Raw genomic sequence first — 274,950 nt, 5'->3', positions numbered from 1 at the left:
TCACCCCGGAGACTAGAGGCTCTGGTGAGACAATGACGACCGAATACCTCAACAAAATTCAGGTCTGGTTAACAGGAAAGGGGGATAGAAAATGACCCTTGAGTGGGCAACTAGCAGTCTGTTACATGGGTCAAAAGGGAAAATTTTAAAAATATATTGGTAAAATAAAATGGTGTATAAATTAGCATTAAAGGCAGCAAGAAAGATCTAGATAAACTATAAATGAAGGGGCGCCTGGGTGGCTCAGTCAGTCAAGCGTCTGCCTCGGCTCAGGTAGTGGTCTAGAGTCCTGAGATCTGGCCAGTGAAGGTCTCCATGCTCAGTGGGGAGTCTGCTTCTCCCTGCGCCTCCCCCCCATACCCTCTCATGCCCTTTCTCTCTGTTTCACTCTCCCTCTCTCAAATGAATAAATAAAATCTTCAAAAAAATTTGTAATTTAAGAAAAAAATATAACATAGTTTAATGGGAAGAAGAAAACAAAAGCTGAGGAAAATCAAGATCTAACTGGAACAGTAAATCCAGAGAACTAAAATACTAAAAGGATGAAATGATAAAGTAAGACTGGAGGTTGTCAAAGTGTGGTTCTTGGAGGCAGCACCAGTGTAACCCGGGGACTGGTCAGAAAGGCAAATGATTCGGCTCCCCATTGGGAGTGGGGCCAGCAATCTGTGTTAACAAGTTTGCCTGGTGGTTCTGATGAAGCTCAAATCTGAGGCCCCAGAAGGAAAAGAGATATTTTAAAACATTAAGACTTGCAAAATTCAAAAGATTGATAGGCAAAAGGGCAAAATAAAAACCAGCCCCTGGATCGATTCCAGGGCTAATGCCCTCGTGTGGGGAAAGCGGGTCCTCTGATCCTCTTCACTTGCCCCAGCCCTCTCCCTCTCCCGAATGACCACCGCTTTGGTTGGTCCTCCAAAGGTCAAGTCAGTGGTTGTCACTCTAGCTACACTTCAGAATAAGCCAGAGAGTATTTCAATAACATGGCTATTGCAAATCCCACCTCAAACCAAGTAAGCCAGAAGCCCTGGGGGTGGGGACCTGGCATTTGTATTTCTAAGAAATCCTTGATCCTTGGAACCACTGCCTTAGCGCCTCTGGGCTGAGAGCGGAGGGTTGGAGAGGCCTCTTGCCCTTCCCGGCTCCCCTTGCCTGCTCACATTTGCTGCTCACATACCGCACAGCCTGGCTAAGAACCTTCAGGAAAAGATGAAGCAAACATGAGAGCAGCTTTCATTTCTTTTCTCCAGTAAGTCTACATATACCTGCCCTACCCACAGGCATCTAACCCTCAGATAAGAAGACCCAGTGTGGGAAAGCATAGACCAATGCTTAAATCCTTGACTGAGGTCTCGTGTTTTCTGAACACCTGCTAGCATGTCCATCCTCACTTCCAGCCTGGGCCCGTTCCGCAGCTAGCCAGCGACCTATCAATGCTATGAAAGCAATGCAGCTGTTGTGGATGGCTACAGGGTGGGACCCACAGAGGCTGGGCATGGCCTTTAAAGGCAACCCATTGGGTTCAACAGCTCAGCCAAGCACGCCCTCAGAAAGTGAACCTGCCTAGGCTCATCTGGTACTTTGCTTTTTCACCGAGAAGATGCAACCCTTTTTTCCCAATCTTGGTCATGGGTACTAGCCAGTTTTCCTTCGTGGCTCATTTCTGTCCCCTCTCCAACATTCGTGCTCGCTTGAACCTTTAGTCTAATGCAGGGGACTCCAGGAGCCCATGGTCCATAGCACTGACCTTTCATGAAATACCAGTGCCTAGAAGGTAAGGCACTTCCTGTTGACTTGGAGAAAGATTTCCAGAGTCCTGAACATTAAAGGACCAGAATCCAGGTCTCCGGCCTATTCTTGAGCCATTTCCTTGACTGACATGTCTCTACAGATAGAGTCCTTCTCTGCATGCCTTACTTGCCTTACTGCCTCCCTGCTGACTCATTTTCCCAGTGTGTCCTTTAGCTCCTTTGACTTCCTGAGGTCCCCTTATCACACATCTTAAATGTCTGTATCGATGATGCTTAATCATGGCTAGACTCCCCTGAGAAGATTTGGTAGATAGACGGTGCTTTGTAGTAATGCTTCTTAAGAGGATGAGGGCAGAGAGGAAACAGAGGGCAGTAAAGAGGGAACTTAAGGGAACCCAGGGAATTTATGTGATTACATATATAATGTATAAAGGGGCTCTATTAATATATTATTACATAGAATATGTAAATTCATATATATAAAGGAATTTACATATATAATTATACATATTATATATGTATGTACATTTATTTATGTAATGATAATATCTATATATGAATTCCTAAAAATTGTGTATTATTTTATATATATTTTTATATTATATATAATAATATATCTATCTAATGTAATCTGTAATCTATATTAATTATACACATATACACATGATTACATTTTACATGTAATTATATTATATATAAATTCCTTCATATATATAATACAGAAATATGGATTCCTTTATATATGAATTCCTTTATATATATCCTTAGGAAATTATACATATGCATAAAATAATTACATGTTTAAAGGAATTTATATAAATTATATAATATGTTAATTACATATCATTACATATTATATAATTACAATACTTAAAGTTCCTTTATGTAGACTTTCATATGTAACAATATATGTAAATCCCTTATGCATAATTATAATATCTTCTATATATATAAATTCCTTGGGCTCCCTTCTTAGAGATTCTGACTTAAGTGGTCCAGGTTGGGGCCTAAACGTTCTCGAAGCTTCTCAGGTGATTTTCCCGTCCAGCAAGGATTGAGAACCACTGATTTAGAATGAAACCTTTGTAAACTGAGATCTCCAGATAAGGTAAATATAACATATTGAAACTGAAAGGGAGAAATACAGTTAACCAAAGTCCCCAAATAATTCATGTCAAAGGGAACAAGGCATGGACAGCTGTTCCCTCTCTACACTTACCATGGAGCACTGTCCACAGCTCCTTTAGTCACACTGGCTCTTCCCCTCGGCCTTCTGTCTTTTCATCCTGTCCCAAAGGCTTGGCTCTTACTCCCTGCTCCAGGAGTGAGCTCAGCTCAATGGCCTTTTCTCGTTTGCCCTCTAAGGCTAAGCCTCACTTGAACCAACAGACACATATGATGCCTCTGGGGCTCCTTCCTGTCCTCAAGGCTCGACTAAGCTGAACGTCCCCAGGAAAGGCAGAGCTGGACACAGGAGAGAAGGACCGTGCAGAGCCCAGGAAGTGGTCACGGGTGAGCAAACGAAAAGAAGACAGAAAGGGCAGGGGCGTAGGGTGACTAACTGTGCTGGCTTGCCAATTTTTAGTGCTAAAACCAGAACGGTCTTGGACAAACCATGTCTTATGGCCAAGCATGGCTTTATATTGTTCTGGAATGGAACCTCAGGAGTGGCAGCAGGACCTTACTTAACATAAGCATGTGTTAAGTTTTCTTTTGATGTCCTATGAGCATGCAGGAAGTTAATTTCCCAATTTTAGTTTTTTTTTTTTTATTTTATATATAATTTTTTATTTTTTATAAACATATATTTTTATCTCCAGGGGTACAGGTCTGTGAATCACCAGGTTTACACACTTCACAGCACTCACCAAAGCACATACCCTCCCCAATGTCCATAATCCCACCCCCTTCTCCCAAACCCCCTCCCCCCAGCAACCCTCAGTTTGTTTTGTGAGATTAAGAGTCACTTATGGTTTGTCTCCATCCCAATCCCATCTTCTTTCATTTATTCTTCTCGTACCCACTTAAGCCCCCATGTTGCATCAACACTTCTTCATATCAGGGAGATCATATGATAGTTGTCTTTCTCCGCTTGACTTATTTCGCTAAGCATGATACGCTCTAGTTCCATCCATGTTGTCGCAAATGGCAAGATTTCATTTCTTTTGATGGCTGCATAGTATTCCATTGTGTATATATACCACATCTTCTTGATCCATTCATCTGTTGATGGACATCTAGGTTCTTTCCATAGTTTGGCTATTGTGGACATTGCTGCTATAAACATTCGGGTACACGTGCCCCTTTGGATCACTACGTTTGTATCTTTAGGGTAAATACCCAATAGTGCAATTGCTGGACAGCATGGTACTGGCACAAAAATAGACACATAGATCAATGGAACAGAATAGAGAGCCCAGAAATAGACCCTCAACTCTATGGTCAACTAATCTTTGACAAAGCAGGAAAGAATGTCCAATGGAAAAAAGACAGCCTCTTCAATAAATGGTGCTGGGAAATTGGACAGCCACATGCAGAAAAATGAAATTGGACCATTTCCTTACACCACACACAAAAATAGACTCAAAATGGATGAACGACCTCAATGTGCGAAAGGAATCCATCAAAATCCTTGAGGAGAACATAGGCAGCAACCTCTTTGACCTCAGCCGCAGCAACATCTTCCTAGGAACAACGCCAGAGGCAAGGGAAGCAAGGGCAAAAATGAACTATTGGGATTTCATCAAGATCAAAAGCTTTTGCACAGCAAAGGAAACAGTTAACAAAATCAAAAGACAACTGACAGAATGGGAGAAGATATTTGCAAACGACATATCAGATAAAGGACTAGTGTCCAGAATCTATAAAGAACTTAGCAAACTCAACACCCAAAGAACAAATAATCCAATCAAGAAATGGGCAGAGGACATGAACAGACATTTCTGCAAAGAAGACATCCAGATGGCCAACAGACACATGAAAAAGTGCTCCATATCACTCGGCATCAAGGAAATACAAATCAAAACCACAATGCAATATCACCTCACACCAGTCAGAATGGCTAAAATCAACAAGTCAGGAAATGACAGATGCTGGCGAGGATGCGGAGAAAGGGGAACCCTCCTACACTGTTGGTGGGAATGCAAGCTGGTGCAGCCACTCTGGAAAACAGCATGGAGGTTCCTCAAAATGTTGAAAATAGAACTGCCCTATGACCCAGCAATTGCACTATTAGTTTTTGCTTTTTAAAAAATTAAGCCATTAGAAAAAAAATTATACAATTGATGCATCAATCATAGAAAAATTTAAATACTCAGAGAAGCAAGTAAAAAAATGAATGACATAGCTTGTGATCTCACTTCCGCGAGAAAACGGCTTTTAAGATTTGGGTGTTTCTCCTTCCAATTTTCTTAAGCACATATATTTTAATTTTCTGTATGTATATAAATGGGTTAAATTTATTTTTTTCTATTAGGAAAATCAAAGGTGTCAGGAGAACAGCAGAGATCATTAGGCACAAATAAAAGATGGCATGCCAAGGGTAATGGAAAATAAAACACGAATGACTAGGTAAACTGGAATAAAAATAAAAAGCGTCTGAACTGTCTGGAGCCACAGCCTCGTTCTGTGGTGTCAGAGTCACACGGTGCTCCTGGAGGCCGATGTCCTAGAACTATGCGGCCATGCTCCCAGCCCAGATGGTGACTGGGCATCTGTGCATATTTCTGCACACCAGAACTCAAGACGCCTGGGCAGCAGGTGCGTGAATGGCTATCACTAAAGAACATGGAAAGAGCTCAGAGAGCAGAAGCAAAGCTGGGTAACGGGGAGTACCGGAAGGCCTTCGAGCAGAGGGAAGGAAAGCAGAACCCTTCAGCAGGAAAAGCCAGGCAGTCTGAGGGACATCTTAATAAGGGCCCTTCACATGGATGAAGGGTTGGCACCCACAGGGCAGTGGCCCACTGTTCTCCATTTTCCCTAAGGACTGAAAAAGGAGAACAAATAACAAATGTTACCTCTTTTTTCTTGGATTTTTTCTTGGCCAAACAATTGTCATGCCTGTTGGAGCATCTCCTCCTCAGAACACCTTTGAGATACTGAAGGTGCTTCCTTGAGCTGATTTCGATTTACACAGGAGAAAATGCTGCGAGGGCTATGAAAGCATCCAGCCAGATTTTCCATGGAGGGTACAGGCTCTTCTTTTCATGGTCAGTTTTTATTGACCATGAAATTTTTGACCAGAAATTTTATTGAACAGAATTTTATTCTTTTCATGGTCAAATTTTATTTCCATGGAGGGTACAGGCTCTTCTTTTCATGGTCAATAAAAATAGGACCATTTTTCTTCAAATTGGGATGCTTTTGACAGGGCTCTGCCTGAGGACAGGGGGAATAATAAGTATCCCTTCCATTTATGTCATACATTATCTGAGTATCTTTCATCCTCCTAAATTCATTGTTGGTGAAATAATCGTTTGAGGTGGCAGGGATATATTATTTTCTCTACATGAGAAAATGTATTAAAGAAGGAAAGAGACTTGTCCAATGTCCCACAGTGAATTGGAAAGCTGGAGTATATTCTTGACCTAGGAGTCTTGGTTCCCAGGACTCTTGCCACAGTAGCTGTCTTGAGCCTTTACCACAAATCAGAATCTCCTACGGGGTTGGTTAAAACATAGACTGCTGGATCCACCCCCCGAGTTTCTGACACAGGAAGTCTGAGGTGGGGCCTGAGAATTTGCATTTCTACAAAGTTCCCAGGTAATGTTGTTGTCATTGTCTGGGGACCACACCCTGAGAACCGCCATCGTTACACCATGCCTGTTGGCCAACTGGACTGGCAATGGAAAAAAAAAATTTTCCCACAAACACATGTAAGTTTTATTTAACTTGAAAAATCATCTCTGTGCAACTCACTAACTTCTGACAACCTTTATAAACAACTGGCAGCTGTGTTTCCAGAACAACATAGCACACACATCTGCTCCCAGTGTAGGGCGCCCGCCAACTCTTCCCAGTTTCCCACAATACAACGCGAACGGGTAGAAGTAGAGCAGGAAATGAAGAAATATTGAGCACACATTCTATTCTATAATAGGCTTTCTTTAAGGTCTTGTATAAAACCCTCTTTTCTATTTGTAGTTACTCTTTGATACAGAAATAATTATTTGCCTTTTGTAGATGAAGAAACTGAGGCTCAAAATGTTATGCAACTTGAAAAAAGTAAAAAAGCAGAAAATCCAGTTTCAACATTATAATTTTTCTTTGACATCATAAATTATTTTAGATCCATTACCTGATTTCCATTACACTCATCGTAATTTTTGTTAGGTCCTCAGCACACCAGTCCACGTTTTTTTCCCCCACTCTACATTGTTATTTTCTCCCCAGCCTCTGGCCTTACATTTAACTTCTCCCTAATCCGTAAAGATCTTTTCTGGACTTCGGTGCCAGAATCAGTGAGCACTTGTTAGTTGACCAGCTCGATGATGCGAAAGACCTACCTGGGAAGGAATTAGTTGGGTAAATTGTCATACATCCATATGATGCTGTTTTAGTATATACTGAAATTAAAAGATGGTTATAACATAACCCAACTTAAAAAAAACAAACAAGTTACGGGTGTCTGGGTGGCTCGGTTGGTTAAGCAACTGCCTTCGGCTCAGGTCATGATCCTAGAGTTTTTGGATTGAGTCCCGCATCAGGATCCCTGTTCAGCAGGGACTCTGCTTCTCCCCCACCCCTCCCCGTGCCTCCCCTTCTCGTGCTCTCTCTGTCTCTCTCTTATTCTCTCTCTCTCAAATAAATAAATAAAATCTTTTTTAAAAATCAAGGTACAAAGGCAAATACCATATGATCTCACTCATGTGTGGAATTTAAGAAACAAAACAAATAGGCAAAGGCAGATAAAAAGAGAGAGAAACCAAGAAACAGACTCTTCTCTACAAAGAACACACTGAGGGTTATGGGGTTGGGGAGGGGGAGAACACGTGATGGGGATCAAGGAGGGCGCGGATGAGTCCCCGGTGTTGTATGGAAGTGTTGAATCGCTATACTCTTCACCTGAAACTGATATTACACTGTATGTTAACTAACTGGAATTAAAATAACTTAAAAATAAAATTTAAAAAAAAAAGCAAGAGGCAAAGCATGCAAGGTGTACCTATTTTGGTAAAAAGAAAGTCATATAAACACACGTGTGCATATGCAAATATGCACACCCACATTTCAGCACACTCAGGAAGAGCGTACATCAAGATGTTCACGGTGATTATCTCCAAAGGGGTGGCTCTGTGGTCACCTCTTTATTTTCTACAGTTTGATTTTCTAAAGCTTATCCCTTTTTCTTCCATGGGCATGCACTATTTTGTGTTAAGGCTTTCTTTACCAATCCTTAAAATCCCCCTCCTTTTTTACACAAAGTTCTTTACATTTCCTGGTGTTTCTTCTCCTAATTGAATACTGAGCTCTTCCTTCCCCTCTGTACCAGAAAATAAGAGTGCTCTGGGAACAGAAAGGAAAAAAAAAAAAAAAAACCAGTCTCCCACCTATGCATAGTTCAAGGAGAAAACAAGGCAGCTACCAAACCTCCCCGGGCTCACATTTTATATGTGCAGTGAGAGCACTATTCAAGGGCATCTAAGAGCTGAACATATATAACAATTATTTCTTCAGGATTCTTGGGCTTTGCAGGGTATGATTAAGAATGGACTACACCAACTCATAAATCCAAACGATTTATAATGGGAACAAATACACCCTAATAAATACTTATGGAAATCAATGAACAAAATGTCTCTGCTGTAGCAGTGCCTAAACAACACGCAGAAATTAATAGCTGAAGTTTGAAGCCCTCGATGGAGTAGTAAATTCTCTAGCAATTCGCTGCCTAAGTGAGTTGGCTTGAGACTTTGAGAACAGTGAGGGCTCAAAGCTGTGCAAGTTTGAAGAAAGACTGTGGGGTGTAAAGCGATCACCGTTCGAGGAGCAAGCCTCAGGGCCAGGCCTCTTCCGGTAGAGATCTTTTGCCAGTGAAACAGGAACCACCCCGTGATGCCCTGGGTTCTGATGAACTCACTTAGTCACACCCAGTGCCCTGAGTCAAACCACCCACTCACTTCGAGGGAGTGGGTAGCTGTCCTCCATCTCCAGGAGCAAAATTGCCTTTGCCCTCTAATGATATTCAAGCCAGAAAGGGAAGGAATATGGCTTCTCTCATAGGAGTTCCCGGAAAGGATGGTGGGCAGGGGGAATCACTCCCTGAGCAAAGAGTAATATTTGAATTAGAACATCTCCAAGCCTGCAATGAGCATCGATAAGCCTTCAAAAGGGGGTTGTGAGAAAGAGAGCAATTTCTGGCGGTAGGTGCTTCATCCAGACAACCCTCCTGAGGAAAGCAAAGGAGCCAGCCCTCCTTGACGCCTACTGGGTCTGGCCTGAAGGCTGGTTGCTTAAACGGATGATTGTTTTCTGAAGAGCTCTCAGGAGAGCAAAGTAATGAAACCATCTCGCGCTGTCTATCTGGAGAGTCAGCCTCTGGCTGCTTCTGGCTGCCTCTCCAGAGCCTAATCCATCACTGTTGCTGTCACCGCTGTCACCGTCAGACCTGTCTGGTGGGGGCAGGCCAGTCAAGAAGGAATGACTTCACAGCCCTTCCCTGGAGGTTGGGGAGCCTGGTGACTGTGTGCAGCTGGACCCCGGTGGCCAAGAGCCAGGCTCCACATTGCCACATTTCCAGTGGATGTCTGCCGAAGGTGTTTCTTCTGAATGCCATGCTTGGCCCTGTTGCTGAAATGACTGTTTCCAGGCTCACTTCTTGGAGGTGATCTTTTGGAACGTTGAGTGTGTGTGTGTGTGTGTGTGTGTGTGTGTGTGTGTGTGTGTGTAGGGCTTCTGCTCTAGGCCCAGCCTGCCTCCCTACTGTGAGTTCCATCCACACGCCCATCCACACATCCCCGGCCTCGCGGGTGGGTCTGAGTTGCCCCTTGTCTTCCGGGGAGCGCTCCCTTGGGACCCCAGGAAGACCTGCAGGGCCCAACAGCACGGCAGGGAAATGACCACGCTGGCAAAACTCACATACCCAGTCCCAGGGAACAAGCAGCCCGGAGAACACTTCTTGATGGATCAAAGCTGAAGGAAATGCACAGCGTGGTGAGACGCCTCTGTCCAGCAGCGTCACAACAGCGGCAACACGGAGCGCGTGGGGCGGGGTTGGGAGATGGGGTGGAGAGAGCCTCTTGGGAAGATTCTTTGGGGACCTTGACAAGAAGCTGAACACAAGGAAGCACAGCCACATGTTTGCAGCTGCACGTTTGTATTTGTATCTCCGAGCCACTGTCTAGCATCCCTGGCCTACTTCTCTGGAGAAGCCCAGGGAAACAGGATCTCCCTGACTTATCTTCTAGAAGAGCAGAACGTGGTGCCTGCTTCCAAAGCACAGAGATTAGAAGAGCAGGATGGTTCTCATCTTGCCATGCTGGATGTAGGGTGCCTGTGCCCCTCCTGCAAGGGAACCGTGGCTTCCTTGTCCCTTCCCGTTCTCCTTGTTCTTATAAATCCATCTGAGAAAACACTCGCTCTGCCTTTCTCCATTGCACTTTTTAACACCCTTTCTTTTGGCAGCATTACACTGATCTTTGTTGTTGTTTTTAAAGATCTTATTTATTTATTTGAGAGAGAGAAAAAGAGCACCAGCCCGGGGAGGGGCAGAGAGAGCAGCAGACTCCCCACCGAGCAGGAAGCCTGATGCGGGGCGCCATCCCAGGACCCTGGGATCATGACCTGAGCCGAAGGCAGACGCTTAACCGACTGAGCCACCCAGGCGCCCCTACACTAATCTTTGAAGAACGGGTGCTCTTCCCCTCCGGACCAGTTTCTCAGGGTGCACTGTTTTAGTCTGAGTTTCTGAAGCAGCCTGTGGAGGCAGGTGCAAGGGGAGAGCCCTGAGGTATGGCGAGCTTCAACCTCAGTTACTAAAAACGAGACCAGAGTAAAACATTTGAGGTCACCTGAAAAGCTAGATGGATGGCAAACAAGCCCATGAAAACAAGCTCAGTATCATTTGTTATTAGAGAAATGCAAATTAAAACCACGGCGAGGTACCATCACACACTTATTAGAATGGCTTAAAAACAAGGAGCACTTAGGCGACTCAGTCAGTGAAGCGCCCGACTCTTGGTTTCAGCTCAGGTTGTGAGATCGACTCCCGCGCAGGGCACTGCGCTCAGCTCAGTGTCTTCTTGTCCTTCTCCCTCCGCTTCTCCACCTCCCACCCCCACTCTCTCACTCTCGCTCTCAAATAAATAGATAAATAAGATCTTTTTTAAAATGGCTTCAAAGGGGCGCTTGGGTGGTTCAGTGGGTTAAAGCCTCTGCCTTCGGCTCAGGTCATGATCTCAGGGTCCGGGGATCGAGCCCTGCATCGGGCTCTCTGCTCGGTGAGAGCCTGCTTCCCCCTCTCTCTCTGCCTGACTCTGCCTACTTGTGATCTCTGTCTGTCAAATAAATAAATAAAATCTTAAAAAAAAAAAAAAGTCTTAAAAAACAAACTAACCATATCAAGCCATGGTGAGTCTGTGAAGGACCTGGAAAGCTCACATGCTGCCGGTGGTGGGAGTATGAAAGGGTACGATCACTCTGGAAGACACTTTGGTGGTTTCTTATAAAGTAGAACATACACTTACCGTCTCCCCTGATCATCCCACTCCTCACTGACGGAAATACCTACATCCGCACAACGACCTTTAAGCAAACGTTTCTGGCTGCTTTATTCAAAATCCCCCAAAGCTGGAGACAACCCTAATGTCCTTCTACTGGGGATGGAAAACAAACTGTGCTACATCTGTACAGTGAAAAGGAATGAGGTCCCCATGCATGTGACAACATGCACAAGCCTCAGAAACTTCCTGCTGAATGAAAGGAGCCAGACCCCAAATCCTGCATCTCAGGCGTCTCCGTTTATATGATATTTATGTGATATATTTGCCAAGGAAAACCATCGGGACAGAAAACACATGAGTGGTAGGCTGAGATCAGGGATGGGCAGAGGATGAGGGATGGGCAGAGGGGTTATGGGGAAATTCTGGAAAAGATGGAGCTCTTCTCTGTCTTCATTAGAGTGGTGGTTGCACAAATTTACACGTTTGTCAAAACTCACTGAGCTATACACACAGGGTGAATGTTACCCCATGTAAATCGTACCTTAATTTTAAAACGATGAAGCCAGAGTTGGAGTCTGTCTTGGAGCAGGCTGTGTGAATGGCCGTGACGCCACATCTCTAGCCAGCCTGGCCTGAAAGCGCATGGCATTGCTTTTCATTCCCCCTCTGTGGAAAAAAGATCACCAGGGAGCCACTGAAAAGAAATGCATTTTCCCCACAGACTTCTGGCTCGGGAGGAGATTGCTGCTATGGACTAGCGGACAGAAACTGACACTAAAAAGAAAGTCAGCTTGTGGGGCTGGTTAAACCCAGCTGGAAGGGGCTCTGTCAGGACATCCCTTGATCAATAATGTCCTATGATTAGCGGTCATATAGTTAAGTGGCAGTCCCTGATGTGGAATGTGGTCACCATTGTAAAGACCTATTTAACCAGAGGCTTGCGTTCCATTATTGTTTAACCCTTAAACTGTCCCTGCTCCCCTTCCCCCAGTTTACTTAAAAACAAGTCCCAGAAACCAGCCTCAGATAACAAAGCACAGATACAAGGATGGGTCAGGCCAGGTGGAGATATCCGATCAGTGGGGGGCTTGCATACTGTCTCCCTAGCTACCAAGGAGTATGGGCCCCGCCCTTTGAGAGCCTTTTGGGCGCCAATCCTAACCAAGGTGAAATTGTAATTCAATTGGTCACCTAGCAACACTGTGCGGGTTTTCTCTGTGTGTTACAATTTCATTGGCCACCTGTGCATGGCCAGGCCCAACCGCATGGCCTTTGCCCTTAAAAGCTAGTCCGTAAAGGAGAGCGGGGTTGTCCTCTCTGTAAGAGGCGTGGCCCTGGCCGGCCAGTTTCATTCTTGATGCTTGGCGCGAAATAAAGCTTTGCTTGACTTTCACTTTGTATCAGTCTCACTCCTTTAATCACGGACCCATGGTTGGGGAAGTCCTTTAACGCTAGGATGACCTCCAGAGTGAAAGTGATGGGAGGCAGCCTTGCCTAATGTGGTAAGCATGGACCAAGTTCAAGAAGGTTCCCAATCCCAGGTTATCCTCTGAACTTCCCCTCCAGTACCATGGGGCCACTGTCCTGGTGAGCAATGCCTCACCCTTCAGCCAGAAGCCATCTGACTCTGGCTTAGAAAACAGAGAGCCAGGGATGGCTCAGAAGGGACAGGTCCCCATTATCTTTTGTTTCTCTGATAAGCGAGGTCTATTCCAGACCCGGTTTAGGAATCCAGGTTCCCTCCATCACAGAAAGCCTATGTTGCTGGGAGCCAGCCTATGTTGCTGGGAGTCAGCCACTGGTTCTGGAAAGACTCCTTTGGGCCAGAGATGAACTAGGGCCTGGATGGCTCCCCCTGCCTAGTGTGCCATGCCCAGGATGGGGCCCAACAAGGCAGGCCGCCTTCCTACAGCACAGAGGCCTGCAGGTACCAGGATTCGCCTTACCTCTGGTTTCTACCTTGCTCAGGCTCCAGGCTTCTCTCCATTCTCCTTCTCATTGCTCTTCCCTGGCTCTTGGTTACCCTGACCAGCAGCCTTCCCTCTCTCTCTTCCCCCGTTGTCCTGACGTATGACTGACATAGGACAAAGCTGCACCTTCGAAGGTATACAGTGTGATAGCTTTTGACAGGGGCATACATCCAGGGAACCATCACCAGAAGCAAGACAGAAAACGTCGTCCATCACCTTCCAAACTTTCCTCATGACCACTTTGTACTCCCCTCTCCTGTCCTTGTTTACTTGTCCCTCATTCTCAAGACCCATGGATCTCCTGTCACCATAGGTGAGATTACATTTTTTAGATCTTTATATAAATACAGTCATACATTTCTCTCTCTCTCTTTCTCTGGCCTGGCTGCTTGCAGAACAATTATTTTGAGATTTATCCCTGTTGCTGCATTTATCAATAATTTATTCCTTTTTATTGCTGAGTAGTATCCCATCACAGGGTTATACCCCAATTTGCTTGCTATACCTTTCGTTTGCTGGTGGGTATTTGGATCATTTCCAGGTGTGAAGCTGCCTTTCTCTTAAACTAGCTGGGCCGGCAGTTTTTTAGGAAACATTCGGCCTTCCGAGGCTTCTTGCTCTGACCTCCCCTGACCTGCCAGGGAGTGGGGGTATGGGAATAGTTGTGGGGAGTCAGATGGCCCAGCATCTCTGCACACTCCTCCGCGTCTCCCCCCTTCTCCTCCACAGCCACTCCAGCAACCTCTTAAAGCACAACAGCCCCTTGATTTGAGCCAGGAAGGGAGGTAACCATGAGAACCCTAGGAGAAAGAGATGGTTCGATAAGGACGTCCTCCACCGGGTTATCTCCCACTGTTTCAACCCTTTCGGAAGAAGACAAGTAAGTCTCTGCCGTGTGGTGGTTTACTGAACGCTTTTATAGACACTGGCTCTTGGAAACCCGTTTTTAAGAGACCAGTATAAAATGCCTATGGCAGTGCTTCTTCCGCTTTGATATGGACCCAGATCATGACAAGATGGCACAAAAATGCAGATTTCTCACCCCTTAGGCCTGGAATGGGGGCCTCGGGTTCTCAATTTCCAGCAGGATCCTGGATGGTGCGATGTTACCGCTCCTCAGACTATGTTCTTGGAAGGGGTCAGTCACAAGCATGTAATCATTTAATAATTGCTTTTTAACAAGTGTTTAATCACTACCTATAAATCTCCACTAAATACAGGCTAGTTCTCATCTTTGCATCTCCTGAAGATCCCTGCAGCTACTCTCAGTCTGCCCGGACCTCCTAGTGAGATGCCTCCAATGCTCCCTGGAGGAGAGGCCTGGCTTTTGAGCTGGATGGGGTCAGACTTTAGGGGGTCAAGAACAGCTCCTCCTGCTGGTAAAATATCTACAGCTTCTCTTGTTTTCTGCCTTATCCCCTTACTTAGTTCCTGAGAAATGCTCAGTTTTGGAACAAAGATGCTACAGAAATGGGTTATGGGATAGACCGAGACTCTAAAAAAGAGAAAAGAAACAAGGGTATTAACAGGAAAGAGGAGGAACTCCTAACTACATTCCCAAGGGTGATCTCGCTACAGGCCCGAGGACTAGATAGATGGTGGTGAATCCGAGCCATGATCTAAGCTTCAAGCCTCGATTTCCAGAAAATTCCAAACGGGCCTCACCTGGTCCTCTGTTGTCATGAAATGCCCCTGTCCTTCCTTTCATTGGCTCTCAAGAACTCCCATGCTTGAGGAATGGCTCATTCATTAATTTGACTCATTTTTTAGGCTTTGTACACTTTTCCAGAGCCTAAACCGGTTGGGATCTTTTTTCCATAGGGGCCAAAAATCGCAGACTTAACTAGACTGGAAATGAGCTGGTGATGGTCACTGTGGAGATCACAGATCTCTTGAGTACAAAGTTTTGGTAAGGTGATTCTTTCAATCATGCACATGAATATCACCTAAAATGTGCAAAGCACCGGGTATACCATCCGTTCCCTCAAAGGAGGAGGAGACAGAAATGATCTATCTACTCTCATTCATGTTGGGAGTTACAAATTAAATGCTTGAGGAGATCAGACAAAAGAAGCATCATTTCTTGCTACGGTAAATAGGGAGAAGGTAGCCCGAGGCAGGTGGCACTTACCTGGGTGATTGCTAGGAACTTGTTAGGGGGAAAGTTAGGGAGGGATACTCTAAGCAAAAGGCACAAAGGTGGGAATGGGCGCTGTCTTTAGGCAAGGGAAGTCACCCAGTCTTTGTGTGGGGAGGAATGGAATAGGAAGATGGGAAGGGAGGCCAGAGGCCCACCCTGACTCTATTGCTACCTGAACTCTGTTGGTGGTTAATTGAGGATACAAAAGACACAGAACCAAAATGGAGCTTTAGGATTGACTTGGCCCCAATGTGCTTGGCCAGCAGGGGTCCTGGGAATAGAAAAAGTGGCTTAGATACGGGAGTGGGGAAGAGTGATACCCCAGAATTGCTGGGGGGGGGGGTTCTGTATGTCAGGGATGACGGAGAGACAATAGTGGTCATGTTGTGATTTTTGAGTTTTTCTGGGAGAATGTCAATTCTGAACCATAAATTTGGTTTTAGTTAAACAGAGACATTATGTGAAAATGTCCAGCAGGCACTTAGAAATATAAATCTGTGGCCTTGAATGCAAGGGTGTCCTGAAAACACACATTTGGTTACACTGAGGTCCTTCTAGAAACAAGCAAACAAAAACACGAGAATCTCTGAAATGCCACACAGAGCTACTCACTGGGGCTGGAAATATACGGCAGGGTCTTTCCCTTGTGCGCTTTTCAAATCTGTAGAGGAAACAGGCCCCTCCTGTGATAACAGATTCCAGTTCCCTGGGATGGGGAAGTGTTGAAATAGAAGGGCATTCGGGGTGCTGCCCATGAGGAAACCCACGGAATGGATAAGGGTTCTGATGAGGCAAGGGCATGAGGAAGCAGGCTCTTTGCCCATTGGCTACATTTTTTGTGTGCTTACAATGTGCACTGTTCCATGCACCACAAACAGGAACTTAGACCACCATGCCATACTGTCCTAGTAAGTAATATCTGCACTTGGAAGGAGAGGAGAGTAATTAGAAGACATGGAGGGGAAATCAAGATAGCAAGATGCCCCAGCCATTAAAAAAAGAGAACAGTTGCAAGTAGTAGCAGTGGTCATCAATGTTAAATGCTACCACAAAGTCAAGAAGAATAAGAACTGAGCAGAGATGGGACGCCTGGGACACTCAGTTGGTGAAGCATCCAACTCTTGATTTTGGCTTAGGTCATAAGTTCGGGGTCATGGGATCAAGCCCTGTGTTGGGCTCTGTGGTGGGCATGGAGCATGCTTAGGATTCTAGCTCTCCCTCTCCTTCGACCCCTCCTCCCCAACCTCCTCTCCACCTCTTGGATTCGCTCACTCTCAAAATAAGAAGAAGGAGGAGGAGGAGGAGGAGGAGAAGTGAGCCAGATGACTGATTTGGGGACTTAGGAGGCATGGTGATCTTGGGTGGCAATTTCAGTTAAGAAGCATCAGAGAAAGTGAGATTCTGAAAAAATACGGAATGAGCTAGTAAGCAGGAAGTGGAAGAACATTGAATATAGATGAGTTTTTTGAGAATTTTGGCAATAAAAGAGGAAACCAGTGCTGGTAGTTCAAAGTGAGGGCAATTAAAGATTTTCTTTTGAAAGGTAAGAGAGCCTGGAACATGTTGGTACTCAGAGGAAGAAGGAACCAGTGGAGTGGGAATGTTCAAAGTTTGGGGAGATGATAATGATGTAGATCCTGGCTGGAGAATGTAAAGATCTCCTCATCTGCTGTCCTCTGAGGCCCTAGCTCCTAACCCCACACCTGTGGTAGCAACCCTTGACAGAGAGAATGGAGCCCCCAGTCAGTAGCGCTCAGGTTGGACCCTGAGTCCTTCCAGAACCACCCTGCCCTAATGAGCTGTTTCTCTGTTGTACTCCATTTCCCTGAGAGTGAATTAATAGCCTGAAGCCCAGTTTCTAATATCATTGCTTCTGCCTTCTCACCTGTAAATAAACTCTTGACCTGTCTCAAAGATCTCAAGAAACTGGTTTTCCTAGTCCTAACCACCAGATTCCCCTAATACCCAATGAGAGACAGCTCTCCACCATTTATCAACCTAGATTTCTATGAACCCCAGCTTTATTTACACAGACACCCAGGATTTGGGACTTTGTTTGGAAATTTTTAAAAAATATTTTATTTATTTATTTTACAGAGAAAGAGAGAGAGATCACAAGTAGGCAGAGAGGCATGCAGAGAGAGAGGGGGGAAGCAGGCTCCCTGCTGAGCAGAGAGCCCCATGCGGGGCTCGATCCCAGGACCCTGAGACCACGACCCGAGCCGAAGGCAGAGGCTTAACCCAATGAGCCACCCAGGCACCCCTCGTTTGGAAATTTTGTCAGTTGTCCTTCTCCTAAGCATCTCTACATTGAGAACACCTTCCTAACACGCAGCTATTAATAGCCTGCCTTATTTGGACCAAATAACCAGCATTCAGCTGTTTCTGGTTTAGCTTAGCCTGCTGTTGCCTCAGCGTTGGTGTTGTGAGCAGGGAAAATTGTGATGAGAGCATCAGAATTGTGAATGGGGCTGCACCCCACCCCTCACTTCCAGAAAGTCTAAAGGAGGGGAAAGATTAAGGAGTTCAGGCAGATTGGCCTCCAGCTCCCAGTTCTCCAGCCCACCAGTCATCCACCTATCCATTCCTGTATTCACCCCCAGACACTTCTTTATCTGCTCACCAGTCAGCAAGTTTTGTGAAACACCCACAATTTCCCAGGCTCCAGAAACGAGAGACAAAAACACCCAGAAGCCTCAGGAAAGAATGAAACCAGCCCATTCATGACTCAGAGACCTGGACTCGCCCAAATTCTCTCTTGCTTTCCACCAAGGAGAAAGGGAAAAACCTGTTTTATTCGCCCATCTCAGTGCTGGGGCCTCCCTTAACCAATTAGGATCTCAGGCCTCTCGCTCTCCCATTCTCCCCTGGGAGGTGTGAACAAAGCCATCATTTGGCAATTCTGGACACTAAAGCGAGCACAGGATGCCAAGCCATTTAAAGACCTTGCCCTGATTGCCAAGTCTAGAGGTGGGGATGAATGCCACCTGCCTCCCTGCCTCCTACGTCTTGCTGTTATTCATCAAGGCAAGAGGAAAATGAAGATTCTCAATATTTGAAACTCAAGTTTAACAGCAGGACCTGCTCTAACAGAAGCCCATAAGGCCTTCTCACATATCCGCTGCTTAGCATGTAGAAACCAGCAGTGGCCCCCACACAGCCCAGTCCCGCCCCAGAGATACACTTCCTTCTCTGAGGGGACTCAGGGGACCCAGAATCCCACGAGCTTCATCTGTTCCTCCAGGACCAGACCGCAGCCCAGCCTTGGGCCTGGCAAAGGAAGAGGCGGGGCTATCAACTCCAAGGTGGGGTGAAATTCAAGACTCTAACAAAGGAGCGGGAAGGATGTTCCTCCTGACCTGGCCCCTGTCAGACAAGGCAATGGGCAACAGGCCTACATCTGCGTATGCTTGTTGAAAAACGGATTTGTATTTTTTTTTAAAGATTTTTAAAATTTATTTATTTGACACAGAGAGAGAGATCATGAGTAGGCAGAGAGGCAGGCAGAGAGAAAGGAGGAAGCAGGCTCCCTGCTAAGCAGAAAGCCCAATGCGGGACTCTATCCCAGGAGCTGAGACCATGACCTGAGCCGAAGGCAGAGGCTTAACCCACTGAGCCACCCAGGTGCCCCACAGATTTGTATTTTTTTTAATTTGTTGATTATAAGCAAAAATATCGTTACAGTAGAAATTTGTAAAATACTGAAAATTATTTTTTTAAAAGATTTATTTATTTATTTATTTGACAGAGATCACAAGGAGGCAGAGAGGCAGGCAGAGAGAGAGAAGAGGAGGAAGCAGGCTCCCCGCTGAGCAGAGAGCCCAATATGGGACTCAATCCCAGGACCCTGGGATCATGACCCAAGCCGAAGGCAGAGGCTTTAACCCACTGAGCCACCCAGGTGCCCCAATACTGAAAATTATTAAGAAGAAATAAAGATCACCCAGAAATAAGCACTGTTAACATTTGGTCTGTTCCCTCTATATACATGTTTTCTTTGCCTACATAGATTATGTATTTACAGAGTTGTTAATGAATTTCACCCCACCTTGGAGTTGATAGCCCCGCCTCTTCCTATGCTTTTTTTTTTTTTCAATTTCTTATATCTTGTCCATTTCCCCATATTTTTGTATGTTCTACAACATATTTAATAGCCATGTTTTAGCCAAGGAAAGAGGAGGGATGATCAGAGCAGCTAGCACATAGACTAGAACAGGCACTTTACACAGAGCAACCCATTTAATTCTCACAGTGACATAGTGAGGCAGATGTTATAAAATTTTCCTCAGTTTACAAGTAAAGAAACTGAGGCACAAAGAAGCCACCCAGTACTAAGAGCCAGGGTGTGAACCCAGGCAGTGTTCATGAGCATGCCTTCTTTTTTTTTTTTTTAAGATTTTATTCATTTGGGGCGCCTGGGTGGCTCAGTAGGTTAAAGCCTCTGCCTTCAGCTCAGGTCATGATCCCAGGGTCCTGGGATCGAGCCCCGCATGGGGCTCTCTGCTCAGCAGGGAGCCTGCTTCCTCCTCTCTCTCTGCCTGCCTCTCTGCCTCCTTGTGATCTCTGCCAAATAAATAAATAAATAAAATCTTTTAAAAAAAAAGATTTTATTCATTTATTTGAGAGAGAAAGAGAGCATGAGAAGGGAGTGGGGGCAGGGGATGGAGGAGATGAAGAGGATGAGGGAGAAGCAGACTCCCTGCTGAGCAGGGAGCCTGATGCAGGACTTGACCTCAGGACTCTGGGATCAGGATCTCAGCAGATGCTTAACCAACTGAGCCACCCAGGTGCCCAGCGTGCGTGCTCTTAACCACTTACTCATCCCATACTGTAATTTACTGAACCTATTCCGAGTTGGTGACTATCATTCCAACTCAGGAGCTGCTTTGCTAGCATCAACAACTCTGAGTTGAACATCCTCAAACATACACTTTTGTAAATATGCTCAATTATTTCTTTATGATCATTCCTAGGCCAAAGGGGTAACTTATTTTTAAGTCTTTTGATACATATTGCCAAATTTCAGGAACATACCAGGTTATATTCTGCATATATGAAAGTACTAGTTTTTAATGAATGCTTACCAACGTTAGTAATTTTTTCCTTTGTGGCTTATTTGGCACAAATGTTCCTCATGGTTGTTTTAATGTACATTTACTTGTTTGCCAGTTGTTGTATTTATTTATTTATTTATTTATTTGAGGGAAGAGATGGGACAGAGGGAGAGAGAGAATCTCAAGCAGGCTCCACACCCAGCACCTGAGCCCAACCCGGGGCTCGATCTCACAATCCCAAGATCATGACCTGAGCTGAAATCAAGAGTTGGACACTTAAGCAACGGAGCCACCCAGGTGCCCCACCTTGTTTACTGGTTTTATAGACAATTTTTTAAATAAAATTATTGGCTATTTGAATTTTTCTTTTATATATACCTAATCCATTTATTTATATATATTTTCATATTAGAGTCTTATCCTTTATTATATATATATATATATATATATTAAGATTTTAAATCTCATATCTGCAAGATATGTTGGAAACATTATTCAAGGTTGCCATTTGCGTTTTAATGTTATTTACAGTGTTATTGAAAAAATATACAGACATTTTTAGTTTTTATTGTGTCAAATTCACTGATCTTTTTCCTCATGTTCTATTCTAATACCATATTTAGAAAAAATTTCCCTATCTCAAGAGAATATAAATATTCACTTATATTATATATTATATTAAATATATTATACATTATATTCTATTAATTATATTATATTCTTCTGCAATTCTTTCCAAACAGTTTCCAGTCATGACTTTAAGATCCAGGAGGAAAGCTGCAAAAAAATACAAACAACATATCCAATGACTTGATTGATTGTCCAGATCAATATCTATTTTGCTGTCATTTTTAAAATGTGCCTCTTGGGGAAAGACGGGACTCAGGGCTATTTTGCAGGTCTCTTGAGAGCATCCTATCATTCTGACTCAAGGACTTCCATTCCTCATTCTCACGAGGCTTCATTTCCTATCTCAGAGGTGGCCTGCTTGAGTCAAGATGATTTCTTGCAGCTGTTGATGGGAACTGTGGGTTTACCATCTGTGTGCACTTGGACCACTTTTCTTTCCTCTCCAGGCTTCTCCAAAGAATATGTTTAGGAAAAACAAACTCCTAGAGCTCCCAAAGACATTGAAAAATTGGTCCAAGGACTCTGACATTTCCTTTCTTAAAAGAAGAAAAGAGAGAGAGGATTGCCTTTGTAGTTGCTTGATAAACCTTGTCCCTGAAGAAGCAGTTGCACCCAGGGGCTCGCCCTCTAGCTGGCAGGGATCCTCCACAATAAGCTTGTTTTCCAAGCCCCATTGGGTATTCTTGCTGAGGGACAGGAAGACTCAGCGAATTGAGCTGCATCTTCTCAGGAGCCACTGGAAGTAAGATAAAGATCGTTTAAGTGCTTAAAAGTCACATGCTACTGGCACAGAGCATCCTGCTAGATAAACTTTACCAGGTCCAGAATGAACGAGATACATCCTTAATGCCTGAGCAAGAAGCTGGCAGTCGAGCAAATGGACCCATTTGTACGTGAAAAGCCTATGAATTCAGTCTTCTTATAGTATTTCTCCCTCTCCATTTTGAGTCAAAGTAATGAAAAATATTTTCTCCCCGTAATGTTTCTTTATCCTCTAACCTCACTGTATTTCCACCCCGACCACGCCCCCTTCCCCCCCACCGCCCCCCCACGCCGTATAACAATTACTACCAAAGTCTTTCAAGAGAGTTCTCCAAGGGGAGTATTTTCTCCCTGCAGTGACAAAGGTGTAAAGGAATGAAGCTTCTGCTGAGGCAGAAGAGGAGGGATGAGGCCCAATCCACCTGAATTCTTAGAAAACATTATTGTGTTTATCAGAATTTCCCCCTCCCCTCCCCTCCCCTCCCCTCCCCTCCCTACCCATGGATCTGCAACCCGGAAGTGGAAACCGGTAGTAAGTCCCAAGTGAGCACCAACCTGCTTCCTCTTCCTGAAGAGGAACAGGAGGATGAGAGGAAATGTCTGCAAAATATCAACTTTCAGTCACTTTCACTTCCTTCTCTCACAAACATACTTAGAACAGTCTTTAGCTAAGGAAAGCAGGCTTACTTAGGGCAACAGGAGAAACAAGAAATCATGACAGGCTCAGCCCATCATACTACCAAACTCTACCCAGTAACCAGCTTACACCAACAATACACTTTCTATTTTAGGCTAGTTTCAGATTTATAGAATCTTTGTGAAGATAGTACAAATAGTTTCCATATACCCAGTTACCCCTATCATTAACATCTTACAGTAGTAAGACGTTATAAGTAGTAAGTAGTAATTTTTTATAAGTAGTAAGTAATTTTTTACAATTAAAGAATCAATACTAATTTTTTACAATTTTTACAAGTAGTTTTTTTACAATTAAAGAATCAATACTAATTTTTTACAATTTTTACAAGTAATTTTTTTACAATTAAAGAATCAATGCTGATACATCATTATTAACTGAAGTCTGTACATTTATTTACATTGTCTTTGTTTTTACCTAATATCCTAATATCCATTTTACCTAATATCCATTCTGTTCCAGGATCCCAACCAGGATATCACATTACATTCGTTTGTCATTCTCCTTAGGTTCCTCTGGGCTGTGACCATTTCTCTGACTTCCCTTGTTTTTAATGGCCTTGAGAGTTTTGAGGAGTAGCAGTGAGCTACTTTGTGGCATTGCCCTCAATTTGGTTTTGCCTGATTACACTGGGTTAATGGGTCTTCAAGAGGAGGACCACAGAGGCGAAGAGCCGTTCTTACCACATCCTGTGAGGAGCAATGCTATCAGTATGTCTTCCTACTACTGATGTGAACCTTGATCACCTGGCTTGAGGTTGTCAATTTTCTCCACAGCAAAGTCACTCTTTTTCTCCCTACTTTCCATGGCACTCTCAGGAGGGAAGTCACTAGGCCCAGGCCACACTCAACTCACAAAGGAGTGAGAGTTCCTCTTCTCAAGGGTAGAGTATCTACATTAGTTGTTGGGGTTCTGCATGTGTCTCTTCTTCCCTGTTTATTTATGTATTCATTCAACATAAATATAGTTATTTGCATTACTATTGATTCCTGGACATTTATTTTATACTTCAGGTTATAATCCCATGCTACTTTAACCAATAAGCTATTTTTGTTCTTTTAGTTTTTATTATGAAGAATTTTGACTGCACACAAAAATAAACAACATAGTATTACAACCCCTCATGTCCTAGCTACCCAGTCCCAAAAAACATTAAGCCATGGGCAATTCTGTCCTCCAAACATCCTATCATCTCATCCCTAAATACCTCTTGTGTAACTCTAAAAGACAAGGATGGCCACAGCTAAAATAATGAATAAAAATCCTGAAGAGCAAATAGTCAATATTCAAATTTCAAATTGTTTCCTACTCATTTATTAATAGTTTTTCTTTTAAATCGGCATCCAAATGAGATCCATATATTGTGGTTGGTCAGTGTGTCCTGTCTTTTCTTTTCTTTCTTTTTTTTTTTTTTTCTAATCTATAAATATCTCTCTCTCCCTGTCTCCCTCTCTCTCTCTATCAAGGCTTGCAATTTATTTCATGAAGGGAACAACTGTGTACCCCAAGAATTTTCCGGTCTGGATTTTGCTAACAATTTTCCAGTTTGGATTTTGGTGTGGTTCGGTATCCCTCTGGCCTCTGGTGTTCCTTTAAATGGGTGGTTGGATTCAGAATCATTAGCAATCTTTAAAGCTGACCTTAGTTGTCAGTGAATGATGAAACAGAAGCTATCTTTGCCTGTTAGCACGACAAAGGATAGAGAAGTGGTCTGGCAGAGCCTCATTCAAGCCTTATCCCAGTGTTGCCCGGAGATTGGTCCATGCTGTGGGCCTTTAGAACCTTGTCCTCACCCTAAGCAGCCTGAAGAATGCCCACCAGCCACTGCAAAATGACGTCATACTCCCTTAGCATGCTCTGATAACTGGAACCCCCCAGAATTCAGGTTCAAAGAAGTCTGTGTACATCTGAATCTCCGGTTTCTACTCATTTTTTAAATGTTCTTGAGGTTCTTTCCAGCAGCTGCTGATGCTCTAAGTTTCTTAACTGTTAAAATTCCTGTGACCTGGGATCCGAACCAGCCACATGATAGGTATAAAGCCCAGGTATAAAGATGTGGGGGCCTTTGTTCCAAATTATTAAGTATTTCAGGATGGTAATAGCAGAGCATTAAGCTGAGCATCAGGCCCCTCTCAGTGTCAGAGTCTGTGTGACAGTCGGGCCCCACAAGCCACCTGTGACACTCAGGAGTTAAGCCAGGAGAGGCTCATGATCTTCAGCCCTCGTACAGGCAAAGCAAAGAATACCACACTTCCAGAACTCCCTTCGTTCTTTGTGGAACACCATGGGACACTGTCCCCTTACATCCCTGCGCGACAAATCTCTCCTCCTCTGACTCATGGACACACCCAGAGGCAGTCCTGCAAAGGCCTTGGCTGAGCACTCTGGAACTGCTTTATGGCTGGTTACACTGCACGGAACCAGAGGAATTCAGATTCCTAGACCCCATCTCCATTATTTGGTTATGTGGGAAAACTGGCTTGTTCTTAGAGATACATGCAGAAGCATTTGGGGGTAGAGCATCAGAAGGCCTGCGATTTGTTTTCAGATGGTTCCCATGTATGTGTGTATAAAATATATTAATATACACGTGGCGGTAAGCAACAGCTTAATTGTGTACCATGTATGCGGACATGTGGGCAAAGAAACATTCTGGAACAGAGAACTACAGGAGCAAAGCCTTGACTCGGTGTGCTCTAGCCAGGCAGCCAACAGGACAGAGCTAAAGGCCTAAATTTTGGGTTCCCAAGCCTGCCAGGTATCCCTTACAGATCCTACTTTATCCATTCAGAGCATAGTTTGCTACTATATGAGCTTATCCTGTCCTATAATTTGTTTGTTTCTCCCCCAGTGAGGATGTAAAGTCATTAAGGGAGGGACCATATGTTCTTAGTCACCCCAGACCGCCATATCCCAGCACCGAAACAGTGCTGCAAGACCAGAAACTCTCTTGATATTTGTTGCCTGAGTGACAGTGTATGAGTAAAGGGCCAAAATGACCTTTGACCTCAGGAGCGTCAAGGGCCCATCGCTCCTTGGTTCCTCACGCTGCTGCCACAGAGAGCATAAAGGAATCAGCAACGTCAATCTCTCGGACTGGCCACATGTCCCATGGCTGCCTTTCAGGACTACGAGACATTTCAAAGAGAGCCAAGGGAGAGGATGATGTTATTACTAGAACAGCTCCTATCAGTGGGTGAGGAAGCTGGGGTGGGTGGAGAAGGATGGGAGAGGGGAACTTTTCTGTTTTCCAGATCATTCCATATCAATGGAGTTGGACACCCCCTTCGCCTGGGTAGGCCCTCCTAAGCATGATGGGGTTGGTGCACGAATTGCTAGGGGAGGGGTTGTTTCCTCTTTGCTCAGTAGTACTCTCTCATCAGAAACAGGAATTCAAAGTTCCAAGGGTTAAAATGCCACCAGGATCCCTCACCATGCTCCGCAGGGGGCTTCACAACCTGTTGGAATTAACCTCCTAAGGTTTAGCTATAACCCACTGCCTGCTTTTATTACCATAATTCTCCACTTGGGAAATACACAGTAGTGACCCAGATTGAAAGGGACATTTGCATTGCCCTGTCTAGAATATTGATGTTCTGACAGAATACAGAGGAATCTGGGACCACATTTTTTCCCCCATCATTTTTAGCCTCTTCTGGCGCCAAGGAAAAAAGGGAAAGAAAACAACTGTCTGGGAGATCAAGTAAGATGATAATTCGGGACCTTAAAAACCAGAGTTGGATACACGCCACAGGGCTGAGCACTCCTGTCAGACATGTTTTAAGAGCAGCAGGTTTCTTAAGTACAACACCCCATGTGGTGTTGGCGAACCCTCATGGTTGCTTCCCTGCCTCGTGAAACGTGTGCATTTATTCATCTTAAAACACATTGAGATTGTCAAATATTTAATGTAAAAATAGGACATGTCAAGGCATATAAATAAGATCGATGAACCAAATATGATTTGTATGTCAGAGAGCATGCACTGGAAGTAGCTCAGCAACTAGCTAGAAGCTTGTAAGTCTAAAGGGTGTTTTTTTCTTGTTTTTTTTTTTTTTTTTTAATCATTCCCCAAAGCCAAGAAAACAAAATAAAAATTATGCCAAATTATTCCAACATTTCTCTCTGCTAGTAAGTGTAAATTCTTTTTAGGGAACAGTCCATCTGTTTAGATGAAAAGAACAACAGCGCCTTGGCCTTGACACAGGTGAAACTTTTTCAGAGACTTGGTCCTTTGCCTGAGGTAAAAGCTAGACAGGCCAAGTGCACAGACGTATCAGAAATGGAGGTGATTCCCTTCCAGGAACAAATACCAGTCTAGTTTTTGGCAAACGATTAGGTGAGCGTCCTGTTGGCAGACAGATAAAACTGAAGCAAACAGACAACTTGAAAGTTTCTATAGCTTCTCTCAGAATCAAAGAAACAGAAAGTTGGTTCTATCAATCAACCCATTACAGACTAGAAAAACAGGCGTTCAATAACCAAGTGCAATAGAGTTCGTGTCACACAGATGACTAATGTCACCAATCTAAATACATCCAACAACAGACATCTGCTTTAGGAGAATTGTCATCTACCTTTCATCAGAAGTCATTGCAAGTTTTAAAAGCAAACTTAAAACTACTAGTAAGATTAAGCAAATTGCTCAATTTTTTTTTTGAGGCTTTAACTTTTTAAAAATTTTTAATTAACATACAATGTATTATTTGTTTCAGGGGTACAGGTCTGTGATTAATCAGTCTTACACAATTCACAGCACTCACCATAGCACATACCCTCCCCAATGTCCATCACCCAGCCACCCATCCCTCTCACCCCCCTCTCCTCCTGCAACCCTCAATTTGTTTCCTGGGATTAGGAGTCTCTTATGCTTTCTCTTCCCCAGAGAGGGAGTGATTAAGCAAAATGCTTTAGAAGGAAAGCAAAGGTCTAGAGAGGATATAAGAAATGTAAGGAAGGTTGAGTTCATTTTGTTCTTTTTCTTTGGGTCCTTACTTCTCTTTCTTTTGCTTTTAGGCTGGGGCAAGTCCTTTCTTAAGAAACTAAACAGGTAAGAACAGATGTGGTAACATATGCTGTTGAGATGTTTTCCAAAACACATGATTTAAATGATAAGTGCATTTCTAAAAACAGTTTGAAATCTGAAACTATTTCCTAAGACCATGTCTAAATATTAGTCAGATAACGTTTTAAAAGACTAGGCTTTCACTAATTCACCTGGAAAAAAAAATATTTGTTACCTATGTATGTTGGAAGCAAATACCACCTTTAAGTTTTAATCTCTTTTTCTTAATTCATGGAAATTAAATAGTAATTTCTATCTATCTCATAGATAGTTGCTGCTGGATAGAAAAAAATGCCCCACATGAAGATTCTCAGCAAAAAGATCACATTACCCATTCCAGTTTCCTTTGCTCATAATATACAGCATTCATCCTCTATTTACAAAACCTACCATGTGCAAAAGAATGAACTAAAGGCTTTGGTTTTCAGGGCTCTCCCGTGGATCCTTTTGCATGGCATGTCTAGGATAAATAACACGTAAGACTAGGAACTGGGAGACTGAGTTCCAGTCCCAGTCAAATCACTTCTCTCCTGGAGGCCTCACTATCTTCCCCTATCAAATGAGAAAGAAATTAGATCAGTAATTCTTAACCTGAGATCCGTGCCCCACCTCAAAATGTGTTTAAAAGTAATATTTGGGGTAAACTTGTATGAGAGAAAATATTGCATTTAGTTTCCAGCAAACTTTAACTGAAAATGGGCGTTTTCTGCCATTGTGAATGTAGACAACAAACCACAGTAGTGTTTGCTATGTGATACCTGTGCTTTGTCAGCAGTAGAAACCACAGGTATCTTCATATTATATGGAAATTTTGTGGGTATCTTGAAATACTGCTTGGGCTCATTGTTACTTTGCAACTATGATAATTATTAGAATTTCTAAGAGTTTTTCAAATTAATATGTTAATGAACAACAAATACACATTACTATATTACAGATTTGTTTTTGAAAATATGTTGAAAACTCTACCTCGTACCCATGATGATGGCTACTATTTTAAAAAAATGGAAAAAAACAAGTGTTCGCTAAGATGTGGAGAAATCAGAAACCCTGCGCACTGTTGGTGGGAATGTAAAATGCTACAGCTGCTATGGAAACCAGTATGGTAGGTCCCTAAAAAGTTAAAAGTAGAATTACTGTATGATCCAGTGACTCTACTTTTGGGTAAATACCCAAAAGCATTGGAAGAATGGACTCAAAGAGATATGCATACCATCATGTTCATAGCAGCATTACTCACAATTGCCAAAAATGGAAACAACCTAAATGTTCATCAACAAGTGATGAACAGGGGCGCCTGGGTGGCTCAGTGGGTTAAAGCCTCTGCCTTCGGCTCAGGTCATGATCTCAGGGACCTGGAATCGAGCCCCGCATCGGGCTCTCTGCTCAGCGAAGAACCTGCTTCCTCCTCATTCTCTCTGCCTGCCTCTCCGCCTGCCTCTCTGCCTACTTGTGATCTCTGTCTGTCAAGTAAATAAATAAATAAATAAAATCTTAAAAAAAAAATAACAAATGAGTGGCAAGCAAATTGGAGTATTATTCAGGCATTAAAATGAAGGAAATTCTGACCCATGCTCCAACGTGGATGAACATTGAAGACATGATGTTAAGAGAAATAAGTCAGTCACAGAAGGGCAAATGCTATATAATTCCACTTCTCTGAGGTACTTACAATAGTTAGATTCATAGGGACAGAAAGTAGAATGGGGTTGCCAGGGGCGTGGGGGTCTGTGGAGAATGGGAATGGGTACAGAGTTTCAGTTTTGCAAGACGAAAAACGTTCTGGAGATGGATGGTGGTGATAGCTGTGGTTGAATTTAAGGACACTGAATCAGTCCATTTAAAAATGGTTAAGAGGGCAAGTTTTAAGTTACTGGTATTTTATCAGAATTTTTAAAAATAATATTCAAAACTATATTTTGATAACTATATATCAACGTGATGGACATGTCTGGAACCTGCATTTTATTTAATGCATTTATTATTTTTATTTAATGCATATTATTATTCTGAAAAGGGTCAGTGAGCTTCACAAGAATGCCAAGGGACCCATGACACCAAAAGATTGAAAACTTAAGAATCCTGAAAGCATTTTTCAGTTTTGAAATTCCGTAAATTCTCTACAATGGAAAAAGAAGCAAGAGAAAATAGTTGTTTTATAAAATGGATGGCTGTAGCTATATGTGGGAATTGTTAAACCTTCATTATACATTAATATCTTTTTTCCTAATAAAACTTTTAAGCTGGATTCAGAAATATTGAAAATGTTCTTTAAATCCCAAGAAAGAGCAATCATATCATAAGTTGCGTTTTTCTTGAAAATGCTCACCTTGGGGCACTTAGGTGGTTCAGTTGGCTAAGCGTCTGCCTTTGGCTCAGGTCGTGATCCCAGGGTCCTGGGATAGAGACCCTAGTCAGGATCCCTGCTCAGTGGGGAGTCTGCTTCTCCCTTGCGGCTGCTCTCCCACACCCCACTTGTGCCCTCTCTCTCTCTCTCTCTCAAATGAATAAATAAAGTCTTAAAAAGAAAAAAACAATGCTCACCTTAGGAATCTGTCTGATGAGGTATTCTATGAATTATGTTAATTACTGATTATAACTAATGAAGTCAGGTTTTAGCAAGATACAATAGTGGGCTAAGAAGAGGACCTTTATATCAGTCTGCATATAGCAGAAAAGATCTCTTCCTAGCTTTTTTAATATCTTGACTTTAAATGGGAAGAGGAAAGTATCTCAAATCTTAAAGGCTTTTTATCTGCTGTGTTACTACTGGATACAGGAACTGGGTATGCTTGATCTAGCCTCCCACTGCCTGCCCCAACTGGTCCCATCACAGGAGGAAGGGGGCAGTTTAGGCAAAAGGTCAGAAGGAATTTCCTTCCTCAAGGAGAAGCAAAGACATCTCTGTCAAGTCTGTTTCCATTACCTGTTCCCTGAGGTTTGTCTAATTACCTAAGCTACAAGTGGGTCGTTCTTAGTTGTAAAAGAATTGTATATGAACTGTTAAGTAGTACGTCATTTGTATAGACTGCATGTCCTCCAGGATGCCTTCATAAACTTTATCTCAGTGGTCTTAAACAGTGCGATTTTGTTCCCCAGAGGAGACATTTTTGGTTGTCAGGACTAGAGGGTAGGCCTGTGCTACTGGCATTTAGGGAATAAAGGTTAGGGTCAGGGATGCTTAAAGAATGCTACTATGCATAAAACATCTCCCCACAACAAAGAATTATCCAGCTCAGAGTGTCGATAAGGTCAAGGTTGAGAAACCCAGCTTCACCTGACTTTAAGAAGAAAATGATTCTTGGGTGTCTCTTGAAAGCCGCCTTGAATGAGGGAAGGTAGAAAGAGAGGAGAACATAAAATCATACTGAGTCCTTTAGGCTTTACTTATGAGTACTTTAAAATGTCTATTTGTTTTTAAGTAACCTCTACACCCAACATGAGGCTTGAACTCACAACCCTAAGATCAAGAGTCACCTGCTCTACTGACTGAGCCAGCTCAGTGCCCCTACCTATGAGTACTTTTATGCTCACAACCATGTGTTTTAGGTATTTTCCGCATTTGTACAAGTGAAGAACTAGTCTCCATTAACAAATCACTTATTTGGGTCATAAAGTGACAGAACTAGAATGAACTTGAGCTTGTCTGGCACTGAGCTTACATGCTGTCTGTTATCTGGGCTGTAAATACTGAAAATTCAGCTAGCGTGTAATAGGATGGACCTAGTCTTTATTCAGCCCTACCATGCTGTGGACAAAGCTTGTACAATACGCATTGCAGCCTAACTCTTTGTTGCTAAGGCAGCATACAAAAGCAGTATTAGATTGTTCCAGGGAGCAGAAATGAATTGAAGAAAGAAAAATGAATCTGCATGAAGCTAGTAAATAATAGCACAAGATATTACAGAACAATATATTTAATCGAAATAATAGCACAGTATATTGACAAGTGTTGGATTGCTTGGCATCAACAGTGAGTGCTATGGGATTTGAGAAAGGTGTGTTGGAGTGGATGGCAAGACTTCAAGAAGGAAGTGAGAACTGAGCTTTCAGAGGACATAGGAGTTGAGGACAGGGTGAAATTTAGGAGAGTAAGATGGTTTATTATCACGATGAGCATGGCATCCTCTGGGATCAGATTCCCTAGGTTTAAATCCTACCTCTAGCACCTACAAGTGGTATGACCTGGGCTGAAGCATTTAGCCTGTTTGTGTTTGCTTTTTTCATGTGCAGGATCCAGGTACTATATTTTCCATTAGGTTGTTATGAGAATTAAATAAGTCATGCGTGGAGAGTCTTAGCCTACTGCTCACCCCATAATAAATGCTCAGTGAACGTTAGCTTAAAAAAAAAAAAAACCAGTGTGTGTATGTGGGGGGGGGGGTTCTTACACGGAAGCAACAGAAATCTAGTTAACTTAAGCAGGAAATAATTTTACTGGAAGGCCACAAGGTAACTTGAAGCATTGACAGGAGAAACGGGTTCAAGAAACTAAATACAGGTGGGTCACTGAAATGACAGTGAAAATCACGCAGTGACAGGCAGGGTCCTACCTTCCACCAAGACTCACACAATGAGGAGATTCTCCAAGTAGGAAAGGGATTAAGATGTTAGGTTATTCTAGTGGCACCTGGGTGGCTTAGTTGGTTAAGCCTCTGACTCTTGATTTGGTTCAGGTTGACACTGAGCCTAGAGTCTGCTTGAGCTTTTCTCTGCCTCTCTCTCTGACCCTCCCCCTGCTCACGCTCTCTAAAATAAAAACAGCTTTTAAAAAAAATTTTTATTCATTTATCTGACAGAGATCACAAGTAGGCAGAGAGGAAGGCGGCGGGGGTGGGGGTAGGGAAGCAGGTTCCCCGCTGAGCAGAGAGCCTGATTTGGGCCTTGATCCCAGGACCCTGAGATCATGACCTGAACCAAAAAGGCAGAGGCTTAACCCTCTGAGCCACCCCTAAAAACAACTTTAAAAAAAAAAAAAAAAAGATGTTAGGTTATCCTAGATTAGCAATTATCTACTAAAGTGGGTGTTATGTTTTGGGGGAGTAAGAATGGATTCTAGGGGTTTGAATTTGATGGTGAAGGATAACAGAAGAAAGCTTTAAATGCTGAATGGGCATAGGATCGGGGGGAGATGTTTGGGAGAGTAGACAGAGCCTCCTGATGGTGACTATTAGTAACAAGGAAAATGAATAGTGGCATTAATGGAAGGCAGAACTTCTAAATCTTCATTGAGGCAGCTGAACCACCAACCAGAGGTAAATGGCCTCTTGCTTCTGAAGAACCAGAAGCAGCATCCCAGGGGGACCTGCCACACACTCAAAATTTCTTTTAAGTGTCCTGCTTAGTCTTTCAAATTCTTGTGAACTTAATATTCTTGTCTATAATATGTTTGTCTTAACATATAACTTAGGTTACATATTAATTAAATTCTTTAATATTTTCCCCTCGAAGCTTCAAGAAAAATATGTGACTTCACACATCCCCACCTTATCTCCTACTCTCCAGAGGGATATGCAAATTTTCAAGCATTCATTCAGCATGTTGATTACGCACCTCCTAGGAACCAGATGCCAGTATAGAGACATGAGTAATGACTAGCAATCTCCCTTCTCCCTCATGGAGTGGTGGTCTCTATCTAGTCTAAGTAACATAAATCCTAGCAGGCTGAGAACAAACGTGGGTGGGTGAAGAGATATGGATGGAATTGACTTAACAATCACTAGGACTTAAAGAAAAAACAGAGTTCACGCCAAATAGGAGAGGCAGACAGGAAATGGAGAAAATCAGACCCAAAAAGTGGGCAAAAAATACATAAAGACAGACCATATGTATGATGTAGCTCTTAATAGACATAGGTCTGAGAGAGAGCAACAGCAGTAATGAACTCCACAGGGGAGATGTTGCCCTGAAGAGGGTTTTACAGGATGACTAGGAGCTGACAAGGCAGACAAGAAGGGAAGGGCATTCTAGGCAGAGAAAGACTCAGTGTTGAGAACCTGCCTGGTGTGCTGTGTGTCTTGAGTAAGGAGGGAGTAGAGAGAAGCTACCTGGAGAGATGCGTGCAAGCCACATGTGGTCCCTTTGTCTGTCTGTCACATTGGTGCTGGGACTTTATCTGAGTGCAGTGGGGGAGTCACCAAAATGTTTTTAAACAGGGAATGAAAAAAATTGAATTTGTTTTCAAGAAGCAAAACTATGGAAGCAGGGGGTAGGTTAGTCTCAGGGTGGCTGGAAAACAACTTCTGAGACTAGCCAGCTAGTCAAGCAAGAGATCGGCAGAGTCAGAGGAGTGCTCTGCATTGGCAAGAAAAATGCAGGGATGACCAGCATGTGGCTGATGTTTAAATCTAGGAAGCTAGGTGAGATCAGAGGGAATAGACAGAAAAAAGAAGGGGTCCAAGGGCAAAACCCTCGGCATGCTGGCATTCAGCGGTTGTAGGGTTGAGGAAGAAGAAACTATTACAGGAGATGAAGACGGAGCAGCCAGCAAAGGTGGGAGGAAAACAGCACAGGTGTGCTGTCCTTGAACCAAGTGAAGAAAGTGTTCTAAGGAGGAGAGTGACAAGCCACCAGACAATGCTGCTGGTGGATAGAGTTAGATGAAGATTGGGAAATAATTACTAGATTAAGCAATATGGGGTCATGGGTCCTGTGTTCAGAGCAGTGTCTGAGTGGAGATTCAAGCTATGATGGGAGAGAGAAGTGGACATCTGTGAGTGTAGACCATTCTTTCAAGGAGTTTTGCTCTAGAGAATGAGCGGAATACAGCAGTGCCAGGTGTGGAGCTGGGGTCAAGAGAGATTTTTCTTAAAATGGGAGAAGTAACATGTTTTTAGGCTGATGGAAATGACCTTGTAGAGATGGAAAAACTGGAGGAGAATTTAGTAGTGAAAGTTCTAGGCTCTAAGGCACTAGAGGTGAGTTGGCCTTAGCTAGGAGCCAAGTTCAGCAGTAGAAGCAGGAGAGCACACAGAGAACACAAGTCCAGATAGGGGCTTCACATTTAATTAGTTAAACATTAAATAAAATTTAAAAATTGTTTCCTTCAGTTGCACTAATCACATTTCAAATATATAGTAACCACTTGTGACTGAGGCTACCCCATCAGACAGAGTAGATAAAACCTTTCCATCATGGCAGGAGGTTCTCTTGGACAGTCCTGGTCTAGGGTGAGGCCCTGGGAATGAACGGCAGAGGTCAGGTGGGTAGAGGTCAGGGCCTATGGAAGAGAAGTCAGGGTGTTGGAAAGCTGATCCGTGTGTACCTTGAGATGGCTAAGACTCAAGATGGAGTAATACTGGGGATCATGAAGGTGAGATAGATATAAAAAGGTGAGATAGATATTAGAATTCTGTTGGTAAGCAAATCAAAGCTGAGCAAGCATGGTCTAGAAGATGCAAGGAGGAGGAAGATGAGCCCATCCCACCTCCAGCCCCTTGGGAGAGATCCAGCCACCACTGCAGGGGGCCCCCGGAGAGAAGCATCGTCCCGAGGGTACAGAGCCAAGTTTCAGTTAGGGAGATGAGGGGAACATTTAGAAGAGAGGCAGAGGCAAAGGAATATTTTGTTAATGACTGACCCAGGTTCCAGAGGGCAGGAGCTGGGGAGGAATGCCGATGAGGTCAGGAAATAGGGTAAGGATTAGACTCCTGGGATGAAAGGTAACCCGAGAGTCCTGGGTCTTGTGAGACTAGGGGACATGGTGAGGTCAGTCCTGATATTCAGTTGGCAGATTGGGAGTGACCGCAGGATCTTGACAGGAGTTGGACAGGCTCTAAGATGCCCCTGGATGGCTCCTGGAGAAGGCGTGATTCTGGCACAGACGTGGTGTAGCACCAGGACACTCTCCTGGCCACTGGCTAATGGGAGCCTTCCTTATTCAATCCTCACAACACCGCTAAGGGAATACAGTTGTTATTCCAATTGTACGGAAGAAGATAAATTCAAAAGGCAGGTAGGATGTAAAATCAGCAGGACTTGGTGAATGGAGAGCCTTAATTTGCAGGTTGAATCTTGTCTTAGTCACCGGTGAGGAAGTTGAGAAGGGATTCTATTGGGATGTGACATTGGAGGAAGTGGATTCCCAGACTCCCGTTGGACAGGTTTTTCAGCGGCAGGTGCAGGCAGGGGGTTCGACCAATGGAAATGAGTTGAAGATGCTCAGAAATACACAAGGAGTCTTGGCTCACAGGGCCGGGCAGGAGAAGTTGATTTGGAAGTCAGCAGTCTGAGCCACAGCAGACTTCTCAGTCTCAGGGAGACTTCCCAGGTAGAGGTCTTACTACTGCAGGGAAAGCGGAATTGTTTTCTAGGGGTGAGAAACAAGAAGAGATTAGAAGTGGATTTCAATTTAGGAACATGACAAAATCCCAGCTGCTGCCCTCAAACTACCCGTAGAATGTCTTTTCCCTTGCCGTGCTCTGAAGGAGTCTTTCTCAATTTTATTGCTGATGGAAGGCTGATGCTTTAGAAATATTGCTTTAACAGTGACCTCTAGTGTTACAAAGAGATCTTGGCTAACCGACGGAGGCAGGCTGAGAGCAAAAATTCCTTAACCTTAGAATCATTGCATAGGTTCATTTTGCCAGAAGGTATCTTACTAAATTATTCAATCCAGCTTTCTGCCTTTAGGGAGGATGTAGCTTGGACAATTCCAGGTCACTTGCCTTCAAGGCAGGTGTAATGGAGTTTGAGAAAGTTCAGAGAATGCTAAACAGAGTAAAGAAGGGGGGAGATGTACTTTCTTGCGAGAATACATTTTTTTTTTTTTTTAAGATGAAAAGGAATAGACCACAAACTAGAAAGTTGACATGTCTAAAACACTGAGCTAATAGAATGAACAAATCTCCAAGTGCACGATCTAAGAGGCACCTCTTTGAAACTACAAAGAGGTCACTTTAGCACAATATCGGCTACTACTTTGGGAAATGTACTTTGTACCAGGGAGGCTGACAGCCACCCCTAAGGTAAGAGCCATTGTTATCTCCACTTCACAGATAAGGAAACCAATGGAAAGCAATCAGAGCAATCAATTAATTAACCAAGGCAACACAGCTGGAAGGGGGCAAAATCAAGATGGAAGCCTAGGCTTTTCCACCCCAAGTCTGTGCTCTCAACCTGTAAATGCGACAACCCCTTAATAAATAATAATGCTGATTTAGATATAGGATGCATATGAATCAGTAAATCGGCAAAGGCTAACAATGTAAATCGATTCAAGAAAAGTGTGGATGTGGCCATGGCAGTTTGGGAACATAAGGGATCTTTTTAGACACGGGGGAAGAGGACATTCCCTTCCCTTTCCCACCCAGAGTTCCTCAGTCCCAACAAACCCCTGGCTGGCCCCCATGTGCTGGTTCTCATGTCCTTCCTTACTAAGTACCACATCTATGGACCTTTGGGGAAGAAACTCTGTGCAGACTGAGCCATGCCTTCAATGTTTAAGAATCTTCACTAGCAGAAAAAGCCTTGGTGTCTACTCTAAATCCCTTGTGTTAATGCCCATTTTCTTTTATTCTGTCATCGGTGAAGATGGAAAGATTTGACCATAATCCTGTCTTACCCTTTCTATAGGTAAGCACCATTATTAAGTCACTCTCCAGCCTTCTCGTCTATCTGCCTTCAATATCCATAGTCCCCATCCTCTTGACTATCTCCACAAGTCTTGTCTATATCTTGAGGCTCTTATGCCTCCTATGGGAGCATTTCCAATCTTAAAGACATGCTTGTGTGTATGCATTTAATAAACCATAAAATGTCTTTCTCCATAATATTTATACAATGTTTCTCATTTTCAGAGGACTTCGATATACCTTCTCTCGCTTGATTCTCACTTGTCTGACCCTGTTTAACAGAAAAGAAGGTGAGCCTCCAGAAAGTGAAATGATTTGCCCAAAGTCCCCTAAGGGGATAATGGAAAAAAATAACAAGGTTGTCAAGAAAAGATGGTGCTTGTTATCTGATGACTCAGAAAATTTTTAGAAAGCATATAAGGGTTGAAAAAGAATCCTCTTTGCCTTTTCTGTTTACTTTGGTAGCTATTAGCATGTAGTAATATAAAAATCCACCAAACCAGATGGAACCTAAGCATGTCCCTATCTGGTCATCCTCAGGGCTTTCATCTCCAAACTGGAGCCCAGAGCCTCCTCTTCAATTTCTAGGACTTTGGTAGCTGCCAACCCAGTGTCCCCTAATGATTATCATGGTGCCAGTCACTGGTTCGATCACCCTACCTATACCAACTCATATATCTCCACAGGAATCTGTGAGGTGGGGGGTCATTTTACCTCTCATTTCACAGATGAGAAGACAAACACAGAAACATTAAATGATTTGCTCAAGGTCATTCAGGTGGCCCTGGTACATATAAAGGTAAAGTTAAGTAAAAGTCATCTATATTCTGCTATTAAGCCATAAATGGTCATTACAGACTATGACCCCTAATAATGCTGTAGGGAGGCAGGACAAATACGCTTCCTTTGACCATGAAGAAGTTGAATCTCAGCAAGGTTCAATTATTCAGTGTCTGTTGCACGGTGGGGCAGGGCCCATATCCATTGGCAGCCATGATCAATTTTTCTCTATGTTAGCCATGGCTGCTGCCCCAGCTCACCAAGAATCCCTACCACCCCTGCTGCCGGGAACCCGCCCCTGCAGGCCTTCCATATATCCCTAACCAGGCAACTCGGTGGGCGGGATGGGGGGGGGCGGTCCCTGGCTGGCTTTGCTCAGCCCAGCCCTTGGGAACTGGTGTGGGATGGGAGTGGCCTGCGGAGGACAGGCTAGGGGCCAGAGAGGACAGCTCGGGTCAGGAGGCTTTAAGGTGTGTCTGCCGCATAACCGGTTTCGCTTTCCTTCTGAATTAGCATCCAAGAGACAAAAATAGGGTTCAGAGAACAGCAGAGAACATATTTTCTCCTCTGTTTATACATTAGCTGGAGAAACTCCAGGTGTCTGAGCAAGGGAACAGCCCTGTCCATGAGGTGTGATGGTTCCCCAAGGTATTTAGAGGGCTACCATGTGGGGAGAGCCAGAGGACTGGAAAGGAGGACAAAGGGATTGCCCTCCTTTCTGTTGGTGGATATGGGATGATTCACGTTCATGAACCCCTCCAGTGCAGGGACAGTGCTGGGGCCTTACCCTGCGCTCAGGTAGTATCTGTGTACTTTCTTGACTGATTAAGGTAAAATGTGGGCTGTTTTAAAAAGAGTGGGTGAGAGTCTGCCTTCAGCCTTGAATTTAGCGGGGGCTTACTATAGCTCCAGATCGAACATGCAGGGGCCAGGGAGGGTCACCAAATAAGGAGACACTTTTTTGGTTAAAAATTTTAAAAAGAAGGGTGCCTTTGGCTCAGGTCATGATCCCAGGGTCCTGGGATCGAGTCCCACATCGTGCTCCCTGTTTGTGGGGAGCCTGCTTCGCCTTCTCCCTCTGCCTGCTGCTCTGCCTGCTTGCACTATCTCACTGTCAAATAAATAAATAAAATCTTTAAAAAGTAAAAAATAAATTTAAAAAGAGAGAGAATCTCTGAAATGGGCCAATAATTATAAATACCGGGGGCAAACGCCTGTAGACTGATGTAAGAAGATGAATGGTAAGAACATGACTGTCTTAGAAAAAGACCTGAACGAAACTGATTCTTCCAAACGGAAATCCACTGAGTTGGCTTGGAGCCTCCTCGCGGGCATTACACGTGGAAAAGAACAGCAGACGAGGCACCCATCTTCCTCATCAAACACACTCCTGCTAGTTCCCTGGGCACAAGAAAGCGAGCAGAAGCAAAAAGCAGGACGAAGGGCCCAGGGCAAGGAGTCAAGATGATGAAGCACGACCAACAGGCAAGAGCCCGAGAACCAGCAAGGGGTTTACAAAGACGTGTCCCAAGGTTGACAAAGAGATGCCACCCAGAATCTCTTGCTTAATGTGATGACCTTGTTCCCCGCCAATGCTATCAAAGAAAGAGGGTTGAGTCATAAAAAAGTAAAAGATGTTTGTATTACTTTCCTAGGTGGCGTGTCACTGGGTGACTTAAAGCAACAAAAATGTATTGTCTCCACGTTCGGGAGGCTGGAAGTCCAAAACTGAAGTGCCGGCAGGGCCGTGCTCCCTCTGAAGGCCATTGAGGGAGGGTGCTTCTTGGTTTCTTCTGGCCTCTGGTGGCTCTTGCCATTCTGTGGCTTGTGGCAGCATGACTCCAATCTCTCCCTCTGTCTTCACGTGGCCCGCTTCCCTCCATGTCTCTTTGCGTCCTTGCTTCTTTTTATAAGAACACTGACCAGTAGATTTAGGGCCGCCCTAAATCCAGATGATTTCATCTTAAGATCCTTAACTAATTACATCTAATTACATCTGCAAAGACCCTATTTCTAAATAAATCCACATTCTGCAGTTTTGGGTGAATGTGAATTTTGGGGGGGAAATGATTCAACCCTCTACAATGTATGACCCATAGCATAATATGGACAAAGGGGGAGCTTATCCATTTATAAGACAGAACATTTATTATTTTTTATTAACCTGTTATTCTTACTACAGCTAACTCTGTAATGATGGTTGACAATCAAAAGCAAACTTGACCTTTATCTGTATCCTGTAGGATGGTGGTTCTCAGGTGAAGTACCACAAAACAGCATTGCTCAAAGGAGTTTTCACAGGCCAAGGCATCTTTCCCCATAAAGTCTGCAGGCTCTGAGTTGAGACACCCCCTGATCCTAGGGCCTCTAGCTGCCCAGCCTCTGCTAAGAGGAGACACTGAGTAGAAACTTCTTTTAGGTATAGGATTCTACCCCCCAGAATCTTTAGGGCCCAGAAATAAAGGCAGCCTCAGAACCGTCAGTGAGCAGGCTTTAGTTTACAGGAAATATTCCACCTTGTGGGAAATGTCATTAAGAGGGTTATTCCAGGGGAGCCTGGGTGGCTCAGTGGGTTAAGCCTCTGCCTTCGGCTCAGGTCATGATCTCAGAGTCCTGGGATCGAGCCCCGCCCCGCATCGGGCTCTCTGCTCCACAGGGAGCCTACTTCCTTCTCTCTCTCTGCCTACCTCTCTGCCTGCTTGTGGCCTCTGTCTATCAAATAAATAAATAAAATCTTTAAAAAATAAATAAATAAAGAGGATTATTCCAGTTTTGTTAACAAATTTATGAGAAACAGAGTTTACTAGAAAATGAAAAGGTGAAATATGAAAATGAACATTTATGATCCATTTTATGGTATCCCATTGAGTATGTAACCACAAGCATCCAACTAACAATTATATACAATGTCATATTGTAAAATAAAATTTCAGGTTGCGATTCTTCTGAATGCAAAAATGTTGTATATATCTGTAAGAATTTATTTCTTCTGTGCTTGTTGTCAGACTACCAACTGTCCTTGATGTTATGCCCTTTTTACTGTTTGGAAGTCAAATTCCTAAAGTGCATTTTTAGTATGATTTCATTTTATACTTAAATCCAAAATTTCAAGAGTGCAGACACTTTGCAAATCAAATTGTACCCCCTCTTTTTTTCCAGAGGCAGCTGTCGGTAGGCAAGATATTCCAAAGGCACTTTAAGATCAGGCAGATAGAATGAGTGCAGAGGTGGGAGCCATACCCGGACTAGGCAAAGTCATTCTGCCCAGGACACTGGGCTTTCTTTTTCCTAGGCCTTTACTCTGATTGACGGCCCTGTGACAAGAGCTGATAGCAAAGGCAGGGTCAATAGATCGTTATTACAAGAGCTTTCAAATGTCAAAAGACCTGTCTTCCTCCAGATGGAAACTCTCACCCCTGTCACTTCAAGGAAGTCTTGAGTACCGTCTCTTTCCAAGGTGTTCCAAGGGGAGTGGCACACGGTCTAATCATGTTTTATTTTCATTATGTCCTTGACGTTTCTCTTATGCAATTTGCTTCTGCGCTTCCTTCCCTGCACACTTAGGGAAAAAAGACAAGTCTCATGTGCCTTACTGGTTTTGTAGGCTGCTTATCATTAGAAAAGGCTTATGTCAAGTTGTCTTCTAATCATTGTTAATATTTCAAGCTTTTAAAAAGCAAGGTCTTATTCATTGCACTTATAATGTTTTCCAATTATAACCAGGGGCCTTGTTTACCAATAACCCAGTACAAAGTCATGTTCTAAGTAATATTTATGTGGCTGACTTGCTTTCCAGTCAACTCTCATGGAAAGTTAACAGCACACTTCCATATGTGGGCACAGGCACATGCGTATCTCTGGCTGATTCCCAATGACACTTTTTATCTGCCTCCACAGGGACACATAGTTTAACATCTTGCATCATACTGCCTGAGCCTTGCAGTCCAGAGAAGGAGTTGGCACAGACACAAGGATGGCAAGAGTCTAAAAAAAAAGACTGCCTGGTCTTTCTTGTGCTTTTGCATTTCACACACAAAATGTATTACGTCCTTGGAAATGTCCTTTTTCCCTCTCCCCTCCTACCATCGTGTCAGAGTGTAATATATCATACCGTAAGCCAGATATATAAGCATCCTTGTGGATTGAGCTAGCCAGTAAATTAACTTATGCTAAACGGCTGTCTGCCCATGACTGTCAGCCCTATCATCCTTGTCTGTCTTCTTTTCCCTTTCCCAGACATTGCATTTCACCGTGGATGACATTTCATTTCATTCTCAATACTGTTTCATCTCCTCGCAATGTATGAAATTCTTCAGTGAACTGAACACTTGCTGACCCTTCTGAAAAGGACAAGGATACAGGCACACTCCAAATAAGTTTGTAATACAACACTGTTCGGCTTCCTTTCCAGGTTCTCCCAAGCTAGTCTACTCTTCAGAGTTCTTAAAAAGCATCACCTGCCCCACCTGTGCTTGACTTTCAAAACTGGACTTAAGCCCTCATTACAGATGCCCACCTGCAAGGATCAGCGGTCACATGAAAGTCCTTAATGGGCTAGTGAGCAGAGGTCATCTAGGAATGAGAAATCAACAGAGATTTCGTAAGCACGCACAGTGTGACCTTAGATGCTGGGCATGTCTCAGAGCTCCCTTAGGAGCACGTGATTACTATGTGCTTTATGATAAGAAGAGATCCATATTCTAAGCATAACAACTTTCTGGAGGTCTTCTATAAATATACAAGGGTTCTAAGTTCTCCCTAGCTCCTCAGATAGCGAATCACTTTTTCACACAACTATTTATTGAAGCCCTACTAAGTGCCCAGGTATCTGTTAAATATCGAGAATACAGGCGCCTGGGTGGCTCAGTGGGTTAAATATCGAGAATACAATTGCTGAAAAGGTAGGTGTGGCTGGCGATCTGGTTAATGTTTCTTCGGTGCAATTGCTTTGGCACCTCTCAGAGCTTGTAGTCTGGTGGAGGAGCTGGAGAGAGAAAACTATTAAAATGGGGGGATGGGAAGTACAGAACGCTATGGGAGCGCACAGAAGAAGGGAATTAGGAGAGCTTCTCGGAGGAAGCACTAACAGAGCTGAGACCTGAAGGGTGAGTAGGATTTAGATTAGGGGATCATGAGGGGACCATGTGAAACTCGCCTGGGGATTAAACATTGGCTAGGGTTACTGCAGTAATCACTCACTTATACACACGTACCCACATGGTTCTCTAAGTATAATTGACATCTTACTATTCCATGATCTCCTAAAACCTGAGATGGAGTTGCTGGTCCTATCACCCAGCCTCCACAGCTCAGGCACATCCACATCCTCTCCTGGCATCATAGACCAGGAGCTCCTCGGAGGAGAAACATTGAACTCTTTTGTAGAGCTACAGTTAGCAAAACGCCAAGAGCGAACACCTATAATAGTTTCTAAGCTGGTGTAGGACTCATTTCATTGGATCCTTGCAATTTATTAACTCACTTAACAGGTAAAGGGTAAAGAAACTAAGGCTCAGAGAAGTTAACTGAGCTGACCATAATCACACAGCTTGTAAGTGGAAAACTGGGACTCAAATCAGGACCTAAGAGGGGTTAGTATTTGTAAAATGCTCTGGATTTTAATGTAAAACATCTAGATCATAGTAGGTGATACACAGGCAGGGGTTAAGGAAATCATGAAAAATGTTAATAAAATAGGCTTTCCGACTCCAAAAATAGAGCTTTTTCTCTTGATCACAGTGGCTTCTCTTGTGTCCTGTGGAGTAGTAGAGTTCTTTGGGGGCTTATTAGGGGTTACTTTAGGGACTCCAGGAGAAGGCAGAGAAACTGGGGCTTGAGACCCATCCTACCCTACCCCATGCCCCCAACCGGAATAGTTCCCCAAATAGTTCATTGCTTGAAGACTTTCCTGTGGGGAGGAAGGGAACCACCTCACGAGGAATACAGTCTGCCTGTATTCTATAAGTACTCTCTGAGGCTGACGGGGATGCGATTGGGAATTTGTAACCCAAATATGAGCAAGAGAAACAACAGCTTCTAACTTCCAAATGCATTAAGTCCCATGGGAGAGAATAGGTGCCCGTGGGTGGATCGCAGACAGAAGTAACCTCATTTCCTGGGAGAGAAAGACCTGGGACTTTTAAATTCGAGAGAATTCTGTTTCAGCCTTAAACCTTTCACTGGCTAACTAGGTGAACCCCAGTTTTGTCATCGGTAATAATGGAGCTAAGGAATCATCTTTACAGGATTGTTATGACAGAGCCCTTGTTTTCAGCTCGTATCCCTGATGCCCACAGCAGTACCTGGTATACAGCAGGTGCTCAGTAAATATTTCTGGAATGAATGAAATGAAATGAAATGACAATTGTAATACTTTCTAGCCCAGCATCTGGCTCATGAAAGATGCTTTATTTTTTTGGGAAGTTGAATCAACTGGATAAAGACCAAGAATGTCTGGGGGGTGGGGGTGGGCAGTAGAAAGAAATAGAATTAATAACACTTACTCTGTGTACCAGGTACGACTCTACATGCTCATATATATTAACTCTGTGCCCTGAGGAAAGTTACTGAACTTCTCTCTGCCTCAGTTTGTACATCTGTTTAATGGAAATAATAATAGTTGCAACCTCACAGCTTTGCTGTGATCATGAAAACAGTGAAGCCGTACGTTAATTCCTAGTACAACTCCATGTATGTGGTAAGCACTCAGGGTGATTTAACCACAATCAGGTTGTGAAATCCCAAATACTCCATGTCTTACTAATGGGCTGTTCTCCTGAGTTCAATAAATAAACGCTTTACGAGTTCTGTGATGAGATCAATATGGGCAGTAGGAGCATTTATGAGAGGATGCAGGATTTAACTGGGTCTTCACTAAATTTGATTGGGCAGAGTAGAGGGGGCAGGGCCTTCTGGTAGGAAAGAGATAGATCGCCGGCTATGGGGTTGGACTCGTGCTCTGAAGTTATGCTTAAATTCCAGCTCGCATATTCACTAGTTTCCTCGCCCGTAAAATCAGGATACTATTTGCCCAGGGTAATTACTATTCAGACGTTATCTGAAATGATGGACATAGAAAGTGCCTACCACAGTGCCAGGCACTCGGTAAGCATCCAAGAGAGCTATCATTATTATTATCGAGGAAAGAGAAGGGCAGAGCTCGAAGTTTGTGAGACCGTGAGAAGACTAGCTGATTCCGTCCAAGAATTCAGCTAGCCCCTGGATCGCATTAACCTCATTAACTTAGTGACTTTTTTTCACCTGTATCAGACCCTATTTGCTTAGCACAAATCTGGTTTAAGTGGAACCTCAAGTTTTAGTGGCTTGGATTTGTGGAGTCCGTCCAGGGAGTGGGAAATGATTTTGAGTATACTACTTAGGATAAGGGTTGAACTCAAACTGGTTAATGTTAAAGTTACCATGAAACGGAATTGCTGGAAAGTAAGCCAAATAGTAAGTTTAGTGGAGAGGCCGTTCGTTCTTGGTTCACACCCTTTAATGCAGGCAGAGCTGTGTTTCTTTGAGGTCACCTTGTGGCTGAGGTGGGGGGGGGGCAGGACAGGCAGCAAGCAGTAACAGGAGCCAGATTACTTTCCAGCCACTCCTTAATGTGCTCGATATAAACTTCTAGCTCCCAAAATAATTTCCTTGACCTCAGTGTTCTCTTGGACTCTGGTGTTCCCTCCTGGATCCTTTTCATGCTAGCTACCCCAGATAGTCGACATTCCAAAGCACGAGTTCAGGCCCCTCTGACTTTTTCGTTGATGTTTACAGCAGGATTTGATATTTTAATGATCTGTAAAAGTTTCTTTCTGAGGATTATAGGCACATTTAGAATGGAAGGGTGATTTTCGATTTTTCTCTTTGGAGCTTGGTGCAATCAAGGGCGGAGGTTGTTGGCTTTATCTGCTGTCTGCACAAGCCCTAGGTGAATCAAAAGACTTGTCTCCCGCCATCCACATTTGGAAACACTGTAAATGGGCATTCTTTATATTGACGTGGAAAATATCCCAACTAAAAACCTTCAGTGAGGGATGCCTGGGTGGCTCAGTGGGTTAAGCCTCTGCCTTCGGCTCAGGTCATGATCTCAGGGTCCTGGGATCGAGGCCCGCATCGGGCTCTCTGCTCGGCAGGGAGCCTGCTTCCTCCTCTCTCTCTCTCTTTCTGCCTGCCTCTCTGCCTGCTTGGTCTCTCTCTGTCAGATAAATAAAATCTTTAAAATAAATAAATAAATAAATAAATAAAATAAAAACCTTCGGTGATTCTTGCAGCCTGTGTTTATTACCCTGCACTTCACCCATCCAGGGCTGAAGCCTTCCTGGATGCCTGTAGTTCACGCCACACTCTTCTCCACATTCTGGCAATCCTGTTGTCACAGGGACTGGAAACTTAGCATGTCGTGGCTTGTCTCTTCCCGTGTGTTTATTCCTTCTTCCCAAATGGATGGCTAAATCCAAGGGCAGAGACCAGGTCTTTAACTCTTCTATGTCCCTCCCCACAACCTAACCCAAGACACTACAGAGAAGGCTCTCAAAATAATATTTTACCCCTATGTGACATTCTTCCTCCCAGTTCTGAAATAGCTCTGCTAATAATATGTGTATGACTGAATCATTATTTTCTTTGCTCCAGAAATAGAACACATGTCATTCCTGGGATGTTGGCTTGGAGTCCTTAAGTCTCAGTGATTCAACCTTCTGTCTCTGAGCCTTGAGTAGATGATACTATCAGAGAGTGTTGTAATGAGTGAGTCCTGGTTACAGAGATTCAGCCTCTACTCATTCTGGACTCCATGTTCTGCTTCTAGAGAGCACAAGTCCTCAGACTGTTTTATTTATTAATTGGATTTGGCAAAAGGAGTTAATTCCTTATTAAAAAAAAACAGCAGAAAGCGATTAAAAATAACATTCAAAGAAGACAGCTAAAAATAATGTGCAAAAGAACAGTAAATTGCTTAACTCAGATGCAAGTTTAGAAAAAGAATTCTATTAACATTTCTTTAGGTATTTTTTGGAAACACTGAAGTGTTTAAAGAGTCAAATGTGGGATATGAGCTCAAGTCTCGATATATTTGTCATCTATTTCAAAGTAAAATTTTAAAACCTCTACCTTTAACAGTCTCAAAATGAAAGAGAAAAAAAAAATCCGCAGGTGGTATCTATTCAAAGGCTAAAGTGTGTAACGATTCTATGCGCCTGTTGAGCTCCACAAGGATTTCTGGAGTTGTTCTTGAGAGCTTTGAACACCTGGAGCCCTGTAGGAGTGGGACTGCTAAGTCACCAAAAGGTGGTGGCATCTTAGCTTGCCTGATTAAAAATGCAGTGTCATCGCCCCTAGGCCCCACAAAAAAATCAAAGTGGTGACAGATTCCCACTCAGTGAAACCATTCTCTGTTAATTAGGAACTGTGCCTTTCCTAGGCTCAAAGGTCTCAAACTGCTCAGCATAGTGTGCCTATTACACACATTATTGACAGTTAATTTTTTTTTTTTTTTTGCCTGAACTTGTGGGGAAAATTCTAACAGAAAATAAAAATCAAAAGAGCCATCCTCCATCCAGGGGCATTGTGTAGAATACAGTTAGTTTTTAAGATGTCTGGTTTCTTGTTAATTGCATATATGGGAAGTGGAGCCATGGAGAAGAGTATGTTCTCAGTGGAAGTGATTTTAAAGACTCGTACTCCTGTGATGTGTTCATGGTAAAGCCGTGAATGACACTCCAGCTAAGATTATGGTCACTCCAGTGACAACAACAGAATTTGGAGAAGACAGCAAATAGTTCTAAAAATATTTTTTTCTATTTTTAGGCTAAGGAGAGCTGAAGATTAAAATACCAAGAAAATACCCAAAACAAAAAATTAGAGGAAAGAAACTTGCCTTATCTGTGCTAAAACACACTTTTTTCTCTTCCTTCTTTTTTTTTTTTTCAAGATTTACTTATTTACTTATTTGACAGAGAGAGATAGAGAGAGAGAGAGCGAGCAAGCACAAGCAGGGGGAGGGGCAGTGGGAAAGGGAGAGAAGCAGGCTCCCATTGAGTAGGGACCCTGACCCAGTTCTTGATCCCAGGACCCTGGATCATGACCTGAGCTAAATGCAGATGCTTAACAGATTGAGCTGCACAGGCATTCTTTTACTATTCCTTCTTGACTCCCATACTCCAGTCTTTCATATAGTATAGCATATCTTATTACTACATTAGGTAAGAGGGAAAAAAGGAGAGGACATCATTTATTAGAGAATCTTTTCTTTTTTTAATTTTATTTGACAGAGAGAGAGATCACAAGTAGGCAGAGAGGCAGGCAGAGAGAGAGAGGGGGAAGCAGGCTCCCCGCTGAGCAGAGAGCCCAATTCGGGGCTCCATCCCAGGACCCTGAGATCATGACCTGAGCCGAAGGCAGAGGCTTAACCCACTGAGCCACCCAGGTGCCCCGAGAATCATTTTTTTAAATATACATTTATTTTGCCTCTTGTCGTTTTTTTTCTCCTTAGGTGTTTTCAAATCCTTCTTTTGAGGCTTCCACCTTAAAGTAGCTTTCAGATGGATTACTTGTTTCTTTTCTAATAGCACTTAAGACGTATTATTCTAAGTAAGAAGTTAATTTGCAGTGAAGCCATTTGAGAGCATTGGCCCAACATTACTCAAGCCTTCCCATGAAAAATCATACCTCAAAACAGAATTAGGAGGAACTGGCTACTATTCCACCTATACTTCCTTATTACACATTACAGTCATCCATACTTCTAGAAAAGGGGCACAAAGGGAATCAAGAACGTAATAGAAGATTGTTATAACCTGTTTTATTGTTTTTGTAAGGATGTATGTCTTGGGACGCCTGGGTGGCTCAGTTGGTTAGGCATCTGCCCTCGGCTCGGGTCATAATCCCAGGACCCTTGGGTCATGATCCCAGGACCCAGGACCCAGGGTCCTGGGATTGAGTCCCATGTCGGGCTCCCTGCTCAGTGAGGAGTCTACTGCTTCCCCTGCTTGTGCTCTCTCTCTCTCTCTCTGACAAATAAAGAAAATCTTAAATCAAAAAAGAGATATATGTCTTATAGTATGACCTTACCTGTTTGTTCCATATGTTTGTTCTTTCCTCCTAGGTTGTAATGTGTATTATTAGCATAAAGGAAATGGAGTCACTATTTCACCATCTGTAGAGGGGCTGAGACTGGCATCATTTCTGCAAGGTGATCACCAAGCCAAATCCTGGCTGCTGCTGTCAGAGGAAGACTTCCCTGAGCAGGTGTGCGGAGGACAGTTGCCAAGAGCCTCAGGCCCAGGCAGTGGGTGCTGCTCGGTCTGGTGCTCATTCCAGTGGGTTCTGCCCCATCTGCACAGCCAGCTCAGCTCCCATAGTTCTTGACCTTCAAATGGCACCCCTCTCGGTTACCTTGGCTGTCACCTTCCTCATTATCTTGTGGCCATGTTGATGTCTCTGCTCTCAGGCTTTCGTCTCTCTTCTCCCTACTGCAGTACGAACTGCTTTTTCTCTTGGGAGGAGACTCCATTTCCTTCAAATTCCATTTTCTTGTTGACATTTTGAATATTTTCCAAGTCCCATTATCTTGCTTTGGTCTAGGCTTTAGAAGACCAAGATGGGAAGACTTCTTTTCCTTGAACATTTTTTTCCTATAAATGGGGGAACATATGCTTACCCAGCCCTGACTACAGGCCAGTCCCTCCAAGGCCTGGTCTCTTACCTACCTCACCACAATTTTCTTCACTCTAGATTCTTTCAATTCTTTAACCCATTCAGGCTCCTTCCCTTTCAGAGCCTTTGCCCAGAATGGTCTTCTCTTATCCCCTTTGCCTAGTGAACTCCTGCTTGTCATTCAAATCTCCAGTCTCAAGCTCCTGACGCTTCTTCAGTGACTCCTCTCTGACCTTAAGACTATGTCAAATTCCCATGTTATATTTTAGAGAAGCAGGTACTGCTCCTTCGGAGTATTTATTGAATTTGTAATTTTATATGTGTTTGTGTCATTATTTAGCAGTGTCTGCTTCCTCCACAAGACCACTGATTCCATAAGGGACCTTTTTTTCAGTCTCACCATTAAATCCTCAGTGCCTAACCTCAGGAGTGTGATGGGTTTTTGTGAGATAAGCAGTCATTTTTACCCCTCACTACAATCTTTAGAGTCGCTAGTATTGAATTGTTTCTATTTGGAAAACTCCTGGAGTAACTAAATTAATTAGGTAAAATTAACCGGATTTTCTTAGGATTTTATATGATTTCTCTAACAGAACAAATGAATGTGACAGACAATGGTCCGATTTGGAAGAAAAAGTCTCAAATTTTAAGTTCTGCCTTCTAAGTATAAGTAGATGATGTAAGAGGTTGTTAGCCTTGGAGTAGGAGTAGGCTTGTATTGTACACACTACAGTTCAGGGGGCAACTGTGTGGCTCAGTCAGTTGAGTATCCAACTCTTGATTTTGGCTTGCGTTATGATCTCAGAGTCATGGGATCAAGCCCCATGTTGGGCTGTACACTCAGTGCTGAGTCCACTTGTCCCTCTCCCTCTACTCCTCAACCCACTCATGCTCTCTTTCTCTCTAAAATAAAATCTTTATAAAAAATAAGCTTTGGGGTGCCTCGGTGTCTCAGTGGGCTGAGTGACTGACTCCTGATTTTGGCTCAGGTCATGATCTCAGGGTCATGAGATCAAACCCTGGGTAGGGCTCTGTGTTGGGCATGGAACCTGTGTGGTATTTTCTGTCTTCCTCTCTCATTGCCTCACCATCCCCCCATCCCCAGGCATCTTCACACCTGTGCTCTCTGTCCCTCAAAAAACAAAACAAAACAAAAAACCCAGACAAACAAAAACCTTTACTTGCCCACAAGCCTCATTTCCATTCAGTAGCAAACAACAACAACAACAACAACAAACTTAATCTTTCCACATAAATATAACTGTCTTTTGGTTTAAGACTTAATTTCTTCGTAGAATTTATGAAGATTTTATAAAATCTTCACTTTCATATGAAGAATTTATGAAGACATCTTAAGATTTAAACTCTTCCCCAGAATTAGTCTTGGAATGGGTGCAGGAAATTGTTATGAATAACAAAGGTATTACAAAAAGCTAAACTAGTCAATATGTAGGAGGGGGCTTTCCCTTTGGGAAAAAGAAGATACGATCCTTCCCTCCACCACACATAAAATAAATTTTAATATGCAAACAAAACTTGTAAGCTAATTGGCAAAAATACAAAGGAATATTTCATGGCCTTCACGAAGGAACAAGAAAAATAATCAGTAGAAAAAAAGAAATCTGTTGATAAATGATAATGAAGTGATCTGACTAGAAAACAGATTGAGTTAATAAGAAATTTGGTGATGTAACTAGGTATAAACCAGTCAAAAATCATTCACTTTTTTTAAATCAGAAAATTATAAAGAAAATACTCCATTTGCAGTAGCAGCTAAACTATAAAATACTTATGGATAAATTCAGAAAATAAAGCATAAATACAGTAATCTGAAGTACACATAATAGTAATTACATATATTGGTAGATAGATATGTGTATTATATATACTTTCCTATACTTTTTAATTAAAAATTTAGGATTAAAGTATGTCAAATGAGTGATTACTCTCTTGGATATCATACATGAGTTTTTTTCCCCAAGTTTATTGTTGGCTGACTTTACAATAATTTAAGAAATTAATGTAGGAGCACTGCATAAGTCGGAGTCTGGTCATCATTTCCTTTGTTTTGTTTCCTTTTTCGGTAACTAATTTGTTGGTTTAATTTAATTTGGCAATTAATTGTTGATCACATAAACAATATGAGATTCTCTTAAATACTCACTTCTGGGTATACAAGTGAGGGAATTATCTCTGCAAGTTAAGAGATACCATTCTGGATCTTTTTGGGGAAATGGTTTCCCAACTGGGCAGGTAGTGACAGGAAAGGGGCTCTTATCTCTATGCGTGTTACCTATTTTGCAACATAGAAAATAAGGTGTGGCGTCAGCCAATAACACAGGCAATGACTTTGCATTAATAAAGAGAGTTCAGTGGCATACAAAGAGGAAGTTAGGGGAAAACAAAACAAAACAAAAACCCTGTTTTTATTGCGAGTACAGGAAACAAGATTATCAGCAACTTTGCATGTAGTTCTCCAACTGAGCATATATTTAATTAATCGACAGCCTATTTGTATTTAAGAGGCACTGCTGGGGAGATATATATGAAGGCATAATACAACAGCCCCACCTTTAAAAAAAACAATTAAACATGATTTTCTTGGATTCGATGACTAAGAAAAAAATAACTAAAAGTGGATTGAAGTGGGGCCCTATCCTTTCAATTTTTCCCCCTGACATATTGGCTAACTTCTCTTAACAAGGAAGCTGACTTCTTTGAACTTAAATTGGGCTAATGCATGGAGATAAACATGCAATCTGTAGTAGATTAAACCAGCAAATCTAGTTTTTCACCAATTCCTTACTACGCGACAGATCCTGTTTCACTTGGCAAAGAAGTTTCTAGCTTGGCAGTGAATGGTAAGATGTTCAACAAGGAGAATCCAAAGAATAGGAGATTTTAGTTCCAGAATTTGCAAGTCAAATTTAGAAAATATCCAGTTCAGGCAAGCAAATTTGCATATATGTGCAAGTAAAAGAAGTTTGGACCTTGACATTACACTCAACATTACACGTATTTTCTACTAAAAAAACTGTCTTTTTTTTTTTTTTTTAACATTTGTTTATTCATTTGAGAGAGACAGGGGTGGGGAGGGGCAGAGGGTGAGGGAGAGCGAGAATCTCAAGCAGCCTCCTCGCTGAGTGCGGAGCCCTACACAGGGCTCTATCTCACAAGCCTGAGATCATGACCCGGGTTGAAATCAAGAGTCGGTTGCTTAATGGACTGAGCCACCCAGGCACCCCTCAAATAGTTCCCAGTCTTTTGTTTTAAGCTGCGATAGGACCAAATCTTTTATCTGCATTCTGAAACATGAAGAGCTGTTCTGAAAGCCGTTTTGTAATCTATCTGATAATAAAAGCTGACCTGATATGAATTTGTCAATAAAAACGACAGAGCTATTAAGCTATTTATAACTTTTATATATCTGACTTCATATGAGTATGCTTCACTGCAGAGTTATTAATGTTTGTGGGATGCTGCTTTAGTATCCCCTCGGAATGTTACATAATATGAAGTATACACATAGGGCACCTGGGTGGCTCAGATGGTTAAGGGGCTGCCTTCAGCTCAGGTCATGATCCCAGGGTTCTGGGATGGAGCCCCATGTTGGGCTCCCTGCTCAGCGGGGAGTCTGCTTCTCCCTCTCCCTGCTGCTTGTGCACTCACATTCTCTCTCTCTCAAATAAATAAATAAAATCTTTAAAAAAGAAAAGTATACACATATATTATTTTTTTCTAGTCTGATAAATTCTTAACTCTGAAACATATGTCCCCAGGGTTTGGGATAAGGGATGGTGGGGCTGTATACACTGCAACAAATATCCTGAATATTTTTATTTTGTTAGGATAAATTTATATCATGTACAAAACATTTTTAAGTCATATATTTTGGGTTTGAATCCTAGTTGTTATTTATTAGCTATAGCTATACTTAAATTTTCCTAGCAATAAAACGGGGAGGATAATAGTTGGAATTATTCTGAGTATTAACACAGACAAAACACTTCGAAGTTTGATAATTATTAGTATTTAGTATATACCAACTATAATAACTAAATGTACCAATTTATTTTTCTCACAGCAGTGCACCCATTTCTCTATGTTCTTGCCTACATTTGGTATTAACATTCTTTTTGTTTTTAAGATTTTTATTTATTTATTTGACAGGCAGAGATCATAAGTAGGCAGAGAGGCAGGCAGAGAGAGAGGGGGAAGAAGGCTCCCAGCTGAGCAGAGAGCCCGATTTGGGGCTCGATTCCATGACCCTGAGATCATGACCTGAGCCAAAGGCAGAGGCTTAACCCACTGAGCCACCAGGTTGCCCCGGTATTAACATTCTTTATAATCTTGTCTAATTGATGGCCCTTCCCCACAAAAGATGTCCCATTTTTTTTCTTGTGTTTGATTCCTAGTGATGTTGACAATATTTCCATACTTTATTAGTATTTTTATACTCAACTATTCTTTTTTTTATAATTTTTTATGTTAGTCATCATACAGTACATCATTACTTTTTGATGTAGTGTTCCATGATTCCTTGTTTGCATATTATACTCAACTATTTTTGAGTGTCATACCTTTTAAAAAAGATTTTTCTTTTAGTATGTTTTCTAATACTAAAATACTATTTAAAATTTACATTTACTTTTTTTTTCCTAGTGTTTTCAAATTTCTGTTTTCCTTCTCTTTTTCTTTCTTTCTTCCTTTCCTTCCTCCTTCATTTTTTTTTCTTTCTTGATTTCCTTCATTTCTTTTAGAGTTTAATTCTTTTAGGATTCATTTTGATGTCTTTTTTTAATCTTACATTGTTAGCCATTTAATATCAGTTACTGAATAATACATCTATTTCACCAGTGATTAAAATGCATTTTTATCATGTGCAAATTTTTTCTAGACATTACATATTATTCTTTTGATGATCTATTAATTCTCTTTGCCCACACCATATTGTTTAAAATTCGAGTGTATGTCAAATACTCTATTTTTATTTTTCAAAATTTTCTGAGATACTGATACATATTTATTCTTTTTTTTTTTTTTAAGATTTTTAAATTTATTTGTCAGAGAGAGAGAGAGGGAGAGAGAGCGAACACAGGCAGAAGCAGAGGGAGAAGCAGACTCCCTGCCAAGCAAAGAGCCCGATGTGGGACTCGATCCCAGGACGCTGGGATCATGACCTGAGCTGAAGGCAGCTGCTTAACCAACTGAGCCACCCAGGCATCCTGATACATATTTATTCTTACAGAAAAAAATCTGAATTATTTTGCAAAATGTTTAACTTGCATTAGGATTAACTCAGAAGAAATGAACATATATTTCAATATTGAGCCTTTCCATTTATTCAAGGTCATGAAAAATGTCCTCATGTCTTCTTAAAGTTTTGTAAAATTTGAGAGCCTTGCTAATAGCCATAGCTGATTAACAAGTTCTGAAATATACATACCCTTTTAGTTTATAGCAAGTTGGAAACTGATACAGCAAGTCACAAATCGGTTAATATCTGAATACTTTTTTTGAGAGAGAGAGAGCACACACGAGAGCTCAAGCAGGCAGAGGGACAGCAGGAGAGAGAGAATCTTTTTTTTTTTAAGATTTTATTTATTTATTTGACAGAGATCACAAGTAGACAGAGAGGCAGGCAGAGAGAGAGAGGGAAGCAGGTTCCCTGCTGAGCAGAGAGCCCGATGCGGGACTCGCTCCCAGGACCCTGAGATCATGACCCGAACCAAAAGCAGCGGCTTAACCCACTGAGCCACCCAGGGGGCCCAAGAGAGAGAATCTTAAGCAGACTGCATGCTGCTAGCAAAGCTGGACCTGGAGCTGGATCTCACGATGCTGAGACCATGACCTGAGCCAAAATCGAGTTAGATGCCTGAGTGAGCCACTCAGGCGCCCCACATGTGAATATCTTTATTGGTACTAGGTAGTTGTTATGCACTGAATGTTTGTCACCCTCCAAATTCATATGTGGAAGCCCTAAGTGTAATGTTGCTTGGATTCGGGGGAGATAATTAGGGTTAGATGAGATTATGAAGATGGACTCCTCACGATGGAATCAGCACTCCTATAAGAAGAAATGCCAGACATCTCCACCACCCCCTGTGGTGTGATGGCATAAAGAGGTCATGTGAGCATATGGTGAGCAGATGACTCTCTGCAATATTTTGCTGAAGCTTTGCAAAAGGAAAAATAAAGGTTTCTAAGTCACCTTACTCCTTCATTATGTTTTAGTTCTACAGATAAATTGCATAGTCCTGGAAATGTTGACTTCCCTATTTTATTGCATAGAAGAATGCCAATGAGAAAATTGTCATTGATATGTTATGACCACAAAGCTAATGCCTGGGCATATCCAGAAGTAGTAGCATGGAGGCGCCTTTCTAGTCATTCTTTATAGTTGGGGGACACTTTAGAATTTGCTAAATGCATTTGCATGCACAATTTTCTTTCATCCACAAAATAAATTCAAATGACGTGTCAGTCTCATTTTATGGATAGTACAAACTGAGATTTAGAGAATTGAAATGTCTTTTGCAAGGTAGCATATAACTAGAGCTAGATTTAATTTATTCCACTGAATGAATTTTTTTTCTGAGAACTTACTGTGTGCAAACCATGGTCCCCAACCTAGTTCTCTCCTCTGGCAGTAGGAATTCTCAGCAATTAGTGTAGCTTTTTGACTGCCTTATGTCATGCTGTACTTAGCTAGGTAGCTCTAGGTATCCCCAAAGATCCAGACCACCATTGAACTGTGAATCCGTTGGCAGATATGGGTGCTACCTCCGCTAAGGAACAAATCTCTCTCTGTCAGTCTCTACTGGGTCCCTAATGAGTCAATGACTGAAAAGGGCTTCTCTCCACATCTGAGGTGTTTGCTCGGAAAGCTCTTCTTCAGTTCTCCTCCCCTATTCTTCTCCTCCTCCCAATCATTCTGCTTTGTATACTGTAAGTGGGAGGTTTTACATTCGACCTTAGGTCCAAATGAGAAGTCAGGCAGGCAACATGAAACCCTCAGGTCTTGGTTTATTCATTGTCCTACTCTATCCTGAATCAAACCTTTCAATAGTGAAGTGAATCAATGTCCCAAATTCAATATAAGATTTGTTGTTTGTTGAAGTAGACAGAAGGGAAAACATTGTTGCAACCGTAGAAATTTAGAATGGCAAGAACAATGAAAATAATACATTTAAGTGAAAAGCAGGTGAATTGTTAAGTGAAGTTCTTTTCTGAAAAGACAAGTGACATTTAGTCCCAGCTTTGTATTAACTGTGTGTGGAGAAGATAAATCAGGATTCAGGTATGCCGTGATTGTCTGTTCTAGGAAAAGTGACTTTAAAAATTTTTGTTTTTAAAAATTTAAAAATTTTGTGCCTGGGTGGCTCAGTGGGTTAAGCCTCTGCCTTCAGCTCAAGTCATGATCTCAGGGTCCTGGGACAGAGCCCTGCATCGGGCTCTCTGCTCAGCACAGTCTGCTTCCGCACCCTCCCGTCCCCCACCAGTCTCTCTGCCTACTTGTGATCTCTCTGTCAAAGAAATAAATAAAATCTTGAAGAAAAAAAAAAAAAAGATTCACTTAAAAAGTTTTTTTTTGTTCTGAAAATTGTTTAAATTTATATAGCTTGTAAACTACACAAAAAAGTATACAACATTGGGGTGTGTGGGTGGCTCAGTGGGTTAAGCCTCTGCCTTCGGCTCAGGTCATGATCCTAGGGTCCTGGGATCAAGCCACGCATCGGGCTCTCTGATGGGTGGGGACCCTGCTCCCTCCTTTCTCTCTGTCTGCCTCTCTGCCTACTTGTGATCTCTGTCTGTCAAATAAATATTAAAAAGTTTTAAAAAACTTTAAAGAAAAGTATACAACATTAACAACTTAAAGTTTAAATTTAAATCTGCAGGCATCTTTTTCTTATTCTTTATAAGAGCCTTGTCTAATTTTACCCCTTTTAGATTTATTATACCCCAGAAATGAAAAATGAATCAGGTCATATAGGAGAAAAACCAGTAGGTACTTTCAGCACTTTGGGCATATTCAAGTTGTTTCAAATATTTTCCTTAGAACTCCACTGGAACCTCTGTGTTACAGTGGTACAGAATTACCAAGCCAAGTGTTGTATTAGTAACAGTGTTCTCAGGAGAGATCTTGGGAACAGAGCTATCAACATAGATTCAGCAAATTCTCTGAACTTTTTCACCCTCAGGCCTCTAAACTCAAGGGGAAAAAACAACAGCATTTTTTTTTTTTTTTAATGGAGTATAGAAAAGAAGCAGTGTGGTGATAGAAACACAAGGACTAGGTGACAGGGAACTACTGCATTTTGGTTTTGGTTCTGAGATTTTAACCAAATTATTTTTTCAGGTTTCAATTTCCTCATCTATAAAAGCAGAATCTGGAATGATTAAATAAAAATATTTGATATCAAAACGGTATGGAGTTGAGAAACAAAGAGAAAAGAATTACTAAAGGCTCAACACAGGCCAGATGCTGTAGCTACAGCTGGGGCTCTTCAGAGAGATTAAGATCCATGATTCAGGGCCACAGTTCAACTACGCTAAAACTTTAAATTAAATCATTAATTAAAATCCTTTTGATTAATTTAAGTAATCTATATTATGATCTACAGGAAATTTTCTTAATTTGAATATTTTTTAAGGCTTGCTATTACTAGATCTCAAAAGCTGAATAAATCAACAATGGAAAATAAAAATACTTTCTATAAGTATTTCCTTCCAAATGTGTTTTTTTTGCAGACTAATAATTCATAATAAAAATAATCCACATAACATTTTACACTTTTTCAAAATACTTCTCAAAGTGTACCCTAAATTATATGTAATACTTAAATAAGTATGCCATTTAAAATTTCACAACAGAAAAGTCTGACACGTTCTATTTTTCTACTTTTAAAGGCTATTTTATGGACGGAGAGTAAATAATTTCCACACAATATTTTAAAATACTCTGTAGACAAAACTTCCTCAGACAGAAATTAAATTCAATATGTTAGCCATTGAATTTGAAAGAAAAAAATATTAAATATATCAAAATATGCTGAAAAGATACTGTTTTCCCTGAAAATAAAATTCAGTAAAATCAAGAAAAGAAAATGATAGATTAAAAGTTTCATCTGTTAAAATTAGAAAACTCAGAACCACATAAAACATTTTTTTTTCTAGTAACTTCATATGTCTTCATATATACTTTTTAAGACTAATGTTATTAAAATATTATAATTAAAATATTATGAGTTCATAAATGTTTCAGTAATAGATTATTCTACTAAACACACACATATACATACAAATATTTAGGAAGAATCCAAATCATTTGGTTATAGATGACAAAAAGCATCTGATAAGGTCATCATCTTTCATTTGACCTTCTACAGAAGTAACTAGAAAGTAGTGAGACATATATTTTTAATCACTTTGGTGTATAATTGGGCCAGATTTTAATTTCAGTACTTCTTCATAATTTCTTCTTAGCAAGATAAGCTAGTTACAAGAAAAATAATTTAAAATTAATACTTGATACAAGGCTAGAATATATGTCATTATAAAAATAAATATCTAAGTAATAGATTTTTTATTTCTAAGATGAGGTAGATAAATTAAAATATTCCAGAACATGATCTGCACTTAAAGAAAATTGCAATCACCAATTCAACCTGTATGAATCAAATAGCTGAAGAGGTCTTTATTTTTGACATTTATATCAGGTATTTCAAGTACAAGGCCTCTGAAATACATTTTATACTCCCCCAAACCTTGCTAAATTGAAATTCATATTTTTCATTGACTTACTCATTATTTAATCTACCTAAGGAACTTTGCTATTCAGGTCAAAGACATATGCAATTAAACCAAACTTTTCTTCTTCTTTTTTTTTAATGTTTAAGTGGTATTTTCCCTTTATATACCTCGTAGAGTAAAATACATCAGGAAAAACTATTACTCTTCAGATATTGTACCACAAATAATTATTTAGATGATGAGTTAATAAAAATTTCAAGGTCTGCTAAAGAATTATGAAGCTCATCATTTATATCTTGACTTCTAAGAAAATTTTTAAGAGTATCTAAAGCAGTTAATGCCTCATTTTTTGATGGCAAAGGGAGTTCAGTTCCTAGAGAACCACCATCATCCTCTTCATCAGAAGTATAAAATCTAGTTTCCTCTGAGTGACTTTCTTCGGTCCATACCGAGTCAGTTTCTGGTGCAGCTTCACATGTCTCCAAATCATCATCAAGGGCAGCATACTCTTCTATAGATAAACCTTCAGGAAATTCCACGCCTGCTGCCTGAGCATGGGCAACCAAATCAAGACCAGCGTCTGTCTCTGCATTGGTCTTGTCACTTTCTCCCTTTTGAGATTTGAATCCTGCCTCTTCATAGCTCTTGACAATAGTCTCTGGGGTTACAGCCCTCCAACAAAGGTGCAAAGTATCAACTGCATCTAGTAGGGAAAATGTAAATTCTTTGCTGCCTTCAACAGAGCTTAAAAATTTCTTGATAAGACAATGTCGATATTTTATTTTAAGGCTTTTAATAACACCTTGTTTCATTGCTATAAATTTGGAAGATAAACATGATGGAAAGAATGCTAACTCAATGGACTTTAGATTCTTTACCTCTGGATGTGAAGGAAAAGAATCAACAAAAATCACCACTCTTCGTTGCTGGGCTTGAAATTTCTCATCAAGCTTCCGCATCCATTGTTCAAATACGTCTGAGGTCATCCATGCCATTTTGTTAGCTTCATAACACACAGGCAATGATTTTATACCTTTGAAACAATGTGGATTTCTGTTTTTTCCAATGATAAGCAAAGGAAGTTTCTCTGAGCCATCCATGTTTGTCCCAACCACCAGCGTTATTCTGTCTTTGCATAACTTTCCGATGGAGCATGTCTCTCCTTTAAATGCAAATGTATTTGTAGGCAACATTCGATAAAGCAGCCCAGTCTCTTTTATATTGAAAACGTTTTTAGGATGATAATCATTTAAATAATAAGGAAGTACATTTTGATGCCAGACAGTTGAAGGGTCTACTGGTACACCCGTAGCTTCTACGGGTTGAGTTCTGAATACTAAACCATACCTAGATTTAAAGCGATCCAGCCATCCATTACTGCACTTAAAATCATTATGTCCCAGTTTCTGGGCAAAATCATTAGCTTTTAGACGCAACATTGGACCATTAACTGGTACATTCAGACACTGAGCAATTCGATACCACCTCATTAATGCTTCTTCCAGATCTGTGTAAAAAGCAGTTCTCAGTCTTTTTCTCTTCGGATCAAATCTCAGAGATTCAAAGGCTTCTAGAACTTTGTCTTTATTCTTCATAATAGAAGACAATGAATTTTTCTTTATTCCATATTCAGCTGCAATTTCTGCCTTTTTCTTGCCACTTTCTACTGCATTGATGATGTCGATCTTTTCTTCAATGGATAAACTTTTCTTTTTCTTCACTGTCACGGGCAGGGCTGAGGCATCCTCTGAAGCTTCTGCCATCTCTGCCAGTGCTTATGCAGAGATCGTTCGTCTTGCTGGTGGCTGTTTCTTTAAATTTCTAAAAATCAGTAAGTAAATGTATTTTCAAAGGTCCTGAATAAGAAAAACGTTACACACAGCTAGAGCATTTTAAAAGAGAAACTTCCTTCCCAGGACATGTGCGGCTCAGTTTATAGTTTATTCAGTGCTCCAGAAGTCAAGCTAAAATAGAAATCTCATTATGTCAAACCTGTCCAGTCCTGCTGATATATTTTTGGAACTTCAATCCTTTAAGATGATCCATTTTATCCATGCGCGCATTCAACCTCCTATTAATTCTCCGCAGAAGGCCTCTGAGATAAGAAGCAAACGCATTCAGTAATTTTCACGCAAACTGTTACCCATTAATTTCCAAGCCTCTTCAGGGTGGAGAAGAAAGTGGTAGAATCCTTCTAGGACTGGAGGGTATATCTTCTGCCTCTTGAAAATAGAAAAAAAAAAAAGAAAGAATGAATGAAAAGAAAAGAAGAAAAGAGAAAGCTATTTTAGGAACGATGTGCCAATTGAATATAAAAAAAATTTATACTAATTAGTTATGCTTTTGATAATAATGAAAAGAATCAGAACATGTTTCTGCGAATGTAATAACCAAAGCTTCCATGAGAAATGCTTACCTCCTAAAGGGCCTCTGTAAAAAGCCCTCTAGCTCTGCTCTGTGCTTTTGAATTCTCACTTGCTTTCAAGTGCTTTGTAATGTATACTCCTGAAATAATTCAGGCAAATTTAATCTGTTTTAAAAATGGGCGCTTACCAAAATTAAAGAACTAAAAATGATGCTGGATAGATCTTTGGTGGCTATTTTTCACATGAAGTCACAACTGCCCCCTCTGACTTCTCTAAAAGAAAAACACAGACAGTAGTCACAAGGTTCAACTTTTAATAGCACATGGGAGACAGCGTCCCCTTTATAGGAATCGGGTAGAAAAGCGTTCACTAAAAATCCAATCAAGTGATTCCATTACAAATTTTAAAAATCTAAATATTGTTTTATCTAAACGCTTACAAACCTTGTAACTTTGGACCAGCTTGACACATTGGCCAGATGCACAGAGGCCAGAAATAAGCAACAACATGTAGAGGAACAAGCAAATGGTTAAGAGGCTATAATCCAGAAAAAGACCCAGACCAGAGTAAGAAGGAAAGTGACCACGGATCTTAACATCTCAGGACCTCTCCTTCCCTATCTGTAAAGTAAAGGGCTTATTATACGGGAAGGGTATGGGCTTTGGTGTCAGACACACCTGAGTTGACAAGTGATTCTGCCAATTAAACTTACGTGATCCTGGGTGGTTTACTTAACCATATGAGGCTTCAGCTTCCTTATTTGTAAAACAGGTGTAACTACAGTCCCTACTTCACAGGGTTATCGTGCATTCAAGGAGATTCAACAAGTGAGTGGAAAGCACTCAGCACAGCGCTTGGCCCCTTACAAAGTGTTCCATGAATGTTTGGTGATGATACCGTCATTACTCTCTCTCTAATGCCCCCGTGGCTGTGTTGATCCTTTTAATTCAAAGATTTTTCAAAATCCTACTTGCAAACAGAAGTAAGAATCCCACTGAAATATATACCGAAAGCAGGGATTCTCATAAATCAAACAGTACTGTGAGAACAGTCAGTCACGGACCTAGACAGGCTTGCCCCTACTTTCCCAGGTGGCATCTACCCTACAAGAGTCTACAGGCTCAGGGCCTACCGCGGGCCAAAGTAACAAGCTAATTTGATGAGCAGGTGTTACTACTGTGTGAAATAGTATGAGCACAATGTCCCTCAGGTTTTTTCACTCTGTCCTGCCAGGTTTCAAGATGTCATGTGCATTTTTTGCACAAAATTTTTGGGCAAGACTTTTTGTCAAAATTCCTCTGCCTTTGTTGTCTAAAAAAAGTAATTTTTATCATAGGAATTACAACTGGTAAAGGAGTTTCCTGCTGTTACTGTACAAAAGTACTAATAATAATTACAATAGCCCAGGGCTTTAGTTTCTAAACACCTTTATTTTCTGTATTCCGAACAACTCAGGAAGAAGATAAAACTGAATTTCAAAGCTCATATAGTTATAATGTGGTTGAGTGCAGCCCAGAATCCAGGCTTTGTAATGTAAAGTCTACCATTCTTTTCACTGTATTAGTGGCCTCCTCTGATAATAGTTACACACTCTATGTCCCCAGCACCAAGTCAAACCGAGGCAGCATTTTCAACGCCTATCTGAACCTAATGAAACAAAACCAAACAACAACAACAGACAACAACAACAAAACCCAAAACAAAACAGAAACAATATCAAGCCTCTACAAAAGAATAGAATAGGCCTTTATGAATTCTGTGAACACAAATAGCAACCGTATCCCACTGCTAAGTGGGCTGACCTTTCTAAATAAATAAGCTTTGATCATTCAACTAAAAAATAAACAACAACAACAACAAAAAAACCCTTTCTCATGTATGGGACCTCTCCGCACATTTTTCTGTAATTTTCTATAAATCTACAATTACTTCAAATAAACATTTTAAAATATCTCACTCTTATTAGGAAGATACCAACCTTCAGAAATTGAGGTAGCAAGAACAATTTTTTTTTTAAATTTTATTTACTTTTATTGGACAGAGAAAGACCACAAGTAGGCAGAGAGAGAGGGGGAAGCAGGTTCCCGCTGAGCAGAGAGCCTGATGCGGGGCTCCATCCCAGGACCCTGAGATCATGACCTAGGCCAAAGGCAGAGGCTTAACCCACTGAGCCACCCAGGCGCCCCAAGAACAATTTTTTTAAGAGAAAACCATGCAAAACTATGCTCTAAGGGAAAAAGGGACTCTCCCAACTTCTCTCTTCCTTTTGTCTTCTGTTCTTTCCCTTCTTCTTTTCTTCCTTCCTTCTTTTTTGCCTTCTGCTTTATTTCATCATTTCTCAGAAATAAACCCTATCACCTCAAATAATGAGGATTACAGAAAAAGTCACTTGAATATCCTCCCATATCCCCTCCCAAATAAAGCAAAATAATATACACAGAGATTAGTGATTATCTTGATCAAATTGAAAATGATGATATGTTTATTTAGGAAGATATTAGTTGTTTTCTGAGAGTTAACAGCATATATTTCCTTCCAAAACAGTAGTGAAACCTACAATTTTCCATGGTAACATAAAATACATCTTTATTCCCAAAACAACCACATGCCTAATGAAAAACCAGACAAGCCAGACTTTTTCCCTAAAAAAGAACAAGACATCAATACTCTTTAATCAATGAAGCTAACATTTTCCATGCTCCCACAGTATAATGTCAGAGGTATTTCTTGCAGGGAGTAATGGCAGGAGGTGATATTTCTCAGAAGTACCCATTCTCTCAATTAAGATCATTAATCATTCTACTCTTTGAAAATGTTACAACAGAGAAATATTGGAATACACGTTAGATGCTATTTCTTCTATGTCAATGGTAAAGCCAACTAAAGAATAAGAAAAGGCAAGTCACTAAAAAAGACCTATCAAGTGAACGCCAGGAAAACAATAGTCAGTTCTACTGGTAACAAGAGAAATGTAAATCTTCTTTCAAAACAGGAGATCCTTTTTCGTTTTTTGTTTTGTTTTGTTTTGTTTTGTTTTTGCCTATCAGAATGGCGTACCTAGCATTTGCCAGAATGTTATAACATAGTTTGTGAGGAGGTATATAAATTGGTACAAAGCTTATGAAGGGCAAATTGGTAATATGATACAAAAACCTTAACAATATGGGTAACTTTCACTGAACAAGTTCACACCTAGAATTTTATCCCCAACAAATAATTACAAATATAAAAAGAACCTGGCTTACACATGTATTCATGATCTATCACTGCATTTAGTAGCTTAAAACAATACCCATCTATTATCTCACAGTTCTGCAGGCCAGAAGTCCAGGTGAGCTCAACCGGATGCTCTGCTTAGGATCCCGCCAGGCAGAAATCGAGATGTTAGTCAAATGGGACTCTTATCTGGAGGCTCTGGGGAAGAATCTGCTTGCAAGTTCATTCAGGTTATTTGCAGAATTCAGCTTCTTGTGGCTGGAGAACTGAGGTCCCTGAGTTTTTTGCTGGCCGTCAGCAGAGACTGCTCTCAGCTCCTGGTTCGGGTCCTTGACTCTGGCCCTTTGCATTTCGGCAATAGAGAACTTTCCTCCTGTCAAATCTCTCTTATGTTTTGCATCTCTCTGCCTTCATTGCTGCAACCACAGCAGCAGAAAACTTCCTGCTCTTAAAAGGCTCCCGTATCAGTTTAGGCCCATCCCAATCATCTCCCTTTTGATTAATTTAAAATCAACTGATTATAGCTGCAAAAATCCCTTGTGCATGTAATATAACATGATGAGAATGATGTCCTATCATGTTCATATGGGAGGGAATTATACAAAGTGAGAATCATCGGAAGTCATCTTAGAATTTTACCATACAACAATATTCCTCACATTGTTGTTTTATAATTACAGACCAAACAGGAAAGAACTGAAATGTATAAAAAGGACTAAGTAAATAAATTACTATATAATACTGAGCCACTGAAGGAGAATATTTAATGATATGAAGGAAATTCCATAATATTTTAAGTGAAAAAAGCAAAATGTGAAACTGTATGCCAACGAAACTAGCGTATACTATAAGTTACATGAGTGTAGGGGCTGATGGCTATTCCTACAGTGCTTCATGTCCAGCAGTCAGTTCTAAGTAACAGTTTCTTAAATAAATGTAGAAAAAATATAAATGCATAGAAAAAAAACTGATAAAATGTTGCATATTAATTCTAGATAATGGAATTATGAAATACCTCAGTATTTTTCTCTTTGCAGTTAAAGTAATTACTACTCTTATGCTCCACTCAGACTACTATTCACAGACTTCTTTAGATGTTCCATTTATCGCTGTCCTCTGATCCTCTGTTTCCAGAGAATTACACTGTGCAATCATTAATTAAATATATCTCCATGAAAAGGGACCTGATAATGGAAAGTGATAAAATTATTGTGACAATACCAGAATTCCCCTAGAAAAGATCTGAAGGTAGCACCTTTTTTTTCTCTTGAGGAAATATATTTATATGCAGCATACAGTACTCAACATCTAAAGTGAAGAAAAAAGGTTGTGTGCACATTTAATTCATTCAGAAAGGAATAATATGCTCTAACCTGTTGTCCCCCTTCACTTGTGGTCAATAAATGAAATACAGGTTTCCTACAAGCCAAGTGAATAAATGGCATCTGATTTTTCAAAAGCTGAATAATAGCCAGTAACAGTACAAAGGTACATTAGTAGATAATACCCATGTCATAAACATACAGAGCAGACAACTATTACCTTTTTCCTTACCTCTCCAAACATAGATGCCAATTTAGAGAAAAGAAGTAATCTTCTATTCTCCTAAAGAGAATGAGCAGGTAGAATTCCCCAAACTCTAGGGCAAAGAAAAAAGAAAGAGGGGAAAGAAAGAAAGAAAGAAAGATCTCCATCTAAGTAGGGTTAGATTTAAAATAAGGTCTTTCTGTCAGCATCAAAAATTTCCTCCAAATTAAAAAAAAAAAAAAATACCAGCTACTGTTTCCTTTTTCCAAAATAAATTACGTAGAATTTCACAGTCTTCCATCATCAGCTGAAGTAGCTTTCAGTGTTTTCTTCCAGCCAACTTACATTCTAATTTCCCTTGGGGCAGCAGAAATCATGGGAAGACTAATCCTGTGTGGAGCCTTGCACTATGTAGGAAGAGCAGTCACGTGCAGTACCGGAATCACACTGGACTGGAGTACCTAACATGATTAACGGCCCCTTCGCCAAACAGAAATTAGCGTGAGTTCCAAACAGTTTGGAATCCATCTGAATCTCTATCAAAAACATTGGCACCTGCCAAAGAAACTATCCAGCTAAGGACAAATAATGAAAGCAAGTGTCCACCTTTCCAATTTAAGAAACACCTCTGAGTCTTAACAATTAACAGTTAGACTAATGAAGCTAAGCATTCCTGAACTCAAAAGACGCTTGGCAGGAATCCTTAAGGTGCCAGCCAACTCAAACAGTTAAGTACAGATCATTCAGGCACCACTGAGCACTGCCATGCTCCTCTTCCTAATTACCCTTCTGAAACTAAGATTACTTGAACTTAGCTATTAAATGCCATTCTGTTCCTATGCAATAAGAGCAGTAATTATTCTAGATTGGGATCCTTTTCTTGTAATTGAGAAGACTAACAGGATGGCTTTGAACAGAAAAAAAGTCCACAGTAGGCTATAGAACTGAAGTTATGGTTTGAGTGATATACATTTACAGTTTGAGTGATATACCTTTGCTCTTTTTGTTAAGGACAGAGACACTTAAGATGAGGGTCCTTTGTACACAGATTCATGTTTTGAGACTTCAATACTGTTTTTGACAGAGGAAGTCTCCTGGAGATCTCAGCTGATAAATAATGTTATTTACTTTTGAAACATTTGTGTCAGCACGGGTATTTCCTATTCACGGATATGGGGAAGATATTTGCACAGGGATATATGATTCACTATTCTGAAACTCCCTAGAATTTGTAAAGGCAAAGGTCTGCCTTTGGGCACTGAGCCTTTAAAAATGTCTCATCAGCTAATACAACAAAAGCAGGTGAGAAGTACAGTCTAAAGAAGAGTAAATCCCACGGAATGCACTGTTATCCTTCGCATTTCTACAAGTGAAAAAATGAGCATGCAAGGCTTTCAAACGAAAAACAGCTCAGAACCTTGATGAGAGATGTGGATGGACAACTGTAGGTACCCTATGCAAATAAGCTTAAGGTATGCCTATTACCACTGTGCAGCCATACATTCCCTCCATTCAGCGCCGGGAGTAAGGAGAGTATCCACAGCACAGGCTGGGTCTCAACTTAGTAAACTACAAAGGGCTCAGAGAGAAAGGATTTCTTGGCGGTTTCTGTAGATAGCGCAGTGATCTACCTAAGAAGGAATAGGGCGAGCAGATCAAGCGGAACTCAGTTATCTGGATAAAGAAACAGGAGCAGGAACGAAAAGTATAAGGGGTCCACCGTCGGCGAGCGAGCAGGGCAGAGTGATTACAAAGACAGCAAGTCAAGAAGTCAGGGAAGCCAGGCTTGGAGGTCTGGTCTTCCTGAAGGGGGTGGGCGTGAGTGACGTGGCCGGAGGGGCGCGCTCCAGACACGGGGGAAGAGAGGGTGAGGCGCCCGCATCCCCTCTGTTCCCTTAACCCCGCATTCCCGCCACCCTCCACTCCCCGCGGGGCTGAAACAACCTTCTACGCGCTCTCCCGCAGCTGAGAAAGCTTCGGCTCTCCTGTGATATGCGTGGCGGCGAGTTACGTCCATCTCCACCCTCCCGCCACCGGCTCACCGTCTGCTGGGGGGACGCCTAACGCGTGAAGCTGGGGTGTATGAGTGAGAAAGAAGGGATGCTGAGGGCTCCAGGAGACCTCCGACCACTCAAGACCAGGCCAGCTCGCCCTTCTGCAAGCTCCCGGCTCTGGCAGGTGCACCGGGACCCGGGTGCACACCCCTCTGTGATCGGCCGCAGCCAGAAAATTACCCGGGCAACAGCACCCGCTGAGCCCCGGATGTGGTTGCTAGGGCCGCAGCGGGAGGGGCGGGGCCAGCCTCCAGGAGAGGGGCGGAGGAGGCCTCTGGGGAGGCGCGCTGGCACCATCGAGATGCGGCTGGGCCGGGCCAGATTGAGGGAGAGAGGGGCCGTCCAGGGCCAAGGACACGCTACTTCCGGTCTCCTCACTTCCGGCTCCGCTGCTCGCAGTGTTGGTGCTGCAGGCCGGCTGGAGAGGCAGCCTGTCTGAGTGTCCTCGGCGGTTGGTCAGTGTGAGGCTGTGACAGCTGCAGTTGCTCCCCGCCCCCGAGGATCCGAGGTGCGTGGGGGGAGGGGAAGAAAGAAAAGGCCCAGGTTGCGTTTCCGCTCGCTTGGTGCCAGGTTTGAGGCGATTCCCGAGAGCAGCGGCAGGGATAATCCTCGACGTGAGAGCTGCCAAGTTCCCCACAGACAGGTGAGGGCGGAGCCGGTCCGCAGGGAAGGGACGCGGCGGGCTAGTTCGGGGGCGGACACGTTGCTTCTGGAGCTTGCCATTCCGGACTTTCACTAGACACTTCTGTCCCTAGGCTGTGCCGTATCTGCCCAAGTATTCGGCCTTTCGTTTCTGCCCCAACCCCCTGTGTCCCGAAGCAGCCGGTGAAGAGGGAGGACTGGCCCTTGCAAGGTTGCACTCTCTCTCCTTGCATGCATTGGATGGGAAAAGGGGTGGCGGGATCCAGGTCTTTCTCGACTAAGTCTCTCGGAGTGGGCCACCTTCAGGTTTGATGTCCAGTCTTTTTTTTTTTTTTTAAAACCCTCCTGCGCCCTCTGCATCCCCTACTTCCTCTCTCCCGCAGTGGGAGGAATGGAGATGGTGATAGTCCCTCCAAGAGGTTCACGGGGCAGTGGTGCAGGGAGGAGCCTTCCTAAGAAACGTCCCAAGCCTGAGGACGGCCAAGGAATGCTGGAGTTTGGGAAGGAAGTCGTGCTGTCGTCTTCTAGTCGGCTCCTTTTTGCCAAGTTACTGTTTACGTGTCTAGGAAAAGGAAAGAGGTTTTTTTGTTTGTTTTTGTAAAGAACAGTTTCTAGACGCCTTTCCCTTTTACTTTATTGCTTCCTTTCTTTTGTTTTTATCTCCCTCCTGAACCCTTTGATCTCAAAAAGTTTATAGTTTACACTTCCTGCAGATCCTCAAGCCATCCCCTTTTAGGATTTCTGTCTCCTCCCTTTTGTTTTTTCCTAAAGTACGGAATTTCTCTAACTCGGTTCTTTTTTGTTTTCCTTGCTCAACATGACCAACACCCTCTCCTGACCACTCTAACACTCCTTATCTGAGAAAATAGAAAATATTTCTAATTTTATTTTTTTGAGTGAAAATCTCTGCATTCGTTACTTTCATTCCTTTTCAAATTAATAAGTGCGTTTGCCTTAATCCTGGTTTATGCCTTTGGGGCCCAGAGTCTAGGAGTCCATAACGTTCAGGGGTCTCCTCATCCCCATCCCTGAAATAATACACAGAATTTTGAGTGCATGGGCAGGGGGAGTTGGGGGAGAATGTCCATTAACAAAAATCAGATCCTCAAAGGAGATACAAATCCTCCAGATAGATTAAAAATCATACCTAGGGTCTTGTTCAAGTTAATGACAACTTTTTTTTGTGTAGCTTTTATTTTTACAAACTAAATAGCTTGTATTGGGAGAGTAGAATGCAGAGATTCTAACTTTATGCTGAAATCTCTTAACTGCTTCAAAATGTCCGTGTTTCTAAATTTTTTCTAGACCTAGAGAAGGAAGCAAGACTGCGCACTTATTTAGTTCCTGATTTGTGGTTTTGAGGTTTCTTTTTAGGGATAACTATTTGTGGCTGTGGCCGATGCTGTGGAGATCCAATGGATTTATAAATTAATGTGTTTATATTATTATTTAATACATATTAGATACCACCAACCTGCTAGGTACAGTTCAGAATAAAAAATTTAAATTTCGGTTGTCCTTTGCTTTCATTTTCTTGTTTTCCCTTGAGACTTTGGCTTTGCTAGGAATCGCAAAAAAGATGTTTCAGTAGTGTAGTTCTTAAATTTTTGGTATGTTGCTGCTTGTCATCTCCTTTCCTTCTCTGTATTAGGTGTTTTAATGGTTGTTCTTTCATGTGAGTAAGTTAGTATCCCTCCAAACTTAACTTACTAATTTGGTTGGGAAGTGTTTACCAGTTGAGGGTTGAAGTTCTAAATGTTTGATACTTGTTTCATAGAATGTTAGAACTTGAAGAGACCTATGCAGGTTATCATAGTTTGTGAAGAGTCATTCTTCTGCTCTTCTGAAGAGATTCTTCTGCTCACAGAATTATTTTCCTGTAATCTAGCGTCAGTTGGGGGAGCAGAAAACATAACTTTATAAAGAGTAGATTATGCTGAATTTGTTTCTTCCTAAGCTTATAACAAAGTCAGCAGGTAGGTTATATCTGACACTATACCAACAAATAACATTTGTTTGCTTACTGTGTACCAGGCATTATGCTAAATGTTTTACGGGACTCTCTCATCTAATCCTCACAGCAACTTTGTAAGATGGCTAAAATCTCCATTTTATAGATGAAGAAACTAAAACTAAGTGATTAACTGAAGCCAAAGTAATCTGCTCAAGAGCACACTGGTGGATCCAGGATTGAATGTAGGTTGTTTGCTTCAGATTGAGCTCTTAAAGTACTACTCTAGATTGCTTCTACTGTATTTTCTTTATGTCATTTTTGGCATGACTTGGGGGTATCTCACCTTACTTCCTATCAACTGTTAAGAAAAGAAGATCTTTTCCCTTATTAATCTTCAGGAGATGAACACCTTTTTGAATGTCATACCTAAAAGTTATGACAGAAAGAAATGAACTGGGCAAAAGTCTATGGAATGTTTATTTGATAGGATTTTCCCATGGGGATGGATATAAATCTGTGGGTATGTTGAGTGTGTGGTGTATTATGCCATGAGGAGTGGAAAGTGAGAAAAATATTTTAAGTAATAAACTTGGTATAAATACATCCAAGAATGATAAATTTGGGTTGGAGTAGGGAATAAACTCAGGATGAAGGAAGAAATAAATTCAGCAGGGAATTTTTTTTTTTAAGATTCATTTGTTTATTTTTAGAGAGAGAGAGGACCAGAGGGAGAGAAAATCCCAAGCAGACTCCAGGATGAACGTGGAGTCCAACTTGAACCTCCATCTCACAATCCTGAGATTAGGACCGGAGCAGAAACTAAGAGTCAGATGCTTATCTGACTGAGCTACCTGGGCGCCCCTCAACAGGAAATTTAAGCTAAAATATGGCTATGGATGAAAGAACTAACTATGTATATACAGAGTAGAAAGTGCTATTCCACATAATATGAAAGGTGATGACTTAGGGACCATGACAGTCTGAAAGTCAGATATGCAACAGCATTAGTTCTAGGGTATATGAAAAAGACTATAAAACAAAAGAATCTGAAAATAATCTTGTTATCTTTGGTCTACTAGCTTTAGTCAGCCATGGAAACCACTGAATAGCTATTGCGGATTCTCAGCTATTGTCTACAGAAGTATATATATATATTTCTCTTTCCTTTATTCCTTTTCTCTTTCTTATGTTTTTTATTCTTCTCTTCTTCATGATTTCTAAACCTGTGTCTTAGGGTGTTGCTGGAAATAGCTCAAATCTTTTGTGTGAAAATATGGCAACATCTTTGCCATATTCTCATCTAAGTTTTTATTTTTTATTTTTTGTATATCTGTGATAGCTTAGACTAATATCTCCTTGATATTCAGACTTGATCTTTGATCTTTTAGGGAACTGTGATGCAGTTTTTGAAGCAGGATCATGAAAACAGTGGAGTTGGTGATGAGGCCTAAATATCCAGAGGAGTCAGTTGACCCACTCATTTCTGCTAGCATGAGATAGTATTTTTTTTTTTTAAAGATTTTATTTATTTGGGGCGCCTGGGTGGCTCAGTGGGTTGGGCCTCTGCCTTCGGCTCAGGTCATGATCTCAGGGTCCTGGGATCGAGTCCCGCATCGGGCTCTCTGCTCAGCGGGAAGCCTGCTTCCTTCTCTCTCTCTCTCTCTGCCTGCCTCTCCATCTACTTGTGATTTCTCTCTGTCAAATAAATAAATAAAATCTTTAAAAAAAAAAAAAAAAAAAGATTTTATTTATTTATTTGACAGAGATGACAAGTAGGCAGAGAGAGAGAGGAGGAAGCAGGCTCCCTGCTGAGCAGAGAGCCCGATGTGGGGCTCGATCCCAGGACCCTGAGTTCATGACCTGAGCCGAAGGCAGAGGCTTTAATCCACTGAGCCACCCAGGCGCCCCGAGATAGTATTTTAGAACAAGGTTTCCAGACTTTTCTACATCATGGTGGAAATGATTTACTTATAGGGCAGATTATAGCCTGGCTCTCCTGGCTCCCTGAAGGCTGAGGGAGGAGTCAGTATTTCAGCACATCTATAATTCATTCTTGGCACACCAGTTGGAAAGCTTTGCTTTGGAGAAGAGGAATATGTTACTCTTTGTTTAATACCTTTTGTTTATTTAGCATCTAATAATTTACAAAGCACTTTCATACTTTCATCTTACACCAGTTTTTTTATACTCCATTTTATTCTTAGTTCTACTGCAGTCATATCAAGTAGGTAATATTACCATGTTAGAAATGAAGAAAACTGAGCTTTTCTTAAAAAGCACTTTAAAAGATAAAGTGCTTTTTATGAGGTCACACATATAATAAGGGGTGGGTCAGGAATTCAAATCCCAGGTGGAAAGAGTCCTTGAGAGTTAAATCAGTGGCCTGTAACCTCCAGGATGGCCAGGACCCTACCTGTTTTGTTTAAGTGCTACCTTCAGGGCCATTAGGGCAGTGCTAGGTACATAGAAGTCCATAATAGCTGTCATTTGCTAAGTGCTACTTTGGCTAGACATTATGGTTTATAGATGCTCTATGTTAGGTATTCTTATTTTTATTAACAAAAGAAGAAACAGGTATGGAAACCAGAGGTAATTAGTCCAAGGTCATCCAAGCTGTAAAGGAAAACCACAGACTCATAACCAAAGTTGCTAGCTCCAGAGTTTGTACTCTTTTCACTATAGTGATTGATTTCATGACATTTTAGGGTAGAGATTGGGTTCCATTTAAAGTGTGTGACATTGGTGGCAAAAGGTGATGGTGGTAAAGGGAGCTAGGCAAGTGGACTATTAAGTGTTTATTTTTGGCAGTTTTGAGGTTGAGTTCTAGAGATGGTGGCCGTCTTTTTAAAAAGATTTCCAAGGTATTTTGAGTTGGGGGTGGTATAGAAAAGTAATGTGCTACATACAACTCAGCGACTTGGGCCATTGGTGCTCTGGGTGCTTCTACTAAAAGGGTTAAAAATATAGATTCTCTTTGTATATGACTAAATATCAATTATAGGTTATTTCTTAAAGGTAGGTTTCCAGATTATTTTTATTTGTACTTTCTGTATTTACTAATTTTTCTGTGTGGCATGTTAGTGACTTTTAAAAACATTTTAATTATACAAGTAACATATATTCTTCAAATTCAGATAATATCATAAGCAGATGGAATGAAAGTTTCTAGGGTTCTAATCCCTCTGTCATCCACACCCACTGTCATTAATTTGCAGGGTAATTGCTGGGGATTAGATGAAATAGATGAGGAATTTCTAAACTAGCTCAAATACTGTAGCACTAGCTACATGTGGCTATTTAAATTGGTTAAAATAAAATAGGAGTAGAAATTCAGTTCCTCGATGCCACCAGTCACATTTCAGGTCTCAGAGCCACATGTGGCTAAGTTGCTACTTCACTGTGTAGCGCAGGTATAAAACATTCCTGACCACGTAGGCCAGCTCTGCTAAAACTTTAAAATACTGTATGATTATTGACATAATTGCTCTACTGTTGAACCAGGGTTTTAAAAATCTCTGTATTCCCCATGGTGCCTAGCAGTTTTTGTTTTAGTTGATGAAATGCTATGCCGTATTCTCTTTCAGCTTTTTGTTTTAATAAATCCAGATGGTCAAAGTCTAATGTTTTTCTTGGATATTTGGGGATTCTAGTTAGCTGCTTTTCTAGGATAAAGATGACAGCTTTTCTAAGGGTGTATTTTCTATCTCCTCTGAGCTCTAGACCTGTATATTTTGCTTTCTGGTTAGCGCCCTCTTTCAAGTATAATAAAGGTATCTCAAATACAACAGGTCTAAAACTAAATTGATTACCCTTCACTGCCACCCCCCCAAAACAAAACAAAAACAAAACCCCAGATATTCATCCTCTTTTTCTGTTCCTTATTTCAGTGAGCAACTCCATTATCTTTCCCGTTGTAAAATCCAGAAAACTAGGAGTGGTTCTTAATAACTCCCTTTCCTGTATACATCCAGTCTATCAACAAGTTTTATTAATCTTACTTTCTGAAATCTCTTGAATCTGTTTACTTCTTCCCATTTCCACTACCACCACTTTAGTTTGTTACCATTGTCTTGCCTGAAATTTCTACAGTACCCTCCATTCTTTTCTGCCCACTTCTGTTTTGGCCCCTCTCAAATCCATTAACCATCCTGGAGGCATAGTGGTTTATTTTGAAACACACATCTGCTTGTCACTCTTATCTCCACCTCCCCAGTCTTTCTATGGCTTCCCATTGCTTCGAGGATTAAAGTAAAACCCTTTAACCATGGTTAACTCATCCTCACCCTCCAGCCTCATCTTTTACCATCTTCTGCTTAACTCTCCACTTCAACTATGCTGGCCTCTTTTTAGTCCTTTGTACTTGTCTTGCCCTTTGCCATTACAGAGCCTTTGGCAAATGCTTTTATCCCTGTCTGGATCACTTTTTTACATTTCACTTCTCTTGTTAGCTCCTAGCGGTCCTTCACACTTCAATAGAAGTTTTGTTTCCTTAGGGAATACTCTAACCTCCCAGAACACATATTTACCACAGTTAAAATTTACATATTATGTGTGATCGGATGATTGTCTTTCTCTTCCATTGCCTCCAAACTCCTTGAAGATAGGGACCAAATCGTACTTTCTTTTTTGGCTCATTCTTAAATCTAGCTCAGTACCTGATATGAATATTGAAAACTAATTATTATAAAATATAGCATAGTATTCTTAGATTATATTATAATAAACTCTTAAAAGTTTTAGATTTATAGATTTATTGCAGATAGTGTAGAGATTCCTTTTACCCCATGCCCAGTTTCTCCTATTATTAACATACTGCATTAGTATGGTACATTTGTCACAATTCATGAACCAGTATTCATATGCACTAACCTGTGTTCAGATTGCATCAGTTTTCTCCTAACGCCTTCTTCTACACCAGGATACCACATTACATTTAGTTGTCATATGCCCTCTTGATTTTGGTTTTGGTTTTGTTTTGTTTTGTTAAATAAAGATTTTTATTTATTTATTTGACAGAGATCACAAGTAGGCAGAGAGGCAGGCAGAGAGAGGAGGAAGCAGGCTCCCTGCCGAGCAGAGAGACCAATGCGGAGCTCAATCCCAGGACCCTGGGATCATGACCTGAGCTGAAGGCAGAGGCTTTAACCCACTAAGCCACCCAGGCACCCCTGCCCTGGGTGGCTTGGGGTTTTGACTGGTTCTTAGACTCCTTGATTTTGATTACAAGTTGATAGTTTTGAGAATTACTGGTCAGGTATTTTGTAGACTAACCCTTAATTGAGATTTGTCTGATGCTATTCTTAGGATTAGACTGGCTACTGTGTTTTGGCAAGGAAGACCCATAGAGGTAAAGTGACATCGCCATCGTATCAAGAATAAATACTATCAATGTGCCCTACCACTGTTGTTAACCTTGGTCACCTGGCTTGAGATAGGGTTTATTAGGTTCATCCTCTGTAAGGTTACTGGTTCCCGCCACTTTGCATATTGTACTTTTTAGAAGAAAGTCACTGTTAGATGGAGTACAAGCTTAAGAAGTAGGAAGTTATGTTCCATCTGCTTAATAGTGGAGTATATATGTGAATTTTTTGGAATTCTTCTGCAAGGGAAATTCATCTCCTTGTCCTCATTTATTAATTTATTCAATCATTTATTTATTTTATGCTTTGACTTATAATCCAGTACAAGCTCCGATTGCTTCAGCTTTGGCTGTTGAGAGCTCTTTCAGTGGATTTTTATATTCCTTTGACATATCCCCATCATTGTGAGAATTTTGTTGTTTGGTTTGTTGGTGATAGGTTTTTTTGTTTGGTTTTTTTTAGCAGATCTGTACTTTCTGGCACTACTAGATGTTCCAGGCTCATCTTGTATATTTCCTGCCCAAGTCCTAGAAATCAGCCATTTCTCCAAGGAGTGCTGGTTCCCTTTATTGAAGAATGGTATTAGAAATCCATACCTGGCAGCTGTGTGTGCTCATTCTTGCTGTGGTTGCTTCTAAAAAATATACACCACATAGAATCTAATAGATTCTTCCAAGATGAAAGAAAGAGAGTCACTTTTCTTTAATATTTAGCGTGGTAATCAGTTTCTGGAATAGCAGCAATACAGTAGTCTAAAGAAACCAAGCAAGTTTAGATTAATTAAGCGATTTTGCTGCTTCTTGCTTTTAGTTTTTCCGTATTTACTTCCTTACCATTGTCTTTGACTCACCAGTCAGAACTCCTTGGTCCCATATATTATAATTATTTATACTGTTTCTCCAACTTTTTTTTACTAAAGTACCCCTAGAAAGATGTGTCCCTTTTCAGATTTTTTTTTTTCTCGATGTTTCTTTGGAGACTCCTATTTTATTACAAAAATTCAAGAAATTTCTTAGAAGTCTTATATGTATTGTTTTATTCAAGTGAATTTTGCTTTACATCCCATAATATAGTATTTTTTAAAAAAAAGAATGTAAATTCTCATTCTAGTATGATGTGCTCTGTTTATCCTGTTTATGTCTGCTCTATTTATATCTGTCTTTCTGTGCCTTGATCACACCATTTCAGACTCTGCGTGGCATGTCAGTACCTTAATTTGAAAAACTCCTGGTTTCTGTTCAGCAACTCTTTTCCCATACATAGTTAGTGTTAGACTTCCAGTCTTTCACTCATTGGCACTCACTATAAATGCAGTTTTCTTTTCTGGTATCCATGGCATCTTTTGTTTCCTCTTCCAGTGTCCCAGCAGATCTGGTACCTCCTGTCTTCTCTTTCTTGGGTCCTAGGAAAAATCCAAATCCATTTAAGTATTGTAGGGCATAGAATTCCCCCTCATTAAATTCTGTTTAAAGTTCTTATATAATTTCCCTCTGCATACATCTAGTTCATTCAGTTTATGGAGATTAAAACGTGATTTTAATAGCAGAATTAAAAACAGTCCCAAACAGTTGGATGAATTATAAACTTCAGGGGATATTATTTATACACTTTTTATAAATGCTAATTAATAGTTCACTTTATAGGTCATTTGTTCTTATACTTCATTATTTAATGAATACCTCTGGCTGATTTATAGAAGTAGAGCCCCAAAGATGACCTGAGGCATTTTTGGCCTGCAGTACAAACTGGCCCATGAAGCCTGAGCATAAATGGTTGTTTGAAATTTATTTTTTTATAATTTTTTAAAAATTAAAAAAATTCTTTTTAAGATGTTTATTTATTTATTTGACAGAGATCACAAGTAGGCAGAGAGGCAGGCAGAGAGAGAGAGGGGGAAGCAGGCTCCCTGTTGAGCAGAGAGCCCAATGTGGGCTCAATCCCAGGACCCTGAGATCATGACCTGAGCCGAAGGCAGAGGCTTAACCCACTGAGCCACCCAGGCGCCCCAATGGTAGTTTTGTAACAGCAGCTTATCATTCTATTTTGAAAACAGTTTTTTTCAATTGTATTTATTCATTTGATAGAGCATGCATGCACACAAGCCGGGGTAGGGGCAGAGGGGGAGGGAGAAGTAGGCTTCCCACCGAACAGGGAGCCTGATGTGGGTTCTGTACCAGAACTGTGGGATCGTGACCTGAGCTGAAGGCAGATGCTTAACTGATCCAGCCAACCAGGTGCCTCTATTCTGAAAACAGTTTTTAAAGATAACTGAATTTATGTAAAGATCAAAAAACACGTAAGTTAAACAGTATAGTTTACAAGTTTTTAACTTTTTAAATCTTTTTGTTCCCATGTGTATTAGTTATCAAAGTTGTGAAAGACTTCTAAAAAATAAATATGAAGGTTACAGCATTTAAAGAATATAAATAAAACATAGATTTAGTACTTACCTCTGTAATTCTCAGAAATTTGATTTGTTTCTCTATATGCCTAGGATTATTCAGCCTTTTCTTGAGCTGAATAACAATTATATATTTTCCTAACAGGTGCTGCTGAGGAATACAGGGGAGCACATGATAACTCCTATTTTGCTTTTTTCACTTCATATATGTGCTGGAAATCATTCCATATCATAGAGAACTTCTTCTTTTTTTTTTTTTTTACAGTTGCATAGTACTCCATTCTTTGGATCTGCCATAGTTTATTCAGTCATTTTCCTATGTACAGACATTTAGGCTGTTTCTAATATTTTATATTTATGAAGAATACTGCCATGTCTATATATTTTTGTATTGTTGGAGGTGTATTCTCAAGATAGAGTCCTAGAATTGAGATTGTTGGGTCCAGCAGTAAATCCATATGTGATATTCTTAGGCATCACCAAAATTCCCTCCAGAATGGTTGTACCAATATGTATTCTCATCAGCAAAGTATGAAAGTGACTTTTTCCCTTATTTCCTCACTAACAGAATGTTTATTGTTATTTAAAAAATTTTTTTGCCAATCTAATAGGTGAGAAATGGTATCTTGGTGCTGTTTTAACTTGTACTTCTCTGATTGTGAGTGAATTTGAACACTTTAATATTTTGGAGGGCCATTTTAATACCATTTTTTTTGTGTGTGAATTTTCTGTGATAAAGTTTAATTTATAAATTAGGCATATTAAGAGGTTAATAACAGGGTTTCCATAGGTGGCTCAGTTGGTTAAGTGTCGCCTTCGGCTCAGGTCATGATCCCAGAGTCCTGAGATCAAGTCCCACACTGGGCTCCCTGCTCAGTGGGGAGTCTGCTTCTCCCTCTGCCTGCAGCTCCCCCTGCTTGTGCACGTGTGCTCGCTCTCTCTCTCTCTCTCTGACAGATAAATAATTTTTTTTAAAGATTTTATTTATTTATTTGATGCAGAGAGAGATCACAAGTAGGTAGAGAGGCAGGCAGAGAGGCAGGCAGAGAGAGGGAGGGAAGCAAGCTCCCCGCTAAGCAGAGAGCTCAATGCGGGCCTCGATCCAAGGACCCTAGGATCATGACCTGAGCCGAAGGCAGAGGCTTTAACCTACTGAGCCACCCAGGCGCCCCCAGATAAATAATCTTTAAAAAAGATTAAACCAACAGTAATAAAGTAGAACAATTATAACAATATACTCTAATAAAAGTCATGTGAATGTGGTCTCTTTCTTTCTCCAAATATCTTATTATACTGTACTGTACTCAACCTTCTTCCTGTGGTGATGTGAGATAATAAAATGCCCATGTGATGAGATGAAGTTGATGTCAGTGACATAGATGTTGTGATGTAGTGTTAGGTTGCTATTGATCTGATGGTATGTCAGAAGGAGGATCATTTGCTTACAACCACAGCTGAAACAATAATATCCCTAAAATATACAGTAGTCCCCCTTTAGCTAAGGTTTCACTTTCTCTGGTTTGTTGCCCAAGGACTTGATGAGAAATGATGTTGAGAAAGTCTCTCTTGATTCCTTTCTCCTTGAATGTTGCATTTTGAATGGATGTTGAATTTTGTCAGAAGATCTCAAAATCCGTGAAGAAAACTATATTTTCCCTTAGATTTATGAATATAGTATATATTAATACACAAATCAGGAAATTGAACTAGTCTTATATTCCTGGGAAAATCCTACCTGTTCATACTGTATTTTTCTAATGTGGTATTGGGTTCAGTTTACAAATCAAAATTGTAAAATTTTTCCCTCCATAGTATCTCAAAAGTAAACATTTGTTTCTTTGTATTATAGTACCTGACATGGTGCATTGTAATTTTTTATCTGTCCCCTTAATTCAGAGTACTGGTAAAATGTGAATTCGATTTTACTCTTCTTTCCCCTTAGCGCCTAGCAGAGTTCTTCATTTATAGTTGGCTTTCTGTAAATGTTGTTGAATAAGTTAGAAGCTGAAGTAATCTATTAAACTTTTTTTAATTAAACTTTATTTTAATGAAATCTGGGTATAGTGTTTCACTTAGAGAATGAACAGTCATAATCAATTCAAAGGAGCACTGGCGAGGCAAGTAGAAGAAGCCTGAGTTCTGGCCAAAAACTTTGGGTTTATGTAGGCCATTAATAACTAATGTTTTGGCTTCAAATATCTTTGGATGTGAGTTTTTTCATCTGTCAAATTAAGCTGATCCTCCGATCTTTTAAATTTTGTTTCATATCTAAAATAATTGTATGAATTTATTTCTTAATCATTGAGGTCTGTATTTCTATATTCTGCATACTTTTTTTGAATTGCTTACCTGTTATAATCAATAGATACTCAGCGTGATTATAGATCATCTTCTGGAGCACATTATGACGGCAGATAAATTAGTCATGTTACAGAATATTTGTTAAGAATATTGGTGAGATTATACAACTTTTTAAACTAAATTATTTAATGTGTGCTTAACACATTTTACTTTTAGGTATGTCTGACTGCAGCAATGATACTACAACTCTTGGGGCATCTAAACCAGGCACAGAAGTAGTCAAGTCTAATTCTGAGGTGATTGGATAGTATTCCTAGGTTTTTTGAAATCAGCCCATCTCAGTCAAAGTTTTAGACTGTCCAAATTGACTCAGTTGATCTAAACATATGACTTTGTGAATAAACTCTTTTACACACATAGACATAGGGAGTGGGAAGAGAGATTTCTGCAGTAACGGGAAGTAAGTTACCATTTACTTTGGGCATCTGAAATTCTAGAATACACTTGTCACATAAAGATGAATGTAGAAGTTGGGGTCAAAGTATAGCTTTTAGGGGCACCTGGGTGACTCAGTCATTAAGCGTCTGCTTTCAGCCCAGGTCATGATCCTAGAACCTGGGATCAAGTCCCGCATGGGGCTCCCTCCTCAGCAGGAAGCCTGCTTCTCCCTCTCCCACTCTCCCTACTTGTGTTCCCTCTCTTGCTGTGTCTCTCTCTGTCAAATAAGTAAAATCTTTACAAAAAAAAAAAAAAAAAAAAAACAACTTTTAAGTATGAAATGAGGTTTCTGTTGAAATAATGTAGTAATAGGTTCATTTTTGAACTTGTCTACTCCCATATACTGTCTTTAGTTAGGTATATATCACAATCCTAGTATAGAATTCTTTAAAACAACAACAACATCCTGAGTTCTGGACTTTACTTCTGACTCACTGAATCTGAAGCTATAGTGATAGACATCAGGCCATGTGGTTTTTGGCTTTTTTTTTTCTTTTCAGAAGTTCTACAATTGATTCTGACCACTTTGATGTTTCAATGAACCACTAGTTCATTAAAGAGGAAAAATATGAAAAAAGTAAATTTTGTATTAAATTCAAGTTATCAGATGTTTTTGAATACTTAATACTAGTAAAACTTCTCATGTTATAATGCTTAACGATTTACAGAGTAGCACTTTCATGTTGTCCTGTTTTGAACCTTACAACAACTTGGTATTATTCAGTTAGGCACTAGAACAACTGTTATTTTCCCCACTTACTTGTTGAACATACTTTCAGAGATAGTGACTGACTTAGGGGAATTGGCACGGCTGAAGCACCACATGGGGTCTTCTGACTCCAGAGGCAGTGTTTCTGAACCAGGTTGCCATCAGTATACATGCACAGTGCCAGGTGCAGTATTTTCTCAAGTAAGCCAAGACACTGTGAGTCTATGTGAAAGCTTTAATGTGGGATTTAGAGCTAGGTAATTCTAGTCCTAAAGACAAAGATGAGTTCTGGTTGGCAAAATAAGTATTACCTGTGGAGGATTCGGGATTCTTTGTGATTTAAAATACTTTGGTTATTTACTGTTTGTCAAAACAATGTTTTAATTATATTTAGTTCAGAGAAACTAGAGAAGTGTATATATTGTATTTATCTTAACTGATGGATTTGATTCTTTATGATCAGATCTCTGAATCTGTGCTGTTGAGAGATGATCAGAGGAAATTTGATGCTGTGAATTATAGGAAGGATTGGCAGCCCAGCCAATGATATGATTCATAATAAATGAAAGTATTGTGTTTTTGTGGTTTACCAGTTTGAGTTTCGGCTGTGAGAATGTCACTCACATAGATGCTAAACTAGTTACTTTAATAGAGAGTTAAACCTGAATGGTGATGATCTGAAGAAAACCACTGCCAAGTAATTGTGAAAATTTGTATGTATATTAACATTAAAATCCATGTTATGTATTCCCTGCATTTTTCACCATGTCCAATGTGCAGTGTTCACGGGTGATTTAAAAAAAAAATCAGGTGTGTGACTATAGTCTGAATTTATGTCCAAATTTTCAAAAGTATTATGTGAGTTTACAGTTAAACAAAGAAGGAGTTAAGGATATATTTTACTTTAAAATTCCTTGTTTATGCTGTACATGGATGGCACAGTTGGTTAGGTGTCCGACTCAGGTTCATCTCAGATTTTGATCTCAGGCTTCTGAGATCGAGCCCTGCATCAAGCTCCATGCTCAGCCTGGAGTCCACTTAGGACTCTCTTCTCTCTCTCCCTCTGCCCCTGCCCCCTGCACACTTGCTTTCTCTCAAATAAATAAATAAATCTTCAAAATTCCCTATTTATGGGGGCCCTAGGTGGCTCAGTCGTTAAGCGTGTGCCTTTGGCTCAGGTCATGGTCCCTGGGTCCTGGGATCAAGTCTCGCATCTGGCTCCCTGCCCTGCAGGAAGACTGCTTCTCCCTCTCACACTCCCCCTGCTTGGGTTCCTTCTCTTGCTTTCTCTCTGTCAAATCAATAAATGAAATCTTAAGGAAAAAAATAAAATCCCCCTTTTATACTGGGCATTATATAAGACTGATGAATTGTTGATCTTTACCTCTGAAATACATAATACATTATATGTTAATTAGTTGGATTTACATTAAAAAAATAAATAATATTCCCCGTTTATTAGTATTCTACTAACCTGAATCTGCTCTTTTTCAAAATCCAGATGAAAAGTTTTTCGGGGGGTCAGATTTCCTTAAAAGAATTTTTCTTTGAATATGTCTTTATATGTATTATGGCCATTAACATCTTAAATGTTTTATGCATCAGACTTTTCAATAATTCAGACTAATCTTCAAGCTTGGTGCATCATTGGGGTCAGTTTGATGAATGAATTCTCACTCTACTATTATAAAGGATATATGGATGTTGGTTTCTTAGGAATAGAATATTGAGGACATGGGTGATAGTTTTGATTACTTTAAAAGCAAAACAAAACAACAAGGGGTTTTGGGTGGCTCAGTGAGTTAAGTGGCTGACTCTTGGTTTTGGCTCAGGTCATGATCTCGCTATCCTGGGGTTGAGCCCTGCATCCAGCTGTGTGCTTTGTTTGGAGCCTGCTTCAGATTCTTTCTTCTTCCCCCTCTCCTTCTTTCCACTTGTGCGTGCTCTCTCTCACACAAATAAATAAATAAAATCCTTAAAAACCACAGCAAAAATTCTAGCTTTTTGAAGTGAGCCCAAAACATTGTCAACCCTGAACAAGAAGAGACTTAAAGTTCATTTAGGTTCTGTAAGGTGAATTCCCTTGCTCACAATCATTCAGCTTGTTAATTGTAGAACCTAGGATAATTTTCTAGCTCTCAAAGAAATGATCTATCTGTTAAAATATCCGTCTCATTAGTGACCATAAAAATGCTTTCTTCTTTTATGTGTGTGTGTTTTTAATGACATCAGTGTTTTTTCTTTTTAAATTAAAACAAAAGAAAGAAAGAAAGCACGAGCTTGGCTTGCTTTGTACTCTAGTCCAGTCTTGATTACAACAGATGAAGGTGGCTTGTGTTCTTTGTGTTTTTAATATTTAAACTTCCTACCTTGAAACATGTTTAAACTGCTGATTCTGTATCTGTAGAAGAAATAATGGTTTAATAGGCACCATTCACAGAGTCTGTTAGATGCCAGACACTGTACTGAATTTTATATATGTATTATCTCATTTAATACTATAATACCCCTGTTTGCATTTGAGGTGTTCTCCCTCATTTTACAGATTAAGCAACAAAGACCTGAAAAGGCTAACATAGCTAATGAGGAACAGAGCTGTGATTTAAACCCAAATAAAAGTGGAAAATATGAGTAAATTTAAGAAACTAAATAGGGAAAATATCAGTTAAAGGTAAAAGCAAGGATATTGGGAAAAAAGCAAATAAGGTATACTTTTAACAAGAAAAAAGGAAAGAAAGAAATGTGTGTTAGGTATTAGCATGTTCTAGGGTTTTTCCTGAATTCTTCTTTTCTTCAGTATAGTAACACTAATACATACACCAATTTCGATTATCCAAAAAATATATACAAATATTTGCATTTTTCTTTTGGGATGCTACAAAGGGAATAGAGATCCTGCATTCAAGATACATGTTGATTAATAGAGGAAATTTTAAAATAAATAAAATGTAGAGTAATTGTCTTTAGAGTGATACAAATAAAGAATTGTGGCAGTTCAGAGGAATATCAGCCAGGGACGTCACTGCAGGGGTGGCATTTTAAACTGAGTCTTAGAGTGTGAGTAGAATTTTAGCCTCTGAGTGATGATGGTCACTGCTTGAACAAAGGCATAGAGAAAGGAAATTCAGAGGCATATAAGGGAAAGTGGGAATAATTAAGTTTGATTTAATAGGGTATCTGAAGAAGCATAGTTGATAGAAAGAAGATAGTCCAAGTCATGGAAGGATTTTGAATGTCAAGAGGAGTTTGCTTTTATGTTGTAAACATACTGAGAAGGGAAACAGATGTTAGACATATATACATAAATAGGGGTGCCTGGGTGGCTTAGTTTGTTAAGCGTCTGCCTTCAGCTCGGGTCATGATCCCAGGGTCCTGGGATCCAGCTCCAGAGGGGCTTCCTGCTCAGTGGGAAGCCTCCTTCTCTCTCTCCTTTTGCCCCTCCCACCAGCTCGTGTGTGCGTGCATACACACACGCACACACACACACTTTCTCTCTGTCTCAAAAATAATCTTTAAAAACATTTATACACAAATAATTTTATAATTAATGTAGTCTTTACTGCTATAAAACAGGTAAAGGGGATAAAGAATGATGAAAATTGCTGATTTCTATTGGTTGGTCAGAGAAGGCCCTTCTTAGTTGATGTTTTAGCAAAAACCCGAGTGAGATGAGAGAGAGAGTCACATGAAAATCTGGGAGTATGAACTTCCCAGAAAGAGGACACAAGAGCAAAAATAAGATTGGTGTGTTTGAGGGGCAGTGGTGAGGGCTCTGTGGCTGGAACTGAGTGTCAGTGGGAAAGAGTGGAAGGAAATGTGGTTCCCGTGGTAGCTGGCAGCTGAGATTGGCTTCATACAGAAACAGGGTGAGAAAGTTGGGGGAAGATTTGAAATGCAGTGGTCAGGTAGCATCTAGTTGAAAATACAAGACAAATTAGGTGTTGATACTAATATAGTAAAACATTTTTAAGGGAAATTTGCAGTATGTGAAATAAAGGTTAAGTAGGAAATGAATTCCCATATACTTATCATCCAGATTCAATAATTACCTGAATTTTACCTCATTTGCTTTAGCCATTCCTTTATCATAGGTTTGAGAATGATCTTTTCTTTTTTTTAAGAATTTATTTATGTATTTGGGGGCACTTGGGTGGCTCACTTGTTAAGCGTCTACCTTAAGCTCAGGTCATGACCCCAGTGGGATCGAGTCCCTCATCAGGTTCCCTGCTGGGCAGGAAGCCTACTTCTCCCTTTTCCCACTCTTCTCCCTATCTCTCTGTGTCAAATAGATAAATAAAATCTTTAAAGAAAAAAAAAAAAGATTTTATTTATTTATTTGAGAGAAAGCACAAATGGGGAGCAGCAGAGGGAGAGGGAGAAACACCTCCGAGCAGGGAGCCTAACCCGGAGCTCCATCCCAGGACCCTGAGATCATGACCTGAGTCAAAGGCAAACGCTTAACTGACTGAGCCAGGTGCTCCGTCATCTTCCTTTTAAAATCATGAAATTACCAAGATAGATAGACTAAAATATAAAAGAACAAAGCTACAAACAATAACATTTGGATTCATTTTCAACCCTGTCTTGATACAGGTCTGTTTTAGAAAAGCATAGGGAGGATATCCATAGTGAAAAAGTTAGCTAGGGTAGTTGTGCTGGTAAGTATTAGTGTTGACAGACCTATTCCAGTATTTGTCCTTTTGGAGCCTAGCTGAAACCAGTGTGCTATAATTATGACTTTTTTTTTTTTTAAGATTTTATTTATTTATTTGACACAGAGAGAGATCACAAGTAGGCAGAGAGGCAGGCAGAGAGGGAGGGAGAAGCAGGCTCCCCGCTGAGCAGAGAGCCCAATGTGCAACTCGATCCCAGGACCCTGAGATCATGACCTGAGCTGAAGGCAGAGGCTTAACCCGCTGAGCCACCAAGGCGCCCCTAATTATGACATTTTTATGTAATAGGGCATTTTCAGTTTTCCAAGCAATTTCTATTTGATTCTAATAGAAATTCAGTTTCTATTTGATTCTAATATATAGGTAAGGTTAATAATCTCATTTTATAAGGAGGAAATTGAAACTTAGGAAAATAAAGTGACTTTTATAAACTTATGAAAAGGGATAAGGCTGTTCCTTAAATCCGTGTTTCCTGGTATGTTGATTAGTTCTCTATAGACTTCACACAGGAGGCTTATTTATTCACCTAATACTTTTGAACCATGCTGAATTAACACTTTATAATAAATACATTAACTACTTTTTAAAGAAGGTCATATTTTTACTAATGCAGAAGGAAATTTCAAAGGCTATTTGAATTATGAGTTTAATGTAATTGCTTTCTCTTTTTGTAGGCAAGCAAAAATGTAAATAATTTCATCTGACACAGAAGGCATTTGTGCTTTTTGGTATTGGAACAAAGTATGTTCTCTGTTGACATGCATAATTAGTCCACTAAACACTGCAACCTTCATTGTTTGAAGCCATAACTAGAACAGTTAGAGTTAAATATTTGTGGCTACTTTCTCTTCTCTTTTCACACTGTTTACTTTCTTCATTTCTCTTTTGTCTCAGATTGACTGGAATTAACAGTTTAGTCCTTTAAATTAGCAGAAAATATAGCTACGTGTTAGAACAGTGTACCTGCTGAATATATGCACCAGTGAACGGAGCACAGGAAATATTTCACAGTACTTTTTAATGATTTTTCAAGTACCATTTGTAAATAGTAGATTTAAGAAAGAATTGGAAAAACTTCAAGCTTAATATTATATCACTTTATTTTTGCTTGCTCAGTGGTAAATTGGAGTAGAGAACAATGTTAAATGTGTGTTTTGGGAGATATAGTACCTTGTGTAGTTGCAGAAGTCCAGAGCTTTGACAGGTTCTTTTACATCTTTTTAAGAAAGTTTCTACCTTGTTTCTAAGCATTGTAGAAAATAGGTTTTACCATTAATAATGTAATAAATTGATAACAGGAAGAAATACATTTCCAGTATGCCTTCTCTTTAATTTTTAAGATAGGTTTTTAATCTGGGTAAATTTTTGTTAATGTGGTATCTTATTTTCCATATGATGTTCACCTGTAAATGCTGACTGTCATATGTAAAGCCTTTATAAATGTTAATGTCAAGATATATTTTGAATAAGAATTTGAAAAACACCAGTTGTGCCAGAAAAAAATTACAGGAGCTTTTTTTCTTTTAGCCTAGGTCTTTGGTAACTGCAGAAAAGGCTATAGACCAGGAATTGTATAGATAGGGAGAAGTCTTGCTGTGCATCCTGAAGGTGAAGATGAAGTTGGTAGGTATTTGGTTCCCTACCTGGCCAAATTGGAGAGAGCTGGAGGAGAGAATGGTATGAGAAGCAGCAGGAGGAATAGGTAGGGGAATAGGGGAGTAGGGGAGTAATCCTCCCCCCTGCCAATGCAGTTGGTCCATGCTTTGGAATGGGTTATCATTATTTTTATTACATTAGAAGTAAGAATTAAGACTCATGGGACCCACTAGTGTAAGAAGCAATTTATAGCATCAGGCTCTTAACAGAGTCTTCCAGCCTTGACACTGGGACATTTAGCTAGATGATTTTTTATTGTGGGGGATTATCCTTTGCATTGCAGGATGTCTGTTAACATCCCTGTCCTGTCCCTTCAGGGTGCCAGTAACACACCATCTCCACCATTAGAATGTGGGGTATGTCTCCAGACATTGATAAATGTTTGGGGCAAGGGGTGTGCAAAATCAGCCTTGGTTGAAAACCATTGAGTTATTAGGATCATTGATAGCACATACATTTTTTCTGGCAGTTGATGCCATTTGCAATAACAGACTAAGTGTCCTGAAGCTCCTGATTCAACATGTCCGAGGTTAATTCTGCATTTGCCCACAGTGGGGAGTGGGAAGTTCAGGATACAGCTGTCTCTAGGACAGTGGTGTTAGCAAAAGACAGCACTAATGATGTAATTGGAGGCTGAGGCTTCATTCTCAGTTGTTGGAAATGAGGATCAGATAAAGACAGTGCTACTCTTTAACTGTGCATGATGATATGGAAATAGAAGAAACAACAGTACAAGTTGTCAACATTAAGAAAGTAGTAGGTTGACTCACATAAATATCTGAATGCATATATTTGGTTGGCATGGCCCAATGATGTATTTCAGTCACCTTTGGAAAGGTAGTATAATGTAGAAGTTAAAAATCAGGTCTCTGAAGCCAGACTGGCACATTGAAATCCCAGTTCATCATTTGCTGGCTGTATGTCATTAAGCAAATTTCTTACTCTTTCTGTTTTCTTACCTGTAAAACAGGAATAACAATGCTACGTACATTAGAAGGTTGTGGAGTTGAATGAGATAATGCACATAGAGCGATTAGAACTAGATCAGTTAATATATGAAAAAGAGAAATAGTGCCTGACACATGGAAGTATTCCGTAAGTGTTAGCTCTTAAAATTCTTATAGGGCTCCATTTGCAGAGGGTACATTACTTAAATTATTTAAGTTCCTTAACCTTCCTAGTCCTTGTTCTCTTCATCTGTAAAATTGGGAAAATCTCATCTACTTCACAGGGCATCTGTGAGGGTTAAATGAAATAATTAATGTGATGTGCTTAGCGCAGTGCCTGGCATGTAGAAAGCAGTCGATGAAGATCAGGTTTTCAGTTACTGTGTTAGATTAGGGAACCATGAAGTTATCAAACAAGTTTCATAACATTATAACATTCTGAAAATTTCTAAACCCTTTTGTAGTTTTCACCTGATACCCTGAAACATTCCTAAGACCATTTTCTATTTATTCCGTTCTTGCAGCTCTGATGTCAGGTCTTACACTGCAGGCAATGAAACCAACTCCAGCTCATTTACATGGAACTGACATTTGCTAACAGGATAGGAGGTAGCTTACAGAATTGTCAGAAAGATTGGAAAGCCAGAATCAGGCTTCTTGCCTAGGACTCTGCACCAAATCATGACTCAGCATTGTTTCAGTGAGGGTTCCAGTGCTGCCATTGCCTAGCACCACATGCAGCTGCTCGTACTGCAAGCCCTCCGAGCTGTGGTGCGTAGATGCCGCCGCCAGCATGCCAGCCCAGAATTTGAGCTTGCTGAAACTTACCACTGCTCCGGAGGGCATTCCTGCCACCGCTCCTTCTTAGCACTAGTTTCTGACTCTAAGTCTGGGGCAAGTGCCTTTTATTTGACAGAACGTAGGCCATATGGTAGTGCCCCCAGAGCTTGGAAAACAAAGAATAATAACTTAGTACTTCTTATAAGTCAGGCACTTTTCTAAGTACCTCATATATATGTTTTATTCTCACAACAATTCTGCAAAGTAGGTAGTATTATCATTTTACAGATGAGGAAAGAGGACTTCAGAAACTTGCTTAAGGTTACATAGCTAGTATGTGGAACCCAAATAATCTGGCTCCAGGCAGTTGCTTGATTATCTGGTGTTTTGAGCTTTTATATAGTGGGACACAGGTTCTGCCTTTCCCTGGCTTTACAATTTGGAGGATTTCCCCAACATTAGAAGGGGTCTGTGGCTGGGCAGCCAGAAGTAGTAGTACTCACACACACACACGTGCATGCACACACACACACACACACACACACACACAATTCTTGGCTGAAGTCTGATTTGGCAAACTACTTATTGCCTTGCTGCTAATTTAAAAGATCTAGAAGTGTCACTGGATCTGATAAACAGGGATTTTTTTTTTCAGTGCTCTTCCATTTTTTATATACTCTCTTAGAGTGCAAGTGTTTATGATTTTCAGACTGGCTTAAGCAGAGAATATATCTGTAAATATATAATCTGCAAATGTAAATATAAATCTGTAAATATATATCTGTAAATATATAATCTGAAAATGTAAATATAAATCTGTAAATATATATCTATAAATATATAATCTGTAAATGACACTTAGGACTGTGTAGTGATTTTTATAGTGAGAAGATATTGGTCTAATATATTTTTGTCATGGAAACATACTTTGGAAAACAACAAACTTCATTTGCTACTAGGTTGTAGAGCTGCAAGTCAGTCCTTCCTTAAACACAGGTACTATGATCAGGACATAAACCTACCCACCACGAGACTGGGCTCTCTGAGTAGATTTGGGGCTACCAGGAGAAATGGATCCTCTACCATTAGAGATGATATAATGGAATTTTACCCTTCCTTTAAAAAAGAAAAAAAAACAGTTTGAGATAAAATTTTCGTATGATAAAATGTACCCACTTAAATACATAGTCCATTGAGTTTTAACGAATATATGAATTTGGGAAACCATAATCATAATCAAGATAGAGAATGTTTCCATCATCCTAAAGTTTCTGTGTCCCTTTGTAGTCAGTCCCTCCCTCCCCCTGTCTCAAGGCAACAGCTGAGATTTTGTATGTGCTAGAATTCTATATAAATGGGATCACTTAGTATTTCTTCTTTTGTGTCAGGCTTTTTTTGGCTTAGCATAATGTTTGGAGATTAATTAACAGTTACCTCGTTCATAAGGAATCCATTCCTTTCTGTTGCCGAGGAATATTATGTTATGTATATATGCCACAATTTGTTTATCCATTTACCTATTGATGGACACTTTTTTTCTAGTTTGGGACGTTTATGAATAAAGCTGCTATGAATATGCTTATAAAAGTCTCTTTTGGTGATTTTAATTTCTGTGGTGAATGATTAGGTGTAGAATGGCTGAGTGTATATTGGTATGGTCAAGTGTATATTTATTTCCATAAGGATTTGCTAAAGTTTCTCCAAGTGAAGTACTTTTTTACATTCCCTCCAACATGTAAATTATGCAAATTCCAGGTGTTCTTTACCAACACTTGTCAGTTTTTTTAAACTTCAGCCCATTATCGTGGGTATATAGTTGTATCTTAATTTGGGTTTAAATTTCATTTCCTTGATAATTAGTGATGTTGAACATCTTTTCATGTACTTACTCGCCTTTCATATATTTTCTTTTGTAAAGTGCCTATTAAAATTTTAACCAGAGTTTGAATTTGAGTTAATTTGTCATCTTATTACTAAATTGTAAGACTCATCGTATTATTATGTACATATTTACATATTTTGAATACCAGTCATTTGTCAGATACATACATTACATTTATCCTCTTCCAGTCTGTGGCTTGCCTTTTCATTTTTTTTTTAATGGTACCCTTTGAAGACAAATTTTGATGAAGCCCAGGTTATCAGCATTTCTCTTGTATTGTTTTATGCTTTTTTGTCCTAAGAAATATTTGCCTACTTTGTTCTTCCTACAATCTCTGTGTCTCTGCTTACATTGTCCATCTGTTCATGTATGCTGTCTACTTTGTCCCTTATAGCCCTTAGCATATTCATCATAGTTGTTTTAAGTTCCCAGTCTGATAATTCCAACATCCCTGCCATATCTGGTTGTGATGCTTGTTCCATTTCTTCAAATTGTGTTTTTTGCCTTGTGTAGGCCTTAAAATTTTTTTCTTGATAGATAGGATATAAAAGGAGTTGCTGTAAATAGATCTTTAGCTATGTTGTAGAGTATGGGAAAAGGGAAGCATTATATAGTCCTACGATAGGACTCAATCTTTTACTGAGCCTGTGCCTCCAGAATGTGAACTTCACAAGTGTTTCTCAGTTTTTCTCTCCCTTGCTTAGGTGGGACAAGATAACTAGAGAGTGCTGGATTTGGTTACTTCCTTCTTGAGGTTGGTTAGGGGCTGATTGTATCCAAGCAGGTTAGGTTCTGGTTTTTCCCTGAGGCTAGGCCTTGTTAAGAAGAACAGGGTAGTGGGGGGCCTGGGTGGCTCAGTCGTTTAAGCATCTGCCTTCCGCTCAGATCATGATCCCAGGGTGTTGGGATTGAGACCGCATCGAGCCCTGCCTCAGGCTCCCTGTTCTGCGGGGAACTTGCTACTCCCTCTCCTGCTTGCCCTGCTTGTATTCCCTCTCTCACTGCGTCTCTCTCTGTCAAATTAATAAATACAGTCTTTAAAAAAAAAAAACACTAATCCCTTTGATGAGGGCTGTACCCTCATGACCTAAGTACCTCCTAAAGGACCCACCTCCTAATAGCTTCACATTGGGCGTTAGGATTTTAACATGTGAATTTGGGGAGTGGGGGCTACAAACATTCAGACCATAGTAAACCTTAAATAACATGAATCTTAGAAGAGATTCTCATTTTATTTCTAAAGGATGTAATTATTCCCCAAAGCCTTTCATATAATTATTTTGAATGTTTAATTTAAATTTAAATTCAAATTCAATTTCAGTTTAAAGCATGAGTGAAGTACTATGAATGGTTTTTATCCAGAGAAATGACATGGAGTTTTTGGTTTTGAGCCCTATTCTGTCAATTTTCATATTGGCTATTAATTTTCACTTCTGTAATTAATGTTTAGTAAGTGATGTTTCTAAAAGTAGGTCATTCTTTGTGGGTAAGAGAGTGAGCAGATAATAGCTGGAATATTTGTATATCTCTTGGCAAATGAATATTCCTATTACTGCTTTATGGCATAAAGTTGTATTTATTATACTTTTCATTTTCAGGACATTTGTTATAAACTAAAACAACACATAGTTTTACTGTTATAATTTTCTCTGCTGTGTCTGCACCATGAACTATTTGTCCCTTTCTGCATCTCTTTTGCAGTGTTTTCTGCCCTTTAATTTTCCATTGGATGCTTCTCTTCAGTTTCTCTTTCTCTCTTACCAGTTCATGCCATCAACATCCCTATACTGGTAACTCCCAGATTTATGTGTTCTGTCTGAGGCTCTAGACCTGCATTTTGAAATCCCTCATGTAATGGTAGACTTGGAATACCCCCACATTCTCAAATTCAGAATGTCTACAACACAACTCATTTTCTGACCTTCGCAAAGCCAAATAAACCTCTGCTTTTCCCACTTCGGTGAGTGACATGTTTGTCTTTCTTTTTTTTTTTTTTTAAGATTTTTATTTATTTATTTGATAGAGATCACAAGTAGGCAGAGAGGCAGGTAGAGAGAGAGGGGGAAGCAGGCTCCCCGCTGAGCAAAGAGCCCGACGTGGGGCTCGACCCCAGGACCCTGAGATCATGACCCGAGCCGAAGGCAGAGGCCTAAACCACTGAGCCACCCAGGCGCCCCCATGTTTGTCTTTCTTATTGTCCAAACCACAAAGTAGGTATGGGGCAGGAGGAGGCATAGGTCATCCTAGATGTTTCTTCCTTTTTTGTCTTCCACAATCCAATCACTCTATAAGTCTTTTCTGCCTTTTTTTTTTTTTTTTTAAGATTTATGTATTAGAGAGTGAGCACGAGCAGGAGGGGCAGAGGGAGAAAGAATCTCAAGCAGGCTCCATGCTGAGCGTGGATCCCAACTTGAGGCTCATGATCTAATGACCCTGAGATCATGACTTGAGCCAAAATCAAGAGTCGGACACTCAACTGACTAAGCCACCCAGGCGCCCCTCTTCTGCCTTATAAATAACTCTTGAATCTACCTTTTTCTATTCCCACAACCTTAAATTAGATCATTATTATTTCTTGAACAGTAAAATAGTGTCTTAAATAGTTTTTGTGTGTGGAGTTTTTTCTTCTTTCCCTTCAATCTAATCTCCCACAAGACTGCTCTCTAAAATAAATTGATCAGGCTCTCCTGCTACTTTCTTCTTACCCCTTTTAGAATGAAGTCCACGCTTTGTCTGGCATTTTGAAGCCCATCATGATAGGCTGCTGCATACTTTTCTAGCTGCCTTGTTATTTTATTTTTAAAAACTTAATTTTGATAAGATTTCATACTGAAAACTTAAACTCTTTACGCAGATTCACCAACTGTTGTTTTGTCCCATTTACTTGAACATTTTCTCTCTGTGTATACAACTTCCTTTTCAATCCATTTGAGAGTGATTCACAAACATCATGTCCCTTTATTTCTAAGAACAAGGACTTTCTTTTCTCTTATAGAATCTCAGTATGTTTATCAAAATTAGAATATATAATTAGAAAATTGATACAGTGCTGTTGTTTAACCCACAGTTGTTCTAATAATGTCCTCAGCAACTGTCTTTCTCCTTGTTTGTGAACCAGTCCGTATTGTACATTGTACTTAGCTGTCTTTGAAGTCTCTTTCATGCAACATTTCATTTCTTTGTTTCTCATGAGCTTAAGCTTGTTGAAGTATACAGGCCAGTTTTTTTACTGTTTCCTTAATTTTTAGTGTTTATTTTTATTTCCTTCCTACTGCTGTGAGTTTAATTTGCTCTTTTTAAAATTTTCTTAGGGTGCATCCTTACTTAGATCATTGGCTTAAGATCTTCTATTCAAATGTAAGCATTTAAAAGCTATGAATTGCTCTCTTAGGTGCATCCCACAAACATTGTTTTTGTTATCATTCAGTTCAGCATATTTTTTTTCCCTCATGATTTCTTTTTTGTCCCATTAATTGTTTAGATGTACTATTTAATTTCCAGATTTTGGTGATGGGGTCATGGATATCTTATTGCAATTGATTATAATTGATTATAATTTTTTAAAAGATTTTATTTATTTATTACAGAGAGTGAGCATGAGATGGGGGAGGGTCAGAGGGAGAAGCAGACTCTGATTGAGTCCCGATATGGGACTTGATCCCAGTACCCTGGGATCACAACCCAAGCCAAAGGCATACGCTTAACCAGTTGAGCCACCCAGGTGCTTGCAGTTGATAGTAATTTAATTCTACTGCGGTCAGAGTACATATTTTATATCATTTTAATATTTTAAAATTTATCGAAGCTTATTTTATGCCCCCAAATATGATGTTTTGCTAAACATGTCATGTTCATGTGAAAGTGATGTATATCCTGCCATTACTGAGTTTACTATTCTATCAGTAAACTCAGTGTTTAGATCTTCTGTGTCTATACAGATTTTCTTTATCTAGTTGTTCTTTGAATTGCTATGAGTTTCATGGTAAGATCTCTGTGACTATGGACTTTTGTGTTTCTCCCTTTAATTCTGTCAATGTTTGTTTCATTTATTTTGAAACATATTATTGGGACCAACATACATATTTATGATTAGTACATACTCCTGATTAATTGATCCTCTTATCATTATGAAATGTCCCTCGTAGCTCTCCTAATGAAGCTCTAAAACAGATACTAATAAAGCTGCATTGACTCTCTAAGTCACCATCATCTCTTGCTTAGATTATTTTGTTAGCCTTCTAATTGTTCTCCTTACTGCTGCCATTGTTCACTTATAGTTTAATTCAACACAGCAGGAAAAGAATAATTTTTTAAAAACACAAGTCAGGCCATTTCATTCTTAAGTTCAGAACCTTCAAGTGACTTCTTACTTCACTGAAAATAAAATCCAGAGTTCTTATGGTGGTCTTTAAAGCCACACAGGTTCTTGCCCCTGGCTGTCTTTTGACATTTCCTCTCTCTTCTTTCCTTGTTCTTCCCTCAAGGCACTTCACCTTCTTATTTTTGCTTGAAAAGCTGAGCTTCTTCCCACCTTCTTGTCTTTGTACTTACTATTCCTCTGCCTAGAATGCTGTACTCCCCAATATTCTTATGACTTACTAACCTCTTCTGAGGTTTTCTCTGACCACTCTGTTTAGAACAGCACATGTGCACATATACATGCCCGTTAGCACTTACGACTGTGACATGCATATTTATTTGTTTTTCCCCCCAACTAGAATGTAAGCTTGATGAGGATAGAATCTTGCCTGTTTTGTTCACCACTCTGTCTTGTGTGTCTGAAATTGTGCCTGTCACATTAAAGTGCTCAGTAGATCAGTTGAACCAGTGAGTATATGAATGAGGAATTACATTGTAACCAAGTTGCTTTACTTGCAATTTCTAGAATATACCAGACTCTTTTCCACTGTGCTCCTATTATTCTTATATTTAGAATCTTTCCTTTACTGTATCCCAATTTGTTATCCTGCAAGATTCAGCATAAATACCATTGCTGATTAAGTTTTCCCTCTTAATGCTCACCACTACATTGTTGAGTGCTTCCCTCTGGTGTTCACCCCACTGTATTATAGTTACTTATTCATTTTTTTGTCTGTATTACACTTTAGGTTTATGTCAGCCTAAGACCTGATTTCTATTTTTGCTTTATCCCATGTACATTACTGGAAGATAGTAAATACCTGTTGAATCACCAGCTGCTTTTAGGAAAAAGAAAGTAAGAACTTACCTTACAATTGGAAAGAGTGGTGATTATTTTAGATAGCTAAATCTTAGTCTTCCAGGCTGAATTGGAGACCAAATAACTAGTGTCACTTATTTGCAAGAGGCAGATACCTAACTCCAACAGCCACAGGCAATCTGGGTGTATTGTAAGGATGCAGTAGCAGTGAGGAAAATAGGAATCTCAAAAGAATCCATGATGCCAAGAACATTCAATGGAAAAAGGAAAATCTCTTCAACAGATGGTGCTGGGAAAGCTGGGTTATCCACATGCAAAAGAAGAAAGTTGGACCCTTATGTACAAAATCAGCTCAGATTGGATCAGAGATCTAAATATGAGACCTAAAACTATAAAGCTCGGGGCGCCTGGGTGGCTAAGTGGGTTAAGCCTCTGCCTTCAGCTCAGGTCATGGTTTCAGAGTCCTGGGACCGAGCCCCGTATCAAGCTGTCTGTTCAGCAGGGAGCCTGCTTCCCCCTTTCTCTCTGCCTGCCTCTCTGCCTCTTGTGATCTCTCTCTCTTTCTCTGTGTATCAAATAAATAAATAAAATCTTGAAAAGAAAAAACAACTATAAAACTCTTAGAAGAAAAAAACAGGGAAAAACCATCATGACATTCTTTTGGCAAAGAATTCTTGAATATTATACCAGAAGCACTGGAAACAAAAGTAAAAATAGACAAATTGAACGACATTAAAACTGAAAATTTCTGTGCATCAAAGGACAAAATCAACAGAGTACAGAGTCTCTGTCATCAAAGGACAAAATCAACAGAGTATCTCCCATTCCATAGGTTACGATATTGGCAAACCATACTTCTGATGTGGTTATATCCAGAATAAGGAAGAACTCCTATAATTCAGTAATAAAAACACAACCCAATTTAGAAAATGGGCAAAGGACTTCAATAGACATTTCTCCAAAGGTGATATACAAATGGCCAATAGGCAGATGAAAAGGTGTTCAGTATTACTAATCATCAGGGAATATAAGTCCAAACCATAAGGAGGTATTACTTCTTACCTGGTACAATAGTTACTACCAAAAAATAGTAAATATTGTTGGGAAGTATATGAAGAAATTGGATCCTTTGTGCACTCTTGGTGGGACTATAAAATGGTGTGACCATTATGGAAAACAGCATGCTATTTCTTCCAAAATTTAAAAATACAGTTGCCATATGATCTAGCAATCCTTCTTCTGGGTTTATTTCCAGAAGAATTAAAAACAGAATCTTGAAGCGATATCTGCATACCTGTGTTTATAGAAGCATTATTTACAATAGGAGCAATCCAAGTGTCCATTACTGGATGAATGGATAGATAAAATGTGGTATATACATACAATGGAATATTATTTAGCCTTAAAAGGGAAAAATTCTGATACATTTTAACAACATAGTTGAATATTGACATTATGCCAAGTGAAATTTCACAAAGTCAAATACTATACAATTCCATTGATGAGGTATCCAGATTGGAATTTTATAGTAGTGTGAGGCACTGTGAGGCAAGGATATTGCCCACTGGGATTTACAAGTGACACTTTTTTTTAAAACAAGAAATCTAAGTTGAGTGCAGTTTCAAATGCCAGATGCATATTTTATTAGGTTGCTATCATGTTTATACGTGTTAGGTAGGTTGTAATTATTTTTTAAGATGCTGTAATAATGGCTTTTAAGTGCTATAAACATGAATAGTCTTCTCAGTATTTGCCTTTTATGACTTGGTGTTATTTACAACTTTCTTTTTTTTTTTTTTTTTTTTTTTTATTAAGGAGTCTAGCATGGCTCAAGAATCTCCCAAAAATTCAGCAGCAGAAATTCCAGTGACTAGTAATGGAGAAGTTGATGATTCTCATGAACATGGCTTTAATAGGGTAAGAATACTTTTCTTTCTCTTAATACAGAGAATCATGATAAGCCCTTAAATGTTGAGATGAAAGTAATAGAGTTTAATATAGGAATATTTTCTTAGACTGGCTGAAGTGTTAGGAATCTGTTACCATGTAGGGATGACTGTGTGAGTCATGTTAGTGAGTTGTTAAGATTAAGCTCCCAGCCAGTAAGCATTTAGGCTTTGATGTTATCATCAGTAATTCTGTTGTATGACCAGAATAAGAGTATATCTGATAACTTCGGCACATAACTTCATAAAACTATTTAATTTTATTTATGATAAGAAAAAATATTAACTGTAGGTTATCCTTTCAAAAATTGGCACTGATTTCTTTTCTTTGTGTCCTTAGTACATAATTCCTAAGGAGGCTTCTCCTGACTTTGCTATTCACTTTCTAAAGTGGCATATTGACTCTGTGGAAAATGAAACTTGAGGTGCTTTTAATTTTGATTAACTCTCATTAAATTGAAATTTAATGCATTTTAATGGAAACACCATAGATTTGGAGATAATGTGGGTGCAAATTTCCACTATGCCATTTCTAGCTGTATAATCTTAGGCCAGTATTTATTTAATCTCTTCTAATTCTTGTTTCTAATCACTATAAATGAGAATCTTACTTTCATGAGGATATTGATATTAAATAAGGTAAAGTGAGTAATATGCCTAGGATAGTCCTAGAAATGATGGTGATGATTATTATCTCTGGAGAGATTTACCCTAAATATCTTTTTATGACATTTGATACATGTGTACAACTTTACTTTTTTTTTTCCACCATGGGGCTTGAACTCAGGACCATCCAGGTGCACCTGTACAACTTTAACTTTAAAAATATAGTGTTTAGGGGCGCCTGGGTGGCTCAGTGGGTTAAAGCCTCTGCTTTTGGCTCAAGTCATGGTCCCAGGGTCCTGGGATCAAGCCCCACATCGGGCTCTGCTCAGCAGTGAGCCTGCTTCCCTCTTTCTCTGCCTGCCTCTCTGCCTACTTGTGATCTCTGTCTGTCAAATAAATAAATAAAATCTTAAAAAAAAAAAAAAAATATATATATATATATATATATACATATATATAGTGTTTGTATTTTTGAAAAAGTAATAGTTGAAAGAAACTTATTTTATAATTCAAATAAGACTCTTCAGTTCATAAGCTTGAGAATAAAATCTTTTATTTTTAAAAATCCTTTATTTTAATAAAAGGTGATATTTTAGATCAGGATTTCTTAATCTCAGCACTATGGACGTTTTGGGCTGGATAAACTCCTTGTTGTAGAGGACTGACCTCTGCATATAGGATGGTTAAGAGCATCCCTGACCTGTTCTTCTAGATTCCAATAGCACCCCCCAGTTGTGACATACAAAAATGTCTCCAGACATTGCCAAATGACCCCTAGAGTTGAGGAGAAACCAGTTTCAGATAGATTGTTATAATTGATTTTAGTAAGTCCCACTGAATTTCATTTATTTTTGCCTTAGCAATTTTTTGGAAGCAATGATTATGCCTTCCGACTTCAGATTTATTTTCATTGCAAGTGTTTTATTTTGGTTTCTGAGCCCCTATGACCTAATATAGAATGACTCACAGAAAGAAGAGACCTTAAGTTCTGAACATAAAAAGGAAGTTTTCACTTCAGGTTTAGTTTTTCTTGTGTTTTAAAGTACTAAGAAATCTGCATAATAAGCTAATTTAAGTTACCGTCATTAGACTTTAGCAATTACTTTATAAACTTCTGTTAATTCAAATAACTCATTATACCAAGATTTTAGTTAATGATTGCTGCATTTTACTTTTGGTAACAGCTCCTTTTGCAAACCTATTCTGCAAATACATTTTTTTAAAGATTTTATTAGAGCAAGAATGGGTGTGGGAGGCGCAAAGGGAGAGGGAGAAGTAGACTCCCCACTGAACAGGGAGCAATCAAGACTCTGAGATCATGACCTGAGCTGGAGGCAGACACTGAACCAACTGAGCCACCCAGGCGCCCCTTATTTTGCAAATATTTATCAGGTATCTGCTGTGTACCAGGTACAGAGATAGAGTAGTGAATAAAAACCACAAAAATACCTGCCAGCAGGGAGTTGATATTCTAATAGGCAATCTAATGACTTCTGTCCAAGAAAAATGCCATACATGCAAAATGTTGCATTGTTCTGGAGATTCACCTGCCACCTTAAGCCTCTTCTTTTTCTTGTTTTTGTTTTGTTTTGTTTTGAGCTATAGCTTATAAACAGTAAAAAGCACAGATTTTTGTTTGTTTGTTTTTTAAAAGCACAGGTATTAATGGAGCGCGTGGGTGGTTTAGTCTGTTAAGTGTCTGATTCTTGATTTTGGCTCAGCTCGTGATCACAGGTTGTGAGATTGTACCCCATCAGGCTCCATGCTTAGTGGGGAGTCTGCTTCTCCCTTTCTCTCTCTGCTCTTCCCCCTGTGCACGTGTCTTCATGCGTGCTTCTCTCTCTCTCTCAAATCAGTCTTTTAAAAACCCTCAAGATCATAGATTTAAAAAAAAAAAAAAAAGCACAAATGTTCCATGTACAGCTTACGTGGAACCACCACCTATATCAGGATACAGAACATTTCTAGGACTTTAACTGGCTCTCTTCCCCTCTTCTAGGTAGTATACTTCCCTTCCTCCCAGGGTAATCACTGCTACTCTAACTTTATATCATAGATACTTTTAACTGTTCCTGACTACAAATAAATGGAATCATACATTATGTACTCTTATGTACTCTTTTTTGACTGGCTTAATTCTTTTTCATTGTAATGTAGTTTTCCATTGTGTTAATATACGACGATTTGTGTATCCATTCTGCAATTGATGGATACCTAGGTTGTTTCCAGTCCATGGCTAATATGAATAAAGCTGTTATGACTATTCTGGTTCAGGTCTTTTGGTGTACATGATCACCTATTTCCATTGGGTATATACTCTAGAATGGAATTGCCAGATACATGATGTTTGGCGTTGGTAGATATTGTTAACTAATTTTCCAAAGTGGTTGGACCAGTTGACAATCCTACCAGCAATGGATAAGAGTTCTAGATGTTAAACATCCTTACCAAATCTTAGTATTTTCATACTTTTTAATTTTAGCCATTCTGATGGTATCTCACTGTCGTTTTCATATGCATTTCCCTAATGACTAATGATGTTGAGTATACTTTCATATTCTCATTGGCCATATTCTCAAAAACCATTTATCTTTTATGAAGCCCTTTCTCAAGTTTTTTGCCCATTTTTCTGTTGGGTGTGTGCCTTTTTCTAATAATTGGTAGGAGTTCTTTATATATTCTAAGTCATTTGTTTGGATATATATATTTCAGATATTTTCTTTCAGTCTGTGGCTTACTTTTGCACTCTGTTAATGGTATCTTTTGATGAACAAAAGTTGATAATTTTTAATGAAGTCCAATTATCAGTGTTTCCTTTTAGTGACTTTTATGACCCTTTTGAGAAATCTTTGCCCATCCCAGTATCATGAAGATACTCTTTTCTTCGGAATGTTTGTTTTGCTTCTCACACTTTGCTCTGTGATTCATCTTGAATTAATTTTTGTGTAACATAGGGGTCAAGGGTTTTTGGTTTTTTTTTTTTAACCCCTCATATGAATATCTAATTGCTATTCACTGTTTATTGAAAACATCCTTTTTGCACTGGAAGCTTTTGCTGTTAATCAGGTAATCATATATGTTTTATTCTATTTCTGGACTGTTTTATTTCTTGGTCTTTTATCCTTCTATTATCCTTGTAATAATACCATACTGTAAGTTAATGACTACAGTAATTAAGTCTAGAACAAATATTATCTTTAACCCTAGCAACTAGTGGTTAATTCTTCTAGCTCTTTCTTTTTTTGGTTTGCCTTATACTTAAACTTATTCATGACTCCTCACTTAAGAACCTTTATTTGCCTTTGGGGCGCCTGGGTGGCTCAGTCAGTTAAGCATCCAGTTCTTGGGTTTAGCTCAGGTGATGATCTCAGAGTCCTGAGATCAACCTTGCAAAGGGTTCTGCACTGAGTATAGAGTCCACTTGAGATTCTCTCTCCCTCTCTCCCTTTCAAATAAATAAAATTCTTTTAAAAGTGGGGGGATAACTGGGGAGGTACAGTTGGTTAAGTGTCCAACTCTTTATTTCAATTTAGGTCAAGATCTCAGATTCATGGGATAGAGACCTGCCTCAGGCTTTAGGCTGAGCAAGGAGTCTATTTGTCCCCCTCTTGCTCTCCTACACCCTCTCTCAAAAGCTTAAAAAAAAAAAAAAAGGAACCTTTATTTGCCTTTGAGTGGCACTGAAAAAAGTTTTTATCCTCTCAAATTTTTTTTTTAAAGATTTTATTTATTTATTTGACAGACAGAGATCACAAGTAGGCAGAGAGGCAGGCAGAGAGAGAGGAGGAAGCAGGCTCCCTGCCAAGCAGAGAGCCTGATGTGGGGCTCGATCCCAGAACCCTGGGATCATGACCTGAGCCGAAGGCAGAGGTTTTAACCCACTGAGCCACCCAGGCGCCCCTATCCTCTCAAATTTTAACCTTAGAGTTGAGTCTTATTAGAGTGAAGTGAATTAAACCGTAACATATCTGTGTAAGCTCTTTGCTATCCAGTCAAAGCCAGCTAACTTACTGCTTTTTAAGTTTACTTACTGGCTAATGTCAAATTCTCTTTTTGGACATTCCTCTGCAGTGTTATTTTTCACTTTTGGGCGGTGAGAGAAGGAAAAAAGATGTTCTCCTGGAGGTCTCCTTTTATTGGATGTGAACTTTACCTGTGGGCAGGGTTCCTAAAGAATCAGTAATCCTTCAAGTAGTACACCCCACTTCGCTTCCTGAAGAAATTAAACGTCATAAAACTTGTTTCTGGTTGTACCTGCTCTCATTAAAAAGATATTCATCATGAGAGTCTCTTAACGTATTTAATATCCTTGAATTAAAATAACATTGGCTGTGTGATCCCTTTTACCATGAGTGAAAACAATATCTTAAAAATATCTTTCAATCATTTTGAATAAATTATACTTAAGACCTCATAGATATATTATTTACCTCAATTTTGTAATACTTTCCGTCCTTTATTTTTCTGAGCAATAAAAGGAAAATTGCTTTTAACTTCAGGTCCATATTCATATTTTAATATTGATAAAGTTTCATACAGAAAATAAGCGTGAAAATGTATTACTTATCTTTAGACTATTTTATAGGACTAGTAAAATGTCTTGTGTAAAACTGGATCATATCCAGAGTTTTGAGGTATTTTACTTATATACATCTTCCTTTTATACCTGTTTGATGTTTAAAATCATATAATGACTTTTATTTAAAAGTTTGTTGATTTATTTATTTATACCTTACTGCATAATACCCTTCAAAAAACAAAGTCCTGTAAAATTAAGATGTTGGTTTATTAAGTTGTCCTATCTTGACTGGCCAGTTGGTGTCACTGTGGCATAGGCAGTGAATGTTTATCTCCTGGTTTTCTGTCTCCTTGCAGGTGTTTCATTCTTTATTTGGTTTCCCCTCTTAGTCTGTCCTACAAGAGGCCCTGTTTGGAAGCTAACTCAACATTTACATTCTAATAGAGATTGTAATGAAAGAGCTTTTCCTAGAAATCCCCTGGTAACAGCTTAACGTATGTTAATATTTTGAGGTGTGTTACTCTTTTTCAAGATAAGGGGCAGCAACTATATAGAGAGATGATAGAATAATAGTCTTAATATTTTAACAGTTTTTTACAGGAAAAATTTTTTTCTAAATAAAAATTCTTGTTTTTTAAAGATCAAGCAAATTTAATCTTAGAAGAATATAAATTATTCTTTGACTTGTAAACCATATATTTTAATTTATTCTGTTAAAGTCCTGGTCAAAATATTAGATTAAAAACAAGCAATTCATGACATGAATTAAAGAGAAGCAGCAAATATCAGCTCCACAAAGTTGAAACTTCTTGTTAAGTTATACTTGCCAAATTCAGTGAAATTATCCTAGTAGATAGAGTTAAAACAAAAACTTTTTCTGTGGTAGGCCCAAAACTAAAACCCATAATTTAGTTTTTTCTCCCTGTGGACTTTTTCTCTGGAAAAATATGCATATACACAAAACTGCCAAATTTTGCATTCAGTTTTAGAGAGTTTAGGACTCCCTGAACCCTGCCTATGGATCCTTAGTTTCCTGGGTCTTAAAAACTTCTGGTCTACAAGTTTTGAATTAAATCACAGGATTTTAGTTTAGTAGGAGTACTTTGCAGATCCCTGAATCCCACTACTTTACTTCACAGTTGAGGAAAAGGACCCTGGAGGTTGTGATGAAATTACTATTAAACTGGCTGTACCAAAGGCTTATGTGACTTGATTATAAGTAAAGTGAGGGCAATAATGTTTCCATTTGTTCATTACCTTATCTGCAGTGCTGCCACGTAAGAGATAAGCAAGGCTTTCATTAAAGGTTCAGTGAATAAATGAGTGAATGAAAACACATATTAAAGCCAGATCTAGAAACATGTTTCTAGACTTCTGTGCAACAAGAAGATGTACTATACTCTTAGACTTGATACATCCATCTTGTGTCCTTAATTTCCCAGCATGCATCATCATCATTGCTTTTGAAATTTTGTTTACGTGGTCTTTGTTGTTATTGTTCTAAGGTTTTTATTGAACTAAGTAGTTTCTCCATTCCCCTGTACTTATCAGTCTGGATAATAAACTCTAGCAGTCTGGAGAAGATTTGGGAAGGAACATAAGAATAAAAATGGTCAGAATGCTTGTTTTGGACATATTTCCTCCCCTCACCTCAGTGCTATAACTGCCCATTTACTGATCTGCTTTTCCCAAGAGATTGAAATCAACTTTAGGGCAGAAACAGTGTGCACACAGCACAGTTGATGATTTCATAGTAGTTGCTCAATAAAGGAATGAATTCCAGTAGGAGGACTTAAAAAATGTATCATGTTTTCTACTTCAATCATCCTCTCCTAGAGTTTGAATAGCATATGATGACAGTTTGTCTCCATATTATATATTATTCAGTATCACACATCTGCATTACGCACATCTGAAAAATTTAGTAGCTCCATCAGTAGCAACACTGATTTGATGGGGACTATTTCCAAAGGCCAGTTTTTACCAAATGTGTGTCATGTACCCTTTCAGAGGTATGGCAGATGTTTTTTCAAGGATTGTTTAACCCATGCAAATACTTAGTTTTCAAATAGAGAATATATTCTTAGTACTATTACCACAAATTAAGTTTTTAAATATGTGTTTATTATATCTACATCTTTTATGTATTAACACCTAATTGGAATTTCTACCTAAAAGTGTGACTAAGGGGCGCCTGGGTGGCTCAGTAAGTTAAAGCCTCTGCCTTCCGCTCAGGTCATGATCCTAGGGTCCTGGGATCAAGCCCCACACTGGGTTCTCTGCTCAGCAGGGAGCCTGCTTCCTCCTCGCTCTCTGCCTGCTTGTGATCTCTGTCAAATAAATAAATAAAATTATTTTAAAAAGAAAAATGTGAATAAATACAATTTTTAATGAGGGGCTGAAGCCTTATCTATCCTAATTATAAGATATTGTGCCTATAAAATAGATAGTAGATTCTGTCTTTATTTATAAGCAAACTCTATCTTGAATAAGTTTTTTTGATTTCTAGTAGCAGTTGTTTTGAATGTAGATACATACGAATGTTCCCACAGTGATAAGTCTTCGAATTCAGCATTCCTTTGATGGAGGTTGGAAAGTGATATCATTCTTATCAAATTTCAGTACTATTTAAAATCTAGTTTAAGGGGGCATGAGGGGGAGTGGGTGAGACCAAGAGGGTAGGCAGAAAACTATCAAAATCTAGTGATTCTGTAAGTTCTTGTTAAACGCTTGTTGACTGAATGAGAGGGGAAGTGGGAGAGATAGAGAGGAGACAGATTTTGTGTGTTTGTGTGTGTGTGTTGATAAAATGGAGAAAATAGATGAGTCGGGAGATTTGCTAACTTGTTCAAGTGGAATAACAGATACAGTAATTTGTGACCAAAAAGTGAGTTATTAGACTTAAAAATTCCAGAATTATTGCTTCCTGAGTAATGACAAGGTCCTAAAGAGTGGCCGTGGGAATTCCAGTGGCTAAGAAGAATGGGGGATGAAAGATGAAAGGAATTTAAGATGAAGAAGTTAATGAAATCTGAGATGAAAGTATAGGTTGGATTGTACTTCATTAATCTAATCTATTTTTTATCTGCCCTCACACCTTTTTTGACCCATTGTCCAACTACAAATTACCAAACCTATGTCAAACTACCAAATTTGGGCTTCCTACAAGTATACCAAGGAGAAAAAAAATCATACACATAGTAACAGACTGTTATTATACCACCCATCTTTCAGTATCAACATAGGTAGGCAAGCTCATGCAATAGATTTTATTTCATTTTAAATATTTCACAGTTTGTATTTAAAAAAAAAAAAGGCAACAGACTACATACTGTGTCATTATAGGCTATGTTTTTGATGAGCTATGAAAACTCAGCTTGGACCTTATATATCAGTTTGGAAAGAATTGCAGACTGAACATAGAATCATTGCATTCTCTGAAAGTGCCCAAGTGCATGCAAAAGATTGGGTACATCCAGAATAACGGTAAGAGTTGGGGATAGAGGAGAAAACCTGGATGTGCCAAAGCCCTCAATAAATATTTGAGGTTGGCTAAAAAGAAAGTAGATGGCCATGTTAAGGTGGGAAAGAGGGCAGGGAGGTAATGCGGCCGACAATGTGGGATGGAAATGTGGGATGGGAGTCAGTAATGTACAAATATGCAAAAACAGTTCTCTACAGCAGAGTTCCTAAAATGTAGACAAAGGATTAGCTGTGTCAGCGTCACCTGGCTTACTTGAAATTCTGGCTCCTTGGCTTCATACTCCAATTTAATGAGATCATAGTGGACAGCTGAGAAGAAGCTGAGTTTTATTAATACATTCTCAGGTGGTTCTTACCCAAACTAAAGTTTGAGAACTGGTAGTTTAGACGTATCAGTGGAGAGCTGAGGGTCCTGGAATCGAGCCCCCATCGGGCTTTCTGCTCGGTAGGGAGCCTGCTTCTTCCTCTCTCTCTGCCTGCCTCTCTGCCTACTTGTGATCTCTCTCGTCAAATAAATAAATAAAATCTTAAAAAAAAGAAAGAAAGAAAGAAAAAATCAGCACCCCTTCCCATTATATGGAATCTGTCACTACAAATACTATTTTGTATCCTCAAAAGAACTTAAAATGTACATGAAACTTTTTTACCAAATATAATGTTTTTACCAAAAGCATTATATTTATTGTTTTAGCTTAATTGTTTGAAAATTTGTTTTTAAAATATTAAATGCTGCATATTAACCTAATGCTTTAATAGAAAGTTAACTTTATATTTATTCCATTTTATTTTATAATTAAGCGTGATTTTGCTAAGTTCTAAACTTTGGCTTGAATGTCAGTGACATAAAAATGCAAATTAGGGATTTTATGTTGTTGGGTATAGTGGGCTCATTGTTGCTGAAATCCACTCTGGAAACCGTAAGGGTAAATGCAGTAGCAGATACTTTAAAAGTTACTAAGCAAGGCACAGCTTTATAACTGAGTCACTTTAAAAAAGAAATTAAGAATCATGTAAAAGCACATTTTAGGTTTTTGTGAGTTATGAGGCTAAATTATATTACTTAGTATGTATTTTACAAAAAAAAAAAACAAAAATAGTCAACAAGCTCATAAAGTACAGAGTGTTAACCTCACAAGTCCTACGTTCCTCTCACATAACCCCATATCACTTTGTGTTACATTCAACTGCTAGACAACTATCAAATTGATAATTCTGTTCAGAATCTGAATGGACCCATTTGTAACACTTGTGGTTAGGTTCCTTCTGTTAGTGATGGTTTAGGCATAGAAAGGCCTTAGTGCTTGTCAGATTTCACAGCTGTTTTACATAAAGGTTTTTTTTCTGGAAGAACTCTTGTTTGTTGAGTAAAAGATGCCTAAGAGATAATTGGGAGGGGTCTGAGTGAGATGTAATATCCTCAGAAAACTAGTTGTGTCTTCCAGAGGCGGTGCATGAGAAGACAGAAGGCATCCCTCTAACTTCTTGAAAACTTAGATAATCAGAGATATCATGTTTACTGTGTAACTTCTTACCAACTACTACTGCTGTATCTCTTTCCTGGGAATTTACACCATGCTTTGTGACTGGACAGATGATTCAAATGAGTAATGTTCTTTCCAGAGAAGTTCCAAGAACACAGCAAACACAACTGCCCTGAACCTGTATGCCATTTTTATTTTGTTTTCATGTGCCTTTTTTTTTTTTTAAGAATTTATTTATTTATTTGACAGAGCACAAGTAGGGAGAGCAGTAGGCAGAGGGAGTGGGAGAAGCAGCTCTCCTGCTGAGATAGGAGCCCGATGTGGGACTCGATCCCAGGACCCAAAGGCAGATGCTTAACCAACTGAGCCACTGAGCCACCCCCACCCCCGCCGTGTGCTTTTTTATTCTTCAGATTTTGAAGAGTGTCTTTGATACTTATTTTCTTAGAGCCAAAAAGTTATCAAGACTGTGAGCAAGGCAGCATTCAAGGAAACCATTCCAAAAATAGGTTGACCTTAATGACCAGACTTGAAAAGTATAAAAAATGTCTTGGTAGTTTGACAGTATTTATTTTGTAAGTGGTATATTTGTCTTTCAGCGAGAAAAGATTGTCTGGTTTTAATGTAAATATGAATAAAAGGATTATTAATATTTAAAACTAGAAACTATTGATTTAGTATATTTAAAAAATAAACTGGAAAGGTAAAGATCATTTATTCCATGAAATGAACAGACTCAGAGATTTGGTTTAAAAATAGGAAATAAATCTGAGTGTAATGATTTTTCTTTTCAATTCTAAATTTAAATGAAAAGGATTTTGTCCTGTGACAAAGAAGTTTTTAAGTGACATTAGGAAATAAAAAGGAATGAAACAATTAATTTCTTTTGTACTCTTAGGAAATTACAAGTTGAGAGTGTATTTGCTTTAGTGTTTAAACTTCAGCAGATTGTGAAATAATGATTTTTAAAAGGCATTTCTTTAAATCTTTTAGAAAACATAGGAGCTAAAATAAATTCTAAGTCTCCAGTAAACTGCTTGTAGTTATTTACATTTACTATACATTACAGTTAATATTGTTTCTTAAAGCCTAGCCTAACTATATTACTAGTTAGTGACTAAATGACACATTTTTGTGTCCCAGTTTTTTCATCTGTAGAACAGTAGTGATAGTACCACTTAGCAGTATTATCAAGATGAAACAGATTTTATATAGATTTTCTTTTACCACATTTTAATTAAATGATGGTAGTCTCCCAACAACACAGCTCAGATTTAAGTCTCCCTGGTATATTAACTATAATTAGATAAAGGACACTCTTCACTGCTAGCACTAGAGTCCATAAATCATTATGTGAATAACAGAGGTGAATCATGATTATCGACTAATCATGTCACTTCTTTCAAAGTCTTGGTAATCGGTCGCTGCATATCTGTTACTCGGTTTTTACAAACGGCAAACTATGTGGTAGTATTACCTTCTTGTCTCATCATAAATCCATGTGACATTTTCCAAATGTGGATGATCAGAAGGGAATGGGTGAATAAAGATGGAAGTGCATCAAACAAATGAAAAATGATAACACTGAAAAAAGTGAAAATCAGTCAAACCTAGATGGAGTTTTGGAAGAAATAGCTGACTATAGGGATATTGATTGACACTGCCATTGCTGGAGAGACTCTGGATTTGATCCGGAAGAATTTAGTGAAGGCTCACTGATTAACATAAACAAGGAAGGAGCTTTAACATTGTGACGAATTTTTGAAGGTTGTGGAATAATAATATTTTCCATAAATCACTTTGCACAGGTTCAGCTTGCTGGATCATTTTTACAGTCCTACACTGGAATGCAAAGTGAGGACTGCCTATACATTAAAGTACTTAGAACAATTCCTAGCACATTGTAAGTGTTCAAGAAATGTTTTTCACTGTAATTAGCGATAACATTAATTGATTGTAATGATGATTGTAATGAGGGAGAGGGATGCCTAACATTAACTGTGGGGTGCTTTATCTATATTAATTATCTCACCTGATTTTCACAGGTGTCAGAGAACTCTGAGGTAACTTTTAGACTCTTTTTACAGCTGAGCAAACAGACTAAGAAAGTTTTTAAGTACTTGTCTAGGATTCACATAGCTACTAACTAGGAAAGCTGGTATTCCAATAAAGTCTGTCTGAATTATCTTTCCAGATTTTTCATGTTTCTAGCAATAGTTGGTTCTTGATGAGACTATGACAGTCTTTAAAAAGTGATTTAAGAGTCTTTGCTACTGGGCACCTGGGTGGCTCAGTGGTTAAGCCGCTGCCTTCGGCTCAGGTCATGATCTCAGGGTCCTGGGATCGAGTCCCGCATCGGGCTCTCTGCTCAGCAGGGAGCCTGCTTCCTCCTCTCTCTCTCTGCCTGCCTCTCTGCCTACTTGTGTTCTCTCTGTGTCAAATAAATAAATAAAATCTTAAAAAAAAAAAAAAAAAAAAGAGTCTTTGCTATTGATAAACATCTTTAAAATATGCCATAATAAATTCAAAAGATAATTGCATAGGGAATTCTAATTAGGATGAAGAAAGCAAGAATAAATGTTTGCAGCTGACTTGTATTTATTATTGTGTTTTTGTGCTGTTATTTTATGGGGTTTTTTGTCCCCATAATGATTAGCAATAAGACTTTTAAAATTAAGAAAAAAATTGTTATAGCTTTGCTTGGATAATATATTGGAATAGATACCCTTTTTAAGGCCAATTCAAAGAGATGTCCTCGGTAAAGTTAATGTTAATTGGTTTTCTATTTTGGGGTATACCTGTCACCTGCATTGGTTTATATAGCAGTTTCTTTTGGTTTTGCTAATGAAAAACTCTGGATGCTGAGTGTGCATAATTTTTAACCACTATTTCTTAATGTTTTTATTAAATATTAGATATAAAAGAGTATTGACAGAAAATGTATAAGATACAGAGAATAACAATAGAAATGAAAGTCATCAAGATTGGGAAGGAAGAGATCAAACTATTTCTGTTTACAAACAATGTGGTCTTACATATAGAAACTCCTAAGGAATACACACACATATACTCACACACAAATTATTAGAACCAGTAAGTTCAGCAAAGTTGTGAGATACAAGAGCATTATTGCAAAACCCAATTTATTTTTAAAAAATAAATAATGCAAAAACAAAATTAAGGAAAAAATTTCAGTACTCAGGAATATGTGCAAGACTTATATACTGAAAGCTATAGAACACTATTGAAAAAAACTAAAAATCTAAGTTAAGTGGAAAGACATCTCATGTTTATGGATCAGAAGACTTAACTTATTAAAGTGCCAGTGCTCACCAAATTGATCATATTCAACATAATTTCTATCAAATCCTGTTTTTTTATAGAAATCGACAAACTGGTCATATGTAAAATCACGAGATCCAGAAAAAGTCTTGAAAAAGATAAACAGTCTTAGAGCCCACTGATTTTAGAACTTACTACAAAGCTACATTAATCAAACAGTATGGTACTCACATAAGGAAGATACAGGCCAGTGGAGCAGAATTGAGAATTCAGAAATAGATCCTTATATTTGTGTTCAGTTGAATTTCACCAACGGTGGCAAAAGTTTTCAATGAGGAGAGGATAGTTTTTAAGAAATGGGACAACTGGATATCCTTATGCAAATAATGAAGTTGAATGCAGACCTCACACCATATTCAGAAATTAACTGAATGGGCATCTCGCTGGCTTGGTCAGTGGATCATGCAACTCTTAATCTTAGGATTGTGAGTTTGAACCCCATGTTGGGTGAAGAGCTAACTTAAAAATAAACTCTTTAAAAAATTTAAGATGAATCAAAGATTTAAATATAAGAACTATAGTTATAAAATTCTTAGAATAAAAACAGATATAAATCTTTATGACTTTGGATTAAGCACTTGAGTTCCTTAGATACAACACCAAAAACATAAGCAACAAAAGAAAAAATAGATAAATTGGACTTAATCAAAATTTAAAACTTTTGTGCTTCAAAGAACACCATGAAGAAAATTAAAAGGCAACTACCAGAATGGGAAAAAAATATTTGCAGATCATACATTTGGTAAGGGAATTGTGTCTTAAAGCTCACATGGTTCACTCCCAAACACTGCTTCCAGGAATCTGCTCACCCAAAGTAGCATTTGATGCCCTTCCTTCTGTATCTCTCTTACCCTGCCTTAAAAAAAACAAACTTAACTTACTACTTGTTACTTACAGCACTTTTATTGACATACATTTATTTGTTTATCGGGCTCCTTCCCCTTCCTTCCCCCATGTGAGTCTAATTTGGGCAGAGACTGTTTCTACACTGCTCTGACTCTAGCTAGAGCAGGGGCTGTTATTGGTGTTCATTAAATGTTGGGAAAATGAATGTGTTTTTTTTAATATTTATTTATTTATTGAATGTATTTTTTTTAAATAAATAAATCCTTTATGTTCCAGAGCTCAAGCAGTACTTTCTCTTTTCCTATTTGGCCCTCATAGTTTAGTCCCTCTTCTGAATTCCTGAGATACCTCTTGTCTTTACTTTGGCAACAAGTTTAACTTTTATATTAATATTTGTGATTCTTGTCTCTCTGATGAGGCAAGGACTGTACCTTAACCTTTTTCTTTGCCTCAAAGGTCTAGCATACAGCTAGAGTCAGCAAATACTCATTAAATTTAAAAATAAACCTATTGCTATAGCAGCTTCTTAATCTATATGGTTTTGAATCACAAGTCCTTTCAACAAATTCATTTATTCATTCAACAAATATTTAGTGAATGTCTGTATCTCAGGCACTATTTCAGGTGCTAAACATACAGCAGTAAACAAAATAAGCAACATCCCTGCTTTCATGAAGCTTACAGTATATAGAGAGAAGAGATAAAAATAATACAAATACTGAGTGATGCCTGCTATGGGAAGTATAAAACTTCCCATAGTGAGCAGAATAGGGAGTTCCAGTGTAAGGTTGTGAGAGTTGCTATTTTATTTACTACTTTTTTTTTTTTTTTAAGATTTATTTATTTTAGAGGGGGGAGCAGGTGGAGGGAATTTCAAGCAGACTCTCTGCTGAGCGTGGAACCGAACACAGGGCTCAAGCCCTTGACCCTGCGACCATGACCTGAGCCGAAATCAAGAGTTGGCCACTTAACCGACTGAGCCACCCAGGTTCCCTGAGAGCTATTTTATAGTTGTTGGGGGAAAGCTTCTCTCACTAGAGAAGCAAGCCCTGTAGATGTCTGGTAAGAAAGCATTCAGGGTTAGGGGGTGTGGAAGAGGAAGTACAAGGCTCTGAAACATATATAGGTTTATTGTTTTTGACATAACTGTGCGGCAGCTAAGGCTCATTCTGGTAGGAGATTAAGTCAAATCATGTAATGCCTAGAGAGAATTTAACAGTCTGGGTTTTCTTCAAATGAGATGGGAGGCTGTTGTAGAGTTTTCATGTGGGGTAATTTTGGTTGATGTGTGGATTTAATGGTCTTGGATAGAAGCAGGGAGACCAATTAAAAGACCGTTGAAGTAATCCAGTTGAAATATGATGCTTGCTTAGACGAGAGCGGTGGAAGTGGTAAGAATTGGTTTGATCCTGGATATATTTTGAGAGTAGATCTGATAGTATTTGCTAATGGTTTAGATGTGGACATAAGAGAGAATCAAAAGATTTGGGCTAAGATTTTGATAGTAGAGATGCTGTTAACTGAAAGGAGTGAAAATGTAGGTAATATTATTTTGTTTTGTCTGTTGGGAGTTGGGGATTTACTGTGGAATCAGTCAGTTTGGACACATTAAGTTTGAGATGCATATTTAATATCCAAGTTGAAATAGCAAGTATATAATCGGATATATTGGAGTTAAAGAGAGACCCAAGTAAGACACCTAAATTTGGAAGTTGTCGAGGTATAGATGGTTTTTAAAGCCAGAAGAATCAATTAGATCACCCAAGAAGTGGCTATAGGAGAAAAAGTCCTCTGACTGAACCCTGGGGCACTTCAGAATTTGGAGGTTGGGGAGATGAGGAGGAATCAGCAAAAGAGACAGTGGAACATAACAGATACTGTAAAAGGAAAGTCAGGAATGTCTGAAGTTAGCTGGGGGGTTGAAAGTACAACAGGGAGAGAACAGTTAATTACCTATGTCAAATACTGTTTGATAAGTGATAAATTTGGTAAGTCAAACGCTGTTTGATAAGATGAGAATTGACTTCATTAGTTACTAAATCAGGGCCTATCATACCAATCAAATAATTGCCTAGCCAAATGAGTTTCTCAAGAAAAACCCTTCCCAGCACTTGCCAGTTATGTATCTGCTAAATTTAGACTTTGCTAGGGAGTCTGGGTCGTCAGTCAGTTAAGTGTCCAACTCTTGTTTTCAGCTCAGGTCATGATCTCACCGTGGTGAGATCGAGTCCTCTGTCCAGCTCCACACAGAGTCTGCTTAAGATTCTCCCTCTCTCTCTCCCTCTCTTCCCTTTCTCTTTTTCTCTCTCAAATAAATAAGTAATAAATAAAATCTTTTTTTAAAATTTAGACTCTGCCAATTAGAAAATTTAAAATGTTAGTCTGAGTTTTCATATTATAACTGTACATTATGTACAGTTCTTAATATTCTTTAATATTACCATATTAAGAAAGGATTTCAAAGACATATTTTTGTTTTAGTGCATCATTTATCAGTATTGTGGGAAACCAGTGGAATCCATTCATAGACTCTGATTATGAAAATTGGGTAATTCCTCATATCCAAGCCAGAGGAAAAAAGGACTTTTAGAAGTGTTTCTTAGCATTCTGTTTTTTTAACTGTTAAAACAGAGTGTGGATATTTATTTTATTATTTATTTTTTATATTTATATTTATTACTGTTAAGTTCCAGTTAGAAGCTAATTTGCATTTGGGTCGACTAATATGAGTGTTTAACATAAATTTAAATAGCAGAAAATTTCCTTTACCTCACCCTGATTGAAATCCAAGAGCCTTGCTTACCTAACTAACCTTGAAATCAAAGGAAAATTAATAGGCAAGTGAATGATTCATTTTTACTGACCATTAGCCAGGCTCATCATGATTTTATTAGACATCAGTTTTTACATAATAGACAGATTTTTTAGTCATCTTAATTCTGTTCTTTAAAATTATTTTTCTGAGGTATCAGTAGCTTAGGAATTTGAAAATTGAATTTTGGTATCTGCCTGCTGCTTAGTTCTAGAATAATGGAAGTATTTTGTATTTGACAGCAAATCTTGCTGAGTTTGCTGCTGGTTATACATCGTTATAGAATGCCACAACAGCGTTCTCTATATAGTAGAGAAAAAATAGTTTAAGATGTGAGTTAAGGACACCCTTATGCTGACTGCCCTGTGATGTGAGATTTTTTATGAAGATTTTCTCTTTTATTCAAATGTTGCCAAGGATTTGAAGCGTTCATTACCAGCTGGACTTGGTCTCTCAGAAACCCAGATTACATCTCATGGCTTTGACAGTACCAAAGAGGGGGTTATTGAAGCAGGATCATTTCAAGGTAAGAGCCCACACATTTTTAAAGATGGCTGGGGTGGAAGATGGGAGAAGTACATCAAAAGCTACCTTTAATAATAAAGCATAATAAAGTCCTTTGATTCTGTGATAAAACACTGATTTTATAAGCATAATTTTTTTTCTCTTCAATTTAAATAATTTTAAGAATTGTTTTAGGAGTCTTCTTTATATAAATAGATCAATGTGCATTATTTCACTGATTATTAAAGAATTGGTTTTAAAAAACTAAAGTAAAAACTGAAAAATTCTATCAAAAATGCAGATTTAAATTATTTAAGCTTTTAACTATAAAATTTGTAACTATTAAGTCAGTATTATTTTATATACATACATATTTCCTATTTCAAAGCAAAAGAAAAACAACTTTTATTTTTCCTATTAGACATTCCATGTAAGAAGCCTCCCAAAACCACCCTCAGATTCAGTAATTTGCTGAGAGTACTCACAGGACTCAGTATATAGTCATATTTATGACGATGATTATTATAGGGAAAGTATAGCAAACACAATTAGCAAGGGCCAAGGATGCCTGAGGCCGTCTGGCAAAACTAGGCATAACTTGCAAGGGTCTTCTCCCATAGGATATTAGAAAGCAGTCATTGATTATGCTTAATTCCCCCAACAGACTGTGACAACATGCCATGAACTATTGTGAACCAGGGAAGCTTGTTGGAGCCTCGGTGCCCAGGGTCTTTATTGGAGATTGCTTGTGTAGGCACCCTCTGCCTAGCATGTACCAACATTCCAGACTCCCCAAAGGAAAACGGGCATTTAGCATAAACCACATTGTTTGTATAAACAGTTTAGGAGGATTGAACCAGTCTTACCGCTCTAGGAATGGAGGGAATCTTCCCAAAATTTAAGTTTCCAACCAAGATGCCAACCAAGGGTCAATTGTGTAAGACGGTCTCTTTAAAGATAAACAGACCTGCTAAGTTAACTCTTTTCTGCACACATTTCATATGTAGTTCTATCTTTAATGTAAGGAAAAGTTGTGTCCTTTTTAATACTCTTGCATATAATCACCTTTTTCAAGTGTTTTTTCATTTTCATGTGAGTGGAAGTAAAACCATGTAAACATTTGGATATAAAAAAATGAATTGTTTTCTTTCTTTAGCTATAGTTAAAATAGTAGTTGTATTTGATGTTTGATGAAGTATATTAATTTTAACACTTCATTATAATTTCATAAAATAAAAAAAATCTCTGTGCCTTTCCAATCCTTAGTAGTCTTTATTTTTATTATACTAATAGTCAATACTTGATTCAGAACAACTTCTATTTTGAAATATATTTTTTCCTAAATTGGCCCTACAAATAAGTGTTTAAAATAATCCAGAATAACAACCTCTGCTTTAGGCTGTAAAATGAATGGGCTATCTAGTGACATCATTTTTCCCCCTTTTCATTCTTAGGTTCAGAAAAATAAAACGGCAGAAAGGTAGCTTACATGTCAATATCTCACTAATCATTTTGTAGCATTCTGGCTAGCATATCTTCTCTTGGGGATAACTTTGATTTTGAAAGTGCCTTAAATTATGAGTGCTTAAAGGATAAAAGGCGTGCATAATATGACACCATTTTTGGATCAGTCACCAATTTTCAAATTTAAATGTCAATAGAGAATGTAAAAAATGCTTTTACTATTAAGATGTGTTAAATATTCTCAATGATTATTTAACTGACATTTAGTTTAATCTTTTTCCCCTTAAGCAGAGTAGTAGTATACAATGATTGAAACCAACTGACCATTTAAGCTGTTGTGTATAAGCATGGAAATGCTGATCAGTTTCACTTGCTTATTGATATAGCCTAGTCCTTCAACGTGGAATAAAAAGTTTCATGAATAATTTATGTCTCTTTGAATTGGCTTTATATAATTTTTTAACATAAGCTATTGTTGATCAGTATATTAAAAAGAATCATTCTGCCTTATGCAGATTAATTATTTATTAGAAAGGTGTAGTTTTTGGTTGTTTTGTTTTGTTTTTTTCAAAAAGTTGTACTTGTTTTAAGTGTCTTTGTTTTAAAACATTTACAGATAAATTGGAATGAACATGAGAAAAAGCATATGATTAAAATTTTGAAGTTGGTCTTGTGAAAAAAAACTTAAATGAGTTGGGGCTGTTTTAGGTCTCTGAAAAAATGACTGAATAATAACTTAATAATGATTTTATTACTTAAACAGTTGCTTCAAAAAACATTAACAATTTACTTTTCCATCTCTAGAACATATTTAGGAGAATTTATACTTAAGTTTGGCCTACCAACAAGAAGTATCAAAATCTACTAATTCCATATACTGGAATCTACTACTTCCATATAGTGGAAATCATGAATAAATCAAAGCTCGTTAGAATGAAGTATACTTGATATCTGAGTTTTATTTTAGTGGGGTATTGATCATTACCTACGTATATTCATATTCCTGAATTCCTAAATTATTAAGGTGAAATGGAGCTAATTCCTCAAATTTAGTCAATAAGCAAGATTTTCAATTTTTAAGAATTATTTTTTATTGAATATTAGTGAATGATTTTAGTAATTAATTTAGCCTACATTAGTGGTTTAAGGGGTTTAAGACACAGAGAAAGAGTAATTACCATGAAAGGAAAAGAAAAAGGCTGAAGTACCGAGTTACCAGGGCACCATGTCTTTTGCTGTTATAGTTTGGAAGATTCTGTATTATTTGTTACATATATTGTACACATCTCCTTCTGTGTCATGAGATTAGTCCTAATGCAGGATTAATAAACAATAATAACTAGAACAACAGAACTTTGTTCCTGGGATCATCAAAAAGTAGAATTATAGTATTTTTTTTTAACATTTTGTGCCTTGGATAGTAGTGATAATCTTTGTTTAAAATGGTGATTAGATTGGATAACCTATTAAAATGCCTTCTAACGCAATAAGTAACTGTTTTCTGTGTTGAATTTAATAATTAAGATTTTAGGGTGTGAATTCAGCATCTGAGTCTCTGATAAGCTGTTTTAACCACTCTGGGTTTTATTTCTCCTATAGTTTAAGTCAGGCTTAGTTGATTTCTGTCATCCCTTCTAGTTTTAAATTCAACAGATTTAAAGAGATAAATATTTCTCACTTTGAAAGGTAGTGCCAGTCTATTTAGGTCTATTGTATGTTTGGATTTTAATGTTAGGTCTAGTTCAAATTAGTTTTCATATTACTAAAACTGATGACTATTTCTCCATCAGAACTGAGTATATCTGGGATGTAACCAATTATTACAAATTCTAAGTAAAGATATTTGATCTTGATTTCTATCCTATTAGAACATTTAAATTATGAATTTGATTCATTATATGATTTCTAGGGAACTGGGAGAGAGTGTAGTTGAAATAAAAGTATCTTACAGACTTGAAAATATTCTCAGCTAAATGTGGAAGGATATTAAGTTTTTCAACTTTTAATTATCATCCCTTAAAGATGTACAGACTTCAGAATTTAAAATAAAGAAAGCAATTGAAGTTATGTGGCTTTCTTTGGTTTAATGCCAGACATTAGAACAATGTTGGATAGTCGGTTTTCTCACTTTGTAGATAACTAAGCCTCAGGGATGTTAATTAATTTGCTAGGATATTCCTGATACTATGTGGCACATAGAGCCAGAATTTCAAATACAGAGTTAAGAATTTAAAATTCAATTGTGTTTCATTCAAAAATTGTTTTTTCCTATGATTCTCTTAGTTGAGTTTTAGAATAATCTTGAGTGGCCTTTTAAATACCACAAATGCCTAATGTACTGCATGGTATCTATAGTTAATAAATACTGTATGTATACTTGAAATTTGCTAATAGAATAGATCTCAAGTATCCACGGAAAAATAACCAAAAGAAGTAATGGATATATTAGTTTGTATACATACGTGAAAACATCCCACTGTAGACCTGAAATGTATACATTTTTTTGTTTAATATATAGATGTATAGATTTTTTTGTTTAATAAATAAAAACAATTGAATAAAAAAGGTAAAACTGTAAAAAATATGAACAAAAACCTACAGATACCCCTGGATGATCAGTAGATCTTATGCAGCGTCCCAGCTATGTTTTAAAAGCTTCATTCATATGATTAAGTAGAATATGCTATTGCACTCTACATCATCAGTTCTCAAACTTCAGAATACATACAGATCACCTAAGCATCTTGTGAAAATGCAGATCCTAATTCAGTAGGTCTAGGACTGGACCTGAGTTTTTGCATTTTTAATGAGCTCTCGGGAAATTCCTGTTATAGGTCCTCTACATCCACACTAGGAGTAGCAGTGATCTACACTTTGTGCTGTTGCCTTTATGATGAGAAGTTTTGGACTACAATTTCTGTGAACACTGTGACTAGTTCACAATTTGTGAATTCTAAGTTTGATGCATTATTACATACCTTGTTTATCTACTTAAAGAGCTTTCCTTTGAATGTAGGAGTAGCAGGTTATAAAATATTTACTTAAACTTTAAATCGTTCAGCTATGGAACTTTAATCACATTCTGTTAATCCATTTGGAAATAGCAGAGTCCAGGTAAAGTCGTGTTTAGATGTGACCTTGCCAAGTTTCTTCTTATAGTTACACGTGTTTTGTTTGGTTTCAACACTTCCATGAAAAGTTTATGCAAGAACTCCACCTGGTCGCATCCATTTATTTTTAGTCCCTTCCTGCAAGAAAGCAAATATATTAATTCCAGTTTTTAACCCAATTTTTAAAATATTTTAAGGGCAGTGTCAGTAAACCAAGATTCAAAATGTGTGGTATGTAGAGAAGAAAGAGGATTTTCACAGTTAAATAAATGTCTACCCTTTCCAGGTTCCCCGGCACCACCATTGCCATCTGTTATGTCTCCTAGCAGGGTTGCAGCTAGTCGACTGGCTCAACAAGGAAGTGATTTAATTGTTCCTGCAGGTATTCACTGCACTGATTGGATAAAACCCTCTTGCTACTTCTGAAACTAAACTAATTCCCTCAGTTTCGTAATCCCTTGCTTTATATTCATAGGTGTGTGTAATTCTGCCTTTTCTTGGTGGCTGCTTCTTTTTTTTAACAATAATGGAAATAATCTTTCTAGGCATACCTATTTTTCTGGCCTTTCAGTGTTATTAACTATGTATCTTAAACATGAAGTGTAATTCACTTTGAGATTAAAAAACATTGTAAAATTGGATTCATTTTACATCACGCTTTCTCAACTTTGGAAAAATGTAGAGTAACTTACTTGATCCTCTCAGCTTTGCAGCTCTGCTCTCTTGTTTTCAGTTAAACAAAAAAAGAGCCTTCAACAGTTGGCTTGTTCATTATTTGGAATGGGTCAAGTGGAAAATGTTGTGTCTTCCTATTTTCAATTACAGTTTACAGATAGCTTGCAGATTGCAGCAAAATGATATGTAATTTACCAGTTATGCAGTGAAAAGTACTTGGGGAAAATGTATTTCTTTGCATTGAATTTGCTCTATACTTTAATATTACTGACCTATAAAAACAGGAAAAATTTGAACAACACATTTCTTTTTAACATATGAAATGTTAACATTCTGTATTTTGTTTCTATGACAATTTTATAAATCTTAAATGTATTTGATTTTAATATACCATTCTTGATCTTAGGCTTGTGGTAAAGTTGTGGCAAAGGCTGGTCTGACTGTAGGAGTAAGTGAGAAGAGAAATTTTTGCTCTGACTTTAAAAGCCATTTTTTAGGACTTTTTCTCTTCTCCTTATTTCATTGTTGTTTTCAAATTATTATGAAGTTTTTACTCTAAGTCATTAGTATCATAAGCACTTAACTCTTTTCTTCTATGAAAAATATTTTACTATAGAAACAATATATAAAGTTGCTTTATGTCATAATTTCCTAATTGTTGGAGCAATACATTGTCAGGGCTTTATACTGCCTTTATTAATTATGGCTTTTTGCAGGAGGGTGGGTGGTCTTGGAAAAAAAAAAAAACAGGAGGTACAGTGTAGGTCTTGTTTTAGCCTAGCCTTTCATACTGGTGGTAAGGTATTTTTAATGACTATTTGAAATTTGAATTACATTTTTAAATCCTCCAAAATTATAGTAACCTCTTGTTGCTCTGTTCTACATCATATGATGAAAGGAGATCACTGTGAAGAGTACATAACCTTTCCAGATTTTTACTGACACAGTTTTTTTTAGGGTCATTAGGTTGTAAGAGTAATTGTGGAAATTTTGATTTCTAGAAGTAAAGAGCTTATTTAGAAGAGAAGGCTGGTTGCAGCATTTTTTTTTTTTTTTAAGATGATAGACAAACCACAAAGCATTTGTGTTTAATTGGCAGAAATATTTTTTAAGCGTTTGAAAATTGTCCTCAATTATTCCAGAAAGTTCTAGTCCTTCACTTTGTGGAAACCTTTTTAAGTGTATAAGTAGTTTAATTTGAATAGCATCTGTGGTTTGGGTTTTTTCCCCTTCTTGTCTTTATCTAGTTTGTGTTTTGTCTTCTGTTATGATCATGCAGGTGGCCAGAGAACACAAACCAAAAGTGGACCAGTTATTCTAGCAGATGAAATAAAAAATCCTGCAATGGAAAAGTTAGAGCTTGTTAGAAAATGGAGTCTAAACACCTATAAGGTTTGTATTTTTTTAATGTTTCCACCCTGACTAGCTCTAAGAATTTTCATTCTTATGCAAATTGTATGTTATGCAAATTATTTGCAATTATATGAAATTATAGGAGAGAATAATGCCATCTAACTATAAAAATAAAATTAGAAAGTGAAGTATTTTGTCTTATTGATCTTTGAATAAATGTAGTTTCAAAAGTCAGTAGCAAAAGAGTAAAAAGGCTACAGAAATGCTTATTAATTCATAGAACATAATTGAAGAAGAAATATATTACCTTGGAATATGTTTACCTGTAGAACTGCTATAGACTTGTCTATCCCTACCTCCTCTTCTTGATACCTTACAGCAACTGAATGTCAGAGTTATAGTCATTTTTCAGAGTTGGAATTCTCTGATCTTATTGTAATAATTAAGCATTAACTGTACAGACAGCACCACATTGCAAAGAGTTAAACTTCAACAATGTATTGATGTTGTTAGTTGCATTGCTTCAGAATAATTGGTGACTATTCTTTTGTATGGCCTCTGTAAAACAAATAAGCAAATTATTTAAGCCATAGTATTTTTGATGTATTACAAATAGCTCAAGCCACAGAGCCACTTAGGACCTTTGAATCCTAACAGGGACAAAACAGTTTAAATAACAGTTAGGGGCACCTCGGTGGCTCAGTCAGTTAAGTGTTCATCTCTTGATTTCAGCTCAGGTCATGATCTTGGCGTGGTGAGATAGAGTCTCACGTCAGGCTCTGAGCTCTATGCACAGTCTGCTTGAGATTCTCTCTCTCCTTCTCCCTCTGCTCCTCCCCCGGTCACAATCATGCTCTCTCTCTCTCAGATAAATAAATAATCTTTTAAAAAAATAGTTTAAAGAACATTGATGTGGGCGAAAACCCTAGCTACTCAAGTTAGAGCATTGGCCATAACAGTCTACATTTGTGAATTGTTTGTGGATGTAGTAGTTTATAACGCAGCAATGGTCTGTATTTTTATACAGAGCACATGTCTGTGTCTTCTCAAGAGTAATACAGAAGTAAATTTATTTTTTCAGTTAATACTTTCAGAATATCTGAAATCATCTACAAAAGTACAGGTTTTCTTAACATGATAAAAGTGCCCTGAAACATGCTCATGAGGCTTTCTCAAAATTGTTTTCCTCATGCCACTGTAGCCCTAGAAATGCCAATGATAGTTGTTAAAAAATGGTGCCAGTGTAGACTGTTCTCATTCAGGACATTGTATTTAATTATTGCTCCTTTTGTTATCAAGGATCTGGATTCTTTTATTCCATGTATTGTCTCTCCCTTTGTATTCCCTCATATCACAACAGTTCACCCATATATCCAGATTTCTACTTCATCTTCTCATTGATGCCACATATCTATTATCATTAAGTAGACTCTGGCTCCTTAATGTTTTACTTTATCCCTTTTTCTCCGTTGCTTTTTCACAGCCATTGTCCATGTCTTTGTTACTCTCACATTACTGAAATAGCTTCCTGATAAAATCTCTTAGCCTGCATATTCTGCAGTCTAGCTTGCCTATGCTAGCTTGCATATTCTTGCTACATATTCTGCAGCAAGGTTCACCCTTGCTTTAAAGTGTTCATTTGATCTCTGTTGTCTTAGAATGACATGGATCTGACCTACCTACCTTCCCAACATTTTCCCCTATTGCTCCTCTTTCCCACCAGTGATCCATACCAAATCTTATCCAGAGATATCCTAAACAAACTATGGTATCTCATACATCTATAACTTTGTTCATGTGACTATATTTGCCTACTACTTGGAATTTCTTTTTGCTCCCTTTCATTTCACATATTTGTCTTTCATACCAAACTGAGCTTCATTCATTTATTTATTAAATGTATTTATTCAACCATTCCTTTGTTCATTTACTCATGAAATTTGCTTCTAACTAGTAACATTCTGTGATCACACATTGAAACCTAAAGAATGCAGTCCTTAGCTGTCTCAGTTGATAGAACATGCGACTCTTAATCTTGGGATTGTGAGTTCGAGCCCCACATTGGCTTTAGGTACTACTTTTGTAAAAAATTAATTAGTGGGGTTCCTGGGTGACTCAGTCATTAAGTGTCTGCTTTAGGCTCAGGTTATGATCTCAGGGTCCTGGGATCGAGCCCTGTATCCGGCTCCCTGCTCTGCAGGAGGCCTGCTTCTCTCCCTCTCACTCCCCCTGTCTGATCTCCTCTCTGGATGTCTCTTTATCTCTGTCAAATAAATAAATAAAAATCTTAAAAATAGATAAATAAAAATAATTAATTAGGGACTCCTGGGTGGCTCCGTCAGTTACGTGTCTGCTTCAGCTCAGGTCAGGGTTGTAGGATTGAGCCCCATGTCAGGCTCCCTGCTCAGTGGGGAGTCTGCTTCTCCCTTTCTCTCTACCTCTCCCCCCTCTCATTTTTTCTGTCTCTCTCTCTCAAATAAATAAATAAAATCTTTTTTAAAAATAATTAATTAATTAATAAAAATAACTACCACCTTAAAAAAAGTACAGGCCTTATTTCTGAACCAAGTCTTACTATTACAAATTACAGAATGTAAGATTTTGTTCATTTGAGCCTTCCTCTTATGTCCCTTAGTTCATGTTTCCCTTGTTCCCTCCTTTTTTCCTATATACTTATTATCTGTTCCCTGTTTTTTGGCTACTTCTACAGTAATCTGAGTTGAATCATTTTTTTCTAAAGATTTTATTTATTTATTTGGCAGACAGAGATCACAAGTAGGCAGAGAGGCAGGCAGAGAGAGAGGAGGTAGCAGGCTCCCTGCTGAGCAGAGAGCCTGATGCAGGGCTTGATCCCAGGACCTTGGGATCATGACCTGAACTGAAGGCAGAGGCTTTAACCCACTGAGCCAACCAGGCACCCCAAGTTGAATCATTATTAAGATTCCATATTTATCTCTTATATGGTAACATACCACATCCAGCCTTTTTATAAGTTTGTGTTAATGAAACTGACCAGCCTTTAAAATGTAGCACAGGTGGCATAATACTATATGAAGGAGTTTTCATTCTCCTCAGAATGATTATTTTTAACTGAAAATTTTTTTCATCACAGCTTAACTGGGATGTTACATCTAAAAGAAGAGGGACACCTGGCTGTCTCAGTCAGTAGAGCTTACGACTCTTGATTTTTTGGTTCTGAGTTCAAGCCCTGTATTGGATCTAGAGCTTACTTTAAAAAAAAAAAAAAAAAATCAGGCATACCTGGTGATTTAGTGGCCTGCTCTTGATTTTGGCTGAAGTCATGATCTTGGGGTCCTGGGATTGGGCCTCCCATTGGACTCTGCACTCAGTGGGGAGTCTGCTTAGGATTCTTTCTCTCTCCTCTCCCTTTGCCCCTCCTCCCTCTTGTATGCACTCTCGTTCCCTCTCTCTCTCAAAAAAATAAATCTTTTTTTTTTTTAAAGATTTTATTTATTTATTTGACAGAGATCACAAGTAGGCAGAGAAAGAGGAAGGGAAGCAGGCTCCCTACCGAGCAGAGAGCCCAATGTGGGGCTTGATCCCAGGACCCTGGGACCATGACCTGAGCCGAAGGCAGAGGCTTTAACGCACTGAGCCACCCAGGCGCCCCTCAAATAAATAAATCTTTAAAAAAAATTTTTTAAGTGTATTTATATTTAAAAAAAAATAACAGAGAGCTTGTTTGGAGGTTCTAGCAGGGGAGCGCAGCTACTCGTATACCCTTGACCGAAGAACGGTCCTCTCCTCTATCGGGGAAGGTCGTCCTCTTCGACCGAGCGCGCAGCTTCGGGAGGGACGCACATGGAGCGGTGAGGGAGGAAGGGGACACCCGCCTAGCCAGCCAGATCAGCCGAATCAACCCTGGCGATCAATGGGGTGACAGATGTCGCAGCCAGATCGCCCTCACATCCTAAAAAAAAATAACAGAAAAGAAAGAGTGTTCTAACTTAGAGAATTTTAATGGAGTTTATAGCCAGTGTATCTGGGCTGGCATATGCTTCTGAACCTAAACAAGCTCAGAGTGTAATGACTTTATTGGGTCTTCTTGACTCTGTTCTTATGGCTTTTTTACCTTTTCATTCCAAATTATGAACTGTATAGGACATTCATTGTCATTTGGATAATCTTTCAAGTGTAGATTTTGATTTGGTTGATGTAGATCTCTACTTGTTACCATTTTACTGTTGAACAACTTGCTTCTTAGCTACAACTTTGATCTTCCTTTTCTTGGATTTCAGTTCCTGCATGGTTTTCGGCATTTAATCTCCCTCTGTTTCTGTTCTCTTAACAAACACTAAATAATTTGGAGGATGATTGATGAACATGTTTCAGGCTACTTTTATCATCTTAAAAAACCTATGCTTTTTGTAGATGATTTTAAATCATATTTTAGAAGTATTAACTGAAAGAATAAATTCACTTCGTATTACTCTTGAGAAGAAGTACGTGCTCTGTATAAAAATATAAACAATTCCTGATTTACAAGTTACTACACCCACGAACAATTCACAAAATATAGAGAGTGTAGTGGCCAATGCTCTGACTTGAGCAGCTATGGTTTTCATCCACTTAAATGTTTTTTAAATTCTACTGTCTTGTCCCTGTTAAGATTCAAAGGTACTAAGTGTATTTGTGGCTCGAGCTATTTGTAATGCATCAGTCACTTAAAGGCTTTTCCTTACAGAGACTGTTTAGCACTTGCTTATTGGTTGTTAATTTTGGCTCTAAAAACAGGCAGAGATTTAAACCAAATATATAATTGGAGCAATTTTAAGTTTAGGGTCTGACATATAAGTAAGTAGTATTTTTATATATTATTTTAATTGACCTGATTTTATTCATAAATTTTAAATCCAAAATTTATTTGTTTTCTTTTTTTTTCTTAAGATTTTATTTATTTATTTGACAGACAGAGATCATAATTGGGCAGAGAGGCAGGCAGAGACAGAGAGGGGGAAGCAGGCTCCCTGCCAGGCAAAGAGCCTGATGCAGGGCTCCATCCCCCAGGACCCTGGGATCATGACCCAAGCTGGAGGCAGAGGTTTTAACCCACTGAGCCACCCAGGCACTTATTTATTTATTTTCTTATTGAGTCTCATCCACAGGAATTCTCACACCCAAAATTTTAAAAATTTATAAAACAAATTTTTTTTAAGATTTTATTTTTTATTTCTTTGACAGAAGAGAAGACACACACAAAGAGAACACAAGCAGGGAAGCAGCAGAGGGAGAGGGAGAAGCAGGCTTTTTCTCCCCTAAGCAGGGAGCCTGATGTGGGGGTCAATCCCAGGACCCTGGGATCATGACCTTTGCAAAAGGTAGACATTTAACCAAGTGAGCCACCCAGGTGCCACTTAAAAATTTTTTGAGAAGAATTGAGTAGGGCCACCTGGCTGGCTCCATCAGTGGTTCATGCAACTCTTGATCTCTGGGTTGTAAGTTTGAGCCCCACGTTGAGTGTAGAGATTACTTAAAAAAAATAGATAGATTTATATGTATTGACAGGAAAAAAAATCTCAAGGTATTTGGTCATAGGAAAATGACCTATGGGATGTATGTATAGCATACCACAGTCTCATTTTTACTTGAAAAGTATATGAGTGTAGAGGTTTAAGGAAGAGTGTAGACTATCCATCAAACTGTTAATAGTTTTATTTAGTGGGATTAAAGGAAGGAAGAGGAAATTCACCTTTTATTTCATTCTTATTTTAATTTTTGGAACCAAAAATTAGTTCTGTAACCAAAACTGTGAAAGACAAGATAAAATTTGCAGATTTGCAAATTTAAAAAATTGCAATATTTTTCACTTCTTTAGAATATTTTTGTTAACTTTAAATGGTGAAGAGTATATTAATGCCCTATATGGTTACTCTAAAAATATATTGTTGAGTAGTGAAGTTGCTTATAATTTTTTATTGCTAACAAAAATTTCCTGTATCATTTCTGGGGCAAGACAGAATAACATAATTTAATACTGTTCTTTCTCGATAGAAGTAAAAGAATTCAGGAATCTCTTACCTCTACCTCTTTCTCTTCTTTCCTCCTTGTCTCCCTCTGTCTCTTCGTTTCTTCCCTTTTCTCTCTCCCCACCTTCCCTACCACCTCCTCTTACCTCTTTCTCCTTCCTTTCTTCCTGTCATTCCTCCTACTCACACACATACACACAGCTATTTAAGAGGAAGATAGAAGGAAAAAAAGCATTTGAAAACAACAGGAGAGTAGAGTTTTGATATGCTTATTATTCCTATATTAACAGCCCACTCGTGTTCTTAAATCAATGCTAAGTATTTCAGTTGTAAATAATCTACGCAAGTATAAACCTGAAATATGGTTATGTGAGGGAGCTCAACCAATAGATATAAATTAGCTAAGTCTTAAAACTTCCTCTGATTAATAATAGTTATTGGGTATGTCTGGTAAGTTTATTTTGAATCTTGGCGAACTTCTTAGTGGGGTGACAGTTTTCAGTTTTTTAAGGGTAACTTGTTTGAAGCAAAAAATGGTATATGCCAAATGCTGTAGCATTTGTACTTTGGATTGCTATATTATTCCTTTCTCTTTTGTTCTTTTTTTTTTCTTCCTAAACAAAGTGCATCTTTCCACTTTTAGTGCACTCGACAAATTATTTCTGAGAAGCTAGGCCGTGGATCAAGAACTGTGGACCTTGAACTTGAAGCCCAGATTGATATATTAAGAGATAACAAGAAAAAATATGAAAATATTTTAAGACTGGCTCAGACATTGTCAACCCAGCTTTTCCAGATGGTGCATACCCAAAGGCAACTTGGAGATGCATTTGCTGACCTGAGTTTGAAGTCACTAGAACTCCATGTAAGGTTATTTTAAATAACTTTTGGAAAGTGTGGAGGAGGAGAATGGCAATAGTATTCTAAGATGTAATTTGTTACATTTCTGATTTGCTTAACTCTTAATAAATTTGGAATTGGTATTCTTTTAAAATATTTCATGTAATTTTTAAGAAGGCCCAAATGTCTAGAGATGTCAGCTAGAGGTTTCAGGGGAAGGGAACTTAGTTAGAGGAACGAAAAGGAAAGTACTCAGCCTGCCTTAGTCTAGGTACCTATTGAAAATCTCTTCTCTATTTTCAAAGTGTCTTGAGCAAATAGTAACTTGCTTGACTGGATTCATGATCTTTTACTGAAATCATTAATATAAATTGTGAGTTTTTAAAAATTAAGAATTTTAGGGGCACCTGGGTGGCTAAGTGGGTTAAGCCTCTGCCTTCGGCTCAGGTCACGATACCAGGGTCCTGGGATCTAGCCCCACATCGGGCTCTCTGTTCGACAGGGAGCCTGCTTCCCCCCACCTCTCTCTGCCTGCCTCTCTGCCTACTTGCGATCTCTGTCAAATAAATAAATAAAATCTTTTAAAAATTAAAAAATAAAAATTAAGAATTTTAGAATAATTATAAAATTTTTTTGCATATATCTCTAAAGTATTTAGCAAAGCATTCCTAAGAATTTCTTATGTTACCTTAAGTGACTTCTTTTGATCACTTTTTTTCCCCCTACCCTGGAGCCAAAAAGGTTAAATCCCTTGCTTACAGACTTTCTAACTTGAAAAGTTAGATAATTTAGAGCATTAAATTATTTGATAATATCTATAATCTTGGAAAAGAAAGTTTGGCTAGAGATAGCAATCTATCTCATAATAGTGAGGAATACTTAGATTCAATTCTAACTGAGTCACTAAATAGACAAAAAGAATTAATCTAATATTTGGGAAGCTGATTAGTTTAACAGCTGTCCACAATTTCAGTGTAACGAGCTGGGTGCCTTATAGTCATTGTATCATGTACTTTACCTAATAGTACTGCAAGAAATATTAACGCTATTTTATAGATGAGGAAACTGAAACCAAGAAAGGTTAGGTAGTATTCGTAAGATCACAAAACAAATAAAAGGTAGAGCTGTGGAGCACCTAGGTAGCTCAGTAGGTTAAATGTCTACCTAGGCTCAGGTCATGATCCTGTTCAGAGTCTTGGTATTGAGCTGATGTCCTCTGCACTCTCAGCTGGGAGACTGCGTGTCCCTCATCCTCCCCCACTGGTCCTTTCCCTGCTCATGCATGCGCCTGTATGTGTTCTCTCTCTCTCTCTCAAATAAATAAATGCATAAAATCTTTTTTTTTTTTTAAAGGTAGAGCAAGATGCCTGGGTGGCTCAGTTGGTTAAGCATATGCCTTCCGGCTCAGGTCATGTCCTGGGATTGAATCCTGCATCAGGTTCCTTGCTCGGCTGGGACCCTGCTTCTCCTTCTGCCTGCTACTCCTCCTGTTTGTGCATACTCTGGCTCTCTGTCTCTTTGACAAATAATAAAATCTTGAAAAAAAGGTGGAGCTGAAAGTCATATATATGTACAATTTATGTTTTATATATATAAACATACACATATTTGTTTTGTTTTCATAGCCGAGGACATATACAGACACTGAGGCCAGGAGAGGGTGGCTCCGGGTGGAGCTTGCCTGTCTGTGTGCTTGGGGTGGAGCTACAGCCTGTCTATATTTCTCCATGATCTCTTCCTATCTCTTTAAGTGGAATCTTTTTTTTTTTTTTTTAAGATTTTATTTATTCATTTGACAGAGAGAACACAAGTTGGCATAGAGGCAGGCAGAGAGAGAGGAAGGGAAGCAGGCTCCCTGCTGAGCAGAGAGCTGGAAGTGGGACTCAATCCCAGGACTCTGAGATCCTGACCTGAGCTGAAGGCAGAGGCTTAACCCACTGAGCCACCCAGGCACCCCTTTTGTGAAATCTTTAGAGAGAAAAATCCCCACAGTATGGAAAGAGGTAGCCAGAGCATAGGGTTTCTGGGGAAGTGTTAGAGCAGTGTTATCAGTGATGCTGTACTCAGTAGACCCTGTTAATTATAATAGTTAATACACATTGGGGATTTACTATATGCCAGATACTATTCTAAGTGGTTTATATATGTATTAGCTCATTTATTGCTCAGTATTAGCTAGTAGGTACTTTTGTTAGCTTTTTCTAGATGTCAAATTCTTTTTTTTTTTTTTTTTTTAACAGAACTGGTGGTTAATCCTCAGTATTCAAGTCTGTTAGACCCAGTTTTAATTTTTGAGTTTCTTATTTGATCATCTCTAATCCTTTGTAAGGATTGATAATTCATGAGTTTTTTACAATGAAAAAATTATTGTTTTAACAGAATAAAACTTTTTTAAAAAGGTATTTTATTTATTTGAGAGAGAGAGCAGAGTGAGTCAGAGAGAACATGAGTGGGAAGGGGCAGAGGGAGAGGGAGAAGCAGGCTTCCCCTCTGAGCAAGGAGCCAGACACAGGGTTTGATCCCAGGACCCCAGATCATGACCTGAGCCAATGGCAGAAACTTAACTGACTGAGCCACCCAGGTGCCCCAGAATACAAGTTTCTATCTTGCAACTGTCGTATGGGTCCATTGGAAATCAAGGACATGGTATGGGATCTTAATGATCTCAAAACAATTTGCTATTTCATCATCTTGGAAATTATTTCATTACTTATCTTTTATTTCCAACCATGTTAAAAGTTACTAAGATGATAGCAAAACAAAAGAATGATGGCATTGCCTTAAAAAATAATGTAATAGATAAATATCTTTGTAGTCTTTTTTTAATGTTTATGCAGCATAGATGAAAATTTAGAATTTTTCATTTTTTTGCCCATCTAATGGCAAAGAGAAGACAATACCAGAGGAAGATATTTCATAGTTATTAGACAAAATCAGAAGATGACTGCAGAGACACAGCAGCATTAACTCAACAATGATGGCAAAATAGATAATACAAGTGAAATCCCAGTCTGAGTCTTCTGATAACAATATCCTAAATGAATTTTCTTAAATTCAAGAGTCAGTGAATTTTTAAGGACAAAAAAGAAATATGGTGCTGTATTAGTTAAGTTCTATAGGCAAAGAACCAACAGGATATGTAGATATACAGAAAGATGTATTTTAAGAAATTGGTTCATAGGATTTTAGAGTCTTGGTACATGTAAAACCTGTGGAATAGGTTGGCAGACTGGAGAGACTCAAGGAAGAGTTGCGGCTTAAGTGCAAAGGTGGTCTTTTAGCAGAATGCCTTTTTGTTCCAGGGAATTCAGTCTTCGTTCTGTTAAGGTCTTCAGTTGATTGGATGAGGTCCATTGCTATTGTGGAGGGCAGTCTGCTTTACTCACACTCCGATTCAAATATTAATCTCCTTCAAAAAAAAACATACCTGCACTGAAATATCCAGAATTATGTTTGACCAAAATCTGGACATCATGGCCTCGGCAAGTTGGCATGTAAAATTAATTAGCATGGGTATTTTTATCTAGTTAGTCATAGCTCATGTCTATCTAGTAGACATGAGCCCATCATTTAACATTTTTCTTTTTTTTTTTTTTTTTTAAAGATTCTACGTATTCATTTATTAGCACACATGAGAGCACACAAATGCACACACGAGTAGAGGGAGGGACAGAGGGAGAGGAACAAGCAGATTCCACATTCACTGCAGAGCCTGACTCAGGGTTTGATCCCTTGACCCTGAGATCATGACCTGAGCCAAAATCAAGAGTCAGATACTTAACCAACTGAGCCACCCAGGTGCCCCCCTGCAACATTTTTCACTAAGAATTTAGACTATCCTATTTTGCTAAAAAGACATACTATATTCTTTTATGATGACTTATTTATCAAAATACACTTCATGTAATTTGTTAGTGAATAAATGCTAAAGGCAAATGTATATGCAGATGTGATTTGAAGGAAATAAATAATCTAAGAAATAGAAAATGTATTGGATTGGACATACTCATCAGTGTTTATAAATATAAAAGTCATGGTAAGCTAGAACCTGTTGGAGATTGTTTGAAATTTGGAATCAGTACTTATAGAATGGATATTTTTTAAATCAGGATATTCCAGAGAATCAAAACCAATATGAGATATGTACATAATACACACACACTTATTTTAAGGACTTGTCTCCCACGATTGTGGGACTTGGCAAGCTATGAACTATGAATGGTAGGTCAGTAGTCTAGAAACTGAGGCCAGATTTCTAATGTTCCAGTGTTAAGGAAGAATTCTTCTCTAAGAAATCTCAGCCTTTTTGCTCTGAAGGTCTGTCTTCAGCTGATTGAATGAAGTCCACCCACATTCTGGAGGATAATCTCTTTAAAATCAACTTCAAATCATACATTCTGGAGGTTAATCTCTTTAAAGTCAACTTTAAGTCATATCTGTAATGTTTGTTATTGCAAATTTTAATCATATCTACAAAATCTGTATCTTTATAGCAACATCTAGATTGGTATTTGACCAAACAACTGGCCACGTTAGTCCAATCAAGTTGACACATAAAATTAACCATCACACTCTACTCTTTTTAGTAGCGCTTATAAACATATCCTTAAACCATACTTAATCTCCATCCAAATAAAGGCAATAGCGAAGTCTTAGCTTCACCTAACATGACATGACTCTCCTGCATGCTACCAAAGACAGACTAGCCATTTCCCCAGAAACAGGTGCAGAGTCCTTGAGTGACGTTTACTTTTTCCCTTTGTATCCTATACTTTTCCCCTTGGTTTCCTATAAGTTAAGTACTATGATGTAAAGTTAATAGTATATCTTATGTTGTATGCTAAGGGGATAAGAGAGGGAAGAAAACAAAGTTATGCTTTATACATACACATATTGATAACAAAATAAATATTCATAACAATTGTAGTCTTCATTTCTACAGATGGTCACAGAGTCTTAGCTTCTTCTACTACCCATTCCATATTGTATTGGCTCTCAGCTAATACCTCAGCCTGTCAGTTCGTTGCCTTGTGGGGTGACACAAACCTTTATTCCTGAAGCATCCAGGCAATTAGTAGTCCTGGCTGAAATGGGTTGTCATTTTTCACTGACATTAATCACAGGGCATGGTGTAGGTAGGAGTACTAGGAGATGCCCTAAGAGGTTGCCTACATTCTAGGTATATTCTTGTAGCAGTCCAGTTTCCTTTTTGTTGGTCATCAGGCTCAATCACACAAGCCAGCAAAGTAACTCTTCCTTGCCTATTGATTTCTTTTTGAGAAAAAGTTGATAGCACAGTGATGAAGAGCTGGTGTCCACTTTCTCCTGCCTTATGACATACTAACAGACTCATTGACAATACTTAGCACAGGTATGGCACATAGAGGCACTGAATAAAATATGATGGTTATGATAGCTGTTTTGGGATTGTGGCATGGGGAGTTGAAAAAAAATTTAAACATTAGTTCAATTCTTTCATTTTCTAGAGGAAAAAACCAGTATCCAGCAGAAGAAAAAACAAATCTCCTGAACCTTTTTTGAATGCCTATAATCTGTCAGAAACTTTAAGCAAGTTATCTCATTACACTTCCTGTCAAACTTGTAAGAGAATTATCTTCATATTACTACTAAGAAATTGACATACGAAGAATTTAACAAAACTGATACATCCAGTCAGAAGCAGAATCAAAATGTGAACTGCCAAACTCTTTGAATCCTCTCATTTTTACCATTTTATCACATGCCTCTGACTCCGAGTTCTGTTAAAGCATGGCATTTTACCTCATTAAATTGTTTTTTCTCAATTTAGAAAGTCACATCTACATCAAGATAAAAGCTCCACATAGCCCATAATATTGTCAGTTATCAGTTATTGCTCTGTATTTAAATTAACCCACTTGTTATTAATTAAGTAATAATTTATAGTACTAAAACTGGATGTTTTAGATCTAGTCAGATGTTTCTGTTATTTGCTCCTACTGTGTACGTTTAAGGGGAAATAGTGGTCATTTACATCTGGTAAATGTTGTAAATGAGGTAGGAGAGCTAAAGAGAAAAAAATTCAAATGTTTTGAGACTTTTCTCCCTCTATATAAATCAAGCAAGTGTTAAAATTAAGGAAATTGTATTAGCCTTCCCTGTTTAGTGGCAGATTAGAACCAAAATGTATAAACCCTTTAATTACTTTGTATTTAGTTTATTTGTAATTGCTAAGGCAGTTTATAATGTATGAAATGTCCCTGTCCAACCAAAAATACCGAAACAACTTATCAACTAAATGAAGTTTATGAATCATGTTTTATTTATTTTCAGTGCCAAAAAAGCATATTTATTTGTGTTTCTTATAATGCATTTACATACGTATATTCATTTCTTTCTAGTGTCCCAGTTGTTTTTTATCTTTTACTTAATATATCTCTTGTATTAGCAAGAGTGAAGTGTACCTTACTATAAAAAATAAAAGCTTTCTTATTCTAGCCAGTTAAGTTTAAATTAATACATTAAAATCTTAAGTTTGATATTTTTTTCATAGAAGTACAAGTGGGATTTACATCCATGAAACAGAACAGTGGCAGTTTAATCTTCCTGTTTGCTTTTTTCATTATAAATATAGTATTCCAAATTCAGATACAGAGCTTTTCAGTCTGCTGCTGTTTCATCTTACTATGTTACAGGGGGTTTTTTGTTGTTGTTTTTTATCAAAAGATTAGCCTTCTAGGTTGCATTCTCCCTATGGCTAATTAGGACTTGTGGCATTTTCAGTGTTAATAATGTGAAATTGTGGATATTTAAAATTTTTAGAAGTGAACAGTTTTGGGGCACCTGGGTTACTCATTTGGTTGAGCGACCAGCTCTTGATATTAGCTCAGTTCATGATCAGGGTCCTGGGATGAAAGCCTCAGGTCAGGCTCCGTGCTCAGCATGCAGTCAGCTTGAGATTCTCTCTCCCCTTCTTCCTCTACCCCTCACCTGACTTGTGCACGCGTGCACACTCTCTCTCAAATACATAAATCTTCTTTGGTTTTTTTTTAAAGATTGTATATTTATTTGAGAGAGATCGAGCAAAAGAGAGTGTGAGTAGAGGGGGAGGGGCAAAGGGAGAAGGAGAAGCAGACTCCTGCTGAGCAGGGAGCCTGATCCCAGGATTTGGAATCATGACCCGAGCTGAAGGCAGACACTCAACTGACTGAGCCACCCAGGCACCCCTCAAATACATAAATCTTTAAAAAGAGAGAGAGAGAGTTACATGGACATCTCTTAAATGGAAAATGCTTTTAGCACAATAAAGATAATTTTACTTTCCTGCTATTTATTTATATTGGATATTATTGGAAATTATATCTATAGCACTAGCATTAAACTTGCATATCTGAAGATTTCATTTCATATTACATTTTTACCATCTGAAATTAAGAAGTATTTCATAAAAAACTTCAGAATTGTCAAATTGAATAATACATTCTACAATAAGCTATGATCAAATCTTTTATTTGTTCCGATGCATCCTGATAATGTTAAAGCTTTCCAGTCTTTCACTACTGGAAGTTTAGAGTTAGTACTTACCATTTCTGAAAGAGCATGTAACATTTTCTAGGCCAAGACTCAGTTTATTCAGAGCAAATGAACTTGAACTGGTATTGAATGATCCTTCCCCAGCTGTGCACTTACATAGACCTGAGCTTGGGAGTCAACTAGTCACTGAGTTCACAAAGAAATGTGCATTGTTAATATTTATACACCAAGGAGATTATGTCAAAACACAAAAATTGCAATCTGTCTTTGTCTGAAAGTTTTAGTCAATTGTTAACCTAATTTGGTTGTGAAAGTTACAGTTTCTCTGATTAATAATCTGCTATATTTTTCTTCTTAACATCTGTGCTTACAGTATAGTAAAAACAAAACATGGAAATGAAAATATTCTTTCTAGTACAAAGTAGTTTAACTTTTTAAAATTATTTAATTCTAGCTATACATCTGAGCTGATGACAACTTTGGTTTACTGAACTTTTTTGGTAATTATATAGCTAGCTGTGATTTAGATTTGCTTATTTAAACATTAAAAGAAGAAAACTTCTATAGAAGTTAGAAGTTGAAGAAAACTTCTAATATTTTAAATATTTTCTAAATCAAATATTTTCCCATTAATGATATATTTGAGTTTTTATTTTTGTCACATTCACTAATAAGTGGATATGTTAAGGTGATTTTTTTGTTTTAGGAAGAATTTGGCTATAACGCAGATACCCAGAAGCTACTGGCTAAAAACGGAGAGACTCTTCTTGGAGCCATTAATTTTTTCATTGCCAGTGTGAACACTTTGGTGAATAAAACAATTGAAGATACATTAATGACTGTGAAACAATACGAAAGTGCCAGGTAGGTATAAATTTTCATTATATTGTCTCTTTGCAGATGGTACATAATTCGGTTAAGGTTTTAAGTTGCATATGCTAGGAATCAACTCTGGCTAATATGGGCAGAAAAAGAATACAGTAGAAGGTTGTAGGAAAGCCCATAGAACTAAAGAGAAAGGCAGGCGAACAGATTCTGGAAATAAGCAGGAATCGAAATCAAGATAATGCATCAGAAGAATCTAATTAGGACCCCGAAGCTGGGTACCTCTGGTACTTGATGTTGCCACAGCTACCATAAGTCATTTCCAAAAGACCCCTAAATATTTTGCTTTATTGCCTAGAGAGTGTCTCACTGAGCCCTGGTCATGGGCCCACCCCTGCTTGTTAGAGAATAGGGAGGTAGAGGATCTCCTAGTTCCAGCTTCATTAGAAAAGAATAAGGCCTTGTGTTCTACTAGTTACTAGATGCCCTCTATAATCTGGCCTTAAGCTTCTCTTCATTCTTATTCCTGCTGCTTCCCAGCAGAAGCACTACAATAGCCAGACTTACAGCTTCACTCTATTCAGTACACAAGCTCATTTCTGCTCCCATGGTTTTGTTTATGTTGTGGATACCAACATCCCAGCCTTCCACTTATCTAGGTTATAATCAACTTCAAACTCTTTCATAGTTTACCTTTTGTATATACTCATAGCTGTTTATAATGCAGTGTTTTCATACATTTTATACACACACACACTCATCATTAATTTCTCTATCTCATAACCATCCTGTTAGGTAAGCTAGTACATTTCAGCAGATCAGCAATAGCATTTCCAACTTTTGATTCCAGGTCCAATTTTTCTCCCATTCATTCTATTCTAATTTACTTTTTTTTTCCTCTCAGTACTTGAAATTCTAATTTCTGTTATATTTTTTATAGCATAGTTTAAAGATAAGTACAGACTATACCTTTTAGAAGTATTACTTTATGTTTTGGCCCCTTAACCTAGTTTAATGATGTGAGAAAATGGCTATGAAAACTCTAACCTCATCTAGTTTTTGAGTGCTTCACATATTACCTTAAGCTTCACATAAGTAGAAGCCCCAAAACCCTTGTAAAGTTAATCTTTTCACAAGAAGGGATGGTTCTCTGTTATTCTGTGTTTGTAATTTTAGCATTCACATGTAATTTTTAATGACTTGGAAATGAAGATCAAGATAAATATCTGTGGTTATTTGGTAGGAGAAGGGAGGAGATGGGGCTGTGTGCCCTGTTTAGGTTTTAAACTTGGTTTTTTACTTTTCTGTATTGTTTGAATTATTTACCAACACAGTACTAAAATCAGAAGGTGGAAAAAAATAAATAGAAGGAATCTATCAAAATAGGCTTTCCCCCAGTAACATTGAAGGAATTTCTCAGTAAGATACCCTTTAGTAGGAATCCCTTTACTAACACCCTTAGTAATGGTTTCTCATCTCTATTTAAAATCTTTTCAAGGACATTGTATTTTTCAAAAGAATAATCTGTGTATTTTTTATTTTTATAAATTTTATTTCATTCTTTTCCAAATCTGTTCCTTATTTGTGACATCCTAATTTGTACATAATAGGTACTCTTTTCCTTTTATCTCTTTCTTTTAAGCATTATTATTTTCCAGTCTTTCAGATTGTTTTCATATTTATGGGTTTTGAAGATGAAAATTCTTTTGTTCCCAAATTACCCCCACCACCTCCTAGTCAAGAATTACTTGAATTTAGTTTCTGTTTCTATACTTTGTAATTGTCCACCTATTCTGAAAATACTTCTAGTACCTAAAATATATTTTTGATTAGTATGTTTTAAAGAATGTTTTATTTTAGCATATAATATCTTTCTTTTTGGCCATCATTTCTAAGGTGCTTTTAAAAATATTAACCCATGGAGCGCCTGGGTGGCTCAGTGGGTTAAGCCTCTGCCTTCAGCCCAGGTCATGATCTCAGGGTCCTGGTATCAAGCCCTGCATCAGGCTCTCTGCTCAGCGGGGTATCTGCTTCCCCCTCTCTCTCTGCCTCCCTCTCTGCCTACTTGTGATCTCTCTCTCTGTCAAATAAATAAAATCTTTAAAAAATAAAAAATAAAAAAATAAAAATAAAAATATTAACCCATATTACTGGGCAACCGATTGGCTGGCTTAGTTGGTAGAGTATGTGACTCTTGATCTTGGGGTTGTGAGTTCAAGCCCTGTGTCGGGCATATAGTTTACCTTAAAAAAATTGCTTTCTGAATATTAACCCATAATAAAGAAAGACAAATTCATTAGATAAGTCAACAGTATGAGTCATTTTTTCATTTGTAGAGGAGAAAAATAAGCCTCTGGAGGTTAAAAGGTTTGCTCATTTGGAGCCAATTTCAAAGCCAAAATGAGAGCCCATTGGCTTCCTACCTTTTATTTTTGATCATTCGGTCTCAAACTTGAACTGGATTTATCTCAAATTTTCGTATCTACTTAAAAAATTATGATACACCTGGCTGGCTCAGTCATGTGACTCAGGTTCTCAGGGTTGTGAGTTCAAGCCCTACACTGAGTATAGAGATTACTTAAAAATAAAATCTTTAATAATAATAATTTTCACATCTTACATTGAGATACCTGACTTAAAGTACAGTGTCATAAAAGATCTCAGTCTAGGGGCTCAGAGCCTGATCTTGATTTGGGCTCAAGTCATAATCTGGGGGTTGTGAGATTGAACCCCACGTCAAGCTCTGTTCTCAGGGCGAGTCTGCTTGAGATTCCCTCTTTTACTCTCTTCCTCTCTCTCAAATAAATAAACATTTTTTTAAAAATTTTAATCTGTCTAATATATAGGTTTATGTGAGACTTTCGAACAGAACTATAAATCAGGTTATATGTCCTTGGTAGCTGGTTATCAGGAAATCTTCAACAGCCTCTTTGTGTAGTTTAAAAACTAACAACAATAATGACCTCACCCCATAATTCATTTTTTTTAATTGAAATTACAATGTGATTTTATTCATTAATCTTAGCTTGGGTTTGACTTTCCTGTACTGTTTATTGAAGTAACTGAGGAATTCACTAGTCGTAAATACTAAAACATTGCCTGCAGAGGGAAAACATTTAAAAAGAACCCCAGATTAAAAGTTTCTCAGTAGCTGAATTTTCTTCTCTGTCAGAACCAGAATTTACTGACTTTAGGGTATGGATCAGCTATTTGATCAGCACAGAAAGTGGCAATTTAGGCAGATGTCCAGGTGGCCTTTTAAGGCTCCTTATTATGCATTGTGTACAAGTAGTTCCTAGCCCTCTAGTCCTCCATGTTTAGAAAGTCTTCTAACAGCCCATTCAACGCTTCTCCACAGCTGCACCAACAAGTGAGTCAATTGTGGTCAAGACTTTTCAGATGTGGACACCTGTTTCTCTAGAAGTTTTACATAAGCCATAAAGTAACCAACTCTCATTAACTTTATTGATACGGATTCAATTCAGACTGGCAACCTTGGAAGAGTTGCATTTTGAAAATTTAGTGTGCTTCTCTTCCTGGTGGCAGTGAGCACTGTTAGAGAAGCTCTTATGGGAAGTTTTTCTTTGCTACCATCTACAAACTCTGGATGTAAAAATTAAGGGATATCAGTTCAGTATTATAAATTTGATTATGTTTATATTAATCTTATTATTTAGAAATGTGTTCCAGGGCTGATGAAGGATATTTGTCTTCACATTAAATCACCATATATCACTATTTATTTTTGTCCTACTTTTTTTCTTTTATTTTTTTATTATTTTTAGTATATTTACGCCTGGCTAGCCCTCTTCTAATTTGGCCATTATAATAAGCACTCTGAAAAACCTAGTTATTACCAGGAATCCTAAGTACTCTATATTTTTTTGTGGAGATTGTTATTCTCATTTATAGATGAAAAACTGAAGCAGGAAGAATTATTTCTACCTCAAGACATTAGAACCAGCAAAGGTCAGAGTGGTCATTCAGTTTGGCTGGAGAACTCATGGAGTTTAACTTACTTGTTTATCATTACCAAGTCAATCTTGCCTCCTGAATCCTCAATATCTATCTCCCCTTCTTAGCCCCACTGTCACTATCTTGATTCTGTGACTCATTCTCTTTGCCCATGGTCTTCTAATTGGTTTCCTTGTTTCTGCTTCTTAATCTACTCCAGTCCATCCTCCATTTCTGACTATAGAGCCGGCTTTCTATTCTGAACAAGTAGAACATGTCACTTTCTAGATCAGAGTTCTTAAATGGCTTCCCATCACATCACTTGACTTACCAGATTAAATCCGATCCCGTCTTGCCTACTTGTCTGCTTTTAATGCCTTCCACTATCATGTTCCAACTTCAGATTATGGCATACAGAATTACTTCCCAGATGTATCATGGTATCTTACAAATCTTCACTTTTTTCATGCTTTTCTCTTCCTGGATTGCTCTGTTTCCCTGCCACAGTCCATCTCAGAAGCTTTTACCATCCTTTAAAATTTGATTTTAGTGTTTTAATTCTGTTCTGAGATACCTAAGTAAGGAGTTCTTCCTCTTGATTTTCACTGTACCTTATTCTCCCTCCCTCATGGCAGTTACCATTATCTCATTTTGTTGTAGTTCTTTAAGAGCTTCTCTCCCTCTAGACTCCAAGTTTCTTGGAGATAAACTTAATCTGTTCATCTTTATAGCTCTGGTTTCTAACAGTGCCTGGAGCATAGAAGGGGCTCACTTAATACTTGTTGAATGAATCAATGTATTGGTGAATGAATGATTCTCTTTTGGCCCTAAAAGATCAAGTTTGTTAAATCCAGTACAGGTAAAAATAAATTCTTAAGTCACATTGAAATATAGTTTATGTTGTTTAAAATATTTTTAAAGGGGATACCTGGATGGCTCAGTCAGTTTAAGGGTCCGCCTTCCGCTCACGTCATGATCTCCTGGTCCTGGGTTCAAGCCCCGCAGCGGGCTCCCTGCTCAGCAGGGAGTATGCTTCTCTCCCTGCTTGTGCTCTCTTACTCTCCCTTTCTCTCAAATAAATAAATAAATACTCTTTAAAAAATAAAATAAAATATTCTTAAATGGCACCTGGATGGTTCAGTCAGTTGAGTATCCGACTCTTTTCTCAGCTTAGGCCATGTTCCTCGGGTTTGTGAGATCTAGCCCTGCATTGGGCTCCATACCCAGCCAAGAGTTTACTCTCATTTCTCTCCCTCTGCTCCCCCCACCACCTCATGTGCACATGTTCTCTCTCTCTCTAAAATAAATAAATACATCTTTAAAATATTCTTAATTGCCAGATTTAGAGATAAAGACTCTACTCTAGATATTGAATAAAGGGATCTGGTGCTAGGGCATAAGCTTTGTGATGCTGATTTTTACTAAATCAGAGGTCACATTGATCTTAATTGAGAACTGAATAATAGAGACTCCCAGATAAGTTACCGTTTAATAAACAAGGTAGTAGTGTGCTTACATAGGTGCTGTGATAGAGACAATATGAAGTGCAGTGTGATCTCAGAGTGGTGGTGGGAGGTACCTGTTTTAGTGGCAGGAGAATACTAGGGAGTAAGCATCAAAAGGAGCACAAGGTGTTAAGTGTTCTGTTATAGATGTCATTGTTAGGTTCTAAATACTAATGTTACGGAAATCCATCCAGAGTTGCTCTGTCCTGTATGGTAGCTACTAGCCACATGTGTGTTGAGCCCTTGAAATGCAGTTAGCCTAAATTGACATGTGATAGATGTGTATTATATACGGTGGACTTCAGAGACTTCATTACTACTCCCCCAAAAAGTAAATAGTTCATTGACAACCTTTTTACATTGATTACATGTTGCAATGATAATCTTGTAGATACCCTGAATAAAATAAAATATTCTTTAAAAGGCTCAGTCTAGTAAGAGTCCAACTTCGGCTAAGGTCATGATCTCAGTGTCCTGTGATGAAGTCCTGTGTCAGTCTTCCTGCTCAGCGGGGAGCCTGCTGCTTCCTCTCCCTCTGCCTGCCACTCTCCCTGCTTGTACTTTCTCTCTTCTGTCAAATAAATAAATAAAATCTTTTTAAAAAATAAAAGGTGAAATAGTTTTTATTATTTTAATGTGACTGCTAGAAAATTTTAAGTTACAGATGTGACTTGCATTGTATTTCTGTTGTGCCTTGCTGGCCAGACTATACTGTCAGGGCTGCTGGCCCTCAGTGTAACTTCCTTTTTACCAGTTCAAGTATGTCATCATAAAGTCTGCTATCTTCATATGCTTTGCCTTATTGGTATTAACCAATTCCCATGTGAGATACGTCACTTGATCTTGTTAGCATTAGGTTTTGACATCTGTTTTTTAAACTGGTTTTTAAATTTTGAAAATTCTATTTGTCAATTAATACTGTACTTTGGGAAGAATAGTTCATGAGGGCGCCTGGGTGGCTTAGTGGGTTAAGCCGCTGCCTTCGGCTCAGGTCATGATCTCAAGGTCCTGGGATTGAGTCCCGCATCGGGCTCTCTGCTCAGCAGAGAGCCTGCTTCCCTCTCTCTCTCTCTCTCTGCCTGCCTGTCTACTTGTGATCTCTGTCTGTCAAATACACAAATAAAATATTTAAAAAAAAAAAAAAAGAATAGTTGATGAGATTAGTAAGGAGCTCCCCCGCCATGCTTATATTAATAGCTCTTTGTATTAAAGAAATACATGATTTTAAAAGTATAAGATGTGGGTCACCTGGGTGGCTCAGTGGGTTAAGCCTCTGCCTTCTGCTCAGGTCATGATGGGATTGAGCCCCGCATCAGGCTCTCTGCTCAGCAGGGCACCTGCTTCCCTTCCTCTCTCTCTCTCTGCCTGCCTCTCTGCCTACTTGGATCTCTGTCTGTCAAATAAATAAATAAAATCTTTAAAAAAATAAAGTATAAGATGTAATGTATATATGAGAATTATCTATTCATGTAGCACATGAGACTGTCATATACATCCAGCTTACAATATGCTTCACTTACTCTGTTCTTTCCAGGATAGAATATGATGCATATCGCACTGATTTGGAAGAACTGAATCTTGGACCACGTGATGCCAACACTCTGCCAAAGATTGAGCAGTCACAACATCTGTTTCAAGCACATAAGGAAAAATATGATAAAATGCGTAATGATGTTTCTATCAAGTTGAAATTTCTAGAAGAAAATAAGGTAAATTTAGTCTTTACCTTCTGAGATAAATTTTTATGGACTTTAAAATAGTGTCACCCCAAAGAGAGATAAATAGAAAGTTTTTTGTTTCTGTTAGCTCTCTTTCATTACAGTTGCACAATGGAATTCCAGCTATAATAAGTGTTTGAGTTTTTAGAAGAACAAAAAATATATTTACCTTTCTGTCATAGAAATCATCATGAGCCCTACTGTTCCAGTCTTTCACTTGTAACAGTTGGCAAAAATTTGATGTTCAACCATTGACCTTCAGATTGGAGTTGTTTTGGGGCACCTGGATGGTTCAGTCGGTTCAGTTGGTGGTATCAGACTCTTGATCTCAGGGCTGTGAGTTTGAGCCTGTGCTGGTTGTAGAGATTACTTTAAAAAAGTAAAATTTGGGGATGCCTGGGTGGCACAGTTGGCTAAGCGGCTGCCTTCGGCTCAGGTCATGATCCCAGGGTCCTGGGATTGAGTCCCACATCAGGCTCCTTGCTTGGCAAGGAGCCTACTTCTCTCTGCCTCTGCCTGCTGCTCTGCCTACTTGTGTGCTCTCTTTCTCTGTCAAATAAATAAATAAAATCTTAAAAAAATAAATAAAATCTGAAAATTAAAAAATAAATAAATAATAAAAATAAAAGTTACATAGTGATAAATTCTGCTTTGAATATTTTGAGACCTTTTTATTGATGATAGGTACAGATTTCAGGAAGGAAAGAACATTCTTCCTAGTAACTGGTAAATAAGGAATGATTAAAGGGTCCAGCTATGAGCTATAGTTAGCATAACCTAGAAGAAACAAGCCAAGAAATCAATTTTCCACATTATTTTTGTATAACATGAACCCATCTAAGAACTAGAACAGTAAAAACTGAGATGGACCTGCTGTAGGCTCCTCTTGGAGACAAATTCATACAGTAACAGGCTCCTGAGTTTTAGTTTAAGTAAAGGACAGCTTCCTGTGTTTAACTTTTTTTTTTTAAGATTTTTTTTTTTTTTTTTTTTTGAGAGAGAGCACGCATGCTCTGGAGCCCAGTGGGGAAGGAGAAAAGAAGAGGGAGAATCTCAGGCAGACTCCCCACTGAATGTGGAGCCTGAACCAAGGCTCAATCTCAGAACCCTGAGATCTTTGAAATCAAGAGTCTGACGCCAAACCAACTGAGCCACCCAGATGCCCCTGTGTTTAATGTTTTTAACATGACATACATATTGAGTTCTGTGACGGCGATTACAATTCTGGAAACAGGAGACCCAATAGTGGCATAGCACAAGAGTCCTGTGGAGATGGGATCTTTCTACTGCATATTGGTGGTATTTTCGTGCTTTTCATATCCTCTGAAGTCACAGTAGGTCTTCAAATCTACTTTCTTTAGGTACCCTCTTAAAATTATTCTTCACTTGTTATTGTCTGTTGATATCCTCTTGTTTTCCTTAACATTTTTTTAGAAACTTTTCTGGCTACCATAAAAGCTGCAGAGTATTACATTTCCTCAGGATCTACCAAGTCCTGCACTACCACTTACTTTTTTTCGCTACAGTGGGTAAAAAGTATTTCCCAAAAACCATTACCATGGCAGTAAAAGAAACCTTAGCAGATCAGACAAATTGCCCAGCATTATTCCAATAAGAATGCAGTCTTCCAGCATGCCGTAGCTGAGCATATAATGTAACATTCCTTTTAGTCCATTCATATATATCTGTGTAGATGTCTCTCTCTATGGATATAGATGTAGAGAGAGAGATCAGTTACATGGCTTAGCATTTTAATAGATAGGAATATATCAATACTTAGATGTAGATTTATATTTTAAATATAAAAATATTTTTACATATTCCCCTATAATAGATCAGCACTATACAGGGCTAAGTGAAGTATGCTAGCTAGCATTTGAGAGGCTTTATCCAAAGCTAATTGGAAAGGAAACAAAGGAATTCATCTAATTTAGGCATTCAGAACCTCTTCAAATAGAGAAATTGATTTTAGGAAATCTATAAAATGGTAATTGTGTTCTTTTGGAATCTAATGGTATTGTGTACTATTCTGGGGATAATAAGATTATGGGTAATTTTTGTTTTCTGTATTTATTTCTATATTTTAGACGGTTGTGTTGCCTTTATAAAGAGGGAAAGAAATTGGGGTGCCTGGGTAGCTTAGTTGGTTAAGTGTCCGGCCCATGATTTCAGTTCAGGTCATGAGCTCATGAGATTAAGCTCCAGGTCACGCTCCACACTGAGTGTGGAGTATGCTTAAATTCTCTCTCACTCACCCTCTGCCCGTTCCCCACCAAAAAAAAGAGAAAGTAATGTTGAAAGAATCAGTATCCTAAGGCAAACGATGCTTTATTAGTCCTTGCCAGCATAAATAAAATAGGAAAATTATGCAAGGATAAATAAACAATGGCCATGTGATTGTCACTTGTCTTACTTACTATAACTACTTTTGAGACTTAGGAGACACCCAGACACCCAGATGTAGACATGAATCAGAGAAGGCACTTCTTATTTGTCAGTTACTATGCATTTTACATACATTCTTTCACCTAATCCTTTTAACAATCTTCCTACTTTAATTCTTTCAGTAAATAGTAGTGAATACTTTGTATACTGGGAATATGTCAGTGAACAAAAAAGACAAAATCTCTGTCCTTTTGAGGTTTACATTTTCATGAATCAGATGCGCTTGTCATCTGTATTTCACAGATGAGTGAATTCGTTTTACATCACCTTCTGTGTTCATATATGCCCTTCACTTCTGATCTTTTGAACCTTGGTCTCCCTGATCTGTCCACTCTAAAGTCGTTTCTCATTTATCAGGAAGAGTTGACATACCTAGGCTCTAGAAGTTCTAGATTCTGGGAACATCAAAGTTAGTATTTGAGCTGTGGAAAATAGACTGAAGAAATGATTTGGGGCCTGTCTCCATCTAGTGCATTACTGCCTAAAGTAGCCGTGGGTTGTATCTGAAAAACAGCTTTCGTACTAATGTGAGAAATAGAAAGGAGGTACAAAGGTGGCGGGTAGAACAGAAATTGTGCACTTCTCTGCCATTGCTTGGCCTCACTTGTTTTACGCTGTGCTGGGCTCTGCTGTGCCCTAGAGCGGAGCAGCATAGGCTAATGAATAGGCAAGGTGAATTGTGTCCTTTGTAAAAAATTCCAGATTAATAATGTGAAAACCTGAGTTCCATACCCACTCTTGCCTCCTGCTTATTTCATGATCTTGGACGAATCTCCAAGCCTCTGTATTTTCCTCTGGAAAATGGGCGTAAATCATGCCTTGTGTTAGGTGAGTGAAAAGACAGACTGTCCTCTGTTAAGTGTAAAGTATCATTCACCATTATTTGTAGGATTCCTACTGTGTGCCAGGCTCTTTGCTAGGTGAAGGGATAAAGAAGAAGGAAGATAAAATTCATGATTTAGGGAGTTACAAAAGCATAGGATGGGCTTGTTTTCTAGAAGTTATCACCTTCGCACCTTCCCCTGGTGGCTTTTAAACTTAACCTGTATCCTGCCTACTTTGTTTCATGTTTGCTGATATGAGCAGAAATTGACATTAGAAAAGATGTGGCAGGAGATATGAACTGTATTTCAGCATATTAATTTAAAATACTAAATTTATATCATTTGGCATTAGTTAAGCAATAGTTTCTCAGTAGCAAAAGTAGTGAATTAACCATAAAGGTTCAAATCTTCAAGGAAATCTTTAAGAGACAGGACTTCAGCCTAGCCTTGAAAGATCAGGAGGACAGGCCTAAGAGAAGTGGGAGGAAAACTTGCTTGGCAAGGGCAGTGGCCCACATGTACAAATAGAGGAACGTTCGTGTTTAGCCGAGAAGTAGACTACCATTATGGGACATAACCTTGACGTGCTTTAAAGGAAGAGAGAATCAGAAAGGTAATTGAAAGCCACATTATATTGAGCCTTGATCCCATAAAGATTGAATTATAGCCTCAAAAAAGTGCATACTGAGCAATGAGGGACCAGCCAGGTTTATAAAGTTTTAGTGTCTGTCAGATGCCTCTCATAACCAACTTTATGTAGTTGGCATTAGAGAATTTGTAAAGTTAGGGGGCTTCTGGATGGTTTAGTTGATTAAGTGTCTGCCTTTGGTTCAGGTCATGATCCCTGGTCCTGGGATTGAGCCCCCATGTCAGGTTCTTTGCTCAGGGGGGCTTGCTTCTCTCTGTCCGTCTCCTGCTCCCTCTGCTTGTGCGCTCGCTCGCTTTCTCTCTCTGTATCAAATAAATAAATAAAATCTTTTAAAAAAGAAAGAAAGAAAGAATTTGTAAAGTTAGGAGTAACAGAAAAAAAATATGACAACATTCTTCAGGCACTATAGCTTAAAGGCAGAAAGACAGTAGAAGCAAACCAGTGAAAAATTTCTTAGCCAAATGAGAGTCTGACCTATGATTATTGCAGTAGCAGCAGAAAGGAAAGAATACAGTGATTTCAAGGCTGCGTGGCAGGAGTTGGAAATCAACAGAGGAAGCTAGTTTGGCTGGAAGGGGGTGAGGGATGAAGAGTGGGTATTTGTTCCATTTAACCTCGTGTTTAGTTTGAGACGATGACAAAATACTCACATGGAAATAGTTGGTAGGAAGTTAATGATGTGAGTTTGCAGTTTGGATGCACAGGGTCAAGGCCTCAGAGATAAAGGTATGATAATCATTGCCTTTTGAGAATAACGTTGTCGTATCTTTTTTTTTTTTTTTTAGATTTTATTTATTTATTTAATAGATTTTATTTATTTAATATTTATTTATAATTATTTACTATTTATTTATTTATTTAACAAGTAGGCAGAGAGAGAGAGAGGAGGAAGCAGGCTCTCCGCTGAGCAGAGAGCCCGAAGTGGGGCTTGATCCGAGGACCCTGGGATCATGACCTGAGCAGAAGGCAGAGACTTTAACCCACTGAGCCACCCACGCGCCCCTGTCATATCTTCTTTTGATGTTTTTTACTATAAAAATGTTTTAAACCTGCCTTTATTCTCAAGGATTTATGTTCTTAGAGAGTCTAGAGATAGTCTTTGTTTTCAGCTTTCCACAGTTGTCAGTAACCTGAGTTTCACTTTGAACCCTGTATTTGAACCCTAAAATACAATCAAAGAAACCCTGTTCTTTTTATCTTATTTAACTCTTGAAAACTGTAGAGATAATATTGATCTCTGTCACTTTAAGCAATCAGTAGCTCTAATTTGGATGAAGACAGATTCATGAGAAAACTTTTTTTTTTAATTGTTAAGCCGCCTTTTTACCCTTTTATTTTTAATAGCTCTAACAAAGGGAGGAAAAAGCAAGCCTTTAGGCCTAGAAACTGTCTGTCATCCCTGTTTGCTTTCTTGGCAGTGTTAAATGCCTCAAATCTTGTTTTTCTCTTCTTTTGTTGAACTATAACTGAATTTGTACCTTAATATCTCCTTTATACATAGTTGTCAGATAACCTACTTAGCATTTGGATTTTAACATAATATAATATACTCTTCCTATTTCTTAAATATTATGTATTGAATTTTTAAGAACATAAGTTATTTGAAACTTCATTGAGTGTGCTAGTTTGTAATTTGATAATGTCCTGAAGGCTACTGCTTTTTTTTTTTTTTTTTTTTTTTTTAAAGCTGTTTTTACAGCTTTTGCGGGGAGGAAACTTTCTTTAGGTTCTCATTTCATGGCTTTTGGAGTGTCTTCCCATAGCAACACTTCTTTTCTAAAATGAGAGGCCAGATAACCAAACAGCTAAAATGGTGCATAAAGTAAAAGCAAATAATCACTGAATAAAGGACTAAGAAACATTCCAGTGACTGTTGTAATAAATTTTCATAGCCAAACATTGTGAGAATGTTTTGTTTGTTTCATTCTTAGAACTTTTAAAAAAGATTTTTTTTTTTTTGAGAGGAATTGAAAGGTCAAGTCTTAGCTATATTTTAGAAAATTGATTTGTTATATGTCCTTAGTCTAAACTTCCTTATCTCTGACAAAACAGAGGAAATAGGTGTATAAAATACACATATTCCTGTGTTTGTGCTGATAGTGCACATATCTCTTATGTATAACTTGCTCTTAATGGAGAAACTTGAATTCTTCTATTATGTGAAATCCATACTTTATCCACCCACTGCTAAGATACATTGTGTTTACATTTAACCTAAACAACTCTTATTAATCTCTGATATTCTCTTCCTTGTTTTACTAAACGACATTTGAGTTGCGTAGCAATAAAAACAAAGTTAATTAGGCTCTTCTAATGTTTCTTTTCATCATTCTTTCTCCTTTTCCACACCTTTGAGTAATGTAACATGAGCTATTTTGTGACTTAAGACAGTTTATTTACCTTTTACTGTTCCTTTCATGGTTCAAAACAAAATAGACACTACTTTAGTAAAGTGAAGAAAATAGACATTTCTGGTGTTTTGTAGACTTTGTGAGAAAGGTACCATGCCTCCTTTTATGGCCCTCGTGATGCCTAGCAATGATTTTAAATATATAGTAGTTATTTTAGCAAATGTGTTTGCATTTCTTCCCAGAATTAGAGGCACACTGCAGGGAAGAGAAAGAGATGCAAGAAAATGAGAGTCGGCCAGGACAGAATAGAAGGGCAAATCCTGATTACTGCATTCTTTGCTTTAGTGAGAGCAAAATATACTCTCTCAGAATTGCTACTTTTTTGGTGCCTGGGTGACTCAGTGGGTTAAGCCTCTGCCTTTGGCTTAGGTCATGATCTCAGGGTTCTGGGATCAAGCCCCACATAGGGTTCTCTGCTCAGCAGGGAGCCTGCTTCTCCCTCTTCTCTCTGCCTGCCTCTCTGCCTACTGGTGATCTCTCTCTCTCTGTCAAATAAATAAATAGAATCTTTAAAAAAAAAAAAAGAAAGAAAGAAAGAAAAGAAATGCTGCTATTATCTGCAGTGTATACTGTTGCATGGAAAGAGGAAGCAAAAAATTAGAGAAAAATCTGCACATGAGTGTGAACAATTCATGTTTATTTTTTTAAAACTTTTTATATGGCTTAGAATCACATAAAATATGAAAAAATAACTTAAGATTAATATTTCCTGTAAGATAACTATAATTCAACTTGGGAGTACAAATCTCATTTCAGGGCTACAAATGCATTAGAGGAGAAAAACCTGAATGTATCAAAAGATTCAACAAAGCATGGGTGGCTCTGCTTTAGGCTCAGGTCATGATCTCAGGGTTGTGGGATTGAGCCCCGCATCAGTCTCTCTGTTAAGCAGGGGGCCTGCTTCCCCAGCTCCCCACCCCACCTCTCTATTTGTGATCTCTCTCACTCTCTGTAAAAAATAAATAAATAAAATCTTTAAAAAAAAAAAAAAAGATTCAACAAAACAGCTTAGGGTATAAATAAAAAGAATCTTGTTAACTTTTTTATATTCTTATCTTAAGAAAGGTGAAATATACTCTTATTTTAAGGTAATGTCAGGGGCGACTGGGTGGCTCAGTCAGTTAAGTGTCTCAGGTCATGATTCCAGGATCCTGGGATTGAGCCCCACATCCTGCTCCCTGCTCAGCAGGGAGTCCACTTGTCCCTCTGCCCTTCTTTGTGCTCTCTCTTTCTCTTTGTCTGTCTCAAATAAATAAATAAAATCTTAAAAAAAAAAAATTGTGGTAATGTCAGCTAAGCAGCTATAACCGTAAATGAAGGGTTCTTTTTCCTCTCTTATATTTCAGTGACTTGAGGATGACAGTGGGGACAGGAAAAGATGAGCCAGACTTGGGAATATATCCTGGACACATACTTGATTAATATGGTTGGACTCTTTCCTAGGCGCATGTTTGATTAATATACTTAATTTAAATATCTTTTTAAAAATCACAGTCATTCTTAATCAGGTTGATGAAAAGACTTGTTTTCACTCAACACTATGTTTCATATATAATCATAATATAATAGTATTCCTGTATATTAGGATTTCTTTTTTACTATACTCTTAATACAGCATTTTTTCTAATATATTAAAAAGTATTTCATGTGTATCTTATTTAATTTTTAATTTTTCAGAGAGCAGTATATGAAGTAAAATGGGAAGCAGGAGAAAGAGAGAATACACAGACAATAAAACACCTAGAACAAAGTAAACGTTCTCATGTAATATGAACCAGCTATATATGTAGTTGTGATGATTCAGTGACTGCAAACAAATACTATAATAGGAAATACTTGAAACCCAGTACATTCTTTTAAAAATAGGCTATAAATGTTTGGGAAAACTTGGAAGTCAAAGGTATTCTTTGTTTGCTAAAGCTTCTCTTTGAGAGGGAAAAAAGTAAACCTCTAAATTTTAAAGATGGATATTTCTTGCCAAATTTTAAGAAGCATGGTAATCATTACTTAATATGTACAAGCCCATACATTCTTAAAATCTCCTTCTCCATTGTCAAAGGAAAAGGACCTACTCTTGATACTTTTTAATTATTCATACCAATCATTTACTATCATCTTTACTTCTATAACTGGAGGTACAAACAGTTCTCTTGGTATTTGCTCATAGGTCAAGTGAAATTACGTTCCACAAGTAAAAGGACCCTACTGATTCTAAATAAAAAATTAACATTTATGGACTGAAGTGTGGAAGTATGTATAATAAGCAGCCTCAACACTATGCCAAATATGATTACCTACATTTGGATTTTGTGAAACATTCCCTTATTCATGCACCTTTACTTCCAGACTTCATTCCTGAGTATATTTCATCATATAATTTCAGGTTGTTATTCTTTTTTTCATTCAAAATAACAAACTTTTGTCAGATCTATATGTGTACCAGGAAGAGTTCTGGATATTGGTGATACCCAGTGAGCAAAAGCAAAAACAAATTCTACCCTCAAAGAGTTTGTAGCCTAATAAAAATAAAACAACCGTGATCAAATCACACCAAACCTTGTATATAAAATCTAGGATGTGACCAGTGCTCTCAAGGAGAGGTACATGGTTCATTAAGAGTGGCTAGGGCAGGCTTCTATGAGAGAGTGATGTTGAGCATTAACTAGATAAAGTGAGAAGCAAAGAATATTTTTAAAAAACAGCATGTGTAACAGCCCTGTGACAGAAAAGGGTGTGGTGTGCTCAAAGAACAAATATGACTAGAACCAGTGCAACTAGAGCATAGAGAGATGACTGGGAGGCAAGCAAAGGCCAGACCATGCAGGTCTTATAGACTACATTAAGGAAAAGTTATTTTAGTATCGATAGGAACCCATTGAAAATATTCTTGGTAAATGGTAAGTCCGAAGTATGGTCCATAGATCTTAGAACCTAAAAGTAAATATAGTAGTTTAGATGAGATGATGAGAGCTTGTTTAGGGTGGTGATAATGGAAATGGAGTGAACTGAAGGTGTTGAGAGATACTTAAACAGTAAAACGAAAATACATATATAAAATACTAGGAGCAAATTGATTCCTTTACTCATCAAATATTCATTGGTTGTTTTTTAGGTGCGAGGGTTAAATAGTAGAAATATAATGGTCTTGCCATTATAGAGCTTATGGTCAAGTAAGAGAAATAGGCATTAACCAAATAATTGCATAAATACAAACTATGACAAGTGTTGTAAAGGAGAAATTGAGGAGTCATGTGAGTATACAGAGGGGACTTGGCTTGGCATGGGGTATTGTGGAAGCCTAGAGTAAGTGACATTGGGCTGAGCTCCAGAAGGATGTAAAGGAGCTGACTAAAGGTATGTGGAAGAAACAGATTTTAAATGGAAGGAATAGAATATGGAGTTGAAGGGGGAGAGAGAAGTTCTTAAGCAGGCTCCATGTCCAGTGAAGGAGCCCGACTTGAGGCTCAATCTCAGAACCCTGAGATCATGACCTGAACAGAAATTAAGAGTTGGCCAAAAAAAGAGAGAAATCACAAGTAGGTATAGAGGCAGGCAGAGGGGGAAGCAGAGAGCCCAATGCAGGGCTCAATCCCAGGACCCTGAGATCATGACCTGAGCCAGAGGCAGAGGCTTAACCCACTGAGCCACCCAGGTGCCCCTGCATATGGATTTTTTAAAGAAAAATAATTGTTCTATCATAACAAATTTTGATGAAACTTTTCTGTTAAGTTTATAAACTGTTCTTAGGTACATAGGATCAGAATTTTTATAAATTGTATAAAAGATTGAATTCTTAATCTTAAAAAAAGAAGTTTTCCGAGGTAATCTAGAACCATACTTATGATCGAAAACTATTTTATGAATGTAAAGGTGAGTGTGAACAGGCCATTGGTTTAACTGTAGGTTTTTGTTGCCTAGTGTCCAAAGGCCAATGAGAACAAGGGCACCTAATAGATAAAAGGAAATATTCAGTTCCTTAACTATTCTTCTATACCTAAGTTAATTTTTTTTAAATATTTTATTTATTTGAGAACAAGCATGGTGGGAGGGAGGAGCGAGAGGGAGAAAGAGTCTTAAGCAGACTCTGTGCTGAGCACAGAGCCTGTCTTGGGGCTTGATCTCAGGATGCTGAGATCCTGACCTGAGCCAAAACCAAGAGTCAGACACTTAACCCACTGAGCCATCCCAGGCACCCCTGTACCTTAACCTTTAATTTTTATCTAGGCGCTCAAATGCTATTTTGAATGATTTGTGGTACTTAGTATTTCCTCTAGCAACTTGAAAGTTTAAGTTTCTTTCTTCCCCTTTCGGTTACTGTGCTACCACGGCTTTCTCCAGTAAAGCACATACCATACTATGCTGTGAGTGAATGTTAGTGTGTTTCTTTCCCTAGATGTAAGCTGCATTGGTGCACCTGCAGAGCATTTCCTTTCTGCAGCCAGTGAATTGGTGAACACTGATCTTTGAGTAATCTGCATATGGAGGAGTTCTCTATAAGTATTTTGTGTATCTGTATGTATATCTATCTGATCTGTGGTCTAGATGATCATATACCAGTGTACAGATGATGACACTGATGTTCAGAGAAGTTGAACAATTTACCCAGTCTCAAAACCAGATCAGTATTCAAATCTAGATCTCTTTCAAATCTAGATCTCTACAGCCCTGCTTTTAATTGACTATGATGCTATAATGCTGCTCCAAGTAAGGTTCTTAAAATAGCAGAGGGAGAAGATGGTAGATGACAGAAAACAGAAGCCATATTGGTCATATCGAAACCTGAAGCTATTGGAAGGAAGGGAGGAAGGGGAGGGAGCTAATGCTATGTAGAACAAAAGGGCAATAGATATTTTTGCTAAAGGGGGAGAAAAACCCGTGCATTGAGAATTTTAATGTGCCATTAGATAAAGAATTACAAGACCTTAGCACTGTTCTGAGACCTGTCATTACTGGAGCTTGTGTTGCATCAGTTATCTGCTTTTCAAAATAGGACTGCCCTTTTTTCCCTCCTAAGGTGCTTTTTTTTTTAACCTGCTTGTCCATGATTTGTTGAAACCTATCCCAATGAGTCAGAAAAATAAAATCTGTTCTTCCACCTCCACTTGTAGTTCATATTTGTCTTTCCTACTCTTACTCCCTTCCTAATGCCCACACCCCTGTTTTTGATAGTGCCTTTTTCTCAACTGGTAGCTGCTTTGACAGGACAAGCATTTCCAAAGCTATTGCAAAGTAATAAAATTATACTTCACAAACCTAATAAAAGGGCAAGACAGATATAACCTTTTCTATTTGTTATTTTTCTGGTTTCTTACTTACTAAAAAAAAGATCAGTGATGGGCAGAGAAAGCATGTAATTACACATTTTTAAATAATGCCAATAAAGAAGAGAGTTAATTCTTCACATGTTAGTGGTTGGAGACTTCTTACTAAAGAACAATTTTACGGGTTCCTGGCTAGCTCAGTTGGTGGAGCATGTGACTGCTGATCTTGAGGTTATAAGTTGAGACCCCATGTTGGGTGAAGATTACTTAAAAATAATTTTTTTAAAAAAGAATGATTTTGTTTCAGCTTTTCCTCACATGTTTAAGCCAAGATGCTATCCCAATATTGTTCATTTAATATAAACCCTTACTTTATAGAATTATTGGGAGAGCCAATAATTGCTTTGAAGAAACTTAACAGTTATAAATATATTAAAACTAGGGGTGCCTGGATGGTTCAGTGGGTTAAGCCTCTACCTTCGGTTCAGGTCATGATCCCAGGGTCCTGGGACCGAGCTCCGTATCGGGCTCTCTGCTCAGCAGGGAGCCTGCTTCCTCCTCTCTCTCTGCCTGCCATCTCTGCCTACTTGTGATCTCTGTCCATCAAATAAATTTAAAATATATATATATATAAATTTACTTATTTATTTATTTATTTATATATATATACATACTAGTAATTCTTCAGGGCATCCGGATGGCTCAGTTGGTTAAGAATCTGCCTTCGACCCAGGTCATGATCCAGGGCTCCTGGGATTGAGCCCCAAGTCAGGATGCCTGCTCAGCAATCCCTCTGCCCCTCGCCCCAACTTGTATGCGTGCATTCTCTCTCTCAATAAAAATAGAATCTTTAAAAAACAAAAAAAAAAAACTAGTAACTTTTATTTGAACTAGAAATCGCCTCTTTTTTAATTATTTCAGTGTCTCTGATAAGAACGTGTGTAATTAATCCAGGGTGTCTGGGTGGCTCAGTCGGTTGAGCATCCGACTCTTGTTTTGGCCCAAGTCATGCTCTTGGGTTTCTGGGATTGAAACCCAAGTCAGGCTCCACACTCAGCAGGGAGTCTGCTTGAAATTCTCTCCCTTTGCCCCTCCCCTGCCAAAATAAATAAATCTTTTTTTTTTTTTTCTTAAAAGAAGGTATGTAATTAATCTAAATTTGATTTGAAAGAGAAATTCATTTGGTAGAAATACAGTGCCTTTTTATGGCTTTGATGCCTGTGAAGTAATACTTTTAATTTTTTAGTCAGTAAACTTTGTAAATGGTATTTATCTTCTATTGATATATGCTGTGTAGGCAGGAGAAAGTTTTCAGTGTAATCCACTTGGCATCAACTTTCAGTCCTGCTCTTAAATTTCTCTTACCCAGTTTCTATTTAAAATCTCAGCTTGTCTCTGCCTTAGTAGTCAGTGTTGAAGTTTGTTTTGCCCTTTAACAATTAAAGTATTGTATGGCATATTTTAGGTCATTCACCAGATGTTGCTGTAGTGGATTTGCTTATGTCTGAGCTGGGTTGCTCATTGTTTGGCAGATCTTTATGAAAGTTCTTTGTAATTGAGTTCACAAAGATTTAGTGTATTTCTAAATTACCATAATTGTTTCCGATGTTAGGTTTTGAAAATTTGTCAAATTTGCCATCATCCTGATTCTCCCTGGAATTACCTCTTTTTTGCTCCTTTTAAAAATCTCTGCTTTTCTGTGGTATTTCATTTATTCTTATAACCACTTTAAATCATTTCTAAGTTAGGACATGCATAAGTAAATTCAATATAGGGTTTTTTTCCTGCTCTGTAAGTATGGAAATGGTATATTAAAGTTTAATACTGTATTATTATTCATAATTTTAGAATGAATTAATTTTTCTTTCCTTCTTCTGCTCCAGTCATTGTGTTAGATCCTTGTCCCGAGGTTATTTAAATGTAACTTTAGAGCCAACAACAAAATTTGGAAGAGGTTAAAGCGTATCTTCCATACATTTCTACCCTTCCTTTAAGTGCTCTGCCATACCTTTTTTGGTCTGTTTCCAACTTTGTTTAAAAGCTTTCCAAATTGGGGCGCCTGGGTGGCTCAGTGGGTTAAAGCCTCTGCCTTCGGCTCAGGTCGTGATCTCAGAGTCCTGGGATCGAGCCCCTCATCGGGCTCTCTGCTCCATGGGGAGCCTGCTTCCTCCCATCTCTCTCTCTCTCTGCCTGCCTGTCTGCCTACCTGTGATCTCTGTCTGTTGAATAAATAAATAAAAAGCTTTCCAAATTGTGTATTGCCTTATGAATAGAGTCAGGTTGGAATAGGTGGAAGAACATGGACCTGTCTTGGGAGAAGACACACCACATCCCAGCCCATCTGCTTCCTAACTGTCTAACCTTAGGCAAATTATTTAACTTTCTGAGTGTTTTATTAACTGTAACATGGAGAGAACAGAAGCCTGTACAGAGTAGATGGGAGGGTCACATATCCTCTGTCACATGCTTCATAGGGCGCCTCGGTGGCTCAGTCAGTTAAGCTTCTACCTTGGCTCAGGTCGTGATCCCTGGTCCTGGGATTGAGTCCTGAGTCTGGCTCCCTACTCAACAGAGAGTCTGCTCGTCCATCTCCCTCTGCTCCTCCCCTCTGCTCTTGCTTGCAGTCTCTCTCACTCTCTCTCTCGAATAAATAAAAATCTTTAAAAAAAAAAAAAAAAGGTGCTTCATAAAAGTGATACCCACCATATCAAAATACAGTCTACCAAAAATACTTGGCTCTTTTTTTGATTCTGTGTGCTCATTGCTTCTCATGATCTGATAGCATAAATATAAACAAATGTTAAGTTGAAAAAGTGTAATGACCCTAAAACATTTCCTCAGACACTTTTGGCTTTTTGTATCTTCTCGTAAAATTACAGTCTGACCTTTCCCCCACCTTACTTTCTTCATCTCTCTTTCTAAACCAATTCCGTTTGAGAAACCACAATCTCTCCTAGATTGACCTTCCCAAGGCCAAGTAACCTAGTAAAGTAAACCTGATAAATAAACCAAGTGACTTAAAATAACACTTTTAAGTCTCATTAAAACTACTTGTGTATAGTGACAACAGCACAGTCACTACTAAGATTGCAAAAACTAGTCATCTTTAAAATTTTATTTGAGAAAAAAATAGAAAATCAAATTGTATTTGCAACTGTTTTTCTAATATTATTTGTTCTTAAACATCCTGAGGACTCTCTGTGGCATCTGTCAGAACCACATTGATGTTATATGAATACATATTTTAGTACAAATTAGTTCAGGAAAAATTTAAAGAAAATTAAGCAAAAATGGTAGAAAAGCAAACGTTTTTAATTCATTTAGTATAGAAAACATATTCATATTGATAATTTATTTTTATTTCCATTTACTTTTGGTTTAGTAATGGCTTGATTGGTTAAAGGGTATCAGTTTACCATTCCTATTTAAATTTGCATCTTATTTGTAAGACATTCTACCAAAACTAAAACTTGTATTCGGACACCACTTACATGATCAGTGCTAATAGAAAAATGAGGTAAATTATCTGTTTTGGCATAAAAGGGCTTCTGAGATTAAAGTAACAATGAAATTGTATATGCTGTTTCCAAAATTATAATTGAGAAGCTGTGAATGCCCAAAGGCGTTCTCTGTACCAGGGAACTGATCTGAAGTGTGTATATATTTTTAAAGGCTTACACATCAACCTTCTCACAATTACTGGAGAATGTTTTTGTGGAAATGGGTATTGTATCATTTGTTGTGAAAACTAGAATTCAGTCTTAAAAAGCACCCTCTTCCCTTGATTTCCCATGGATTAAGTTTCAGCGGGAACATTTTGCATACAGGTAATGCACTGAGTTTGAGGCTTTGTTCAGTGGGCTGCCTGCCTTCCTTAGCTATAAGAAGACGTGGTCTCTGTGTTGTGTTTTTCAACTACCTCAAGGTGGTATGGAAACTGACTCTTCAGCTGCCATATGTGACTTTTGTGTTGATATTTGTGTTGACATTTGTAGGGTCAGATAAAAACTCTGTGATGCTCTTTCCACTTTGTTTCGGACTGTAACTTTCAGACTGCTGTAACAGCTTTCTCCAAGTATAATATGTGAACCAGACCCTATGCTCCACTCTCATTGTCTCCTTTAATTGTAAAACAGTGAGGATTAAGATTCAAGTCAAAAATTCTTGCGACCCAAAGAGCAACAAAATAATTGGCTGGAACCTATTTTTGAAAATTAGAATTTCACACTAAAAGTACAGAAACCCCATAGTTGCTCTGTAGCTCCAGGAACCGAGGATCATCCAAAACTAAAAACAAAACACCAACAAAACAGAAAGGCTAAGTCATTTTTAGTAGGGCAAAGTGGAAAATTACTTTGTGACCCAGGTAGGTTACTAGTACAAAAGCCTTTTAAAAAAATACCTCTAAATAGGGAAGAATATTTAATTAATGGGCTGACTCATAAACTTGTATGTAAGTTTTCAGTTGAATTTCATAAATCTCTAAAAAGAGAAGCTAGTTTTTGTCCTTAAAAATAAATAGGAGGCAGGGGGGTGGGGGTGGTGCCTGGGTGGTTCAGTGGGTTAAAGCCTCTGCCTTCAGTTCAGGTTGTGATCCCAGGGTCCTGGGATTGAGCCCACATTGTTGTTGGGCTCTCTGCTCGGTGGGGAGCCTGCTTCCCTTCCTCTCTCTCTGCCTGCCTCTCTGCCTACTTGTGATCTCTGTCAAATAAATAAATAAAATATTAAAAAAAAATAGTTGTACAAATTTATACAACAATCAACAGTGCACCAGAGTATTAATTGTTTTACGTTTTCTCAGTCTCCTTATAGAGGATATAAGATGGCACCCCAGTGTAGCCAGGGCACAGGGGATGGTGAGAGCAACTGGCTCCAGGGGTCCCAACAGACCAGGTTCAGCTACCCCCACTGACACTAAGAGACCAGTGGTGGTGAAAGGAGAAAAGAATTGATTTCAGTGCGGCCAACAGCAGGAGACAACATCTCAAAGACTGTTTCCGAAGTGCTGAAACTGCTTCTGGGTTTATATAAGGAGAATGTGGGACGGAGGTGGATGGTTACGTGCAGGTGGGCAGTAAAGGTCAAGTCAGTAGTCGCAGTGGGGTCAGTCACGTGTGGTCCTGCTGGCTTACAGCAGTCCTTCTTGCTTGAGGGGTAGTTTGGGTTCCTATCACGGGATGTTTTGCCTCCAAGGTATCTTGCCTGACTTAAGAGATAAGCTAGGAAGAACTTAATTAATTAGAAATTTTGAGGTCACCATGGAGGCAATTGAAGCCCCTTTCCTCAACTTAGTTTTAATTTGCACTTTGCTGTTTTCTAATGAGGCGCAGCGTATCTTTTCAGCCTTAATTGGCCAATCCTGTTTTCTCCTCTGTGAAATACCCATCTGTGTTATTTGCTCTTTTTAGTTGGATGGCTTTTGTCAGAGTTTTTCACATTTTCTGAATACATATCCTTTGTCAGCGTAATGGAGATATATTCCCTCAGTTTGTAACTTGTCTTTTCACTATCTTTGGATGAGTAGAAGCTCTAAATTTTAATGAATTTAATTTCTCAGTCTTTTCCCTTACGGGCTTTTATCTTTGAAAAGTTGTTTCCTATCTGATGTGGTTTGGGAATATAGGTGAAGTTCGGTGGGGTGGAGTCCAAAGCCCACGACCAAGTAAGAATTCTTGAGACACCTTTGGGGCAAAAGGTTGGTTTTATTAAAGCACAGGGACAGGACTGGTGGGTAGAAAGAGCTGCTGCACGGGGGGGTCTTGAGGAGTGGTGATTATATACTCGGATTTGGGGGGAAGTTAGGAAAAGGGAGCTTTCAAAAGAACTTTCATATGCTAAAGAGGACTGACCCACAAGATACCACAGGCCTTGCCCTTGTCAAGTTAAGGTTGTGTTCCCCTCTAGCAAGGCATTAACTTTAAGAAAGTTGGGGGATTCCTAGAAGAATGTCACACAGGTCCCATTGAGGAGGGGTGGGGTGGGGGGAGCTTGTAGGGTGTCAGCTTATGCTCTGTCTTCAGCTAGCCTTCTGCTCCCTCATCATTTCTGAGGTCATCTAGGAACTTTTCCATCCTCTGTCAAAACATACTGCTCCTGGACCCCTCCTTTGACCAGTCCCTGACAGCCTTCTCCAGAAGCTCTGAAACTCAGCCACACAGGCACAGGTGACTGAGAAGAGCTCCGTTTCAGAAAACATTTTTATGTAAATAGGAATCAAGTAAGAGCTTGCCTGCAGTGTTTCATTTTACTTATTTTTCGCTAGTTATAATTTTAGTTGACCAGTGCCTTACAAGAAAGAGATTTTGGGGGGCACCTGGCTGGGTCACTCATAAGAGCATAGGACTCTTGATCTCGGGATTGTGAGTTTGAGCCCCACAATGGGTATAGAGATTACTTAAATAAATAAAACTTTAAAAAAGAAGAAGAAGAAAGAAAAAGAAAGAAAGGAGGAAGGAAGGAAGGTAGATAGATAAATAGATCTGGTCCTAAAATCAGACTCCACTCATGTAAGGTAAACCCTGGTTATAACCTTAATTAGAATAATCTGACCTTTTCCTAGTCTTACGCAGAGTGCCAATGTACCATTTTAAAGCTGTTTTAAAAGTGATTGCAATGTGAAATTTTTCTGCCTGGACATAGAGAAAGGTCAATATGAATTAGTAGAAGTCTGTATTAAGCATGTTTTAAACTAATTTTTTATGTAATACTATTAATTTGAGTATGTAATACTATTAATTTGGAAGAAGTGCCTCTGTGGTGCCCCAAAAATGTGTTTATTTTAGAAGCAGAGAACTGTGGACTTAATAAATTGACCCTTAAAATTTCTTAGTTGGGGCACCTGACTGGCTGAGTTGGAGCAGGTGACTCTTGAGCTCAGGGTTTTAAGTTCAAGCATCATGGCGGGTGTAGAGATGACTTAAAAATTAAATCTTGAAAAGAAAAAAAAAATTCTTCTAAGGTGATCTGTCAGGCAGAGGAATTCCTTCTGCAGCATCCCAGGCTGTTTTCTGCCCTTGAACAGAAGGCTGGGTCAAGGCAGTCAGTGTTGGTAGCCAGCTGTGCCCCTGCATCTTCTCAACGACATTTATTTGCTTAGCACACACCCCCTTTTTTTTAAATTTCCATTGTGCTAGGGTAAACTTCACATCAATTTCTGCCTTTGGAAAGGAGAAAACTCTTTCTTTTACACTCCTAGCACTTTTCAAACACTCCTAACACCAGGTGTGTGGAGTTTTTCCCACACCATCTAATTCTCCATCCAGTTCACCGGCTGGGTATTGTACAGGTCAGTTCGGTTCTGACGCCGCCCTCACCCCTCCACCTTCTGACACCAGTTGCAAGACAGGTTGTCGCCTGTGCTTCTAACCATACATGGAAGGTTTCCACAACCTCCTCCTCAACTACGATTGTATGCTAGACTGTCTCAAAGAACCTAAGAATATCGTGTACTTACTAGGTTACCAGTTTACTACAAGGACGATTGAAGGATACAGATGAATAGCCAGATGAAGAAGTGCACAGAGGTCAAAGTCTGTAAAGGTCCTAAGCACAAGAGCCTCTGTCCATGGATTTGGGGGTGTACCACTTTCCTAGCCTGTGGATGCATTCACCACCCAGAAACTCTCCAGATCTCATACTTCAGGGGTTTTTATGATGGCTTCATTACACAGGCATCATTGATAAAATCATTGACCCTTGGTGGATTATTCAACCTGTAGCCACTGTCTCCTCCACAGAAGTAGGCAGCTGGAGCCGGAATTCCCATCCTCTAATCACCATTTAGTTCCCCTGACAACCATCTATTATCCTGGTTTTCTAGAGCTTTCCAGAAAAAAAATTTTTTTTCTCATTAACATAAAGTCAGGTGTGGTTGTTTATGAATAAAAGTAATTCCTTTCACCTTTATAGCACTGGGGCTATTTCAGGAACAGGAGAAGACACTAAATAATATAACAAAAGATGCTCCCTTCCCTCTTAATCACCTAGGAAACAAGGGTTTTAGGTGCTTTGTGCCAGAAATAAGGACAAAGACCGAAGTATATATTTGTTATTCTGAATCACATTATCACAGTTTTCTTAAAAGTTCCAAATCAGTTTCTAAATAAATGAATTATTATTTTACCAAGAAAAGTCAATGTGGTTTGACTGTCTAGTAGGTAAATGTAGATTCCACTGAAACTGAATGAGGGCTTACTCTGTGTCAGACAGGTGGTACCTCATTTCACTTAACCCTTGCAGTGACACTACATATGCAGTTTGGTAATGGGATCCCTGACAAATGGATAAAGACCTTGGCCAGTGAAGTTAGAAGCACCCTGTACAGATTTCACAAAGAAAACTGGGAAGCGGTACAGCATGCCTCCTGATTCCAGAGCTCACTCTTGCTGTAAAGAACGATACAATACTGGTAACAGGGATACTTTCCTGATGACCTAAATGAATGACACATACAAATTTGGGGAGGCTGCGAGCAGTATCAAACTATGCCTAATGCAGTTGTCAGGCCTTCCTAGAACATTGGAAGTGAAGTCTTCAAGGATACTATATTACATTTACTCCAAAAATGCAATTAGATCTTGGGATGGGTTAGTAGCATATATGCCTCTCTTGTTTGAACTTCTCTTGTAGGAATCTGTTTCCTAGCTGCTCTCTCTCTCCGTTCCCTCATCCCAAAACCACCCCTGACTCCTGACCTCCCCAGGTACTTTCTTCAGTTCCTTTACTTACCTCCCAGCTTAGCCTTTCCTCTTTCCAAGCCTATCTTCCCCTTTTGATTTTCCTCCATTTTGCTGTGCTTTCTAAAACCCTTCTTCATTGCTAGGAAACTGCATTCTTAACCTTTTCATAGACATACCACTTATGTTTTGTTGCATAACAAAGTACCCTAAACTTGGTGGCCTAGAACAGTAATGATTTATTATTTAGCTCAATTGTGTAGGTTGGGTAGATGGGTTCTTCTGGTTTCACTCTCAACTAGAAGGCTTCCTGAGCCGTGGGCATAGCTGGGACGGAGGCTCTCTCTCCCTGTGGGCTTCTCAGAGGAAGGCTAGACTGCGTGTCCTCGCAGGGTGGCAGCAGTAGTCCAAGAGGGCAAGCGCCTGCTTATCAGGCCTCATTTTCTAATATTACATGACCAAGCTCATTGCAGAAGACTTTCCAAGGGTGTTAGACAATACTGAGAAGAGTGATTCTTTGGGGCCATTATCGTAGCAGTCCAGTATAATCAAATACTTTGCTCACTTCCTAAATTGCCATTTAGAAACCTGCTTTCCCTATGATCATCCTGTTTCCTTAATAATTGCCCTTGGGTTGTGGCTCATTATCCTTTGAAATATCCCCCATTTCTCAGAAGCAGAGGACAGGGGACTTAGAGTTCTACTGTCCCAGTGTTCCTCTCCAACCCTTCTTGAAAAACCTTATTCTGCCCACAAGTGCCCTCCCCCACTTTTTTAAAGTTAACCCAATGTACTTTGACTACCCATTTATCATACCAACTTTCTGCTGCTGTGTGTGCCTTGTATTCTTAAATCCCTAGTATAGTGCCCGATACGTGGTGTTCAGTGTCTCATGGTTGGCCTTGTATGTGCTACCAAAGGTTCTCATTATAAAGGTTGCAGGCCTTAAATGTCTGACCAGGTAAATTCAAGATCTACCCCTTTTATTTCATACAGACATTTTTTAGTTTTCATTATTAATTGCTTTGTGGTCCTCTTAAACTATCTGTGCTAGAATTTTTTTCTCTTTATCAGAAGAGAAAAAACTTTTTGTTTTAGACAGCTTTCAAGTAAATCAGCGATGCCCGATTCCCCAAAGGTCTGAGAGTTGGTCTGACCTCAAGGCTTGAGATACTCATTTCCTGGGATGCCAGTACTTATTATTGTTTCTGGCCTCCCTTCACTCTTTCCCTACCCACTAAGGATACAAGCTCATGAGGGAAGGGATTTTTTTTCTGTTTTCCTAGGAACAGTGTACAGCACATGAAAGATATTTAATTAATACTAGTTGAATGAATAAGTGAATGGAATAAAAAATATCTAAGATATTTTGAGGAAACAGCATCACTGAAAGTGTGCATGTTGCAAGCCCTTTGTATTTTTAAATATTATATATGCACCTAGAAAAATTCTCAAAGGAAACACGATAAAACATTAATAGTGATTTTTCAGGTGGCGGGAAGTGGATAGGTGCAAAAAGTATGGATTGGGAAGTTTTACTTTATAATCTGGAGTGTGTGTTATTTTTAGAATACTTTATAATATTTTAAAATAAAGACTTTACAAATTAAAAATATCCAATATGAAGGTTTGTGTTATTTCCTTTGTAGAGGTAGATGGATAGCGAAAAGTCTAGAGAGACTATTAATGTGTGTTCGTGTGCTATAATAAAATGAGCGTAAAGGTCATACCTGTGTAAAATGCCATGTCCTGTTTTTCCCTTAGCATTGTATATCAGATGTTTTTACATCACTAAAAATTATTAAAGCTCATTTTTAAAAAAGATTTTACTTGTTTTCGAGAGAGAGAACACAAGCAGGTGGAGGGGCAGAGGGAGAAACAGACTCCCTGTCGAGCAGGGAGCCCGATGCGGGCCCCAACCCAGGACCCTGAGATGGTGACCAGAGCTGGAGGCAGACACTTCACTGACTGAACCACCCAGGCTTTAGGGGCATAAAGCTCAATTTTAATAAATATTGCATTGGATGGATAAGTCAATATATTTTATACTTTATCATTGAACTTTCACAGTTATAAATGAGGGCTCAGGAAACAGTTTTATTCATAAATCTTTGAAATGCTTTGCTGGTTTCTTTAATAAAGATTTACAGAAGTAGCTTGGTTTAACTTGGTTAAAACATACTGTTGTTATCTTTAGAAGTACTAAAACACTTGAAAATAACAGAGAGTCTTGTGAACTTTAAGTACATTGGCTTTCTGGGCAGCACTTGTTGCCACTTGGCTTGATTCCTTGCAGAGAACCTCAGTATTTCAAAATATCTGGCCTACTCTGTTTTACATAAAGCTTAGCCTTAATGATGTCCATTTCTGGTATATAGCATATATTAGATAGATAGATATAGATATATTTATATATAAATTTATATAGCATATATTATATATATATAAATATATATATTTATATGTAAATTTCCCTCCTCAGTATTTGACTTTGAATATATTTAGTTTGAGGTGGGATTGAGTAATTTTTTTCTTTTAAGATTGTATTTATTTATTTGACAGACAGGATTTAGTAATATTTTTAATTAATGCCCTCAGTAGCATTCGAATATGGTTAACAGAATACACAGCTTCTTAAACTGACCTATTCCCTTTAGGGGAATTAAGAAGTCATCAAAGGGCTCAGTGATCCCGCAAAGTGATATACAGTCAGGGGTGTGTGTGTGTGTGTGTGTGTGTGTGTAAGAGAGAGAGAGAGAGAGAGAGAAATACTTGGTCATTGTTAAAACAGCTTTTCCTGATGAGACCTGCGCCATTGAATGAGGACATGTGATAAGTCACCTTCTATTTCATTGCCGTTGGTGTTAATGCTTGGTCTCATGATTCTTCGTTCCCAGGTGAAGGTGCTGCACAATCAGCTAGTCCTTTTTCACAACGCCATTGCCGCTTACTTTGCTGGGAATCAGAAGCAGCTTGAACAGACGCTTAAACAGTTCCATATCAAATTGAAAACCCCTGGAGTGGACGCCCCATCTTGGCTTGAAGAACAGTAAAAATCACACCTGGAAAAAAGAAAGAAAGAAAAAGAAAAGTCACGTCGTTATATTTCTAAACAAACCTAATAATTAAGCAGAGTTGGGTTAAGATTAGGGAAGTGGTGACCACAACCATTGTAGTGATTCTTGCACAAACAGCTTTAATTTTTTCCCTTTTTCATACTTTAACAACTGAACTGTTAAATTTGATGGGAAGGTGGGTGATTTTAATGTAAACATAATTTCTATAATCTGAACACAATTTTTCTTTCTGAGAAATCTTTTTGTATCGTGAGGGTTGATGGCTATTTCTGTAGTTTGAAAACATCTAATATAGATTTGCACTGACCAGATAAAAATTCAAGGTTTTTGGTCCTGGAAATGGGGGCCAGTTGTAACTTTTCCAAAGGGAGGTTTACATGATTTGTATCAACATCAGATATTTTATATATGAATATATTAAACATCTTTAAGAGATTCATCTTCATGTATCATCTTAAAGAAAAAAGAAACTATTTTGCAGAATAAAATTATATGGTGTTCCTGCAGCGTCCACACACAGGCGGCAGCTCTAATGGATGACTGATTGGCTTGTGGAGTTGTGGCAAATACCTTTTTAAAAATGATTCTGTACTATTATAATTTTGTTTAAACTTTTTTTTTTTTTTTTTTTTTTTTTTTAAGACGCAGGAATCACACTGTCATTTCTCTGAGGCCTTTGAGCTTAAGAGTTTGCATCACCCAAAGTCACTGGGCAGTTATGTTAGCAATTTCTTTGGATTGGTAATGAAACCTGCTTAAGAGAATTATTTTTGGCAGGTGGACTTGGGAATAGAAACTCTTGATGGTTTCTAAAGTCGAAATCTGTGCTTGGAAAGCGAGATTTCGGGTAAATTCCATTTTGACAGAAGTGAGTTCCTAGACAGCTTTCCTTGACTTTCATATGTAACAATACCGGTTAAGCCTTAAATCACAGATATGTGCCTTCTCAGAGATAGTAATTCTCATTCAACCAATGTACATAATCCATAAAGAAACCCTTTTCAGATAATGTTCGGTGTATCTGTTCCTTCCTTGGAAAGGAACACCGTGTATCAGTGTTGGGTTTCTTTGTATTCCTTAAACCGCATTTCATTTCAGGTTTATGGTAAAAGCAACTTTTGAATTTGCTGTTTGGATTTGCTTCATTCCTTGCATGGAATGAGAAGATGGAGGAATTTTTTTTCATTTGAGTAACGAAAGGTAATCTGGGACAGTGCAGTGGTAACAAGAAGAAAGGGGATTGGAAAGGCCAGTACTGTTTCAGTTGCTCAGCACTGTTGGGTTTGTGTTACGTCTCTGACTTGTCCGCTGTGTGGTTCTATCAGTCATGTAAGCCTTTTATGTATAAGTTCTCTCGATTTTTGTCATAGACATAAATTAATACGTCTTCATTTCTTTTGTGTTGAAATGAAGTACTAAAAATAATTACTGTTATACATGAATTTTGTGGACTGTAAGATTTGTTATATATGTTCAAATGCCTTGTAGCTGGCTTTTTAATTAATATGCCTGTTTTCAGTGCTTACTATGTACAATGTAATGTGATTGTAAATCATAAACCTATTTTAAATCATTCCTTCCTGTATATTTGTACTCTGACAGAGCCTTATTTTATTCTTCCAGCAGAATTACTACTTGTGATAGTTCCTGTACATTCCCCAGAATGTGCCTCTGGTGTGAATTTTGTATTCTTATTAAAAGTATTTGCTGCACTACCTTCTTTCTCTGGCTCTTCATAATTTAAGAAGCAACTATCTGGAAATTCTGAAGACATGATTTTTATTTTCCTGACTTTAAGAATAATAACAGGGGCACCTGGTTGGCTCAGTCGGTTAAGCATCGGCCTTCAACTCAGGTCATGATCCCAGGGTCCTGAGATTGAGCCGCACATTAGGCTCCCTGCCTGGCGCGAAGCCTGCTTCTCCCTCTCCTGCTCTCCCTGCCTGCTTGTGTTCCTGCTCTCATTCTCTCTGTCAAATAAAAAAATAAAATCTTAAAAAAAAAAACAGTACAAAAAAAATGGTACTTCTGTCATTTATGACTGCTTTTTCTCAGTAAGTTTTTCTTTTACCTCTTTAGGAGTCTCCTTTGAGAAGAGAACACGTCCACTCTTATCACCTATCAGTAACAGTTTTAGCAGCTCGGAATTAAACAGTTTCAGGGACTGATGAATTTTTTAGGAGAAACGAAAAATGCCTGATTCTGAGTAGTGGGTACATGTGCAAAAGAAATAACACATTAGCCAGTAGTATATTTATTTTGTTAAAGTGATTTATATTCATTGTAGAAAAAAATTAGAAGATAATTGCAAAAAATTGAAGATAAAATAACTTCCCACGTCAGTAAGTACTTCATGGAACTGCCTAACTCCTGAAGTTAAAGATTTTAGTTGCCAATTATTTATATTATAAGGTCTAGTTTGAATATCCTTTAACATGCACGCATTCATCTTTGTACTCTTCCCTAGTTATTTCCTTAGATTAGGTTCTTAGAAATGAAAATGAGCCCTCAAAGTAGATATATACTTTTAAGACTTTGTGAAGTAGTGCTTGGTGGCTTTCAAGAAAGATTTTGTCAGGGGTGAGGCTGGCTCAGAGTGGGTGACATCTGATCTCAGGGTCTTGAGTTCAAGCCCCACATCGGGCACAGAGCCTGCTAAAAAGAAAAATAAGTTTATTTGAAAAAAAATGGACTCAAATCATGCAACGCCAAGTTAAAAATGATTAAGCTCCCTCCACCAACAGGAGCTAGGGGAGAAATTTTTATAGACATAGAAGCAAAGTGAGGAAATTACTTGATTACCTATAGCTTAAACCATTGCCTTATTTTGGGGAGGACTTAGTGGCTTTGTGATTGGTCGTCCAATCACAAAGCAAGGATTGGTCGTCCTTGGGTTTTAATTTAACCTTGAGGTATTTCAGGCTTACATTTTGGTTTGTTTGTGTAGGCTACTGAGTTTTTAAAGCCACCTCAATCTAATGATCCCCTTGTTTAATTAATAACCCCCAAAGCTTCCAAATCTTAGGGCCCAGGAAGGACCCGGGCTTGCAGAAGCAATTAAGCTGAAATCTACTAGACTTCAAGAATCATGTTTTCTGTATTCAGAGTAAAATGCACTGATGGTGTAACGAAAGCTTATCCCAAAAGAGTGTGAAAGTAGAAGCTTCCTTAGAGATGATCTGTTTAAGGTCCTTTTTTACAGGTAAAGACATGAAGGCCCCAAAATTTATTAAACTGGCTTAGCCAACCTCTGTTACCAAATGTAATGCCAGGTAAGTTATTTGCAACTAAATATATGGTTCCCCCTTTAAATCCTGCTATTTCAACTGTACAATTAAATCGATGTGTCAAAAGTGTCATTTCTTCTAAAGTACAATGTGTATTAAATGTATCTTCAGTTGAAAAAATAATCCATCCACCCCTAAATGGATTCATAGTAAGTATATTTCAAAATATATATGATACATTTCAATCCACTGATCTTAAAGTATTCTGAAAAAGAAATGTCAACCTGGAAAGTGCTATATAAAGTAAAATTAGCATATGGGAAAGGCTAAAGATAAGTGTCTTTTAATCATGCAACTGTTAATTTGAAGAAAAATGTATCTACCTCAAAATGTGCCCCAGTCTCCTCCTTCCTTTACTGGATGGGAAAAATAAAAGCAAATTATCTAAATTAATAGTTCAGTGTAACATTTGTATATAATTTGTACTAATTTTTGTGAAACACCAAGAATGCCTATACTTTGTAATAATATTTCAAAATTATCTTTTTCCAGGTAGCTCTTTTTTGAAACTTTCGGTTGCTGGAAAGACTTGAGACCCTGTAAGATCCTTCATCACTCAACTCTAACCAAATGTAGGCATTTAAGAAATCTGACTCCCCCTCTAAGGTTGCAGACTTTTATATAGGCTCGGACAATGATCCAGCTGTAAATAAGCTATTTTCTGATCAAAAGGCCAGCTATATTTTGCATTTTGCAAGCTTTTCCAAGACCTTGAATTCTACTTCAGAAACCAATGTTGCAGCATATGTTAACTAACTAAAATTTAAATTAAAGAAAAAGGGGGCGGGGGAGCCCCCTTTGGGGGGCTTGGTTGGTTAAGCATCCAAATCTTGATTTCCACTCAGGTCAAGATCATCAAGCCTCCCTCCTGTATCCATCCACACGGAGCACGTGCTCCTTCTCTTTCAATGAATAAAATCTAGGAAGGAAGGGAGGGAGGGAGGAAGGAAAGGAAGAAGAAAGAGAAAGGAAGGAAGAAAGAAAAGAGTAAGGAAGAAAGAAAAGAGGGGTGCCTGGGTAGCTCAGTCGGTTAAGCATCTGCCTTCTGCTCAGGTCTTGACCCCAAGGTCCTGAGATGGAGCCCTGCATTGTAGAGCTCCCTGCCCAGCAGGGAGGCCTGCTTCCCTCCCCCTTTCCCTCTGCCCCTGCTCCTATGCTCTCTCCCTCACTCACTCTGGTCTTTCAAATAAATAAATAAAAACTTAAAAAAAAAAAAAAAAAAAGAAAAAAGTTTTTCCAAGAGCCACAAATCATTTACTATAGTTAGAAAATAGCAAGACCTATGAAAATAGAAGGGTGGTACAAACAACTCTTCTCTTTTGAGGACTTGCATTAAATTTTGTGTTCCCACTTGAAGGTTTCCTGCTTAACAGGTTTCCTGGCATAAATGGGCCTTTATAATAAATTGCCAAGTGGTTGTTCCAATGTACAGAGAACTATGAAGTTCGGCTTTGTGTTGTGAAATAATAAAAGTTAACTCTTGGAAGTTTATGTAAATTAAGTGAGAACCATTAGTTATTCTGGTGGTAACTCTTGATATGGGAAGAGGAGACGAGACTATTGATATGAGGACAGGAAATTAAACCGAGTCTGAGAACTGGGACTCTGTATCATTGCAGTTAATTGGGTTAATATCTTATCAGAGCTAGGAATTACATGACATTTTTACCAATGAAACTTCCATTAAATTTTTTTTTTTTTTTTTGTAGGCTTTGCCACAAGCATTCTCTGTCAAAGAACTTGAGGTTTCTGCAACTGCGGTTGATCATGAATTGATGATTCATAAGGACGGCGAAAGGGACAAGATACCATTCTGTTGATCTTAGACAAAAGTAACTTTGTGTTACTTGGACTTTCATATCACTTTGTTTCTGCAAAGCAAAGGTGTATGTGTTTTTACTGTAGGGATGAAATGTGTACAGTGCTGGCATGGGGACACATATGGAAGAAAAATGTAAACCGTATTGGTCTTTATTGCGGAGATTTAATTACAGAAGTTCTAAGGGAAATGCAAGCTTTCACTGTAAAAAGAAAAAAAAAATATTTTTCAATGAGCAGAAGCTTTTATGTGGTAATGAGAGGATAGGTAACTTTAACCCTGCTGGCCTTGGTTTTAAAACATGAAAGTTTTAGGGGCACCTGGATGGCTCAGTGTTGCTTGGGGCTCCTGGGTGGTTCAGTGGGTTAAAGCCTCTGCCTTCTGCTCAGGTCCTGGTCCCAGAGTCCTGGGATCAAGCCCCGCATTGGGGCTCAGCAAGGGGTCTGCTTCCTCCTCTCTCTCTGCCTGCCTCTCTGCCTACTTGTGATCTGTCAAATAAATAAATAAAATCTTAAAAAAAAAATGGAAGTTTTAGTATAACAACATGGCTCAGATTATTTATAGAATGTGACTTTACTTTTGTCTTTTCCCTAAACGATTTCTAATTCTGTACTAGGAAGCTCTTTATGAAAAACTACCTAAAGTTTTAGGCAAATAATTACAATTCTTTCCTTTGAAAGAATTCTAGACTCTAATCTCTTAAGCAAGACACAGTGCGTGATTTCTTATTCACCCTGTATCCCCAACTCCATGCATAATTCTTCTTTTAAAAAGATTGTATTTACTTCACTTCAATTTTTTCTAAATCAATGTCAAGGTGTTACTTCAGATACTAGAACAATAGTTAAAAAAATGTAAAAAGATTGGAAAAATTAGAAAAATTATCATTTTGCAGCCCCCACTGAAATATTGATGCACACGAGGATCACCAATGAAAGCTAAAATCATTAGAGATTGAAGAAAAAAAAGATTATGTCATAATACACATATTACTCAATTTGAAAAGGGAAAATGTACCATTAATAAAAGATTTTTGTTGGGCCACCTGACTGGCTCAGTTGGTAGAGCATACAACGCTTGCTCTTGGGGTTGTAAGTTCAAGCCCCACATCAGGGATAGAGATTACTTAAAAATGAAATCTTTAAAAAAAAAAATCCAAGATTTTTGCTTACCATCCAACTCAAGTGATCAAAGTTAGGGTCACTAATAACCTGACAATCGTGTGTCTCCAGATACAAGACAATATAAATTACACAACATCACTCCAGGGATACTCCTGCTGGAATACTCCTGTTTATCCTGAATCTACTCAAGACTTTTGCCTTTATTTCCAGCGTATAGAAAATACAGGGGTTAAATACAAGTTTAAATGACACTATGAGAAATCAACTGGACAATTCCAGAATCTGGGATATTCTACAAGATAATTAGCTTGGTTTCTCCAAAACATCAGCCACACACACACACACAAAAAAAAAAAAAAAAAAAAAAAAAAAAAAAAATTAGAAATACTATTATAAAATGTAAGAGACTTTAGATCATGGGTTCAAAAAATAACCGTAGAAAACATTCAAGGAACCACTGAACAATTTGAATGTGTGTTTGTTAGTTTTCTTGGGTATGTTATTCTATAGTGGGAACATAAGCAAATGACCTTATAGGAGTTGCATGCCTTAAGTATTTAAACGTAAGGTAGCAGGGTGCTTGGGTGGCTCAGTTGTTAAGCCTCTGTCTTCAGCTCAGGTCACGATCCCAGGGTCCTGGGATCTGAGCCCCACATAGGGTTCCCTGCTCAGCAGGGAGCCTGCTTCTCCCTCTTCCACCCCCTCTGCTGTGTTCCCTCTCTCACTGTGTCTGTCAAATAAATAAACAAAATTTTAAAAATAAAATCAAAATAAAGGTGAAGTGGCATGATGCCTGCAATTTACTTTTAATAAATGGTTCAGCAAAAATATACACATTCACATGGACTCACATATATAGAAAGTGATTCAGCAAAAATATACACATTCACATGGACTCACATATATAGAAAAAAAGCTGGAGAGAGAAAAAAATAAAGGAGAGAGATGTTTTAAATATGGCAATTTGTTAGCAATTGAAATAGGTGGGTGTGGGGGGTTTCTTTGTACTAGTCTTTTAACTCTTCCCTTTTTGAATTCTTCATAATAAAAAAAAAATTTTTATTAGGATATTTTGTCCAGAAGGGTTTTCCCTGTTGCTGGTTCCAGGGTGGCAATCAGAGACTTTTTTTTTCTTTTTTTTTTTTTGTAGAGTCAATGACACCACTGGCTTTACCCCTGCAAATAACAGAATTCCTAGTCTAACATGTCAAAGAAACTGGTTTGTACCTGGAAACACAGAAATGCAAGAAAGTATAAAGTTGAACAATTTCCTGTTAGTAAGAATTACAGAAACAGGGCAACTGAAGAAACAAAACTAGTTTAGGCTATAAAACTAGTTAGAAAAAGAAATCATGTAGGAAAACATGCATTTTACTAAACTAGATTTTTTTTCCTCTCTTTTTTCTCCTCAACTTTCTAAACAGCTGCTTGAAACTGTAAGAGAAATTAAGCTCCAAATAAAACACTTCTTTTAAACTTAATACCAATAGTTTCTTCTGCCTCAATTTTTTCCTCCTCTTCTCATAAATAAGCATTTACTACTCTAGTCCATACTACTAGCTTGGATTTCTTAAAACTTAGCTGCTTATAGTTCATTTATTATAACCATTTAGAAAGCTTAAAATAAATTGTACATTGATAATTTTTAATAACTTATTTTCAATTTGAAAAGGTATCTTAAGAACTGGCCAAATTTTCCCTAATGCACTCTTCTTAAATTAATAATATAACTTAAATCTTTAAAGAATTCCCCAAATAAATAATGGATGTTGACATTGTTCTCAAATTCTGTTTCCTGTGCCCTCATCCCTACCTTAGGTGAGAACAAGAGAAATGTTGTGGATTAAAATTTTTGAACTAGTTTACATCAATAATAGGAGCAAGAAACACAGATGATGTTTTGAGAATTGAGTTTTTACTGTGGCAATGGTTACTGTTTAATCACTGGTACAATCAAGTGAATTGAAAAAAAAATCTGTAAGTTTAAACAGTCATAAGTATTTGCTGAATGACTAGTCTGCTTACCCATGTTTACTTTTTCTTACCTGATTCCACTAACACCTCAAGAAGTCCAGATGGTCCCTGAAGTGGATCTAACAATTTCTTCTTCATTGGTGTTGGCCAGCCATTGACAAGGCCAGACCTCTATCTACCATTTAGATTTCCTATGGGGTGGCCTTAAAAAAAAAAAAAAAATCTGCTCTTATATACTCTAAACATTATCTTAAAAAGTTCCCTATATTTTCTTTGTAAATTTCAGTTAACATTTTCCTTCAATTATGCCATGCATGAACTAAGAGAAATTAATTAGAAATCGCAAATAAACAGCTACAACTCTAATTACGTACATACATATACATATATACATTATATATATACGCATACATGTGTGCGTATGTGTGTGTCATGTTTAAAGAGAGAGAGAGACCTTGCCCAAACTCCCAAGAGAAGGGAAAATATAAAAGCTTCATAGCAGGCTCTGGTCTTAACTTGCCTCTTTGTCCTTTAAAAAAAAAAAAATACAATGTCATAATAAGAGTTCGTTGTGATGTCTTTGGCTTTTCAAGCTTTTGGAGTCACTATTTGTGCTCATGACTAGAGCAATGAAAACAACTCTTTCTTCCCCAAGACACAAGTAGCTTCAGTTCAAGCCACTCCAGACTTCCTTGCCAATGACCTTAACAGTGACCTTGACTTATTCTAGGAAGAGCTCTTTCTGTTTAGTCCTTTTAGCTCATTTTTATGTGACTTTCTATTCGCTCGTAGTAGACTGAGATCACCCAATTAATTAAGAAAGTCATGATTAATTAAATTTCCAGTGCGTTGACTTTTCATTACTTTAGTATGCCTTATCCTTACAGTAAGTAGCCCCTTTGTGAGCTGGTACACCTAGCCCTTGGAAGCCTTTTAGCCAAGCTTACCCAGCTCACAAGTCTCTTGTCATTTGAAATCAGGGATCCAGCCCTGAGAGAAGGAGAGGACCCAAGCTATGCACTTTGAATCTGGGTCCTCTGTATCAAATTTCAGAAGTGAGAACGCGATCCCAATCAGTCTTCCCAAATGGTGTCAAAGCTGGAATGGTTTTCCAGTAGGGCCCAAGCTGTACGGCTTCCTGTCCACCGCCATCATGTTTCCTGAAGTTTCGCTTGACTGGCCTGCGTAAACTTCCATTTCCTCAGTTCACCATAAAATGGTATGATGTCTGCCCTTGTCTTCATATGCCCTTACGTTCTGCCTCAGAGAGCTTGAGTCTCCTCTAGTGCATTCCCTTCTGGATTCTAGAAGCCTCTTGAGGGCAGAACTGTTCTGAGCATTTGTGTAGCTCTCCCTGTGCCTTACACATAAAAGGTATTCACTATTGTTAAGAGTGATGATTCTCATCACCTGAGCCTCTAGCTTTGAAGGATGAGGGCCACTGGGTACCATCTGCTGGTGATGAGGACCAAGTTCAGTTGGCAGACACCATGACTAACAACTATTGTTAAGAGTCCTGACGGTGGGGTGCCTGGGTGGCTCAGTAGGTTAAGTGTCTGCCTTCCGCTCAGGTCATGATCTCAAAGTCCTAGGATGAGCCCCTCGTAGGGCTGCCTGCTCTGCCGAGAAGCCTGCTTCTTCCTCTCCCACTCCCCCTGCTTGTGTTCCCTCTGTCACTTGTCTCTTTCTGTCAAATAAATAAAATCTGTAAAAGGAAAAAGAGTCCTGATGGTCCCTATTATGAGATTGATACAACAGCCCTGCCCTCAAACTCTCTGATTTAATGGGGAGAAAGTTGATGCAAATCCTGGGATTGAATGGTGGGAGAGGGCAGGAACCTGTACGCCCAACACGCTATTTGCGGTTGAGTGTGCAAGCAGACGGTCTTCAGCTCCAAATTGGAATGTCTTGTGCATGTGTGTGTATTGGATGCAGAAGAATGAAGTTTACCACTCTGCCATTGCCACTCGGTCATTGGAAATGGTCTAATCTAAACCTCACATAAATAAAGTCCTAAATATTAGTACAATATTATTTTTTTGTAGGCTTTGAATCTTTTTTTTTTTTAAGATTTTATTTATTTATTTGTCAGAGAGAGAGGAGCAAGAGTGAGCGCAGGCAGATAGAGTGGCAGGCAGAGGCAGAGGGAGAAGCAGGCTCCTTGCCAAGCAAGGAGCCCGATATGGGACTCGATCCCAGGATGCTGGGATCATGACCTGGGCTGAAGGCAGCTGTTTAACCAACTGAGCCACCCAGGCGTCCCTAGGCTTTGAATCTTAACCCTTCTTTTCCCTACCAGTCATTTAAAAGAAAGCCTGATTCTTTTATTTTATTTTATTTATTTGACAGAAAGAGATCACAAGTAGGCAGAGAGGCAGGCAGAGAGAGAGAGGGGGAACAGGCTCCCTGCTGAGCAAGGAGCCCGATGTGGGGCTCGATCCCAGGACTCTGAGATCATGGTCTGAGTGGAAGGCAGAGACTCCACCCACTGAACCATGCAGGTGCCCCCCCCCCATTCTTTTTTTACCAACTAGTGTATTTGGACAAAGAGGCAGAATTTACCTGCTTCGTCCAGGTTCTCAGGGGAGAACTATTGGTCGGAAGATTTAGCCATTTAATACATGGCCTTATGGTATGACCTTCGGGAAGTCAACCTGCATGATCTCATTTTGAGAAGGAAAAGAATTAGTAAACTAATAACTAGCCTCCTAGCGCTCAAATGTGTGGGTTAGAAGTAGGCATCACAAGGACTGGGGTGCATGATTGTTTCGTAGTCACAGGGAAGGGGAGTTGAATCTGCAAAAGTGGCTTTCTGGGAATGTGAATACGATCCTGGTAAAGTCCTTTATTGCAGTTTCAATTATTGCAACCTGGTGAAGAAGTCAGCTTATTTTGACAGGGAAGGGAAGGCACATGTAAAAAATGTCTTTATGGGTAATCTCAAAAGCTTTGGCTAAAGCAGAACATGTGACTTTTGTTAAAAACCTGCAAGCCGGGTGCCTGGGTGGCTCAGTGGGTTAGAACCCCTGCCTTCGGCTCAGGTCATGATCCCAGAGTCTTGGGATTGAGCCCCGCATTGGGCTCTCTGCTCGGCAGGGATCCTGCTTCCTGCCCCCTCTCTCTGCCTGCCTCTCTGCCTACTTGTAATCTGTCTGTCAAATAAATAATTAAAATCTTTAAGAAAAAAAAAAAAAAAACCTGGAAGCCATGGCACGTGGTTGGCTCAGTCGGTGGAGCATTTTATCTCCTGATCTTGGGGTGGTGAGTTCAAGGCCCATGTTGGTTGCAGAGATACTTTAAAAATTAATTTTAAAAAATTATTAGAAACCTGGATGCCAACAAAAATTTGAGAGTGAGTCATAATCTTCATTGGTCTCTCTTATCCCCTTCTGCACCCCCACCCCCCACCCCTGCTCCGGCCTTCTGAATTAGCCCCTCTGATTTCGTTATGGCAACTCCCCAGCCCGTCATACAGGACAAAGGGCTTTGAGCCATCAGGTGACTTCTGTAGACTCTGTACCATGAGCGTGAGGATTACAAGGGGGCCCCTTTTTTATAAGCTCTGGTTCAGTGAAGCTGCTGGGGTGCATTTCCTCCCTCTGCCCTCCCCTCCAGTAGACGAGGCTTAACCTGATTATACCCAGCAGGCAAGTAGGTGCCCTTGGAAATTAGTCTCCTTATTGAGACTGACTGTGAAGAGGGCATGCTTGTAAAGGAGAAAATGCAAAGCTAGCAGATATGTCCAAATCTTTGGTAAAGGTGGAGGGTGAGGAAGGGAAATGAAGATATGCAAACATCTAGCATTTTCTCTGCTTTCCCTTATTTATACTCCTTTTAAAATTACAAACGCGATGTCTTTGTGACCCCAAACTTGGGGTAAATAAGAATCCACAGTGAGATGGTATGCAATTTCCCTGGGAAGAGAAATTGTCCCTTTTGGGGGCTGGGGGGCCAGGGGTGGGTAGTTCCAGCATAAAGATAATTCCACTGTACAGTGTAAATCAAAGTCCTGTGTTCAGTGGTATGCTTGCCCTACATTCCCTCTCCCTCTCTGTAAAACGGACACCTGGAGAGACATCACCCGTGGATCACCCCATGGGAAGCCTGAGGACAATTCGGAACTCAAAAACTCAGAAATTCTCATACCTGTACCTTCTACAAAGGGATATGGTGGAGAGAACCTAGGGTTTTACCTTGGAAATCAGCCACATTTCAAGAAAAATGACAAGGAATTTGCTCTTTTCTGGATCCTGGTCCTGAGAATTTACCACTTACAGCAAAATTCTTGGTGTCGATGTTCTGCTCCATGTTACGGCTTAACGTACAATTCGACACACGGAAGTCGATCATATGCACAGAAACAGCAGATAAAAGGAACTTAGAAATGGGAGGGTAACGTCTTTCATTTATTTTAAAGTGCAAGTGGCTGGCTGAATGTTTGACAGCACCTCTCTGAGTGTGAGTCCATACAGTGGCCCCTTTCTTCAAGAAGGGGCCAGTGGTTAGGAGCGAAGATGAAAAGAGAGGTCCAGGGTTTCACCCCAGGCAGCCCCGTCCAGAGTTAGCCTGGTCAGGCCCACAGAGGGATGCAAACTGTGAGCTAATTGTGATGTTGAGTGTTTTGACAGGGATCCTCTTTGTGGCCAAGGCTGTCAAAACTTGAATAACAGCATTTTCACCAAAAGGCTTACCCTGCTTCTCCAAAATTGGTCCATTTGAGTTATTTCTATATACCTGGCTTGAGAAATACTAAGATGGTAATTGTTACAGGCTGGTTTGATGATTTGCTATCACACGGAAAGTATTTGCCTTCTTAAAAATAGAAGCTGAGTGCAAAAATATGTTTATAATGGTCCTTACACTAAGTACAAATTCAATGTCCAAGAGGAGTAAAAAGGGCTTTACAAATCGCTAAGTCCCCAACACATCCTCTTGCCTGCCTTTAAATGCCCTACAAAGCCTTGTACAATATGCACATGTATTATTTCCTCAGGGAAACACACACACACACACACACACACACACACACACACACATGCACACACACCCCCACCACCACCACATACCAAAATTGTTGATTCCCTGGGTTTCTGTTTGCTGACCGCCTGTCCAGTGAGTGTTATGGTTTCAAATTACTGTTTGCTCCGGCTGGGGCTTCTTCAAAGGGTAAACAATTTGAAACAGTTAAAACCAGTAGCAAAAGAAATTGGCATCTGACGTCCTCTTTAACTTAATTCTTCTAAGGGAGACGCACATATTTGTTTTTGATGATGGGAGGCGGAAAGAAGTGATACACTTTCATGTTATATTTCAAAGGTATTTTTCTCCTCAAACTTTGAATGTTACAACAGCCAGACCCTATATTGGTCATTCATACTGATCAGTTCTATAAGCACTGTAGAAGTTATAAACTAAAAAAAAAAGGGGGGGGGGTTGCTGAGCTGAGGATTTTCTGGGTGAGAACCTCATTGATGTGTACAGTATTTCTCCTGTATCCGTCTCCACTTCCATCCCTGCCCCCAAAACACACCCACACACACATGTGCACACACACACACACCTTAAAAGGGAGCAAATGAACATTGGGCTCTAAGAGGACAGAGACAGCAGGAGAGAGGTCATCGGCTGTCTAATCGCCTCATTCTTATATGTTGGTAAGCGGTGCCCGTAATCTCTCTTACCCTCAAAGAAATCAGGCACTGCTGTTGACGAAGTACCTGTATTTACTTCTGGCCAAGGAAATGCCTGTTGATGTCACCATGGATATCGACATCACATGCATCCCATGTGAAAGCATTTTCTTTTCTTCTTCTTCTCCTTTTCTTTTCTTACTTTTTTTTTTTTTTAAAGTAGCCTCCACACCCAGTGTAGAGCCCAAAATAGGGCTTGAACTCACGACCCTGAGACCAAGACCTGAGCTGAGATCTAGACCAGATACTTAGACGATTGAACTACCCGGCTGCCCCTCCATGTGAAAGCATTTTCTATTTAAAATGTTCAGAAATCGCTACTTAGCACGCAGAGAAAAAGTTTCTCCAAGGATCAGAGCCTAGTTATCATTTACTGTACTTAAAGGCAACTTACTATTTCCATTTCTTAGCCTGTGAAAACGTTTTCTCAGCTCAGAGTTGTTTAGAAAACAACAGCAGTCCAGTGCCTGAATTCTTTTTTTAAAGATTTTATTTATTTATTTGACAGAGAGAGACAGCCAGAGAGGGAGCACAAGAAGGGGGAGCAGCAGGCAGAGGGAGAAGCAGGCTCCCTGCTGAGCAGAGCTGGATGCAGGGTTCCATCCCAGGGATCCGGGGTCATGACCAGGGCAGAAGGCAGATGCCCAGTGACTGAGCCACTGGGGCACCCCTGGTGTCTGCCTTTTGTCAATAAGATACTTGATGCAGATTTGCATTCATAGTGACAACAGTTCTGTTGATTTTCCTTATTTTATACTTTTCAACCTTTGAAGGGAACAAGGAGGTCTAGCAATTTCTCTTAGAAATGGCTGTTATTAGGAGTGGTGAGTCTTGGTATTTCTCTGCCAAGTCTGTTTAACTACAGAGCTGGTAGACTTCATTTCTTCCGATTTCTTCCGCAGTTTTCCGATTTTAAGAGCAAGGGCACAGCCTATAATCTAAATACACAACAACTGATTTCATCAGATATATTTTAAGAAGAACAAAGATTAAGTAAGTCTCAGTCTGCATCCCTGAGAGAAAGGAATTTAAAAACCAGTTTGATGCCTCAATCCTATGCCGGAGGGGACTTGTTTTAGGGTGTCCCTGTGGTTTCTTAGAGGGCCCATGAAGTCAGCTCAAGCATTAGACTTCTTTCTTAAGCAAAGAAGCCTGTTTGAGAACCATAAGGCATTTTTAGGATGGATTCTGCAATTTGATAGATTTGGGTTTGATGGTTTTGTTGAGGAGCTCCTAATGACAGATTCCAATACGAAATGCTTGATGTAGAGTAAACCACAAGCTTCTCAGGGCTGAGGAAGAGAAGCTGGAAGAGAGAAAATGAACAGGGCAAAGGAAAAAAGAGCAATCTGGAAAGGAGAGTCTGGGGAGAGGGAAGACAAGCTGCAGACCGAGAAGTTCTTGGGCAGGTGTTGGAGCCGGCACCTGTGGGGCCCATGGCTGGGGCCACACGAAGCTAGGAACACACTCCAGAGAGGTTCGGCTGGCCAGAAGTTCACACTGGCCACACTGGCTGCTGCTCTGGCACCCCTGAGGACACAGCCGCAGCTTCCTCCAAGCCACAGATTCCAGGGGCTGGGCTGACTTTGGGCACGCCTGGTTTCAGGAGTCTTGCCAGCCTTCCCCCCAGACAGGGCTGCTGGTGTTTCTGGGGTACAGACAAGAGGCTCACCTTGAGGCCCCAGCACAAGCTCAGGTGAGACGAGATTAACAATCAGTGTATTAATGTATGAAGACCAAAGAGTCTTCTAGATTCATACCCATGAAGACACTGACTCCATTTGAGAGTTGTGCCCTGTGCTACTCAGCCACCTTTCCGCCACCTAATAGGCACAACATGTCAAATAAAAGCCAAAGATGAAGGCCGGTGCATTCAGCCAGCAGTGCTGCTTGGGTGCAACAAAACAGTTCAGACCACAGGAGGGGAAGGGAAAATGCAGCCAATGTCAAATGGAAGATCGCCACTTTCTTCCCGTGGGCACATATGTGAACCTACCGATGCTTTTGAATGGGTAGCTCGTGTGATCAAATTAGACTTTCAGAACAACACTGGCTTGACAGCAGAGTCAGGGAGAAGAGGAGAAAAGGAGAAAGGACACCAAAGCAGTAGACACAGGAGCCCAATTTAAATTCTCTAAATTAGAAAATATAGAACGGTGGATTTCTGGGCTTGGTAGGAGAATCCCATGTGATGCCTGCTCCATGGCCAACAGCAAATAAATATCAGCTCCCCGATCCTCTAACTGGGGAGAGTGGACGTGGATATAAAGTACAGAAGTAAGAGACATGATTTGTGGAAAGAGCAACAAATTCAGAGAATACTTAGATACAAGGAATTCAGAAGACAAAAAGAACCAGAGGAAAGCCGGGATTTTAAATTTTAAAAATCAGGTCTTTTTCAAGATTGATTTTATTTATTTATTTATTTATTTATTTATTTATTATTTGAGAACGAGCAAGTACAAACCTGGGAGAAGCAGGCTCCCCACAAAACAAGGAACCTGAATTTGGAACTCGATCCTAAGACCCTGATCATGACGTGAGCTGAAGACAGACGCTTCACCAGCTGAGCTACTCAGGCACCCCTAAGAATCAGGTCTTAAGTAAGAGGTATGGGTAGGAAAGTGCTAGTTTTACGAGAAAGATGAATTGACCTTTGGACATTGAATTTGGACCTGAGATATTACAGCGACAATGTGGATTTGAGAGGCACTGACCTAGAGGTGAAGTCAGAAGTGGATTTGCCTTAGAGCTGGAGTTTTCCTGCCCCTCACTCTCCTGGACACTTCCAAGGACATACACTTAGTGGTGTGTTTATAAGTTATTGGTTTTCTTTAAAAAGCTCCCTCAAGAGTTATACAAGCTTCAGGCCCTACAAAATCTGGACCCTTCCAGGTTCAAGTCAGAAGACGGAACCCATGGGATAATGGGAGACAGAGTTGGAAGAATCCATTTACTGTCCTCAAAGGACAAAAGGGTTCAGCAGAGGAGGCCAGAGGGGCAGAGAGAAGGCCTGTAGGCCAGACTGCTTCAGGGAGATAAAAAAGACTCCGTTGACGATGGGTCACTGAATTTGACTCTTCAAAGAAGTGGCTCATTTGAAAGTGCATACTTAGTACAGTGTGTGGGGGGGGGCGGTTTGGGGAGGTGGGAGCTGCTGAAGAGAGGGAAGTGTGCAGTGGGTGCAGACCCTTCATCTGGCCAACCCTCCAGAAAAGAAAAGGAAAGGATACCATTCTGCTCCTCACTTGTGAAATTCTTCATTCAACTTTTGCCTTTGCAATCCATAATCCTTTGGGATTAATATTAACTTCCTGAGCATGGATATCTTTCTCTTTTATTACATTTCCCACTCCTTGAGGTTTTCTCTGGTCTTGGCTGGATCTACTCCTCACGTATAATGTAAGCCTGGTCTACGGCTAGTAAATGGGCTGGCATTAATTTTGTTTATTGCTTTTGTTATTTGCTTTGTTTTTGTTTTTGCTCTAATAGTTTCACTTTTTTCCATCCACATGGAGAACGAGTTGTGGGAGTGCAGGGGTTGAAGACCTGGGGAGGAGAGACCGAAGTCATCCGGCACCAGAGACTGGAAAACTGTGGTCTGTTATCTGTTAACCAAGTCAAAGGTAAGGATGACTTCATCCCCACCCAGGGCGCCTCTCCACCCCTGCAGCTGATTTCCGACCGGCTGGTTTGCCGAGGAAAGGTTTTCTTTGACTGTGTTTCTCACTGCCTGGTTTCACAAATTATTTGGGCGGCGGGGGGGGGGGGATGCGATTAAACTGTTCCCCCGTTTCTTCCTGTTAGTCTCTGGACAGCCTCCGTTCATGCTGTCTGACTTGCAGTGGATTTTTTTCTTTGCTTTGCTTAAATATAATTGAAAGAGCCCTGCTACCATCATCACCGAGGAGAGTTTAAAAAAAAAAAAAAAAAGTAAGAAACCTACAGGTGGCAGGACCCAGAGAAGAGGTGACTTTGGGCAGCTCCCGCTCAGCTGGGATTTGGCTTTAAGAGCTGGTACATTCCCCCGCTACAAAGCCTGCCTAGTACTCCAGGGAGAAACCAGCGTGGGGCAGAGGGTAGCCTGGCGCGCGCGCCTATGTGTGTGCGTGTGCGCGCGCGCCGAGGGTGTGCGTGCAGGAGTGTGCGTGTGCGCAGGGGAGGGTGGCGGGGAGGTTGCGGCAGAGGCAGCTTGGGGGAAAGCACTTGCAGGTTCGGAAGCGGCTTGGCGCCTCCCCTCGTTGGTTACACGAGGATACCTGGCTCTTCTTCACACTCGTACTTCGCTGTTTCCCGCCACCCCTACTTCCCTCGGGCGCCTTCGGGTGCGGGAGCAGCGTGCCCGCTGGCGTCTTCCAAGCTCCTGGGGCCCCGGATAGGTGAAGACAAGCGCCGCGGCGCCGACGCCGGCGCTGGAGGGTGGGAGGAGGGAAGGGGCTGAGCAGGAAAGGGCGTGCTGCCCTTTGCGGCTGGCTGTGGGAGCGGGCTCGTCTGCAGCATTGTTACCTGGGGCAGCGGCTGAGCCCCGCCCCGCGTCGCCCTGCCCCCTCGCCGTCCCGAGCCGCCTTCTCAGGCTGCAGAGACCCGGCAGAGGCGTTGGCACTGGGAGCCTGCGGTGGGGATCCAGGAGCGCGCGGGGAGCGCGGGCCGCGGGTGAGTGGGAGCCGGGTGGGCGAGGCCGGGGCGACCGCCGCTCGGGGGGAACCGGGAGCTGGACACTCCCCGGCTCCAAAGGGCCAAGGGCAGGGATCAGCTTGGACCCCGGGCTGCGGCGCCAAGTCTCGGCTGCTTTCGAGCCTCCACGGGAAGGGCTGGGGAGGTTTGCGCGCTCCCTCCGCACCCACTCGGGTGACTTTGGTGCTTGCACTACCCAGACTGCAGAGGACAGCGATAGGTCTCCTGAGGCCAAGACGCGCGGCTCTGGACCCGCGTCCGGAGAACGAGCTAGGGCACGGGCCGCCTCGGGGCTGGACCAGGGTCGGCTAATGGAGCTTTAGCTGCTAAGATATTTGGATAAACCGCGCCGCCACTTGATCCCCGCCGGGTCCAAGAGCGCGCCACTGGCCAGCGGGGAGCCAGGACTTGCCGCTCCCGTGGGTGCGGGGTTGGCGAGGACCGCGTCGGGTGATGCGGACCGAGGACAGGGCGGCTCTTGCCCCTGCAAACTCGTCCTGGCCGTGCGAAGTTCAGATTGGAAGTTTCGCCGTCACATTGTCGAAGTTTGGGGAGGAAGCGGGTGGGCTGGTGGATGAGCTCCAGCAGCCACGGTGCCCCCAGCTCCGGGACTCCGGGCTCTCGGGTTTTATCCTCCGACCAAACACCAGGAGTCTCCCCTCTACTTTTTTTTTTTTTTTTTTTTTTTTCCTTTTTGCCGGCTCTCCCTGGCTCCCATCTGCTGGCCCGCAGTGCGGCCGCGAGGCTTTCTCCTCCGCGCCCGGGATCCAGACCCCGGACGTGGGGGAGGTGTCGCCGCGAACGTTCAAGGATCCGGCAGATCCCAAGTCCGCGAACCAGGAGATCCCCTCTTTGGCTTCCAAGCACTGAGATAACCTTCCCTTGTTAGCCTCCGCAGCCCACCCGGCTTCTGGAGCTCCGTGCGGCCGCGGGTCCGAGGGGCGGGTAACCAAGGAACCGCACTGGGCTGGTGGGGGGGGGCGGACCCTAAGCCTGGGTCCTCCGGGCAAGGGGGCGGGGCGGGCGACCCCCCACCTCCCCCCTCCGACACGCCCAGACCCGCCCGCCTTAGGGGCCCGGGGAGGGGCGAGCGCCTGCTGCGGCAGCTCGGCTCCGTTGCGCTCCAGGACCGCGGGGCGCTCGCGGGAGACGGAGGGTCCAGTCCTTACCCGGCGTTTGCCCTTTCGGCCCCGCCTGTTCCCGCACGGCCCGCGGCGGCCTCTCTGTGGAGCGCGCCCTCGTCCCGCCGCGGCAGCCGCCGCCGAGCCTGCGCGGCCGTGTGGGCGTCTATCTCGGCGGCGCACGGGCGCCCGCTCCCCCACCGCCTCTCCTGCCGCGGCGCAGATAAGGACGCGGCTGGGGGCTCGCGCGCGGCCGCCGGACCTCCCACTCGCCTCGCTCTTGGGGACCCGCGCGGACGCTGCGCCCCCGAGCCTTCTGTGCGGCCCATCCGGGGCCGTTTGGGTGAGTGGCTGGGGCGGGACCCAGGACCCGGGGCTTGGGGGCGGAAGGACGCGGCGGATCGCCGGACAGTGCTGTGACCTAGGAAAACTACTTGGCGTCCAGACTTCTTGAAAGCAATCGTGTCCCCCGGTACCCCCACGCCGAATTTCTTCAGGACCTTGGATCAGTTTTCAAACATCTGTTTGCACAGAAATTGCCCCCAGTGTTCGGCCGTCTGTGACCCCCTCAACTGACCCACAGCTGTCTTCCTGGAATGAGTGGCCGGCGCTTCCTTCCCTCTCTTTAGAGCATCCTCTGGCGCTCGTGCGCTCCCCCCACCTTGGTTTGGGGACCTTGATAGAAACAAAATGCACGTTCAGAAACCAGCGTTCTCTCTCTACTCTCCGGGTGTTGCGCTCGGGGGCATCCGTGAAGTGTTTATGTTATGCTGCGGCTTAAATACGCTGACTGGAAGCAGTCTGGGGTTCTCTCGCCGCCGCGTGCAGTGCCAAGGAGGAGGGTTGGATGCTGCCGGCTCTGGTTCGACTGTGTGATTGACATTCTGGGTTTAACGATCAAGAAAGGTTTTGAAAGATAGGCGGTCGGGGAGGGGCTTTCCCCGGGGGAATTAGTGGAGGGCAAAAATTCCGTATTTCAGAATCGCCTGTACCCTCGCCTCCCTCCTTTGTCCGCGGTCTGCTTTCCAAACCTGGCTTGTTCTGCCCCCGTTTGTCGTCGGGAGGGTGTGGGCCAGGCCTTCCTGCCCCCACCTCATCTGTGACACAAGTCAGAAATGAAAGGGAAAGGTTTTCTGGAGGGTTTTCCTTGGCCTTCACTTTTGATTTTTGTTGACCTAGAGGGTGAGCGGGCAGCTGAGCCGTCAGGCCCCACTAACCGTCTTTCAGGAAAACCTGAGCTCTGAACGGACTTACAGGAGGAGCTTGCTTTCCTCCTAAATGTACTGAGAAAGGAAACGTACATATTCTCTTATCTTCCCTGTCACTCACTCTGTTCATGTTTCTAACACCATGAGCAAAGCGAGAGGTCCTCTTTGAATTCCCTTAGGAACATTTGCATTCTAAGACTTATTTTGGCCAATCAGCTAAAGACTAGAGACATGGCCCCAGCATGTGAATTAAAAATTTAGTTCAGTGATGCTCTGTTGAGCTAAAACCTCTCTAGAGGGTTGGTCTCTCAGACACACCCCTGATGGCTCCTGTTTAGCACTCCGGGCTTGAAGAGTTCTCATCTTCAGAGCCTTACCGTGACAGCTCTGTTTTACTCAGGGCTGAACATTTGTCAGCCTTAGCAGCTGTCCTCCCTGCTGCTGAGGTCCCCAACCTGTAGGTGGGATGTTAAATACAAACCTGTCTCTGGCTGCCCTGACAAGGTGGATGGGACCCTTGACATTTTCCAGACAGAGCCAAGATTAATTCCATTGTTCCTACTGGCAGTTGGCAGCTGTGAGAAGCAGCAAGCTTTTCAGGGCTACAGCATTACCTGTGGGCTAGCACACTTGGAGGGTATGCGTTTGCATCTTTGCTGGGAACTGTACCCTAGTAAAGGAAATGTTCTTTGTTTATCCTCCGTTTCAATATGTTATGAGACTGTGGAAAGGGTTAGAATGTCTGTCTGCACTCTCTTTTTCCTGTGCCTCTTTGACACTGGAAATCCTGCCCAAAGGAAAAGCCCTATCAAAGCCCTATTGAAGCCAGTAGTAAAAGCATTAGCATCTTAGCTAATCATTGCTGGAGAATTTATTCATTAGAAGCTGCTGGGGGCCTAGGACCCTTATTTGTTACCCTGGGAAAAAATGAGCCAGACAACATACCAGTAAAAGTGTTGTAAATTTCATTTTGTTCTTTGGACTTTTAAAAATAACATTCTTTCTCTAGATGGGGCTGTGGTTAGAATTATAGCCTTATAGCCAGTGCCTCACTAACACTTGTCACTTTTTACTTTGACAAGCCTTTATCTTGTACTTCTTGTGTGCAATGCGTGGTACTCAAAAAGACTGGCATCCTTTGGAGCTTTAGTGTCAGAAACTAGTGCTGGTTTGAGTGTAGAGCCTTTCTCACTCTCTCACACACACACTCCTTATTTGCTGTGTGAGTTTTAATGGCACATCTGTGGATAGACTTAACGCAGCACGGAGGGAGTCCCTGCTTTCTAGGATGGAGACTTTTTAAGGTTATCGCCATTCTTAACGGGAATAATCTGTAAACGAGTCAGCATATCTGCAGTTGGAGGTGAATTGGAGGATTAGCAACTCTTCAATACATGAGATGTTTTATGTACAGAAGTATTTTAAACTATGTAAGGGTAAACAGCCAAAATTACTTGTACAGTCTTGAAAAAAGAAGAGTTCAAATGTAAGTATAAACTGTAATTGACAATGAGTCATTGCTTAAGGGGTGCCAGCTATGAAAACAGCCTAGTTATGCCCCTAATGGTAATTATGCAAACTCCTTTTAAAAGCCAGTTGCATCGCAAGTGAACTAGAAGTTAGCTTGGATAAATAATTTCGGTTTTACTTTCTAAAAAATTATGCAGCGGGGATGGCTACACAGCACTGCAGATGTACTTAGTGTCACTGATACACAATTATAAATGGTTAAAATGGTAAAAAAAAAAATCCAGTTAGCTGACAATACTGTCTCCTACACATGCATAGTTTTCAAAAGTTAAATTTTCATATTTCATAAAAACATTTGTGCTTGTTATTATTTATTTATTTATTTATTTGGCAGGGGGAGGGGCAGAGAGGGAATCTTAAGCAGGCTCCAACATGCCCAGCATGGAGCCCAACTCGGAGCCCAACTCGGGGGTCGATCTCACAATCCTGAGATCATGACCTGAGCCAAAATCAAGAATCAGATGCTAAGTGACTGAGCCAAGCAGGCACCCATGTTCTTATAATTTAGAGATAGCATAATATATAATCACTGAGTTTTGAAGAAGGACAAAGCTAGTAACATAGAAAGCAAAGAATAGGACTATTAAAGGTATTTTTCTAGCAGCCAGGAGTAACTTAACATTTTATCCATGAACCCAATACATATTTTAAAGAAAATACAGTACCTGTGAAAGTGAAGAGAAATCATATGTACATATGACACTGGTTATTGTTAATAGTATCTTGGTACATGTATTAGCTCATTTATTCTTATGCAAACCAATGGAACAATATATTTTTATATTATAGATAAGGATGCTAAGACATAGGTTCAACGGCCTCCCTCACCTCAAACTGCACATCTAAGAAGGAGCAGAACCGAGATCTGAGGAAAAAACGGTCTATTTCTAGAGTCTCTGCTCTTATTCCCAAGGCAGTCCTGCCTTTTATACATGGTTCTGTGTAAAGCATTTCATAATATTTGAATTAGTGCTATCAGACAGTTTACACATTTTCCATTAACCCGTCCTTAAGTCTGAAGAAATGTAGTTGTTTTGACCTCTGTTTTCACATCAGGTCCATAACAACTCAGTGCCAAAAACAAACATTTCAAGGCCAGTAAAAACACAAGCCAGAAATATAACTCAGTGACTGTGTGGCTCAGGTATAGATGTGTGGCGGGTATTAATGCGAGCAGCATATCTTTGTGTGTGTGTGTTTTCTCTGCTGAGAGTGTCACAGAAGAAGCCAAAGAGGTTGGTGTGAAGTTCTGGTTGTTTCTGCAGAGTGGCTTAACTAGAATCTAAAGTGATAGCCATTGGCAGCAATGAGAGAGGTCATGGAATGGATCCCAGCCTCCTAGTTTTACAAAGGACAGAACGGAAGTCTAGGGAGGTGAAGTGACTTGTCTAAAATGTAAGCAGTAAAGTTTGATCTGAGCTACAACATTTAATCTTCACACCTAGTGTTCTTTTCTCTGTTTGTGGTGAGCAGGAACATGGTGGCCCTGACTCTGGGGGAAAGAGTTTGGTTGCTATTTTATCATTTCCAGATGCCCTGCCCCATCTCTGCAAGGCAGAGGATACCCTTTGACCAAGTGACCGGTAGGGAACATGTCCACACAGGAGAAAAGCAGGGTCGTCCACAACTACCTAATGCTTCAGCCATTTGGGTAATTCCCCTAGGGCTTGGGTATCCATTGCCTAAGGAAGAGAAGCCAGTTAGGGAACAAGTAGTTTATTCATAAAGTGAGCGATGCTTGCAGAACCTATAGCAGGTTCTCAATAAATACGTGTTTTATTGATGAATGGAAGGTTTCCAGGTTGGGTTTGTTGCTGCTGCTTTGGCAGCATTTCCAGGCAGTAAAATTTTGTCTGGTTCACATTTAGAAAAGTATTAGTCCCTTTTTATGCTCTTTTGGATATGTTGCCTCTCATGGATTGTAATACCCAGCCGCCGCAGGAAGACCGGCGCTGGGCTCTGAAGGGAACTAGCTGGCATTCAGATGTTTTCTTGTACCAATTTAAGGTTGTTTTATCTTTGTAGGTTTGGAAGATGACACACAACCCTGTTGCCTTTTTCTCTGGCAGCCGACCAGTGAGTGAAAAAGTATGACACAAGTTTAATGTTTGTGTCTGCTTCCCTAAGGCCAAGAAATTATCTCCTTAGAAGGCAACAGTACTATGCATGTTATGAATTGTGTCTCCTTGGTCAGCGATAAAGAAAATGGGACCATCACCACGGCAGCTGGCTTCATGATCCGGGAAACAGCACCGCCGAGGCCTCCTCCTCCTCCTCCTCCTCCCCCACCCCCTCCACCTCCATCTTGTCCCTATTCAGGGGAGGGCTTTCCTCCCTCTCCTCCCCCTCCCCCACCACCTCCACTCCCCGGGGGGCCTCCACTCCCACCTCCCCCTCCAGGACTACCCCCATCTTCTCACCTGAATGGCTATAGCCACCTTGGGAAGAAAAGGCGGATGAGAAGCTTTTTTTGGAAGACCATTCCAGAGGAGCAAGTACGTGGCAAAACCAACATCTGGACTTTGGCTGCCAGGCAGCAGCATCACTACCAAATTGACACAAAGACCATCGAGGAGCTCTTTGGACAGCAAGAAGACACTACTACCAAGTCTTCCCCTTCTAGGAGAGGAGGAGCCTTAAATTCATCCTTCAGGGAGGCTAGGGAAGAGGTAAGAATGGATTGGGTTGGGGCGGGGGTTGGTATAATCCTGCACACACTGCATTGTTTTGTGTTTGGAAGGGTGTGTACATTTCTAAACTTGCTAAATCACTGAGAAATAAGATAATGCAAGTACATGTGCTCTGGAAATGATAGAAAAGGCCTTATATGATGAGCTTGAGCTGACTAGCAGGAAAGTGTAAGAAGCGTGCATGCCACATCCTCCCAGACATCCCGGTGGATTATGACCTCAGGCTGAGAACATGCTATGTGGGGCCATCGTTCTTTGGCCTCTCAGCACTGCCCTGTCTCCAGCACATCTGCTGCGGTTTCCCCTGGTGGAGCAGTTCTGCCGAAGTCCACATTGTTAGTCTCTGTGGAAACAAAAACCCGAGTTCCTGAACTCCACAAACTGAGATTAACTGGAACTTTCTGAGACAGAATGCCCTTTGTTAAAGACACCCTTAACTAATATATGTCTTGAAGATTTTATCAGTATTTTTCCCTCTAATTTTCCTTCCCTAAGTGTTAGAAGGGAGCCTTCATTCCTCAGAGCTCTGGATTGAGCCGTGGCCATCGTGGAATAGAGATTTCCAGAGAGTTCGAAGCGTAAAGCTGGTTTTAGGTGGATTGCCTAAGAAACATTTCCAGTGAGCAGTAAATGCCTTACACTGAGAACAAAGTAAAGCTGGCAGGTTATAAGAAGTTCACCTCGAAAGCATGGCTTCAGGGCTGCCAATAACCATATATTCTGGAAACTGAGTCAAAACATGCATTTGAAAGTACTCTGTTTAGAAACAAAGTAAATTGAGAAACCTCTGCTTACTAGCAGCAGTACTAAGGAAAGAGATTGAGATGGAAAGGAAAGAATGTTGAACACCAAAAATGGAAAGTGCAGTGGAGGGGCCGGCAACAATGTATCATTTTTAAAATCTGTTCTACAGGAGCAGAGGCTATAGGTCAAAGATGGAGTGACTCGGGTAAGAGTGGGCAGGGCTCCAGGATGAAGTAGCACCCCTCTACATAATTGAATTCTCAAGCTGATGCTATTGACCTCTTTCCTCTGTCTGGCTCAGGAACAGGTTAACTTCTTTTCTCCATGGGCTCACTTGGGGGGATTCACTTGAAATTGGTGATATAGTTCCCTATTGAGATAGCCAGGAGTCTACGAATTATAAAACGCAGAGAATGCTAGGATTAGAATTAAATGTGAACTGTGAAATAAATCTGAGAGGAAGTCTTGAGGACAGCTCCTCATCCCCTTGCCCGCTGAACTCCAACCTTCCCTGTTCTTCCCTTTCTGCAGAGCCCTTTTATTTCTTAGTGGATCCTTTCAGTATTGGATGGAGCAAGAAGTCACTTCCTTAGTACCCTGGCCTTTGCCCCAGCTTCCAGCAGAGACTCCTTGCTGTACCGTAGGGCATTTCTCACCATTGTTTCCTAGCTCTCCTTACTGAATTTTAAGAATTTGGAAGGAAGGGGCGCCTGGGTGGCTCAGTGGGTTAAAGCCTCTGCCTTCGGCTCAGGTCATGATCTCAGGGTCCTGGGATCGAGCCCCACATTAGGCTCTCTGCTTGGCAGGAAGCCTCCTTCCTCTTCTCTCTCTGCCTGCCTCTCTGCCTACTTGTGATCTCTGTCTGTCAAATAAATAAATAAAATCTTAAAAAAAAAAAAAAAAGAATTTGGAAGGAAAGAATGGATGGGTACAGCGGGAAATGGAGTGTACCTCTCAGGAAACCACCTGTAACAACCAGAAGGGGGTCTAGCTCACAATACTGCTGAGTGGGCAGCTACCAGGTTAGAATGCATGGCCTCCCTTATAAATATTTTTATAATATATAATATAATATAATATATGATCTGATATGATGTAATATAAGTAAATTTATTTTGGAAAATGATAATTCCAGGGGCTGCTGGAACTCACAGCTTTAATTCATTTAAATTTAATTAATTTAATTTAATTTAATTCACAGCTTTAATTTAATTTTATCTGTTCTACAGATAAAAGCACTCAGGGAGGGAGGGAAGTAGCAGGGATAAAATACACATTACATTTACCATCTTAACTGCTTAAAAACGTGCTGTTCAGTGTCAGGAAGCTCATTGACATTGTGGTCCAACTGTCACCACCACGCCCCCACAGAACTCTTCCCATCTGGCAGAATTGCAGCTCTGTACCCGTTAAGTCCTGTCTCCTCATTCCCTCCTGAATTCAGCCCCACCAACCACCTTTCTGCTTTCTGTCTCTAAAAATTTAACCACTCTATGTGCTTTCTGTAAGTGGGATCATATAGTATTTGTTTCTTTGCAACTGGAACATTTCAGTTTGCATAATGTCATTAAGGTTCACCCGTGTAGTACGTGTCAGAATTTTAAGGCTGAGTGATATTCCTCTGTATATATACCACATTGTGTTGATCTTGTCATCCATTGATGGGTATGTGGGTCTCCACCTTTTGGCTATTGCGAATATGGTGCGATGAATATGGGTGTGTGACTGTTTTTTAACACTGGTAAGTCCTAATCTGAGAGAAGCTGCTAGAAGGAAAAATTAAACCACCATGACCGTGTGTCATAAGATAATCTAACTTTTCAACTCTTTAGAACTCAAGTAGGATGAGTAGTTTAGGTGGATGGATTTGAGTGTGTATTAGGCAATATCGCCACATAACAGAGGGTTATCCAGAATTATTTTTAATTTTTCATGCTATCCCCAACATGGTTAGAAGTATTATATATATAAAATATTTATAAATATGTTAATACTTATAAATAATTCATAAATAATTTTATATTGTATTTAATTTTAAAATATATATTAAAAATATAAATTAATAACTATATATGTGTATATATATATTTTGCAGTAAAAGAATACAGTACATGCTATTTTCTGCCCACATTAGACTTTCTCCTAAGGAAATTACAACTCAGCAGAGTGATAGTTTCACAAGGTCCAGAGATAAGTTTCCCAATTTACTCAGAAGGAGTAAATGGAATCTAGGGTTGAAAGTACTAGTTCCCACTCCCTGTCTGCGTGGAGTGGAAAATACCCTAACTAGCACGTTTGGCAGAGGGACCCATCCTGAGCCTGGAAACACAGGCCATGATTTGGAGGTTCAAGCACCTCAGGGATCAGATAATGTCCCTTTGAAACATAATAACCTCCTGCAAAAATGGCCTGCCATTATGTGGTTGGCTTCTACTTGAAAGGGCTTATAAAGCATTACAAATAAGTTTCATTATATTCCAGACAAAGGAGTTGCTGGAAGATAAGGAAGAGCTGGGTTCAGGAATGGCTGAATTTAGGAAGAACAACACTCAAGAGAGTAAATTGGAACATTTAGTAATGGGGAGGGGAGGAAAGGTTATGAAATATTACTAACCTTGTGTTTTTGTTACCTAAAAATTAACCTGAGGAGGCTACAAATGTTAAAATAATAATTAAACTGTAATAAAATAATTAGAAATAACAAAACTATATTACTGGGGATAGTAATAACCCAATTCAGCTAAAACTCCACCTTCTTTGCCGAGTTCACTGACCTCTTCCCTGAGATGTTTTCTGTCTGTCTGTCCCCACTGCTCCCAGCCCCTTCAGCATCGCTCACACTGGTCAGCTGGGTCTCATGTCTCCCACTGGAATCTACAGTGCTCTAAAGGAAGAAATAAGGTGCCTGGGTGGCTCAGTCGGTTAAGCACCTGCCTTTGGCTCAGGTCATGATCCCAGGGTCCTTGGATTGAGTTCCACATCAAGCTCCCTGCTCGGTGGGGAGTCTGCTTCTCCCTCTACCGCTCCCCACTGCTTGTGCTCTCTTTCTCTCAAATAAAATTAAAAGAAAAAAAAAAGTGACAGTCTTAGCTAGTTGATATCCTCTGAAGAAAATTAAAGCTAGCTGAGCTGACAGAACTGAACCAAGGGACCAAAGGGAGTGTTGATCAGTATGTAGATCAATATGATCAAAAGCAGGATTGACAATACACAAGATGAACAAGGCCTGAGGATGTAGTATAAAACAAGGTAACTACAGCTGATAACACTGTGTTGGGTAATAGAAACTTGCTAAGAGAATAGAACTTAAATGTTCTCACTGAAAAGGAGGAACCAAAGATGACCGTGAGGTGGGGGGAGCGGGAGTCCTTTCGCCGTGTTTACATATATCAAATAAGCATGATGCACATCTTAAATATCTTACATTTTATTTGTTAATTATACCTCAATAAAAGTAAAATAAAAAAGGAAAAAACCCACAAATGTTGGAATACATGAGATCATTCTCGATGCTGGCTATAGTAATTTTATAATTAAAATTAATATTACCTTATGAGAAATAACTAAAAGTCCTTATTAGGAGAAAAAAGCGAGGAAGGGAGGAGGGAAGGAAGATTGCTTTTTCTAATTTTCTGAACAGTAATAACTTATTCTCCCACTCCAATCTATTCTTTCTCAACTTTTGTGATGGTTTCAGTATGTTCCAGGATTCTGGGACATGCTCAATCCAGAACTATAGAACTAGATGAGTATTTGAAATACATTTGAAAGGAGGGGGAAAAAAAAGAAGCTTCAACTAGGTTTTTATCCCCAGCCCCACGGCCCCCCAGCCTCGATTCAGGCTGGAACATTTCCCATTTGGCAGCCAACCAAAATGAAAAAGAAAATGAAAACAAAACAAAACAAAAACATCAAAAACCAAAAGCTATGTCTATATAAGAGGATCCAGGAAGATTTTTTTTAAATTTTGCTTTTCCAAAATTGACATAGCCTTGAAATAACCACTACTTAGTGGTACTTAGAAAGGGAAGCCCTCTTTGACCTTTTGAAAGAAACGTGGCTTAACCATTTCTTCTGAGGACATCATGCTCAGTGAAATAAACCAGTCGCAGGAGGACAAATACCATATGATTCCCCGGGTGTGAAGTTTCCCAGAACAGTCAGACTCATAGAGATGGAAAGCAGAAAGGTGGTTGGCAAGGGCTGAAGGCAGGAGGGGGCGTTAGGACTTAATGGGTACAGAGCTGCAGTGCTGTAAAATGGGAAGAGTTCTGCGGGGTTGTGGTGGTGATGGCTGGACCACAATGTCAGTGCTCTTCCTGACACTGACCACTTAAAAATGGTGCAGGAGGAGGGCTCCTGGCTGGCTCAGTTGGTAGAGTATGCCGCTCCTGATCTCGGGGTCGTGAGTTCGAGCCCCACATTGGGGTAGAGATTACTTAAAAAAAATAAAAGTGGTTAAGGTGATAAATGTTCCATTTTTTTCCTTTTTTTTAACCACAACTAAAATACAAAAGCTGCTTCTTCCTTGAAAGACTATGGGAGGCAATTTGTGTAGGGGATTGCTTGTGGATGAATGTTCCGGAATCATAGAAGAAAAGAGGGGTGCTTAAAGGGTTGCGGTGGAACCAATCAGAGCCCTGCCCAAGTGCTGTAGTCTCAGTGTTTCAGAGGGAGACCTGACAGCCCTGGTCAGCCGGGCCGTGTGTGGGGACACTGGTTCTCCAGCAGGGCCACCTCCCATCCTAGTGGGAAGTCCTCAGAACCATGTGAATGGGGCACAGGACGTTGTATTTTGTTCCCTTGTTCTCCCAGGCTGGCATGACTCTTCGGTGGTCCTTGACGGGAAAGCCTGTGAGCTCTGTAGTACTCGGGCTGTCCCTGATGTGACAGGCCCTGATTTCAGTGGGGGTCCTGCCTCCCTGTCCTGCGGTGTCCAGAAAAGAAGATTCTGGTCGATTGGAACTGGTGGGCAGGGAGGGAGCTGTGTTAAGCCATTCTTGTTCCTGAGGCTGTCTGTTGTGGCCTGTGCCACCGGCACGTGCACAGTCCAGTGCTCTGGGGGATTCCAGAACACCAGCCAGTCCCACACACAGAGGTTCCTGAATTGCCCAGCTTTGAGCTGGCAAGCATTTGGGGAGTAAGATAAGCTAATTTGCATGTGAGGTGACAATCTACTTTAAAAGACTTTAACAAACACTTTTATAACACTGCCTTAGAAGGATCCAGTGTGACAGCCTGTGAGGAAGAATGAGCTTGCACGCTAGGCAAGTCAGAGGATGCCAGGAGAGAGCAGGACTGCCCCTGGAATGCTATCAGTTTTCCTGCTGTTTGGATGAGGCTCTGGGCTCTCTTTGCCCTAGAAGGTGCTCAGTGATGGCCAGCCCAGGCTATTCCTTAGGAGTATTGCTGAATTCTCTTAAAATATTTTTTTATAAGATTTTATTTATTTGTCAGAGAGAGCGAACACAAGCAGGGGGAGCAGCAGAGGGAGAGGGAGAAGCAGGCTCCCGGCTCAGCAAGGAGCCCAGTGCAGATGCAGGACTGACCTGAGCAGAAGGCAGACGCTCGACTGACTGAGCTACCTAGGTGTCCCTCTGTTAAACTGTTGGCCAGTTTCTGAAGCTTTGCTTCAAGTGGTGGAAGTAGCCACTGCCCCAGGCTGTAGCTGCTACCCCGAATCAAGGGGCACTCGTGATGGCAGCTCCTGGAGGCTGTCTCAGCTGTGAGAATAGGATTTCTATCCATCATCTCCCACATACAGCTCTGGAGTTGCCAGGGGACTTGGCCAGGCCCTAGGGGTGGCTTTCTTTAGATCTGCCCCCATTCCTGGAGTGGGTACCACTCGGGGAGGTGGGGGGAAGCCTGGCCCCTTCTCTCTATTCCTAGCGATATTCAAACTCACAGGAACTAGAGTGAGAAGGAACCTGAGAGACCCAGACTAGCATTTCAGTTCTCGTGTTGCTTTGGGAAAGGGATAACGTGACATCTCTGCGGCTTGGTTTCCTTATCTCTCAAATAGGAGTAAAAAGAATAATTTCTCCATCCCTTTTCCAGGAGTAGGAGCTGTGAACCTAGGTTGGGGGCATGGAGTGTCGGGGTCAGGGGTGGGGCGTGGAGCTGGGGGCGGGGGAGGGTGCTGCCATCCAGGGTTAAATAGAGCAAGAGGTGGTGATTTAATGAGAGAAATAAGAAAGAAGTTTTTTCCTCATTCTGGGTAGAGGTGAGTGCCGAGGGAGTCCTTTGGGTACAAATACTACTATATCAGTATACGTGTTCTTATTTGTAGCTTTTTAATTGATGGATTATAATATACACTTGTTTTCTGTCGTACTAAATTTAGATTCCTCTGTTTTGTATGCGCTTTCCCCTTTAAAGGGTGTTATGTTTGACAGGTTTTATTCTCTGCCCCTCTTCTCCCCTCCTTTCACACTGAGCTTGAACTGCTGTCCTGGGTAGGTTTCCCATAAGGAGCCTGCCCTGTGCGCCTGGGAGTTTATTTTATGGCTGGTAGGTGATTGCAAGAACATGAAATAAACCCCCAGGATAGTAAATAATGTGATTGTTTAAGATCAGCCTTCAAAAGAAGGCAGCCACACTCCCGTAAAAATTTAACCTTATAGCCAGGAAGTGCCATTAAATTTGGTTAACAGTTCTCGCTGCTGCTTAGAAACTTACAAGCAGACCTAGAGAACAGGAATTTAATCTGAAACCTGATTCGCTTTTGTTCACAAATGAATCACATACATTTGGAAAGGAAGAGAATCATAACAACATTCCTGTTTTAGCTAGTCTCCCTTTACCAAAAAACAGTTGGAAAAAAAAAACAACAACAGTTTTAAGCAGTGTTAAGGTGATCTTTTCCTCCATGTATCTTGGATGTTCCCTTCCAGAGAAAGAAATGGCTTCTGTATGAATGTTTATGTATGTATGTATGTATGTATGTATGTATAAAGATTTTTATTTATTTATTTTAAAGATTTTATTTAAGAGAGAGCGAGAGCACAAAGGAGGTGAGGGGTAGAGGGAGAAGCAGACTCCCTGCTGAACAGAGAGCCTGATGCGGGCTTGATCCCGGGACTCCTGGGCTTTTGGACTCTTGGACCCCGGGATCATGACCTGAGCTGAAGGTAGACACTTAATCAACTGAGCCACCCAGATGCCCCGGCTTCTGTTTTTAATAACAACATCCTCCCCACCCCCTGCTGAACAAAGTGTCTGTCTAATTTCTAGTCTGATAAAATGCTGCCTAATTTTTCATTTTGAACAGCTAAAACCTATGGTAGCTCAAATCCGGTTTCAACAGTAAATTCGAATGGCACCATATTTCATTAAGTCGAAGATGCTGTGCATTGTCAGACACATCCTGATTCCAGTGATGTTAATATGCATTGTTAGACTCGGTGAAATACAGCACAACAATTTTCCTTTTTAAATTCTGAGTAAATAAAACGTAGAAGACTTTTTTACCTTCCCCAAAGGACAATATATGAAGGGCACATATTCTTTCTCAATGAAAAGAAATATATCTTTTAGAAAAAAAATTAATTTTATTACATTTCTTAAAATAACAATACTGGTTCTTCTATACCCCTAAAGCAGGGTTTGGAACTCTACAGTTGCTTGAGTTATTTTTTGCTTTCTTAGTTCAAATCTCATATGATCTGACTATGCTAACACAGCTGTTTTTCAAATTTGAGCTTTTAAATGAAGTCTATATTATTCTAAGAGGAAATAGCTAAATTTAAACAATTTTAATATACATTGTTCACTAATAATTATATAAGATAAGGGGCGCCTCAGTGGTTCAGTCAGTTAAGTGTCTGACTCTCAGTTTCAGCTCAGGTCATGATCTCAGGGTCCTGAGATCGAGCCCTGAGCAGGCTCTGCACTGAACATGGAGCCTTCTTAGGATTCTCTCTCTCTCCCCCTGCCCCTCCCCTAGCTTGTGCACACACACCTTCTCACTTTCTTTCAAAAAAAAAAAAAAAAGTTAGGCAAGATTAAAATAGATATGTATAGTTAACGAAATAGATCATTGCAGGAAGTTTGGGGAGATGATAATATTTTAAGATTTGCAAAACTGTGTTAGGTGTGCTGATTAATAACCAGATTTACACACTGGAAGTTATTCTTTCATAATTAGTGTTGTATTTTGATAGGTTTTACTTCTCTTCTTCCCTCCGAAGTCTTCTCATTTGTAATAGTCTTCTGTATGTCTGTTCTTTTCCAGATTACGGTCTTGGATGCAAAACGGAGCATGAATATTGGGATATTTCTTAAGCAATTTAAGAAGTAAGGTTTTTGCACACATTTGCAACTTTAGGCATATCCCTGGTGTCAGCATCAGTCTGTGGGTGTGGCCAAGCTGAAAATTCAGCTTCTAAGATGAGCGAAGTTCATTCCTCATACCTGCCTACCCTCCTTCAACACACGGCGTGATGAGTGCGCCAGTGCCTGTCGCTCTCTGCTCTTTTCCTGCATGGGAGCATAACCTAGTGGCTTGAAGTCCAGGCAGAGCTGCCTGAGGGCATCTGTTCAAGCCTGTCGTGCCGGGGAATTTATGAGTTCATCTATAGTGTTGCCCCTCATCGGAGGCTGGACTGGTCAGAAGACAGTGGTGAAATGCCAGTGTTCCAAAGTGGAGAGGAGAGGCTCGCCAGGGTTCCACACCAAAGGGGATTGCTTTTCTTCTCCCAGAGAAGACTCCTATGGTTTGCTGCCACTTTCCGCTTTTCTGGGATGCCCAAGGGTCGGCTTCTGGGTGTAGGGGCCTCTGGGCTGTGTGTTGGGACCCCCGCTTTCCCTGGCATTGAGTCTCCTGTGATTGCTGACACAGGACGTCCCTCCGACTGGGAAGAAGGCAGGATGGGCAAAGGGTCAAGGTGATTTGTTTTAGTTTCCACTGACTTGTGTTTCTTTCGCACTCCAACAGACATGAAATGGAATCTAATTAATTACCTTTTCCAGGTCTCCTCAGTCCATCGTAGAAGATATTCATCAGGGAAAGAGTGAGCATTATGGATCAGAGACCTTGCGAGAATTTCTTAAGCTTTTGCCGGAGTCAGAGGAGGTGAGGAATTTGGCACAGGAGTTTTAGATGGTAGGAGTGATGATCAAAGCTCAGTATTTTTCAGAGTGTCAGAACTCAATCTGGGAGGGGCCCTCTGCTACCTAGAGCCAGAGTCTTCTCATATCCAAGTAATAAAAAGTGACTTAGCAGAGAGAGCATAAATTGTGGAGTTAGGGAACAGATGTCCCCTTGCTTGGGCAAATTTCCCAACTCTGCTGAACTTAGTGTTTGCACCTGTACAGTGAGGGTTTGCTAGGATGCCGAACCCTTAGTTATGCATCGGGCATGGTACCGGGCACAAGGGACCAAAATTAAATTTGGTTTCCTTTTCCATCACCAATGACAGTTTTTGCTGAGGCCGTATCTAGGTTATTTTATAAATATGTCTACCTTATACACACAAAAATAAAAGGAAATCACTTTTGGATAAAGATGCTTTAAAATTTTGGAGAAGTAGGTAAACTGCTAAGAAATGTTGTCTCTGTAATTGACTTAAAGGGGGAAATTGCTGTGATAGCGGTTTAGTACTGCAGTATAAAGTTAATCATCTTTTTGGGAGGACTGAATTAACTGAGCCGTTGAATGGTTGGAAACTTTGTAAAATCTTACAAAATTGTAATACTGCCTTTTATTTCTAAAAACGGGAACCCTGAAAATTTTTAGTAAGAAATGACATGAATATATGTGCTTGCAAACATTTAAATAATGTGAAATCTTACAAAGTAAAAAGTTTAAGTTACCCTTTTACCCACACTGCTGGTTCTTCTCTTCCCCATCCCACTCTTCTTCCCACACATAATTTATGGCATTTGACTTTAGTGCCATAAATAACAAGAGGAGTATATATCTGTACTTCTTCTACATCAATCTGTGATAAACTTGCAAAGCCAACTCAAGGGTCATACTAGGTAACTGAGGATTCTAGGTGTATTTGATAATCTGAACCTCTCTCTCTCTGTCAGCTTTTCTGTTTGCAAATTAAGTGTAATTTACCTAAGTCAAGATTAATTACCAGCATTTATTAATGACCATAAAGGGTCTTGAAGTCTTGAGGGAAAGGTATGTTAAATCATAATTTACCTTGGATCTTATACACTGAACAGCCCTTAGTCTTTTTTAATGTACAGAATGAGAGTTTCAGAGTTCTTTAATTAGGATAGCTAGGGTTTAATTAATTTGGATTTTAAAAAGACAGTTGTTCTTGAAATCTTACTCCCCTTTCGGCTTTTTTTTCGTGCCTCCTCCTTAGGACTTGGTGCTGTGCTTACTCCTGCCTGACCTCATGCCTTATTTCAGTGAGGGTCACATTTGAGAGCGCGTGTAGACATGTTCCAAAAAGCTCTAAATTTCTAACGAAAGGGACATTGGGCGGGGTTGGGGGAGGCTGCCAGCTTCGTGCCGCAGTGAAGAGGTGGGAGATTAAGTACAGGTTTTCCTAATACCTTCATTTCTAATTTTAAATTCAGGGGTGATTAGAGAATGCAAAGGCTGCAGAGGCCTCGGGGATTTTTCAAAGAAGCAACTTAGCTGCCAAGCCTCCATGTTGTTGAGCTGGAGGGGTGGCGCATAATTCAAGGGGGGCTGTTAATGGTAAGACGACTGAAACCCACCCGAGTGCTGCATTCGCTCCCCACCAGTTAGCCAGCCCCGGAGACAACGTCCTGCTGGGATGAGACAGAGCCCTGAGACTGCCACCAAGCCAGAGGCAGCTGCTTCTCCTGTCCCCCTCTCCTGCTTCAGGGTCTTTTTTTTTTTTTTTTTTTTTTTTTTTTTAGAGAGAGAGGTGAAGGGCAGAGAGAATCTTTTTTTTTTTTTTTTTAAAGATTTTATTTATTTATTTGACAGAGAGAGATTACAAGTAGGCAGAGAGAGAGAGGAGGAAGCAGGCTCCCTGCTGAGCAGAGGGCCCGATGCGGGACTTGATCCCAGGACCCTGAGATCGTGACCTGAGCCGAAGGCAGCGGCTTAACCCACTGAGCCACCCAGGCGCCCGAGAGAATCTTTTTTTAAAAAAATATTTTATTTATTTATTTGACAGAGAGAGAGAGAGAGAACAAGTAGGCAGAGAGGCAGGCAGAGAGAGAGGGGGGAAGCAGGCTCCCCGCTGAGCAGAGAGCCCCCTGTGGGGCTTGATCCCAGGACCCTGAGATCATGACCTGAGCTGAAGGCAGAGGCTTAACCTACTGAGCCACCCAGGTGCCCCCTGCAGGGTCATCCTTAGCCTGAATACCCGACAGGCTTGGTCACACTTCTTGTTTACATTACCGACTCTGGGCTTCAGCTCACCACGCCCTCCACACTCAGCTGGGAGCTTCCTTCAGCGGGAACACGCTGGCCATCTCCAGGGCTTCTTGGCGCCCCTCCCTGAACCACTGCGGGGATCTGCGAGGGCGTCTCTGTGCCTGTGGAAGCCACCTTCTGACAGATGCCTGCTGCGGGGACCCACGGGCCTCACTCTGAGTGCCGCGTGGTCCCCAGAGCCACCTGGACCAAGGCCAACCCCCAAGTCTAGGGTAGAGGGTGGAGGATAGGGATGGGGCCAAGGGGGAACCAGGGCCAAGTGAGAGAGGCTTAGGAATGTGGCAGAAATATGTTAATAAGTGCACCAGTGTCTGCGTAACCACATGTCGCTAAGCTTGGGGTGTCATGTTCTGTGCTCATTTTTCGCACAGGAAGGGACTGAACATTGACGGAGCATGTGTGTCCCTGTGTTCCAGGCACTGGGCAGGGCAGAATGCAGTCGGGCAAGATAATGGGATCAAGTGTGTAGTCTGGTGTGCCTGGCACGTAGAAGGTCACTCCGTTGCAGCTCTGATGATCTGGGGTGCCTTTGCCACTGAATCTTCTCAGCCACATTGTCAGGCAGTCCTCAGGGTACAGATGGGAAACTGAGGCTCACGCAGCTTCGCTGGAACTCCGCTCCTGTGGCCCATACTCAACAGGCCAGAGGGGAAAGTGGATTTGCACGTGATTCATCTGACCCCAGCCCGGTTCCTTCTGCGGCACTCCGCCGCATCCCTTTGAGGAAGGAAGGGCAAAGGTTCTCACAACCCCACCCCGCACCACCGGGGGCCTCCCTCCAGCCCTTTCATCGCCCCTGCTCCAGAGCGAGCAGCGGGCGAGTGTCTGTCGCTTGAGCGATACTGTCATCTTATCAGCATGGTGAAAAATATGAGCGGAAACAGCCCTTTTCAGTCGTGCATTCTCAGCTGACAAGCCAGAAGAAGGTTAATTTGTTTTCAGGATTTCTCTGCCCTTCCCCACAGATCTTTTATCGGGCATGTTTTTTTTTTTTTTTTTTTTTCATTTTGCTCTACATGTTTGCACGGTTAAAACTTGGAGAGGAAGAAGGCAGGCCCAGAAATAAAAGCCCTGGGAGGGGGTTCTTTGCCCTGAAAAGTATTCCTGTGGGCAGAGAGGGGACAAGGGAGAGGCTGGTGCAGGAGCGGGGTGGATGGTCAGAAGGGAGCCCAGATGCAGCCTGGGAGTCCTTCCCTCCCTTAGGGGTGGGGCCCCACTCCTGTGTCACTTTCAGCGACCGAGGGCTGGCTGGAAGGGGGTAGAAATTTCCTGTTGTCTCAGGCAGCAGGTTGGTTGCCTCCTCTGACATTTTTATCCTCTCCTCCCAACCTTCTATACCAACTCTGCCTCTTGTTGGGGAGAAGGACAGGGAGGAAACCCCAGGGTATTCTCTTGGGTGAACCTTTTGGTGGGAAATCTTGCTATTTCGAGATCGTGCGAGTGGGATTAGATGGGATGAAGGTGGTCTCTCCTTGGGAATGTGTACGTCTTAAGGAGCATGCTTTCTGCTGTTAGGACAGACACCGGGCACAGCCAGGTCATAACGAGAGTCCCTTGGCTCAGCCAACAAAATTATGCCTAACAATGTGTGATAAATGCTTTTTGATGATGACGAGAATGTACAATAATTATAGGGTTTGTTCACCTCTCTTTTTTACCTCCCTACCACTGTGAAGGTACAGTAATCCCTCTTAATGAACGAGTCTCATTTTGAAATGGAATTAACGACTGTGTACATGGCATTTAAATTAAATACTATCTTTCCATCACCATGCTCTTGAAATCCATAAACATTTTCAGCTCTTTATGTAAGTGAAGGAGATTAATCATTGTTCAGTTACAGCTTGAGCACATGTTTAATAGAAATACCTACCAGGTTTATTTAATGTGACCTATTCTATATGCTTTAGACAGAAAATTGTGCTCTTTTCAGAAGCTTTGCACATGCTGAGTTGATGGTCTTAGAAAAGGGACAACCTCGCTCTGCCCCTTTCCATATATAGTGAATTGCTAAACTCTAGTTCAGAAAGGATCAGGACCTCCTACGGTTTTCTCCATTCAGCTGCTAGGTACTGACTTGAGTTTAGCTCAACCAGAAATTCCATCTGCCCCTAAGTCAAATAAACCTAAAAATGGGAAATTCAGTTTGGGGCCCTAACGGTAGAAGAAGTAATGCCGTTCTACCAATGGCTGTTTTCTGCCCATTTTTTAAAAAATGTAGTCTTAAGCATCAGACTTAAGTCTAGGGTGTCCATCGGTCCCGTGACATTTTGTATTTTCAGATTGTTGAGGTAGACACTTCAGTTTGTGGATCTTTGCAAATACTCCCTGCTCTGTGTTTTGGAGCTGTCATTTCCTATTTCTCAAGACACTGAAAAGGCATGTTATTTTTATGGGCACCCGCCATGATCCCAGGGATGGAAGAGAGTGAGCTTTAAAAGACTAATGAAAGATGGTGAGTGCTCATTGACAACAGTTAGCTGCAGAGGTGGGCTGTCTACTTTACTCGTAGTCCCAAGGTTCAATTTACCGGAAAGTATTCTTGTTGCAAGACGCTCTACGACAGTTGCAAGTAGTAGAAAAGTTCCCACCACCGGGCTGGTCCCGTTCTCCACGTGGTGGAGGTGCTGATTTGCTCTGATGCAGTGTGAGAACTTTCTCTTTGCTTCCATCCCCTACTGCTAGCTGTTCGGCTGTATTCCTGGGTCAGAACTCTTGTTTCTCTTTGCTGCGGTTAAAAGGATAACGTTGAGTTGAGTTGAATTTTTTACAAGAGTAATCCATGTTCATACAGACATTTTAGGACACAAAAATGAGCAGCAGAAGAAAAATAATAAACCTGTCACCTTGTGTAGGTAGGGGGAGGACATTCTAGTCTTTCCCCCCACACCTGTGGTGTGTGTATGGAGAACGGGGGTCGCGGTGGGTGCCTCTTGTAAAATTTCTAGAAATGGGATCTGAATGTACCTTGCTTTATTTCCTGGTCATTTTCAAAGGGGAGGTCTTGACATTGACCCCTCAGCTGCTTAAGCCCTGTTCCTTTTTCTCTTCCCACTGGACAGCCTGTGTGTTCTTTTTTTTTTTTTTTTTTTTTTTTAAAGATTTTATTTATTTATTTGACAGAGAGAGAGATGACAAGTAGGCAGAGAGGCAGGCAGAGAGAGAGGGAAGCAGGCTCCCCACTAAGCAGAGAGCCCGATGTGGGACTCGATCCCAGGACCCTGAGATCATGACCTGAGCCGAAGGCAGCGGCCCAACCCACTGAGCCACCCAGGCGCCCCAGCCTGTGTGTTCTTGCAGCCGCTTGGTGTGAGGCTGTTCTGTGTGGAGGGGGGATTTGGCCACAGAAAGGTCTGTTAGCCCTCCCCCAGTCCGAGTACTTTATATCCAAAATATCCAAAATATTGAGATTTTTTTTCATTAGGGACCTAGAGGACCTAGTGTCCTCCTCCTCCTCCCAGTGATCTCCTTTCCAGATTGTAACTTACAGAACATTTCCATCCTTAGAACTGACCCTTCCCTTGAGGACTCCTATGTCTCTGATTCTCCAGACAGTCTGAGGTTATTTATACCCACACACATGGCACAGCTCTTCTTCTCATTTGTCTGGTTTCTCTTTCAAAAAAACATAGTCCTTGTGATTATTTCCTTTTCTGTCTTTTCTTGGGTCTACATTTTTATTAATTTGAATTTAGTCCTGAAATCTTACTTTCTTACAGGGATTCTAAGATGAAATTTAAAATAATGTTACATTTTAATCACAAGTTATTTTCTTTTTCTCTATTCTCTGTTTATCTTTTAGATAAAGAAATTGAAAACATTTAGTGGAGATGTGTCCAAGCTGTCCCTGGCGGACTCCTTTCTGCACTACTTGATTCAGGTGCCAAAGTAAGGATTGTCCATCACTGTTCCTCACAGAGAAAGGGTTTAAAATCAGTGACATCAAATGCAACAGTTTTACTTTTTTTTTTTTTCCAAGACTTTATTTATTTATTGGATAGAGGGAGACACAGCAAGAGAGCAAACACAAGCAGGGGGAGGGGGAGAGGGGTAGGCAGGCTTCCCGCTGAGCAGGGAGTCCGATGGGGAGCTCGATCTCAGGACTCTGGGATCGTGACCTGAGCTGAAGGCAGACACTTAACCCACTGAGCCATCTAGGTGCCCCTACAGTTTTACTTTTTATGTTTCAGCTATTCACTTCGGATTGAAGCCATGGTGCTAAAGAAAGAATTTTTACCTTCGTGTTCTTCTCTATACACAGACATAACAATTCTAAGAACCGCAACTAAAGGTAAGTGACCACGTGAGGCTTCATGTAATTTGTTTTTATTAATTTTGGTGGGAGCACTTTATTTTAGTTTTTATTCTTTTTAGTACGCTTTCTTCTCCTGATTTTTAAAATCAATTTATTTCTTTTTTTTTTTTTAAAGATTTTATTTATTTATTTGATATAGAGAGAGAGATCACAAGTACACAGAGAGGCAGGCAGAGAGAGAGGGGGAAGGAGGCTCCCTGCTGAGCAGAGAGCCGGATGCAGGACTTGATCCCAGGACCCTGAGACCATGACCTGAGCCGAAGGCAGAGGCTTTAACCCACTGAGCCACCCAGGCTCTCCTAAAATCAATTTATTTCTTATTAAAATAAATTTTTTAAAAGATTTTATTTATTTATTTGACAGAGAGAGATCACAAGCACGCAGAGAGGCAGAGAGAGGAGGAAGCAGGCTCTCTGCTGAGCAGAGAGCCGGATGCAGGACTTGAACCCAGGACCCTGAGACCATGACCTGAGCCGAAGGCAGCTGCTTAGCCCATTGAGCCACCCAGGCGCCCCTAAAATCAGTTTATTTTTTAATGCCAGTGTAGTTCACACACAGTGCTCTCTCAGTCTCAGGTGTACGATGCAGTGATTCAGCAGTTGCCCCCGGCACTCGGTGCTCATCACGAGAAGTGTACTCTCCATCCCCTTCACCTCTCTGCCCCATCTCCCATCCCCCACCCACCTCGCCCCTTGACCACCAATTTGTTCTTTAGAGTCCAGTCTGGTTTTTTGGTCTGTCTTTTTTCTTTGTTTTTGTTTCTTAAATTCTACATATGGGCAAAATCATAGAATTTGTCTTTCTCTGACTGACTTATTTTTCTCAGCATTATACCATCTAGATCCCCCCATATCGCTGCAAGTGGCAAGGTTTCATTCTTTTCTGATGGCTGAGTATGATTCCACTGTGTATATACACCACCTCTTCTTTACCCATCCATCCATTGATGGACACTTGGGCTGCTTCCGTAATTTGGCTACTGTAAATAATGCCCCAGTAAACATAGGGCTGCATGTATCCCTTTGAGTTAGTGTTTTCATATTTTGGAGGTAAATACCCAGCAGTGGAATTACTGGATCGTGTGGTCATTCTATTTTGAATTTTTTGAGAAACCTCCATACTGTTTTCCATGGTGGCCGCAGCGGTCTGGTAGCATGTTCTTTTTAAAAAAAAAAAACTGTTGAGTTGAAATGAAAAATGTGAAATCCTAATTCTGCTACACCCTAAAAAGGGAAATGAGATTATTACGTGGGATGACAGACAGTTAAGGCTTATTTCCATTTACTTTCCTCCCTAATTAATTAATTGATTAATTGACCAATCCATTAATTAGCATAGTAACCTCCCATAAAAGAAGATTTCTTTCATCCCCAGCTTCAGAGTAAACCTTGCTGGTTGTAGCTAGCTCTTGTTCCTCTCCCAGGTCAGCTTTCCTTGTGCATGCTGTGTGTGTGTGTGTGTGTGTGTGTGTGTGCGCACGCGGGCACACACAAACCCTGGGCACTTAGGCCGGCTGCATCCTCCCTCATCCTCTGGCCTCTGGTGTCCAGGCCTGCTTTTTCAGCAGCATTCCTCCTTTCCTCCTGACTCCTCCTGGGCATCTCCAGTGCGCCCTTCTGCAGGTTCCTGATGGTTCTGCTCTGTGTCTTTTCCCACCTGCTTCCCCTCAAGTCTCTAACTCCTGGTGGGCTGTTTGTGTTTGAGAGGGGTGAGTGGGTCGTTTCCATTTCTTTGAAAGACTTGCCGGCCCAGGTAGACTCCTTGGAATTGCTCTCTTGCCTCCCTCCAAAGCAATGGGGTTTTGCCCTCAGGCATGTATGGCGCTGAGCAAGCAGGCCTAGCCCAGTTGTGGGCACCCCTCATCTCCACGGCAGCGTCTCCGGTGCTCCCCATCCCTCACATCCTTCTGGGTTCCACGTCCAGTGCCAGCCCGATTTCCTCTGGGTTGTTTTCTGGATTTCTAGGCATTGTAGAGCTGTTGATTCCTACTTGATTTTCCTGTTCCGTTGCTCTGGCCCATAGTGAGATAAAGTTATGCTCTTCAGCCCCATCGTATTTTCTTCCGTTTTAGAGAGGAGTCTCAGAATTCAGGGCGAGGGTTCTTCTTTCCATAGGGCGGCCTATTAAAATTTCTTCCCACGCACACCAGGGCTGTTGCAGCAACTTTGGAAGGGCCGTTCCTCCTGTTCACATCGAGATGGAATAGTTCTTGTAGTGAGCCATGCAAATTTGTGGGCACGGCAGAAACATTTCTTATCTGGTTAACCTTCAGATACTGGCCTTCTTAGATAACGTAATATAGGCAGTGATCCAAGTGTAATTTTTTGAAAGTAATACCACACGTAATGGAGAATATGAAGTTAACAAAATCATAGATAGCTTTTTATTATCTATATATACTGTAATTTTAAGAATCGTCAAACTTTGCTTTTAGCTTTTGACATACATTAATAATTTTTAATAATGTTAATTTGCATAGATGTGTGTACAAAAGCTGCTATGTTTAAAGAACTAATCTAAAGATCTATTACAATGAAAGCTCCTTTATAGACCTTAAGCCAATCCAAATGAAATTTGTAGATTTGAATAAAGTGGACTGAGTCTCTGGGTGCCTGGCCCCTAAGGGTAGATGACTTTGCAAGTCATTTACATGTCATCCCAGCCTGTTTATTTTTTTTATCTCCTCATAGCTCGTGGACTAAGCAAAATGTTGCTCTCTGTTAGTTTCCATCTTCTATAAATATAATCTTGAAGGCTAGTGGATAGAAAGGAAAAAAAAAAAGAATTGCTAAGAAAGAGGTTGTTCCTATAACACAGTGCTCTGCTTTTCATAAGGCCTTTGCATTTTCCATGCCTTGAAGATGTTCCTTATTGAAGTGTTTTGTGATACACTGAAGCATCATATCTATCAATTCCCAGTTAAAGACTAGGACACGGATTGCCAGTAGCAAATGACGCATTAGATACACCACAGAATGTGCGGCTTGATTTGTTTTTTCCGGTCTTAATACGTGGTTTAGGGTCAGAGCTTGCTTCAGGCCCTCTTGAACTTGGCTGTGGTGGCTCTCTTTGTGCACTGAAGCTCAAGGTCCTGTGGTGTGTTCTTTTTTGACAGAGCTGATGCTGTGTGAGGAGCTACATTCAATATTACACTTGGTGCTACAGGCAGGGAACATCATGAATGCAGTAAGTAAAATTAAAAAAAAATAAGATGTTGTGATTCTAAGTTTATTTGCCCGTCTGAAGATATGCGTATATATTTTTTCTTCTGATTTGTCTTCTTTAGGGAGGGTATGCTGGCAATGCAGTAGGATTTAAACTGTCTTCTTTGCTCAAATTGGCAGACACAAAAGCAAATAAACCTGGGATGAATCTTCTGCACTTTGTTGCACAGGTATGGGGAAGTGGGAATTCAGAGAGAGAGAGAGAATGAATGTGAGTCCTCGCTGGGGAGTTTTTTCCCAGGTATTAGGTGGCATCCCACAGAGACAGGAGAGGACCAGGTGGGCTCCATGAAGGTTCTATTTGCAGAAGCACCCTGCAACTTCCTGAGCTGAGCTGACCAATGCCTGGGGGTGTAGGCTAGGAGGGAAGTAGAGAGGTTGGGGAGAGGCAGGGTCAGGGTTGGTGAGTCAGGGTTGGTGAGGCCCGATTAGGAAGGATCCACGTCCTAAATACTGAGGAATCTGGATTCATGCGTTAGCAGTGGGGAGCCAGTGGAAGTCGGAGCCCAGCATAATGGCCTGGCCAGGTTGGCTTTGTTTTTCAGAAAATAAGGCACTGTGGGGGATAGGCTAGAGTGGAGAGAGAACTGGAAATGGGGCCCCTCTTGGCAGAAGATGGCTCTCTGATGGTTTGGAAAGAGAGAGCTGAGTCTTGGAGTCTCGGCCACAGGGACGGAGGGCAGAGGCCTGGGTGCTGAGACATTCCCAGCGTTGGGCTGACTAGATTTGTGGCTGGTTATGTGTAGAGAGTGAGGGAGCCCAGAACAGTGAAAAGGATCGCTTCCGTTTGTTCCCCTTTGTGAACTCTGAGGCGGGCTACCTTGTGACAAGCATGCGCTTGGTGTCCTCACCCTGGCTGTCACCTCCGATTCTGGCTGGGGCTCTGGGATACCAAAACAACCAGTTACAAAGTGAAAAAGTCTGTCTGTTGTTACATTATCTCAAATTACGAATTGTACCACTTTTGTTTTTCCTTCATTGGATCGTCTTTGTTGTTTTGATAGCCATCACGTAGATGTAGCTGTAAGCTAGGGAGGAAGCTGGGCCAGCTTCCAGTGTGAGCTTCAGGACAGGACAGAACTGGGATTTTGATTTGTCTTTTGTTAGCTGTCCTTCCTCAGACAAGTTCCTTAAACGTTAAGACCCTCAATTTCTTCCTCTAATCATGGGGCTAGTGATCCTTCCAAACAGGTAACCAAGAGGGCTGAAGGGGATAATTCCATAAACTGCTTGCTTTAGTGTTCGGCCCCTAGTACGTGCTCCATAAATAACACACGTAATTATTACTGCATTCTTCAGAAGACAAAGGACATGTTGAACTCAGGACTCATTTAATACGTTGATTTTTCAGGACACTGAAAGCAGACAATGTGTTCCATATCCCGTGGGTCTTACAGCGAGTCTTCCGTCGGTCCCTTTATTTTATTTATTTATTTTTTAAAGCTTTTATTTATTTATTTGACAGACAGAGAGCACAAGTAGACAGAGTAGCAGGCACAGGAAGAGGGAGAAGCAGGCTCTCTGCTGAGGAGGGAGTCGAATGTGGGGCTCAATCCCAGGACCATGGGATCATGACCTGAGCCAAAGGCAGACGCTTAACAACTGAGCCACCCAGGTGGCTCTCTGTCAGTCTCTTTAGATCCGTGGAGCCAGGTGCTCTGTGTCACTTGGTCCTTACCCATGGGGGGATGTTTCCAGAGCTGGTAATTGCTCCCTTGGTATCCACCTTCCTTGTGTCCCCTGAACAGGTGAAGAATCCAAAGGCCTCTGTGGCTTGTGCACCATCGGCTTAAACCCAGTTTGCAAACTGGTTTAACCGCTGTAGGCATCTTGTCACTTAAAGGCACCCTCGCAGGTATGGGTGGTATTTAAGGAGGATGTATTGGATTCTCACAGCAACAATGGGCCCTGCTAAGCCACCACCCACCTCCATTGAGTTTGTGTGCCCATGAGTTGTATTTCACGTCAGGATCGGTTGCTCTGGGAAGTTAAATATATCTGGAGAGTAGGGAAGTTCTGGTAAATCTTACTAACTGAGGAATACAAGAGTTCACGTTTCACTGAGTTGCTTTGAATAATATATCAAGCATAAAAACAAGAACTTTAAAGTCCCTTTCAGTCTTGGGATAATCATTTCCTTCCAGTTTTACACATACAGTAGAGAAAATTCTGTTTTCATTCTAGGAAGCCCAAAAGAAAGATGCCATTCTTCTAAACTTTTCTGAAAAATTGCACCATGTTCAGGAGGCTGCTAGGTAAGCGAAGAAGACTTAAAGTGAATTCTGAGAATTCACGGTTTTGTTTCAAATGACCTTTTAGATTGATTGATTGATTTGAAAAAGAGGGCAAAAGCATGAGCAGAGGGGGTGGGGGTGAGGGAGAGGCAGGCTCCCTGCTGAGCAGTGAGCCTGACATAGGACTTCATCCCAGGATCCTAAGATCAGGACCTGAGCCAAAGGCCGACATATAGTCGACTGAGCCTCTCAGGTGCCCCTAAACTACTTTTTAAGAAACTGGTGAATATTTTATAACTTTAAAACATTTTATAACTTTAAAGAGTTTTGTCTTGTTGAAATTTCAGACCTCCCTTTTATTTGCTCACAGAGGTGTGTGTGCACTTTTGGAATTTGGGGGTTTTGAAAAATTAATCTGTATTTTTAATTAAAAAAACACCACTGTAGTCGTTTCCAATGAATATCATCAGTGTAAAAACAATATGGATTAAGAACTTCAAATCCCTCCACACCCAAAGACAGAGCTCAAACAGCACAGCCTCTTACCTTGGGAGTTGGTATACATCAGTCAAACTTGAGGGCCAGTTCCTTGTAGAATCTAACATGGTACGTTTATTTTCTATTGCAATTGGAACCATCCCAAGGGCTGGGAAAGGATTTCGTTTTAAATTAGTCACACAGCCTCACAGAGAAAGTATCTACCAGACATAAGGCTGTGTTTACCTCACTTTAATTTGCTGCTGATCCCAGTATAGGTGTGCATTTTAATGGGGCTCTAATCTGTGTACACGAGCGCTTTTGAGTTCCATGTTTTTTTAATTTATACTACATATCCCTGTATCCAGTGGTATATGTTCAATAACCAGCTTTCCTGGAAAGAAGTCCTTGTTTGTAGCACTTGCTGATTTCCATGGTGTGCATACTGCTACCGTGGCAGATTCAAGCCACTGGTGTGGCCTCATTGAGTGAGGAGTTGGGAGGGGTGCCCACGCCCACAGTGGCCTCTCACAAGCCGGCTCCAATGAACCACTTCCAGTCCTGTGCTTGCTATCTGAGTGATTATATCTGATTATAAGAGCTATGAACCCGATGCAGAAATACACCAATCATAGCTCTTCAAGCCAAGCCCTGTCATTGGCCAGTGTCTCAGTGTTACTGACTGTGAACATCTTACCACAGATGACATGTCTTTCCCAAAGTGAGCTTATTAGGCCAAAGTTGTGAACAGTTCATAGTTTCCATTTACAGAATTTCATATTCTCTCTTCTCCCCCAAAGAATGAGCATCTTATAAGATATAAACTGTTCTGGTTTGAATTTCTAGAAGAAATTAGTGTGGTAATATTTTTTTCTCTGTCTAGTATAGAAATCTACTAATACAGAAATAAACCGTTACATTTTTGAGCTGACATTTCTGGTCAGAGTTAGCTGGGGAAGAGTTAGTTAGGGAAGTTTAGCTAGATGTGTGAAAATAGAGTTTGTGAAATATAATGTGAAAATAAAGTTCGTTTGGCTTCCCTGCACCACCTGCTCACTCTTCCCCTTCTTGTAGATTATCTCTGGATAACACGGAAGCAGAACTGCACTCACTCTTCATCAGGACGAGATCTCTGAGGGAAAACATTCAGCGGGATGGTGAACTCTGTCAGCAGATGGAAGATTTCCTGCAGGTTTGTGGGCGATCGGAGTCCATCTCTCTCATTTTGACTTAGAGCTGCTCCTGCCAGGGCTGGTTCGGTCTGCAGAGCTTTGGGGAAGCAGAAGGTTCCCATTCATAATTTTTTTCCCTGGGTCAGTAGAAGGACCTCTGTATTTCAGTGCCCATTCTTTGCGCGGTTGGCTTTCTAGAAGGGGCTGTCGAATGTGGTGTGAACCAGGGGCTGGGCTCCGTTGATCACCGCGTGATCGACAGCAGCACACCGCGCTGCAGGGAACTGATAGCAGCCTAGGGAGCTAACACTTGGCAGCTGATGCCTGGCAACTCAGGTTTGGCTTCTCAGCCATGGTGTAGGAGTTTTTGCCTCCTAATCAAATCTCTGGACGGCAGAATGAAGTTCCACGGAAACCGTAGACACCTGAGAACTCGGGCTTGTTTGTTCCCTCACACGTTTTTATTAAAGAAACAAGCTACGTTTTGGCATGTTTTCTATCGAGAGCGAGAGCACACAGGAGAGCTGTGCCTATCAACACCCCAAATACATCAGCCCCACAGGGTGTGTCGGGAGCCGCTCTGAATAACATCAACAAAAAAACCAGCAGAGTGGACATGTTTGTGACAGCTCATTGTGACTCACTAATCACATAGTCTGACATACTTCTTTTATCTTCCTTATTTAAAAAAAACCAAAAAAACAAAAAAAAAACCAAAAAACCAGTGGCAGCTTTTCATGCTTTCAATCTTCAGGGGAAGTGACAGGCTACCTTAAATATCAGCGCTTCAAGCCTTGCAAGGGGGCGGCGTATGTGGCGGGGCTGCCTTTGGTGGCAGGGCTGCCTTTGGTGGCAGGAACAGTGTGCTCCGAAGGCTGTCCCACCTGAGCTTTCACTCCTTGACTTGTAATTCAGCCACCGCAAGCAAATATTACACGTTCAGCTCCCATCGGCAAACATTTCGTTGGGCTCTGGTGGGAGCTTATTTTCATTCCTAAACATGGGTTCTGTATTCTCTTTCCACTATCACCAAACGGATACTCTCTTTTACATGCACAGATTTTTCCCAGAGTGAAACCACACAGCAGACACCACCACAGAAACACCTAGCCATAGGTAAGAAAGCACTCAGCAGTGAGCACACATGAGGGAAAGCAAGAAACGGAAGGAGAAGGCCCATCCCACAGTGAGGGAGCATTCTGGATGTCTCCTTCCCTGGCTCTTATATTAAACATTCATATTTTATGCAACATAGCAGTGCAGAAAGGCATCTGATGGAAAACTGCTCTGTCCCAGCTGCAACCCCGAGTGCTCTTTCAAGGCAACCTTGTTTTAACTCTAAATGCTTCTTTCTAGGAGTCATTTTTATCTGTGTAAATGAAATGTTCCCAAGCGGCTATTTATTTTTCTTTTTTCTTTTTTAAAGATTTTATTTATTTATTTGACAGAGAGAAATTACAAGTACACTGAGAGGCAGGCAGAGAGAGAGAGAAGGAAGCAGGCTCCCTGCTGAGCAGAAAGCCCTATGTGGGGCTCGATCCCAGGACCCTGAGATCATGACCTGAGCCGAAGGCAGCGGCTTAACCCACTGAGCCACCCAGGCGCCCCTATTTTTCTTTTTTATATTCAGTTCCTTTTTAAATAGTGGAGGGAGTGTAATTCTATAAGGTAGGATAGGCTCGGGCCATGAAGGGCTCTGAAAATGGGACTGTGCTCTTAGCTACTGGGAAAGATTGAAGTTGTTTGTGGAGAAAAAAAGACAAGAACGCAGCTTTGTAAATCTGACCCTCTGGGCAAGAAAGAAGGAATAAATTGGTTTGGAACTTGGGTCTGGTGCAGGCAAGTGAGATGTGAAAAGTCGAATTTGCTAGCACAGCTGCTTGTCTCCTGTCAATTACACTTGGCTAATGTAGCTTTGGACTTTGTCATTTGGGGTCCTGACTGGGCAGAAAACTAACTTTGGCAAAAAAAAAAAAAAAAGAAAGAAAAAAGAAAAAGAAAAAACAAACCAAAAAAACCCCTCTGCTTTTGGTGATTTTCCACATCCACATTCAGAATGTCTCACTTTCCGGAGTCCTCAGGGTGACTGCAGTGCCTGTAAGTTTTTCCTTCCTGGTTCTCTCTCCATCCCCACAGGATCTAGAGATGAGACACGGGAGGTGGAGCTAAGCGCCCATGTAGGTTCTTGTCAAGAGTCCTATTTTTCTGCCGTTGAGTTATCTTTGGCTGGAATCCACCTTTCCCCCTGTGGAAGAATGACAGGCAAAGATTTATCCTTTCATGAATGCCCTTCTCTCCACAAAGAATAACAGAGCGTGAACACACACCGCCTTGGGCTACTGACTCAGATGGTTACTTTCTCTGGTATTCGGTCTCCTAAATGGTTTTGGTTTCTTTTTTTTTTTTTTTTTTTTTTAATATTTTATTTATTTATTTGACAGACAGAGATCACAAGTAGGCAGAGAGGCAGGCAGAGAGAGAGGAAGGGAAGCAGGCTCCCTGCTGAGCAGAGAGCCCGATGCGGGGCTCGATCTCAGGACCCTGAGATCATGACCTGAGCTGAAGGCAGAGGCCTTAACCCTCTGAGCCACCCAGGTGCCCCTGGTTTTGGTTTCTTACTACCTCTTGAATGTGTTTGGCGCAAGAAACGGACTTGCAAGGGGGAAAGTGTTCTGGAGTGGGAGGGAGGCGATGGGTCTCAGAGTCGCTCGTCCCTCTCCAAGCATGTCCCAGCAGCAGTTCCACTCCTTGAGGGTGGGCAGCCCATACCTTCATATTTCTGAGGCTTAGCCCTCCACTCGGAGGAAGTTTCTCAAATATTAGCCTTTTTTAAAAACATGATATTTGTGATTTATTATGTACTTCACACATTCCTTCTTCATATAAGCCTTGTTCCCCAGCGGAACAGAAAGTAACATGAGACTTGAGTGTGATCCTAAATATTCAGTCTCCACGGGCCTGTGGCTCCGCTCCTCGAAGCGGCTGCTGCCTCATTTCAGCTCAACAGTGAATGTCACACGCTGCTGTCGGGGAAGGGTCCTTGTGCGTCTCATAGCTCCTCAGCCTGAAGAGGTTGGGGGCCCACCAGAGGAAAGCACTCTTCTTTCATTTCTGCTTCCTTGTGGTGGTGGAACCTGAATCAATATCTTTTTTTTTTAAGATTTTATTTATTTGAGAGAGAGAGAGGAGTGAGAGGGAAAGAGCATGAGCAGGGGGAGGAGCAGAGGGAGGGGGAGGAGCAGAGGGAGAGGGAGAAGCAGGCTCCCTGCTGAGTAGGGAGTCTGATGCGGGGCTCGATCCCAAGACCCTGAGTTCATGACCTGAGCCGAAGGCAGATGCTTAACCTTAGACTGAGCCACCCGGGTGCCCCAATGCCCTAATCTGTGGAGGTACTGGAGCTTTGTTCTCAAAGGATTAGGAGAAAGTGAACACGAGAAGTGGATGGACTTGTAGGATGTAATAGTAAATAACCATCGGGACTCCTCAGAATCTCCTGGGGGTTGTAACAAAATATTAGTGGTAGTGGGGCACCTAGGTGTCTCAGGTGGTTGAGCATCTGCCTTTGGCTGAGGTCATGGTCCCAGGGTCCTGGGATGGAGCCCCACGTAGGGCTCCCTACTCGACGGGAAGCCTGCTTTTCCCTCTCCCACTCCCCCTGCTTGTGTTCCCTCTCTTGCTGTGTCTCTCTCTGTCAGATAAATAAAATCTTTTAAAAAAATATATTAGTGGTAGTTACACCTTAGGCATACTGAATTGCATGAGTTCTGTACAAGCAGAGACTGTGGACAGTGCTTCTGAGCTGGCTTGGATAAGCACCCTGGTTAAGTAGCCTTGGCTGGGGCATGTGTCTGGGCGCAGGAGCTTCCCTCCTGTGGGGGTGATCCTGACCCTGACACAGGTCATTTGAGGTGAGGTTTAAACTCCCTCTCAATAGCTTGTCCATACAAGGGCCTTCTGACATCCCGAAGGCCAGTCTCTAAGACTCACTTTTCAGAGAAGGAAGAACAGATGCAGAATGAGTTTTCCTCCATCAAACCAGTTCTTTACACCTATGTCATTTTTCAGTGACCATTTCTTCAGCGGCCTTCTGTAGAGGAAAGCTCTTTTTAGTTTTTTGGGTGGCCTCCAGGTCTCACACAGAAGTTCACCTTGCTTCCCTAGGGCTTTGTTTGGGTTGAAATAATTTCCTTTTGGCTCGGAGGGCGTTAGACTTGCGGTCAACTTTCCCCTTTCCCGAGACCTGAAGCTGAACCCGGGAGCGCAGACGGCGCGCGCCACGCCACCTCGGCTGCCTGTTTCCTTCAGCGTGTGCTTGTGTTTTCCCGCAGTTTGCTGTGGAAAAGCTGACAGAACTGGAGCGCTGGCAGCAGGAGCTCCAGGACGAGGCCCACACCCTTATTGATTTTTTCTGCGAAGACAAAGAAACCATGAAACTGGACGAGTGCCTTCAGATATTTAGAGACTTTTGTGTCAAATTCAACAAAGCGGTTCAGGTATGGCTGATGGCATCTCCCTTGTTTTCTGAGTGGTGTGGAGTTTCAGTTTTCCTCATCCAGACCCAGCCCTCTGCCCTTGGCAGAAAGACGGTTCGGCACTTCCACGGTTTCAGGGAAGGCTGGTGTGGGCCGCACCGCCGGGCTCTCGGTTGGGATTCGTCTGGCCTCCTCGGCGGCTGTACTGCTCGCACCAACACTGGCTTTGATGCCCCGAAAGCATTGTGTTAGTCACGTTTATTTATGATGGCAGCCCTGATACTAACAAATCTCTTTGAAGGCCCTGAACGTCTTCCTCATCACCCCCACCGCTCCCAGGAAAGAATTTCCTCTTTCACGGAGACCTGTGTTGCAGTGGGAGGATGGGAAGGCCCTCTCTCACCTGTTTCAAGCACCACGGCCATTGCCAGGCGGCTGGCACCATGGGGACCATGCTGTGTCCTCAGCCAGAGCTGGCTTCAAAGTTCTCCAGTAGTTAGGAGTCTCCTGCTGACAGGGACACAGCGGCATTTCTTGCCCTTTGACCTCCAGTTCCAGGAGTCTCTGAGTTCAGTGTAGGAGCCAGAGAACTCTGGGTTGCTTGGCTTTGCAAGTACAACTTTTCATCTGTCAGTTAAAAACAAAACAAGATCCCTTCACTTCAGATGGTGAGGAGGAGCTAAATACTTGTGCCTTATTCCTTTTTCTGTATTTAAAAGCAGGCTTGCCCGCAGCTGAGTTTGAGTTCTCAAGCCCTCTTTTCTCTCTGCAGTTAAGTGAAGGAGGCTAAGCCTGCAGCCACGTTTCCTCTCCCTTGTCCAAGCAGTGAGCTCAGCAGTGGGAGGTGGTTGTGGGAGGCAGAGGCCAAATTGGCTCTTTCTGAGGCTCTCACTCCGTGTCAGAATTTGGCAGGCCCAAGAGGCCACCTGCGTGATTCTTTGGGTCCAGCTGTCCTGAGCTCCAGAAGCTGGCCCCACTCCCATCCCCACTCCGGGCAGCCTTGGAGGAGAGGGCCTGGGGGACCTGGGACACTGGAAAGGCCAAGCCAGAGAAGAAGGAGGGGCTGTGCATCCCCAGCCAGAGCCTCACAGAAACTTGGAAGGGAAATCCACCATTTGAGGAAACTAATGTTTGAGTAAAAAGTGCTATCAGTAACAGATTGGGGTTGTGGGATCCACACATTTAGGTGACACAAATATATTAATAAGTTTTCTAAAGATGTTTTATTAGAGAGATCACACATGTGCACGAGTGGTGGAGGGGCAGAGGCAGAGGGAGAAGCCAACTCCCCCTGAGCGGAGCAAGGAGCCCGATGTGGGGCTCGATCCCAGGACCCTGGGACCATGACCTGAGCCAAAGGCAGACGCCTAACCAACTGAGCCACCCAGGTGCCCTACAAATGTAGTTAGAGTGCACAGCCAGGTGGTAAAGTGTGCTTTAGTATGTGCGTTTGTTCTGGTTTGGCTTTGTCGGGGGAGGGCTGGGTACTTAGAGCAGGGCGAAGGGTGGTGGAAGGATTTGTAAAGCAAATCCTCCTGTCTGATTGTGGGAGCGGGATGGGGCATGAGGGACAGAGCCATCCTGGCATCTCTGGGGTTTCCTTACCAGGGAGCGTTCAGAGAGCAGAGATTTGACTGGTGTCTCTTCATATCTTGGGTATATACTTACACATCCAAGCCATTAAGTAGAATGTGCTGCACGTGTGTGTGCATGTGTAGCTGTATGCAACACAGAAGCAACAGGGAGGTATGGTCTCAGGCTCCTTTTTTTTTTTTCTCTCTCTCTCTGCCCTTGACTAAATAGCCTTTTCCTGTAAGTCTTTGCTATCTTGCCCTACTTAGAAGCCAAGCTGGGTTCCCTCGGAGTTGAGGTGGCAGGCATGTGTGGAATCACAGCCCACACTTAAGGGACAGTGCCTTGGCCAGAAAGCTGTAAGTTGGGTCCACGGATCCAATGAGAACCTTACGTTGGTCGGGTCCTCTCCAGGCAGCCTTGGGAGAGCTAGCCCTCTCCACACCCACCTTCTTGCAAACATGCGATTGTCTTGGGGAAGTTTGGGACCCAGGCTGTCCTTCATACCTGTTTCTTGAGGTCTTAAGGCAGGCAAAGGCAACTGTGGAATTGCACACAGGTCCCACAGGTCTAATGCATTTTGGGGCTTCTCTCTACCCCTGCCTCAGGACAACCAGGACCGGGCAGTGCAGGAGCTGAGGAGGCTGCAGCGGCTGAAGGAGCTGGAGCAGAAGCGTTGCTCCTGGGCGGCTGGGGAGCTTGGGGCGTTCTGCCGGAGCAGCAGTGAGAACGACGTGGAACAGCTGACTAAGAAGGGCGCGGAAGACCTGTCCCCCTTCCTGCAGCCCAGGCCCGTCAGCCCCTCCTACCGACCTCCCAACACACGCCGCTCCCGCCTTTCCCTGGGCACGTTTGCAGACCGGGAGCTGCTGACCTTCCTGGAGTGTTCCACCGACAGCCCCGAGGAGTCCAGCAAATTCAACAGCTTGCCCCGGAGCAGCACCCGGCAGGCCCGGCCCACGATGGCCTGGTTGGAGCCTGGAGACCGGAGAGCCCAGGACCCCAGGGGAGCACAGACACCACAGGTCTCAGAGGGCGAGCGGGGGGCCCCCGAGCCACCCTCATCTTGGCAGAGCCAGCAGCTCCTGGCCCCCAGGCCTGAGGACCCCAAACCCCCTATCCCCCGAGTTCGGCGCAGTGGGGTGGGCATCCTCCGAAAGAGGAATAGTGAGCCGGTGGGCCTCGGCCCGGCCCGGTCCCCTCCACTCTCCCCATTGGCTCTGGGGATTAAAGAGCATGAGCTGGTGACAGGGCTGGCTCAGTTCGACCTTCAGGGATCCAAGAGCCCAGAGGAGGTGTCCCGATTGACCCTGAATGACCTCAGTCCCGTGGAGCTGGGGTCTCTGGGGGATGGGAGCGTGCAGTCCCTCGGTGCCAGCCATGAGGGCCTGATGCCTGTGGACACCGGTGTCCCGGGTGGTCTCAGCCCAGCCTTGGAAGGGGACGGGACTGCCCCTGAGGATCCTAGCAGCAAGGCTGTAGTATCTGTGGGCAGCAGTGACCCTGACAGCAAAGACCCTGGGCCTCTGTTCTACATCTCCGATGCCACCGACTGCTCACTGACCCTGGACTGCTCGGAGCCGGGGGAGGTGCCCGGGGCGGATGGCTCCTTGTCCTCTGGCGCTGGGGAGACGGGCAGCCAGGTCTCCTCTCACCCCACTTCCAGCTCCCTCGGGGAGGCTTTGGCTCCAGTCTCTGGGAAGAGCCAGCCCTCCTGCAAGGACAGCCTTCCCAAGGACAGACCCGCCAAAGGGAAGGATGTGACAGCACCGAAGAGAAGCTCCCTCAAAGAGGCGTCTCCGGGGACCTCGAAGCCCGCCAGTGTCCGGCGGAGCCAGGGGTCCCAGGGGGCGGTGCCCAAGCCGGTGAGGACCTTGACCGCCTCTGAGAGTGAGAGCATGCGCAAAGTCGTGCCCATCTCCAGGTCGAGCCGCGGCTCGGTGGGCTGGAAGCGGCCCCCTCGGGAGATCCCCAGCAGCACAGACGCGCCGTGGTCCCGCCGGAGCTCCGTGCGGGGGACCTCAGACGTGTCGCCCAAGCGGTCCTCTGCGGGGGCAGCAGCGGGGGCGGAGGAACAGAGGCTGGCGAGGGTGAGCGGCGGCTCCGGCAGCGTTAGGTCGGGGAAGGACCCCCCCCTGCAGCAGAAGGGCTCTCTCAAGAAGCCCAGCGCCAAGCCCCTCAGGAACGTCCCCAGGCAGAAGCCCGACGAAAACAAGACCTGCCGCTCCAACTCCCAGGAAGAGATCCCCGAAGAGGAGCCCAAGGCCCCGCCGGCCCCCAGCGTCCCCCGCACCCCGCCCCCTGTGCCGAGCTTTGCCCGAAACACAATTGCCTCCTCCTGTCGGTTCATGAGAGCGGATTCCTCTCCTGTGGCCAAAGCCCCCGGCATCACTCGGACGGTTTCCCAGCGTCAGCTGAGGCCCAAGGGTGGCCCTGAGGATGCTGCCCCCAAGGACAGCAGCACCCTGCGGCGGGCCAGTAGCGCCCGGACCCCTAAAAAGTGTCCAGAGTCTCCTGGAGCTCCCAGTGTCAACACAGAGGCCCCTGGGAAGGGCCGGGGGGCTGGGGAAAGGGCCTCCCTCAGACTGAGAAACTCCGATCCGACCACGCTAGGGAAAATGCTCGATCCCTTACGGAAGTGAAGTCTGATCGTGAGGACTGACTCCTGGGAAGGGACGGCACTGCATGTCCTTGTTCCGCATAAAGTGATCCACGCGTGCCGCCGGCTAACGCGCATGTCGCCAGAGGTGAGGTCCGGGAGGCCTGTGGACCGCCACCGGCTGCGCTGACGTCTACTGTAAAGTCCCAAGTCTGGGCAGCTGCCCGCTACACTTCACGGCTGGCATCTCCCTCCCACACCCTGGAGGAACCCCCTCCCCTCCATGAAGATGTGTAAGCTGACAGTCTTCCTTACAGAGTTTAAAAAAAAACTGGCCAGTTTTTATATGTCAAGCTTATTTTTAAATATTATAAAAATGAAGTCATTTAGTTTCTTTTGCAGAACGAAATGCCTCCTAGGAAAAAGAGACAAAACCCTGAACAAGAAGACATTTTTATTTTCCTGTGTTTCCTGGTCTCAGGGTGCCTTCCACCTGCCCACACCCTGTCCATTGCTGGCAGCCGGACTTCTCTGCAAGCCCTGGGTGTTCTGTGATTGGCACCATCTCCCTGAAGGCACTCTGCCTCGCTCACCTCTCCGTGTGTGACTCTGGGTGAGGGTTTGCGTGTGAGCAGGAGGGGAAGTGAGACCGGTGGATAGAAATCGGATGCTCTCCTGTGTTCAGCGCGGGCACCAGGGCAGTGCATTTCCTGCAGACGAACAGCAGCCCCTGGCAGAAGCGGGATCTCCCCAAACTTAGAAGGGCCATATCTTAATGGAGAGGCATCAGGGGCACTTCAGCTGAGCACACCTTTCCCTTCTGTGTTTTCCCATTTGTGTCTCTGTTCTGAAACTGAGTGAAGGCTGCTAGGACTTGGGTTCGCTCTAGTTACAGGGAAGAATAAACCCTTCTGTGTCCCAGTCTTGTCCCTCCCTCCTCTCTCTGCCCGCAGCCAGCCCTTCCTTCCCTTGCTAACCCGACGTGGAGCCTGGACAGGCTGTGTATCTGTCACTGATGATACTTCCTAACGCTGACATGTCTCCTTCTGTAAAGTGGTTTTTAAATCCCGAGAAAAACCAAATCGCAGACCAAAACAAAACAACCCCCCCCCTTTCCAATTTTATATAATCAGGAAAATCTTGAAAAAAAAAAAAAAGGCTTTATTCAAAAGAAGAAAATATGTACTGTTTCTACTCACTGCCCATTTCACAGCTTCCTTTTGAGACTAATTAGGGATTGAGGGGATTCTTGAAACTTTCTTGTTATTTAAAGTTGCTTCCTGCCTTTTCTCACTTTGGGTCACTTATTGAAACTTTAGTGAAACGTTATTTTAGACCCAACAGTGGTAGATGGATTTCAGGGAATCCACGTGCTTGATGTTACAATCTTCCTGCTGTAGAATGTTGCCTTCCATCCAAATAAATGGAAACTCTGAGCTTCCATACGTCGGCTATATTGAAATGGCAAACTTCATGGCTAAAAAGTAAGGCACTTGGCCACAAAACTTCTTATAAAAATGGCCTTAGGTAGCTATTTCCTGGGCCCCACAAAGATGGTTATGGGAATCCTGCACTGTTTTTTACCATCTCAAAAAGCCCGAGAAATCATGTATTTAACCATGCAGATAACAATGTCCAAAACATAAGGCCCGTGGGTGGGTGGAAATGGATGAAAGAGATCAAAAGTTGGTGGGTAGTGGGGCACCTGGGTGGCTCAGTTGGTTAAGCAACGGACTCGTGATTTTGGCTCAGGTCGAGATCTCAGGGTTGTGGGACGAGCCCTGCATTGTCCTCCATGCTCAGCACAGTCCACTTGCGATTCTCTCGTCCTCTCTCTCTGCCCCTCTCTTCATTCCTAAAGTAAATCAGTCTTAAGCAACAAAAACAGAAGTTTGTGGATAGTAATGGGGTCAGGACCCCCACATAGGACCCTGTCCGTGCCCTGTCGCTGATGCTATGTGACTTTGGTCAATCACTCCTCCTCCCTCAGCCTCTGTTTCCCAGTCTTCGGAAGTGGGCGCATGGCCTCAGTGGTAGTTTCTAAGGGTCCCTCCAGCTCCCAAGATTTGAGTCATTTTAAACAACCGAGGACCCATTTGCCCCAGGACCAGCTTTTCGGAACCGACCTCCAGCACCTGCATAGCAGAGGCCTCCTGTCAAAGGCCTGCTCAAAAGAAAGCACCTTCAGAACTTGCTGTTGCTTTGGAATCTAATAAGCTGAGTTTCTTGAGAAGCGGTGTTTTACTTAGCCCTGTGGACCCTATGTGTATGCATCTGTATGAGCAGGTGATCATTCTATTACCTTTTATTGGTAGTAAGCTTTGAAAAATAATTTAAGTATATAATGGAGAAATGTAAATAAATTTCTATATAAATTTGTTTAAGATGAACTGAATGTATTTAAAGGTCCATTTATATGTTCTTTTATGTAACATGTAGTTTAATAAAGTTCCTGTTTATGGGAGTTTCTGTTTTATCCTCAGCTTACTCTGTTGATGTATGCGCGCGCGCGCATGTGTGTGTGTGTGTGTGTGTGAGAGAGAGAATGAGAGAGAGAGAGAGAGATCGGTCCTGGTGGAAGAATACATAATTTCCTGCACACAGAAAGGCCCAGACGCAGGAGGGACAGCAGGTTTGAGATACAGTGGTCTTGTCCTCAGAAGGCACAAGAGCCAAACTGGGCTATTGGTGTGTGTCTTCTTGGTAGCCCGGGACCCATGTTTAACTGAAGGTCTAGAGAGCGGGCCTGGCGCCAGGCCTGTGGGAAGGCAAGCATGCATCTGACAGGCAAGCCATCGATGGAATGTTCACCTCGTATATGCTCGCATTATTCCATGTTTGGGGCCAAGCTTTGTGTAATCTCTGCGGGACCAGCAAGTCTGGATCTGCTCCTATGTGTCCTCATGCATGTTGGCTCGGGACAGTATTGGGAAATCACAGCTTCTTCGGCTGCCTCAGGAATGCACAGAGAGGGAGGGAGGAGTGATTTTATTTGAAATGCAGTGCTGGTGCTTCCAGGAGAAGAAAGGGGAATTGTTTGGAAAATGCTCCTCACACCTCGGGGCTTCCTATCAAAAATCAGTCCTGGCTACCCTTGCACTTCATCTGAAGCAGTTTAGACAATCCCAGGGTCAGGCACCAACAAGAGCGTGAATGAGGGGCACCTGGGTTGCACAGTTGGTTGAACACCCAACTCTTGCTTTCCACTCAAGTCATGATCTCAGGTTTGTGAGCCCAAGCCCCACATGGGGGCTCTGAGCTCAGCATGGAACCTGCCTGAAATTCTCCCTCTCCCTCAACCCCTCCCCCTGCTTGTGCGCTCTCTCTCGCTTGCGCTCTCTCTCAAATAAATAAATAAATATTTAAAAAAAAAAAAAAAAGTAGAGTAGATGATGTCCTTGTGAGTGGCTGTCTGCCCTGCAGGCACTGAGAGCCTGGTTTTGCCTGTTATAAGCTGATTGGGCCATTGGACCCCTTCCTACACCTTCAACCTGTTATATCGGGTTACTGACATCAACCAAAAAGAAGACTATTTTCACAGTGGGTCTCAAGTAGTTTTCTTTTTATCCTTTTATTTTATGGCTTTCACAAGGAACCTGTGTTCCAGCTCCCCTGAAGAGACCTGTTGAGTTTAAAGGGGCCACAGTTGTTCCCAATGGTTCATTCAAAATACTGCTTCTTTATGCATTATGGTGGGAGGCCCCAGAATAGTTGGGTGGAACTATTAATTCAGCTCTCCAAGGTGTACAAATTCACCAACTTCTGCCTCTAGGGGTATAATATCCTACCTCCTTCCATCTGGCAATGATGATATTTTGCAATTTCATAGAATTTTCTATTGATGCTTAAACTTTTAGTCTCAATTCATATACTTTTTATTTTTATTTTTTTAAAAGTACGCTCTATGTCCAGTGTGGGGCTTAAACTCATGAACTCAAGATCAAGAGCTGCGTGCTGTACCAGACTGAATAGCTAGGCACGCCTCAATTCTCATACCTTTGATTCACGTTCCAATCCTGCCCCCACAGTGAAAAAAAAAGAGATTTTTTTTTTTTTTTTGGTATGTGTCCTCAAATGCATATAAGCATGAAACATACAAACCAAATTAGAATAAGGGACAATTGCATCTGGTTATTCACTAAGTACTTTTATTTTTTAAGATTTTATTTATTTGAGGGAGAGAGAGCGAGCGAGCAGGGGGAGAAGCATGGGGGAAAGACTCTCAAGCAGACTCTGCTAGCTGAGCGTGGAGCCCAATGCCGGGCTTGATTTCACAACCCTGAGATCATGACCCTGAGATTATGACCTGAGCCAAAACCAAGAGTCGAATACTCTACCCACTGAGCCACTCAGGGACTCCACTCACTAAATACTTCTTAAAATTATTTGGGCTGTAAACACACACAAAAATGGAGGCCAGTGGGTTGGCAGGGGTCCCTCTACTCAGCGTCTATGGAGGAAACTCGCATAGCTTGGACTGAATTTATGGCATGCTTGAAAATAACCCAGAATGTGCTTTTTTCCCTGGGGGAGGTCTCTGTTTGCAAATATCTTCCAGTAAAGTGCCTTATGGCTCACTGGATCACCTCAGGAAGACAAAAGTAACATTTCTGTAATGGAAGAAAATGGCTTTTCTGTCTTCCAGGACACAGCTCTGCAATGAAGTTTTGGCTTCCTGGTTGGTAGGTAGGACAGGTGGACACCACTGCAGGTGAGGTCACAGCCACGGGCAGCACTCACAGGCCAGTTCTTCATGGGCCCTCGACCCAGGGCCCACCAGGAGCAAGGTAAAACCTCACTGTCAGCCTGTGGCACGAAGGTGCGTGGGTCTTTAATGAGGATCTGCTTGAGGTCCCTATTGATGCACTGATGCCAGGCCTTTAGAATCAGGCCTGGAGTTTGCCCCCAACCTCCCTGGAAACACACAAGGGCTGAGTCATAAGCCGGTCATATTCCCCGAGCCTGCTTGCCAAGTAGATGACGAGGAGTTGAGAATGCACTTTCCCAGAGCCACTATGTCACACACTGTAGGTAGGTTTCTAGGCCAACTCACACAAAAAAACCTATTTAACTCATCCATGGGTGGACCATGGCATTGACGTTTCCATACAAGAGTCCTTACTCGCAGTGGAGTTCCTCCGGGAAAATGAAATGCCAGGGTGCCGGGAACAACCCTCCCCAGCTTTGTGACAGCAAGCAGAGGTTAAGGCTCAGCAACCTGAGGGCACCAGTAATGTTCACTCTCCACTGCTGCAGAAGAAAAGTCCTCTCCATTCTGGAGGTCAGACACAGAGGCGTCCATCTTCCAGGTGACTCTGGTAAATGTGAGCCATTTCTGTATCAGAGACTACCTTCTGTTTGTTCTTGGAAAAGTGTTCGCCTTCTGCTTTCAATTTTCCAGGAGGGAGGCTGGATTCACCCATATGCCCTTGCCTTCTGATAACTAATGGGAGGCTGGCATGGGTCACGGGGCCGGTTGCTTGTGTGGCTAAGGACAACGGGGAGCTGGGCAAGTGGGTCATTCAAGGAGGGCAGGATGTTTGCTGCAGGTGGTGACCTCCCTGATGGTGTCTGAGAGGCCAGTGGCACACCACCTCCCATAGTGTGGAGGGCAACAGAATCACTGGGGCTGGTGGGTGATTCCTGTTCCCACTCTAGACCTATACCAGCTCAGAATCTTTCTGGTGGGGTGCCCAGATTTGCATTTCAACTCCGCAGGGATCCATTTTTCAGCCTGCTGTTGAGAACTAGTGGGCTGGAGAGAGGCCGGGGACTGGGGTCCTGATGAGGGGGCTGATGAGTTTTCTCTGGCCAGGCCCCTCCCTTAGCCCCTCTCAGGCAATACAGGTGATTTCTCCTGAGCAACTGATGCAAAAAATTTATTCTGAGCTCAGTGCCCAGTTAGGAGGAGAGCCTTTATAAGACCCTGAGGAGTTGGTCTGATTTGGATCTTAAGATAGAAAAGTACCTTCAATTATACCCTAGGCCATTCCTTTGAGTCTGGAGCTCTCTGTGATGCAATATCAGGGCTTCTGGAACAATGGCTCCACAAGAATGTAGGAAGTGACACTTCACTCAAGTCTTGCCAAGGGCTGCCTTTTAGGAAGATTATAATTCAGTGTCTGTGAAGCAATTTGGGAACGCACAAGGAACAACGTGACAGCCATATGAGTGCCCACAGTGAGATTTTGTCAGCAAACACACTCTTCGGAATCCTGTTCTTCCTGGGCTCTGGAGCTTTCCGCAGCCTTCGTGAGCATCACTGCAACTCGGGTCCTGGGAGCTTTGCCCAGTGGCTGCCGTTGCTCTTTGCTGTGTGCTGGGGTGGGGCAGGCCGGCATCTGGGCTGACCTCACTGGTCAGAAAGGGGGTGGGGCAGCTCTCCAGGGTGCTGACTCAGTGCCACGTGGCAGGCTAGCGCACACGTGCCGTGTTCAGAAGGCCAGCAGAAGGAGGGGCGTGGGAAAATAGCCCCCCTCACCCTGTTTCACAATGTGGAGACTCTTCCTGGAAGGAAGACTGGGCCCCGGTGCCTTCCAAAGCAGTGAGTACAGAAGAAGTTACCTCTTGCCACTTCTTGCTATAAATGGCTCCCCGTCAGCCTGGAACATTTGCTGGGGGAATCTGGACATTTTTGCCACTCTCAGGGAGAGCCACTTTGCCCGTTTGGGCACACGCAGTAGAAGGGTCTGAGCTATATTCAGATTAAAATGATGGTTCAGCACTGGAAGTTGCCCCAGCAGAAAGAACAGTACCTCCATTCAGCTCTGGCTGAGCAGAGAGACGTCAGCCTCTCTGGTCAGCTGTATTTTTTTCTTTCCCAGGGCATCAGTACTTCCCACCTGCTGATTCATCCCTAGGGAGGAGAGAGCAGAGGTGGGCTGCCTGCAGGGCAGGCTTCTTGCCAGACAGCAGAACGGCCTCCCCGCCCCCACAGGGCCTCCTACTCCCAGGGTCAGGTTTGACTCCAGTACAAGAGAAAGAAGTCACTAGATAAGCACCTGGCTAAGTTGTCTGATGCTCTCAGCCCTTTCTCAAGCCCCTGTTTCCCCCAACCAGATCATAACAGACTGAAGTCTGGCTAGTACTTTTCTCCCCAGAAGCTCACAGCTTTGCCTAGTTACTCGCCACACACCCATGGTCCCTGGGACCCAGGAGGAGGCGAAACTTGTCATTCGCATGTTTTGGTGCAGAAATTCATTCCGAGAGAAATGAAAGAGGAGTGTGTGAGTCAGTGGTCTCACGTGGCTACCTAAAGCCCCGTCTTCCGTCACATTCATGGAACGACAGCACCCAGCATGAGTTCTGGCTGCTCAGTCCACCTCTGGACCCTGTCCATAACCCTGGGACATCTTTCAGGAGGAACATTGATGAGCTGGAGTCCGACAGAGGAGAATGACTGGAACAGTCAAGTGTTGGGTCCCATGCTGAGGATGAGCCACCAAGACTGTTTAAACTGAAAGAGGATAGTAAGAATCTGGTACTGGGGTTGATCTTATTCTGTGTTATTCCAGAACAAAATGGAGGCAACCCTTCAGGTACAGGAGGAGCTCATGCCAAAGCCACATGTCCACCTCCCTGGGCTGGAACCAAAGCCACGTGTCCACCTCCCTGGGCTGGAACCAAAGCCACATGTCCACGTCCCTGGGCTGGAACCAAAGCCACGTGTCCACCTCCCTGGGCTGGAGGCCCTCCTGGTTCCTTCCACCTGGAAGACTTTTCAAATCTATGAAGTGGCTGACCCAGACTCAGTTGCTGAGTGGATCCAGGGGCCCCTAAGAGGGGTACCACTGCCCAGTGCCTCTCCCTCACTGGCGGGTCTCTGCACCTGCCCGCGCTTGGATTGGACAGGCGATGGTGTAGTCCTCAGGAATTCCCAGCTGAAGGCCCCACTGAGGGTGCAGGGAGCTTCTGGGAGAAGAGGGTCCTTAGAGGCTGGAAGAGGGACAAAAACAAAGAAAAACAGTGTTGAGGGCTGCAGGCACCAGGTAGGTCTGTGTTTGACATTGAGAGGAATGGGAAGCTCATGGCCACTCTGCAGAGGCCTATTGGAAGGCAGCTCTCCCCAAGGGGCCAAAACCCCACCCCAGGGCTGCCTGCATCTGCCCAGACCCACTTGGCCACACCCCTGGGCACAGAGGGCCAGCAGAAGCAGCCTCCAGGCATTTCAAACCTGAGCCCCTCGTCTTGGATTTGTGAAGGGCCCTGGATCATTTCTGGGGATGCTGGGGAGACATGGTGGCGGGGTGTCTCCCTATGTTGGCAGCTAGCCCACAGCCTGCCCTGCTCTTTAATGGCTATGTGACCTTGGACCTTTGACCCATCGTTTATGCTTGAGAGTTGTAGCTTCGAGCAGCTTTAGAGCAACTGAGAGTGCTAAATAGATCAGTGTGGTCAGACAGTGTTGACTGTTATCACTGTTTGAGGTCAGAGCCTGTACCAGGCGACGACTCAGGGCCTCCAGTGATATGGGCTGGTCCACCAAGAAGGCTTCAGAGACCCATGTGAATCCCGCAGGGAGGCCAGCACGTCCCACAGCAGCCTGCTGGCTCGGGGTAGTGGGTCCTTACCTGGACTCTGTCCCTATCTGGCTGAGTGACCTTAGGCAGTTCCCTAAACCCAGATTTGCTTCTCTTTATGCTTCCTCCTCCAGTGGATTGAGCAAGGCAGGGCTCCAGGACACCTGACGGAACCTCAATAGGTGAGTTGTATCTAATTTATTGGATCTTGTAAAATGCATTCACTTCCAAGGCCCATGACTTCATCCTGGAGGCCAAAGTCTACAGGAGATTCCCTCCCACCAGGGATTCTGGTGTCCCTTCTCTGGGAAAACCTTTGCCTGATGCTCACAGGGAGGGGAGGTGCCCTCCACACCATGGCAGGCAGGTGCTGGTTCAGGGAAAGGCCAAGGGAACACACTAAGTCTGGAGTCTCCTTCAAGTCAACACAGCCCAGTGGAAGCGTGATGGGAGAGAGAGGCTCTCTCCACAGTCCAGTACCTGACTCTGCCGTAGGGTCACCTGCTGCCCTGTGACCACCCGGGCGAGGTGTCCTTCCCTGACATAAAAGCTGCCGTGCTGGTTGCCAAGAAGGCAGAACAGAAAGGAGAAAGACATCCCGTGCCCCAGCGTCAGCTGACACTGGCAGAAAGGAGACCAGCAGACGGGAAAGGAGCAGACCCCTGGCACTTACGAGACCCCGCATCCTGTTCTGAATGGCTCTGGGCCAGTTATAGATCCTCTCTACATTTCCTTCTCCTCATTCCTCCAGAGAAGGCGGGGCTCCATGCCCTCCAAGTTCCCATCAGGGCTCACATTCCTTGATGTTAATATAGTTCTCGAAAGAGAGTGAGGGACGGGGGAGTCCCACCGTAGCCCACCCCTCTGCTCCACTGGCTCACATCGTACACCAGCGGCTTCAGCCATCTCCTCAGAAGGGGCTCCAAGAGCCCACCCGTTGCTGGTCTTAGTGGTTGCCTCCCTCCTGGTCTTCCTAGCGACCTGTGAAGGCTGATAGGGGAGCATGGGCTTTGGTTCCAGACAGACCTGATTCAAATCCCAGCTCTGTTATTCCTGACTTGGTTACCTTGGTGAAGCCACTTGCCATCTGAGGCTCAGTTTCTGCTCTGTAAAAAAGGAGACATGGGAAGAATGCTCTTTGGTGGCTGTCATTAATGAGAATTATATCCTGGTGCATAGAAGATGCTCAGTAAAAAGTTAACTGCGATTACTAGGGAAGTCTATTTTGTGGCTACGTCCTGTGCGCCTAAAGACAACTGGCTAGGGCTCTGTGCTCTGGTGGGCATGTGTGTGAGAAATGATGGGTCGTCACACACACTTATCGTTCCTTGTAAAGATAGTACATCTGCAGAGAACTATGAGAGAACTATAAGAGAACTATGGCTTATCAACTGGCTTCAAATGAATTTCTAAAAGAGAAATTCCAGGAGTGATTTGAGCCTACCAGACCACCGCTTTCCACACATGCCTCAGTATTTGGCTATTTCCCACGCCTCAGTATTTGGCTATTTCCCACAACCGAGCGCATCTCTGAGGCTCTGAGTTTGTCCCCACTGAGGCCTCTTGGGGACCAGGGCCAGGAGCTTGTCACAGGCACTTACGTGACATTTCAAACCTGGGAGCCCACCCGGCAGGGTCCAGGTGGCTCAGCAAAGAGCTACAGCTGGTGGCAAGATGCCCGTGGAGATCAGATGGTGTCAGGGAAGCTGAGAGTCAGCCAGGGGCTCTGGACGAAAGGCTGGGTTTCTGCTGACTTATTGCAGGATTCTGTGACTAAGCAAGTCAGCTGTGCCTCATGGAAGGGAACATTGTCTGTCATCTGCCTGTCTCATGAGAGAACAATGGGGTAAAGGGAGCTAATACTTGAAAAGGACTTTAATCAACCACCACACGATTTCTCACCTGCTGCCATCTACTGCCTCTGATGCTGCTGGGGTTAGAACGGGGGACACACAACTCATCTGGGCTGTTAGAAGTCAGCACAGCGGCAACCCTTGGGAGGGTGGACAGTGACCCGGAAGAAACATTGCGGGGTTTCTGAGGTCTGGGAATATTCTGTAATCTGATCAAGAAATTTATTAGATAGGTATGTGGAATTTGTGAAAATTCAACTTTATAATAGATGCGGTTTCCGTGTGTGTGTGTGTGTGTGTGTGTGTGTGTGTGTGTGTGTGTATAATGCTTTAATCATTAAAAACTGGGCCATGCAGGATTTGGGATGTAGTAATAGAAGCCCATCTCAAAGGCTGCTCCTTGGAGAGGCTCTCTGAGACGTAGTGTTCACACCCCTCTCTCAGGAGAGTTACTGTCATAAACCTCCACCAATCGCCCACATGAACACCTGTTCAATGTTCTTGCTTGCAGTTTTATGGGTCTGTGGATTCCAGCAAGACTGTCGACATCCACACACTGTACCACACCGTGCAGGGCTTCTGGACGTGCCATGGGCAGACTGAACGCCAAGCGGGCTCTGGGAAGACAAGTCCTTCCTTTAACGACGTGCCCGCCCTCCGCACGGCAGTGACATCATTTCCTGCAAACACCACGAGCTCCCATGACAGCACTGCCCAGGTCCTGCACCTACCTGCCCAGGTGAGTCGGTGAGCTCATCTGGGCTCTGAAGTAGGTGTCCTGGAAAGAGAAAAAACACGAAACAACAAAGTAAAATGGAACGTGAGCCTCCCAGCTCCCAGGGAGGTTTTCACCTTGAACTCTATGCAGGAACGGCCAGTGAACGCCAGTGCATGACTTCAGACAGGGCGCCCGTGTGCTAAGATAAACACGGCCCAGCCCTTTACACAAACACTGTGGGGAGGCTGGGCTGAGCGGTCAGAAAAGGCAACCAGAGAGGGGGACACGGAGTACAGGCCAGGGGCTTGAATCTCCATCTGCTGTGCAGCTAGGACAACTAATGTGCTCTCTCTAGGCCTTGGGTTCCTTAACCTTAAAAAGGGAATTTGGCTGGAATCATTCCTATCACCCCTGAAAAAAAAATGGAACCCAATCACCATTCCCACGTAAAGTGTCCTGAGGCAGGGTTCTACTGGTTGGTCAGTTTTGGATTGTCTTATTCTGCGTGAGGCCATAGGAGCATAGAATAAAGCTCACCATACTCAGTTCTTGGCACACAGTTATCATCCATCTGTGCCAAGACTGTTCATGCTGGACATTATTTTATTTCCCCTCATCTCTATTCTACACTTTCAATCCCCCTCTCCTCAGTAGGCTCCCACCCTAAGGCACTTGATATCTGTTCTTAGATGCATGTGGGTAGATATGTGAGTATCTCTCCTTGTAAAACAGGTAGCATTGCTTTGGAGGTGTATTTGTAATTCACGTAATTTATAGCATTCCTATGAATCCCCTTCTGTGTCTTCACTCTCCACCCTGTGTGTGTGTGTGTGTTTAAGACTTTATTTATTTATTTATTGGACAGAGAAAGACACAGCGAGAAAGGGAACCCAAGAAGGAGGAGTGTGAGAGGGAGAAGCAGGCCTCCCACAGAGCAGGAAGTGTGCGGGCTCAGTCCCAGGAACCTGAGATCATGACTTGAGCCGAAGGCAGATGCTTCACAACTGAGCCACCCAGGCACCCCTACACCCTGTTTTTGTTGTTGTTTTGTTTTGTTTTTTTACGATCTCTCCATGTTGCTGTGTGTATGTGTAGCTTTTAATTTTTTTTTAAAGATTTTAAAAAAATCTTTAAAAGATTTGGTTGGAGCGGAAAGCAGAGGGAGAGGCAGAAGCAGGCTCCCTGATGAGGAAGGAGCCCAGTGTGGGGCTTGGTCCCGGGACCCTAAGACTACAACCTGAGCCCAAGGCAGCTGCCCAACCAACTGAGCCACCCAGGTGCCCCTCGCTTCTTAATTCTTACTGATGCACAGACATTGTTCTCCTTTCCTCTGCTGACAGACACTGTTGTTGACAGACACTGTTGACAGACACTGTTGTTACTCACAGGTCCTGTTACCCCATACCGCATCCCAGCAAAAATTTTCATATGCATCTACTTAAGAGCCCAGAGAGAGGGTTTCAGGAACTGCTACCTCATACAGTCTATGTCATAGTCGCCATCCCTCGGGGAGGGGACCGAGCAGACAGCTGCACAGCACTGGAGACGCAGAGCCCAGGATGATTCTGCAGAAGGAAGAGCATGGCTTGGCCACCTTGTCTGGCACGGACTCTAGGTTCTGTTCTCCAGGGAAGGCACATCTTTCATTGATGGGCTCCAGTTTTGAGAGCCACTTACCTATCCCCTTGCTCCAGAGCCTGCACAATGGTTTGTGACTGAAGTCGATTTAATTTACCAGTTGATTGTCTTCTCTCGTCCCAGACTCTAACTAAGTTCCTCAAGGGCAGGCCCACTGCTTTTTCTCACACGTGGTAGTAGTGAACACAGAAGCTATTCGGTCCTGAGGGAACTTGGGTGGTAAGGAACAGGAGCCAATCCTTGGCAAGGCTGGGACTGAGGCGCAGGATTTAAAAAGATCTTGTGTCAACTCTATTCAAATAAAAAAATTACAATTAAATTAAACTTGGGGGTGCCTGGCTGGCTCAGTCAGTAAAGCAGGCGACTCTTGATCTCAGGGTTGTGAGTTTGAGCCCCAGACGGGGTATGGAGATGATGTAAAAATAAAATCTTAAAAAAAACTAGAACTAGATTAAAATTTAAAAATTTAAGAAGACCTCGTCCTTTAGCTGCTGACGGAATGAATACGATCTGAGATGAAGGGTTTCCCTTGCCTTGTTCTAGATCCCGCTCTGACCTCAGATATTCTTTTTTTGTGGTAATTTTATTTATATATTTGAGAAAGAGAGAGCACACGAGCAGGGGAGGGAAGGGCGCGCAGGTGGAGAAAGAGAATCTCAAGCAGACTCGCCCGCCAAGCACAGGGCCCAACCATGGGGGTCTCAATTCCAGGACCCTGAGATCCTGACCTGAGCCAAACTCAAAAGTTGGACGCTTGACCAACTAAGCCACCCAGACACCCCTGACCTCAGATATTTTTGCCCTAGAAAAGCTTTTGGCCTCAAACTTAGCATCTGATGTAGTACCTTCCTTTCCTTCTTCTGTCTTTCCTTTCTCTGTGTGCCCAGCACAGTGCTAGGACAGGATCTGGCCTAGAGAAATTGTGACAGTCACTGCCCAGTAGGGGAGGGGGCATGAAAATAATCATAAGGCAGAGAGATGAGTTTGAAAATAAGGACAAGTCCCCACGTGGGACATCAGAGGCAGAGAAGGATGGAGGAGGTGATGGTTGGGTTAGAATTTTGTCAGAAAGGCAGGAGGTGAAGAGGGTCTGAGCCGGGCGGCCGGGGAGGGGGTGGGTAGCATTTGCAAACGTCTGAATCAGAATAATGCTGCGTGGTCAGGGACTTGTGCGTGTCTATTTCCAGAGCACGAGGTTCAAGGCGGGGAGGCCAGGTGGTGAGTCTGGGGAACAGGGAGGTGAGGCTGCAGGAAAAAGGGAGACACCAAGGAGGTATGAAGCTCAGGGAGGATGTGTGGATTGTATCCTGGGGAACAACAATTTATCAAAAAATTATAAGCAGGAAAGAGCCAGACTAAATCTGCACTTTTGAAGACCACACATTTGCACCACTAAACGCGTGTCCCTGGGGGGTCCAGAGAAGAGCTGAGGCATCTGGGGTAAACAGAAAGAGCCTGAGAAATGCCTCCCTTATGGAATACGGGTCCCTGGCCCAGTAAAGCAAAGCATGCCAGCAAAGTTGTTTTCCAGAAGCCAGAAAGGCCACTGGGCAAACTTCAGCCTTGCCCAGAAGATGAAGGACATGTCCCTGCCCCACCTAGACCCTAGGAAAGGCCATCCAGTGTCCCCGGTTGTCCCCATTCTGAGCAGGGAGAGGACGGGCTGACGCATCTCCCCACACGGCCCCAGGCAGGGGCAGCTCCCTGATGCTGGGGGAGGGCACTTTCTCTTTATCCCGGGCTCATAGGCTACGGGCGGGAGGCTGTTTCTTTACTTTTTCCTGAAACTGAAACCTAAAACGCAGCCTTTTAAATCCGTAAGACCATCCCATTGCTGCCATACGGAGGAAGCCTCATTACCTGAGAGAGGAATAATTATCTTTCTGCATACTTCCGGCGTTCGTTTTGCTGCAAAGACAGTCTCATTTCCTCTCCACCCATTTCCCAAACTGGACTTTCAGGCTCGGGGGTTCTCTGGGAAAGTTTTTGGGGGTGTCTTTGCCTTTAGGTCCTTATTTTCCTCTCCTCATAGCCGAACCACTCTCCCAACCCCCAGCAGCTCCCATTGGTTTGTTTGTTCCCTTTGAATCTCTTCTTTGTCCCCTGACCTCAGATCCCTTGCCAGGTGGCCAAGTTGAAAACCCGGTGCAGCCTCTGCTATTCCTCCTTCCCCACTGCCCTCCAGCTTCCAGAAGCAGCCGCCTCAGAAAATGCCCTGCCAGATCCCCTCTAAAGGCCGTGAAATCTCTCCAACTAGGAAAACCCCAGGCTACAGCCAGCTTCCTGGCAGAAGCGAGCTCCCCATGCTTGGAAACGGTGCCAAAACTTGGTCTGTAATGTCATTTCAACACTGGTGTCACTCACTTCCCTCTTGCAGCCCTCAAGCTCCTTCAGGCCAGTCCTGAAGGAAGTCTGAGTTTCCTCAGTCTCTTAATGCACCCAGGACCCGGGGATGTGTTTCAGCCCAGCTTGGCTACAGGGACACACAGCCGTGGCTCTCCTCTTAGGGAGATCTCAAAGTCACCAGGGAGCTGATTTTTAATAATAAAGCAATCATAAATTCAGTTTTGTTTTTGTCTGAGTTTGTACATCCAGCATGGGGCTTAAACTCACGACCTGGGGATCAAGGCTTGCAAGGTCTACTGACTGAGCCAGCCAGGCATCCCCTCAGTTTTGTTTTTGTTTTTGTTTTACCAAAAGTTCAACTGTGACACCTAGGCTAATCCCAGTTCTTTTCTTTCTCCTCTTCTCCCTCACTTCCTACTCTATCTGGCTGCAGGTGAACCTCAGTAAGGCTCAGTAGGGTGCCAATGTCAGTAGAAGGTCTCCAGGGGGCTCTGGGGTGAGACCAGGTCTGCAAAATGCCACCCTATTGCGTATTGTGAGCACACTGTTTGCACTAGGAGCACGCTGGGTCATTTAGATGTTAAATCCTGGCCTGTGTCTCCAGGGAGTGAAGGCCTGGGAAAGTGGGTGGGAAAAAAACACGTGGTTGCTTGGGGTTGGGGGGCAATCTGTGTCCATGGAACCCACCGAGCTATTTGGCCCATTGGTCAATGGAACCTTTGACCTCATTCCTCAGGGCCCTAAATACTCGAAGCCTAGACCTTCTTGTCTGTCTTTGAATTCAACTTTTTTGTTACGGTTGAGGCCAGGTTTTTTATTTCCCCGGTCTGCCCGCAGCCCCTGTAGACCAGCAAGAGAGGAGGAGGGCAGAAAGGAGGAGGTTGTAGCTGGCTGTTTGGGATTCTCGGGCAGAAGAGATGGATTTTCCTTATGCCGCGGTAGTTTGCTTTTGTTGCAGTTGTTTGCTTTTTGAGTGTGTGGTTTTTTTGTTTGCTTGTCTTATTTTGTTCTTACTTCAAACATCATGCTAGACAAGGTTATACATCACGCTAGACAAAGTTACACAGGATCAAGTAAGAGTTGCCCTCCCCCTGGACCAGCCCCCAAGCCAATCCTGTCCCTGGCGTCCGCGGTGGTTGGGCGCGGGGGCACCGGAAGCCGCGCATGCTCCCGCCGTCCCCCTGCGCGTGCCCACAGTCTGCACGCGGAGCCTCGGAGCAGGTGGGGTCCCGCTCCGGGCCTGGCCCACCGCCACCTCTGCCGTCTCCGCGCCGCCTCCTGCACAGTCAGGGAGAACTAGCAGCCGGGCACTGGGCTCTCTGGCAGGTGAGTAATCCAGCGGTTTTTCCTGCCTTGCGGTGGGTGAGGTCACCTCTTTGGTGCCAGGGCAGGAGGGAAGAGAGTGAGTCACAGCACTGTTCTCCTTATTTGTCCAGTGGGCGACTAGCCCAGGTCACGTCAGTGAAGGGTCTAGGAAGGATGAGCCACTTTATTTACCTGAGTGAGTCTCTGTGCATTTGGGTTTCTTCTCAACTGCTGAGTTCCTGGGGCGATGCAAGGCAGATTAGGGGTATGGAAAGGGCACTAGACTCCGATCCCATCCATTAGTGAAGAGCTACTTGTTGGGGTCCTCCTGTGTGTCACTGTTCAGAGGGATGTAGTGGGCATGAGAGATTGGTCACAGCCAGGTAGGAAACAGGACAGGGTGAGCAGGACCGTTCCTGGGAGGGGTGTTGGGGGCAGCCCTCGTCTCGCAGAGAAGCCACCATGTGACCTGGGACGAGGCACAGACTTCACTTTCCTCCAGTGCGCATGAAGGCGTTGGGCCAGGTCACCTCTCTCGCTTCCTCTCTGTAGAGAGAGCCCACAGGAGGTTCAAGCACCCTGTTCTATGACTACGTCTTCCCAGAATCCCTCTTCTGTGGTTGCAGCCTCTAGCAAGGGAGATCTTTATTAAAATCCTTCATCAAACAATGGTCAAAGGTCTAGAAAGCACAGAACAGCAGGAAGAGGAACCCAGCCTCGAAACCAATGCATTCAGTGCAAGTTCAAATTGACTTTGTGCCCTCTGGGCCTTTGCTGAGAGCCCAGGTGGGAGGAAGGGCAGGTGGTTCCCCAGAATTTGAAAGCCCCGAATAGCTGGGCTCATGCAGCCATAAACCACGGGGCAGGGCAGAGCCGAGACACCCGGGGAGGGAGGAGGAGGAAGGCGGCTGTGAAACAGAGGCTGGCAGAAGCCTGTTGGCCCTGGGGGACCAAAGCCCTCAGTTGCAGCGCACCTACTGGCTGATGAGCCTGCCTCTCACATCTCAGCTGCACTGAGTAAATCCCCTAGGCACGGCTCTGCTGCCAATGGGACCAGCAGATCTGGTTTTCCCAGTGCTCTCGGGCCCGAAAGGGGAACTGAGTTCAAGTTCCACCAAGAAAATCCTGCTCTGCCGAGAGGACCAGTTTAGCCCTTGAGAACCAGAGGTGGGAAGGAGTGGAGAGGAGCTTTACCTACCTCTCCCTCAAAGGACAGTGACTCATACGGTTTCTTACTTTTTTTTTTTTTTTTTTTAAATTTACAGGTTAGCGTGTCACTTAAAAAGTGGGCACAGCAGGGGCACCTGGGTGGCTCAGGGGGTTAAGCCTCTGCCTTCGGCTCAGGTCATGATCTCAGGGTTTTGGGATCAAGCCCCGAATTGGGCTCTCTGCTCAGCGGGGAGCCGGCTTCCTCCTCTCTCTCTCTTTCTGCCTGCCTCTCTGCCTACTTGTGATCTCTGTCTGTCAAATAAATAAATAAATAAATAAAATCTTTTTAAAAAAGAAAAGAAAAGTGGGCACAGCACCCCGGGGGCCTGGGACCCAGGTTCTTGGAGACTCCAGCAGGTGTCGTGTCATGAACTTCCACCCATGCATGAGGTTCTCCTGTCTTGGCCAGACAGGAATGGCATGCACCTGAAAACACAAAAGAGGCAGCGCCTGTATTTTAGCGGGGAGGGGGGCTCCCTGGAAACCTCCTCTCCTGTCTGATTCACACTCATCTGTGGTGCAGCAGGCTTAGGAACCGTGATTGACTTATTAGTGCAAGGAAAGCAAGCCGGTCAAAGAGACTCATACATCACGACTCCTGTGACACCCGATTATTCATGCCATTGAGGCTTGTGATTCTTCTCAGGGAGCCAGGACGGCCACAGACAGAGGTTGCTTGGGGGGCCGGGGGTTGAAACAAAACAAAGAGGTTGACAACACTAAACCTCACCACCTTTGGTCTCTGAACCTGGGACTTGCCATGGCAGGAACGCTCTGAGTGAGAAGGGTCTGTAGACTTAGAGCAGGGCCCTTGCTCAGAGGCTGTGAGCAAACCTTCCCCGTTTTGTGCTTTTCTAAGGAAGGGTGGGTGGGGGAAGTGGAGGGGGGAGGGGGCAAAGGGGAAGAAGGGACAGCAGTGACCTCCAGACATCTGTCATTTCCCTGCCCAAGGCCAGGACTCTTGGGAATTCGCCTGACCCCACCGATGTCAGAGCTCAGTGGCTTCCCCTGCGTGTGTGCGTGCGTGCATGTGTGTGTGTAAGCGTGTAAGCTGCATGGACTGTGCGTTTCTGCCAGTGATTCTTATTTCGATGACAAAGCGCAGGGCGTGGGAAGGTGGTGTGACACCAACAGACACAACCGTGCTCTGGGAGCTTGATCAGGTTTTCGGAGACGGGCAGAGAGGCTTCTTCACACGACCTCTCCTTCGCCGTCCCTCGAGACAGCTCTCGCTTACTGTGGGATGATGAATGGTGGGTGCTCTTCAGGGTTGGGTGCCAGGGACATCTCAATGGCCTGCAGACTCCCACTGTGACCAGAGGTGGGAGGGATCTCAGAGGGGTGGCTGGTGGGCACTGGGATGTCCAGCGTTTGCATTCTGTCTGGAGCTAAGCGCAGAGGCTCTGGCAGAGAGGTTTACCCATTGTGAAGGTTCCCAAATCAGTCCTTCCCGATTCTACCCTAAACCTCTGCTCCGGTGCTTCACCTTTGCAGTTCTGCTCCCTTGAGCTCCTTTAGCAAAATCCCTTCCTAAAGCTGAGGCCAGAGAGATACCTGGGTGAGGGCAAATGAAGGGGGGCGGGTGCGGGTGAGGGACATGAAAGACCCTTCTGTTTCCGTCATTAACTGGACACCCCTCCCCGCCCTACCCCACCAGCCCAGTGTCCAGGCAAAGCCAACTGGCATAGGCCTGGAACTGGCCAACTGCCTCCCCGCTCCCACCGGCTGCTTGGAGACCTCTCTCAGGCTTGAGGGCCCATGTCAAGGCTCACTGGCTCTGGGAAAGCTGACCTGACTTGCACGGGGGCAGAGATGACCCAGCTCTTTCGTGCTGCTTCTCCCAACAGCAGAATACACCCCCACGCTCGCCGTCACTCAGATGACACAATCTCTTTATATGTCCCTCTTGTACGCTGTTGGTGTCTTGTACTCCTTTGTGTCCCTGGTACTTAGCTCAGTGGGCACCCTGCGTGTGAGGAAGTCTGCAAACAAGAGCTGTGGTGGGAGGAGCAATGACTTCGAGCCCGGAGATGCCGCTGTGTCGTTCTCTGGTTGCATGAGTCTGGGAGAATCGGGGAACCGTTCAGAGCCTCGCCTGGTAAGTGGAGACATGCCCATCTTGGGATTATGAGGAAAGTTAAGTCGAATGATGTTATGTACAGCAATACAACACTGTAATTGAGGGCCAACCCCATGACAGGCGCTGTGACCAGCCCGAGAAATCGAATGTCAAGTAAGAGGCGGGCATGGATGGACCTCAAAGAACACACCTGCATGGAAGGGTCCCCCAACTGGTGCTCAGGACACAGTACTATGTTCAGTACACGCCAGTGAAGGGCTGGGCTCAGGAAGACAAAGCTGACCCAGGAGACCGATGAGAACTGACGGCAGGGGGTGCTCAGGGCAGAAAGCCCAAAGGACAGCAGCCAGCCAGCAAGATGCTGCTTTTTCTCCTTCCAGCAGCCCAAGAAAGCACTTCCTTGGAGTTAGGGAAAGGACTGGAGACTTCTCCGTTTTATAATGAAAAGAAATTATATGATATTAAAGAACTACTTCCCTGGCCTTCTAGAAAGGACTAAAGGTAGGTTCTTCCTGCAGCTAAAATACTTGAAGAAATACTCCTAGAAAGGGCATCTGGGTGGCTTAGTTGGTTGAGTGTCTGACTCTTAATTTCGGCTCAGATCATTATCTCAGGGCCCTGGGATCGAGCCCTGCGTCAGGCTCTGTGCTCAGTGTGGAGTTTGCTTGTCCCTCTCCCTCTGTTCCTTCTCCTCTTTCTCTCTCACTCTCTCTTTCTTGCAAATAAATAAATAAAGTTTTTAAAAATCTAAAAAAAAAGAAAGATTCCTGGGAAAACTTTGGCCTGAGGATCAGAACCATGTAGCAATGCTCTAAGCATTTGCTGGTGGCAAATTAAACATATATTAAAAAATAAAATAAAATATTTCCACATCAGTCAAGCATTGATAGATTCACAAGGAGAATGAGAAAAATATTACCTAGTTCGTGGTCCTAAGGTTTTTACTCTGGCCTTTGTTTATTTATTTTTTTAAACATTTTTTTAAAAAAAGAATTTCTTTATTTATTTGACAGAGATCACAAGTAGGCAGAGAGGCAGGCAGAGAGAGAGGAGGAAGCAGGCTCCCTGCTGAACAGAGAGCCCCATGCGGGGCTCAATGTGGGGCTCGATGTGGGGCTCGATCCTAGGACCCTGGGATCATGACCTGAGGTGAAGGCAGAGACTTTAACCCACTGAGCCACCCAGGTGCCCCTTACTCTGGCCTTTAAAGGCTCACAGAGATTTCTTAGGGGTCTCAGGTTTGGTTTATGTTTGAGGGTGACCCCTTGCAGCTGTACCCAGAGGAAGCTAGGGCTGCAAGGTATCATGTTTCTAAAAATGTCCCCAAGAGCCATCTCTGAGACATATTTCCTTCCCAGACTAATCCCTCCCAGGGAGGAGGGATTGGAAATGAGGAGTCGTGATCTTACAGAAGCTGGACCACTGTTGCTGAGAGATTATAGGCATCAAAGGTTCAGAGCATTTGCAAAATCTCAAGTTGCTCCTGCTCCCATCCTTCCAGTTTGAAGGGCCAGGCCTTTCCCGGTGGTCCTCAGGGAGACTGGGGTGGGGGATGGGTCAGAACCTCCTGGAAAGCTCTGTAAGAATGCATATGCCTCCCCCCACCCCCAGCCCATTCTAAACCTCCCCAGGTGGAAGGGTGGCAGGGGTTAGCCAAGAAAGGACTCACTCTCCAACAGACTAATGACTTTCCACCATCTCCCAACCACCTCCCAAATTCATTTCTTACTCTCAGAGAACGAGATCTGGAGTTTGCCAGAACTAGGTTTTAATCCACATCTACCATTTGCCTGTGGCTCATGTTCCTCACAGAAAACCCCCAAAGCTGGTGTGGCCCTAAGGAAGCTTTAGGGTGACCCAGGACCGAGGAGGTGCAAAACAGGACAGGCTGGGGCAAAGCCGACAAGCTGGTCGCCCTAGCAGCTTTCATCTTGCTGCGGGGAGCATCTTGCTGCGGGGAGAAAGGGGATGTGGCCTAAAGAGGACCCGGGGTTAGCCATCTTGGATAAAGAAATGGTGCATTAAGGCATTTAAAACAGCAAATGGCAGCAAATGTGATTCTGTTCCTCCCATGGGCTCCAGAAGGGTGGATGCGGCCTGGCCGCTGGCCTGCTCAAGGGGAGAGCACTGGGAACTGGGAAGGAGGTAGTTGGCCTCCTCTGAAGCATTTCTTTTCTTTCTTTCTTTTTTCCCCCTTTTTTCATTTAAATCACCACCTTCCAGGGAGGCTGCCTTGAGAACCCTGTCTGCTGGGGAAGGGAAAGAAAGAAGTAGAACAGCCACCACCCGCAAGGCGGGGAGCTGAGGAGAGCAGACTCTGGGGGCTGCCCACACGGGTGGGAAAAGGCAGCCCTCCTCCAGGGCAGAACCACACAAAAGCCCTATTTGTCCTGGCCTTTTCCTGCCTAAAACCCAGTTGTCTGCAGCCCAATGTTCAGCCTGTGGAGTGGGGCCCAGCAGGCATGTGGGCAGGACCAAGGCTCCTGCCCCTGGGGGCAGCTGCTCCCTCGCCTGACCCCTGGGCTTGCGCTCCTCACCCTCATCTCTTTGCCTCCCAATAATGCAGTCCCTTCCTCCTGGACTCTCCGGTCTTTCTTTTCCACTTTCTTTTTCCTCCATCCCTGTGTCCTGATGAATAAAGCAAGATTTTGGCAGGTCCCTTGCCCTAGGCTTAGACCCTGCCACAGAAATTCTTCTTCTTCTTTCTTTCTTTTTAAAGATTTTATTTATTTATTATTTTTTACTCTTATTATTCTTAAAGATTTTATTTATTTATTTGACAGAGAAAGAGACAGCAAGAGAGGGAGCACAAGCAGAGGGAGTGGCAGAGGGAGAAGCAGGCCTCCTTCCGAGCAGGGAACCTGATGAGGGGCTCAATCCCAGGACCCTGAGATCATGACCTGAGTTGAAGGCAAAGGCTTAACAATTGAGTCGCCCAGGCGCCCCAAAGATTTTACTTATTTATTTGACAGAGAGAGAGAGAGAGAAAGAGCGAGTGCCCAAGCAGGGGGAGCAGCACCCAGAGGGAGAGGGAAAAGCAGGCTCCCTGCTGAGCAAGGAGCCTGACCTGGGTGGGGCCCAAACCCAGGACCCTGGGGTCACAACCTGAACTGAAGGCAGATACTGAGCCACCCAGGTGCCTAACTCCCCCTAACCGCCCTCTCCCCGATAGGATTTTATTTCCTGCCTCAGCAATTCTTTTTTTTTTTTTTTTTTAAGATTTTATTTATTTATTTGAGAGAGAGACAGTGAGAGAGAGCATGAGCGAGGAGAAGGTCAGAGGGAGAAGCAGACTCCCCATGGAGCTGGGAGACCGATGCGGGACTCGATCCCAGGACTCCGCGACCATGACCCGAGCCGAAGGCAGTCGTCCAACCAACTGAGCCACCCAGGCAGCAATTCTTAAATGTTTGAGGGAAAGACAGACTTCCACACAGGAAATGTTAACTTTTATTCCTTCTCACGGGGCTTTGAGTCCCTCAAAGTTGGGCACTCAGTCTTCTTGTGGCCCACAGTCTCCTGAGCAGGAACAGAAATATGTATGCAAAGAATACATAAACAAAAAGAGATTGTTGTTAACAAGGGTGGCCTATGATGACCCCTGAGCTGAGGGAGAAGGAGAGGAGTTCTTCAAACTGCTAATTTTGACGAATGCCTTCTCTTTAGTCGTGAGTGGGCAGGCCCTTCAGTCAAGTGGAAGGTCACGTCAGCTCCTTTGTCATCCAAGTCACCTCAAGGGACAGGATTTGCAACGAAGGCCTCCTCGCCTCCTGCACCTCAGAAAGTCCCATTCATCCAGGGAGCAAGATCAGGGAGATAAGAAGCAAAAAAGTGGGACGAAGGTGTAAGTTTAGATGAACTTTCTCTATCACTCCATCTAGCCAGCATCTGTGCTTTGTCTGTCCTGCCTCGGGAAAAGCTCGTTTGTACTCTAGAATCCTCAGGAGCTGACAAGGAGGAAGGAGCTAATTTTATTGAGCATCTACCACGTGCCAAGCACTTTACATAAACTATCACACTGATCATTTATAATTCATAAAAATCTAGTTGATGACATTACCCTTTTTGGACAGAATGAAGTTCCGTGATTCATCTAGGGGTGCCTGGCTGGGGGTAGGAGGAGCGGACGGCTCTTGGTCTTGGGGTCTTACATACGAGCCCCATGTTGGGTGTAGAAATGACCTCCATAAATAAAAAAGAAAACTGAATAATTCACCTCATTTACCCCTAAGAGAAGTAGAACCAGAAATTAGCTGACCCTCTGGTTCTTAAGCCTGTGACTGTCTTTTCCATTATATTATACTGCAGTGGTTACTTGTATAGAGAAGATAAAGGAGTCAGAGCAGGAAAGCAGAAGGATCTTTTAAAACTAGAACCATGTTGGTAAATATGAGGGATTTGCACTGGGCTTTGGGCTCAACGCTGGCTTGTGAGATTTTAAACCAGTCCCCACGGAACAGTTCGAATCCCAATTACCCCTCACTTAGCTATGTTTACTTGCCGGTTACTGAGACCATGATTTACACTCTTTAAACCTATTTATAATATCAGCTTGTATTGCATCGTGAGCTAGTGAATTCTTTGTTTACCACCTCCTCTACAAGTAGTACTTGCTTGGATTTGCCCTACAATGACTTTTTCTAAGCTTCGAAGAAATACTTCTTCATTTGAGTATTCCAGAATGTTCTCCTGCTCTGAGATGTCTATAATCTCTTAGATTTCAAGAACATTCTTTCTTAGACTTTCATGTCTCAAACTGGAAGTTCCCTCCTCCTGATCTCACCTCGCTGTTTCTCTGGGCTCATCTAAATGCCACCCTTCCAGACCCTTTCAATGTGACTTTTTGTGCCTATAATATCTCAGGACAGTCTCCCTACTGTGGCATTTGAGTGAGCCTCTGGTTAATAAGATGCTCATGTCAACTTGGCTGATTTGTTGAGGGCCAGCTGGGCACACGATTTTAATAAGAAACCTATTTCTCCTCTGCTCTTTGGGATAATCAGAGGAGAGAGCTCCAACAGGGCCATTCTTCCCCCAAGAAAGCCTTGATCACTTCCCCAGAGCGTGTGGGGAAGAGGGAGAAAGTCCACTGAAATACTCTTGCCACAAGGGCTTTGTGAGGTCTGCTCACTGCTCAGTGACTTCCGTACGTCACTCCTACCAGACAGTCAAATTCATGCTCCAAACAAATGACACATTTCTGCGTGTGTCAGAGCCTCAGCTCCCCTTAAATGTGGGACACTGTGAATGCCCAGGGGCTGCCGAGGATCAAGGGAGAATTGGTCTTTCCTTCCTTAAACTGGAGGGCAGTCTGGCCCTGTTGCTTCGAGTGGGCATTTCAAAGGGGTTGCAGAGCCTCCAGTGACACCCAAGTTTCAGGAAGTTTCAAAGGGGACTGTGGGGGGGTGGTTTTTCCAGCCCGGGAGTGTGGGAAATCCTGGTGTTGGGGGTTGAATTGTGCCCCCCAGAATACATATGTTGAAGTCCTAACCCTCAGAACCTCAGAATGTGACCTTATATGGACACAGGTGCGTTGCAGAGGTAACTAGGTTAAGATGAGGAATGGAGTGTTTATAGGACCACACTCTGGGACACACTCTTCAGACTCTGTCTTGTGAGCCCCGCCTAGGTTCATCAAGCTTACCTGTTAGAAAGAGAGGTGACTTTCAAAGCCATCCCCTGAGATCTAGGTCATAGGACTTGGCACCCCAAACACTAATCTTCCCTGGGCCTCTTTTTCCTCCCATGTGCAGCCCGCTTAGGCGTTCCCCTGGGAGTCGACCCAGGGCTCTGTGGGAGTCAGGGGAGCATCTCTAGAACTGCTTCCAGCAAGGGCCCCATAAATGATGCTGGGGTCTCCCGGCAGTTCCCCTGTGGAGCCTGGAATGTAGGCCCAGCAACTGCCATGTGGGGAAAAACAGCCCTTGTCTCTGGCTCGAATCCCAACAGAGCAGCCAGAGCCAGACCCCTTTCGGAGAGGTCTCTGGGACAGCCCAAGACAGGGGTTTCCGCAGGGTAGATTCCCATGGCCGTGAGGGCTGGCCACCGAAGGTCAGCGCCCCGTTGCTTTCCAGCCGCCCCCAGCGGCTCACCACAGTCCCCATCCTGGCATGCTCTCATAGTGCCCCCGGCTTCCAGACAGAAGCCTGGGCTGGTCAGAGCTGTAGGAAGGAGGCAGGGCGAGCAGCATGGAAAATGGGGGCTGTGAGCTGAAAATAACACACACACACACACACACACACACAGAGCCAGGGAGTGTCACTTCCTAATTCCTACCTCAGGATGGATCTGGCAGATACGTGGGAGGAGCAGGAGATGTGAGGGCAGAGGGGTGAGGGACACTAATTGTTATGTGGCAAATACCACGCCTCCAAAAGCACCCGAAAGCACACGGGGCCCCTGAGTTCAGCTCACACTAGTTGTGGAACCAAGTTTAACCGTTCACACCCAGTGGAGGAGGAGAGGGTGGGTAGCTAGTTTTGGCAGCAACTAATCCCATGGAATAAGAGCGGTGACCTCAGGTTAATAATTCCAGCCCCCCTTGCCCTGGGCCACTGAAGGGCAGCACGGACAGCAAAGGAAGCAGAGGGTGTCTGGGGGGATATGGTGTACATGAGGAGGCTGAGGAAAATGAGACTGGGAAGGCAGGTGAAGGCCAGATTTCAGGGTCTGCGAAGCCCCGATTCATTTATCTGTAAAGGATTTCAGGTCGTATTCCTCAGGGTACGGGGAAGTCAAGTTCTTTGCACAAATGAGTCCCATATCAGAGCAAGGCTTCCAGTGGCTCGGAGGAGTTGAGGTTGGAGGTGGGGATGCAGCCGGTGACCAAGATGGGAGGCTGTGAGACTCCCCATTGAAAAGTGGGTAGGTGCCACCGAAGTTCCTACAAGAGCCCAAAGCCTAAGAGGTCAGCTGTTGGGGGGAATGATCCTTGTCCCTCCTTGCACTTGCTAGACTCTAAAGAGCTAACCCTCCCAAGTGTGGTTGAGAACGTAGGGCACTGGGACTCCCACACGGTGGTGAGAGGTTCCTTAAAAATCCACAGTGCATCTTAGGTCCATAAGAGAAGTGAGGTTACAGGACAAACTGCTGCCCCTTAAATTGGAGAGACAGAGAAGCACGAGTTACTGGAGCAGAACCCCGACGGTGGAGACCTCATCAGCATCAGTGCTAGGCTAGGGAAATCTGAACTGTAACGAACCAGTTGGAGGCTCAGTGCGGACGGCTCCGAGAGTTAAAAACCCTGACGGAACTCAGTTATGGTGAGGCCTAGACTGGTGAGTTTTACTCCCTGGAGATCTACCAGGTTCTCACAGTGAATGTTAAATGAATGAATGAATAAATCAATATCCTCTTATGCTCATTGCAGGGTGTGGGGGATAAAAAGGAACTGGTTTTTGTTTTTGTTTCTTTTGAAAAATTTTATTTATTTATTTGACAGAGACACAGCAAGAGAGGGAACACAAGCAGTGGGAGAGGGTGAAGCAGGCTTCCTACTGAGCAGGGAGCCTGGTGCAGGACTCAATGTGGGGACCCTGGGATCATGACCTGAGCCGAAGGCAGACCCTTAACAACTGAACCACTCAGATGCCCCAGCCCTAGGAACTGTTTTGAAATATGCCAAAGCTCTACTCTTATTAAGTCCTGCCCTGAGAGAAAACTAGTTAATGCAGCCTAACCCAATAAGGATTTTATCAGAGTCTAACTGACCTGGAAAAAGGGAATATCCAAACTCCCGCCATCCTGTTCCACCTAAGGTGGGGGGTAAACTGAGAAGCAGAATCCAGAGCCATGATCTCACTAAAAGGCTGAGATAGAATCCCCGGAGTGTGTAACACTTCCTCTACCTCACACCTCCTTACCACCCTGCTGGGTACGATAAAAGACTATTTAAAGTAATTCCTTTCACCTGATGATCATGCCCGGCCATCCAGGAAGAAACTAGAAGACGTAGTAATCGTAGTAATCGTAGTAATTGGAAGAGACAGAACGAGCATCAGAACCAGACTCAGACACAGCAAGGGTGTTGTAACTCTCAGACCAGGAATTTAAAGCAGCTATAATTAGTAAAGGAACAGCTGTAATAATAAAGTAGACAGCATGCAAGAACAGATGGGCAATATGACACAGAGATGGGAATCCTGAAAAAGAACCAAAAGGAAATGCTAGAGATAAAAACCACTGTAACAGAAATGAAGGATGACTTTGATGGGTTTTTTTAGTAGACTGGACACAGCTGAGGGAAGAATCACTGAACTTGAAGACAGCATAATAGAAACTTCCAAAACTGAAAAGCAAAGAGAAAAAAAGACTAGGATTAAAACAAAAACAAAGAAACAAAGAAACCCCAACAGACTATCCAAGGACCATGGGACAACTGTAAAATGTGTAACATGCGTAATGGGAATTCCAGAGGAGAGAAATAAATAAATAAATAAATAAATAAATAAATAAATATCTGGAACAATAATGACTGAGTTTTTCCCCAAATCACTGTCAGATTCAGGAAGCTCAGAGACACCAAGCAGAAAAAATGACCAAAAAACTACTCTTAGACATATCATTTTCAAACTACAGAAAATCAAAGATAAAAGTCCTGAAAGGAGCCAGAGGATAAAACACCTTACTTACAGAACAAAAACCAAAGTTCCATCTGACTTCTCAGATACCATGCAAGAAGAGAGTGGGAATGAAATAAAGCGTGTATCCTTTTAAGATTTTATTTATTTATTGAGAGAGAGAGCACAAGCAGGGGGAGCAACAGGGAAAGGGAGAAGCAGAAACCCCTCTGAGCTGTGGGAGTCTGATGCGGGGCTCGATCCCAGGACTCTGGGATCATGACCTGAGCCGAAGGCAGATGCTTAACCAACTGAGCACCCAGGTGCCCTGAAATAAAGTGTTGAGAGAGATTAACCAACCTAGAATTCTGTCCTCTGTGGAATTAGCCTTCAAAAGTAAGGAGAAATAAAGACAAAAACTGGGGGAATCTATTGCCATGAGACCTGTCTCATAAGAAACATTAAAAGAAGTTCTTTCGAAAGAAGGTAATTGATATAGATGAAAAACCTGGATCTACATATAAAAGAGCTTCAGAGAAGGAACACATGAAGGCAGAAGATCGCATCTTCGAGTTTTAAATCTGTATTCCTTTGAGTATGATTAAACTTTTCCCAAATTAAAAAACAGATTGGAAAAAAAAAAAAAGCAGGATTGACTATGGTTCCTCTGAGCTGTTAGCTTCAGCCTTGTCCTCCGTCTAGATGGTCACCAGAGCTCTAAGTTTGCATCATTTAGAAGGGAGAGGGAGACGGGTAATGCCTTCCCTCCCTTTCTCCTTTTCCAGTTAAGGGCCTAACCTTAACTGGAACTTGCTTCCCAAGGAGCCAAATGCAGCCTACGCGAGAGGATGTGGAAGACAAACAGGAACGTGAAGGCTCTATGTTTACAGGATCTTTTACCGCTTTATCTCTTTTAAGACTTAAGACAGATCTATGTGGTTGTAGGACAAGCATTTACTGTTTCTTGCAGGTTGGGTGAATTCCCTGGCTGAAGTGTCAGAATCTGGATTTGAACCCAAGTCTCTTGGCTCCAGGTGGGCCCCTTCTACTCAGAGAGTTACTACAGAGGCTCATGTCCATTCCTGAAAATACAGTGTTGCAAAGAGGGCACTCAGACAAAATGGAGATCGAGATCCCAGGCTAGGCAATCCCCAGGTTGCTGCCATCCCTGGGCAGGCTGGAATTGCAGTGGGAGGGGTGGCTGGCTGGATCCACTTTGCCTTTGTGCAATATGGCGATGGGATGGCAATGTGCCCAGCTGTGGCTGGCAGCAGCTGGCTGGCCATGCTCTGTGTTGGTGAAGACCACTTTTTTGTCTTCTACTCCCGTTCCTACGGGAATCCTTATGGTGGAGGCAAGCACATTCTCAAAGATGCATCAGCTTGGAGTTGTCTGGAGGAACAAGCTGAGAAGATCCTGGGGAGTGGGCTTCATCAGCTCTTTCTTCTCAGCCTGGGTGCCCGTGTAGCACAAAATCCAAGGGGCGGAGCCCAGGAACTCTCACACTCTTGCCTTCCTTCTCATCTTTGGGAAGATTCTTTTCATTTTAATGGCTCACCAGGGGACTAAGCTTTAAGATTATGACTGCTTCTGAAGACCGATTTTAAGCCCAGGGACTGAAAATGTGTTTTTAGAACAAAAAATGGATATATCCTACCGGTAGACTCTGCACTATGGGGACCTCGGGAGGGACGGTATTTAAAATACTTAAGGACCCATAAGGCACAGGCCCTGAACAACCAGAGGGGTGGCAGGAGATCTTGGAGAGCTCTGTCTGCAGGACCGAGGTTAACCACTTAGTTGCTGAGTTTTGGGGAGTTGGTGGAGGATGTGAGGGAAGGGCGGGGGTGGGGGCCAGAGGAACCAGATGGAAACTCAGTTATTCACCCACTGATACAGAAGTCTCTGTTTTTTTGTGTGTGTGTTGGTTTTTTTTGTTTTGTTTTGTTTTTTTAAGATTTTTTTAGAAGTCTCTGTTTTTGACATCTTGTTTTGCTTTCACCTGTGCAGATAGCTGAATACCAGCCCCGCCCCCTAACCGTTTGGGGAAGGAGACACTAAAGCTAAGGGAGGTTGAAAGATCTGGCCAAGGTCACACAACAGTATCCTAGCTCAGCCTCTAAACCTTGTCTTTAGCTCCTCAACCTGACACCAGGGAAAGTGTCTAACGTCCTGGTATTTCATATCTAACCTGTCTACCCGTAGACCTTGTCCATAGCCATAATGTTTTGAGCAATTTATATAGAAAATAGGCTCCCTGAGATCCTATCACGTGAAGCGTTCTCTGGAACAAAGGTTGGCAAACATTTTCCATAAAAGGCCACTTTGTTTTTTGTTTTGTTTAGAGAGGGTGCATGTGTGTGTGCAAGGGGGTGAGGAGGTAAGTCAGAGGAGAAGCACAGAGGAAGAGAGAAGAAGAAAATCTAAGCAGGCTCCATGCCTAGCATAGAATCAGAGGCAGGGCACGATCTCATGACCCTGGGATCATGACCTGAGCCGAAACAAGAGCCAGATGCTTACCCCACCGAGCCACCCAGGCTCTCCAAAGGGCCACTTTGTAAATATTTCTTGGTCTGTGGGGCATACACCCTCTACAGCTCTGTCATTGCAGCAGGAAGGCAGCCACACAAGTGAGTACATGGAAGCGTTTGGCTGTACTCCAATAAAATTGTATTAATGGGCATTAAAATGTGAGTTTCATATGATTTGCATGTGCCACAAACCACAATTATTCTTTCGAAATTTTTAGCCATTAAAAATTGAAAAATAGGGGCATCTGGGTAGCTTAATGGGTTAAAGCCTCTGCCTTTGGCTCAGGTCATGATCCCAGTGTTCTGGGATCGAGTCCCACATTGAGCCCCGCATCGAGCCCGGCATGGGGCTCTCTGTTCAGCAGGGAGCCTGCTTCCTCCTTTCCCTCTGCCTGCCTCTCTGCCTACTTGTGATCTCTGTCTGTCAAATAAATAAAATCTTTTTTTTAAAAAAATTGAAAAACATTCACTGAAAAGAAAACACCAAATTTTTTCCCAACCGTTAAAAAATGAAAAACACTCATTGAAAAAAAGAAAAATTCCTTCATTGAAAAACCTGCTGAACTTGCACGTCCTACAAACACATGGCAGGCCAGATTTGGCTCATGGGCCTCATTTTGCCAACCTCTGGGCTAGATAGTTCAGGCCTCTGGAGATTCACTGTGTCCCCAACATAATGTTTATGTAGAATTAAAACCAGGGTTAAGCTGGTTTCCCTCTTTACTTTCCTATATAGCCCACCTAGATGAGTAAGCCCATGAGAAACCCTGAATTCCAGAAGAATCTGTGTGGGTGTCCAGGAGGCTGCAGGTGCAGGGGAACTGGGCTTCTCTGGGGGCTGTGTGCCCAGAACTGCCTTGGAAGCTGGGCTCCCGGATACCAGGTCCCAGGCTCCCCACCACCGGGCCCTCCCCCGGTAATTAGCTTATGCTGGTTCTTTCTATACTTACTCAGGAAGGGGCTTGTCAAGGGCCAGCATTCAGACTCCTTCTTAATCTTCTTCATCAGGTTACTCTGAGAGGTTGTATAACCCAAGGGTCGAGCACAAGGGTGCTGGACTGCCCAGGTGTGAAACCCAGCTCTGTCCCTGTGAATGACCTGGGTGGAATTAGTTATCTTCTCTGTGTAACATTTCTTCGACTGTACCGTGACGTGGAGTAACAGAGTCAACATGAGGAAAAGATGTCACATGTGCTCAAGGCGTTTTAGTACTCCAATGTTCCTATTCTGCATCTCCCCCTACCCTCTCTCACCTGAATCCAGGCATCGAAGATGCCAAGCAAACGTACCAAGCTCTGGGCTGGGGAGGGGGATGCCAAGCCAGGAGAGATGAGAGTTGTTTCAGTCGGTTATTATTATGTAACAAAACAGCCAAAACTTAGTGACAGAAAAACGCAACAAATGTTTATTTGATTACACTTCTGAGACCTGGGCATAGGGCTTGCCTCTTCTGTACACAGTTTCGGCTGGGAAGCCTCACGGGAGCTGGAGGGGAGAAGGTAGCTTGGCTGACATGTCTGGCATCTTAGCAGGGGCTGGCAGAGCTGCCTCCCCTCCCCGCCCCTCCCCCGGCTCGTCTCTGGCCACGCAGGCTCTGTCTAGCAGCACAGCTGCACTTGTTCACACAGAGGGGGCTCCTGGGACGATAAAGCCCAGGCCCCAAAGTCATACAGTGTGACCTCTACCACATTTTGTTGCCAAAGCAAGTCATAGTGAGGGTGCCTGGGCAGTTCAGTTGATGAATCCTCTGCCTTCAGCTCAGGTGGTGATCCCAGGGTCCTGGCATCGAGCCCTACATCTGACTCCTTGCTTGGTGAGAGCCAGTTTCTCCCTCTTCCTCTGCCTGCTGCTCCCTCTTCCTGAGTTCTCTCTCTGTATCTCTGTCAAATAAATAAATAAAATCTTAAGGAAAAAAAAAAAAAAGCAAGTCTTAGGGCCAGCCTGGATTTAAGAGGAGGTGAAATCTCAATAGGGCGAGCGTGTGTGGGAACAGAGGAATTGCGGGTGGCTCACTTATGCAGGCTCACAAAGACAGCGAGAGTTAGCCTGAGCAACTCGAGAGCCCACACCCAGCTTGGCTTCTTTGCCTGTTAGCACCAGAACCTAGAACAATGTTTTTGAAGACCCTTAAGAAATATTTACTTCTCTGCTGTTTTGGAAGAGTTCTCATTTTGAAATTTGTTATCTTTTCTTTTTTCTTTTTCCTTTTTTTTTTTTTTTTTTTTTTAGTGAGCTCTATGCCCAGTGTGGGGTTTGAACTCCTGACCCGGAGATCAAGCAACACATTCTCCACCAACTGAGCCAGGCAGGCATCCAAAATTTATTATCTTTTAAACAGTGTGTCCGTCTTACTGAAAAACCACTGAGATAATGCTAGTGAGAAACAACAGTTTTTTTTTTTTTTTAAAAGACTTTGTTTATTTATTTGTCAGAGAGAGAGCACAAGCAGAGGGAGTGGTAGGCAGAGGGAAAAGCTGCTTTTTGCCAAGCAGGGAGCCTGATGTGGGGCTTGATCCCAGGCCCCCGGGATCATGGTTCCAGCTGAAGGCAGATGCTTAACACATTGAGCCACCCAGAAATAATGAGAAATAATAGTTTTAATCTCTCATTCTAATGTAACTCAAAAATTTTACATATCACTTTCTATTTGTATACCTCACTTTTTTTTATAATAATAAGTCATGCAGCATGATGGAAATGACAAATAGAGAAGCCTTTTATATAGTCTGTTAGCATATATAATTCTGCAGTCAGCTATTTTGACTTATCACAGTATTCAACATTTTTTTATGTCCTTACCTAGTTTTTTCACCCTTTTTTGAATAGCTACTGTAATGTTCCATTGTGTAGATCTGTCACAGCCCATTAAATCTTTCTTCTCATGGTCATCTAGGCTGTTTCTGCCATACAACATTTTTCCATATTTCAACACAGCCCTCATGTTTTGTTTTGTTTTTTTTCCAGCAGCTGGTTTATCTACCATTTTCTAGAAACACACACTCCTCTCATGGTGGCCATCTTGGCTATGTGTACACAGCAGTGGAGCTGCTCACAGGCACACATGCTGGGACCAGGACAGAGTCAGTCTGTGACCCCGAGGCAGAGGAGAACAGTGCATGGGGAGGGGGTGGGCAGGGCTCAGGGAGTTCTGTCTCAGAGTGGTTCGCTCGGTCCTGCTTAACTTTGAATCCTGGCTGCTGCTTATCAGTCCGTCACTCACATCCAAGTTTGGTCCAAGGACGTCTCAAAACACCTCTTGCTTCCTTTCAAGCTTCCTTATTGTTCTTTTGCAAGTGTTACAATAAGCCTATATTTTTGTTTTGTTTTAAAGATTTTTATTTATTTGACAGAGAGAGAGAGATCACAAGTAGGCAGAGAGGCAGGCAAAGAGAGAGGGAAGCAGGTTCCCCACTGAGCAGAGAGCCTTACGTGGGGCTCAATCCCAGGATCCTGATATCATGACCTGAGCTGAAGGCAGAGGCTTAATTCTCTGAACCACCAAGGGGATGCTATGATAAACCTATGTTATCATATTTGTTTTTTCTTCTTTTGAATGATTTTATTTTTTAAAAAAGATTTTTATTTATTTACTTGACAGAGATCACAAGTAGGCGGAGAGGCAGGCAGATAGAGAGGAAGGGAAGCAGATTCCCTGCTGAGCAGAGAGCCCCATGCGGGACTCGATCCCAGGACGCTGGGATCATGACCTGAGCCAAAGGCAGCGGCTTAACCCACTGAGCCACCCAGGCGCCCTGGTTATTTCTTGTTAATAGCAGTTAATCTCAGTTTCTAATTGACATAATATCAAAACTATATTCCTTCTTCTTTCTTTATGGACTTTTGTCATGAGTTTACTTTACCTGTACCTTTCAATTCAAATGTCACTTCTTCCAAGCGACCTTCTCCGACCAGCCATCACACCTAAAGCTGCCACCCCTCACTTCTTCACTCTTTATCATGTTGCCCTGGTTGATGGTCCTTATTATGCCCTTTGTGCCAGGAATTCCCTTCTTTTTCCCTTTCTTACTTGTTCTTTTTTTGCTGGAGAAGGTAAGCTGCATGATAGCAGGGACCATGCCTGTCTTGCTTTCTGCTGTCACTAGGAGAATTCTCTGCACATGGTGGGTGCCCTACAAGTATATGTGAAATAGACTGAGTCTTCGTGGGAACCAAGATGAGACACCGGGAGTAGGTGGTGCTGTTGAGAAGCTTCCTTAGGGGAAATACAAGAAGCTCAAGTAGAAAACCTGTTGGTGCAAGTGGTTAGGAGTCCAGAGGACTGAGTGGGAGGGAGATGCTGACTTTCCCTAATCCTTCTCCTTCGGAACATAAAACACACTCACTCAGGGCCGCTGGGCCTGTACAGGATGCAAGTTCACATTCAGTGCCCGTATCCACGGTTGTAAGGTCTCTACCCACTGTACCAAGCGGCATTCTTGTGAGCTCAGCTCACATTCCTAGAAATTCCATGTCAGGCTCTAGCTTGGTCCCATGGGAAAATCATCACCTTGAGCCTCCAGGATGACAGCTGTTCATTGACTGAGCCCCAGCATCCCTCCTAGCACAGGGCTTTTCCTCCCTAGAAGATTTTCAACAGAGATAGTCCTGCCTTCTTCTCCCCCTCCCTGCTTGGTTAAATCCTGCTCAGTCTCAGCCACCCAGCTCCATTCTTACTCCTCTGTGGAAACTTCCCTGACTGTTTGGTTCATCTGGGTCCTTCCTCTTCCTATTGCCATGACTTTTGTTTTGATATGTCATTTATTCATGTATCTACTCCTTTGTTCATTTAGCTCAAACCTCCTATTTGGGGTTTCTCCTGAGTAGGGAACTCTGTTGATTCCTGAGTTACCCTGAGAGCAAAAACAAACTTGATCTTGGTTGATTCATATATTAATTATTGGACAGATGTTTTCAGATTTCAGTACCTTGGTGATCACCAAATAGGAAAAATAAAATCCCCAAAGCAAGGTGACATACACAAAGCAGATATGAAGGAGCTTTTAGCCCCAACTCCCAGCACTTAGCTTATCTCCTGACCAGCCTGGTGGCCGCTGCAAACAGAGGCTGAGCTCCTCGATGGCACCAGGTGTGTGTATCCCCAGCCGTGCTCTGCTGATCTGTGGGTCCCCTCTGGGGCTGGAGTGCTGTCGGTGATGGACCCTGAGGGACAGACTTGCTTTTTGAGAGCAGCTCCTGAAAGCAAGCACAGGGAAAGGAGAAACTCTATGACCCAGAGAAGCGTGGGTCAAGGTCCAGGAGACTTTGGGGCAGAAAGGGTGGAAGTTTTCGTTATTTTGGTGGATGCCCATGAACCCACAGCGGGGTGGTCCAAAGTCTGGTCCAAGAGTCACATAAGGCGCTATCCAAGGACCAGAGGGGCTGCCCTTCTCCTGTGGGTGGGGGCTGTGTCAGTATAGACCACCCCCATTCCCTTGCCAGTACGATCAAACATGCTAACACCATCACTGGTCAGTTCATGGACTTGTCCTTTACCTTCACATACAGATGCAATCAAATGTCCATTACCACGTTGCTTCCTAATCTAGAATCCAAACAACTGCAAGCTCGCATGACCATTCTTTTCTATCCTTGACTCGCGTGACCAGGAAAACCACCTTTGTGTTATATCCCAGGGTCAGCAAGGTATAACCAGTCCCCTCCTCCCACCGGGCACAGTACTGTATCCATGGATAATTTGCACCCAAAAAGACATCCCTGGGGCACTGTGGGATTTTGAGAGGGTGACAAAATCAGGATGGAGGAGCTGTGTGGAGTAGCATTTGCATGCTGGCTGTATTCAATTGAATCATGACTCTGAAAACGGCACAGCCTCTTTGGCATTTGGTCAGTCAGAATGTGGAAGCAACTGGTCCAGCCCATGGTCGATCATGCTGGGTATTGAATGTATGGGGAGCACCCTTCTTGGGATGATCTGTCTGTTCTTAAGCCCAGCCTGGCTTCTTCCCGCCACCTGGAGCACTTCAGGCTACTCCTGCCCCTTGCTGTGTGCCCAACAAACTTTAATTCATTGTGGAGATTAAGCCAAGCATCCTAAAGAGGACAAACATTTTACCGGAAGGAAAACTCTAATCATTGATGCACTCCTGCCCATGTTACCTGCTGCTTTAACCATCCGCCCCTTCGACTTAGCTCTGTGAGCCCTGGTAGCTGGCCTTCATGAGCCTTGCACTGTGGAGACATCCGCACAGTGCTTTCTGGGCAAAGTTGTGCCCACCATGTTTTGCCAGTCTGTGGACTTAGAAGTTCACTGAAGACAGGGACACCCAGGGGAAGCGCCATGGGATCCAGGCAGGGAGTGGGGTAAGGCAGCTGTGAGGCAAGGAATGCCCAGGGCTGCCTGCAGAGCACCAGAAGTGGGGAGGAAGCAAGAGGGATTCCCTGACAGGCCTGTGAGGGAGTGTGGCCCTGCCCACGCCTGGCTGTTAGACATCTAGCCTCCGGACCTGTGACACAATGTGTTTCTGGTGTTTGAATCTGCCCAGTCTGTGGTCCTTGCTTCTAGAAGTCCTAGGAAACGAATAGCCACCTTCCACTGCTTTTGTTAAGGTTGTGCCAGAGGTACATGGACTGTGTAGCTAATGAAGCAAAGGAGGCGGTCAGGCCCCTACTTGGGTAAGCTCCTTCCAAGACCCTGCACCTCATTTTGTCCTTGCAAATGGGGATTATTTCTCTTAAACAATGTCCCCCACATTGTAGAACATTTGACCTCCATGAGCTCTAGTTCTGCTGCTGTCCCCAGCCACTTTTGCATCAGGAGCAGCCTCAGAGGGGCAGGACTGCAGTCTCTCCGAGGTTGCTGGTTCCCGCTCTGCCATCCCTGGTTCCCCAGTCAGCATTCCCTGTCTGGAAGGCCTTGGAAAGAGAAGCCAATATTAGGTTGCTTTCTTCATCTGTGGGACAAAGGGCTGAATTAAAGGCCTTCTCGGGGTCTCTCTGGCCAGCTGCCTCCTGGAGAGGTGCATAGAAACACTTTCCTCTGGAGTGTCAGTGAGCAGAAGCTAACATTTCCAATACGGTGTCTTAGTTTGAGCAGAGCCAAAGAAGCCTGATGGGAGAGTCAAGCCCTGGGAAAGGCCTGTCACCATTCCAGTCTGGCTACTCTTCTTCCAGGCTGTTCTGCTGTGTGCCTTCTCCACCTCCACCCACACCTGTCTTCCTTCTCTACAGTCAGATCAGCAGAGAGGGCGGAAATGGCCCCTCAGGCCCTCTGTGCACATGTGCACAGAGAAATGTCCCTTGTCTCAACAGGACTTCTTTCTCATCCTGTCTCCCCACCTCTGAGCCAACCTGAATTCAAACCGATGTCTCAAACAGGTATGTGGCATTTAGTCTGTACGAGGCACTGGGGAACCCTGGATAAATGGTACGCTGGCCCTGGGAAGGGAGAGACCTGAATATAAATGACCATGTAACAGAAATAACATTAAAGACTGTGCTAAATGCCCAAAGTGTAAACGATGTGCTATCTGATTTCCCAAAGGACAATGAATTCTGATTTGGGGAGGGGGTGAAGTTTTACAGAAGAAGTGCTAAGGGTTGTGACGAAAAATATTTAACATTGTCCAGGATGATGGTCTAGGGAGATTCTGACCCAACCTCCTCCCATAGACACACCAAATCTACAGGAATAATTCTCTGTAAATCAATGTGATACACCACATTCATAAAACAAAAGATACAAATCTTATGATTACCTCAATAGATGCAAAAAACCCATTTGACAAAAGCCAGCATCCATTTATGATGAAAACTCTGGAGAGGGAATGTAACTCCAGGTAACAAAGGCTGTAATAACAAACCCACAGCTTACATCATACTCAACAGTGAAGAGCTGCAAGCTTTTCCTCTAAGATCAGGAATAGACAAGGATGAGGATGTCCAGCCTCACCATTTTTACTCAACACAGTATTGGAAGTTCAAACCAGAGTATTAGGCAAGAAAAAGAAATAAACTCATGTTGGAAAGAAAAAAGTAAAATTGCCACTATTTGCAAATGGCATAATTTTATACACAGAAAACTGTAAGAAAACTTAAGAACTGAGCATCTGGGTGGCTCAGTGGGTTAAGCCGCTGCCTTCAGCTCGGGTCATGATCTCAGGGTCCTGGGATCGAGTCCCGCATCGGGCTCTCTGCTCGGCAGGGAGCCTGCTTCCCCCTCTCTCTCTGTCTGCCTCTCTGCCTACTTGTGATCTCTCTGTCAAATAAATAAATAAAATCTTAAAAAAAACAAAAAACAAAAAACTTAATAACTGTAAGAAACACCAAAAAACTTTTGGAACTAATAAATAAATTCAATAAAGTTGCAGGTTATAAAATCAACATACAGAATCTGTTGCACTTGTATATATTAACAACGAACTATCAGAAAGGGAAATTTAAAAAAAATCCCATTTTTAATTGCATAGGAATAAATTTAATTGAGGAGGTAACAGACCTGGTTGCTGAAAACTGTAAGACATTGATGAAAGAAGTCTAAGATGACACAAATACATGGAAAGACTTGCTGTGCTCATGGCCTGGAAGAATTGATATTGTTAAAATGTCCATAACCCTAAAGCAATCCACACAGACAATGCAATCCCTATCATAATTCCAATGGCATTTATCACAGAACTAGAACAAGCAATCCTAAAATTTGTATGGAACCACAACAGACCAAAGAGCTACAGCAATCTAGAGAAAGAAAAACGAAGCCTGAAGCATCATGTTCCCTGATTTCAAGTTATATTACAAAGCTATAGTAATCAAAACAGTATGGTATTGGCGTAAAAACAGGCACATAGATCAATGCAACAGAGAGAGATCCCAGAAATAAACCCACGAATTCATGACAAAGGAGCCAAGAATACGCAATGGGGAGAGAGCATTCTCTTCAATAAGGGGAGTTGGAAAAACTGTACAGCAAAGAAAGAAAACCAGAGTACCATGTTACACGGCACACAACAATTAGCTCAAATGGATTAAAGACTTGAATGTAAGACCTGAAGCCATAAAACTCCTACAAGAAAACATAGGAAATAAGTTCTTTGATGTCTGGCAAAGATTTTTTGAATCTGCCTCCAAAAGCAAAGGCAACAAAAGCAAAAAACGACAAAGTGGGACTACATCAAACTAAAAAGCTTCTGCACAACAAAGAAAACCAGCAATGTAATGAAAAGGCAACCTACTGAATGGAAGAAAATATTTGCAAATCATATACCCAAGAAAAGGTTAGTATCTAAAAGATATTAAAAAATATATAATTCAATAGTGCAAAAATTTTTCAAAAAATGGGCAGAGGATCACAATAGACATTTTTCCAAAGAAGACATCCAGATGGGCAACAGACACATGAAAAGATGCTCAACATCACTCATCATCAGGAAAATGCAAATTGAAACCACAATGAGATATCATCTCACAACTGTTAAAATGGCTAATGTTAAAAGTATCAGAAATAGCAAGTGTTGGTGAAGATGTGGAGAAAAAGGAACCCTTGCACACTGTTGGTGGGAAGGCAAACTGGGGTAGCCACTCTGGAAAACAGTGTGGAGCTTCTTCAAAAAATTAAAAATAGAACTACAATACACTCTAGCAATTCTGCAATTAGGTATTCATCTGTAGAAAACAAAAGCACTAATTTAAAAAGATATATGTGTCCTGTGTTCATCGCAGCATCATTTCCAATGGCCAAGATATGGAAACAACCTAAGTGTCTACTCACCAGCGGGATAAAGCCATGGGATGTATATGAAATGCAATACTGCTCAGCCATCAAAAAGAATGAAACCTTGCCATTTGTGACAACACAGATGGAGCTGGAGGGTATAATGCTAAGTGAAATAAAACAGAGAAAGACAAATACGGTATGATTTCACTTACATGTGGAATCGGAAAGACAAAGCAAAACTTGTAGATACGAAGAACAGAATGGTGGTTGCTCGAGGGGTGGGGGTTTGAGGGATGAGTGAAACAGGTGAAGGGGTCAAGAGCTACAAACTTCCAGTTATAAAATAAACAAGTCATGAGGTTATAATATACATCATGATGAATATAGTCAATAATATTGTAGCACATACTTGAAAGTTGCCAGGAGATCCTATCTTAAAAGTGATCATCGCAAAAAACAAACAAAAAATTAGGGCACCTGGGAGGCTCAGTGGGTTAAGTCTCTGCCTTAAGCTCAGGTCATGATCCCAGGGTCCTGGGATCAAGTCCCACATTGGGCTGTCTGCCCAGTGGGTAGTCTGCTTCCTCCTCCCTCTCTCTCTCTCTCTGCCTGCCTCTCTGCCTTACTTGTGATCTCTGTCAAATAAATAAATAAATTCTTCAAAAAAATTTAGTTGTCCTTTTTTTTTTTTTTTAGATTTTTAAAAATTGATTTATTAGAGAGAGAAAGGATGAGAGAATGAATGAGGCAGGGAGGGCCAGAGGGAGAGGGAGAGAGAGAATCCCCAGCAGAATATGTGCTGAGCGCAGAGCTCGATGCAGGCCTCAGTCTCACGACCCTGAGATCATGCCCTGAGCCAAAATCAAGAGACGGATGCTTAGTGGACTGAGCCACCCAGGCACACCTTTTGTTGACCTTTGTATGGTGACAGTCGGTAACTAGACTTATTGTGGGGCTCATTTTACAGTGTATACAAATGTCCAATCATTATGTTGTGCACCTGAAACTAATATAATGTTACATGTCAATTATACCTCAGTTAAAAAAAATTTAACAGAGCTGACAGCATGGACAAGTGGGAGAAGCAAGTTCCTGGAGGGCCCTGATACGAGTCCTCACAGGTTGGGCTGTGAGAAACGCCAGGCACCTGGCAAAGGCAGGCCCAGGCTGCAGGGGACCCGTGGGGGCTTGGGGCAGCAGCTTTATTACTCAGAACCAGAGTATTTCAATATTTTAACAACCCATTCAGCTGCGCCTGGGTTTACCAGCCAGCTCTGAGTGCTGAAGTGGCAGGAAGTTTGGGGCATGTCAACAGCACTGGATTGGCCCCTTCCCTCTGGAAACATAGTTCGTTCCATTTCCAAAACAGCCACTCACAGTTAGACTTAATTCTTCTTACTCCGTGTTGCAATGAAACCACCTGCCTCCCATGAAAGAGGGTATTGTTTTCTGGCAGGGCCGCCCACAGCTGGGTGGGTAGAGTGGCCAGCGCCCACTCAGGCCCATTGAGCACCTTGCTCCCAGCAGCTGAAGTGCTGGCTGGGCCAGCCCCGGGGGTGGGGGGGTTGGGAGGGTAGGGGGGTTGGGGGGGTGATTGGTGGCGGCCCTGGAGGCCCGTGCTCAACAGTGGGTGTGGCTCACAGCAAATAAACAACTCCCTGGGCATTGCAGATTCAGACCCAGGCCGGCAGTTTTCTGAAAGATGTCATTATCGTTGGGAAAACCCGCTTTCCTTCAACGGGAGGGAGATAGGATGTTTACAATAGGAAAAAAAAACATAAAGAGATTTTGTTCTGTTGTATTTTTCTTTCTTTCTTTTTTTTTAAGATTATTTATTTATTTATTTGACAGACAGAGACCACAAGTAGGCAGAGAGAAAGGCAGAGAGAGAGGGAAGCAGGCTCCCTGCTGAGCAGAGAGCCCGATGTGGGGCTCGATCCTGAGACCCTGGGATCATGACCTGAGCTGAAGGCAGAGGCTTTAACCCACTGAGCCACCAAGGTGCCCCTGTTGTGTTTTTATTGAATTACTTTAGCCACCCACAATCCCAGTTATGTCAAATAAAATTCTCGTCACTATAGCCCACAGGAGGAAAGCAAAGGTGAGGGTCCCAAGTATGGTAGGGTTGGACTCAGGCCTGTGGGGTGGGATTGAGGGGCACAACACCCAATCTGTTAACAACACAGCTGCACCAGGGTTGCCTGGGGGTGTGACCTTGTCTTCAAAAGCCCTATTAAAAAAAAAAAAAATGTTAAAAGAGAGATTACCCAGGCAGAGGGATTTGAGGTTTCTTAGTTTAGTTGAGCATCTAACCTGGGAAGGGGACCAGGGGTGTTAGTTTAGAAGTGACGGCAGCATGTATATGCGTGTGTGTGTGTGTGTGTGTGTGTGTGTGTGTGTTTATGAGAGAGGAAGAAAGAATGAACCAGCTTTGAGGCTTGGTTCATGGGAAGTGGACTCTGGAGGCACCTCCAGGTGGGCCAAACTGGCCTGTCAGCCACGCTTGCCATCTGAACCTTGCCACATGTACATTCTTCAGTCACCTCAACTTTTCCACTCTGAAGGCAGCAAAGGGACGGCAAGTTTTATGCTTCAGGTTGTTTTCTTGTGGAAGTCCTAGGAAAACAAATGCGTAGTGCCGGGGCTGGAGAAATGTCCTATCCTCAGGGAGAGTGTCTGCGTGCCCCCGCACTGATGGCAGCAGCCCCGGGCGCCTCTCTTCCCCCCTTTCTCACTCCCTGTCATTTTTAAATCTCTCATTTTCCTCCTTACCTTCTCAGGCGTCTTTCTCAAGGGAGAAGCAAATGACAGACCAAAGTATGTAGCTGGCCCCTCACAGGAATTTTCTGAATCTGAAGCCTGTTGGGAACAGGTTTTACCTCAAAGCTCCTGACAAGAGCAGCCCTGGGGCAGAGCAGGAGGGGGCCCGGGAAGGGCCGGCTGCTGGCGGACGCTGTCTATCAAGCGGAACTCTCTCATTTGGGCTGTCCTTTCACAGACCTGCCCTGCCGCCACCATCCATCAGTGTTACCTCAGCTGGCCAGGCCTTGGGAAATCTCGAACATTCTCCTTTCTATAGGGTCATTCCACACCAAGTTGGCCACCATAAGACTGAGAGGGTTTCATGCTGTGTTTTCTGAAAATGATTGTGGTGTCCCCAGAGGGCCACTTGAGGGACATGCCACAGCCCCAGTGGATTCTTCCACCCTGTGGCACTGGCCTGGTTATCCTGCCAGCACTTGGTGGCCTGGGCATCCCCAGATGGTCAGAGCCAAGGAGTCCTGTCTCCTTCCAATTCCCCATTTACTCATCAGAGTTTATGTCGTTCTTCGTTGTCACTGTTGTTAAATGTATATATCCGAAGAGATTCTGTGGGGAGGGAGTGCACACACCAATCATATAACTGTCAAGGGAGAGCCTGTCCTTCTGCAGGCCAGGGCACAAGAAGAATACCTTTGGAGGGCTGCATATCTTGTTTCCTGGGTGTGTTCATGTGTGTGAAACTGTAAGTGGGTGGAAAACCAGCAAGAGAAACGGGGAGAGGACAAACTGTGTGTGACCGCATTTCCTGTCCACAGTGTCTGAGCTCTGCCTCTGCCAACCTGTCAATCAGCCAGTATTTCTTCCGGGCTCCAGAGAACCCATTATGTGCCTAACCTAATGGTCAAGATGATTTGGGATTGTAGGACATGGTCCTTCTCTGTTAGGACTGAGTGGTCTTTGGGGAGAATATAAAACACACATGCATGATACTTTTTTTTTTTTTTAAGATTTTATTTATTTATTTGACAGAGACAGAGATCACAAGCAGGCAGAGAATCAGGCAGAGAGAGAGGGGGAAGCAGGTTCCCCGCCGAGCAGAGGGCCTGATACAGGGCTCGATCCCAGGACTCTGAGATCATGACCTGAGCTGAGCATGAGATCTGAGATCATGACCTGAGCTGAAGGCAGAGGCTTTCCTGAGCTCTGCCTCTGCCAGCCTAACCCACTGAGCCACACAGGCACCCCACATGCATGATACTTTATAGAGTTGCCTCTTCCCCACCCCCCCACCCCCAAAGAAAAGCTGGTGTGTGTGGGTTCAGGACAGTTTAGAAGGGGCAGGTGGTGGGGTCTGGGGTTCCTGAAGAAGGCTTCAGGGACGGGCAATCTCAGGTGTTTGGGAAACATCAGGTGCCAAGGCACAGAGGTAGGAGAAACAAGCAGAGTGTTGAGGGGGTGGTGAAGGGGCTCAGTGGGGCCACATGTCGGCCCCTACTAACTGGACTTCTGCATTCATTTATTGCCTCAGGAAGGAGCTGAATCTTTGGGTCTGGAAAACGCTGCTCGGAGACATGAGCAGGTCACTTGATCTCAGAGTTTCCATGTCTCATGAGCAAGAGATAGAGGTAATAGTCCAGGCATCTGATGAGCAGGAGTGGCTCGGGCACCACCCAACCAGACTTGACCCTGGCAAGGTCCCATCTTGGTCTAGCATTAACCTTTTAACGGCAGGATCATTAGGAGGTGGGGGGGACAGGTGGCCGGGGCAGGGGGGGGGGTTGGATCTTTGGGAACTCAAGGCAGCAGCTTTTATGGAAATAGGTTGTTAGTTTCGAACTGGTCCAACTGTACTGGGGTGTGTCAGTCAGAAGTCTGCCCTGCTGTGATAATGTTAGTTCGACTGACCTCAGAGAGCTATTGTGTAGATCCCGTATCATGATGTACACGAGAGCATGCTGTAAACAGTCACAGGCTATGCAAAGGTAAATCATTGCCATCCCTGTCATTCCAGTGTGATGTGGGCCGGTAGGGTGTGCTGGGGTGCAGAGCAGAAAAGCAAGTCACAACAACAATAAAAAAAACCAGAGAGGAATTTTTTTGACTATGTATAACTGGTGATAGATTATTTAATTAAAAGAGTATATAGTTTAGGAGCACCTGGATGGTTCAGTTGTTAAGCGTCTGCCTTCGGCTCAGGTCATGATCCCAAGGTCCTAGGATTGAGCCCCACATTGGGCTCCTTGCTAAGCAGGAAGCCTGCTTCTCTCTCTCCTTCTCCCCTGGCTTGTGTTCCCTCTCTCACTGTCTCTCTTTCTGTCAAATAAATAAATTTTAAAACTATATATATAGTTTAACATAAAGAGCTAAGTATTTAAAATTCCTGACATGTCCCATTCACAGCAAGATTTCAAACGAAAGAGCAAGGATCTATGATTTACTGGGTTTGTATCCTCTAGACCACTGGTTGTCAAATTTGAGGCCCTTCTTATTCTTAAATTACTGAGGACACTTTTGCTTTTGAAGTGTGTGTTAGACAAACTTTTCCCTATTCCTTTCAGTAAGTACAACTAAAAAACTTTTAGACATTATACATAAAGCAAAGCTTTATACATAAGAAAGCTGTGAAATGTATAGAGAGTTGGTAGTCTGGTTAGGGACTTAGGAACCCTTGGAATGATGCAGTGATGGGTCTCTGGCTTTATCTTTTACCTCCCATTATCCCCGACTTGGAACTGAAGAAGCTGGCAACCTAGAAACACCAATGTGTGCAGATAAGAGAAACTCCAACAGAAGTCTCCTTTCCCTCACTAAGGGACCTGGAGAGGGACAACTTAGCTAGATAGGAAACTTCTAGATAATAGCCATTCCGCTCCAGTCACAAACCATAGCCCTACCAAACTCTCGCAAAGGTCAGTGGAGTTCAGACTTCTACCCTCAAAAGGCTGTAACGAAGTACCCCAAACCCCTCACCCAGGTGATGTCCGAGAAGGCCAAGTAGGGAGCTGGAACTTTCATCCCCAACAGTCTTCAACGAACGAAATGTGGGTAACTATAATGGGCTGCCCTTCTTCCCTTGAGTTGACAAAATGGACTGCGTCCTCAAAAAACACAAACAACCATTACTTGCTATGAAAGAGATAATTTGAATAGGCTTATATCTATTAAGGAAATTGAATTGGGGACAAAATAACTCATAAAGGAAATCTCTAGGTCTGGATAGTTTCTCTGGAGAGTTCTACTACTCCCTTAAAAAAGAGTTAATACAAATTATATATAATCTTTTCCAGAAAATAGTAAGAGAGAACGTTTTCCAACTCATTTTATGAAATTAATATTACCCTTATACCAAAATCAAAGACAGTATTAAAAAATTCAGACCAATATCCTTCATGAATATAGATGCAAAAATCCTTTACAAAATATTATCAAATAGAATTTAGCAATATAGAAAAATAATTCTATACCATAACCAAGCAGGATTTATTCCAGGGAAACAAGCCTGGTTCAATATTTGAAAATCAGTCTGGGCACCTGGGTGACTCAATCGGTTAATCGTCTGCCTTCTGCTCAGGTCATGATCCCTGGGTCCTGGGATGGAGTCCCACATCAGGCTCCCCACTCAATGGGGAGTCTGCTTCTCCCTCTCCCTCTACCCTTTCCCGTTGCTCATGTGTTCTCTCTCTCATGCTCTCTTTCTCTCAAATAAATAAATATAATCTTAAATAAAATAGAAAATCAATCCATCATATTAACAGGCTAAAGAAGAAAAATCTCATGATCATATCAATCAATGCAGCAAAAGCATTTGGCAAAATGTAACACTCATTTGTGATAAAAACTCTTGGGAAAATAAGAACACAAACAAACTTCCTCAACTTGATAAAGAGTATGTACAAAAGCTTTATAGTTCCCATTATACCTAATGGTAACACTGAGTGCTTTCCTCTAAGATCAGGAACAAAGCAACGTTGTGTTACCACTCTGACTCAACTCGCTGCAAGTTCCAGCCAGTGTGATAAGGCAAGAAAGGGAAATAAATGGCATACATTGCTCTGCGAAAGACCCTGTGAAGAAGATGAAAGACCAGCTACAGAATGGGAGAAAATATTTGCAGTCCACATATCCAGCAAAGACCTATTATCTAGAATATGTAAAGAATGCTTACAACTCAGCAGTCTAATTAATATGTTGGTGAAAGGTATGAAGAGACATCTCATCGAAGAAGAAATACAGATAGCAAATAATCACATCAAAAAAATATCCGAAAGCACAAGCTGCTGGAGGAATGCAGACCCAAACTACCTAGAGCCATCAGGATAAACATATCAGAATGCCTAAATAAGAAATATTAAGAACAACACATGCTGGTAGAGATACAAAAACACGGGATCATTTATACTTATGTGATGGGAACACAAATTGGTACAGCCACTCAGGAAAACAATTTGGCAGTTTCTTTATTTTTATTTTTTTTTAAAATATTTTATTTATTTATTTGACAGAGAGAGATCACAGTAGACAGAGAGGCAGGCAGAGAGAGAGAGAGGGAAGCAAGCTCCCCGCTGAGCAGAGAGCCTGATGCGGGACTCAATCCCAGGACCCTGAGATCATGACCTGAGCCGAAGGCAGCGGCTTAACCCACTGAGCCACCCAGGCGCCCCTGGCAGTTTCTTTAAAAACTAAACATGCAACTACCATATGATCCAGCAATTACTTTCCTGGACATTTATCCCAGAGAAACGAAGACTTCTGTTCACACAAAAACCTGTGTAAATATAAACAATTTAATTTTTAAAATTATTAAATCTTAAAAAAAAGGGGGGGGGGTACCTGGGTGGCTCAATGGGTTAAGCATTTGCCTTCGGCTCAAGTCATGGTCTCAGGGTCCTGGGATTAAGTCCCGAATTGGGTTCTCTGCTCAACGGGAAGCCTGCTTTTCTCTCTCTCTCTGCCTGCCTCTCTACATACTTGTGATCTCTCTCTGTCAAATAAATAAATAAAATCTT

The 274,950-nt window shown here is 41.8% G+C and overlaps 3 protein-coding genes across 11 annotated transcripts; 2 read left to right on the top strand and 1 right to left on the bottom strand.

Moving 5' to 3' along the window:
• Window positions 1-59,405: 59,405 nt before the first annotated feature.
• TIGD4 (tigger transposable element derived 4) lies at window positions 59,406-69,020 on the bottom strand. Of its 3 annotated transcripts, none has more exons than XM_059175320.1 (2): window positions 68,539-69,020; window positions 59,406-61,707 (listed from the first exon to the last, which is right to left on the bottom strand). In XM_059175320.1, exon 2 carries the CDS (start codon window positions 61,246-61,248, stop codon window positions 59,713-59,715), a length of 1,536 nt encoding a protein of 511 aa, XP_059031303.1. In that variant the 5' UTR covers window positions 61,249-61,707; window positions 68,539-69,020; the 3' UTR covers window positions 59,406-59,712. The 3 variants fall into 3 exon arrangements, with proteins under 3 accessions (XP_059031303.1, XP_059031299.1, XP_059031311.1); XM_059175316.1 differs by having other exon boundaries at window positions 68,637-69,020; XM_059175328.1 differs by lacking the exon at window positions 68,539-69,020 and adding an exon at window positions 62,039-63,710.
• Window positions 69,021-69,026: 6 nt separating this feature from the next.
• ARFIP1 (ADP ribosylation factor interacting protein 1) lies at window positions 69,027-171,169 on the top strand. Of its 6 annotated transcripts, XM_059175359.1 has the most exons (10): window positions 69,054-69,291; window positions 71,372-71,486; window positions 99,446-99,547; window positions 117,083-117,191; window positions 122,030-122,125; window positions 123,698-123,810; window positions 130,402-130,623; window positions 138,817-138,974; window positions 145,929-146,103; window positions 169,275-171,169. In XM_059175359.1, exons 3-10 carry the CDS (start codon window positions 99,455-99,457, stop codon window positions 169,428-169,430), a joined length of 1,122 nt encoding a protein of 373 aa, XP_059031342.1. In that variant the 5' UTR covers window positions 69,054-69,291; window positions 71,372-71,486; window positions 99,446-99,454; the 3' UTR covers window positions 169,431-171,169. The 6 variants fall into 6 exon arrangements, with proteins under 6 accessions (XP_059031332.1, XP_059031361.1, XP_059031342.1 ...); XM_059175349.1 differs by lacking the exon at window positions 71,372-71,486 and having other exon boundaries at window positions 69,027-69,156; XM_059175341.1 differs by lacking the exon at window positions 71,372-71,486.
• A 16,635-nt stretch (window positions 171,170-187,804) lies between these two features.
• On the top strand, window positions 187,805-229,218 carry FHDC1 (FH2 domain containing 1). Of its 2 annotated transcripts, none has more exons than XM_059175297.1 (12): window positions 187,805-188,001; window positions 193,907-194,550; window positions 203,549-203,610; window positions 204,286-204,388; window positions 210,492-210,577; window positions 210,880-210,980; window positions 214,120-214,190; window positions 214,291-214,398; window positions 216,413-216,483; window positions 218,014-218,131; window positions 222,440-222,604; window positions 224,764-229,218. In XM_059175297.1, exons 2-12 carry the CDS (start codon window positions 194,044-194,046, stop codon window positions 226,795-226,797), a joined length of 3,426 nt encoding a protein of 1,141 aa, XP_059031280.1. In that variant the 5' UTR covers window positions 187,805-188,001; window positions 193,907-194,043; the 3' UTR covers window positions 226,798-229,218. The 2 variants fall into 2 exon arrangements, with proteins under 2 accessions (XP_059031280.1, XP_059031289.1); XM_059175306.1 differs by lacking the exon at window positions 187,805-188,001 and adding an exon at window positions 189,045-189,486.
• Window positions 229,219-274,950: the final 45,732 nt, after the last annotated feature.

This window comes from Mustela lutreola, chromosome 1 (assembly GCF_030435805.1).
Source record: "Mustela lutreola isolate mMusLut2 chromosome 1, mMusLut2.pri, whole genome shotgun sequence".
Taxonomy (NCBI): Eukaryota; Metazoa; Chordata; class Mammalia; order Carnivora; family Mustelidae; genus Mustela; species Mustela lutreola.
This window is presented reverse-complemented; position numbering and strand designations above follow the sequence as displayed.

What these genes read in the sequence shown, in the direction of transcription:
- TIGD4 (XM_059175320.1), bottom strand. Translation starts at nt 61,248, where the DNA reads ATGGCAGAAGCTTCAGAGGATGCCTCAGCCCTGCCCGTGACAGTGAAG.
- ARFIP1 (XM_059175349.1), top strand. Translation starts at nt 99,455, where the DNA reads ATGGCTCAAGAATCTCCCAAAAATTCAGCAGCAGAAATTCCAGTGACT. An exon ending in ATGAACATGGCTTTAATAGG is followed by an intron (nt 99,548 to 117,082) that starts GTAAGAATACTT and finishes AATGTTGCCAAG; the next exon opens with GATTTGAAGCGTTCATTACC. An exon ending in TGAAGCAGGATCATTTCAAG is followed by an intron (nt 117,192 to 122,029) that starts GTAAGAGCCCAC and finishes TACCCTTTCCAG; the next exon opens with GTTCCCCGGCACCACCATTG.
- FHDC1 (XM_059175297.1), top strand. Translation starts at nt 194,044, where the DNA reads ATGCATGTTATGAATTGTGTCTCCTTGGTCAGCGATAAAGAAAATGGG. An exon ending in TCAGGGAGGCTAGGGAAGAG is followed by an intron (nt 194,551 to 203,548) that starts GTAAGAATGGAT and finishes GTTCTTTTCCAG; the next exon opens with ATTACGGTCTTGGATGCAAA. An exon ending in TTTCTTAAGCAATTTAAGAA is followed by an intron (nt 203,611 to 204,285) that starts GTAAGGTTTTTG and finishes TACCTTTTCCAG; the next exon opens with GTCTCCTCAGTCCATCGTAG.